Source organism: Eubalaena glacialis, chromosome 18 (assembly GCF_028564815.1).
Source record: "Eubalaena glacialis isolate mEubGla1 chromosome 18, mEubGla1.1.hap2.+ XY, whole genome shotgun sequence".
Classification (NCBI taxonomy): Eukaryota; Metazoa; Chordata; class Mammalia; order Artiodactyla; family Balaenidae; genus Eubalaena; species Eubalaena glacialis.
This window is the reverse complement of record NC_083733.1, coordinates 12,639,106-12,852,744: the sequence shown is the minus strand read 5'-3', so window position 1 is coordinate 12,852,744 and position 213,639 is coordinate 12,639,106. Positions and strand designations below refer to the sequence as shown.

At 43.7% G+C, this 213,639-nt stretch overlaps 3 protein-coding genes, 1 long non-coding RNA gene, 1 other non-coding gene and 1 pseudogene across 13 annotated transcripts; 4 read left to right on the top strand and 2 right to left on the bottom strand.

The window, feature by feature from the left end:
• Positions 1-970: 970 nt before the first annotated feature.
• Positions 971-97,543, top strand: ZNRF1 (zinc and ring finger 1). 3 transcript variants are annotated; one of them, XR_009697826.1, is made up of 6 exons: positions 971-2,051; positions 83,710-83,805; positions 93,709-93,814; positions 95,322-95,413; positions 96,430-96,589; positions 96,673-96,978. XR_009697826.1 is itself a non-coding variant. In XM_061172773.1 (5 exons), the coding sequence occupies exons 1-4, from the start codon at positions 1,628-1,630 to the stop codon at positions 95,377-95,379; spliced, it is 684 nt and encodes a 227-aa protein (XP_061028756.1). In that variant the 5' UTR covers positions 971-1,627; the 3' UTR covers positions 95,380-95,413; positions 97,014-97,543. The 3 variants fall into 3 exon arrangements, 2 of the variants coding, with proteins under 2 accessions (XP_061028756.1, XP_061028755.1); XM_061172773.1 differs by lacking the exons at positions 96,430-96,589; positions 96,673-96,978 and adding an exon at positions 97,014-97,543; XM_061172772.1 differs by lacking the exon at positions 96,430-96,589 and having other exon boundaries at positions 972-2,051; positions 96,673-96,975.
• A 3,546-nt stretch (positions 97,544-101,089) lies between these two features.
• LDHD (lactate dehydrogenase D) lies at positions 101,090-104,991 on the bottom strand. The gene is made up of 11 exons (XM_061172771.1): positions 104,897-104,991; positions 104,274-104,386; positions 103,886-104,027; positions 103,512-103,653; positions 103,218-103,377; positions 102,772-102,971; positions 102,549-102,677; positions 102,327-102,454; positions 101,774-101,864; positions 101,583-101,694; positions 101,090-101,495 (listed from the first exon to the last, which is right to left on the bottom strand). The coding sequence occupies exons 1-11, from the start codon at positions 104,966-104,968 to the stop codon at positions 101,330-101,332; spliced, it is 1,455 nt and encodes a 484-aa protein (XP_061028754.1). The 5' UTR covers positions 104,969-104,991; the 3' UTR covers positions 101,090-101,329.
• A 27,038-nt stretch (positions 104,992-132,029) lies between these two features.
• Positions 132,030-168,852, top strand: ZFP1 (ZFP1 zinc finger protein). Of its 5 annotated transcripts, none has more exons than XM_061173523.1 (4): positions 132,030-132,212; positions 138,058-138,116; positions 165,024-165,150; positions 166,782-168,852. In XM_061173523.1, the coding sequence occupies exons 2-4, from the start codon at positions 138,102-138,104 to the stop codon at positions 167,861-167,863; spliced, it is 1,224 nt and encodes a 407-aa protein (XP_061029506.1). In that variant the 5' UTR covers positions 132,030-132,212; positions 138,058-138,101; the 3' UTR covers positions 167,864-168,852. The 5 variants fall into 5 exon arrangements, with proteins under 5 accessions (XP_061029506.1, XP_061029507.1, XP_061029509.1 ...); XM_061173524.1 differs by lacking the exon at positions 132,030-132,212 and adding an exon at positions 135,062-135,115; XM_061173526.1 differs by lacking the exons at positions 132,030-132,212; positions 138,058-138,116 and adding an exon at positions 165,328-165,536 and having other exon boundaries at positions 164,943-165,150; positions 166,782-166,865.
• Positions 167,729-212,679, bottom strand: LOC133078469 (uncharacterized). Of its 3 annotated transcripts, none has more exons than XR_009697873.1 (4): positions 212,477-212,679; positions 171,638-171,871; positions 170,274-170,389; positions 167,729-168,533 (listed from the first exon to the last, which is right to left on the bottom strand). It is a non-coding gene; the product is annotated as an uncharacterized LOC133078469 (long non-coding RNA). The 3 variants fall into 3 exon arrangements; XR_009697875.1 differs by having other exon boundaries at positions 167,737-167,965; XR_009697874.1 differs by lacking the exon at positions 167,729-168,533 and adding an exon at positions 169,447-169,756.
• Positions 197,132-197,238, top strand: LOC133079229 (U6 spliceosomal RNA). The gene has a single exon (XR_009698109.1). It is a non-coding gene; the product is annotated as a U6 spliceosomal RNA (small nuclear RNA).
• On the top strand, positions 200,255-202,922 carry LOC133078842 (4-hydroxybenzoate polyprenyltransferase, mitochondrial-like; annotated as a pseudogene).
• Positions 212,680-213,639: the final 960 nt, after the last annotated feature.

Genomic DNA, 213,639 nt, shown 5'->3' with positions numbered 1-213,639 from the left:
TGATTTGGAAGTATCTGGAGGACATTTAGGGCAAGGAAGTCAGGCCAGGGACTGCGTGATGCTCATAGCCAGCACTCAGCACTTGAAAAATAGTTGTTGAACCAATGAATGGACGAACGAACGATGAATCAGTGAGTGTGAATATGTGAGAGAGACATATTGCAAAATGCAGACTTGGTCAGCAAATATTTATTGAGTACCTACTGTGTCGCAGGCCCTGTGGTGCATGCCAGGATAAATGGTAAACAAAACAGGGGTCCCGCCTTGGACTAGGGAGTTTCTAAAATCACTAGTTCTAGCTGCATTATTGCATTTTCATGTCTACATCTTTTCACTTTTTATCGTACACGTAATGATTTTCAGGATTACATTTTAGCTAAGGAATCTACCCATTTGCTTAAGCCCAAAACAGGAAGTTCTGATCTACTGTCAGCAAAATCTGGAGTCACAACTGCCCCAGTGAAAAGTACCCCCTAAAAACTAAAAATCCCCCAAATGCTAAGCTTCCTGATTTTAGGGGTTCTAGGATGGGGAACCTCCGATAGAACGGACAACACGTCCACCAGAGGGCGCTGTGGGGGCAAATTTGTGCCGGGAGGGGAGCTTGACCAGTGACCCTCAAAGCCAGGTAGGCGTCTAGAGTAATTTTTATTCTTCCCTGCGTTTCCTTCCCACCCCTCGAACCATGGTAGCCCCTCCCCCCATAGGTGGTTCCCCCTCTGAATCATCAGCTACTTTCAGGGGCTTAAAGAGTGCTTGCTTGGAAAGACGCCTTGCTTCTGTTCCTGACGCCCCATAGCTCAGGCCACTCAGTTTCCAGGCGGGTCGGGGCGGGCTGGGTGGGTGGGTGGGACCTCTCGGGCGTCAGCAGCCCGGCGCTGCAGGGGCTGCGAAGGGGTTAACCCGGCGGGGGGGGGGGGGGGGGCGGGGGGGGAGGGGGCGCGGGCGGCGCCTGCGCTCTGCTTCCCTCCATTGTCTCCACGGCGGCGAGGAGCGCCGGCGAGCGCAGCCCAGGACCGAGCAGGGCGGTGCGGCTGGCGGGGCAGGCGGCGGCGGCGGCTGCGGCTGGAGCGAGAGCGCTACGCCACGCGACCGCGGCTTCCCGAGCTCCGCCTGGCTGCCCAGCGCCGCAGCCCGCCCGAGGCCTGGAGGGGTCCGGGCCGCCGTCCATGGTCGCGGCGTCCTGAGGCGGGGGACGCGCCCGGCGCCCCCAGCCCTCCTCCGCCTCCTGCTGTCGGGCGGGCGGCCTCCTCGGGCGCCTCACTGCGCCCGCCCGCCCGCTCGCCCGCCGCCTCCCTCCCTCCTTCCTTGCAGCTCCCCCGGCTTTTGGGGGCCCGGGGGCGGCCTGTGGCGCGCTGAGCCCGCGCCGGACTGCGCCCCTTTGGACCTTGAGGGGAAACATGCGTTTGGCTTGGATCGTTTTAAATTCTTAGTTTGGGATCCCCGCCCGCCTGCCTCTTCCGCCCGCGGGTTTTCTTTTCTTTTTTTCTTTTTTTTCCTTTTTTCTCTCCCGGTCTCCTTTTTTGACTCCCTCCCCCTTTATGCTCGCCCAACCCTCCCCCCGCTGCTGAGAAGTGGGGGAGGGTCTCGGCCTCCAGGTTCCCGCCCCACCGGGGCCCGGGCGAGCATGGGGGGCAAGCAGAGCACGGCGGCCCGCTCCCGGGGCCCTTTTCCGGGGGTCTCCACCGATGACAGCGCCGTGCCCCCTCCGGGAGGGGCGCCCCACTTTGGGCACTACCGGGCGGGCGGCGGGGCCATGGGGCTGCGCAGCCGCTCGGTCAGTTCGGTGGCGGGCATGGGCATGGACCCCAGCACGGCCGGAGGGGTGCCCTTTGGCCTCTACACCCCCGCCTCCCGGGGGACCGGCGACTCCGAGAGGGCGCCCGGCGGCGGAGGGTCGGCGTCCGACTCCACCTATGCCCACGGCAATGGTTACCAGGAGACGGGCGGCGGTCACCATAGAGACGGGATGCTGTACCTGGGCTCCCGAGCCTCGCTGGCGGATGCTCTACCTCTGCACATCGCACCCAGGTGGTTCAGCTCGCACAGTGGTGAGTCCGCGGTTGGTGGAGGCCTCAGAGGGTGGAGTGCAAGCGAGGGCGCGCCGGGGCGCCCCACACCTTCGCGCGTGTGCGAAGATTTGGAGGTGGAGTGCGCAACCTGGATCTGTCTGCCTTCCCCTTGGTTAGCCGAAGCCAAGGGATGAATGGGATACCCACCCTCTAGAAAAGAGGCTTTCTGAGAGGCTGCGGAGCCGGGCGTATTAGGACTTCAGGTGTTGGTTCACTTATGGATGCCTATTGAAGTCTCATTCACTGGCATCCCCATTCTCAGGTCTTGTCTGGCTTATAGCAAGTCGGCCTCGATGCTTTCTTTCTGTAACTGCTGCATTGTGCTTGCCTCACCGGTAACAGAGAGAGAAGGATCCAATTTGACCAAGCGGTGTCTCCTAAACAAAGGGTGTGAAAAAATTGGGGCCAAGTGGTGTTTGAATTAGGGCTCTTGCTCTTGCTGGGAGAGACGGGTGCCCAGTTTTGCCACCCTGCTGGAAATCTGTTTGAATTGTTTAAAGTGGAGCGGCCGTCAGGCTGCTGTCATAGACAGGTGTGGCCTGCTGGATGGAGGGCCCAGCCGGGAGCCTCCCTGGGAGGCTTTGCAGGACCAGGGCTCTGGTTACCCATGCTGCATGCAGTAGTAGCCTTGGCTCAATGACTCTTGCATCCCTCCATCTTTTTTCTTCCCCTCCATGCTGAGTGCTTGGTCTTCTGGGTATTCTGCATCTTTTTGTAACCAAGAGGTGGCATTTTATTGCCTGGCTGTTGGCACATGTCAGGGGGAAAAGAGGATTCAGAGAACCTGGATGAATTCATTTTGTGAACTTCTGGTGGCAGGTCAGCGAAAAGCTGGAGGAGGATTTCCCAGGCTCTAACAGGCAGGGCAGAAAAGGCACTGCTTGGTGCTTCTGGAGGAAAACAGGTCTGTCTGCTTAGCTAACCTGAGAAGCCAGGTTAAGCTTCTAGAAAATTGGTCAGAAGGGGTGTGGGGCCGCTATTTGCTCAGTGGCAAGTTGGAGTGAAGAAGTTAACATATTCAGACTCCTTTGGGAGACTTCAGAAAATTTAGATATTGTGTAGAAGAAAGATTGCTTTATGGAGGATTTATTTGTTGGATCACTGTTCTAGCTGTTGTGAAATAGGGTAGACTTTTTGTATCTCTATTTCTGAAAAGTCTTTTTTTTTTCCATTCTTTAAAATAATTGTGAAATAATTTTTAGGGAGAATTAGTGACTAATTTAGGGTAACATTTGAAAGTGGCTTTTAATTGCTAGGACGGAATTTTAATCCCTGAACAGACCTCTAGATATCATTGGAGCTTCTCTGACCTGCATGCATCCAACTCTGCCCTGAATGAGATGCAAGGCATGACTACCGTTGGTACTTTTAGACATTTGATCAGCTTTAGACATTTTTTTTTTAAGCATCTTTATTAGTGTATAATTGCTTTACAATGGTGTGTCAGTTTCTGCTTTATAACAAAGTGAATCAGTTATACATATGTCCCCATATCTCTTCCCTCTTGCATCTCCCTCCCTTAGACATCTTGAACTTAATAATATTTCTTATAAAATTTGGTCCAGAAAGAGTCAGGTGTATTTTTGAGATGATTGTAGTTAAGTTTTTAAAAGAACTGTCATTAGTGTCTGATTTTAAACTGAAGGGTGCTATAAGGAGGTTCTCAAAAAGCGCAAGTAGAATTTTGTGTGTTGCAAAAATGTAATCTTACAGAGGTTTCTCTGGAGAAGGAGTTCCCTTGCTTAAATTTCTTGTCTGTTTCTTACTGCAAACGTCTTTTTCCTTATTCCGCCACCAAGTTCCATGCTGGAGCTATGAGCTTAAAATTGGATTCCAGAATTCAGACTCCTCAGCTATAAAACCTTAAGGTTTTTTTTAATCTACTTGTAGTGAGGTTAGGAAGAGCCACTGAACCAGGGACTACAGGAAAACTTGGAGCATATTAATCCCTTGAGGGATTAATATTAAAATGGGTGGGGCCGCTGTTAATATTTTGGGTAATATAGTTGTTATAGGACTATCCTGTCCTTTTGCAGGACATTGAACATACCTGGCCCTGCCTGCTCAATACTCCCACAAATTTCAAAGTGCTCTTGGTGGGGGCGGGGTATCGCCTGATTGAGAACCACCTCCTTAGGGATTTGTTGTTTTATTCAAATAAAGTAATTAGTTTTTCCTGTGCAGCTCATTTGAGAGGAACTTTGATATTTCCGCTCTTCTGCAATGGTAGTTCTATCTCACCTTCTGCAACAGGCCACAGGCTCTTCCTTCCAGGACATCCCCTTCCTGTCTTGTTTGTTGCTTTAAGAAGAGAAATTTTGGAGCCTTGGGGAAGGTCCCAGCAGTTTTCACTCTTGTGTCTTAAGAGTAGAAGAGTGAGGATTTCAGTGCACAGTTGACTGGATGCCTGGAAGTTGATGTGATGTCGTTGCTTGTGTTTTCAAGGCGCTCTTGGAACTCTTCAGGGGCACAGAAAACAGCTGTCAGTGAAATAAGTGGGGGAGCTCAATGAGCTAGAGGCTTCCTCAAAGGGAGCGAGCTGATGTTATGTCAGGAGGTAGAATACTGGGGTCTCAGCTCCTCCTTGGAGAAGCTGTGACCTTGGACGAGACACCTCACCTCTCTTGAGCGTTGTCTCTGTTATTTTTAAAATACAAATACAGCCAGCCTGTAAAATTTAAAATACAAATACAGCCAGCCTGTAAAAGTTGTTCCCCAAATCCTGCGAGGATACACACAGTCACGTTTGCCTTCTCTGGGCTGTGACCCTTGCACGCCCTATTTCCTTTGCCTGGAATGCTTTTCCTTCCATTCTGCACAGGGATAGCCTTTTATGATCCCTTAGGGCTCAACTTAAATTTCTCCTTAGAGACCACTCTTAAAAATTGGCTCTCTCCTGTCAGTCTCTCCAGTCACTCACCTGTTACCTTAATAGCACTTAACACATTGTATTTATCCATTTACTCTTTCTGTTTAAGTTGACTAAATTTTAAGCTCCATGAGAGGAAGACTGTGCCTCTTGATCACTGTTGTAACTCCTGCACTCCATGTGCCAGGCACAAATATTTGTTGAGTGAATGAATTAGAGTGCCATATGTTCATCAGCTCATTTAATCATCACTATAACTCTAGGAGGTAAAATGTTTTAATTCCCATTTTACAGATAAAGAAACTGAGGTGCAAAGGGAGGTTAACGAACCTACACAAGGCCAGATAGCTAATAGGTGGCAGAGTTGGGATTGGAATGCAGGTCTGCCAGTATCAGAATCCACCTGGTCTCTTAGCCATTACCCTCTACTGCCTCTCAACCTAAAACATGAGGAAGCTGGATAGCGTCGTGGAAATTGCACTGCTTGCGTGTCAGAGGGCTAGGCTCCTCTCCCGGTTGGGCTGCTAGTTAACTGCCTGTCTTGTGACCTTGTGCAAGTGAGTCATTTAGCCTCAGAGTCACCATTTCTCCACCTGTAAGTTGGAGATAATACCTGTTCTGCTTACCTTGCCGGGTCGCTGTTGTGGTCTCATGAGATGGTGTTTACAAAAGCCAAATAACATAGAAATGGGAAGTGGTGTTCTTACAGGGGCACTTCTAGAGTTCTCTGCCTTCTTTCATCTCCTCAGAAGTTGCTGGGCAGAGAGATTTAGGATCGTGTGAACTCTTTCCCCAAAATGGAAGCTAGTGCTCTCTACTGACATCTGACCTGTGTTGAGGGGACCGTCCATAATAAGAATGCCACTTGAGAAGAGCTGCTTTATAGAATCCGAGTAGAGTCCCTTCTTTTCCACATAAAATGTGTTTTGCTGTAAGGTGTTTAACTCCTAATGGTTGGGTGGTATTGTGGAGGTCTCGTCATCCATTTGTAGTCCTGTTTATCTCAGAATACAGATTTCTAGATGTGGGGGGAAAATATAGAGGCTCCACCGTGTTGGAAGAAATAGGTTGCCTGTTTCCTGGGCCCTAATATAAAACGGCTGGTCATTGAGGTTTCCCTCCAACTTCTTAGTCAGATGCGTGTATACACGTGCATGTGCAGAAAACTAAACTGTTCTCTGTTGTTATCAAGCCATCAACAGGGGCTGATAGATGGTGACTTTTTGGTAAGTCTTTGAACGTGCCAGCAGGATATCTCATGGGTTCTATTTTGCTGCCACTCTAGGCTTCTCAAGTGATTTAATTTTCTCTGTTCTTAAATAATTAGGGAGAGTTGCCAGTTCCATCGGAGTGGATCAGAAAGCCTCTTTGTGCCTCACTATAGGTGTGCTAGATGTAATGGTCCTTTCCATAGTTTCTGGAAAAGGAAGAGCATTCTGTGGCCTCCACATAGCATGCTGGGTCCCTGCCCTGCAGAAGTTTTATTCTTAATGAAGACTGGGTTTTCTTGGAAGACTTTTTAAAAAGCAGAGTTTTTTAGCTCTCTATTACCATGAGGGCTTATTTTCTATAAAAGAAAAAAAAAGTTCCCTTGAGGAGAAGATCATTTCTTGAAGGTCACAGTTAATTCTCCCTCACTGGGGTTTGAAAGGTGTTGCAAGAAACAGTAGTTTCACTCTTAAAGTGTGTGTTTTATGGGATGTGTACATTTTGCCATTAAACAAAGACACACCCCAAATAGGTCACAAGGAATACTCTCTGAGCCAAGCCACTCTTTACCAGAAATGCAACTCCAGTTCCTTTTGGGGAAAGGAACATGCTTTGTATTTTACAAATATGACATTCAACCCAGGCTTATTGGGCACTTACATTTTAGCAAACCCAATTTTAAAACTAAACTTCAATTTTGACAGTTTCAAAATTGGAAAAAAGTCATAAGGAAGTGGTGGTAACTTAAGCTCTTGGTCTTGCTCTTACTAACCCTTAAGTAGGGGGTGCTTTTAATGACTGGGTCACTGAGGTTGAGGTATCAAAATCTTGAAGTTAGTCCAAAACCTAAATCCTGTTCCCCATCTTTTAGAATGATGGATGTGTACAAATTTCCATTTGTTTCTTTTCCAAGCTTTGCCACGGCCTTGTCTCATTCAAATGGTTCCTAGTGATTACGGTGGGTGTAGGCTTGAGTATGAGAACGGACTTCTTACAGACCTGGCAGTTTTCACCTCTGAATCTTATTTTCTCATAAGAACACAGGTTTATCCTTGAAACCAACAGTTGGGTTCCTGATTTTGATAGGCTAAATGCTTGAGGGGTGAATAACCTGAAGACCAACCCTCAAGTGCGAAGCAAATAAAGAACCAGGTTTAATCTGAAAGCCGCAGCTGGGGTACTTTGTAGGCTGATGAAACTGTTTACCTTGAGATCTCCCTCGAGTTGTTGGAATTGAGAGTACAGCTTTCCTCTGTTGAGAGTAAAGAGGAAGGAGGAATTCGCTGTGCCGCCGCCGTAAAGTAAGAGGAGGCATGGTAAGAATTTATGGTGCACTCCCGGATCTGTAAGGAGAAGGAGGCAGATGCAGACAAGAGCTCTCCTGATTTCTGTGAATGGTTCAAAGGGTTTTCAAACTTGAGTCTGCCCAGTATTCTCTAGGGTCTCATTAACAATGCAGAGGACAGAACCCCACTCCCAGAGTTCAGTAGAATCTGAATTTGTAACAAATGATTCTAAAAATGTAGTCAGAATACCATCTATATCTGAAGTGCACCCCTACCATGGATTTAACTTTTCTCTCCATAAACAGAGAGAAAGAACTCTGACTTCTTTTCTCATGCATTCATTAGCATCACTTTCAATATCACTAAACTAGTCAGATATTTCCCAGGCAGAATCCATACAAATCTTCTTTTCTATTGCTCCCAGAGGGTAGATCCACCCAGCAAGAGCATTGTTCATTCTTTGGCTGTTTTCTTTTACATGGTACTAAGCATTTTTCTCCTACAGATAGGCCTGAGCCAATCTGCCTTGGTCCTGAGTTGCTCCGAACAGAAGGTAGTTGTGGCAGTGTCCCCTATCCTTCTGTGCTTGTCTTTCCCCTCATTTTTCACCTAAGGCACAGCTGCCGTTGGCTGCTTGTGCTACAGAAGAGCTTCCTGAGTTACATCCTCTTTCTTATATCCCCAGCCAGGCAGCTAGACAAGTACAAGATCTCAGGATGAATCCAGACTTTAAAGTGGACAAAATACCCTTTTTTTTTTTTTTTTTTTTAGCTGACTGGAAGTATGAGACGTTGTGTGTGTGTGTAGATCTGTTGAGCTAAGATATTCATTTATTCAACTGAGATTGAGTGCTTCCAGTATACCCGGACCTGTGCTAGGTGCTGGGAATGTATATTTATTATGAAGGTGATTGGCACTACTTTGTTCTTTCTAAGAATTTTTGCTTCCTCACTCCTTTAAGAGAAAGTCTGAATATTGCAGCTTGTGGAAGATTTTACCTTCTTCATCAGTTCCTCTGTTGAATAAACAAATTCAGGCGCTTGTCCATGAGGCTGCTACACGGATGATCTCCTCTCTACTCTTCACTCACGTTATTCCTTGTTAACTAAATCCTCTATCTGGGCTGGGGCAGGTGATCTTTTCTTTGTGGTTCCAGTCAAGTGCCTGGTAAGAAATTCCTCATATGTGCCAATATAAATGGTCCTCTTAGCTTCTCAATGAAAATATCAAAAGAAAAACTTTTTTTTTCATTATCTTTGACTTCAGTATCTTTGTCATCCCTAGAGCCACTTTTCTTTCTGGTCACTGAACGCTGTTTTCTAGAAGCCTGATCCACCACCTTTTAAACCCATCTCTGTAAAATTTATCCCAGGCCAAAATGTACATAAGGAAATGTAAGAGTTTTCCTCCTTGGTCTTGTGTTTGTCTCTGAGCTCCGCGACATTGACACTTTAGTGCTGTTTTAAGTAATTTTTAAAGCCTTGTTTATGATAGGCAGCAGTAGTGACTGAAATGTCATTTCCCCCCTGGAATAATTATTAAATCTGTGTTATAGTTGAGTATTTTTTTGCCCAAAGTACAGAATTTAGGGAAATGTTCCGTGCTGAAAGACTTTATGCAGACTTTGGCTGTAAGGTGATACCTTACTCTCTGAAGGATAATCTTTGGAGAAACCCCTCCTTACATTTCGGCATATGTGGTCCTTTTGGTCTTGGTGAATTAGACTTGGCATAGCATGGCTCCAGCTTGCTTGTTGGTAGTACCTTCAGCCCTCTACAAAGTGTAATTAAATAAGCCATGCTTCAAAAGGAGTTGTTCTGAAATTAGTCACCTCTGTACTGTACAGTATCTTTTAAGGTCAAAGTTGATTTATTATGTGTGGAAGAAACTTAAATCTAGAGTCATCCAGATGATCTGAGACAGAGGTAGGAGGAGAATGCAGGACTGAAACTCCAAGACTCCGGCCAGCTTGGTCATTTTGCCCCTATTTCTCCAGTCTTTGGAGATCTTTTCATTTGTTTCCCTCTCAAATATCACTCCCCCCCTGCTCCCCCGCACTGAGAAGGTGCTTTTCCTTAGAGAAAAACTAAGAAATATTAAGATTCTTTTATCTTGATGCCTGCTTAAGTACTCCAGGAATCCTACAGGGATTTGAGGGAGCCCTTGGGATTCCAGCCTAAACCAATGAAGTACTTGGTCTACCATAAATACAAGTGAGCTTTCTGTAATATTGGTCTATTCTGTTTAGATCATACACACTTTTAATGCCCCCAGAGGCACACCACCATCTAAGTCAGCTTTTCAAAGAAACTTTGTGGTAACACTGCCCACTACTGTAATAAGCATTACGAAATATAACACGTATTATTAGATTTCCTCAATCCTGGTTAGAAATGGCTAAAACATTCGTAACTATTGCAGCCAGCCCTGGCGAACTCTGGTAAGTCCAAGGCCTATGCCCAGGGCTGGCTTGCAAGTTAGCTGCCTTCCATCTTAATATCTGATGAGCCCAGTCTTGTTGGCTGGGTTTAATGCATCCATTTCCTACCTCCTCTCAGCCCAGAGGCCAAATGCAATGTAAAAGGATAGTGAATCTGAGCATCTCCAGCATTTTGAGGTATAGGAATCTCCTATGAAGTGACAGACCTTTGAGAAATAGTATTATGAGCTGTTCTGTTTTTGCTGTGACTTTGGAAAACCTTTGGATTCTTCTACTGAACATTTGTTTGAAAAAAAAAATCTTTTTAATGAAACTGTGAGTCAGAAAGCAGCCACTCCTTCTCATAATAGCATTTCTCACCAGGGGAATTTTTGGTAGCTTTTGGAGGAGGGTTTTGAGTAGGTTGTGGAAGATAAATCCCTCGGTTGAACATAACCAAAGGCTGCCATATCAGAACTCTGGTGCTTTCCGTGCTGACAGCAAGCCCTGAATTCAAAGTGCAGGACAGCAGAATAGAATGGGGAGGGCTGTGCTCAGTGAACTGTCGCAGTAGCATGACCAACGAGACTGGAGTTTCAGCATTCAAACTCAGTTTATTAAAACACTATTGTAGTGTAAAAGGATCATGAAATGGAGGCCCTGGGTCAGAGGACCCGAGGCCATTTACAAGAACAACATCATATTTCTGGATTAAGGGATGGCTGCAGGCCTAATGATGAGAATATAAGAGCCACGAGTGCGCCTCCTTTTTCCATATTGTGAAATGGTGGCATGGTGCTTGGCACTGACTGTGGGACTACCTCACATAGAGAGGATTCTACAGAGTCTGTGCTCTGAAGAATTTAGGTATAATAAAGCACTTAGAATGACACCCAAAGTGAACAGTTCACCCAGTGTCTTTATAGGATTGTGAAAAGGGCATGCTGGAGATTCTTAGAGTTTAGAACAAGCCAGGATTATAATACCAGCATCCAAAATGCCTGTCCTCTGGGTTTCCCTGGTGGCTCAGTGGTTAAGAATCTGCCTGCCAATGCAGGGGAACATGGGTTCGAGCCCTGGCCCGGGAAGATCCCACATGCTGCAGAGCAACTAACCCCATGAGCCACAGCTCCTGAGCCTGCGTGCCACGACTACTGAAGCCCGTGCGCCTGGAGCCTGTGCTCTGCAACAAGAGATGCTACTGCGGTGAGAAGGCCGCGCACTGCAACGAAGAGTAGCCCCCGCTCACCGCAACTAGAGAGAGCCCGCGCGCAGCAACGAAGACCCAACGCAGCCAAAAATAAAATTAAAAAAAAAAAAAGCCTGTCCTCAGCCTCTCTGCCCGCCGGAACCTGAGTTTTCACTGTTTCCAACTTCAGTGACTTAAGTACTTCTTAGGTCCTCCTGTCTGAGCCACGTCTTACGTAAGCTACAGACAGAGGAAAGTCTAAAATGTTATTACAACTGTTGAGATTTGCTTTCCTTTGGAAAGTCATAGTTGTCTCCATTCCGTGTTTTCCTGGCTTTGTACTTTTCTTCAAAGCCTCTTACCAGTTCCAAGTCTCCAGAGCTCAATAAAGGGGAACAGGAAGCCAGCGTTTGATGCCTAAGAGCCAGCAATAACTAAGAGAAAAGGGCAGAAGCATGGAACTGGGAGGGGGAGTTCTGGGCCTTGAAGGTATCCAGGTCTCTAGGATTATAGATACATCCTGCAGAGATGACTTTAACCAACTTCTTCAAACAAGAAAAAAGAAGTTTGTTCTGAGAGGACAAATTTCTCTTAGGTTATATAGTGGAGGCTCAACATTTTTAATTGCTGGCATAATTACAAAATATCTTTTGCATAAGGAGTTCAAAACAATTAAGAAAAAAGTGATTATCACTTTTATAAAAGAGCAGGAATAACTTTCCTCTCTTTTCCCTGAGGGTCCCCAGGGTACATCTTGTCATGGGATCCAAGCTGGATCCTGCCCCTTCCTTTTCCTGTCCATTCACATTTATTAGATGAACTCTATAAAGTTTCAGTCCTGTGACTGTAAGATGGAAGGGTCACAGGGGTTTGTGCTATTTCAATTTTGGTTTCACTTGCACATTTTAGGAAATCACATAGTGGTGTGACTCTGAAAAGGAGTTCTTGTCTCTTGGAATCTTTTCAAAAAATGAACTATTTCAGGCATGCAAAAGAGATAATGTACTTACCTACCAAGCAGGTTAATATTGGGTTAGCCAAAAAGTTCATTTGGGTTTTCCCATAACATCTTATAAATAAAACATTGCAGATGTAATTGTATGGACCTCGCTCAATTCCTATTTTTCTCCTTCCCTTCCCAAAAGTAACCACTGCCCTGACTCTCCTGTTGATCATCCTGTATGTGTTCATACTTTTCACTGCCTGTTTCTATCCAAAACAGTATTTAACTTATGTAAACTTTATAATGTCTCTATCCTTTCATATCTCTGTCTATAGATATAACTCAAAATGGATTTGAGATCTGTAAATCCATTGTACTATTTGCTGCTATAACACATTCATTTTTGCTGCTCTACTCTATTGTAAGAATATACCACAGATATCACCATTTATCAATCCATTCTCATCAGTGGATATTAAAGTTATTTTCAGTTACTTTGAGAATGTTTTGCTGTTTCCTTGTATACTTGAATGAGAGTTTTTCTAGCGTACATCCTTAGTCTTGAGATAGCTGGGTCACAGGCTCATATACATATACCTTCAACTCTTGATTAAATATTGCCCAGTAGGTTGCCAATGTGCTCGTACCAATTTATACTCCCCAAATAGCATATTTTCACTTGTTACATGTTCTTGCCAAAACTTGATATTGTCATACTTGAATTTTTGGCAAGTTCTGGTGAGTGTGAAATGATATATCGTTGTGATTTTTGTTATTTATATACTTGATGTAATATATATTTATATATAATTAATATACTAATGTATATTTAATCATCATTCTTGTTCATGTCTTTTATCCATGTTTATATTGGATGGTTCATCCTTTTCTTACTAGTTTGTATGAATTTGTGTTTTTATTTCATTTTGTTTCCAGATATACATCTGTATATCCCAGTTTGTGGGTTATCTCTTTATTCTCCTTGCGATTTCTTATGGTTAACTTACCTTTAATATAATTGAATATTCCAGTGTTTTCCCTAATGGCTTGTGCATTTGTGTCCTAAGAAGGATTTTTCTTTCCCTGAGGTCATAAAGATTATTGTCTTATATTTTCTTCTAAAAGTTTTAAAATTTTGCCTTTCATATTTGAGTCCTTAATCTATGGAGAATTAAATTGTTTGAATGGAGTAAGATAAAGATATATTTTCCTTCTTCCATATGAATAACCAGCTCTCCCAGCAGCAAGTGAGGAATGGTAAAGTCTTTTCCTACTGATTTGCAAAGCTGTCTCTATCAAGTTTCAAGATACCTCTATAAAAATATCAAGTTTCCTTCCAGGCATGGATTTGTTCCTGGGCTTTTTGTTCTGTTCCATTGGTCAAGTTGTCTATCCTTGTGCTAATACTTTCTTAATTACTATAGTTTTGTCTTGCCATGTAGAAGGGCAAATCCTTTCATATTGTTATTTATTCTCTTTCAGAGCTGTGTTGTCTAAATAAAGCTTTCTAGGGACAAATAAGGGAATCCAGATAGAATCAACAAAATGAAGTACAGAGTACCAGGAACTGCTCTGTTTATAGCTGTTATTCTTAATGACAGGACATCTGGCAAACCGACCCTAATGGACAGTTTCACATTTTTTCCCCTACTATATTGCACAAACAATAACATTTCCCTATGTCTTTGTATTGCAAACAGCAGAATAAACAGTTCTGTATGTTACAGACAACAACAATAAAACAACAGAAACTGCTTAGCTATTTTTGGCGCTTTTTGCTTCCAGATAAATTTAAAAATCAGCTTTGTCAACTTCTATGGGGGAAAAACTGTTAGGATATTTACTGGAGTTTTATGTTGAGTTTATCAATTGCCATCTTTATAAAATTGGGTCTACCTGTGAACCTGATGGGAATGGACTTACAGATGTAAGAATAAAATTTTTTTACATTTTTAAAAACTTTGAAATAATTTCAGACTTACAGAAAAGTTGCAAAAAATGCAAAATAAATACTGCATTTCCGTTAGCCAGACTCTTCAAATGTTACTAAAGAGGCATAAATAGTTGAATGTCCATTAAGTCCTTAACTCTGCAAAGCAGCTTAAAGTCTTAATAAATAAAACATGTCAAGTCTGAGGAATCTACATTGACCTGTTCTTAGGAATGGGAAAGCCACATGAACTTAAAAGTGACATGGTGTCTGAAGGGTGGCTAGGCCTAATATGGAGATCTACTTTCTTCAGAGTTGGTCTGTATCCTTATGTGATTTGAAGTAGATGAAGTCCCAAGCTCTGCTCCCATGCTGTGCTGTGATCTCATCTGATGGAAGAAGGGCTTCTTGCCCTTCAATTGAGAGTCTCAGACAGCTGGAGCCTGGGTAATTCAGGTCAAGTCTGCCTCAGTATCACCTGAGAATGTCTTCTGGAGGCTTGGCTTGGCTGAGCCAGAGGTGCCTGCATGGGAGGTGCCTGCAATGAGACACCCCTTCTTGGAAGGCAGCTATGCTCACCAGTATACCACTAATGCACACGAGAAACCCCTTCTTAGGAGAGGCAGTGTGGGGTAGTGGTTAAGGTTAAGTGAGGCTTATAATAATTATATCTATCATACAGTACTATTGTATCAATTAAATGAGCTTATAGGCATATCCACATCACTCAAAGCATTGCCCAGCAGATAGTAAGTGATCAGTAAAAGTAACCTCTTATTATTATTTAATGTCTCTGAGTAAAGCTTAGTAATTATCTAAAGATCTTGAATCTTTTTTGTTAGATTTACCCCTGGGTACCTTATAGTTTTTTGGTTTATGCTGTAAATAGTATTTTTAAATTTTTTTATAATTACTTCAGGTTTCTGGTATATTCAGCAGACTTGTTGAACTCTTATAGGTCTAATAGTTTTAATGGAAAGCATCTACAGAGAAAATCCAAGAGAATCACGTTGGTAAATAATGACGGTTTTGTTTCTTCTTTTCTAATTCTGTGTGTCACTCCTCCTTCTTACCTTAGGATTGCTGGCAATTTCCTCTGGTAAAAAGTTTATTTGAATCTATAACCATGGGCATCCTTGTTTTCCTCCTATTAAAGGAAGTGCCTCTTGCATTGGAAGCATTGTGTATGTTTTCGGTGGATAGCCTTTATTTCCTTCTATTCTTAATTTGTTAAATTAAATATCACAAATGGCTATTTTATCAAAATTTCCCTTGCATTTATTCACATTGTCTTTCTCCTTTAATTTGTTACTGAGGTGAATTGTATCAATAGATTTTGTAGTGTTAAACTATCCTTATATTCATTAAATAAACCCTACTTGGTTGTGATGTGTTCTATTTTTATACATTGTTAGATTTAATATGTTAATATTCTACTTGGGATTTCTGCATATGTTATAAAATTTCACTCATAATTTTTATACTATCTTTTTCTTGTTATTAAGATTAATGTAACCTTTTATAAGGCAGTTAGGAGTGTATGTTCACTTTTGTCTTGAAGAGTTTGTATAAAGGTGTATTAGAGTTCTGGCTGCAAACAGATGGCACACTCAGAGAGGTAATTGAATCAAATTTAATTGAACAGACAGTTTACAAAGGTGTGGGCAGGATTAAAGGAACTAACAGTGGATGGTGAAGCACCTGGAGACTGGCCAGAGTGGGAAGCTCTTATAACACCTAGATCTGAAGTGCATGGGGAGGGAGCCGTTACCAAACATGATGAGAACTGTAGCCCTGGGAGAGATGTCCCACAGAACTGTGGACTTACATAGGAGAAAGGAACCACTGCCATATCATGGCAAAGCGCAGAGGGCACCAGGTAATAAGTACCCCCAGTCTCTCTATCATCTTGTCCTCTGGTTTCTTGATTCCCATTGGCCAAATGCAACAGAAGTTTGGGAGGCAAGGAAACCGTGTCCAGACTTCTTAGTCTTCTGGAGAGAAGGCTAACAGAGAGGAAAGTGGATCTGGAGGAAACAGATAAAGGCAAAGGAAATATCTGTATTTTGAATGCTTGGTGGACCTCACATGTAGAATTCTCCTGTAAAACTATCTGGACCTAGGACTTTTTTTGTTGAGTAAGCTTTTATCTAATGATTCAAGTTCTTCAGTGTTACTGGCCTGTTCAGGTTTTCTATTCTTGTGTCATATATTTCAAGACAGCCTCTGTGTCTATCTCTATATTATGTCCCCCTTTTCATTCCTAATATTATTTGTATGTTTTCTTTTTATTCTTGATAAGTCTTGCCAGACCTATTTTTTATTATTTTATTTTCAAAGGAGCAGCTTTTGGTTTTGTCCATTGCCTCCCCTCTGCCTGCCACATTTCATTGCTTTATACTCTTAACTGTATTTTATCTTTCCTTCTACTTTCATTGAGCTTACTGTTTATGCTTTTCTAACTTCTTAAGTGTACCCTATGCTCATTTACTTTTTAATCTCCTTTTCTAACATAGTCATTTAAGGCTCTAGAATTTTCCTTTGAGCACTTCTTTAACTGGGTTCCATGATATTTTTAAATATTTATTTATTTATTGGCTGCGTTGGGTATTAGTCACGGCACACAGGATCTTTCATTGCGGCGTGCAGGCTCTTTGTTGTGGCGCATGGGCTCCTCTCTAGTTGTGGCACGTGGGCTTAGTTGCCCCGCGGCATATTGGATCTTAGTTCCCTGACCAGGGATCAAACCGGTGTCCCTTGCATTGCAAGATGGATTCTTAACCAGTGGACCACTAGGGAAGTCCCTGGGTCCCATGATTTTTGATCTGTAGTGTTTCCTTTATCATTCATTTCTAGGTATTTTCTACTTTTTAGTATTTCTTTGATTCATGAGTTATTTATAAGTATATTTTAAAATTTCCAAAAAATTTTAAGTTGGCCTGTAACATGATTGCATTATAGTCACAGAGCAGTCTCTATAATCCTGATTGTTTGGTTTTTATTGATGCTTGATTTGTGGCACACTGCATGGTCAGTTTCCATAAATATTTCATTCATGCTTGAGAAGATTGTGTTCTGATTGTTGGGTGAAATTTGATTCTGATATCCTTAGATCAAGCTTATCAGTTGTGTTGTTCAAATCTTCCTTATCTTACTAAATTTTGGCGTTCTTGATCTACCAGTTCCTGAGAGAACTATGTTAAACTCTCTCTGACTATGGCTTCGCCAACTTCACTTTATAATTTTGTCAAATTTTGCTGTGTGTAATTTGAACTTTTCTCAAGTATATAGTTGTTTATGTCCTTCTGGAGAATTGCTTTTGTAGAGAACATCTTTATCTCTAATAATACTTTTTTCTTTGGTCTATTTTCTTTGGTATTAATGCCAGCTTTCTTTTTGTAACTATTTGCTGGTATCTTTTCCTGTCCTTTTATTTTCAGTCCCTGTGTCCTAATGTCTTAGATGTGTCTCCTGTAAATGACAGATAGTTGGGGTTTTTTTCAACCTAATCTGAGACTTTTAATTTGCAAGTTTAATCCATTTTAAAAAAAATATTTATTTATTTAGGCTGTGCTGGGTCTTAGTTGCAGCATGTGGGATCTTTAGTTGTGGCATGCGGGCTCTTAGTTGTGATATGCAAACTCTTAGCTGCTGCATGCGGGATCTAGTCCCCAACCAGGGATCGAACCCGGGCCCCCTGCATTGGGAGAGTGGAGTCTTACCCACTGGACCACCAGAGAAGTCCCAAATCCATTTAAAAAGTATTCTGAATACCACTATATGTTAATTTAATATCTAATTAGTATAAAATATATTATTATTTAATATGTTGTTTTGTGTTATGTACCATGTGTTTTGTTTGCATTTTTCTCCTTTCCTGCCTTCTGTTAGATAACTTGGGTTTTCTTTATCACCATCTGGAAGCTTTCAGTTCTTTTAGAGGCTACTCTTAAATTTTTGGCTTGCATACTTGAAAAAAAAATCTAATGTTAAATCAGTATCTCTACTCTCTTCCCAAATAAAAAAGAACCCACAGTTTGTCTTACACACTGTTGAGATTCAGTATTCTTTTTTTTTTTTTTTTGGCTGCTTTGGGTCTTCATTGCTGTGCGCGGGCTTTCTCTAGTTGCGGTGAGCAGGGGCTATTCTTCCTTGCAGTGCGTGGGCTTCTCATTGCAGTGGCTTCTCTTGTTGTGGGCTCTAGGTGCATGGACTTCAGTAGTTGCAGCATGCGGGCTCAGTAGTTGCAGCATGCGGGCCCTAGAGCGTGCAGGCTTCAGTAGTTGTGGCGCATGGGCTCAGTAATTGCGGTGCGCAGGCTCTAGGGCATGCAGGCTCAGTAGTTGTGGCTCACGGGCTCTGGAGCACAGGCTTAGTAGTTGTGGCACACGTGCTTAGTTGCTCCGTGGCATGTGGGATCTTCCTGGACCAGGGTTCAAACCCGTGTCCCCTGCAGTGGCAGGTGGATTCTTAACCACTGCACCACCAGGGAAGTCCAAGATTCAGTATTCTAATTCCACTTCGTTTTTGTACTCTAGAATTAGTTGTTGCTGTTCTTATTTGATAAAGTCTGCTTGTTTGGAGTCACCCACCTGCTTAGCAAATTCTTTGCCTACTGTTCCTTCTTTCATCATACTTCATCCTTCTGAGTTAAATTTCCTTCTTCCAGAGGTAGATGTTAAGTTTTTTTTCAGTGAGAATTTATTAAGCATAAACACTTTTTTTTTGCTTGCAAATTTAAAAAGTGTTTTTATTTGCTGTAACTATTGAATGATAATTTAGCTGGGTATAAAAATCTGGGTTGGCAGTTATTTTTTTCTCAGCAGTTGGACAAAGTTATTCCATTTCATTATCTTTTGACGTCTGATATTGTAATTTAGAAGTCTGATTCTCAACTCTTACAGTTAATTTGTTTTTTTCTGTTAGCTGCTTTATAATCTTTTTGTCTTCTTTTTAAAAAAAAAATTTTATTTATTTATTTTTTATTTGGCTGCGCCAGGTCTTAGTTGCGGCACGTGGGATCTTCGTTGCCGAGTGCAGGATCTTTGTTGCGGCATGTGGGATCTTTAGTTGTGGCATGTGGGATCTTTAGTTGCGACATGCAGGCTCTTAGTTGCAGCATGAAGGATCTAGTTCCCTGACCAGGGATCGAACGCGGGCCCCCTGCATTGGGAGTGTGGAGTCTTAACTGCTGGACCATCAGGCAAGTCCCTATAATCTTTGCTTTGTTCATGGTATTCTGCAAATTTACTGTTGTGTTGTGTGTTCAGGGTTTGATTTATTTTTATTTTTCTTGCTTGCTATTTGTCCTTGAATCTGAGAGTTCATGTCTTTCAAAGAATCTGAGAAATTCTCAGCCATGTATCCCTTCAAATTTTGCCTTTGTTTTATTCTCTCCCATCTTTCCTTTTGGGAATCTTAGAAGTCATGTATTGGACCTTTTTCTTCTATCCTTCATGTTTCTTAAACAGTTCCATATTTTCTAACTCTTTATTTCTGTATACTGCACTCTTGGTAATTTCCTATCTCTACCTTTCAGTACAGTAATTCTTTATTCACCTGTTTTTTAACCTGTTCATTGAGTTTTATGTTTCATTGAACTACATTTTAAATTCCTTGTGGGTTGTTTACTTTTTACCTTCAATTGTGTAAAAAAAATTTTAAATGAGTAAGTCACCTTACCTTCATGGTTTGTTTTTCTCTTTGGGAAAGTAAGTGGGGTTGGCTACCTGCTTTCTGTTCTCTTTCTGCTCAGAAATTCCGTAAAGCCCTATCACTGGCATTATACTGTGGAGCAAAGAAGCACTATGAACAGGGAAGCAGGAAGCTGGAAGCCCATCATCATTTTGTTCTCTGCTCCCAGAGGAAGAGCAGCTCCTGAGTCATATAGGGAAATCTTTGAGCACTGTACCTCTTGGGGGCTCACAGCTGTGGCAAGGATCTGTTTCTATGGCAACAGAAGACTTAACTCTTCCTCTGTACTCAGGATATGCAGAGGGAAGTTCCAGGATAAACTTTTAGAGCTTTCCATTTTCCAGGGAGGCTGGATTTATTCTCTTTCTTCTGTCCTATATAGTAGCACTATGCAGTATAGTAGCCACTAGCCACCTGTGGCTATTTAAATTACAATTAATTAAAATGTAAAACTTCCTTTGAGTCACACTAGCCATATTTCAAGTGCTCAGTAGCCACAAATTGCTAGTAACTACTATAATTGGAAGGAACAGATATAGAACATTTCCATCATTGCAGAAAGTTCTATCGGACTGTGCTGTTCTGAAGTCTTCCATAGTATTCTCACAGTAGACAGAGAATTGGTAAATGTGTAGTTTCAGAAAATAGATCAAGTGAACCTGTTGATAACCAGAAACTAGAAGGCTTTCTTTAGAGTTATCACCATTCTGTACTATCTATATGTGGGAAGAATTCAGAGAGGGTGTTGCATTCTGAGAATGATTTACGGGATGAAATGGTAAACCCAAGCCTACTTGTCTTATCTGTAGTTTGATACCATGGGAAGAGGGTAAGTAGAAAGGTGAATGAACCTGATGTTGAATAAACTTTGGGGAACATGGAGAAGAATTACTGCATGGGTCTGTTGATTTTATGCAATTGTGATTAAACTGAGAATAGGGAGGATGGGTTTGTGAGTGACTGGAGATAACCAGCCCAAGGTCTTATTACTTGAAATTTGACTCAGGTTGGAAATTCTTTGTAGTGAAATCATCTTTCTCCACCCCCTTAAATTGCCATCTCATTCTCCTTTGAGTTGCAATAGAACAGTTAAAGATTCTCAAGAGAAGAAAAGAGGTACCTTTTTCCTCCAACCCCCCCTCCCCCAACATATACACACCCACACCTTCTTCAAATTTAGCAACATTTCACAGTGACTGGCCTCAAGATAGACCAAGAATAAGAACAATGTGGGTCATAGCAGCCTGGCCCCAACAGGTTGTGAAGAGAAGGAAGAGCCAGTGACCCCAACCTTGTTCTTTGCCTATGACAAAGAACTGCTAAAAAAACGTACTTCACTCTTTATTATGGAGCTCTACATGGACTCAGAATCCCTCTCAACACAGTACTTGGGTCCCCAAGTCAGACTAACTAGCTGAAGTTGGCATGCGAGACTAAACCTGTTTACTGTTCTTTGCTAGGGATTTGAGGTTTGGAGTTTGCTATTCTGAGAAGGGACATTGTTCTTGTTGATTGCAGAGTACCATTATGAACCAAATATGGTAGTTGAGGAAGTTTTTTTTTTTTTTCTAATTCTATCTGGAGTATTCATGGCTCATGGTATAGAGTAGGTACCTAAATAAAAGTTGTTCAATGAAGATACACATGAAAAAGGAAGTTAATTCTAGAGGTGGAGATAAAGGTAATTTTTATGAGAAAGTATCCATTACTTATTAGTTCATCCTGGTGGAATTTGTAGGGTTGGCAAAGCTAGCTTGGAGTTGACTTTCTGGAAGAAATTAATCCAAAAGAAAAAGATGGCTTGTAAGACGACTGGGAAGGATTTAGAAAGAATTCAGAGGCAGCTTTTGTAGAAGAAAAAAGAAGAAACTGTAAAAGAGAAAAATATCCTATAGCAGGTGAAAAGTTGGAAAGGACGAACTAATAGATGCTCTGCAGAAATTGAGAAGTTAACAGACCTTTGTGTTTTCCAGATTAGCAGTTTTTTATTTTTCAAGCAAATATGGAAGCATGGGTTCTTCCTGGGTTTTTTTTCCTGATCACAGAAATAATCAGAATATTCATTGTAAAGATTTCAAACATTGATGTATTGATAGAAAGCAAAAGTTCCCCATAATTCCTTTGGTATGTATTTCTCCAGATTTTTGCCCCCGCGGACTAGTAGATATGTTTAAAACAGTAGAAATCACATTCTGCTTATCTCGTTTCGCAACCTCTGTCTTTTATTTAATGTTTTCTTCATTGTTCCATGTCATTCCATGTGCATGTGTAGATTTTATTTTGTTTTTGTTTCTGTTGTTATCTCCAGAAACTTGTACCTGTGAGGGGGGACCTATTCAGAGCAAATCCCCCCCGCCCACCTCCCAGCCATTGTGCCTGTTCGGGTGAACTCATGATGTAATAGGTTGATGCCCGAGAAGTTTGCCCCAAAAATGCTTTCACCCTTTTACCTCTTTGGTAGAGAGACCATATCTCTCATTTGGTCACACTTCTCTGTAAGTTGTTATAAGAATGCCGCAGGGAAAGATCACATAGCCCCTCCTGTTAATTTAGTTTGTTCTCAGTAGAGCAATTAAATTATAGAATAGAAAGAGCCCAGAGCTCAGCCCCAAATGCAGAGAATATTTGGTAAATATATAACACCAGGCAATAGGATTCATAGGGCCCCTGTTCTTCTCTCCTTCAACCTTCAATCCTGAGACAATCTGAGTATGTCCAACTCGTTCCAGAGTTCACTGCTTCTTCCCATTTTTACTTCTGATGGGATGATTGCTTCTGTCAATAGCTAGACTTAGAGCATAAGAAAATTTTACCTTGGATCCACAATCTGAGCCGCCCTAAAAGAAAACAACAGGTGGGAGGCAGGGGTGGAGACATTTCAAGCCAGGCCTGTACAAGACAGCTAATCTTAGGGCTCTGCACTCAATGGGTGCTTTTGCTTCCTCGGGGTGCTTCAAACAAACTGTCAAACAGGCAGCATGCTGGTGGGACCTGTAACAATCCACTGGGACCCGGACAATGTCTGGGATTACATCCCGCAGAGGAGTCTCTGTCAGGTGACAGGCAGGCGAATGTCTGACTCTCCTCCCTCCTCCAGTGACCTATGGAGTAATAAAATGACCAGTAACGAAGCAAGCATCTCATTTGAACTGTAAAAGAAGTCTGGTCTGTTTCTAAATGGACATGTGAAATGTTCCTAAATAAGAAAAAGCACCCTTTCCTAAGGTGGTTTCTTCGTGTGTGTGTGTTTTTTTTTTTTTTTTTTAAGATGTTGCTATTCCATGTGACTATCAAGGCCACCCATGTGGGCAGGAAGTAAAGGAGCTGGCACAGAACCTAGAAATTGAGTTTCGGATGAAGTTGAACCCATTATCCAACAGCAAAGTTAATGTTTGTAGAGTTCCTGTGAGCTCACAGCCCTTTTGGATGGCACGTGTTATTTCTCCCATGTCCCCAGAAAGTGGAGAAACTGGAGCAGAGTGGGAAAAGTACTTGGAAGAATTCTGTAATGACTTGAGCCTGAGCCAGGCTTAATACTTGCGTCTTTGAACTCTTCCCTACTGAGACTGTTGCTTTTATAACAGTCTGTTTTTGTTGGTTATTGCAGCTTTTAAAAATAAGAAACAGGCATAGTCTTAAACAGTAGTATGTAATAGCAGTATTAGCAATAGAAGACATTTATTTATTGCTTACTAAGTGCCGGGCAGAGTTGTAAATACTTCTCATATATTAACTCTTTCAATCCTCAATCTGTAGAAGTGGTTACGGTTATCATCCCCATTTAGCAGATGAGAAAACTGAGCCCCAGCAGTTAGGGAACAAGCCTAATTAGGTAGAAAGTGATGTGACTCTAATAAATGGTATCTCATATGGTTATTAGATTGCAGTCAGTTTGGCCATCAGAAATTAAATTATGGGAATCTTTTTCCACCCTGTGTCCTTCCTACCAAGTACTACCAATGCCTATAGCATTCTTTGTGTTTTCGTAAAATGATAGAGAAATAAAACACATTTCTTTACCATGTCAACTGTGAGAGTTGCCACCCTTGACTGCATTTTTCTGCTTTTTGTCATATCATCAGTCCTCTCAACAGGTCCTATAGTGCATTGATCCTATTTCCTTCTCCATCCCTCACCCCCTCATGCCCTTACTTTTCTCCTTAAATAATGTAAGTTCCAAGTCAGTCATTATAATCACTGCCTCTTCTAGTACACTATCAGTCCCCTTCCCCTCTTTTGCTTTGTCACACTTGCTTAGCTAAACCACAACTCCGGTTGAATCCAAATCTCCACGTGCTCTGTGGGTGTTCTCCTTGGCTGGAGGGAACTCTGAACATGTTCTCTGGCCACGCTGGTTGTTGTTTTTTTTTTTTGGCCGTGCCACACAGCTTGTGGGATCCTAGTCCCCAACTCGTGATCGAACCTGGGCCCTCAGCAGTGAGAGCTAGGAGTCCCAACCACTGGACCGCTAGGGAAGCCCCTGGCCTCACTGTTGATTCACGATCACTAACCAAAAGGAGACCCTTAGTGCTGCCTGGGAATCCTGCTGTATTTCTACAGTTTATTCATTCTCCTGCCCTCCTAGAGGACTGTTCCAGACCTTCTCCTATCTTCTCAAAAGTCCCTTCTCAGCCTTTGCTGATGACCTTACTTCCTATTTAATCGAGAAAACATGATTGGCGCTCACCACCGTATCTATGCACCTAGTTGCATCTGTGCTATATCCCCCTTTCCTGTATCTAGTAGGTCTTAGCCGTCCACGCTCCCAGCAAAGCCCAAGGCCTCCACTTGCGCACTAGGTTTCGTTCCTCTTTGCTGAGTCAAGAGTGTTGCTCCAGGCTTCCTCCCCTCTCTCTTAAAAGTTGCTTCTCTAGTGGCACATTCCTGTCAGCATAAAACTGTTGGTGTTTCTTTCATCTTGAAAACAGCAACCATAGATTCTCTCTTTTTTTTTTAAAAAATTAATTAATTAATTAATTTATTTTTGGCTGTGTTGGGTCTTCGTTTCTGTGCGAGGGCTTTCTCTAGTTGTGGCAAGCGGGGGCCACTCTTCATCGCGGTGCGCGGGCCTCTCACTATCGCGGCCTCTCTTGTTGCGGAGCACAGGCTCCAGACGCACAGGCTCAGTAGTTGTGGCTCACGGGCCCAGTTGCTCCGCGGCATGTGGGATCTTCCCAGACCAGGGCTCAAACCCGTGTCCCCTGCATTGGCAGGCAGATTCTCAACCACTGCGCCACCAGGGAAGCCCCATAGATTCTCTTGATTCTACTTTTCCTGCAGATACCACCCCATTTCTCTACTTCCTTCTTTAGCAGACTCCTTAAGAATTCTCTTTTCTTGATTCTCTGATTTTTCTCCTTCCAGTCTCCTTGAACCCACTGTAATCAAGTATTTGCCCTCACTTTTCTATCAGAACTCCTCTTCTCAAGGTCACCGAGAACCTTTATGTTGCTAAATCAGTAGTCCCTTCTCAGTTCTCAGTTTGGGGAAGCCAGAATCATTTGACAAGTTGGTCTCCTTGAAACACTTTGTTCACTTGCTTCCGGGACACCACACTCACCTGATTTTCTTCCTGCCTCTCTCACTGATGTTATCTCCTTTGCTGATTCCTCGTTATCGCTCTACCTCTAATGTTGAAGGACATGGAGGCTTAGTCCTTGGACCACTTCTCATTCTTTTGTATAGCGCAACCCTGGAGAAGTCTTTGAGGCTAGTGTTATAAGTACTGTACATATGCTGATAACTCCAAAATTCATCTCTCCAGCTCGATTTCTCCCTTGACTTTTTTTTTAATTTAACTGCTATATTGAGATGTAATTCACATGCCATACCAATCACCCATTTAAAAGGTACAATTCAGTAGTTTTTAATGTATTAAGAGAGTTGTGCAGTTATCACCACAGTAAATTTTAGAACATTTTCATTACCCCAAAAAGAAACCCCATAACCATTAGCAGTAACTCTATTTCTCTCAGTCTCACCCCAGGCCTAGACAAGTACTAATCTACTTTCTACCTGTATATATTTGCCTATTCTGGACATTTTATAAAAATGGAACCATGTAATATGTGGTTTTTTTGTGTCTGATTTCTTTCATTTAGCATAATGTTTTCAAGGTTCATTCATATTGTAGCATATATCAGTACTTCATTCCTTTTTATGGCTGAATGATACTCCATTGTATGGGTATATCACATTTTGTCTATCCATTCATCTGTTGATTTACATTTGCATTGTTTCCACTTTTGGGGCATTAAAAACAATGTTGCTAAGGACATTCAAGTACAAGTTTTTGTGTGGACATATGTTTTCATTTCACCTGTGCATATACCTTGGAGTGAAATTGCTGGGTCATATGGTTACTATGTTTGATCTCTTTTGAGAAACTCCAGATTATTTTCCAAAGAAACTCCACCATATTATATTCCTACCCACAGTGCATGAGGATTCTGATTTCTCTGCATCCTCTCCAGCACTTGTTATTATCTGTTTCTTTGATAATAGCCATCCTTGTGGTTGTGAAGTGGTATCTCATTGTGGTTTTGATTTGCATTTCCCTAAGGATGTTGGGCATCTTTTCTCGTTTGTTGCCCCTTTGTATATCTTCTTTGGAGAAATGTCTATTCAAGTCCTTGGACAATTTTTTATTTGGATTGTTTGTCTTTTTGTTGTTGAATTGTAAGGTTTCTGTATATATTTTGGATCCTAGTCCCTTATCAGATACATGATTTGCCAAAATTTACCCATTATGTTGGCTTTTCATTTTCTTGATAGTGTCCTTTGAGGCACAAAAGTTTTAAATTTTGATGAAGCTTAATTTGTTTTTTTCATTTGTTTCTTGTACTTTTAAGAAACTGTTGTCTAATTTAAGGTCAGAGAGATTTACCTGGGTTTACTTCTAAGAGTTTTGTAGTCTTAGGTGTTTGATCACTATTGAGTTAATTTTTGTCTGTAGTGTGTGGTAGGGGTCCAACTTCATTTTTTTGCATGGGGATATCCAGTTGTTCCAGCATCATTTATTGAAAACACTGTTCTTTCTCAGTTGAATGGTCTTGGCACCCTTGTCAATCAACCATAGATATTTGGGTTTACTTCTATACTCTCAATTCTATTCCTTTGGTCTATATGTTTATCCTTATGCCAATACTGTTATGATTACTATAGCTTTGTAGTTAATTTTGAAGTCAGGAAGTATGAGTCCTTCAACTTTGTTCTTCTTTTTCAAGATTGTTTTGGCTATTTGAGGTTGCTTTCAATTTCCTTTGAATTTTAGGATCAGTTTATCCATTTCTGTGAAAAAAGGCAATTGGGATTTTGATAGGGATTGTATTGAATCTCTAGATCAATTTGGGGAGTACTGACATCTTAACAATATTAAAGTCTTCTAGTGTATGAACATGGGATGTCTTTCCATTTTTTTAGACCTTTCTTGATTTCTTTCAGCTGTTTTGTAGTTTTTGATGTACAAGCCTTGCCTTTGCTTTCATAGTTCATTTTTCCCCCTAGTTGTTTCAGCACCAAATGTTGAAAAGACTATGCTTTCCCCTATTGAATTATCATGGAACCTTTGTAAAAACTCTATTTACAGATAAAGAAGATGTGGTATATATACAATGGAATACTACTCAACCATAAAACAAGATGAAATCTTGCCATTTGCTACAATATAGATGGACCTTGAGAGTATTATGCTAAGTGAAATAAGTCAGACAGAGAAAGACAAATACTGTATGATTTCACTCTTCATATGTAGAATATGAAGAACAAACAAACAAAATGAACAAACCAAAGGAAAACCAGCGCATAGATACAGAGAACAGAGTAGTGGTTACCAGAGGAGAAGAGGCAGAGGGGGGAAGGGCAAAATTGGTAAAAGTGATCAACTGTATGGTGACAGAGGGCAACTAAATTTTTGGTGGTGAGCATGCTATAGTGTGTACAGAAGTAGAAATATAAAGTTGTACACATGAAACTTACATATGTTATAAACCAATGTTACCGAAATAAGAAAGAAAGGAATAAGGAAAAGGAACTATTCACCATATATCTGTGGGTCTACTTCTGGACTCTATTCTGTTCTGCTCTATATGTCTGTCCTTATGCCAATTCCGCACTCTTTTGATTATTGTGGTGTTATAGTAAGTCTTGAAATCAAATATTGATATTGTAAATCCTCTACCTTATTCTTTGAAATTATTGTTTAGAGTATTCTCAATCCTTTGAATTTCCATATACATTTCAGAATCAGCTTGTATGTTTCTAGGAAAAAAGCCTACAGGAATTTTGATTGGGATTGAGTGAAATTTATGAATGAATTTTAATATCGCAACCTCCAATCCATGAAAGTGATATTTCTCTACATTTATTTAAGTGATCTTTAATCTCTCTCAGCAATCTTTTACAGTTTTAGAATAAAGGTCTTGCACACATATTAAACATTTATCTCTAAGAATTTCACATTAAAATTATTTTTAAAAATTAATTGTGGTGAACATACACATAACAAAATTTACCATCTTAACCACTTTTAAGGGTTCAGTTCAGTAGTGGTAAGTATATTCATATTGTTGTGTGACCAATTTCCAGAACTTTTTCATCTTGAAAAACTGAAACTCTGTGCCCATTAAACAACAACTCCCCATTTCTCCCTCCCCCAGCCCTTGGAAACCACCATTGTACTTCTGTTTCTATGAGTTTGACTACTCTTGCTACCTCATATAAGTAAATCATATGGTGTTTGTCTTTCTGTAACTGGCTTATTTCACTTAGCTTGATATCCTCAGAGTTTATCCATTTATAGCAAGTGCCAGAGTTTCTTTCCGTTTTAAGGCTGATTAATATTCTGTTGCATACATATCACATTTTGTTTAACCATTCATTCATCGATGGACACTTGCATTGCTCCCATCTTTTGACTATTGTGAATAATGCTGCTGTGAACACGGATATACAAATATCTCTTTGAGACCTTGTTTTCAGTTCTTTTGTATGTATACCCAGAAGTGGTATTGCTGGACCATATGGTAATTTTATTTTTAATTTTTTGAGAAACTGCCATACTGTTTTCCACAGTGGCTGTACCAGTTTACATTCCCGCCGACAATGTACGAGGCTTCTCTTTTCTCCACATCCTTACCAGCATTTGTTATGTCTTGTCTTTTGGATAATAGACATCCTAACAGGTGTAGGGTGATAGCTCATTGTGGTTTTAATTTGTATTTCCCTAATGATTAGTGATGTTAAGCATCTTTTCAAGTACTTGTTGACTATCCGTATATCTTCTTTGGAGAAATTCTGTTCAAGTCTTCTGTCCATTTTTAAATTGGGCTATTTGTTTTTTGTTGAGTTGTAGAAGTTCTTTATATATTCTGAATATTAACCCCTTATTAGATATATGATTTGCAAATATTTTCTCCCATTCCGTAGGTTGCTATTTCACTCCGTTGGGTCCTTTGATGCACAGAGGTTTTAAATCTTGATGTGTCTAATTTATCTGTCTTTATTTTTGTTGCCTGTGCTTTTGGTGTCATATTTATTGAGGGTACTTTAAAAAACTTCATTTTCCGGGACTTCCCTGGTGGCGCAGTGGTTAAGAATCCGCCGGCCAGTGCAGGGGACACGGGTTCGAGCCCTGGTCCGGGAAGATCCCACATGCCGCGGAGCAACTAAGCCTGTGCGCCATAACTGCTGAGCCTGTGCTCTAGAGCCTGTGAGCCACAACTACTGAGCCCACGTGCCACAACTACTGAAGCCCACGCGCCTAGAGCCCGTGCTCCACAGCAAGAGAAGCCACCGCAACGAGAAGCCCGTGCACTGCAACAAAGAGCAGCCCCCTCCCGTCGCAGCTAGAGAAAGCCCACGCGCAGCAACAAAGACCCAACACAGCCATAAATAAATAAATAAGGAAAATATTTTTTTTAAAAACTTCATTTTCCTATAGTTTGTTGCCATATAATTATGATTGATTTTTGTATGTTGATTTTGTATCTTATGGCCTTGCTAAGTTAACTTGCTGGTTCTAGTAGCTTTTGTGTAGTCCATAGAACTTTCTACACACATAACTACATAATCTGCGAATCAAGACAGCTTTACTACTACTTTTCAAATCTGTATGCTTTATTACTTCATTGCACTGGCTAGGATCTCCAGTACAATGTTGAATAGAAGTAGTGAGACAGGCATCTTTGGCTTGTTCCCAGCCTTAGGAGGAAGCATTCAGTCTCCCATTATTAAGTATGATGCTAGCTGTTTCATAAAGTTTCCTTCTATTTCTGGTTTGCTGAGAGTTGTTATTTTCAGTGGCTGTTGAGTTTTGTCAAATGCTTGTTCTGCATCTGTTGTGATGATCATAAGATTTTTCTCCTTTATTCTGTTAATATGATGGATAACATTGATTTCTAAGAGTAAACGAATCCAATTGGTCGTGATATATTATTCTTTTTATATGTTACTCATTTCAATTCGTTAAAATTTTGCTAAGGATTTTTACTTTTATGCTTATAAGGAGTATTTGTAATTTTCTTTTCAAGTAATATTTTTGTCTTGTTTTGGTACCAGTAATATTGGCCTCATACAATGATTTGGGAAGTATTTCTTTTCTATTTCCTGGACGATGTTGTGTAGTATTTTTTTTTTTCTTAAATGTTTGATAGAATTCACTAGTAAAGCCTTCTGGGCCTGGAATTTTCTTTGTGGAAAAGTTTAACTAAAAATTTAATTTCTTTAACAGGTATAGGGCTATTCAGTTTATTTGTTTCTTATCAAATAAGCTTTAGTAGTTTGTCTTTTTCATGTAATTTGTCCATTTCATCTAAGTTGTTGAATTTATCAGCAAAAAGCTGTTTGTAATATTTCTTTATATTTTAGTGGCTGTAAGAATGTTTACCCGTCTTTCATTCCTGACATTGGAAATTTGTGTCTTCTCTTTTTTCTGATTAGTCTGCCTAGAGATTTATCAATTTTATTAATTGTTTCAGTAAACCAGCTTTTGGTTTCATTGATTCAATCTATTGTTTTTCTCTCTTCTATTTTGTTGATTTCTGCTTTTTATTTCTTCCTTCTTTCAGTTTAATTTGCTCTTCTTTTCCTAGCTTCTAAAGCTTGAAGCTTAAATCACTGATTTTAGACCTTTCTTCTTTTCTAAAATAAGCATTTAAAGCCATGAATTTCCCTATAAACACTATTTTATTTAGCTGTTTAAAAATAATATGTATTCTATAAATTTTGATATATTGTGCTTTTATTTTCATTCATGTCAATATATTTTCTAATTTTTTGTGATTTTTTTTTCCCCCTATAACTTACAGGTTTTTAGAAGTGTCATATTTAATTGCCAGATATTTAGGGATTTTCCAGGTATCTTTCTGGTATTGGTTTTTAGTTTAATTCTGTTGTGATCAGAGAACATACTTTGTATGACTTGAATCCTCTTAAATTTTTTTGAGATTTGTTTTGTGGCTCAGAATATGTTTTAGTTTGCTGAACATTCAACATGCATTTGAAAAGAATGTGTTTTCTGCTGTTCTTGAGTAGATTTTCTATCAATGTCAGTTAGGTCAGTTTGGTTGATGGTGTTTTTCAGGTCTTCTGGAACTATACTGATTTTCTGTCTACTTGTTTTATCAATGATAGAGGGCAGAGTGTTAAAATCTCCAGCAATAATTGTAGCCACTCCAGCTTTCTTTTGATTAGTGTTCACATGGTTATCTTTTTCTGTCCTTTTACTTTTAATCTATCTGTATCTTCTTGTTTAAAATGGGTTTCTTAGAGAAAACATACAATTTTGTGTTGCTTTTATCCAGACTATCTTTGCCTTTTAACTAGAACGTTTGCATTTAATGCAATTATCAGTATGATTGGGTTTAAGTTGACCATCTTGCTTGTTTTCTGTCTCTGTTCTTTGTTTCTTGTTATCCTCTTTGCTTGACTTCATTTGGACTAAGAGAATTTTTTATTATTCTATTTTATCTCCACTATGAGCTTGTTAGCTTTTTACCTCTTTGGCTTATTATTTTTTAGGGGTTGCTCTAGGTTTTACATTATACATTTTTAACTTACCATAGTGTATCTTCAGTTAGTCTTATACTACTTCATGGATAGGCTAAGAACCTTGCAAAAGTATTCTTCCATTTTTTTGCCTGCAGCAGAAGATTTCTAAGTCCTTCACTGCTGCCTCAAGTTCAACCGCTGTACCTGAGAGGAGGGTGAGTGAGTAGTCCCTAAATACTAAAATTGAGATTTCACAGTTCATAGAGCAGACATTATAAGATTTGAGCAAATCATATTAAGTTGAGACCTGAAAGCACGTATAGTCTTATTTTTCTGGTTCTGTGGTTCAGGTGACTAAAAGGGTGAGGAAATTTCAGTATAACAGAGACAGGTGAAGACTGGGTTATAATTAGTAGGAGGCTGCCGATATCAATTTGATGCCAGTTAGAGTAGAAGATTCAACTTACTACCTTATATAGGAATCAGGGATCATATTGGGAATCTTTGGTCTCCTAAACCCTAGCAGAACTAAGCTCTTCTACCTGTTAGCATCCTTCTGAATATGAAGACTATTTGTCCTGTTTCAACCAAAGCCTTCCTCTCTCTCAAGCCATAAACTCAAGGACTTGTTACTTCCCAGCACTGAAGTGTTCACTAGCCAGCTCTCAGTTGTGAGTTGGGATCGTTAAGACTTGCATAGCTGCTTTAGGCTCGGAGCTCATCTCTGCACTTCTCCTTTTAAGGATCTATCTCTAGACAAGAATGACCTGTTCTCTGGCAGCTAAATTATCTGCTCTGTCATTTAAAAATTTTTGGACAACCTGTCCACAAATATGGAAGCAACTTCACTAATTTTCTTTCTCAGATGTTGAAATTATAAACACTTGAAAGGACAGTAATACCTGTATGGTACTTGGATCAGTAAGATTTATTCAGTGTACCTGGATACTTATGTTTAATTCCCCTGAGCACTATGAACTGAGCCGTATGTGATTCAGTTTCTTTATCGTGTTTGCTTAGATGTTTAAGAAAATCCTTGGGCTATGCAATACTTTATAGGTTCAGTTGCATTGATTTGGGAGGGAAGAGAGAAGGTAAACATGAACTTGACATTTCTTGAGTGCTCATTCAGTGCCAAACTTCCCATCTTATAGATGGGAAACGACAAAGCCAGAATTTGAATCTGCCTGACTCAGCATCTGCTCGTGCAGCCTTTGTGATGGGTCGCATCTTAGATGTGATTGGGTTTAAATTCTCTTCCCTATTGTAAAATTGACAGGGGTGCTGGTATATAGAGGGAAGAGCAGACTGGATGATACTGTAGAAAGCTATGTCTTTAGGGTCTTTTGTTCCTTCTGTTTCAGTAAACTCTTAATATGAGTGGAATCGCATTGATAGGTTGGTGTGCAGTGGCAGTCCTTTGTCTGATTTGGCCTTTAGGAAAACATAAAACATTCATGTAACTTGATTTTTTAATATACAATTTGGGAAGCAACAAAATCTTTTCCAACAGATGTGAAAAAGTCTATGAAGCAGATTGGGTCTGGCTTATGAACACTTATTTTCTTTCTCCAGTAGCTAGATTTCAGGCTCCTCCCACCCCTGAGGTGTATAGAGACCAAGTCCATACATGTTGACTACAATCTGCACACCATTTACCTAGAAAAACATTTGAGAGCAGACTTGAAACCTATTTTTATACTCTATTGTTAGGTAACAAAACCTACCCCAAAACTTAATGGCTTTAGAACACAGCCATTTTATATTTGCTCATAATTCTGTGGCTCAGGCATTGAGGCAGGGCTCAGCTGGGTGGTTCGTCTCTGTGTGGCCACAGGTGGGGCATTTCATGAGATTGTAGTTGACGGTGACTGGGGTGGAACATCTAAGATGGCTTCACTCACACGACAGGGACCTTGGTGGGCGTGGCTAGGAGGCAAGGATCTTTCCCTCTCCAAGTGGCTTTCTCGCCACTTCTCTAGCTTGGGTTTCATTACGTGGGAGCTGGATTCCAAGAGCAAGCATTCCAAGCAGTGAAAGCAGAGCTGACGTTCTCTTAGGGTCCAGCCTCAGAAGTTACTTGCTGTCATTTCCTCCACATTCTGTGGGTCTAAACAGGAATCTGGGCTAGGAGAGGGGCCATTGCAGAGAAGCCTGTGGGATGGACAGTATTGTTGTGACTGTCTTTAGAAATATAATTTGTCATCAAATCCTTCCTCTGGAGAGCTTGAGCCCCACCCCAGGCCATTTCAGTCAGAATCTGAAGAAACGGTGAGGTGAGGTGCTCTTAGGGAAGTCCCGTGTGTGCTCTTCTAAGCACTCAGCCTGGCTTTTTCTGGCTCCTGCAACATGGCATACGATGTGCGAGACCGCTCCCTCTCCTTTGAACCATAATGATCAGAGAAGTTGAAAATAATTTAAGTGCTGTTTCATTTTTTTCTAGAACACAGTCCTACCTCTGTAAAAATTTCCCCCGTCTGTTCCCGCACACGCTGATGTTTAGTACTATTGTTTTTTATGATACTAAAAAGTATGGTGAATTCCCGGTACGAACTTGGTCTTCTGTGTCTGTGTCTTCTGTGATAGCAGAGCATTAGACTCCAGTAGTTACTGAGTTGAACCATTAAAAATGGCACCACTGCTGCTGAGTGTTATCTGTGGCAGTCAGAATTGTGATCCTATGGATCAGACAATTGCACATCCCTGTTAAGAATTCAGAAAGACATGTGATCTTGCATCTGAACAGATTTAAAATTAGATTCAGCCTGAAAAGTGGCCTAAACATTTTTAAAGGAGAAATTTTTTTTTAAAAATGTGGAGGCATATTTAGAATGCCTTGAATAAATACAATTTACTTCTCTGCAAATTACTTTATTTAGAAAAGCCTAAGGCAGAACCCCTTCTGATTTTGAACCATTTAAAATATAGGACATTTACTTTATCATTTTCAAAATAGGAACACACAAAGTTTACTCTTGAAACTGCTGGAATTAATTGTATATGAGAGTGTTATAGTTCATGAAGTGCTGAACCATGAGATTCAGCATGAGATTCTCCCTATACAGTTGGCCCTCTCTGTCCACAGGTTCCCAATCCATGGATTCAACCATGGAAAAAATTCCAGAAAGTTCCAAAAAGCAAAACTGGAGTTTGCCACTCACTGGTAACTATTGAATATTTACATAGCATTTACATTGTATTAGGTATTGTAAGTAATCTAGAGATGATTTAAAGCATATGGGAGGATGTGTGTAGGTTTTATGCATCTTATGTAAGGGACTTGAGCATCCATGGATTTTGGTTTCCGTTGGGGTGTTGATGGTGTCCTGGAACCAATCCCCTGTGGATGGATACTGGGGGTGGCTCTCCCTGTAAGAGGTGTGGATTCCCAGGCCCTCCTCTCCTGAAGAGGCTGTGTAATAGATCTCTGGTGGGACTTTGAAATCTATTTTTACTGAGTATTCTGGGAGCTTCTTAGAAATGCAAAGTCATGGGCCCCATCCCAGACCTTCTGAATCCATATCTGGGATGGGAGGATATCTGGGGTGTCTGGGTTTTAACAGGTTTTCCAGGTGATTCTTACACTTGCTAAAGTTGGAAAAGCACTGTTATAGGGAAATCCCTTTCTTAGTTCTCTGCCTGAAAACTCCATTTCTACTAGAAAGTATCCCAAAAGATTTTCACTTACAGAGTTGTACAACTATCACTAAAATCCAATTTTATAACACTTCCATCCCCCCAGAAGTTACATTATATCTGTTTGTAGTCAGTCCCTGCTCAGTCCCACTGATGGGCTGTCCTGGATTTGTGTTTTCTGGGAATTTCTTATAAATGAAATCATACAATATGAAGTCTTTTGCATTTGGCTTCCTTCTTTTAGGTTCCTCCATGTTGAGCGTGTTGTTCCTTTTTAATGCTAAATAGTTTTCCATTGTATGAACATACTGCATTTTGTCTGTCCATTCACCAGGTGGTAGACAATTAGACTGTTTTTAGTTTAAGGCAAATATGAATTATGCTGCTGTGAACATTCATGTGTAAGTTTTTATGTGGATATGTGTTTCCACATGGCAGGTCTTTGTTTAACCCTTTAAGAAACAGACATTTCCAAAGTGGTTGTACATTTCAGCAGTGGATGGGGGTTCCAATTTTCTCACATCCTCAAAACACCTGGTATTGTCAGTCTTATGAATTTATAGCTATTCTAGTAGGTGGGTAGTGGTATCTTATTGTGGTTTTTTATTTGCATTTCCCCAGTGACTAATGATGTTGAGCCTCTTCTCGTGTGCCTAATAGCAATTCATATATCTTCTTTGGTGAAATGTCTACTCATACCTTTGCCCATTTGTTTTTTACTGGGTTGGCTGTTGTCTTACTGAGTTTTAAAAGTTCCCTATGTATTCCGGATATGTGATTTGAGAATGTTTTCTCCCAATATATGGCTTGTCTTTTCATTTTCTTATATGGTGTTTTTTAAAGAGCAAATATTTTAAATTTTGATTGAGTCCAATTTATCAATGGTTGTCTTTTATTCATCATGCTTTTGTTGTCATATGTAAAAAGATCTTTGTCTAGTCCAAAGATCACAGAGATTTTTTCCTGTGTTTTCATCTAGAAGTTTTATAGTTTTAGTTCTTACATATGTTTCTGTTCCATTTTAAGTTAATATTGGGGTATGATATGAGGTAAGGGTCTCAGTTCCTTTTTTTTTTTTTTTTAAAGAACCACTTGTACATTCAGTTGTCTTAGCCCCATTTGTTGAAAAGACCATTCTTTCTCCCCACTGAATTCACTTGGCAAAATCAACTGGCCATAAATGTAAAGGATTATTTCTGGACTCAATTCTGTTCCATTGATTTATATGACTATCATTATCTTGGTTACTTACAGCTTTATAGTTAAGTTTTGAAATCTGGTAGTGTATGTTCTTCAAATTTGTTCTTTTTCAAAATCTTTTTAGCTATACTAGGTCCTTATATTTCCATCTAAATTTTTATGATCAGCTTGTCGATTTCTACAACATGATTATCTGTTTTTGAATCCTGATGTTTTTCATTCAGGAGTCTTTGTGACTTCTCAGAGAGAAACTGAAACTGACTCTGCTCTTTGAGAGGTTATAATAAACGGTTCCTGAGAGACACTTGATGTACTGGCCTCTCTCCAGGTTAGGCATATAGCGGGTTGAACAGCTAATGAGAACACAAGCCAAGGCCAACTCCTGAGTAGCGATGACTAGGGTGTTTCCCTTCACCTCCATGGCTCACCAGTAGTTGGCACTCCATAAATACATAATAGGAGTAAGAGACCATGTACAATCAAGAACGAGTTGAGGATAATGCCTTTATCTTCCCTGTTCTTTCTGAGCCTTCCTTATTTTAAAGCCACCTTTGTAGCCATGAGTTGTGAAGCAGCCTGGCCAAGTCTGGTTCCCTCTTCTTTGAGTTACCAGCAGCTTCATGGTTTTATCAGATTTTTTTCACCTGTTCTTGCTTAAGCCTGTAACACATTATCACTCAAACCAGACATTCTTTTATCTTTTCAGAAGCTTGCCAAAGGAAACTCTGGTACTTCCCTTCCTCAATTTTACTTAGAGGAACATTTTATCTCTGGCCTGCAAAGGATGACTGTTCATCTTTTAACATTTTAAATGTGTATTTCTTTTGAACAGGCCACCTTCCAGACTGTAGTTCTTATCTTCCTTCTCTTTCACTAGGCCTCTTTGGGCCGGATTTGCTTAAACCCAGCTAATGTTTATTGAGCATTTGACTATATGCAGGGCATCATTTTAGGCCCTACTAGATGTGCAGAAATGGACAAAACACGGTTCTTGCCCTCTTGGAGCTTACGCTCTGGTCAAAGAGACAGTGTGTGGTAAAAGTACACAAATAGCTATAGGAGGGAGCATATAAGAGATGAGGAGGATCTCGGGGTTGAATGGAGTACTGTTTTCCAAAGAATTTGCTGTGAATCAGAAGCTACCTTTGCTGCATATTTTAAAACCCAGATCTTGACTTTCAGAATTTAATCCTTGGAAGTCTTTTGCAGTGGTTTAGCTATCAGCCTTGCTGGGTAAAGGACAGGCGCCCTCGTCCTGTTGACTCACTTTGCTGCCATTGATTTTACAAGGATCAAATTGTTTAATGGACATTCTGCTTTCCCTTGGAAAAAAGGGCTGTATATATAACAAATGAAGCAATAGTGACATACTTATAAACGGAGTAACATAATATTTTAAGCACCTCATCTGTTATTTAATATTTTATTCTTCCAGGGGAGCTTAACATGGTTCTCTTTCATCCATGAGTCTCTTGAAAGTGGGATTTTTTTTTTTCTCTCTCCAACATTGCTTAATACTTCCATCTGAAGGAGGCAGTGGCAGAGGATTTGAGACGGTGATTCTGTTAGCTGCCTCCCCTGTCCCTTTCTATATTGTGGGAAACCCTTGTCTTTACCAGAACCTCCTGGCAGGTGTCCTGGTTGGATCAGTGGTCAGTGCTTGTCTGGTGACCTCATGGATTCAGTTAGGGACGTGTTCTTTGAGCGCCTGTTGTGAGAGTTTTGTTTGTTTCTTTGTTTTTAATCTAACCCACACCCATGCAAAATAGATTCCCCATGCCAGAACCAGAATAACTCTGGCCAGGGTTCAAGAAAAACCTGGTAACTGACTAAAATTAAACACATGAACTCTCCCTGCGTTTGCACCACAGTTTTTTATTAGGTATTCTTGACTTTTTTTCCCTTAGGAAAATGTTGGGAAGTGGAAGCTTAAGTCATTATCCTAGGCATAGAGAGGGGATGGATGAGTGGGGAAGGTTACTGCTAATAAGCATAAGTGGGGCCAGTGCAGGTTTTTACTGGATCTAAGATTGCTTTTTTAACCTAGCAATAAAGATTCCATGACATTATCAATCACTGGCTTTATCCAAGGGATCCCTGTCGTGGTCCTAACTTGACTTTGAATGTGAACCGTATTGCACCTGGTGCCTATAATCCTGCGTTGCTCTTTTGACTAGGCTGAATCTTCTCTTTAATGATCTCCCTGATTACTCCCAGGTGGAGAATGTGGGTATATTTATCCCTGACACCTTTCAGATTATAGTCGATCACACAGCCCTGAGAAAAGGGCACTACCTAAGTTGGTTTTTATTCTGACTTGAAAATAAATGTCTTGGAAATTAAATCGCTTTCTTTGCTGTTTTACCTTCCTGCTGGGGTAGTAGTAGTGTGGGAGTGAGGTTAAAGTCCCCTGAAAAAGCATGTGTGTACAGATAGTAGAGAACCGTGTTGTGGGACTTTTTAAAACATCATGAGCCCCTTAGAATTTAATGTTTGCATTTATCTGGACCTCAAGAGTTTTTTATTTTTATCCAAAAAAAATGAAGCCTTTCAAATGTACAGAACAGTACAGAAAATAATATGGCAAACATCTATGTGCCTATCACCAAGATGAAATGTTTAATATAAACACCCTTGCTGTGGGTTTCTCTGTGCTATACTTATATGCATCTCCATGATTTTGTGTGTGTATTAAAAATGAATAGATAGAAAGTATCTATTTCTTTGTAACTTGGCTTTTTTGGTTTTTAATTCAGAGTTGTGTTTTTGAGATGTATTTGTGCAGATCCAGCCCATTTATTTTAACTACTTTGTAATGTTCCCTTGATATGTGGATAAATATATCTCAACTTCTTCATCTGTCTGCGCAGTGAGGGACAGTTAATTACGTACCTGTTTGTTTTCTAATTGTTGTTGGTATATTAGGAGGGGTCCTGTTGACTTTTTTGTGTGTAGATCTCACGTCTGGCAATTTTACTGAGCTTGTATTAGTTCTAGCAGTTTGTAGATTCTCCTGCCTTTCCTAATGCAGATAATCATATCACACTTGCGTTTCTTCCTTTCTGGTCCTTATATCTTTTGTGTCTTTTTCTTATTGTGTTAGTTTGCTAGGACTGCCATAACAAGATACCACAAACTGAGCGGCTTAAACAACAGAAATTTATTTTCTCACAGTTCTAGAGGCTGGAAATTCAAAATCAAGGTGGCGGCAGGGTCGATTTCTTCTGAACCTCTCTCCTTGGCTTGTAGATGGCTGTCTTCCCTCTGTGTGTGTATCCTAATCTCCACCTCTTATAAGGACACTAGTCATGTAGGATTAGGGCCCATCCTAATGACCTAATTTAACCTTAATTACCTCCTTAACTGCCCTATCTCCAAATACAGTCACGTTCTGGGTTACTGGGGGTTAAGACTTCAACATAGGAATTAGGAGGGACACAATTCAGCCTGTAACACTACGCTGGCTCAGCTGTCTCATACACCACTGAATGGAAGCAGTTATGGTGGGCATCCTTGATTTGTTACTGACCGCAGAGGGATTTTAAAGAGAACATTCTTAAAGTTTCACCACCGAAAGTGATCGTTGCTGTGGCTTTGTAGATGCTTTTCACTGGGTTAGAGAAGGTCCTTTCTGAACCTTCTTTGTCCTCAGGAATGGATGTTGGAGTTCCAACCCCATGAGGGCCTGCTTTCATCCGTTAGAGCTCAGAAAACTTAAATGCCTGGCTTTCCTCATAGCAGGGTCCAGAGAGATGACCTGGGCCCCATCCAAAGGCTAATTTGGAAAGAGCAACTTGAGGCCATGGAGGCGGCATGTTGACAGGGTCAAATTCTAGCATGTAAATGGCATCGGGGATGGGGGGCGTGATGGGGGCGTTTTTCTCAACTATCCCCGAGATGGGAGGCTCCTCATTGGTCCATTTGTGGTATGGTGTTTGGCCTTGTCCTCAGAAGCTTAGCTTCCATGTTACTCTGCCACCGTTAACCTTTTTTCTGCCTAAACACCATGGTCATTTTCTGCTGGGTGCTGTGTTTTTGGCCAGTTTGTCCTCCCTTTCCCTCTATTTGGGTTTGCTCTATAGTTCTTTCCTAGGTTTTTGATTTGGACACTCTCACTAATGATTTTACGTTATTTTTATTTTCTAGTATATGCATTTTCCACAACTTTTTAATATAAATTTATTTATTTATTTATTTTTGGCTGTGTTGGGTCTTCGTTGCTGCGCGCGGGCTTTCTCTAGTTGTGGCGAGTGGGGGCTACTCTTCGTTGCTCTGTGCGGGCTTCTCATTGCGGTGACTTCTCTTGTTGCAGAGCATGGGCTCTAGCCACGCGGGCTTCAGTAGTTGTGAAGTAGTAGTTCTTCGAGGGCTGTAGACCGCAGGCTCAGTAGTTGTGGTGCACGGGCTTAGTTGCTCCATGGCATGTGGGATCTTCCCGGACCAGGGCTCAAACCTGTGTCCCCTGCATTGGCAGGCGGATTCTTAACCACTGCACTACCAGGGAAGTCCAGCATTTTCCACAACTTTATTGAGATACAATTCACATATAATTCATCCATTTAAAGTATACAGTTCTTTTTAGTGTATTCAGGGTGTGCAACCATCATCACCATCAATTTATCCCAGAAAGAAGCTCTGCACCCTCCACATCTTCTCTCCGCCCCCCTCCCTCAACCCAAGTCTCCCAGAATTAGGCAATCTATCAATACTTCCTGTATAGATTTGCCTGTTCTAGTATATGCATTTTAAATTTCCCATAGGTTCTGCTTTGCTGTCCCACAAGCTCTTTTAATCCACAGGTGAATTATTTTTTTATCCCCTTGTATTGTTTCTTTCTAAAAATCACTTTGACATTAACATAAGAAGCCTTTTGCTAATTTAGTATTCAGGATTCATGGCTGTAGAATATCTAGTGAAAATATTATTCTTAGATCTTGTGGTGAGGTTGGCAATTACATTTCCTTAGATGATCCAATACAAATGCATACTATTATCTGCTCTAAGTAGTATGGAAATGAGATCCCCTGAAATAAATGAACTAACTCTCCCTCGAATGATCTCTTGGGGACTTACTTCTTTCTATAAGTTACTTGGCTTGGAACCATATTAAATCATTCATTAAGTGCTTCCAGTTCTTTCATTCTTTTTTAACCCCCACATTCATTGCCATATTTAATTGCCTTGATACAGACATTGGTTTTATGTTTATAAATATATAAGATATATTTTTTCTTTTTCCCAGTTATTTTTTTTTTAATTATTTTTAAAATTTTTTATTTATTATTTATTTATTATTTATTTTTGGCTGTGTTGGGTCTTCGTTTCTGTGCGAGGGCTTTCTCCAGTTGCGGCGAGCGGGGGCCACTCTTCATCGCGGTGCGCGGGCCTCTCACTATCGCGGCCTCTCCCGTTGCAGAGCACAGGCTCCAGACGCGCAGGCTCAGCAGTTGTGGCTCACGGGCCCAGTTGCTCCGCGGCATGTGGGATCTTCCCAGACCAGGGCTTGAACCTGTGTCCCCTGCATTGGCAGGCAGATTCTCAACCACTGCGCCACCAGGGAAGCCCCAAGTTTGTTATTTTGAAAGATTTAAATCCTACAGAAAACTTAAAGAATAGGACAACGAATACCTATATTCCCCTCACCTAGATTTAGCCAATTAACATTTTGTCGTATTTGAACTCTTTTCCCTCGCACTCCCTTATCTCTTTCATGTATAATTTTTTCTGAACCATTTAAAAGTTAAGATGTAGTGACTTCCCTAGTGGCGCAGTGGTTAAGAATCCGCCTGCCAATGCAGCGGACACAGGTTCGATCCCTGGTCCGGGAAGATCCCACATGCTGTGGAGCAACTAAGCCCGTGGGCCACAACTACTGAGCCTGCGTGCCACAACTACTGAAGCCCACGTGCCTAGAGCCCGTGCTCCACAACAAGAGAAGCCACGCCGCAATGAGAAGCCCGCGCACCGCAAGGAAGAGTAGCCCCGCTCACCGCAACTAGAGAAAGTCCACATGCAGCAACAAAGACCCAACGCAGCCACAGGAAAAAAAAAAAGTTAGGGTGTAGACATTACTGTATACGTATTTGCAGGATCTCTCAGACTGTACTGTTTTTGGAGTCTTGCCCTTGGTGGATTGTTTCCCTCTGTGTTTTGTAATTTTTGACTGCAACCTCATCATCAGAGTAGGAGGTGCAGGCCTGCAGCTACAGAACTCAGGAGAGGCTTTTCTTTCTCTGTAGCACAAGCAGACCAACCTCTCCCCAACCCTCACTTTCTCTTTTCAGTTCTCTTGGTTTCTGGCACTTGGGGATTTCCAGTTCTTTCTTTTGTTCTCCAATAGTATTAGGTATTTGTAGCAGTAGGGTTTTCTGGTTTTCTAGGCTGTCATATTACCGTAACTGGAAGTTCCCCTGGTTTTGATTTTGGGAATTGAGACTTGGCACTTCAAATAATTTTTAAGTCTTAGGTTTACTCTCCTGTGAACTTTCAGCAAGTGACTCAAGTTGGTATCGTTCTCACGATTTAACAAGTCCCGGATTCTTAGCTCCCAAATCATTACTAATCCTGATTACAAAGATCTTACCAGTTATTTTTTCTTAATGATTGGGGGTTGGAGAAGGGATGGGGTGGTGAAAAGCAGCAGGGAGGATGGTGAAGTTGTTAAGTTGTAGAAGCCCCGATGGCCCTGTTTTGCTTAATCTTCCGGTTCTTAAGGGCATCAGCACATCAGCATTTAAATGTGTCAGAATGGTTTCCTTTTCTATATGATCAAGCTAGAGCAAAGTTATTACATTTTAAAAGATGAAAAGAATCGCGGTTCACTCCCCTGCTGAGGTTGTAGTTTGAAGTATTTATGACTTTTTAACATTTTTTTTTTTTTAGACAGGATCTTATTTTCAACAACAGATGGAAACAGCTGTGTCTAGAGCATGTCCCCTTCTGCTTCTCATGAAATTTACTAGCAAATAATGGTTTAGAAGCTCTGAAAACTGAGAGAATCCCCTTTTGACAAACCTAGGCTTGGATATGATGGGTGTGAAACACTCAGTTTTTTAAAAACTCTATAATTTTTAGTTTGCAAATTTGCACCTGCTCCAATGTAACTTAGAAAGCATCTCTCTCTCTCTTTTTTTTTTTTCCCCCTCTCCTCTCCTTTTGGTCCACTTGACCTACCTCTTTTTCCCCCACATAACCCATTTGGATTATCTCAATCCTAATATTTCATGTAATGCCAAGATTACTATCCCAAGGAAGGAAGGGATGATGTCTTTAGGCACAAATGGCTCAGAAATATCAATAAACATTTTTGGTAATTGATTAAGTTTACTTTAGTTTTAGAATTAGAAGATAAAGTTTTTGTGATTGAGAGACCTCTATAGACTTTTGATTTTTCTTCTCTACAGTAAGTGGTTAGACTAAATGAGTAGTTCTTAACTAGGGAAGTTTGGAATCGTCTGAGGAACTTTTGTTTAACTTTTTATTTTGAAATAATTATAGATTCACAGGAAGTTGTAAAAATAATACAGTGGTCCCTTGTACCTTCATGCAGTTCCCTTGCAGTGGTATATCTTATGTAACTGTGGCACAATATCAAAACGAGGACATTGGCATTGGTACCTTTGGGACGATCCACAGACCTCCTTCAGATTTCACCACTTAATATCCACCCGTGTGTGTGTGTGTGTGTGTGTGTGTGTGTGTGTGTGTAGTTTGTGTAGTTTTATCACATGTGTAAATTGGAGTACCAGCCACCACAGTCAAGCTATAGAATGTTCCATCACCACCGAGATCCCCAGTCCTTCCCTTTATTATCATACCCATCCCTTCCTCCCCACCCTTAACGCCTGGCAACCACTGATCTGTTCTCCATCTCTATAATTTTGTCATTTTGTTAATGCTCTATAAATGGAATCATACAGGTGTATAACCTTCAGGATTGGCTTTTTTCTTTTCTTAAAAAAATATTTATTTATTTGGCTGCACCGGGTCTTCGTTGTGGCACGCGGTGCTTTTAGTTGTGGCATGTGGGATCTAGCTCCCCGACCAGGGATCGAACCTGGGCCCCCTGCATTGGGAGCGCAGAGTCTTAACCACTGGACCACCAGGGAAGTCCCAGGACTGGCTTTTTTCGTTTAGCATAACTCCCTTTCCAAGTTGTTGTGTTTATCAAGAGTTCATTCCTTTTTTGTTTTGTTTTGTTTTTTTTTAAGTAGTATTCCATGGTTCGGATGGACCACAGTTTGTTTAACCAACCTGAGGAACTTCTAAAAAATACTTGTTTGCTGGCACAGCCATAACATTACCACCATCACTACCCACCCCAAATACATCTTTTTTACTATGCTTATTTTGTCATCATATTTCTTTTCATCTCGCCACTCTTCTATCCGTCCATCAATCTTATTTTTCGACGCATTTCAAAGTAAATGCAGACATCTGTGTACTTTCCTCTAAATATTTCAACATGCATACCATTAACTGGTGTTCAGTATTTGTTTATAGTTTCTCTTGATATAAAATTTGCATACAGTGAAATGCACACATTTGAAGTATACATTCACTGAGTTTTGACAGTGTATACGCAAGAATGATGCAAACCCCCATCAAGATAGAAAAATTACATTACCCTGCCAGCCTCAGCTTGTGGGTCAGGAGAGCTAGAGTGGGGCCCAAGCATGAGTCGTTTGTAAAGGTCCCTAATTTTGAGGAAGCTGATTCTGATGTATGCCTTTGTAAAGAACCCTTGCTGACCTGACAAGCCGCCTTCAGGCCAGCAAGCATGTTTAAGGTGAGGCCAGGTCTTCTGATCTCACAAGTGTGAGTGCCCCCCCTCCTGCAAGGCCACCTCCATCCTCAGGCAGACGGATCTGCCAGAGACAGTGAAATTAAGAGAGTTATACAGTGAACATCCACATAACCACCACCCAGACTCTACAATCAACATTTTCCTGTATTTGCTTTATCACAAACTCTTCGTCTGTGCAGTCCTCCATCGGCCCATCTTATCGTTTCGATGCATTTCACCAAATGCAGTTTTAATCTCTCCGTGATCTCCTCTGTGATTCTACTGCATTATGGCACCAACTTTTAAAATTAAAATAGAGCTGGTGACCCATGTGAAAATGAGGAGAATCTGAGCCTGCAGATGGGAAAAGCATTTTCGTTTGCTGCCATCAGGGATATGACACGTGTGTTTCCGAGGCTAGACATCCTGTGACTTGGCTCCACGAGGCGTCTGTGCTGGAAGTGAGGGAGGAACCTCCTGAGGAAACGGACTTTTATTTTCCTTAAAGTCCTGCCCCAGGTAGGCCAACTGCCTTCCTGAAGCTCTATTCATAGATCCCAGAGGAAATCTCGGGGATTTTTATCTCACTACCCACGTCACCTTATAAAATTCAATTAGTTCGGGTGGGTGGCTAGAACCTTAACGTTAAACACCAAATATCTAAATGTATGTGTAAGGTGGGAACAGAGGGTCAGAAAATAATTATATTCTCCAACTTGAGGACTCCAGCTGGAGAGATGAAAACTGCAGCCGTCAAGGGCTACTTGTGGGCCCAGAGGTCTTCCTTTCTTTGCATCTGTAATTCCCATCACAGGTGTGCCTCGTGCTGCAAAACACAGGGCAAGTATTGAATAAGCAGACTTGACTCACAGAAATAGAGTTTTCCTCATTCGCTCAGATGATGTCTTTTCATTTCGTGCATTGGGATGACATGTCACATTTTCAAGAAAATCTAGACTTTAGAAACAATCCTTTAGGGGTTTCCTGATTGCTCTGGGCTCCTGGGCTCCCTGTGCAGGCTGCCTCTGCTGTAGCATCATCCACTGGCTTGTTTGGCTCGTCCTGGTAGCTCACTCACATTTTTCTGTTACATTCCCTTCGGTGGCCAGCATCTTCCCAAGCCCAGCTCAAAACTTTGCTTTTCATTGAATTAACTTCCTTCAACCCATAGGTTTGCTTCCATTTAAAATCATTTCTTCCCTCCTTGTTGACAGTTCACTTCATACCCCCTCTCCTCCCAGCAGGACTACTTAGTTGCCTCTGGATTTGGGGTTCCTGTGGAAATGGTAAAGCCCTGTGGAAAATAATCGGCCTGCTGTGTGTTTCAACAGCATAGCATTTTCATGTACACTTTTTGTCTTCCAGAGTGTGAAGCGCCTTGTTAACTGTATTGATCCAGAAATGTGGTTCCTGGTTTGGAGAAGAAAAATAAAACCCAGCAACTGTTGTTGTGAGGGGCAGTGTACTTTCAGGGGTCTGGTTCTGGAAGTCCAGTCATGGCCTTCCAGGGAGAAGCTGGCGCCCCTTTGCCTTCCTGATACCCTGGGTGTTCTGCCGCCGCCTCGCTGGCCTCCGTGGGTCCAAGGATAAGCTAGGCACTAGCTCATGGTCTCTGGTCTAAGATCCTGGGCAGAGAGAAAGCGTGGGGAGGGCACAGCGGGTAGAGCTGGCACAGAGGAGATCGCTGTGGGCTTCTCAGGTCTTGTGCTGGATTTTCAGCCCCTATTCTGATCTCTGAATCAGGCACGTCTACTTAAGGGTCTAGAATCATTGCTTTTTACTTTAAGAAGTGATTTAATAATTTACCAGTCAGTAATAGCAGCGTTCTGTGCTTCCCTGACCATCTCCTCCATGTCCATCCTGTGATGGCATTACTGCATCGTGCCGTGGTTCCTCTCCTGATAGTAATTCCGCTGGGGGATTGGCCTCACCTATTCACGTGGAGCATTGCCTCTTCTGGAGCGTGAGACCAGCTCTGTGGCGACGGTGCCTTGACTTTCACTGCCCCCATCAGCTGGACTGTCTCAGCCCCTCCTTGTCTCTCACACCTGGCCTTTCATACTGGTCAAGTCCAAACAAGAGGGTCTGACTCTCTTCCTGGTCGGTTCTCCTGTGTAGCTCTCTTGTTTTAGAACAGTAATTAAAGGAGCAGGGTGTCTGGATGAACCTATTATTGTGATCTTATCAGCTTCCCAGAGCAAATGCAGAAAGAAGGCTTTCTAAGTGGCAGAGTGGGTGGGCCGATGTCCTTGTTCATTTGTAGAGCTGGCTTCCCTCTCCCAGCAGGCAGGGCCAGGTGTTGTCCCGTGCTACATTGATGGGAGAAGAGAGTTGAGAAGTGTGGGAACGTCATTTGGGTTTTGCCCCTTGCTTCCATTTTAGTGATTTCTAAAGGAACTATTTCTCTGGTTTGAATAAAGTGGTAGTGCTGGCTAACTAGAACTAAGTACCACCCCTCCCTTTGTACATATTCACTCCACTTTCCCAGTCCCCGACCTGGAATTTAGAATTTCTCCCTTCTTGTGCGGAACCAGGGTCCTGATTTAAGGTCCTGGGTGTCTCTTGTTGGGAAGAACTTGGTCCCCAGCACTTGCCATGCTACTGGGCCAGCTGCAGGTCCTGTTCTGTCCTCAGACAGTGAGGTCTTCTTGGAAAGGCTGCAGGCTTGATGATGGCACAGCTGCTCCCTCTGGGAGAGAGCCTTTTCCTCTGCCCACAAAGCCAGAGGCCTCGTGGACACACCAGCTCCGTCTGGAGCAAGAATCCCCTTCCTGCCGGTCTGTGGAGAGTCACTTCTGCTAGACAGGCATGGGAATGTTGCTCACGACCTCTTCAGGTGAGCTTGGAGACAAAGGATGTTGATTTTACAGAAGAAAAACAGCATAAACACATAGTCTGTAGGGGGTGATTATTGCCTTTCCTACTGAACTGAGCTTGCCCTGGGAAAGTCAGCCTCGCCTCTAACTGGACATACCCTCGAAGGACCAAGACCGTGTCATTCGCATCGCAAGCTTTGGGGAAACAAATAGTGTTTCTGCTCCGGTATTTCCTCAATAAAGACATTTGCTAGCCAGTGACCCAAAGCCATCCCGGAGCTGCTCAGAATGTAGATCCATTCCTTTGCTGAGCCGGCAGGTTATATTTATATGTAATGAGGACTATTTGCTACTTTAGAAAATTTTGAGGGCTGCAGCCATTTTAGCTATTAGTAGCTGCTGGTTATTTCTATAGGTCCCCCTCCCCATTTCACTTCAGAAGTCTTTTTTTTTTTTTTTTTTAATATTTGAAATAGAAGGATCCATAAAGATGAATTAGAATCTTCCTCTTCAGAGGTCAGGGCTTGTGGAAGTTGACTGTGAAAGCATTTGTCTCCTTCCATAGGTCCCAGTGGCTGTAATGTTAGTTCATGTGTCCATCTGGTGGCTCTGGTCAGAGACCCTGGAAATAAGGTGTTGGGCTGAGGGTTCCATCATTTTCGTTGACAATACTGCTCATAAGTTCTAGTGGTCGTGGCCAGAACAGGTTTGAAAGTCAGGTATATAGTTCTGTCTGATGTCAGTGTTTACCTTTCTTGGTTAAAGAATGAACGTGGCATTAGCACTCTTTAAAAAGAGTGGAGGGCTTCCCTGGTGGCGCAGTGGTTGAGAATTCGCCTGCCAATGTAGGGGACACGGGTTCGAGCCCTAGTCTGGGAAGATCCCACATGCCGCGGAGCAACTGGGCCCGTGAGCCACAACTACTGAGCCTGCGCGTTTGGAGCCTGTGCTCCGCAACAAGAGAAGCCGCGATAGTGAGAGGCCCGCGCACTGCGATGAAGAGTGGCCCCCGCTCACCGCGACTAGAGAAAGCCCTTGCACAGAAACGAAGACCCAACACAGCCAAAAATAAATAAATAAATTCATTAATTAAAAAAAAAAAAGAGTGGGAACTGTATCCTTGTACAGACTTAAAGGGACTGAAGTTCACAAGTAGTGCATGGGAGGAGAAATTGCCACATTGTCTCATGGAAGACACTTTTAATACCACTAAGTTCAACCGTCCCCTTTGGTAAGTCCCTTGAGAAGCGACTAGAAAACCCAGTGTTCTCCGGCTCTGGTCATTTTATTGCCAGAAAAAGAAGGCAAACAGGATTGCAGCGCACAGACGTCCTTCATTCGGTAGCTAGACAAAGTGAGAATGCGTCAGGGTGCCTCCTGGTTTACTGCTTTGAGAATCAGTTTATGTCCTCCCGTTCCTTCAGAGGTAAAACTTCCCGGCAGGCCTGCCTGTGGTTCTTGGAGTGACACCCCAGTGAGTGTGTGAAGTGTTCAGTCTTTGAAGGGCAGGTGAGAATCCCTTCATGAACCCATGGGCTAAGCTTGCTCGAGGACGGTCGTGAAGATGACACTTGGCTCCACCTGTTAGACCCCTGGCTTTCGTTTAAACTTTTCACTTTTCTCAGGAAAACCTTTCCTCCCCCAGCACATTTATTCAGTCCTGTGGCATCTTCCCGTTCAGTTACTTGGCTTGTTGGAACTCAAGACTTAGGGTTCTTGTTATGGTGGCATTTCTCCTTACAAAGTCCTGATCTGTGTTTTCTTTCCGATTTGGTCAGAATCTCCTGGGGTTTTCCTTTATCCAGAATCCGATGGCTCCAGGGCTTCTTTGAAAAACCTCCCCCTGTCAGCCTCCTCCATTTCCCTGCTCCTTTGACTCCTGTGTAACTCAAGTGCTTGTTTTGTGCTTATTCATGCCAAGCAGATTTCTGATCTAAAGGGAAATTTAGTGGGTGATTCCAGTACACATATAGATGGCGACAGAGTTTTGTTTTATTGTTTGCTCAGCAAGAATCACCAGGTTTGATCAATACCTGGAGATTTTTTTTTTTAATGATTTTTTTTGCTGGGGGCAGATTTTATTTTTTAGTTTTTTGGCTGCACCGCGCAGCTTGTGGGATCTTAGTTCCCCAACCAGAGATTGAACCCAGGTCCTCAGCAGTGAAAACACGGAGTCCTAACCACTGGACCACCAGGGAATTCCCTTTTTAATGATTTTAAATGATTTAATTTGGTCCTTGATTGAGAGGGGCTTGAGGAAGACAAGCCCCTTCAGCCCCAAGACTAAAGAGCCTTCCCTTAGCCGGGAGGTTGTCCGGTTCGGGGCAGCAGGATGGCCCAGTTTCTTCTGTTCTTTCCTCTGCTTTCTCTGGGTCTCTGTCAGTTTTGAACCTTCTTCTAGTTCAAGTTCCAAAGTCAAAAGCGTTAGGAAGTAGGATTGAAAATAACTTTACAGGAGAAAATGAAAACTTCATAAGGATTCATCACCACAGGCCTCAGGATGGTCATCCACAGCTGCTCTGCGAGGAAGTTGGTGGAGTTGGTGCTGTCTGTCTGCCTTGGGAAGCGCTGTTTTAGCCTTGAGCTGAGTATGGAGAGGGTGGAGGCCAGCACCACTGTAAACCCCTCAGCAAATGTGGGGTCTGAGAGAGAAGAACCTCTGTTCTGCCCCTCTTGTCCTATAAGTACTCTGATACTTGACCTGCCCCCTTCCCTTTTCTTTCTCTGCAGGAGTGTATAGGTCCGATGATAGCCTGGGGTTGTCCTGTTAGGTGGGCTGTTCTCATCAGCGGTGTGCAGCTTTTTCCTTGTTTGGCTTTCAGTAGCAGTGTAGCAAGGGGCACTCTGAGAATAACACCACAGTAACAGTTAAGTCCAAGGATTATTTCCCCATACTTGCTGGCCCAGCAGCACCACAGGCAGCAGAGGCTGAGGAAGAAAAGCTGCCAAAGGCCTCACAGAAGAGTGAGAGAAATGGTTAAAGTTGGGGGCAACCTGAAGGGGAATTGGAGCCCTCCTGGACAGTGGGGGTCCCAACCCTTCGCGTTGCACTTGGGCACAAAACAAGCAGCAACTCTCATCACGCCGCTTTGGACAGAAGTGTTTGGATTGAGTTTGATAACTGGTAAGACGTTAGATAGCAGTAACTAATAGGACTTATGCTTGCTTTGGGTGCAGCTTTGGCTGGTTGGAGCCAAGAGAATTGTCCTCTTTCCTTTTCTCCTTTAACTAAATCACGTCTCTTCACCCAGAAGATGCACCAGGCTTTCTGCACACCTTTGTTGAGGTTTTCGACCATACTGGTTTTCCCTTGTTCTGGTTCTGAGCTGCTGCATCCCAGGGGCTGCTGCCTGCCAGGCTTTTCACGTTTGAATGTAAATGATTAGATACTGGCCTTGATCTCCAGCTGCGTAGCATTTGGGAGCTGTGAAGGAAGCCCTCAAAATGTCCCAGACCTGCTGCTGCAGGACGAGCCCGCTCTCAACTGTCTTCAGGTTAAACACAGGGACTCATTACAGACACTTGGCGGTTACCTTCCCCATTGCAGACTTGGCATCAAATATCCGTGGGATTTGAAAAAGAACAGCGTAATAAATCAAGATGAATTATAATAAATCTCTGGTACTGTGAGGGTATCAGAAAAAACTAGTCTTTTTATTTATTTTGTTTGTGGTGAAATGGCTTCGATCACCTAGGAACCAGTTTTTCTGCCATCAAAAGACTCTGGTTCTTGAAGTTTGTTCTTAGGTCTTATTTGATCCTCCCAGTTCTCCATGTGAGTAGAGAAGTATTTGGAGCCCAAAGCTTGAGTTTTTTACTTTCCCTGTAATGACTGGAAGTTGCATAAATCAGTTTTTTTGTTTTGTTTTGGCCACGCCACGCAGCTTGAAGGATCTTAGTTTTCCCACCAGGGATCGAACCTGTGCCCCCTTGCAATGGAAGCGTGGAGTCCTAACCACTGGACCGCCAGGGAATTCCCATAAATCATTTTTTAAAATTTATTTGTTTATTTATTTTATTTTTGGCTGCGTTGGGTCTTCGTTGCTGCAAGTGGGTTTTTCTCTAGTTGCAGCGAGCAGGGGCTACTCTTCGTTGCGGTGCACGTGCTTCTCATTGCAGTGGCTTCTCTTGTTGCGGAGCACGGGCTCTAGGCGCATGGGCTTCAGTAGTTGTGGCACGTGGGCTTCAGTAGTTGTGGCATGCAGGCTCTAGAGCGCAGGCTCAGTAGCTGTGGCGCACGGGCTTAGTTGCTCCGCGGCATGTGGGATCTTCCCAGACCAGGGCTTGAACCTGTATCCCCTGCATTGGCAGGCGAATTCTTAACTACTGCGCCACCAGGGAAGTCCCCATAAATCAGTTTTAAAATGGACTAAAGATCTTAGGCTGATAGTTTTGACTGCTCTCCCCTCTCCTTCAGGCTGGCTTTGTTTCATCTGACCCTTGGAAGTCATATTGTTTACGTTCCTTCATCTCTCCCATCTTCCTCATTTCTCCCATCTCTCCTTTGCACTTACAAAGTCTAGTGACGTAGAGTTGGGACAGGGTTATATGACTAGATAGCCTGGGTAAGTTAGGCTGATCCAGCCTTGCCTGGGCCAGGAGCAGGGGGATAAATTCTGTCTATACATTTGAGCACCAGGACCATGAAATCCACACTAGCACACCAGCCTCAAAGGAGGTTTAGGAGTCCAGACACCGGGATATTAGTCTCGGCTGTACCCTTGATTTGGGGGAAGACTTCTGAGGTTATCTCTTAATTTCTCCTCTGTACTCTGAGGGGGCTGGAGTTTCTTAACTACACGAGGAGGAGGCTGAGAAAATGAGGCAAGAAGATCTCAGGAAGGCTGCCCAAGGGTGACCTCCTTTCAGGGGACACAATGAATTCAGACCTGCAGTGACACTCTGGTGTTCCCGGTGCAGGTTTTGGGATGCCTTAGTCAGAAGTGACCGAAGGAGGAGGACATGAAAAGTATGGGAACTTCGCAATTGATCCCTGTACCCAAGTATAACTTCCACTTCACCAGCTTTGTTAACAGAATTAATCATCTTGCCATCATCTTGGTTTAAAGTGTTAATTCAAAGAATCAGCTTTGTCATAGCTTCTGACCTGGCTGAGGCCTTTTAATGAAAATTGGCCTAAGTTCAGTATTACGGTGAGAGGCTGCCCTTCTGAAGAGCCTGGCTGCTGAGACAGTGGAAGACACTGGTTTGTATTGTATTTCCCTCAAGTTAATCTGTGAAACATAAAATTAGGTTATACTTTTGACTTGACAAAGTATCAGTGTTCTCGCTGTTACACCGCTTAGAAGGATCTAAGCAAATGTCTGTTCAGTGACTTCAAAAGAATCGAGACAGTTTAAAGAACCTGCTTTGACAGACCTGTTATATCTCATTTATAATAACATGCTTAGAACCTTATTTGTTTAAGAGCATCTCAGAAGAAGGTAATGCCTTGTAGTTGTTCCATTAGGAAGCAGTTGGGAGGTTAGGGTATCAGAGGCAGACACCCCATGTCTCCTCGGAATATGCGTTTCTTAGTCGTGTGGGAAACACTGCTCCCTCCATAGAACCTCTCTAGGCCTCTCTGAAGGCAGCTGGAGAAGTTCCCTCCTACAGCAGCTCAAGGTTAATGCTTTGACCTTTTACTAAAGTTGACAGTTGCTGAAGTGAGATGAATTATTTATCAGAAAGGGTTGATTAAAAGAGCTAGGTAAAAAGGAGTGCAAATATGGAATATGTCTTTACCTTTTCATAGCAGCTTTGGCCGCATGCACCTGAGTTCTTTGTGAGACCATCTCTCCTTCAGGTGACTGTAGGTGATGGAGGCTTCGTGAGGGGGGGTTGGGGGAAGGATGATGCATGTTGGCCCATGGAGAGGTTTAACAGTCAGCATGTGAATAGCAAATACCTCCTTGCCTTTTCTAATAGGAGCAGTTTTTCCAATTTTTTTTTTTAAGCAGGGGTATCAATTCTGAAAATATTTTAGAATATTTACCATGTGTGAGGCCTGGGGCTACCCAACTCCTTTAGTTCACCTGGAAATAATACTGCCTTTCTTCAGGGGCAGAAGAAACCAAGGGCCTTCCTGAACTGAAGGGGACCCACAGTCATCGCTAACTTTAAATCCGTAAGCCTTAGAACTAGAAGGAATCTTGATGCATAAGCCAGTCTCCTCGCTTTACAGGTGAAAAAGTGGAGACTCAGAAATGTCAAGATTTACCCCTTGATGAGAATGCACATATTTTAGCTTCCTGCTTAGTCCCTTTCCCACCACACAGGCTGCAAGCTGGGCACTTGGAGCCAGGAGATACACAAGGAGTGCCTTCAGGGAGGTCGGGAAGGAGCCTCCAGCCTGGTGGTGGTGAGGGGTATTCACATTCCTGGAGGCCAGGGGTACATTCCAGCCTAGATTGGGGTGGGTGTTGACAGCCAGGCTCCATTTGGTTTTACTTTTACCTTATCCCCCTTCATCTCCGACTCCCCTCCCACCCCACTCCGCTGGGTTCACCTTTTCCTTGGATAGGTGTTCATGTTATGTTACTTTAAAAAATATATATGGTGGCATTTCATGTGTATATTTTAAATTTCAGCCCAAAGGTCTTGATCTATACTTGTAAATGTTTGAATTAATAAATGAATGGAGACAGTGCACTGGTGGCTTTGAGAGTGGATGATGAAGTCTGCGAGGTCACTTTGTGAGCTCTGAAGTTCTGCAGCTGTCAGAGAAGTGGGGTTGTCCCCCTGCCACTCGGCTCATCTGGTTAGGGAGGGACCCTTTCCTATGAGAATGAGGGGAGGAAACTTTGGGCCCAAAGGGTCACCGCTTTTGTCCTCAGGATAAAGGTGGCGACAAGCTGCCTGTGACCTGCCTGTGTGTGTCTGCCTCCTGCCAGTTGGACTAGAGGAGGAGTGGAGGTCGTCTCCCAGCTCAGGATTCTTGCTAAAACATTATCCTTATAGTTCTTCCTCTATACTTATAGATACACAAAGCAGTATAGGAGTATTATTCCTGACAACTTCTCCCCTACCTTGAGTTTCGCATTGGCTAATCTTTGACTTAAGGGCCTGATTTTCAACCAAAACTCAGTTGCTCTGTCCTTAACTGAAAAGGAGGAACCGGTCAGAGCTTTGGTCGACTTGTTTTATTCCTTCCTTCCTCCCCATCCTACTTCTCCATCTGGTTCTCCATTTTGTTCTGAGATCAGTCTGCCTGGGCTGCGATTCGGCTCCAGTCACTCGAAACTGTCTGACCTTCATCTCCCTGTGCCTCGATTTCCTCACCTGTAAAGTAGGAATAATCATGGTGCCCCGCACAGAGGTTCAAGGGCTTTAAATGCAGTAATGCAAATAAAGCGCCCAGTACCCATGCCAGGCATGGCTCTGGAAATGCGGGCCACTGTTCTCATTTTCCTTTCCTCCTCCTCCTCCTCCTCCTCCTCCTCCCCCTCCCCCCCACCGACCTCCTGGGTGGATGGAAGCCCTGCATGAGCAGCAGGCTCAGAGCTGCTGAGCTCTGAGTGGTAAGAGCACTGAGACCTTTCCTGGCTGCTCTTGGCGATTCTTGCAGCACTTGGCACTGGCGTGTCTTGCATCGGTGAGAGCCAAAGTGGCTCTTTGGAAGGACTGACTGCCCCGCCCTGCCCTGGGCTCACCGTGCGTCCTCCCTCGCACCACATGTGCCTGTCCCGTGCCCCGCGGAGGGCCCTGGGAAAGGCACTGGGAAAACCAGCTGGTGTGCGGGGCTCGGAGCTGGTCACTCCGGAGTGCGGTGTTCAGTGAATTCAGACGATGCAGCTGCTCTTCCTGGAGGCACGGGGTGTTTCTCACCTTATCTTAGCGAGGGATGGGCCTTGCTGCTGTGGCCCTTGCTCAGTAGGTCTTGTGCCTTCAAATAAGGGAGAAGGGAATGCACTTTCATGGAGCGAGAAGCTATACCAATCCCCCTGCTTTGGTAATTATAGTATAACACGTGCTAAAGGCAGGCAACCAGGGCTGAAAACGGGGAAGAGGGAAGCAGAAATGATACGAAAGCCTGGGGAGGCTCTGCGCTGCTCCCGCCCGGGCTTGTTGCAGAGCTGGTTGTGCTAAGCAGCAACCTTGTGCCGACGCCCCCAGGTTTTTTCATCTGGAGTCATTCGTCCAGGCCCAGACCGCTGGTTTTGCCTTCTTAGTAAGTAGCAGTTTCAACCACTATGATTTTCACTGAGATCCAGGGATAATTGGGGTGGGGTTTAGGGAGTGGGAGGACGTAACAAAAAAATCTTTGGTTCTTGTAATTATGAAAGTAATCTGAGTTCATTATCACAAAATCAAATAATACAGTGTTGAAAGTAAAAGCTTGTGTCTCTTCTCCCGTCACAGTCTCCTGGTCTGTGGGTGACCAGGTAGCCGCTGTGAAACGTGGGTGTGTCTGCAGACGTGTGTCCGTGCTTATGCTTCTGCAAGCATGTGTGGGTTGCTTGTGGGTTTCTTTGTTTTTTAAGGGCGTCACACTCTACATATTGTTCTGCAACTTGCTTCTTTTTTTTTTTTTTAAATTCAATTTGTGGACAAATTAGTATACAGAAGTTTTGCCTTTTTATTTTGGCTGTCTAATAGCCCATCATATGGACATTCTACAAATTATTAACCAGACCTCCATTAACCTGGAAAATAAGGAGATAGTGTGAAAGTCTGAATAAGGATAGCGTGAAAGTCTGAAGTCTGATCTTCTCCTCCATCAGGTGACGCTACTTTCCCCGCTCTGCAACAGTTGGGAGGTGTCGTCTCTAGAGAAACTGAGCGGGGGTTTATGGACTTGGCCAGACACCAAGGAAGGGAAAGTGGGAGTGAGGTACCAAATCAGAGGCAGGAGGATAGGATGAGAATCCATACTGTACCGAGAGGCTCCACACTTCCTGTCCTGTTCAATTCCAGAACTCCTAGAGTAGAGGCAAGAGTTCGAAGGATCTGTGTTTGAAGAAACTGAACTTACTACAGAGGAAAAGATCTGTAGATACTAATGTTTGGTCACAAATGAAAAAGCTGCCTGGCACTTCTGTTACCAAAATCCCAAAATAAAATATCAGCTAACCAATTCAATAGTGTATTGGGAACATGTACAAACAAGTACTGTTTTTCCCCAAATTACTAGGATAGTTCAGCATCAGAAAACCTATCATGTCAATAGACAAAAGGAGGGAAAACATGATCTCAGTTGATACAGAAAAATAATTTGATAAATTCAGTAGCATTTTATGTTTTAAATACTCAATGAAATAATGATAAAAGGAACTTCCTTAATTTGACAGAAGTTATATAACAGAAATCTATAGCAAACATTTTATTTAATTGGAGAAACTTTGTTTCATTTACTGGAGGTCCTGATCAACAGATTAAGGAAAGAAAAAGAAATTAAATGTAGGAGTTGGAAGGGAAGAGATAACACTTTATTTTCACATGATATAATCAGATACAAGATGAATCTATCAAATTAAATTGTATTTCCCTATGCTACAATAATCACCTCAAAATTTAAGAAATAATAACAGAAGAAACCATAAAGTTTCTGATATTTAACGGAAACAAGAATACATAGAACCTCTATGGGAAAGTCAAATAAATGGAAAGATATTCTGTATTCCTGCATGAGATCTAATATTATCCAGATCATAATCTTCCTTTCACATTGATTTATAAACTCAGTGCTATCCCAGTAACTATGGAGTAACAAATTACTCCAAAACGTAATAGCTTAAAACAAGAATAATCGTTCTCTCTCACAACTTTTGGTAGCCAGCTCTCCCAGGCATTTTTGTCTTTTGGGCCTCCCATGAGGTTGCAGTCAGATGGTGGCTGTGGATGGGACCATTGCAAAGGCTTTTCACTCACATGTCAGTGCCTGGTCTGGGAAGACTCAAGCAGTTGGGGCTTGAACAGCTGGGGATCTGTGGGCATCTCTGTTTATGTGCAAGCTTTCTGCTTGATCTCCCCAGCATGGTGCCTTCAGGGTAGCTGGACTTCTTACACGTTGGCTCAGGGCTCCCTCATCCCTTGTCCTAAGAGAGAACCAGGGGGAAGCCTTTTTGGATGCAGCCTTGGAAGTCACGCAGCATCACCTCTGCTCATTATTGATTCAGGCAAGTTGCGAGGTCACTCTAGGTAGAAGGGAAGGGAACATAGACTCCATATATCAATAGAAGAATGTTAATATCATTGTAAAAAGAGCATGTGGGATGAAACATGTACTGGTGCAGCCATCTTTGGAAAACAGAGTCTGCCCAAATTGCAGTTCCATTCAGAATTATAACTGGATTTTTTGGGGAAGAACTTTTATTCTTAAATGCATTTAAAATAACAAAGCCAACTTTTAGAAAGAAAAAGGGGACTTTTGCACCAGATACTGTAAACTACCAAGCCATCGTACTAAAAGCAGTATGGTATCTATGCAAGAACAGGTAATAGACAAAAACAGAATAGGATAAAGATCTCAGAAATAGACCCATGTATATATAAGAACTTAATATACTATAAAAAGGTACCACAAATCAATGAGGAAAGGATGGATTGCTCAGTAGATAGTGTTGGGAAAATTGACTTACTAGATGGAAAAACATAAACCAGATCGCCACGTAATATCACGTACAGTGGTAGATTCTGGAAGAATTAAAGGCCTAAATGAAAGTGGTAACACCACAAAATTAATAGAGGTCCAGTATCCCTTATCCACAAATGTGAAATCCAGAAAGCTCTGAAAACCAAAAGCTCTTTGATAACCCACATGGCAGCAAAACTTGAGTTGAGGTGAGGCTCTTTATAATCATTTATTTATCCTGCTTAATGTGAATATCACATATTTCACTGCAGTGTTTTTTCAAACTGTTATTATGAAAACTTTCAAACATTCAGAAAAGTTAAAAGGATAGTCCAGTGGGCACCTGTATATCTACTACCTGCACTCAATGCTTATCAATTTGCTGTATTTGCTTTATCTATATATGTGTATATGTATATATTTTTTCTTTTTTTGCTGAACCATTTGAAACGTCGCAAACATTGTGATACTTTATCTGTATATACTGCTAAGAATAAGTATTTCCTAAGGAAAAGGACATTTTCCTACAGAATCGTAATAGTCACATTTTTAAAAGTTAACAGTAATTCCATAATATCATCTAATACCCATATTCAGACTTCCCCAATTATCCCCAAAATGTTTTTCCCCACTCAACACATGTTTATTGAGCATTTGAACATTATTTGTTTACTGTTCATTGACTAATGTTTAGTGAATATTATTAAACACCTACTATTGTAAGTCACTATGAAAAATACAAAAATAGATGTGTTCGCTGTCCTTGGGAACAATCTAGTGTGGGAGAAACAAACATACACAAAAAAATATGACGCAGGACAGGCTGCAATAAGTGCCATAATACGGGCAGAAACAAAACTATAAGGACATGAAGCAAGGAATCATCGATTCCTTCTGAAGGGGGCCTTCCTCCTGCTATAGCGTGTTGGGAAAACAGCTGAATCCTCTTCCTGGTCCTAACTCATTCTCTCTCTTTTCAGACCTTAGAGTGATTCTAATTTGAGGTATATTTGGCCTTAAAGAGACCCAAAATATACATTTTTATATGGTTTTATTGAACTAAGATCCAGCCAAGGTTCATACATTGTATTTGGTTGGTATGTTTCTTTCTTTCTCTTGATCCAGAACTCTGTGTGTGTGTGTGTGTGTGTGTGTGTGTGTGTGTGTGTGTGTGTGTGTGACATTGACTTCTTGTGACGACCAGAACCAGCCGACTTATAGAATGTCCCTCATTCTGGATTTGTCTGATTGTTTTCTCATGGTGTCATTTAACCTGTTTCTCTAGATACTATCCTTTGTATTTCTTTGTAAACTGGAGGCGAGGTCTGGATTAGTTTCAGTTTAAACATTTTTGACAAGAATATAGGTGTTGTTGCTATGTACTTCATATTGTATAACATAAGGAAACACGTAATGAATGTCAGGTTTTTCCACCATAGTTCTGTTAAGTTTGATAATTTGGTTAAGATGGTGACTGCCAGATCTTTCCCTTGTAAAAGTACTTTTTTTTTCTCTTTGCAGTTAGCAAGTTACTTACAGGGAGATTCACTGGTGACTTGCAAATATCCTGTTCTCCAACGACCAAATTATTTTAGTGTTCTGATGATAATATCTAATGGTTTTATTATCCATTGGTGATCCTTACCTTAATCAATTATTTCCTTGGTGGGTCACTTCAGAACTATTAATGTGTATAATATGTGCTGTCCTAGACGTTAATTAGGAGTATTACATGACATCACCTTTCTTAAGTCTGGAACCATCTGAATTCCAAAACTCCTCTAGCCCTGAGGTTTGCAGATAAGGGATTATAAAAAAGTAGGGAAAAGTGCAGAGTATCTTTGTGTCACAGGAGCAAGGAGGAACTTTGTAAAAGCACAAATAAGGCAAAAAAACACAGATGGTATTTAAAGCTTTGAGACTCAGAAGGGAGAGGATGTAGAAAGAGAATAATGGGGTGTCAGGACTGAACCTTGAAGCATAGACCATTATTATTGGTTGGGAGGAAGAGGAAGAAACAGAAAAGGAGACAGAGCAACCAGTGGGGTGAGAGGACAACCAAAGGAACACAGTTTAGAAGCCAAGTGAAGACAGTGAGTCACCGAGAAGGGAGAGATGACCTGGCCCTGCTCCTGTGAGAGCTCAGGTAGACGAGGACCGAAAGGTGACTGTTAGGTGTGGCAGCGTGGATGCCAGTGGTGCCCTCGACAAAGCAGTTTTGATGGAGTGGTAAAGGAAAAAAAATCTGATTGGAGTGGGTTTAGGGTGAGAGGGAAGAAAGGCGTTATTGAGTATAGACAACCTTTTGGAGGAGTTTTTGATACAAAGCCATGCAGAGAAACGGCGAGATAGCTGTCAGGTGAAGCAGAGTCAAGAGAAGTCATTTTTCCAAAATTAGAGAAATATTAGCATATTTGTTTGCCGCTGGGAAGGATAAAGAGGAAAAAAAAAATAAGAAAGTCACATAGCCAAAATAACCATCCACATTTTGCAAGCACACCTATAAACCAGAGGATGCACGTAAAGTAGATTTAAATGGTTGCTCCCAGGGGAGAGGGTCTGCAGGGAGGAGAATGGAGTGACCCCTGGGGATGAAAGGGCGCAAGAGAAAGGCCTCGCTCAGACCAGTGTGCCGTAAACTGTGCAGTGTGATCCAATCAGCCGGTGTGTCGGGAGATTGAGACAAAGGTCGGGGAGGAGCAGCCTGACGTCTGGCAGTGAAACCAGTCAGCCAGCCTCCGCTCACAGACACGTGAGGGTAGAATAAAGCCATCTGCAAGGTGTCAAAATGTAAGATAATTATCAATAATTACCTCTGGGGAGTTGAAGTGGGGAATTGTCCTTTTCCCCTTTTGTACTGGTGGTGGCTGTAAAGTATCTGTGCCTTAACTAAGCAGTTTTACTTTGTGAAATTCACCCAAGGATGAAACTGGACAAGTGCCCAAGATGCTCAGGTGCTGCCAAGACTCAGCGTGGTTTCTGTTACTGAAAAACTGAGGACACACTAAATGTCTAGCTGTAGGAAATTAGCTAAATAAATTCTGGCTCCATACAGTAGGGTCCTCCATAACTGTTTCTTAAAAGAGATGAGGGAGATTATATTATTTCCATGGAAGAACATGTATTTTAAAATGAAGAAGTAGATTTCAAAATAGTGTAGATGTAAAGAAAAAAAAGCCTTAAGATATAAATATTTTAATCCAGAAATATATTTTAAAAATAAGACCCTTTTCTGTCACATAAAACTGGCCTCAGAGTTTAGAGTTCAGTGCCAGCTTTCCCCGAGAGGGCAGCACGCTGGGAAAGCCTTCAGCTGGATGAGGGTGGCAGTTAGAATTGGCGAACATTTCGTAATATGCTTAAGTGATTGGGGAAAAAAATCCACAAGCATTACGCCATCCCCAGCAGTGGAAAGAAAGAAGGTGGCTTGCCAGGCCGGGGCAGGGGGTCTCAGTCTGTGTGGAGAGCAGGCAGTGGGGCAGCTGTACTCCTGTGACGAATTCCTTTCTCAGGAGGCCAAGTTGGGTTCTAATGCATACCCGCTGTTCCTTTTTTGTGGTTGATCTGGTTGATTGGTTTTGCCTATTAAAGCCAAACTCAAACATTTGTCAGTCCCAAAAGTTAAAGCCCCAGTGATCTGGTTCTGGAGTGTGACCTCTGGAGGAAGAGAGCCCCAGGAGTGTGTGAGGGTCTCCAATACCAGCCGAGGCCGTGAGTGGAGGCCCAGGATTGTTCTAGGGTCTGGAGTCTGTACAGCAAGGTCCGCATCTCCAGCCCTGTATCATGCCTCCCTCCAGGGCTTGAAATGTAATCTCCCTAATCCAAGCTTAGGAGTTGGCCCTGGTAGCTAAGGCTGTAAGAACACACTTCCCTTTTCACCTTGTATCTATTTCCTTACTTGTCTGACCCTTTTTCCTCTTCTGTGAAATGGACCTGAAGCTCCCTCACCAAGTTATTTTGAGTGCACTCAAGAAACATGGGGGTCCGCTCCCTCCTCCCTGGTTTCATTCAGCAAGTGGATGGAATCAAGCTGATGCCTGAGGAGGACCAATGGGGCTAGAGAAAGGGGGGAAATAAAAAAGAACAAAAAGAAAGAAGGCAAGAAGAGTTGCTTTACAGATAGATGTCTACAGTTGCAGAACTTCATTTGTGTTTTTATTTTTTGTTCTGGACCCCAGGGATATGTACTGTAAATATTATTCTTAGCTGCTCCCTTTTACTTCTAGTATCCACCATATTTGCACACGTGTTTAAGTGTAGTCCCTTAAATGTTATTTTCCCTTAAGGCTCGGACTTGGATCCTTATACGTTCTCCTGGACTGGGCTTATCTGTTCCCATGGATTTTTTTTGCCTTTTTTTTTTTTTTTAAACTGTTTCTAGCCTAATCCATATCTCCAGTCCAGATCTTCTCTCTGGGCCTCAGTTCCTTACAGCAGATACACCAGATAGCTCTATTTCCATTTCCCTCACATTCCCCAAACTTGATTTGTCCCAAACTGAACCATCATCTTTATCCCTGCGCTCCCTTTCTATCAGCCATCCTCCTTCAAGGATTTGTATGTCCATGAAAACCACTATCTACTCAATTTCTGAAGCCAGAAACTTGATCATCGTTGTTAACTGCTTTTGCACTCATTCCTCTCACTTCTAGGATAAAAAAATCCAAGAGAATGAATCCATTAGAGATCTTTCTCTTTCTTTTTTGGGCCACACCGCGCGGCATGTGGGATCTTAGTTCCCAACCAGGGATCAAACCCGTGCCCCCTGCCCTGGAAGTGCGGAGTCTTAACCACTGGACCACCAGGGAGGTCCCTGAGATGTTTTGTTTTGTTTTTAATTAATTATTATTATTTTTTTTTGGTTGCATTGGGTCTTTGTTGCTGTGCGCAGGCTTTCTCTAGTTGTGGCGAGCTGGGGCTACTCTTCATTGCGGTGCACAGGCTTCTCACTGCGGTGGCTTCTCTTGTTGTGGAGCACGGGCTCTAGGTGCACAGGCTTCAGTAGTTGTGGCACACGGGCTCAGTAGTTGTGGCTTGTGGATTCTAGAGCGCAGGGTCAGTAGTTGTGGCGCACGGGCTTAGTTGCTCCGCGGCATGTGGGATCTTCCCTGACCAGGGCTCGAACCTGTGTCCCCTGCATTGGCAGGCAGATTCTTAACCACTATGCCACCAGGGAAACCGCCCAAGATGTTTTTAATCCATATACTTTTCCGCCAGGACTGGGCACAACGTGTAAGGAGACACCAATAAACTAGGTAATCAAGATAAATAATTGTTCAGAATTGAGTCGACCAGAGGTCCCTTCTGGATTCTGAGTCCACCAGATGGCCCATTGGGCAGCCAGCCCAGAGGCCCCAGTAGCACAGGGGACCTTAATGTTTACCAGGGGTTGGCAGCGTAGCCTGGCCCAGGCCTGCTTCTCTCCATTCACACGACTTTTGGCCTGAATGACTGAGCAGCCCCCTAACTGTAGAAAATGGATTCGTCCTCCAGTGTCCACCCACTAGAGACAGTGGCCTATGCATAAAATTGAGCATTAACAGTTTAACACATAGGATTAGCTATGTTGTCACACATGCACTCACACAAAAGCACCAAGTTTTAGAGCAGAGAGCAGTTTTAGGTTTAGATTGTCCTATCAACCCCCCATCCTTTTGCAGCTAAAAAATGTAAACAGAGCTCTGGCACGAGTCATCCAACTGGAAGCCGATGCCTCTGGGACCAGCAGTCCCAGGCCCACACTGAGAGGAGGCGTTGCACTGGATGGAACTCCTGCCTTCACCTCTGAGATGCAGGGACCGTGTTGGCCCAGTGATGAAGCCCAGGCGCTGCCATTCTTCACGCCCTTCCCGTGCGCCAGCAGCGAGGAGTGAGGCTTCCTTTTACAGCCCCTCTGCTCTCTCCCTCCCCAGTCCTGGACCATTTGTCAACCAGTTATCTAGGTGGCTGAAAGATGGCATTTTAAAAATTGAGACCAGGGTTCTTCCCTGGTGGCGCAGTGGTTGAGAATCCGCCTGCCAGTGCAGGGGACACGGGTTCGAGCCCTGGTCCGAGAAGATCCCACATGCCGTGGAGCAACTAAGCCCGTGAGCCACAACTACTGAGCCCATGTGCCACAACTACTGAAGCCTGTGTGCCTAGAGCCCGTGCTCTGCAACAAGAGCAGCCACTGCAATGAGAAGCCCGGGCACCACAATGAAGAGTAGCCCCCGCTCGCCGCAACTAGAGAAAGCCCACACGCAGCAACAAAGACCCAACGCAGCCAAAAATAAATAAATTAATTAATTAATTTTAAAAAATTGGGACCAGGCTTCCCTTCACAAGTTGATCATTTGCTGGCTTTTGCAATCATGAGCTTTTTTTTTCCCTTTCCTTTCCTTTTTTTCTTATTTTTAGACCTCCCTCTGGTGCAGAGGGTTGAGTTAACGCTGTTGCTCAATTTGTGGCATATTGTCATTGGTCTGGGTAAGGCTGTTCTCTTGGTTTTAGTCACCTCTACATTGATTTCCTCGCATTTCTTCCTGTTCTCCATTCCCCTCCCCTCTGTAGCGGACCATGCAAATGTGCTTGATATATATTCTCTCATTGGTGTATTAGGAATTGTTGCTTTGTGTGCATATGTGGAGTTTTTATTTTTGTTTTTGGATTTGAATTTTTGTTGATCACGTACACACATCTTTAACTTAAATGGCTTGGTGCTCCAGATCCTTTTTGTATCTTTACTCGGCACTGTGTTCGTATCTCTCCTGTGTGTACGTTTAGTCCATTGCTGATGCCTGCTGCACACCACTTCACAGTGTACAGGCTCCATTCCCGTTCCTCACCCGGGCTGCCTGCAGCTCACTGCTACCCCGCTCCGTGCTGCGGTGGACTTCCTCTGCTGCCTTCTGATTGGCCTGTGGGAGGATTTCTCAGGGAAACATACCAGAAGTGGGCTTGCGGGATCATAGACCAGTGAACTCTCGACGATCATCTCTTCTGGGGATGCAAAAGAGGCGATTGTATCCCATTTCTCTCCGTTTTCTCCTAAGTGCTAGGAAGGTATGTTGCTTAGGCTGCTGCAGCTTTTAGCCTGGCTCTGGAGTCCTGCAGTGATACCGTCCAGAGAACAGAGACAAGGGTTGGGGCTTAGTCTCTTGTGGGTCAGTTTGAAGTTTGAGTTTCTTTACCCTGAACAGTTCAGACTCACTCTGCTCCTTTTGTGTCCACATACAAAATGATCTGCCACTCCTGAGGGTTGTTCTGGTGTCCTGTTGTCCATGGCTGTTTCTAGACCTCTTGTATGGAGGCAGCATGGTGTAGTGGAAGGAGGCCATACGACGGAGCTGGGCCGGCATAAGCACACGTTTGACTTTTCCGTGTGCTTGGCAGCTCAGTCCACGAGCTGGAGTCATGCCGTCAGGCCACAAAGTGGGCGTGGAGGGCCCGAGTGCAAGGGCATATAGCACAGAGCCTTTCGGGGGGGCCCATACCTCTTCCCCCTTCTTGGCTCCCCACTTACGAGACACGAAAGCCCCCAGCAAGAGTGTTGAGAGGAAGGAGCACTCACAGTGGTCCGTGAGTTGGTGTCTAAAGAGTGCTGAGCTGTACTAAAACCTTTCGCATGGTGAAATATTTATGGATAAACTTATTGTCTGTAATTGGCTTCAAAATGATCCAGGTGTTGGGGGTAGTGGGTGAGGTAAAGATCAGGTGACCATATAATTTGTTGTCCAATCCCAGGCATGTTTGAGACTGAAAGACGGGGCTTTTTTTTTTTTTTTTTAATTTTTGAATTTTATTTTATTTATTTTTTATACAGCACGTTCTTATTAGTCATCCATTTTATACATATTAGTGTCTACATGTCAATCCCAATCTCCCAATTCATCCCACCCCCACCCCCGCAGCTTTCCCCCCTTGGTGTCCATATGTTTGTTCTCCACATCTGTGTCTCAATTTCTGCCCTGCAAACCGGTTCATCTTGAAAGAGGGGGCTTTTAATTACACCAGGACAAGTTTAAACCATGATTGTCCCCGCAAACCAAGACAAGGACATCCCAGGGGAAAATGAGACAGAATTAACCCTGAGTTGATCACTGTTAAACCTGGGTGATGAGTACCTGGGGGCTCATTATATCCTATTTTTTGTTTGTCTGAAATTTTCCATAATAAAAAGGCTTTATAAAAGGAAGTATATCTATCAGACTGCTGAAGCATTCAGAAGCCCTCCTGTACAGGAAATGGCTATTGGGTTCCTAGGCAGCCCCTACCTGGGGTAGAAAGCCCAGGTCACCCCGTGCTGCTCTTCCACCGCCTCTGGGCACTGCCCTTTGGGGGCAGGATGGGGAGGCGGGGCCCTGCCTGCTCTTGTTGGTAGGAGGAATGAGAAACTTGAGGGTGTTCTAGCTCAACATGACTTGGTTTGGTGGCAGGAAGAAGGTCAGCCCTTTTTCCTGTCCCCAGAACTTTCAAGGCCTGCCCAGGTGGCAACCGAAGCACCACATCCGCTCCACACCCCAGTGCTGGTGGCAGGGGTGCCTGCAGTTTGTGCACATGCACATGTGATTATTTTCCACACTCTCATCAGGACCACGGGGTTGGGCAGGAAGCAGCATGACTGCAGTGGCTTTTTAACCGACATGATCCCACTTAACCCTCACTGTCGTATGGCAGTTGCTGGAGCCTTGAGTGGTAGAGGGTAACCTCTGCTGGGAATGGACTCACACAGTCTGACATACCCTTAATTTGTTATCTCTTTCCGGTTATACAGCTGGACCTTTTTCACACAGTTCCACAAAGTGCGGTATTTATTCATCCAACAGATGTTTTCGAGAGCCAGCCTATCATATGCCACACTCAGGGGACACAGCAGTGAAAGAAAAAGACTGCCTTCAGGGAGCTTATATTGTAGTGGCAGTGGCAGCAGGTGCAGCGGTGGTGAGTGCTAAGAAGAAAAAGTGAATTGAAGGGGGAGTGGGTTAAGAGTGGTGGCTGTTTTAGATGGTTGTCTAGGAAGGTGAGCGGGGACGGGCAGATGTCAGAGAGAGAGTCGTTATGGGGGACCAAAAAGCAAGTGCAACAACATAGGGGGAGGAGGAGGGTCACCTTTCTCAGATGCTGCGGATTATTGGAGAATTGACTTTCAGATACCACCACGTGGAAGTCATTGGTAACCTTGGTAAGAGCGATTTGTGGGATTGGAGTAGTTCAAGAAGGAATGGAAGGAGAGGCAGTGAAGAAGGCCGTCGCAGACAACTCTTTGAAGGTGCTTTTCATTGTAAATGGGACAGTTGCTAAAAGCGGGGGTGGGATTGAGAGAGTATTGTATAAAATGGGGACTAGCGCACGTATGCTGACTCAGTAGAGAGGGAAAATGCATCTCATGGAACTTGTCGTAAATGGCCCTCTGGTATGCTTTAGCAGATATTAAGTGACCCCGATCATGAGGGGGAGGAGGCCCTGGTTCAGTTTCCTTTTTCCCTTGGAGTTCCCTCTTCTCCAGGCTGAAAGTAAGTCACAAATGTTTGGACTGTCCTCAAATATCTGTTTTAACATGCTTTCATCTTCTATTTACAATCTTTCTCTTGTTTTCCAAATGGTTCTGAACTTTTGGGCTTTAAATCTGAATCTACAGATTCATTCCTGAGAAAAATACAGCTATCAGCAGAACCTGGCATGTTATTTCAGGAGGCTGACGGATCCTCTGACGTCTGTTCCAGGAGCATCCAGTCATGAGGCTGCGTGTCGGATACATTCCCTACACCGTCAGTCACTTAAGGCTCTGAAAATGGCGGAAAAAATGAGACCCCTGAGGCCTTGTCTTCTCTCTTCTTCTCTAGTAGATCATCAGTTCCTTGAGGGTAGAAATTATATTTAATGTCTTGCCTTGTTTCCTTACCACTTAATAACTGGAATAAAAATGAGTGAACAGACAGACTGACTCACTTAGTTGCTCATCCTACTTGAGTGTGGCACATACCTAGCTGTACTCTTTTCAGTGATGCACCAAGAGAGGATGCCATGCTTCGGTAATTTTCAGTAGAGCCAGGGAACCCCAATAACTTCCGCCTTTAAAAAGTTGATCCTTGGGGCTTCCCTGGAGGTGCAGTGGTTAAGGATCCGCCTGCCAATGCAGGGGACGTGGGTTCGAGCCCTGGTCCAGGAAGATCCCACATGCCACGGAGCAGCTAAGCCCGTGCACCACAACTACTGAGCCTGCACTCTCGAGTCTGCGAGCCACAACTATTGAGCCCACGTGCCACAACTACTGAAGCCTTCACGCCTAGAGCCCGTGCCCCGCAACAAGAGAAGCCACCGCAATGAGAAGCCCGCGCACTGCAACGAAGAGTAGCCCCCACTCGCTGCAACTAGAGAAAGCCCACATGCAGCAACGAAGACCCAGTGCGGCCAAAAAAAAAAAAAAAAAAAAGTTGATCCTTTAGGAAAAGAACAACATCTCCTATTATATTTTGCATTGGTTTCCTGTTACTGGTGTAACAAATTATCATAACACAGATTTATTCTCTTACGTTTTTGGAGGTGAAATTCTGAAATGGTCAAGGTGTTGCCAGGATTGCATTTCTTGCGGAGGTTCCAGAGGAGAACCCACTCCCTTGCCTTTTCCAGCTCCTAGAGGCTGCCGGCTTTCCTTGGCTCATGGCCCCTTCATCCGTCTTCAAAGCTGGCAGCTAGCATTTTCAAATCTCTCTCTGACATCTGCTTCCCTGGCTCTGTCTCCTTTCCCTTATAAAGAGCCTTGTGATTCCATTGGGCCCACCTCAGTGATCCAGGATAGTCTCCCATTTTAAAATCCGTAATTTATCACATCTGCAAAGCCCTTTTCACCACATAACATTTGCAGCTTCCAGGGATTAGGATGTGGGCACCTTTGGGGGACCATTATTCTGCTAACCAGACATTTCTATAGCTATTTACACATATGTTCTCATTTAGTGGCTAGGTTGGTAAAAGTATTCCTGTTTTGCAGGAGAAAATGGAAGATCAGAGAGGTTAGGCCAATCCCCCTTGGCCCCAGAATTCATGACTTGAATGCTGGACTTCTGACTCCTATCCACCTCGTTCCATTCTGTTTGGCTGCTTGTGTTTTAATTCTCCTGTCTTCCATAGATTTCAGTTAGTGATACTTGTCAGTATTTAGGTTCTTGATGCCAATATTTGGGGAAGTCGATGTGCTAACTTGACAAAATAAGGGAATGTCAAAACCTATGTAAACATAGTCATCAAGGCAAAATAGCAAAGTGAAGAAAGAATTTAATTCCCAGTTGGCATGGCCTTCCCATTCCCCATAAACATACACGTGTAAGGTCCAGTACAGAGACTGCTTAGTGGCTTACTATTTTGTCCACTGACATCTACTTGGTTTTCATGTTAACAGCATATTACTAATATTTTGCTTGCCAGCCAGCCAGACTATGTATCATTAGGAGATCCCAGACTTTTTTTAACCTTGTAACTATTGGGAGTAAAGATTTAGGAGGCAGTGCCACGTTCTTGCTACCACGTTGGAATCTCTTCCTCTGCCCTCCTTGCTCCCCCGCATCCCCCGCTCCAATTTTTGTCTCCCAGACTCCCAAGTAGTCTGAACCAGTCTAGTATAATAGCGCACTTTCCATGTCTTGATAGAAGTCATTCACTGTTTCAGGGAGCTTAGAATCGATGACCCTTCTTGCCCATGCTTTGTGTCTGGAGGGTCCACGGGAAATACTTTTTAAACTCACTGGTCAGTGCCTCATAGCTCTCTAGGGTCTCCCCGTCTCTTTCTCTGTGGTACGCAAAGCTGTGGATGACAGAAAAGCAAACACTGAAGCGTGAAGGTCTTCTCTTACCCTAACAGTTCTCTTTCATAGGATTGATCACTGCACTGCTCTTGAGCTCTCAGAACAACCCCATTCTGTTCTCTTGGCTTCTGCCTCTTTAGGTGCCATTTCAAAGCACAGTTGTGGCTGACAGGACCGTGTCCTCTGAGTTCCTTCCTCCATCTACTTCTGTGTTGGAGGTGCAGGTGAGCAGAGGATGCCCTGCTGAGAAGGGACCAGTCTAGGTCCAGGCAAGAAGCCAGCCAGTGTTCATTTTGCTAAATAACATAACCAAGCTCAGCCTGCAGTGTTGCTGCGTGCCAGGGCCCAAGCCAGAGCTGATAGTTTTTATGGAGTGAGTACAGCAGCATGTGTTCTGCATCCTGAGATTATATTGGGAGCTGCAGAGGAGCCTTCTAGCAGACCTCTGGTGACACGAAGGCCAGGGCTGTCGGCATGAACAGATGCAAGTTCTGCAGTGCTAGGAAAATGGCATTTTTCGGTGTGAGCAGTCACTTAGATGTGTGTCATGTCCGTTCACCTGGTGAGTCAGATACTGGCTGAACATGATCTAATAGTGTGTTCAAGTGTTTTCCTTCTTGTCAGTGAAAAATCCCTATCAGGCGTATGGGCATTGGGATGGACAATGCCTTCAGGAACCCAGAAATAAACTCTTGGTCCTGTACGGATTATGTGTGAAACTTTCCTTTTTTGTCCTTTTCCCTTTCCTAAATCTCCTTTTCTCCTCCACCTCCACCTCCAAACACACACAAACACACACACACCATAAAAAAAAAAAGTTACTTAAAGGTTGGAAAATTTAAGTATATCAACAAAGACCCCACGACTTATAGCACAGGGAACTCTACCCGGTATTCTGTGATAACCTATATGAGAAAAGAATCTTTTTTTTTTTAATTCTTAATATAGCCAATTTTTTTTTTTTTTGGCTGCGTTGGGTCTTCGTTGCTGTGCATGGCTTTCTCTAGTTGTGGCGAGCGGGGGCTGCTCTTTGTTGCAGTGTGTGGGCTTCTCGTTGCAGTGGCTTCTCTTGTTGTGGAGCACGGGCTCTAGGCACGCGGACTTCAGTAGTTGTGGTGCGCAGGCTCAGTAGCTGTGGCGCATGGGCTTAGTTGCTCTGTGGCATGTGGGATCATCCCGGGCCAGGGGTCGAACCCATGTCCTCTGCAGTGGCAGGCGGATTCTTAACCACTGCGCCACCAGGGAAGTCCCGAGAAAAGAATCTGAAAAAGAATGAATATATGTGTATGTATAACTGAATCATTTTGCTGTACACCTGAAACTAACACAACACTGTAAATCAACTATGTTTCAATAAAATTAAAATGTTAAAAAAAAAGCAAAAAAAAGGCCCCAGGACTTGGAAAAGTTATAGGCCAACAATAGGGCAATTCCCAGCATAGTCCTGTTTCTCTGGGAAAGTCTGCTGAGGGCACCTGTTGTGAGTGAGGCTAGACCTACATGACTGGTGTCTTGCGCAGACAGCATGCCCCTCTAGAATCAGAAGTGAGGCTCCTTTCTGTGGTTAATGTGGAGGCAGTCCACCTCCGCTGGGGGAGATAACTGCCTTCTTTGCCTAAAACCCAGGTGTTTACGTTCCCTTTGTCTTTTTTGAGGGAAGGTGGTCCTTGGCCCCACTCAGTGCTGTTGAGTTTGTGAAGAAAAGGCTGGGGAATTCTGCCTACTCCTAAGATGTGCTCTGGCATTGCCCAAACACCAGAAAGCCCCCCTCCAGCAGCGGCTGTGGGTGTTGGATCCAGGGGGCATGGGTGTGTGGTATGTTGGGGATTGGAATGAAGAAGGGATAGCCATTGAGAGGAAAGCATGGTATCCAGCTAAGTAACTAGACATTTCCTGGCCAGACTTGTCTATCCTATTGCCTAGCTTGTAGGTAATCCCTAATATTTAAGCATTTGAAGAAATCCTGGCTTGCCCTTTGGATACTAGACCATCTTCCCCTTTTAACATATAGTCTATCCTTTAATTAAGACATCTCTAAAATAAAAGCCAGGTGTTCATCTGGAGACCACATCCACACTTCTTGAGTCATGATTGGATGCCCCTAAACTTGCCCAAGCATTGTAGGCCATGTGACAAGGGATTATCATTTGACATTCATGTTTCCTGTTCAGTAGCTGGGAACTTGATCACTCTCACACTGAGACTTTCATCTTTTTTGTATTTGTACTTGCTCAGGCTCAGATCATCAGACTATCGTGTCTCTACTTGCCCCCCTCCCCATAATCCCTCTCCTAAACAGTCCTTCCAGGGCCTCTCTCTGGAAGAAATGGGTTAGAGGGTCAAAGGGAATAGGACCAATTAGTAGCTGTAGTTCCTGCTCCTGGCAAACGCTTTTCCCATTCTTCTCTTGGCTGGAATGCTGGTGTTGGGCTCCACCTGGCAGGAGTGCAGCCCAGACTTGCCATGGCGGCAGGTGGGTTTGGAGTCACCAGGCACACGTCCATGTGCACAGCCTGCAGCTCTTCCCTTTGTTCCCACTGTAGATACCTCATTGAACCTGTTCTCCTTTGTAGTAAATGAACAGGATAGATGTATTGAGTATGTGACTGGGATTCAGTCTGTATATTTTAAAAATACTTACATATGTGTTTTTCATATATTCATTGATTCTAAGGCATGTCCATGTCACAGTTTAACAACTAAACACAATTTAACTCTAAAATCAGGATGTGTCATATAATCACACGTTCAAATTATAATTGACAGCTTTTTTCTCTCTCTCGGAGCTTCATACTGGTGTCTGTTAAAATTGATGGCATCTTAGAGTCCACAAAATACATTGTGTAGTGTCAGCTCATTTTTCAGTTCTTTGCCTGAAGAATTTGTGAATTTCCTCAAATAGCCAGATTTACCAGCAAACCTCAGTATATTCAAGTTGCACTGGATGCAGCCAAGTAAAATGGCCACATCACATTTCACATGGCTTTGCTCTGCACAGAGCACTCACACATCCACCTTTGGTTGGGTTTTAGAACTATATTGGACAGTAGGCAGGACGCTATGCAAATATTGCTGAGGAGCTTGTACAAGGCCACCTGACTTAGTGATTGGGAGAGCCTGTTTCTTCTGACTCCTAATATAATTTTCTTTCTTCCAAACCAGTCAGCCTACAATTCAGAAACAGCAAAAATATGTTGGGAGTGGAATCTACCAAGCTTAGAGTAGAGAATAGAGATCACTACTGAGAGAATCTTTATAGTAGGCAACAATTGGGAATCTAAACACCCACAGAAGAAAATAGCTAAGCACAATATATTATCACTATAGAATGCATAGACATTGAAAATGACAAGTATGTGGATTGTTGCTGATACAAAGAGAATGTATATTTAAAAGAGGGAAATATGGATATCCAGTCAGAGAGGATTCTGGGAAGGTGTGACCAGAATGCATGTCTCATCTCTTTGATTCTGATGCCAACCATTGACCTCTTTCAGCAAGCAGGGGCAGGTGGGGCTCAGGGGAGTCAGAAAGGCTGAGTTTCTGAACAAATGCTAAGACAGAAGTTATGGAAGAGGAGGCAAGAGACCCGGAAGATGGAACCAAGACACTTGACATACCAGTAATAGGAGTGCTAAAAGGAGAAAAAGGTAAAGGAAGGGTATATCAGTCAGGACAGGCTAGGACTAGGTTAAAATGTAATAGCAAACAGTCCATAAGCTCAGTAGTTTAACTCAACAAGTTTATTTTCCCCCCATAATGCAGTAGCCAGTATAGGTCTGGGAGGAGGGGGCTCTGCTTATTGTTGTTATTCAGGAACAAAAGGTGATAGAGGCTTCGTCTCAACATGGTAAATCACGAACTAGTACTTAAAGTTGGCTTGGAAGTGCACAGATCACTTCTGCTCCTATTTCATTGGCCAAAGCAAATCACAATCCCACTTTTAACTTCAAAGGGAAGCAAGTATGGTCCTCCCCTATAGATGGAAGGAGGAAAGCTAGAAATATTTGGTGAACGGCACTTCTGACTTACCACTAGGGGAAATAACTAAAGTACATCTAAGTGTATCCTAGTAAAATTTCTTAACTCTTAGGATGCAAAGAAAAGTCTTCCAAGCTTTCAAGCCAAAGGAACATATTATTTACAAAGGAGAAAGAACCACACTGGCATCAGATTTTCTATATGCAACACCAAGAAGCTGAAAGATGGTAGAATTTTATCTACAGACCACTGAGGAAAAAAGGAAGTCAACTCAAGAATCCTATACCCAGACAAACTTTTATCTAACATAGTATTGGAAGTCCTAGCCATAGCAATTAGGCAAGAAAAGAAATAAAACACATCCAAAATCAGAAAGGAAAAAGTAAATTATCAAATGACACCTTTTCCAGTGTTTTATTACGAAAATTTCAAACATACAGAAAAGTGCAAATAAGTTTAACTTATGCATCTTACATTTTGATGCATTTTGTTCTAATGCAGACATTAATACACCTCCCTCTAAATGCTTCATTCAGCCTGTCTATCATTAACTATAGTTCAGTATTTGTTTACACTTTTTTTCTCGTTGAGGTAAAATTTACAAGCAATGAAATCTCAAATCTTAAGTGTACATTCACTGAATTTTGACAAATGCATGCATGTGTGTAACCCAAACCCTCCTCATGACACAGAACATTTTCATGCCGCCAAAAGGTTCTCTGAACCCTTTTTCAATCAATCTCTGCCCCAACTGCTACCCCCTAGAGACAGCTACTGGTCTGATTTGTTCCACCATAGATTAGCTTTCCCTGTTCTAGAACTTTTTACAATTCCAATTGTATGTGCTCTTTTATGCCCTTCACTCAGCATGTTTTTAATATTCATCCATGTTCCATGTATCAGTAGTTCATGATTTTTATTGATGAGTAGTGTTCTATTGCATTCCATGATTATACCACAGTTTATTTATCCATTCCATTGATGATCAATTGGGTTGTTCCTGGGTTTTCTTGTTAAAAATAAGGCTGTGGTGAACATTCTGATAAATATCTATTTGTAGACATATGTTTTCGTTTCTTTTAGGTAATATTTAGATGGGAATTCTTGGGTTAGGCTAGGTGTGTGTTTTGTCTTAGGAACTACCAGACCTTTTCCCAAAGTGATTGTGTCTTTTTACACTCCCTCCAACAATATGAGAGTTCCAGTTGGTCCACACCCTCACCAACATTGTTGTTGTCAATCTTTTAAATTTTAATGTTTGGCATTTTAATAAACAAATGTATTAAAGTTCTCCAGAGAAACAGAACCAATAGGAGATATAGATAAAGAGATTTATTGGTATTATAAGGAATTGACTCATGCAATTATGGTAGCAAGAAGTCCTGTGATCTGCTGTCTGCAAGCAGAAGACCCAGGAAAGCCCACCAGCTTTAGTTCCAGCCCGAGTCTGAAGGCCTGAGAACCAGGAGAAAACCGATGGCGTACAGCCCAATCCAAGGGCAGGAGAATACCAATGTCCCAAAACAAACAGGCAGAGAGCTCAAAATCTCCCTTCCTCTGCCTTTTTATTCTCTTCAGGTCTTCCACGGATTGGATAATGCCATTACTAGGGAGGGCAATCTGCTTTACTCAGTCTACTGATTCAAATGTTAATCTCATCCAGAAACACCCTGACAGACACACCCAGATATAATGTTTAACCAAATATCTGCACACCCCATGACCCAGTCAAGTTGACACATAAAGTTGACCAACACAACAGATAGGTTAAATACACACACAGACACACACACTAATGTATTAAATTGATTTTAAGTATCAGTGTGGCTCTCTCCTCATACCTGCTTATGAGAATTTTATTGGTTGCTGGGGCAACAGGTGAGCCCCAGACCCTAGAACGGAATCTAGAGGCTGAGTCCAGAAGAGAGGTGTTGAAAGAAGCAACAGTCAGAACTGGTGGGCCTTTCCCTAGTCCAGAATGTTCTCCAGGAGAGACTGAACCAGACATCAGCAACTGATAAATTGTGCATTGGTTTCGTTATTTCTTTGATAGAGGGAGAGAGAGTGAGAGAGTGTGTGTCTCTGTGTGTGTGTGTGTGTAGAATGTGATACAGCCTCTGCTCTTGGGGACACATTTCGGTACAGAATTGTAAAAGAAAGTCATCCAGTATTACCCCTTGACCTTTTATTTGTAATAAATCCCATTTAATAAAATTCATTTAGTCAAGTCTCAAAGCATTACAAGGATGTGAGAGGGAAAAATCTAGGCTGCAAGCTAGGAACTGGATGGTAGGGATGGAGTATGGGGGTGGGGCTCCCTGCGCCCCTAGGTGAGAGAAGTTACATCAGCCCCTCACCCAGACATAGGGCCTGCCTGGATAGAGTGGCTTCCTTTACCCTGGTTGCTTCTTTTGATTCTTCTCCCTTTAGGTGATCCCAGAGACAGGCAGAACTGGGGCAGGGCTAAAATAGCGCATCAGCATAGGAGGGAAGGTCTGAGAGGGAACTGGGGCAATGTGTAGAGCACATGTCCTGCCTGCCCGAGAATCAGGTCTTAAAGGAGAAGGTTGCCGTTTTGGAAAATGAGAAAAACTTTCATTTGTACTGCATGATAAATTCTGTAGAGGCTTGAGAGAATTGTTGTAACTTGAGCCGCTTGCCCCCCAACCTTTCCTCAGTTGCTCTCTCAGTCAAATGGAAGCACCTGGGTGAAGTCCGAGGGGCCCAATTAACCTGACCCAGGAAGACGCTTGATGCACATGACCATGTGTGCATTCCTGCGTCACTCTTGGTTCACTTGCCTGACACTACCTCCCTTTGGCCCGGTGGTAACAGGGTTAAGGCCCTGCACCAGGTGCAGGCTTGTCTTTTCTCAGGAGCTTCAGTTTCTGGTCCAGCCAGTCGAATGGCAAGGATTCCTCCACTTAAGCCAGACGCTTGTTGAAAGACAGGAAGCAACTGGGCTCTGGCTGATCACCTCTCTACATAACCTTGGGCTGATATGATGACGAGAGGAAGAAAAAAAATGAGGTCTCCATTAGGATCTCTCTGTCTCCTTGATTGGGGGTGGGGGGATCCTGCAGCAGCATTTGCTTGGTAGAGCCCACCCAGCACAGAATTGGGAGATTGTAGACAAATTCCCCTCGGTGCTCTGTCATTCATTCCTCCCTCATTTTGAGAGGCTGGCAGAAAAGGACTAGGAACCGGGTGAGTTCCCTGTCTCTGCCACAGCCTGGTGGGAGCAAAGGCTTAGGGGAACCGGTGTCAGACTTGGCTGGCAAGCCTGAGCTAGCCGACACCTCCCTTCACGCTGTCAGATGTTAAAGACACAATGCGGGCAGGGCTGCCTCTGAAAAGAGATAAGGCGGGAGAGAGGAAGGCAGCTGGGCACACGTGCTGTCTGCTCACCTGGCTTCCAGGGCATGATGGGTAGAGTCTAGTCTCAGCGCAGTTGGGGAGTGTCCTGAAAACTCCACCTGTAGCTTGCTTTCTCATGAAGCATCTCTTACCCGTGTTTTCTGAGTGCTGATGAGGTCTCATGAAAATTGACAGAAATGATGTTGATTGGATGACTTTGTGGACCATTGTTTGATCTTTGTTTGTGGGGCTGATTTTAATTCAGTTGGGACTTTTTTCCAAAATGGTATCAAAGTTTCCTAGAATTTTTTTAACCTTCAGATGGCTCGTAAAGATCATAGTATTTATTATTACATAGGGCTATTGATGCTGATTCGTGACTGGACAATTATGAGAAAAGATTGGGGTGGTAGAGTGGTAACATCCATTTTGATCATTGGATGACCTCTTGGGAAAGAAGGTGGGAACACTAGTTTCCCCACCCCCCCGCCCCGAGCCTCTCCATATTTTTCCGTCCCTCTTACCTTTTGCCCTTTCTTTTCCATTTAAAAGGTAATTTGCAAACTCAGCGTCTTAGAACCAATGCTATAGGTTCAGTGCCCGAGTGGAAAGCAGAGCTCTGTCCTTCCATATTAACAGAATTCCCAGGAAAAAATTATCAGTTTTGTTACAGTTTATGAGATTATCCAGGACCATGGGTGCTTCAGGAGAAATTGCTGGGATGATGTGGAAGGTTTGAGGTGAATATTTGGTGATACCTTGTGTCTTTGTAGCATTTCACATTCTTTTTTTTTTTTTTTGTAATTTATTTATAAAAATAAATTTTTATAAATTTATAAAAATTTGTGTTGGGTCTTCGTTGCTGTGCGCGGGCTTTCTCTAGTTGCGGCGAGCGGGGGCTACTCTTCGTTGCAGTGTGCAGGCTTCTCATTGCGGTGACTTCTCTTGTTGCGGAGCACAAGCTCTATGCTCGTGGGCTTCAGTAGTTGTGGCTCACGGGCTCAGTAGTTGTGGCTCGCGGGCTCTAGAGTGCAGGCTCAGTCGTTGTGGCGCACGGGCTTAGTTGCTCCGCGGCATGTGGGATCTTCCCGGACCAGGGATCGAACCCGTGTCCCCTGCATTGTCAGGCGGATCCTTAACCACTGCACCACCAGGGAAGCCCTCACATCCTTTTTGCCATGTGTCTCCTCCTCCTGTACCAGTCAGCCTGTCCCACAGCCCGGGGAACATGGTGCACACTGGGTGGTCAGACTTCCTGGTTGTGTGCCAGCTCTGGCGCTCTGGCTGCATTACCTTGGGCAAGTGACCTACCTTGGTGTCCTCTTCTGCAAAATAGAGTTAACGTTAGTACCTACCTCATATTCTGGCAAATGAGAAGACACGTAAAGCCCAGTGGCTGCCCATAGCAACATAAATGCAAGCTATTATTTATCATCATGTGCACAAGTGGGTGCCATAGAGGTTAGACAGGGACCTCAGCGTGTACAGTGGTGCCACGTCGGCTATACAGAAAGTGCCACACACAGTGCTCCAAAGTTCTGTGCTCTGAAGAGATGAGACCAGCGGTGATGGCCACTGGCCACCCCCAGCACACTTTTGCATGACCTGTGGCCAACGTGCCCTGCTGGTCCGTCACCCCCATCTCTCAGCCCACCCCCCAAATCCCTTCTCCAGCCTGTTCCTTCCTCCTTGTTAAGCACTGCTTGGCTTGATGATGATGATACCACTGTCCATTTATTTAGCTTCTTTTTAGTGTGCTTTCAGGTTTCTTATCTCATTTGATCCTCAAAAGGGAGGTAAATGTCTCTATTTTTCAGATGAGGAACTGAGGTCCAGGGAGAGTAGATAACTTGCCAAGGTCTTGAGGCTGGAAAAGCCAGGTTATCTTGGTCTTTCCCACTCATAACAGACCCTGAGTTATTTTTTTGAGCCTTACACACACACACACACACACACAAACACACACACACGCAGAGTTAGGTGATGCAAGTGGTAATGACCCTGCTTTCATTAGAATATAGGTCTCTCCCTACTATAGTGGTGCTTCCTGCAAGACATAATATTTCCCAGCCCACCTCTTTTTTAAAACCCTGTTCCGAGATGTGTTTCCCAACACCACCAAGCAATTAACTTAATTCTGATAGCATCTACCTGGAGATAGCATCAGATCCCACAGGTCAAGGGCTCAGTCCCACAAGACTGCCCCCACTTCAGATGCCAATCACAAGCCCGGGTTGTCACCTCTGCTTCTGCCCAACTGGCTATTGATTGGAGGTTCCCATGCCCCCCCCCACATTTGTTTAATATGCTAGAGTGGCTCCCAGAACTCAGAGAAACATTTTACTTACCAGATCAATGGTTTATTATAAAAGGATGTAACTCAGGAACAGCCCAAGGGGAGAGAAGCACAGGGCAAGGTGTGGGGAAAGGGCACAGGGCCAGCACTGTCTCCAGGCACACCACTCTCCTCAAATCTCCATGTGTGCACCAGCCCGGGAGCTCTCCAGACCCTGTCCTTTTGGAGTTTTATGGGGGCTTCATTACATAGGCATGATTGATTAGATCATTGGCCATTGGTGATTGATCCAACCTCCAGGTCGAGGGTGGGGCTGAAAGTTCCAGGCCTCTAATCACATGGTTGGTTCCCTTGGCAACCAGCCCCCATCCTTAGGTTAACTAGGGCTTTCCAAAGGTCACCTCATTAACATAAACTCTGGTGTGGTTGAAAGGGGCTGGTTATGAATAACAAGACACTCCTTTTCCTCCTTTCACCTTTGGCTCTGGAGCTATTTCAGGAAGTGATGACAGAAAACCAAATATAATTGGTCTTAGGAATTCCAAGGGTTTTAGGAGCTCTATGCCAGAAACGGGACAAAGACCAAATATATACTTCTGACTATAAATCACAATATCACACCTGTGGTCAGCTTTTTCTTCCCTAATGGCAAGGACTTTAGATTGGGAGCTAAGAAATCTGATTCTGGTCTCAGCTCCACCCCTAAGTTGTTTGACTGATGGCCTCACTGGGGTCTCTTTCTTTATCTGTACAGTGAGAGGATTGGTCTAAACCTGTGAGTCTCAACTTGTTTTTTCCTAGGACGTAAACATCGGGTGACATTCCTTCCTAGACCTTCTTGTGGGGTGGTCTTCTTCCCAGCGCCGTAGCCGTAACTCGACCCCTCTCCTGTACTCAAGGAGTCACATTGGGATGTGAGGGTTTGAATGATGCTATTGTAGCAACAACAATGACTCTGTCCTGAGTTATCAGAAAAGTGAGTAATGTACGAGGTGAAGGGCTTTTCTTTAGTAAGAAATCACTTTACCACCTCCCGGTGGCTGCATCAGGACATAGTGTTAGAGGACCTGTCAGGAGCACGTCCATCCTGGCCTGCCCGCAGCCCTGAGCCCTCAGCCCGCAGACAGGGTACTAACTTAGCACGTTTAAAGTGGAAGCATCCTGTAGTCAAAGTGTTGCAAAACCTTGGTCTTTTTAAAATATTTTTTAAATAAATTTTTTATTTTTATTTTTTTGGCCGCACCGCGCAGCATGTTGGGATCTCAGTTCCCCGACCAGGGATCGAACCCGTGCCCCTTGCATTGGAAGCGCGGAGTCTTAACCACTGGACCGCCAGGGAAGACCCAACCTTGGTCTTTTGAGTCAGAAAAAAGGGTGAACAAATCTCCCAATGGCTGGTCATTCTATGGAATGTTATTTAAGTATTGGTTTATTTGCAGGGCACAGGCATGAGGGTAGATTCAAGGGTACAGAGGGACTTGGGTTAGATGTGAAGAGCATCCTCATTCTATGAGACTCGAGTTCATTACTCACCTGTGCCAGGAAACTGGGGATGGACCCTCCCCCATCACGTTTCTTTTCTGTCTTCTGGTTTTGTCATTAATGGATTCATAAGCATCCAGAGATCAGAAAATACAGCCCTTTCTCAAAGCTTGGCCAGAGTCCTTGGGATGGTAGCACTTCCAAGAATTTTTAGCCAAGACACTTAGATGCTAAAGCTCTTTGAGGAAAGGGGTTGGAGGAATGGGAACAGTGCCACGGAGTCTGAGGTCCACATTGCCTGGAGTGAACCGGACTGTGGATTTTCTGTCTGGTCCTGTAGCTCAGAGCATTGTCACTGAAGAGAGGAGGGTTTGGAGAAGGCTTCAAGCAAAGTGCTTGTGCCCTACACAGACACGTGGGAGCCAGCTTGCTTCCTGTCTCAGCACCACCAGCTGCCAGAGTAGAGGGCTTTCCATACAGAATGAGCGACTCCCCTCGGGAAGGACACTGGTGAAGGTGTGAACTCCTCTTCTCCTGGAGCAGCTAACAGTCAACATGAACCCTCGCCTCATGAACAGTAAATATTGCTGATAGATATTACCAGCATCCAGTGAAACTGTGCGTGGGACATTTTGACTGCAAATTAACAGAAAAGTCTGATCTTCACAACAATATTCTGGTGTGCTGTATTTGACCTAGGAATTCCAGACTGAGAAAGTAGGGATTATGGTCACAAAAGGGAGCAGCTGTGATGTTTAAAATTTGATGTGGACAAATAAATAGATAACTTTTCAATCTTTCTGGTAGAATGGAAAAGAAGTAATCCATTTGAAAGTAATTTTTATTTTTATTTTTTTTTAATTTATTTTTGGCTGCGTTGGGTCTTCGTTGCTGCGCGCGGGCTTTCTCTAGTTGTGGCGAGCAGGGGCTACTCTTCGTTGTGGTGCGCAGGCTTCTCATTGCAGTGGCTTCTCTTGTTGCGGAGCACGGGCTCTAGGCGCACGGGCTCTAGGCGCACAGGCTTCAGTAGTTGTGGCACGCGGGCTCAGTAGTTGTGGCTTGCGGGCTCTAGAGCGCAGGCTCAGTAGCTGTGGCGCACGGGCTTAGTTGCTCCGCAGCATGTGGGATCTTCCCGGACCAGGACTCGAACCCGTGTCCCCTGCATTGGCAGGCGGATTCTTAACCACTGTGCCACCAGGGAAGTCCAGTAATTTTTATTTTATTTTTTATTTTTTGGCTGCAACGTGCGGCTTGTGGGATCTTAGTTCCCCGAGCAGGGGTCAAACCCAGGCCTTTGGCATTGAAAGCACACAGTCCTAACCACTGGACCGCCAGGCAATTCCCCATTTGAAAGCAATTTTAATAAAAGTAAAATGGGGGAAATTGACAATAGTGGATCTGTATTTATCTATAAAAATAGATCAAAAAATAATTTATTAAAAAATAGATCAAAGGACTAGGTTTACTTAATGGAGTTCAGCTCAGAAGATTCTCAACCAAAGTCTCCAATACTGATACAGTTCCGATGACACTCCCTGGGTGTATAAGCAAACTTCCTCGGGAATAAAACAGCAGGGTCTGTCGCCTATCATTGTGAAACAGCTGTTACTCTTGGTGGCATATGGCCAAGGCATGTGTGGCATTTGGGAGTGCTCTGGAGGGCCACTCTGTGGCTCGCACACTTTCGGAGGACAGCTGCCTGAGCCACGGGAGGAAAGGTGGCTCTGGATGAGGGATGGAGGTGCCCAGGACTCTAGGGATTCCTTCCACAGGTGATCCAGCCAAGTGGTTTGAGGGCTGGGAGGCGGAAGGGTGTTAAATTAAACTCTTATTATTCAAAGACAGATTATTTGGTTGCCTTGATTAGATCGATGCCTCCCTGTCCCCATTGCCCACTGGACCCCCTTGGGAAAGGGTATAAAAGAAAATAAAACTCAAATCAGCTGTCAGTGACTTCTGATAAACTTCAGCAAGGGGCATGACAAGGGTGAGCCCCAGTGAAAAAATGGGAATTGGAGGCTGTAATCAGAAAACAAAATGTTGCCTGCCTTTAATGAAGAAGTCAGCTGTAGGATGTATCTAGACTGTAATTCGCCATTTTGACCCTGACCCCACAATGGACAGAGTCACCTAAGAGTTTCCACATTTATGATGGATATGTTTGGTTTGGAAAAAAACATTTCATTCTATTTCCTCTTTTTCAGGTTTCAAGTGCCCCATTTGCTCCAAGTCTGTGGCTTCCGATGAGATGGAAATGCACTTTATAATGTGTCTGAGCAAACCTCGCCTCTCCTACAACGGTAAGAGCTTGGCTGGGGCGGGAGGTGTGGGGGGAGCTCTGAGCAAGGGTCTTTCCAGCCTCCCTGGCTCTGGGCAGCATGTTCACCCCGCCTTCCGGCAAGAGGAGTGGAGCAGGGAGGATGGCACAGGGGTGGGGTCTGGAAGTCCCTTGGGTGGCCAATTAGCCCTGCCCTTTCTTCCACCCACTTAGTTCCTTGCATCTCTGGTCGGGAGACAGGCCTTGGTCACACAGCTGACAGCAGAGGGCCCAACAGGAGCGCCAGCCCTCTGTGGGGAAGGGAGTCTGGGCTGTGCCTTGCACACAGTGCTTCAGCCTGACTCTCCACGGTAGAGCGGGTGTGATTTGTGGACACCTTTGGGGATTGAGAATGCTGACCTGCCACCTCATCGCTGCCCCGAGGCTGTGCTGCTTCCTGCCTTGGAGGTGGCCGCGGGGCTGAGCAGTGAGTACAACGGGGGACTCAGTGAAACCCCCCCGCCACGGCGTCTCTGTGGACAGAACGAGGGTCAGCACCTGCCTGGTTTACTTTGGGGAAGGCTTGGAGCCTAGCTGTTCTGGGTGCAGAGCCTGCCTTGGCCACTTCCTTACTGGCTGTGCGGTCTTGAACAAGTGCTCAGTTTGCAGAGCCTTGGTTTTCTGGTCCCTAAAATGGGGATTTCAGTACAGGGTTCATAGGATTTTTGTCAGAATAAAGTGAGATATTACACATAAAAGCTTTCAGTCCGGAGCCTGACACGTGGTCAGCGCTCAGGAAGTTACAGCCGCCCCGAGAGATGCAAGGCCGTCCCTGGGGTTCTTTTCATCCTTTTCTGAAGTGGACTGACTGCTCTTGAGTTCCTTGCACCCTGTGCTGCCAGTGACTCTTGGGCTTTCCATCCTTACGTGCTTAGTTTGGTCTTCAAACCATGTTCCTCAGAGAACTGTGTCTTCTACGAGAATGGGCACTGGATCTGAGAGGGGTGCGCCCGACCTGACCCCAACCCTGGCCTGCCTTGTAGGTTAGAGTCACGGCGATGCTTAGGAAGACAGCGCTGAGATTTCTCAGGGCCCCAGGACCGGGCAGGAGGTGGACCCGCATCACCTGACCCCCATCCTGTCCATGAAAGTTTCCCAGGTCGACTCTCTTTACAGACCTTCCTTGGGCTCCTGCCTCCTCAGACCCACCTGTGTAGGCCAGATAATTCCAGATTGTTCCTGCAAAATTAATCTGACGAATCTGATCCACTTGATTCTCCTGAAGACACGTCCTGCTATTCTCTTATCTCTTTTCTTGCACCGCCAACAGATTCTGGACGTGGGCCGGCTGGCCGGTTACCCTTTGTCTCAGATACACATGGTCTGGTGACCTTTGCCATCTCTGAGCCCAGGTGTCCTTCCCTTTCCTCTCCTCCCTGGTTGTCCAGGGAGCCCCCGTTCTCCCCAGGGGACAGCCTCTCCCGTACCTGGGGACTGACTGATGCTGAGTCTCTGAGTCTTGTCCCTTGAGCTCTGGGCTCCCCGTCAGGCTCGTCGAGGATGCTCAGCTCCACTTTGTTCCTTGTCTCTGCCTGGGACCAGGGAGCGAGAGGAGTCTTCCCCAGAGGCTGACAGCCCTCCCCCGCCGTGGCCTCAGAAACCGTGTTCACTTATTTCCCACGTGCGCAGCACCCCCGTGAAGGCTGCTTTTTGTCCCGTGGGGCGCTGGGCAGAGTTCTCTGTGGACACTGCCTTGCTGTCATGAGAACACAAAGCAGTCTCAGAGTGGGCTCACCCGACAGGCCTGGGCTCTTGGCGTCATGAGGGAGAACTTTGCAGGGCAGCTGTGGAGGGCAGAGCGCTCTTGGGGCCACTCTGTAAGGAGGACTCACATGCCCAGCTTGGACAGTGGGGGAGGTGAGGGCATGGGCTTCTCTCCTGGGGAACTGCCCGGGATACCTGCAGCGCCTCTTCCATGTGAGCACATACGTGCCAGTGCTGCCATAGGTGTCCTCCTTGCCTTTCCTCTTTGCCTCCAAAGAGAGGCAGCCCTGGAGAGCAGGCCTGACAGCCCAGCCCGAGCACAGGTCACCTGCAGAAGCCACGCTCAGAGTCAGAGTCTCCTTAGAGGAAGCAGAGGTTGGTCAACCAGTCTGAGGCATAACCGTGGCTGTTCTTGGTCTCTTCCCACTTTTTCCTTCCTCTTATTGAAAAGCCACCTCTTTGCGGGGGTGGGGCGTGTGTGTGTGTGAGAGAGTGTGAGTGTGCGTGTAAATTATAAGCTTTAAACTGGAAGATCTCTTTTGCAAAAGCCAGTCCTTTACCACCTGAGGCAAAGAAAGGCAGGTTGTTCCTGGTCCCATCAGTGGAATTTGTCTTAAGGCGAGGAAAGTGCTTCAGAAACAGTGGCCTGGCCCCTCCATCATGGCTGGATTCCTCACATTCAGTCTTTGTCTTTTCTAAAGACACCTAACCCTTCCAGATAAGAGAAAGGCATTTGTCACTTGGGGTTTGTATATGGAGTGTGAGTCTCCGGGCTGGTCTAGGGCCTGTTTTAGTTCAGATAAGGAAGGCATGGGCCTTTCGGGGCCTTAGGCCAAAATCCCAGGTCTAGGTATTTATTTTGGTTTTGCCAGTAACATATTTTACCAGTGATTTCTTATCATCCTGACCTCCCCAGCTTCACTTTATCTTTTCTACCAAAAAAGAAAAAAGTGAAGAGACTTAAAGCGTTTGTGAGGTGTAGAACTCCCAGAATCTTCCTGGAAAGGGGAGAATCTGAGACTTTCTTAGTGGATTAAGAAGTGCTATATTCTTGTGAAGATTCACTGGAATTCCTGGTGACTCCCATATACACACACACACACACACACACACACACACACACACACCCTTCCTGTAGCTGCTGGCACCAATTGGGGAAATTTTTAGGAAATTTATAGCGGTTATATAAGATGAAATTTAATTAACCACCAAAGGGGGGAAAAAAAGTAGAAACCTCCTAAATGAGGCAGATAGAAAGTAGTATTTTTCTTATTATGAGGGTTGGCCTGAGCCGTGGGTTGGAAGGCCTCCAGTAGCCGCCTGCCAGATTTAAAAAAAAAAAAAAAAGCCAGTTTTGGAAAGGCAAGACTAGTTTAACTGGTTGACCCAGTGCTCAAGAGAAATGTGAAGACCAGTAACTGGTGCTTCCCAGCAGGCACCTGGTTTGTGAGTCCTGGTGACCCATTCGGAGGGGTAGGGAAGGGAGCTGCACCGCAGAGCACAGAATCTTCTATCCTCCGTTCTCTTCAGTGGGCAGCTCTGAACCCAGGACCTCTCAAAGATGAGGACAGAGTTGGGGGGACCCCTTTCTGCAGGTAAATGTGGTCAGCTTGATTGGGCCTTGTAATTTCTCTTCCTTTCCAATATCTGTTTGTGGTTCTGAGACTGGGGGAACTTGCATCCTCAAGAACATGCACTCAGATTTTGACCATCATACTGGTCAGCCAGCAAAACGAGCCTCGAGATGAGGGGCCTGATTCTGCTATGAACAGAAGAGAGTCAAAGTACTGGAGTGGAGGGGGGTCGTGACAGATGACTGATTGTCCATTGAAAGCCGAGGAGACCCTGGTTCCAGGACCAGCCAGGGGTCCTTGGCTCTGGGAGAGTCTGGCGTGTGGCAGGTCCATTTGCCAGCAGTATTAAGAGAGCTTGATGGCTGTCAAAGCAGCTTCAAAAGTTCCTCTCCCCCTTGCTTTCTTCTGGGACGCAGAGCCATGCCCTGCTTCTTAGGTCCTGACCATCCATCCCTCCTCTCTACTGAAAGTCGTTGCCCCCAACTTCAGGGCTCTTGAAATGATAAATGTCACACAAGGTTTCTTTAAAGGAAAGGGAATCTGGCTCCCCCCAAAGCAGGAATGCCTCCTGCTAGTTTACCCCCAGCCAGCAGACCTGTGTAAATAGTGCTTGTTTGGCCTGTGTCTCTGCTCTCAGGGGTCCTGTGGTTGGGATGGAAGTGCCTTTTCTTGGGCCTTGGGGAGCCAGGTTCCGGCCGGGGAGTTTGCCCAGCCCGGTGGGGCACTGCCAGGAGCTATTGTTCGATGCCCAGCAGCGGCTGAGTCTGGCTGCGAGGTGTCTGTCCGGAGGGAAGGGAGGAGGAGAACTCCCGGCAGGCCGCTGGGTGAATGAGGAGTGGCTGGGAGGGAGACCGGAGGAGAGGGGACTGAATGGGGTCACAGGGCAGCCTCTGTAAACATGAAGCCCTGCGGGCCTGAGGGCTCCCCGCTCTGCCTTTCGTGATCGCAGCCCACCTCGTCAGAACAGTTGGATCCAGGACAGTTGGGTCGTGCCTCACAGTCTGTGGGATGGGGTGGAGACGCCACTGCTGGTAGGGGAGCTCTCTACTCAAAGTCTCCCCTTTGCCTGGAGATTTCCCAAGAAGGGAGCTGGCGACGCCTGGCGGTGGTGGCACTGCCCCTTCCTGTCCCCCAGGAAGCTGGGCCAGCAGCTCTGCGCGTGCCGAAGGGTCTACCAGCCTGGGCTCTTCCACACCTAGGCGGGAAATGAGGCCGGCGGTGGAGCCTTTGTTTCTGAGTCATTTGCTGGGGGTTCTCTCTCTGGCGCCCACCTTCCTTCCTCCCAGGACCGTGACTGCCATCAAGCAGCAAGTGGCAGTGGGCTCTGTGCGGCCCCGCTCAGCTGCACCGCACCAGCCTTCCCTCCATGCCGCCGGCAGCTCTGCGGGTCCCCTCGGGGGACGTCGAGCCTGTGCTCTCTGCAGGGCAGCAGTGCAGCTCCCTCAGCCTGGCCTGTTCATGCTGAGCGCCCAGGTTCCTGCACCACGTTCACAAAGAGAAAGATCTGAAGCTGTCTGTGAGACGGGTGGTGGTTTCCAGCCGCAAGGAAGAGACTCTACTGCCTGGTCTTCTAAGGAAAGGAGGCAGGGTGGCCAAGTGGAAGGAACTTGGCGTGGGAGTCATGGCCACTTACCAGCTGCCTGAGCTGAAGCACAGACCCCCCCAGGGTCTTTAGGATTCACTGAGATGTGTGTGCGACATTTGTGGCATACAGCTGGCCCCAAAGAAGTGAGGGCTCCTTTTTCTCCTCCTCCTCGATCACTTTTCTCAGATAAACAGCAGCTGTCAGGGAGGGGGCAGAAGTGTGCCATCACTTCCCACCACAGCGCTGTCACAGAGAGCATTGCCTGCCACTCTGGGCTGGCTAGAGGGCCAGGCATTGGCACCATGAGCACCACCCCTCAGGCCAGGCACACTTCTGCACTCTCCCCTGGGCAGGGCCGTTGGCTTTGCACACGGTGTCGGGAAGCTGGCGGCTGTGGGTGCTTGAGAGGCGGTAAGAAAAAGGAAGAAAGCACAGCTTGGTTCTGTGTTCTCATCAGCCAGCATCGGTTGAGCCCCCCTCCTCTGGGACCTTGGGTGCCCAGGGGCGTTTGGGTCCATCTGCAGAGTGGCCTTAACTTGTGCCAGGCTCGGGGCCCTCGGCTTCAGACTGCAAGGTCCCTCCGACAGCGGACAGCAGGCTCCCATCACAAGAGTGCGGAAGTCTCGTAGGATCTGGGTGATAGCCAGGCTTCAGCTTCAGCCATTTCCCCTCGCCTGCTAGGCGCCCAGGGACATCTGGGGGCTGCTGATTCCTAGAGCCCGGGGATTGGGACGGGAAGTTTTACCCAACCCACTCAGGCCTGTGGCTGGATTCGGGCTCCTCCTGCCTTCCGCTGTGGGGAGATGGTGCTCCCCGGGCACTGCGCTGGTTGTGAGCACTCCCTGCTGCCCCGCGCTCTCAGGGTCCCAGCCCTGGCTCCTCTTCATCCCAGCACCCCTCAGGCAGCCTTTTGCAGCCAGGGCTCTGGGTGCTGGTGAAATGTGCTCCCCACTGTGCCAGCCTGGCGGGCAGCTGTGCGGTTTAGTTCTTCCCATCCGTGCTGCAGACCCAGGCTGGCTGCTAAGCACTGTGCACGAAGGTGCTCTGTAATGGGTTGTGTGGTGGCGATCGACTGTTCGTAAGAAAAGTCTAGCGTCTAGCCTCCATGCGCTCAAGTCTGAGTCCTTGATGAGAAGATGAACCGCCCTTGTGCCTCCTTCTCCTTCCCCTTCCCCTAGTGATACCTAGCGAGAAAAGAGAGGAGAGTCCAGTCCAGTCCCGCTGAAGAAGCAAGCCCCAGGTCTCATCCCCTTGCCTGGCTCCCGCCCCCTATCCCAGCCTGGACCTGACAGGACAGACAGAGCACAGCTCATGCAGAAAACTGTTTGGGACTGAGGGAATTCTGACTTGCCCCTGGGCTCACAGCTGACTTACCCATCAGAAGGGGACGCTGATTCGGAATCAGTAATGTTGCTGTGCTCCCAAGGAAATCATCCATAAGTGAGGAGGGAAGCATGGAAAAGGGGCTGTATCCCAGATCCTCACTTTACAGATGAGATGCTGGGGACAGAGAGAGTGGGAATAAATGCCCAAGAAGGTCTGCAGTATGACTGCCTTCTCAGAGCTGGTCTGTTTTTCCTCCCGTCATTATTGGAGTTTTTTCCTCCCAGTATTTTATTATGAAAAATGTCAAACGTACAGCAAAGTTGAGAGTTTTGCAGTGAACACCAAAATACCCCCCACCTAGAGTCTACATTATACTGTACTTGCTCTATCACATGTCTCTCCACCCACCAATCCATATTATCCTTTTGATACATTTCAGAGTGAAATGAAAACACTCGTCTGTTTCTTTATTGGGGGTTGTTAATTATAAAAGTAATGCCTGTTCAAGCAATTCAAAAATATATAAAAATATTTTTCTTCTAATCCTCCTTTCCTCCACCACTACTTAAGTGTGTGTTTCCCTCCAGACTTTTTCCTGTGCTTCCACACACACAAATATTTAAATGTGTATGGTATCTAGTGCTTTTATAAAAATGGGATCATACCCTTTTACAGATGTGCCACTTGCCATGTTTGGAGTCTGAGGTTACACTCCAGTGGCAGACTGACTGTGTGCTGTCTGCTTTTCCCTCCACGTCGCCCTTTCAGGTGGGCTTTGGGGCTTTGGGTTAGGCAGATCTTAACAGAGAAGATAACCACAGGCTGTCCTGGTGGCCTGGAAGCTGAAAGTGACTTCTCTCCCAGCTCTTGTGCATAAGGACTTAAGTATTGAGTTGATTCTATCTTAGTTGTTTTCCTTGGGGTTCCTGATGGGGGGCTCTGAGTCACCGTAGCCTTCTAGGCCATGAAGTATCCTCATTTTATGGGCCCTAGATGTTTCCCCTTCCACTAAAGTAATCAGAGGGCACAAAGAAACCATAGTGGTGGAGGGCAGCCCCACAGAGGGTCCCCGTCCCTGCCCCATTCATGAGCCCTCTGACTTCGGCAAGGTGTCTGATCCTCTGGCTGCAGTGTCCCCGTTTGCAAAACAGGAATAACACCGTGTGCCCTGCCTGGCTTGTAAGATCCTGAGGCTCACTGAACGCACATGAAATCTCAGTGTGTATCATTGGCAGTGTTCACGATCAATTAAAACCTTTCATAAGTGGAGAATTACCCTGCTTCAGGCTTTGCTTTCTTTACATCCAGAACCTGTTCTCAGGGTATTTCTCCTGTGGTTTTGAGAACTTCTGGGTAACCTTTTGCTGACTTCACCTCCTTCACCTGCCTTTCAAATATTAGAATTCACCTGGGTTCAGTCGTCTGCCTTCTTTAGATTTGTCTAAGCTCTTTATCCCACATCTACCCCTGTTGCCCACATCTCTCCTCTAAACCCCAGATCTGGACTCGAATGGACTCCAGCAGGTTTCCATTAGTGCGTCCTGGGGGAGACGCCTGCTCAGCGCCTACCACCCAGCTATGAGCTCATCATTACTTCCCAAGCTGGCCCTCCTCCTGGCTCCCTCTCGCTCTGACAAGCGTCTGCTCCCCTCCCCTGCCCCCCGTTTGCCCAGCTGCCCCAATTCATGCCATCTACCTCCCCCCATTCATGCCATCCACCTCCCCCCATTGCTGGTGCCGGCCTTGAGTTCATCTCTCCTGCACCACAGCGTTAGCCTCCATAGCGGGCTCCCCATCTGTGGGCTCTTCCAGTCATTTCCAGTAGTTTCAGGAGACTAGATGTGATCAGTGCGTCTCCAAGGCCCTTCAGTGACCCAGATAAAGCCCAGGTAGCACAGCAGGATACAAGTCCATCCTCAGGAAGTTGGTCTCACCTACCCCACCGTGGCCCCAGGACTCTGCACCTACCACAGCAAACGTCCTGCCTTGCCAGGTGCACAGATGCTGTCCCCCTTTGCCTGGAATATCCCTCCCTGAACAGTTCCCACCCCGATTCAGCGTCTCCCGTACTTCTCACATCTGGATCTATGTGCGTCGTAAGACTTCCAGGAATTCCTGTGCTGTTCATTTCCGTCTTCTTGTTCCGCCGCCCCTGCTAGACTATGAGTTTCTTGATTCCTGAGACCGTGGCTTATTCACTGAGTCGCCAGTGCCCAGAATGTCATAGAAATGTCGTAGGGGATGCTGGCTCGGCCCCCTGTTCTGCTTGGGCTGTTCTGGTCACGGCTTCGCTTGGGGCCGTGGTGGGCAGCAGCTTCCTTCCATTCATTCTTTTCTGGTGGGGTGTGGGGTGTCTTTTTAAAATATTTAACTGAGTTAAAATTTGTATAACACACACGTAACCATTTTCACATGTACAGTGTAGTAGCATTTGGGACATTCACAATGTTGTGCAACCACCATCTCTGTCTAGTTCCAAACATTTCATCATCCCAGAAGGAACTCCTTGCATGCTTCCACTTACATGAAGGATCTAAAGCAGTCAACCCCATAGAACCAGAGAGTAGAAGTGTGGTTGACAGTGGAGAGGGAAACAGGCAGTTGCTATTCAACTGGCAGAAAGTTTCAGTTATGGGACTTCCCTGGTGGTCCAGTGGTTAAGACTCCTCGTTCCCATTGCAGGGGGACCGGGTTCGATCCCTGGTTCAGGAACTAGATCCTGCATGCCACAACTAAAACCTGGTGCAGCCAAATAAATAAATATTTGGGAGGAAAAAAAAGCTGATAATGTGACTTTTAAAAAAAAAAAATTTCAGTTATGCAATATGTATAAGTCTAGAGGTCTGCTCTGCAGCATGGTACCTATAACAATAGTATGCTTAGTACTCTTACATTTTTATTAAGAGGGTAGATCTCATGTTAAGAGATCTCATGTTACCACAAGAAAAACAAAGGAAAATCCCTTACTCATTAAGCAGTCACTCCCCAGTGCCCCCTGCCCCCAGCCCCTGACCTACTTTTTGTCTCTGGATTTGCCTCTTCTGGACATTTCACATAAACGGGATCACACAGCAGGTGGCCTTTCGCATCTGGCTCCTTCCCCTCAGCACCATGTTTTCGAGGTGCATCCACGTTGCAGCAGGCGTCAGCTCTTCACCCCTTTCCTGGCTAAGTGGATACGCCGTTGTGTGGGTCCACGCGGTTCATTTCTCCATTCATCCGCTGGCGGACATTTGGGTTGTTCCCACCTTTGGCTCTTGTGAATAATGCTGCCGTGGACACACACGTACGCGTATTTGCTGGGGTACCTCTTTCTTCCGTTCACCCTTGCCTCGTACCACTCTCCTCATCACCATTTTTTTCCAAACCAGAAATCCAGTGCACCTGGTCTGTGTGTATGTTTAGGGGGAAAGTCTGTTCAGGGAACCATTCTGTCTCGTGCTGCCTCTGCTGCATGTCTCCTCTCCAAGCCTTTTTCGTCCTTCATCGCCTGGGCCGCTTACTTGGTGATTAATCCCATTTTGTCTTCAGGTAGTTAGCGTGTGGTTTGCATGTCTTGTGTCCACAGTGAGGACCTTCACGTCAAGGTCCCTCTTGGGCTTTCGCTGACTCAGGTGACCCATGCAGTCCCAAGCAGCTCCTAGACCCCTGCCTGCTGGTGACTGACCCCCTGCTCTCCCCTGTCCCCCCTTTGCAGATGACGTGCTGACTAAAGATGCGGGTGAGTGTGTGATCTGCCTGGAGGAGCTGCTTCAGGGGGACACGATAGCCAGGCTGCCCTGCCTGTGCATTTATCACAAAAGGTACGAGAGGGCCGGCAGGGCCAGCTTAGCTGCACCCCAGACCCCAGAGGGCTCCTTCCCTGTGGGTGGGGGGAGAGAAGGGCAGACTGTCACTAGCCACCCCGTCCCCCAGTACTCTGAGTGGAGTCGAGGCAGAGGTCAGCAGGTGGGGAGTTCTGGACGTGCTGAGCGCAGAGCCTGGGTGGCGGGGCCGACGGGGAGGCCTGTGGAGCCCCTGCCCCCTGGAAGGTTGAGTCCCCGTCCATCTCTGTGAGCCCCTCTGCTCCAGTGTGCAGACCCTGGTCTGGTGGGGGTGGGTGGTCAGCACGGAGGGGTGTGCTGGCTGCCCCGGCCCCGCCCCTCCTCCCCAGAGGCCCAGCAGGCAGGAATAGCCACTGCCTATGGGCCCGGGTGCTGCGAGCCGCTATAATTAGCAGGGCTGAGATTCGCCTTCAGGCTCCAGCATGAGCCTCATTCTTGTTTCCAACTGGAAAGAAGACACCTCCTTACCCAGGACGGGAGGACGCTCTGTGCTGCCCGTGGCCTCCACCTGTTCTCGGTCCCTGGAGCCCCAGAGCTGCTTCCTGACACACAGGCTTTTCCAAAGCCTGACTCACAGGGCCACTGGCCACGGGGCATCACATGGATGTGGCTGGTGTCAGAAAGGCACAAGTGAGGCCTAAGGGGAGGGGGTCTTGGCCTGGGCGCAGCACCCAGGGCTCCAGTGTCCCAGGGAAGCATTGACCAGAGCCAGAAGAAGGGAATCTTTAGCTCTGGGAGAGACTTATGCAAATGATCTGTCTGGTTCCTGTTTTGAAAATACCCAGATGTTTTACAGAAAGCTGTCTTGGGCCAATTTCTGTTCCCTCTCTGTTCAGACAGTGCTTTCTGTAAACACTAGAGACCAGGATTTCCCTGCTAGCCTCTTGTCTGGCTCTCCTGAGCAATGTCACTAAGCCACAGGGCCAGTTCTCCCCTGGCCCACCTTCTCCAGGAAGGAGGGCTAGATGCTGGCTGCCCACCACAGCCAGCCAAGCCAGGTAGAGCTTTGGGGTCTCCTGAGAGGGAGACCAGGGAGGGAGCCTCAGGCTGCTCCTGTGACTCAGGAGAGGGCTTGCTCAGGGCAATGACCAGCCTGCCAGGGCTTTGTTCCCACTTCTTTGCCCTTTAAGCCTTGGAAATAGTTGACTGGCTGCCCTGTGCAGCCCCCCACTCTCACCCTCTGACCAGTAGCTGTTGCCGTCCTCCTGGGCTCCATGCCCCTGAGGCCTTGTTCCTCTCGAGGCCACACTCCCTGCATCCTGCAGCGCCTAGGTCCACCCCAAGCCCATACGCACTGCACCGGGACTCCGGCTGTGCCAGGACCCCCCTGGGTGTCCTCCTTTCTTCTGCTAGCGGACAGTGGGTATGTGGGGTCCCCGCAGGTGAGCGTCAGGCATCCCCTGCCCAGAGACCCGACCCTTGGAGCTAGCCCCCAGGGAGCGCCCTGGCCAGCCGGTGATGTGTCTCCCTTGCCGTCTCCCCTCAGTTGCATAGACTCGTGGTTTGAAGTGAACAGATCTTGTCCAGAACACCCCGCGGACTGACCCTGCTGGGCTCGCTTGCTGACTCCTCTCAAAGGTGAGCCCGTGGTTGGGGTCGCGTCGCTCTGGGGCCTGGAGGCGGGGAGGGGGGCTGAGCTGCCCTCACGGCACCCGCGCCCCGCCTCCCCCGGCCAAGAGGGGTCTGGGGAGAGGGGAGCATCTCAGCAGCAGGGGTTCCGTGGGGTGGGGAGGGTTCCTGGGAAGGGTGAGAGTCCAGACTCGCACGTTGCGAGGAAGAACCTGCTGGGTAGAGGAAGGTGAGTTGGGGGAAGGACCCTCGTGTTCCCCGTGTCTAGGGCGAATCTCCCCGAGGAAGGTTCAGAAAGGTCCCTTGGAAAGTGCTGGGCAGAAGAAGCAGCACAAGCCCCGGGACAGGATGCTGCTTTGCACCCCAGCTGTGCCTCGTGCTCGCTGGGTGTCCGGGGCAGGTCCTCGCCCCTCAGTGGTGTGGGTGTCTCTGCTGCTTCTTTGGGGACGGGATAATCTCGCGTCCCCGCGTGAACAGCACACTCATTGGACAAGACCGAGTGTGGGACGGCGCCTCGTGCCCTGCAGCGCTTGTCAGCAGCCATCTCTTGGCTGGTTCTTCCCGCCTGCACCCACCGCCTTCACCCCCTTCCAGATGAATCTGAGGCCTCCAGGCCAGACCTGGGGCCCCGCCACCCAAGTCTCTGTTGGCACAGCAGACGAGCACAACCAGCTTCCTCCCGAGATGTGCACATGTGCTCCCCTGTCACTGTCATCCGACCCCAGTTTCTCCCCCAGGCACCCCGCTTTACTGCTGACCATCCTCTCCTGCCCCATCCTACCTGTCACTCCCGAGTTCTGGGCTGGCACTTTTCTGTTTTCTGCCAAACAAACCAGACCCCCAGAGAAACCAAAACCCACCCCATGTCACGTGAATCCAAGGGTTTGGGGGCCTCTTTTGTGCTCTCTCTCTCTCTCCCCCTCTCCCTCTTTCTCTCGTTTTTTGTTTTCTTTTGTTCTTTGTTAGGTTTATTTTATTTATTCCAAGTAAACTCCCAGAACAGCTGATGATGTCAAACTATTCAGGGACATTTGCTCTTTTTACCTTCACCTCAAAAACTGAGGACGTGGGGTGAAGAAAAAGCGAGGGGAAGAGTGAGGCAGAGGGAATGGAGCCTGGTGCTGGCTGCAAGTCCAAATTCCTGGCATGATGTTTGGCTTCGGGGCCCCCAGACCGGAACCACAGGTGCCCCTGCCCGGCCTCAGCGGGATGCACGCGGCTGGCCTCGGGCCCGATGGAGCACGACTTACATCTTACGGTCCCCACAGGGACAGCCAGGCCCCCGTTCCTGAGAGGAGGCTTCGGACCCTGGGGCAGAGCTGAGCTGGGGACACCAGTGGGAACAGGGCACCCCTCCTGCACTGACTTCCAGAGAATGGTTCTCCCTTTCTCCCTGAGGACACCAGATTGAATGAGAGCGAGTTTGAGAGAAGAAAGAATCACCCAATATCCTTCCCCTCATCCTCATCTCAGGAGGGAAAGGGCATTTTCTTTTTCACCTTTGCAAGGCGTTGTGGGTCTGTCTCTAAAGTGTTTACAAAAAAAAAAAAAAAAAAAATTATAAAAAATGTCTAGTGTCGACTGGTGTTTTCCCTCGTGATGTTTACAGATTGCCGTCTGCTGCCCGGCCAGAACCCACTCAGTGACAAAACGAACAGAGCCGGGTTCTCGCCACTCGCAGAGCAGAGCTCACAGCCCTCCTGTGCCCGGCACCCGGCGGTCTCTCCATCAACCGCTCTGCCTTGGTTTTTTTTGTTGTTGTTGTTCGTTTGGTTTTTTTCCCCAATTTTCTGGCTTGGTTTTGCACTCTTCTCCCCTTGGGACCCTGATATCTTGACTTCATTGCCAAAAACCAACCCACTGAGGACCTTCTCCCCCCATCCTTTCCATTTCTCCTCCCCTCTTCCTTCCTGGTTCTGGTCAGTTCAGAGGATTTAACAATCACAAGTGTCCTGCAAAAATGCCTGAACGTTTTTCTTAGACCCTTGTGGATTTTTTTTTCCAGAAAACCTAGACAAACAAAAGACTTATTAAAGGGATATGTACAGCTGCCCCTGTTTTCAGGCATTCTGTTTGAGAACATTCTAGCCATTGATGTTCACATGTGGCATCAGCCCCTGCAAGATAGGTTTCTGTATTTATATTTTAAAATACAAAAAAAAAAACCTTATAAAATGTTTAAAAATACGTTCAAAGCTGGGGGAAAAGGCTTTCTTCATTAGTCAAGGTGTTTTGATATGGTATTAAAATAATGTCTAATAAAAGATGCGCTGTGTGACTTCATTTTAATCAAGTATTGTTACACAATCAAGAAGTGGGCGTTGAAGGTCTGTCCCCTGCTCCCTTGCCTACCTCCTTAGCCTTCCTTCAGGCTAGCATCAGGGCTACAGGTGTGTGATGTGGTTCTCAGCGGTCATGCCTGGGTGAGGGAACATGGCAGGTCAGGCCGGAGTCCCGCAGGTTTACGACCCATTCAAGCCTCGTGGAATCTATCTGCCATCACCTGTGGAGTGGTCGTGACAGAACTCTTCTGGAAAGATCTGCAGGGCAAAGATCTTGCAGCGGATGGAGGCTGCAAGGATGCGGGTTCTTCCAGGCATTGGCCCAGACCGCCGCCCCCCGCCCAATCCTCGGCTCCCCATTCCACACCCTGCCCTTCCTGTTGCTCCGGCCACATCTCAGTGCTGACTCATGGGCATCCTTCAGTGAGGCCCAGAAAGAGGCCCTGGTTTGGGGCTGAGCCAGCTCAGAGCCCTTGAACTAGAACCAGCCACTCAGGGCTCACAAGAGTTGGCACACCTTGGGCTGGGTGGGAAGCTCAGGGCAGCAGGTAGCAGTGCACACCCGGCCTCTGTCCCTGTGCCAGACCGGCTCCCATAGTGGCATTCCAGAGCCTCCTGCAGAGCCTGTGAAGGAAGCTGTGGAGGAAGACGCCTGCTCCGCCCCTTCTCGGGCCTCCTGTGTGCTGCTGCCTCTATGGGCTCTGACCCCACTAGGCCCAGGCTCTGCAGTTGTCATCTGTCAGACACTTGCTGAAGCACCTGCTCTGTACAAGGGCATTGCAGGCTGGTGGGCAAATGTGAGCCAAGGCACTGGCAGGCTCAGCATTTCAGAGAAATACTCAAGAGGAGTTTGTGGGTCTGAGCTTTTGGGGTGGTGACCCCGGGGACCTGCAGTCGCCATGGTGGCAAAAACCCGGGCTCTAAACTGTCTGTATGGGGCTCCTCTGCCTGGCAGAACCACGCTGGGGAAAGGACTTCATCTGAACTTCAGATGCCCCACACGTGAAGTGGGAACAAAGTCACGCAGCTCAGAGGCCACTGTGAGGGTCAGAGGATCAGCCCAGAAGCCCCTGGCACGTGCATAGCAGGCTCGCTCGTGGCTTTGTCACCGCAAAGAGCACTGTTCTATTCACAGCACCTCCTGCTTCTGCCTGGCAACTATGTCTGCCTGTTCTATATTTAATTCCTCCAGCAAAGCTGGCCCTGAGGATCTCCTTGCCTGACCCCTGGGCCTGCAGGCTGAGGAGGCCTCTGTGCCCACCTCGGTGGCTTAGGCCCGGCAGCCTTGGCAGCGCCCTGGGTGAGCTGAGGGGTCGAGCTGGGCGGGGCAGGGCTGGAGCCCACGCCCGGCTGCTATTCCAGGCTCCTGGGGCTGGTGCCTATCCCACCCTCAGCGACTTCACTCCCACCTGGCACACTGCAGCCCTCTGCTGGTTGCCGTGTCCTCCAAATTCAGACCCAGTTTGCCAGCTCCTGGGCGGGGGTAGGACCAGGGTTGTCCGGGCTTTCCAGATGGAACTGGTGTCTGTCATCCTCCATCCCAACAGCTCTCCTCAACTCTGCCTTTCCGGGAGGGGAGGGAATTGGCAGGAACTGGGAGGTGGGTTCCACCCACTCCCTCTGCTAAGGGCCCAGCACACTTGGGTGGGGGGGGGGCTTCCTGGAAAGGGGCACCTCACTAAAACCAGTCATCTAGGAGCCATTTAATGGTGTCAAGGTTTTTAGGTCCTTATTCCTAGGGAATAGATGCTGAATTATGTAGGTGAATGATGTCAAGAAATTTGTAACTCAATTCCAAATGGTTCCCCAAAAAATACACGCACGAAGCAAGTAAGACAAAAATATTCATTGTTGAATCTTCAGTGGCTAGTATTTCAGTGAACAGTGTACTTGTTCTTTCAACTCTCCTGCATGTTTGGAGTTTTTCCTAGTAAAGAATTGTGGGGAAGTGGCCATTTGGTGAACACCTACTAGTTGCCAGGCACTGAGGGGCACATCAGAGACAAGCCCTGCCCTGTAGGGGAGGGGCCTGCCCCTGCAGAATGCTGCCCCGGGGGGCTGCTGGGGGGGCTGCTGGTGGCGGGCAGCCTGCGTGGAGGGGAGGGCACTGGTGGCTGATGGTTAGATGGTTTGAGTCTGCTTTATTGGGTGCTTGCGGGGGAGGGCCCATGGGACTTGCCCCACACCACCCCCTGGCACATCCAAGGGACAGAAATGTCACAGAGGAGCGAACTCAGGGCTCAGCCCCGAGTTAGCAGAGAGGAGGGGTTCCAAGAACCGAGCTGGTCTCAGGAGCCAGAGGGGCTGCCTGAACAGCTGGGGGGAGAGGTGGGGAGGGGCGGAGGGGGTGGAGGCAGGGAAGGAGCTCAGAGGTGACTTGGGAGAATGGGAGTGAGGCGAGATGGAGTGTGCCGCTGGCTCCCCTGCGCCCCTCGCTCAGCCCCTTTCCTAAGGGCCAAGGCCTTGGGGTGAGGGAGATGGGCCTGCACTAGAGGCTCCTGGGACCTGCAGGGGAGTGGAGAGCTTAGAGACTGGTTTCCAGGACTCCAGGCACCTGCTAGGCCCCGGGAAGTGGGGGGCCCAGAGCTGAGAGCTGCAGGTCCCTGCAGAGGTGAGTGCAGGGCATCACTGCCCCAAGCAGATACTGGTGTCTAAGCTTTGAGGTGTCGGGCGCCCTCTCGTGGGCTTAGGGGGAACAACTGCCAGGTACCCCGGACAAGGTCCTCTGATCAGGAATCCTGACCAAGGCAGGGGCAGGCCCCAGGGTGGACAGAGCCTGAGGTTGAGGGCAAAAAAGCTGGTAGTATAATACATGACACTGTGGAAAGGTGTGGTACCAGGAAAATCACTTCCGTTTGCAATGGTTGGTAGCAGCCACTTGAAGGACATGTTCAGAATGTTCTAGAGCCCAGTTGGGGCTCAGTGGGGGAATCTGTGGTAAGTGATGATGGACATGGGCAAGTCCTTAGGCCCTGGGGCTCTGAGAGGCAGAGCAGCTGCCCCCCCTCAGGCTGCAGCAAGTCAGAGGGCAGGCCCGGGATGAGGGACGAGGGCGTCACCAGCCAAAGGACAGAGAACTTGGAGGAGGTGGGGCGGGCAGGCACAGGGGGCCATTCACAGGTGCCGCCTGCTCGTCTCCAGACAACTGCAAGTGGGGTTCAGGTTTATTTTGGGGGTCTATGAGTGTGGAGCCGAAGGTCCCTTCCCCCATCAGCAAAGGAGCATTCCTGTCACCAGGCAGATGGAGTTGGACTATGGGTGCTGGGGCCCCCAGCCTTTGTTCTCCTGCCCGGGCAATGGGGAGGCTAAGGTGGAGGGGAGTCGTCCTAGTCTTTGGGGTGACTGACCCACACCACCTTACAGGACGTGTAAGCGAGCAGAGAGGAAGCAGCTTCACCGGGAATGACCCTGAGCCATTTACTGGACCAAAGGCTTCTGAGGCCGGCAAGAGGGCCAGGGAGAAGACGGCCAACCAGGCATCTCCCTCCTCTCTCTGGCCTCGGCTTGGATAAAAGGGCTAGCGGGCTGGCAAAGACCCCTGCAGGGTCTAGGCAAAGGCAGAGCTGTTCCGTGGGGGGAAAACAGGTTCCGGAACGGGAGGTGCCACCCTCTGGGGGCTTGTGGGCCGGGTGCTCCGAGCCCGTCACAGCACCTTGCCTGGGTTCATGAGGCCTCGGGGGTCCAGCGTGGCCTTGAGCTGCCGCATGGTCTCAATGCCCACCGTGCCCACCTCCTCCTGCAGCAGCAGCCGCTTGCCCAGACCGATGCCATGTTCCCCCGTGCACGTGCCATGGAGTGCCAGTGCTCGCCTGGGAAGCAGCGGGAAGAGGTCCTCAGCGGGTGCCCCTCCCACTTCCCTCAGCTCTCCCCCACCCTGCTTCCCGCTTTGCCCTTACCTGACCAGCTGTTCTGCAAAGGCCTTGACCCTGAGGAGCTCCTCGTGGTCCTCCGGGTCTACCACCAGGATGCAGTGGAAATTGCCGTCACCCACGTGCCCAACGATGGTTCCTGGGGGCCCAGAGGACAGAGCTGCTGCCCCAGCCCCGCCCCCACCCTCCCACCGCGCCCCGCATGGGGCAGGCAGAACCTGTGAGTCCCGAGGCCTGCAGGTCCTCCTTGGTCTGCACCAGGATCTCCGGCAGCCGGGAGATGGGCACACACACGTCGGTGGAATAGCCCTGAGTCGGGGCAGGCCGGTGAGCTTCCCTCCCTCACCCAGCCTGCCCGGGAGGTAAGGGGTCAAGGCTACGAATGGGCTCAGGGGGCTCGGCCTCTCACATGAACGTGCCTGCTGTCTCTAAGCCTCAGTTTCCCCTGTGCAACAAGGCGACTGGCCCGGCTAGGCTCCCAGGGCTCTCATCCTGCTCCCCACCCCCGCTACCGTGCAGGCCCCCCAGCACCTGGAGCTCAGCCTCCCCTTCCTGTTGGCTACCACCTTCCGCTTCACCACCTCTTCCTCCAGGAAGCCTGCCTTCTGTGTTCACACTGCCCCTGCTCGGTCCCTGCACCCAGGGCCTAGCTCGGGGCAGGGGCTCCCTCCCGAGGATTTGGCAGTCCTGCCCGCCGGGGCCTCTGCCTGCTGCCCTGGATAATAGTAGTAGGCTGAGGAAAGGCTCCCGCGTCCACCCCAGCCCGCTCACCTTGCAGCCCGGCCGCAGCGCCAGGGCAGCGTACCAGGCGTTGTGCCGCGCTGCCCAGAGCCGGCTGCGCTCCTCCGCCTCCTTGGCCCAGGAAAAGTGAGAGCCTCCGTTGTGCCGGATGATCTCCTCTGTAGGGGGCGGGGGGTTGACACCAGACCCTACTCTGGGGCAGCCCGGGCCCCCCCCCCACCGCCCCGCCCCACCCACAGCACCCCAGCACACCTGTGCGCTGCACCTGCTCTGCCAGCGCCTGCTCGGAGCCGTGGAACTCGAGGAAGAGCGTGGGCGCCACGCAGCAGTTCAGCTTGCTATGCCTGTTGCAGGCGTCCATCATGACGTCATCCAGGAACTCTGGGACCAAGGAGAGGCCACGTGAGGTGACGCGTGGCCTTCGAAGGGAGCCTCCTCCGGGGAGCCCACCTGGACGGCCCAATCCCAGGCTCACCAATGCGGGCCACGGGCACTGCAGCCTGGAGGATGTGTACGGTGCTGTCCACGGCCGCCTGGACGCTGGGGAAGGCACAGGTGGCGGCCACCGTGGCCTCAGGGGCAGGGTGCAGGCGCAGGGTAGCGGCCGTGATGAGGCCCAGCGTCCCCTCGGAGCCCACAAACAGCCCGGTGAGGTTGTAGCCAGCTGCGCTCTTCCTGGGTCCCCGGGGACATGAGGTAGGTGAGTGCCCAGGCCACGTGACGATGGATTTCTGGCCAGAAGCCAGGTGGGGAGCTGAGCCTGAGGTCTGGGCTGACCCGCCTCCGTGCAGACTGCCACCCAGGCAGCCGTTCCCTGGCACAGCCCAAATCGGCCTCCGGACCACCGGCTTTGGCCCACAGGGCAGTTTCATGACCCGCCTCTCCAGGAGGCCCCCGTCGCCGCCGGTAGAGGGCGCTCACCGGAAGTGACGGCCGGGGCCCGCAGTGTGAAGCAGCCGCCCTCCCGGCAGCACCACCTCCAGGTTGAGCACGTTGCCGCGCATGGCGCCATAACGCACAGCGTTGGTGCCCGAGGCGCCGGTGGCCACCATGCCGCAGAGAGAGGCGTCTGCGCCTGGGTCTGGAGGGCAGAGGGCAGGCAGAAGGAAGCCTGGGGCGGGTGCCCGTGGGCAGAGGGGTCCCGCCAAGCCCCAGAAACACCCCTGCCACCAGGGAGCCCTCCAGGCCCGGGAAAGTCCTGGAGCCCCCGCCTACCCACGGGGAACCAGAGGCCGCTGTCGCGCAGGTGGGTGTTGAGGGCTTTGCGGGTGACGCCGGGCTCCACCACCACAGAGAAGTCTTCCGGATTCAGCTCCAGGATTCGGTCCATGTGGGTCAGGTTGACACAGACGCCGCCCTGGCGGAGGGCGTTCAAGCAGTCACTGACCTAGATCTTTCGCCAGGACACAGTGCCCAGGACCCCAGCTCGTGGCCGACCTCCCAGCAGCCAGACCAGAGCCCCAGGATGGCAGGTAAGGAGGGCTGGACCTGGCCAGCCAGGCTGGTGTGGTGGAAGAGGCAGCTGCCAGTGTGACAAGTGTGGTGGGACTAGAGCCTGGCCAGGGGAGGAGGCCACCCACCATACATACCTGCACGGCACAGACTCCACCCTCAAGCCCGGTGCCCGAGCCGAATGGGATGATGGGCACGCCTTGGCCATAGCACAGGGCTGCCAGCCGGCTGACCTGCTCCACATTCTGGGGCCATACCACGGCGTCCGGAGGTTGGCACCTGGAACCAGACCCTCAGCAATGTAGGGGTGTGTGGTACCCTCTGGTCCCGCTCAAGTCTGAAGGTATTGCAGGGCCTGAGGCTGCACAGTGGGCGAGGGGCAGGGAACACCCTTCTGGGGGCATAGAGGAGAGGTGGAGAATGCCAGAGCACCCAAAAACAGATGGCGGGGGTTGAGAGCAGAAGATAACCCAGGACCCTCACTCCCAGCCAGGGGTTCTGATGCAGGGGGGCGGCGGAGCCCACCTGTGCATTGACTCATCGTGCCCGTGCTGCTCTCGGACCGCAGCAGCAGTAGACACGTGGGGGCTCCCCACAACTGCCTTCAGAGCCTCCACAAAGCCCTCGCTGAGTTCACCCTGCAGGGAAGAAACACATAGGCAGGGTCACTCAAAGATATCTGGGACCACCTGGCCAGTGGGAGGGGTGGGAGTGGGGGTTCCATTGCCTGTGGACAGAGGCACCCACACCCCTACCCCGCCTCGGCCGGGGGCTCGTAGGGCTCTTGGAGCCCTTCTGGGGATTTCTTCCCATTTTACAGATGAGTTAAAGAGGCCAGCAAGTCCAGAAGAGGGCCTGGCCTAGAACCCAGCTCCTTGCCTCCCAGGCATTCTTTCAAAACGTGTGTGTATTCCGGGCCCTCAAAGGGGTGCCCTAGAGTCCACAAATCTTTCAGTTGACACCCCCCAGCCCCACTCATGGCAGCTGTGAGGGCTTCGGCCCAGCTCACTGAGCACCCACATTTGACCTGGGGTGAGCCCAGAGAGCCTCTGCTCAAGGTCTCCTGGTGCTGGGGCAGCACAGAGTCTGGCCGGAACTCGGCATCGGGGGCCCCCCACCCTCTAAGGGGCTCCTCCCCTCCCACCTACCTGCGTCCCCCTGGAGCAGTAGCCCCTCCAGGGGAACATCCCCCAAGTTGCAGCCCGGAGCAGGCTGGCCATAGCTGGGCAACAGCCGGTGACCACCGCAGCCTATTGGTTGTGCTGGGGGCAGGGCTGCTTAAGGTGGCACGGCCTTAAGGTGGCCCTGCCAGCCCTCGCTGAGTCAGTACTTCTTAAAGGAGAGGTGAGGCTTACTGAGCACAAAGGGAAACAGAACAGCCACCACTTCCTGGCTTAAGACTATGCAGTGGCTTCTTGTGGTCCGAATACCCAGAGGTCCAGCAAGGCTCAGGGGCTTGGCACACACCCTTGATCTTTCTTACCCTGCAAGTCCCAGCTCCGGTGTCACAGTTAGGGTAGGCCTTGATCGGGGCTATGAGGAGGAAAGCACAGGGAGGCTCTTGGGGGTTAGGATGGGGTAGGGCAGTAAGGCAAGCCAGGAAGACTTCCTGGAAGAGGAGTGCTAAGGATGAGCAGCAGTGTGCCAGATAAGCGAAGGAAAAGACTGTCGCATCCCTTTGTCTCCACTCTCCCACTGGGCATATCCCAGGATCAAGGGGAGTGATGTGGCTGCTGCTCTTGAAACTATTCCAAGCTCTGTTTTCCTCCCACAGCAAATTTGAAGAAGCGTGTTGCTAACATTACTGAGATAAAGCTATTTCTGGCTTTGTTTTTCTTCCCAGTCAAACCAGGAATACAAATTCCTACTTGGGTCCTTCTCCCCAACCACATTTGAATGAGCCCACATTTCCACTCTCAGTGGGTTGCTTAACTGGCTTATCTCAAAAAACGTCTCTTTTACAGTTGGTTAGTTCAAATCAAGATCCAGGGAAAGTCCACACAATGCATTTGGTTAATGTGTCTCATAAGACTCTTAATCTACAACAGTTTCCCTCTCCCCCATTTTTCCATGACATTTATTTGTTAAAGAAACTGGGTCACTTGTTCTGTAGAATTTTCCGCATTCTGTTTTTGGATGATTGTATCCTTGTGAGATTGTTTAATATATTTCTCCAGCCTCTGTACTTCTTGTAAACTGTTAGATCTAGATGTGGTACTGTCTAATACACCTGCTGAACTGATAGAAATGTTCTGTATCTGTGCTTTCCAATATGGTAGCCATTAGCCACATGTAGCTGTTGGTACCAGCGGTATCTATGGATGGAGGAGAGATGCCAGGTAGAGTTTTGTGGCAAACCCTAAAAAGAAGAGCCATGATAGAGATCCCTATGGTTCTGGAGCAGGGTCATGACATCTGCAACAGAGACCTACACACTATACAAAAAACTGCCCCGGCCTACTACTGGGTCCTGGTTAAGATGGTGAGTGTGACCACAAGATGTCATTGAGTGATCATGTGGCCAGAGCTGGCTGTCATGAGCTGTCTTCTATCAGACCCACCAAGTCATAAAGTCAGGAAGGTCCAAAACAAAAAGGGGGACAAGAAAATTGGGCACAAGCAGGGCCAGAGGGCAAAGTGAGCTGCATGAGTAGGTGGCCCAGACCCCCATGTCACCCACCATTGCTTGGCCAGTACCTTTCCCTCAGCTCACACCTACAGCCGTATGGGGGAACTCTTATGACCAGCTGATGGAGGAGGAAAAAGTTCAAGCTTGATTCGTGAATGGATTGGCTCAATATGAGGGTTTGAGCTGAAGATGGACTGTTGTACTACAGCCCTACTTGGGGGTAACCCTGAGATCCTCCCGATTGGCAGAGCTCCAGGTCGTGCACCTGGTCATTCCCTTTTGTAGAAAGAAAAGGTGTCCAATAGAAGAATATATATGGGCCCATGGGCAATGGTGAATGGCTTGGCTGGTTGGTCAGGGGCCTATGAGGAGATTGGAACATCAGGGTCAAGGGGGTTTGGAGAAGAGGCACATAGATGGATCTTGAGGACCAGGCACAAAGTGAGGTCTTTATAGCACATGTATCATATATTAACGCCCACCAGAGAGCATCTACCATGGAAGAGACTAAACCAAGTAAACAGCGTGATTCAGCCAGCAGTCATCGGCCAGCCAGTCAAAGACCACCCCAGCGCTGGCACAATGGCAGTAGGGGAGAGGCTAGTAACGGGTGTACCGGCCTGGACACCCACTCGCTAAGGCTGACCTGGCTACTGCCACTGCTGAGTGTCTACCCTACAGCGACACTGAATCTGCCACATGCCACCATTCCTCAGGGAGACCAGCCAGCCACTTGGTAACAAGCTGACCACGTCAGACCCTTTCCACTCTGGAAAGGGAGCAATTTATCTTGACTGAAATCAACGCAGTACATATTATGCGTATGGGTTAGCCTCTCCTGCCTGCATGACCTCAGCCAGCACCGGCATCTGAAGGCTCACACAGTGTTTGACCCACCGACATGGTATATCACATACCATCCCCTCAGGCCAAGTGGTCCACTTTTTAGCAAAGGGGGGTGCAGTAATGGGCAGATGACCATGGGATCCACTAATCCTAATGTCTACCTCCCCATCCTGAGGCGGCCGACCTGACAGAGCAATAGAAGGAATGGCCTTTGGAAGGAACAGCTAACATTCCAGCTCGGAGATGCATCAACTCAACCAGAGTGCCGAAAGAGGAAGATATTTTCATATGATTAACAGATAAAGGGTGAGTATCCAAATTATTTTTACCTTTTTATTTCAAAATAATTTAATTAATTTATTTATTTATTATTTTTGTTTAAAATATTTATTTATTTTATTTTATTTATTTGACTGCACCAGGTCTTAGTTGTGGCATGTGGGATCTTTAGTTGAGGCATGCGAACTCTTAGTTGCGGCGTGTGAGATCTAGTTCCCTGACCAGGGATCGAACCCAGGTCCCCTGCATTGGGAGCGTGGAGTCTTAGTCACTGGACCACCAGGGAAGTCCCTCGAAATAATTTTAGACTTAGAGAAAAGCTGCAAAAATAGTACAGAAAGTTTCTGTATACCCTTCACTTAGTTTTCACTAATGTTTACTTTATACATAACCACAGTACAATTATCAAAACTAAGAATTAGTAAAATACTAATTGATACAATTAGAGAATTGGTACATTACTAAACTGCAAATTTGATTTCACCCGTTCTTCCACTAATGTCCTCTGGTTTTCTGGGGTGTTAGTTGTCTTGTCTCCTTCATCTCCTACAATCTGTGACAGTTCCTCAGTCTCTCCTTGTCTTTCTGACCTTGACATTTTGAGGAGTATGGATCAGTTACTGTATTGAACGTTCCTCAGTGTAGGTTGTCTGATGTTCTCTCACGAGTAGATGGAGGCCATGCATTTTTGGCAAGTATACTACAGAAGTGATGTTCCCTTCTCAATGTATCATATCAGCAGTGTAAGGGGTCAATATGTCTTATTACTGATGGCAATAGCCTTGATCATTTAGTTTAGTTCATGTCTGTGGTGTTTCTGCACTGTGAAGTTACTATTTTTCTCTTTGTAGTTAATAAATATACCAGGGTAGAAAGTTTAAGGCTGCAAATATCCCGTTTCACCTCACTTTCACTCATTATTTTTAGCATCCGTTGGTGGATCTTGCCTGCCTTCGTTGTTATCATGGCGTTCTAACAGTGATTTTCTATGTCTCTTATTTCTTTGATATTATTTAGTTAGAATTATTCTCTAAGGAAGAGCCATCCCTTCTGCTTCATTTATTTATTTACTGAATCATTTGTACATTACCAATATAGACTCATGGATATTTTTTTATTCCATAGGTTATAACCTAATACAATCATTATTTATTTTGTTGTTCAGATTATCCCAGCTTTGGTCACTGGGGACCTCTGTCATATAGGCTTGTCTGCCCTTTAGACTGGCCCTTACCTTTTTATGAGCACTGTCTTACAGTCTAGTACCATAAGATGCTCCAGGCTCATCTTGTCTTTTCCCTGCCCAGATCAGTAATCAACTGCTTTTCCAAGGAGTTCTGTTCCTTTTAGTCAGGAATAGTTTTTAGAAACCAAGATTTGGATGCTAGATGTGCTCTTAAAACCCAACAGGAGTCAAGATGGTGGCGTGGGAAGACGTGGAGTTAGCGTCTCCCCACAACTAGGGCGCCTGCCGGCTGCTGGTGGGGACTCTAACCCTCAAGGAGACAGGAGGAACCCCAGAGTGAACCAGTAGGACGTAGGGGGACCGAGGGGGGAGGAGAACTGGAGGCCAGACCAGATCGGCACCCCTGAGGCCGGGGAGATCAGGAGAGGCAGGTGGGAGGGACTCTCCGGGAGGCACAGGAGAAGAGTGGAGGGCGATTGCCCTGCTCACTGGGGCCCGGGGAGCCTGCTGAGCTCCCAAGCCAGTCCCCTGCAATCCAAAGTCCCCTCCAGGCCGTGTGGGTCCTGGGGGCATAGGTGGGAGGCTGGGGAGATCAGGAAAGACAGGCGGGAGAGGAGTGGAGGGCGATTGCCCCACCCACTGGGGCATGGGGAGCCTGCTGAGCTCCCAAGCCGGTCCCCTGCAATCCAAAGCCCCCTCCAGGCCATGTGGGTCCTGGGGGCATAGGAGGGAGGCCAGGGAGATCAGGAGAGGCAGGCGAGAGGGGCCTTCCAGGAGGAGCAGAGGGCGTTTGCCCAGCCCACTTGGACCCGGGGAGCCTGCTGAGCACCCAGGCTGATCCCCTGCTCTCCAAAGCCCCATCCAGGTCGCATGGGTCCTTGGGGACATAGGAGGGAGGCCGGGAAGATCAGGAAAGACAGGCGGAAGAGGAGTGGAGGGCGATTGCCCCGCCCACTGGGGCACGGGGAGCCTGCTAAGCTCCCAGGCCGATTCCCTGCCCTCCAAGCTCCCTCCAGGTTGCGTGGGTCCTTGGGGGCATAGGAGGGAGGCCGGGGAGATCAGGAAAGGCAGGCGGGAGGGGCCCTGTGGGAGGAGCAGGAGAGGATCGAAGGGCGATTGCCCTGCCCACTCGAGCCCAGGAAGCCTGCTGGGCTCCCTGGTGAGGTGCCCTGCCCTCTGAGACCAGGGGTGGGGGGCACGCCTGGGCCCCTTCTGTTCCTGAAGCCTAAGCCCCACCGCCCACAGCCCCCAGGGTTTTCCAGCCCTGTAGGTCCTGAGCATTGGCCCCGCCCACCACCCAAACCTCACCCTTGCTTAGGCCCCACTCTCCACAGCCAAGACCTTTCCACCCTCCTTTTTTTTTTTTTTCTTTTCCCTCCTCCTCTTTTTTACTATTATGGTACTGACATACCTTGTGGCTGTTGATTCATCTATATTTTTATTTTTACATTCTTTCTAACATATCTGTTAGTTTCCTAGTCTAATTTTATTTTTTACTTTGTTACTGTTCTCTCTTTTTTTCTTGGGGGGGCCACCCCACGCGGCTTGTGGGATCTTGATTTGCCAACACGGAGTCGGGGGGAAGCTCCTGCGGTGGGAGCTCCGAGTCCAAACCACTGCACCAACAGAGAACCTCAGACCCCTGGGAATATTCATTGGAGTGAGGTCTCACAGAGTTCCTTATCTCAGCACCAAGACCCAGCTCTACCCAATAGCCTACAAACTCCAGTGTTGGAAGCCTCAGGCCAAACAACCCATAAAACAGGAACACAATCCCCCTCATAAAAAAAAAAAAAAAAATGAGACTGCAAAAAAATATGTCATAGATGAAGGAGCAAGGTAAAAACCGAGAAGACCAAATAAATGAAGAGGAAATAGGCAATCTACCTGAAAAAGAATTCAGAGTAATGATAGTAAAGATGATCCAGAATCTCGGAAATAGAATGGAAGCACAGATTGAGAAAATACAAGAAATGTTTAACAAAGATCTAGAAGAACTAAAGAACAAACAAACAGAGATGAACAACACAATAACTGAAATGAAAACTACACTGGAAGGAATCAATAACAGAATAATGAAGGCAGAAGAATGAATAAGTGAGCTGGAAGACAAAATGGTGGAAATAACTGCTGAGGAGCAGAATAAAGAAAAAAGAATGAAAAGAATGGAAGACAATCTCAGAGACCTCTGGGACAACACTAAATGCACCAGCATTCGAATTATAGGGGTCCCAGAAGAAGAAGAGAAAAAGAAAGGGTCTGAGAAAATATTTGAAGAGATATAGTGGAAAACTTCCCTAACATGGGAAAGGAAATAGTCACCCAAGTACAGGAAGCACAGAGAGTCCCATACAGGATAAACCCTAGGAGAAACACACCAAGACACATATATATCAAACTAACAAAAATTAAATACAAAGAAAAAATATTAAAAGCAGCAAGGGAAAAACAAAAAATAACATACAAAGGAATCCCCATAAGGTTATCAGCTGATTTTTCAGTAGAAGCTCTGCAGGCCAGAAGGGAGTGGCAGGATATACTTAAAGTGCTGAAAGAGAAAAACCTACAACCAAGATTACTCTACACAGCAAGGATCTCATTCAGATTCTATGGAGAAGTCAAAAGCTTTTCAGACAAACAGAAGCTAAGAGAATTCAGCACCACCAAACCAGCTTTACAACAAATGCTAAAGAAACTTCTCTAGGCGGGAAACACAAGAGAAGAAAAAGACCCACAAAAACAAACTCAAAACAATTAAGAAAATGGTAATAGGAACATACATATCGATAATAACCTTGAATGTAAATGGATTAAATGCCCCAACCAAAACACACAGACTGGCTGAATACATACAAAAACAAGACCCATATATATGCTGTCTACAAGAGACCCACTTCCGACCTAGGGACACATACAGACTGAAAGTGAAGGGATGGAAAAAGATATTCCATGCAAATGGAAATCAAAAGAAAGCTGGAGTAGCAATACTCATATCAGAGAAAAGAGACTTTAAAATAAAGACTGTTGCAAGAGATAAGGAGGGACACTACATAATGATCAAAGGATCAATCCAAGAAGAAGAGGTAACAATTATAAATGTTTATGCACCCAACAGAGGAGCGCCTCAATACATAAGGCAGATGCTAACAACCATGAAAGGAGAAATTGACAGCAACACAATAATAGTAGGGGACTTTAACACCCCACTTACACCAATGGACAGATCATCCAAACAGAAAATAAATAAGGAAACACAAGCTTTAAATGACACAATAGACCAGATAGATCTAATTGATATTTATGGAACATTCCACCCAAAAGTGGCAGAATACACTTTCTTCTCAAGTGCACATGGAACATTCTCCATGATAGATCACATCTTGGGTCACAAATCAAGCCTCAGAAAATTTAAGAAAATTGAAATTGTATCAAGCATCTTTTCTGACCACAACACTATGAAATTGGAAATCAATTACAGGAAAAAAAACTGTAAAAAACACACATACATGGAGGCTAAACAGTGCACTACTAAATAACCAAGAGATCACTGATGAAATCAAAGAAGAAAAAAAAGAATACATAGAAACAAATGACAGCGAAAACACAATGACCCAAAACCTATGGGACGCAGCAAAAGCAGTTCTAATAGGGAAGTTTATAGCAATTCAGTCTCACCTCAAGAAGCAAGAAAAATCTCAAACAATCTAACCCTACACTTAAAACAACTAGAGAAAGAAGAACAAAGAAACCCCAAAGTCAGTAAAAGGAAAGAAATCATAAAGATCAGAGCAGAAATAAATGAAATAGAAACAAAGAAATCAATAGCAAAGATCAATAAAACTAAAAGCTGGTTCTTTGAGAAGATAAACAAAATTGATAAACCCTTAGCCAGACTCATCAAGAAAAAAAGGGAGAGGACGCAAATCAATAAAATTAGAAATGAAAAAGTAGATATCACAACCGACACTGCAGAAATACAAAGGATTATAAGAGACTACTACGAACAACTATATGCCAATAAAATGGACAACCACAAAGAAAAGGACAAATTCTTGTAAAGGTACAATTTTCCAAGACTGAACCAGGAAGAATTAGAAAATATAAACAGACCTATCACAAGTAATGACATTGAAACCGTAATTAAAAATTTTCCAACAAACGAAAGTCCAGGACCAGATGGCTTCACAGGCGAATTCTATCAGACATTTAGAGAAGAGCTAACACCTATCATTCTCAAACTCTTCCAAAATATTGCCAAGGGAGAAACACTCCCATATTCATTCTACAAAGCCACCATCACCCTGATACCAAAACCAGAAAAAGATATCACAAAAAAAGAAAATTATAGACCAATATCACTGATGAACAGAGATGCAAAATCCTGAACAAAATACTAGCAACAGAATCCAACAGCACATTAAAAGGATCATACACCATGATCAAGTGGGATTTATCCCAGGGATGCAAGGATTCTTCAGTATACGCAAATCAATCAATGTGATACACCACATTAACAAGTTAAGGATAAAAACCATATGATCATCTCAATAGATGCAGAAAAAGCTTTTGACAAAATTCAACACCCATTTATGATAAAACCTCTCCAGATAATGGGCATAGAGGGAAACTACCTCAACATAATAAAAGCCATATATGACAAACCCACAGCAAGCATCATACTCAATGGTGAAAAACTGAAAGCATTTCCACTAGGATCAGGAACAATACAAGGATGTCCACTCTCACCACTCTTATTCAACATAGTTTTGGAAGTCCTAGCCACAGCAGTCAGAGAAGAAGAAGAAATAAAAGGAATACAAATTGGAAAAGAAGAAGTAAAACTGTCACTATTTGCCGATGACATAATACTATACATAGAAAATCCTAAAGTTGCCACCAGAAAACTAGAACTAATCAATGAATTTGGTAAGGTTGCAGTATACAAAATTAATGCACAGAAATCTCTGGCATTCCTATACACCAACAACGAAAATCAGAAAGAGAAATTAAGGAAACACTCCCATTTACCATTGCAACAAAAAATAAAATACCTAGGAGTAAACCTGCCTAAGGAGGTGAAAGACTTGTATTCAGAAAACTATAAAACACTGAGGAAAGAAGTCAAAGATGACATAAACAGATGAGAAATATACCATGTTCTTGGATTGGAAGAATCAATATTGTGAAAATGACTATACTACCGAAAGCAATCTACAGATTCAATGCAATCCCTATCAAACTACCAATGGCATTCTTCACAGAATTAGAACAAAAAATCTTACAATTCATATGGAAACACAAAAGACCCGAATAGCCAAAGCAATCTTGAGAAAGAAAAATGGAGTTGGAGGAATCAGGCTCCCTGACTTCAAACTATACCACAGAGCTACAGTAATCAAGACAGTATGGTACTGGCACAAAAACAGAAATATAGATCAATGGTGCAGGATAGAATGCCCAGAGATAAACCCATGCACATATGGGCACCTAATTTATGACAAAGGAGGCAAGAACATACAATGGAGAAAAGACAGCCTCTTCAATAAGTGGTGCTGGGAAAACTGGACAGCTACATGTTAAAGAATGAAATTAGAACACCACCTAACACCATACACAAAAATAAACTCCAAATGGATTAAAGACCTAAATGTAAGACCAGACACTATAAAACTTTTAGAGGAAAACATAGGAAAAACACTCTTTGACATAAACCACAGCAAGATATTTTTTGACCCACCTCCTAGAGTAACAGAAATAAAAACAAAAATAAAGAAATGGGACTTAATTAAACTTAAAAGCTTTTGCACAGCAAAGGAAACTATAAACAAGACAAAAAGACAACCCTCAGAATGGGAGAAAATATTTGCAAATGAAACAACAGACAAAGGATTAATCTCCAAAATATACAAACAGCTCATGGAGCTCAATATCAAAAAAACAAACAATCCAGTTAAAAAATGGGCAGAAGACCTAAATAGACATTTCACCATCGAAGACATACAGATGGCCAAGAGGCACATGAAAAGATGCTCAACATCACTAATTATTAAAGAAATACAAATCAAAACTACAATGAGGTATAACCTCACACTGGTCATAATGGCCATTATCACAAAAGCTAGAAACAATAAATGCTGGAAAGGGTGTGGTGAAAAGGGAACCCTCCTACACTGTTGGTGGGAATGTAAATTGATACAACCACTATGGAAAACAGTATGGCGGTTCCTTAAAAAACTAAAAATAAAACTACCATATGACCCAGCAATCTCACTACTGGGCATGTACCCTGAGAAAACCATAATTCAAAAAGAGACATGCACCACAATGTTCATTGCAGCACTATTTATATTAGCCAGGACATGGAACCAACCTAAATGTCCATCAACAGATGAATGGATAAATAAGATGTGGCACATATATGCATTGGAATATTACTCAGCCATAAAAAGAAACGAAATTGAGTTATTTGTAGTAAGGTGAATGGACCTAGAGTCTGTCATACCGAATGAAGTAAGTCAGAAAGAGAAAAACAAATACCGTATGCCAACACATATATATGGAATCTTAAAAAAAATAAAAAATGATACTGATGAACCTAGTTGCAGGGCAGGAATAAAGAGGTAGACATAGAGAATGGACTTGATGACATGGGGTGGGAGGGGGAAGCTGGGGTGAAGTGAGAGTAGCATCGACATATATACACTACCAAATGTAAAATAGTTGGCTGGTGGGAAGCAGCAGCATAGCACAGGGAGATCGGCTCAGTGCTTTGCGATGACCAAGAGGGGTGGGATAGGGAGGATGGGAGGGAGGCTCAAGAGAGAGGGGATATGGGGACATGTGTATGCATATGACTGATTCGCTTTGTTGTGCAACAGAAACTAACATGGTATTGTGAAGCAATTATACTCCAATAAAGATCTATTTAAAAAAGAAACAAACTCAACAATAAGAAAACAAACAACCTGATTTAAAAATGGGCAAAAGGTCTGAACAGGCATTTCTCCAAAGAAGATATACTGATAGCAAATAAGCATATGAAAAGATGCTCAATATCATATGTCATCACAGAATTGCAAATTAAAACAAAACAAGATGACACTACACATCTATTAGGATGACTAAAATTTTAAAAACTGACATCGAGGGCTTCCCTGGTGGCGCAGTGGTTGAGAATCTGCCTGCCAATGCAGGGGACACGGGTTTGAGCCCTGGTCTGGGAAGATCCCACATGCCGCGGAGCAACTAAGCCCGTCTGCCACAACTACTGAGCTTGCGCGTCTGGAGCCTGTGCTCCGCAACGAGAGGCCGCGATAGTGAGAGGTCCGCGCACCACGATGAAGAGTGGCCCCTGCTTGCCGCAACTAGAGAAAGCCCTCGCACAGAAACGAAGACCCAACACAGCCAAAAAATAAATAAATAAATAAATAAAGTGAAATTCTTTAAAAGAAAAAACTGACATCGAATACTGATGAAGACACAGAGCAACAGGAATTCTCATTCATTGCTGGTGAGAATACAAAATGGTACAGTCACGTTGGAAGACAGTTTGGCTGTTTCTTACAAAGCTAAACATAATACTACCATATGATCCAGCAATCACCTTTCTAGGTACTTACCCAATTGAGTTGAAAGCTTCTGTCCATACAAAAGCCTGTGCACAAATATTTATAGCAGCTTTCATAATCTCCAAAAACTAAAATGTCAACAACCAGACAACCAAAATGTCCATCCAAAGGTGAATGGGTAAACCAATGGCAGTCCATTCATAAAATGGAATATTTGTCAGCTAAAAATAGAAATAAGCTATCAAGTCACAGAAAGACATGGAGGAACCTTAAATATACATTGCTAAGTGAAAGAAGTCATTCTGAAAAAACTACACCCTGATTCCAACCATGTCACATTCTGAAAAGACAAAACTAGGGAGGCAGTAAAAAGACCAGTGGTTGCCAGGGATTCGAGATCAGGGGGGTGGTGATGAATAAATGACGTACAAGGGATTTTTAGGGTGGTAAAGCTATTCTGTATGATACTGTAATGGTGGATACATGACATTATGCATTTTTCATAACCTATAGAACTTTACAACACCAAAAGTGAACCTTAGTGCAGGCAAATTTCTTTCTTTCTTTCTTTCTTTAAATATTTATTTATTTTAGCTGTGCCAGGTCTTAGTTGCAGCAGGCAGGATCTTCGTTGTGGCATGCGGGATCTTTAGTTGCGGCATGCAGGCTTCTTAGTTGCAACATGAGAACTCTTAGTTGTGGCATGCATGTGGGATCTAGTTCCCCCACCAGGGATCAAACCTGGGCCCCCTGCATTGGGAACGCGGAGTCTTACCCACTGGACCACTAAGGAAGTCCCCAGGCAAATTTCTAAAAAAATCATTTAGGAGATTGGCGGATCCCAGGAAAGAATGCAGACTGTGACAAGACAGTCTAACTCTATCTTTCTAAATGTATGAAATGACCTCACTGAAGAGGGTGGGGGAAACAGGTGCTGACCTAAATGAATGGAGTTTATTAGACTAAAGGCAAAAGGAATGGCTCATAAGCACTGTACTCTAATCAGTCAAGTTGTTTCCCACAGGGGTACGAATTAACACTTCTGATACAGCTTTACGTGTAACTGGATTGATTGAATAAATTAGTAAATGGGGAAAAGAGACAAGTCTCCCATTCAGAATTCCAAATAAATTATGTAGCTACACCACCCTCAAGGGAGGAAGCATAACTTCCCACTCCCTAAATGTGGGCTTTTCCAAGTGACTTCCTTCCAAAGTACAGTATGGAAAGGGGGAAAGAAAAAGGGTCACATTATAGTGGAGAGACCTGGCAAATGCTACTTCAGCCAGCTGATCAAGGTCAACATCAACAGTCAAAAACCGCATTGATGGTATGTACCTGTACTGAGTTGAATAGCATCCTCCCAAAATTCATGTCCTTCTCAGGACCTCAGAATGGACTTTATTTGAAAATTGGGTCTTTGCAGATGTAATTAGTTAAGACAGGGTCCTACTAGCGTAGGGTTGGCCATTAGTCCAATGTGACTGGTGTCCGTATAAGAAGAGGCGAAGAGACACAGACACATGAGGAGAGAAACGTCACGTGACCATAGAGGCAGCAATTGAGGTGCTGCAGCTCAAGTGAGTCAAGGAAGCTGGGAAGAAGCAAGGAAGGATTCCCCACTATGGGTTTCAGATGCTGCGTGTCCTTGCCAACACCTTGATTTCAGACTTCTAGCCTCCAGAACTGAGAAAAAACAAATTTATGTTGTTTTAAGTCACTTGGTTTGTGATACTTCGTTACAACAGCCCTAGGAAACTAATATAATACCCTTGATATGGTATGATAAAAATGGTCCTTTTTACCTCTGATGTCTTCCTCCCCAAAACCCATAACCTCAGTCTAACCACGACAGAAACACCAGACATGTACCAATAGAGGAGCATCCTACAAAATGCTTGACTAGTACTCCTGAAAACTGTCAAAATCATCGAAAACAAGGAAAGTCTGAAAAAACCACAGCCAAGGAGAGCCCATCTTAGTCCATCAGGCTGCTGAATGGACTTCAGCAACCCATGAACAATATTTATTGGCTTAAATAATATTTATTTCTCACAGTTCCGGAAGCCGGGACGTCCAAGATCAAGGCTTCGGCAGATCTGGTGTCTGATAAGAACTGCTTCCTGGTTCCTAGACAGCTGTCTTCTCGCTGAGTCCTCACATGGTGGAAGGGGCAAGAGAGCTTTCTGGGGTCCGTTTTATAACACTAATCACATTCATGAGGGATCTGCCCTCCTGACCTGATCACCTCCCAAAGACCCTACCTCCAAATACCATCACATTGGGGATTAGGTTTCAACATATGAATTTTATGGGGACACAAACATTGAGTCTGTAGCAGAGCCTAAGGGGACATGAAGACTAAATGTAATGTAGCATCCTGGATGGAATCCGGGAATAGAAAAAGGACATTCAGTAAAATTAAGGAAATCTGAAAAAACTATGGACCTTAGTTAATAATATACTAATGTTGGTTCATTAATTATAACAAATGAACCATACTAATTAATATAAGGTGTTAATTAATAATAGATGGAGGGACTTCCCTGGAGGTGCAGTGGTTAAGACTTTGCCTTCCAGTGCAGGGGGTGTGGGTTTGATCCCTGGTCAGGGAGCTAAGATCCCACATGCCTCGCGGCCAAAAAACCACAACATAACAGAAGCAATATTGTAACAAATTCAATAAAGACTTTAAAAACACAAAAAAATCAAAATCCACATCAAAAAAATCTTAAAAAAAGAAAATAGGGACTTCCCTGGTGGTGAAGTGGTTAAGAATCTGCCTGCCAATTTGGGGGACACGGATTCGATCCCTAGTCCAGGAAAATCCCACATGCTGTGGAGCAACTAAGCCCATGTGCCACAACTGCTGAGCCCGTGAGCCACAACTACTGAGCCCGTGCACCTAGAGCCCATGCTCCACAACAAGAGAAGCCACCGCAATGAGAAGCCCACACAATGCAACGAGGAGTAGCTCCCACTTGCCACAACTAGAGAAAGCCCGCACAGCAACGAAGACCCAACGCAGCCAAAAAAAAAAAAAAAAAAAGTAGATGGAAACTGTGCACTCTTGTGGGGGCATATTTGGAACTCTGCTATCTGCTCAGTATTTGGTAAATATAAAACTTTTCTGAAAAAATTAGGTCTATTAATAAAAATATAAGTAAAAAGGGATTAATGAGGGGGGATTGGATCCTAGTAGATAACTAAACATACCGTAAGACACAATCATGAAAAGTGTGGTATTGTTGCATGAATAGACAGAAAGACTAATGGAACAGAATAGAAAGTTCAGAAATATAACCAAATATTTTATGTATGATGAAAGTGGCACCTTAAGTCCGTGTAGTAAAAATGGACTTATTAACACATGGTATCAGGGAGAAAAATAAAATTGGATCCGTATCCAAGGTAAATACCAAAGAGATAAAATATTTAAATGTAAATAAATGAAATCATAAAAGTATTAGAAGAAAATGGCATTTTTTGAATTAATGTGTTGATCCAGTAGATTGCTAATCACAGGTATAAAATTTCTGTTATATGAAATGAATAAATTCTAGAAATCTACTGTACAGCACTGTGCTTGTATATAACCCTACTGCACAGTGCACTCAAAAATCTGTTAAGTGGGTAGATCTCATTTTAAGTGTTCTTACACTTAAAACAATTTTTTTAATAAAAAATTTTTAAAGATCTAGTAGACAAGTAAAATGATGAAAGACCCTTTTTTTTTTTTCTTTGACTAAAGAACAAGTATTGCTGAGGCTTCATTGCCACGTTCCTTAGAACCAGAAATGTTTGGTTGACAGTTGTCTGATTTGTGTTAATACACTTTAATTTCAAAAAGTACTTTTGTTCCTCCATTTACTACCCCACTGTATCAGTTAGCTATTGCTGTAGTTTAACAAGCACCTAAAACTCTGTGGCATAAAACAATAAACATTTATTCTTTCTTTTTTTGATCTTTTTTTTAAAATTGAAGTATAGTTGATTTACAATGTTGCGTTAATTACTGCTGTACAGCAAAGTGATTCAGTTATACATATATATACATTCTATTTTTAAACTCTTTTTTGGCTGTGTTGGGTCTTCGTTGCTGGGTGTGGGCTTTCTCTAGTTGCGGTGAGTGGGGGCTACTCTTCGTTGTGGTGCGCGGGCTTCTCATTGTGGTGGCTTGTCTTGTTGCGGAGCATGGGCTCTAGGCACGCGGGCTCAGTAGTTGTGGCTCGTGGGCTCAGTAGTTGTGGCGCATGGGCTTACTTGCTCCGTGGCATGTGGTATCTTCCGGGACCAGGGCTCGAACCCGTGTCCCCTGCATTGGCAGGTGGATTCTTAACCACTGTACCACCAGGGAAGCCCTCTATTTTTAAAACATTCTTTTCCATTATGGTTTATCACAGGATATTGAATATAGTTCTCTGTGCTATGCAGTAGGACCTTGTTATTTATCCATTCTATATATAAAAGTTCACATCTGCTAACCCCAACCTCCCACTCCATCCTTCCCCCAACCCCCTTTTCCCTTGGCAACCACCAGTCTGTTCTCTATGTTCGTGATTCTGTTTCTGTTTCATAGATAGGTTCATTTTTGTCATATTTTAGATTCCACATATAAGTGACATCATATGGTATTTGTCTTTCTCTTTCTGACTTACTTCACTTAGTATAATAATCTCTAGGTAGGTCCATCCATGTTACTGCAAATGGAATTATTTCATTCTTTTTTATGGCTGAGTAGTATTCCATTCTAAATATGTACCACATCTTTTTTTCTTTAGATTTATTTATTTTTATTTTTATTTTTGGCTGTGTTGGGTCTTCGTTGCTGTGTGTGGCTTTCTCTAGTTGTGGCGAGCGGGGCTACTCTTTGTTGCGGTGCACAGGCTTCTCATTGCAATGGCTTCTCTTGTTGTGGAGCACGGGCTCTAGGCACACGGGCTTCAGTAGTTGTGGCAAGCGAGCTCTAGAGCACAGGCTCAGTAGTTGTGGTGCATGGGCTTAGTTGCTCTGCGGCGTGTGGGATCTTCCCGGACCAGGGCTCGAACCCGTGTCCCCTGCAATGGCAGGCGGATTCTTCACCACTGCGCCACCAGGGAAGTCCCCCACATCTTCTTTATCCATCCATCTGTCAATGGACATTTAGGTTGTTTCCATGTCTTGGCTATTGTGAATAGTGCTGCTATGAACATAGTGGTGCATGCATCTTTTTGAATTGTAGTTTTGTCTGGATATATGCCCAGGAGTGGGATTGCTGGATCATATGGCAACTCTATTTTTAGTTTTCTGAGGAACGTCCATACTGTTTTCCACAGTGGCTGCACCAATTTACATTCCCACCAACAGTGTAGGAGGGTTCCCTTTTCTCTACATGCTCTCCAGCATTTATTGTTTGTAGATTTTTTAATGATGGCCATGCTGACTGGTGTGAGGTGATACCTCACTGTAGTTTTAATTTGCATTTCTCTGATAATTAGTGATGTTGAGCATCTTTTCATGTGCTTTTTGGCCATCTGTATGTCTTCTTTGGAGAAATGTCTATTTAGATCTCCTGCCCATTCTTTGTTTGGGTTGTTTGTTTTTTTGATATGGAGCTGCATGAGCTGTTTGTATATTTTGGAAAGTAATCCCACGGATAAAGAAGATGTGGTACATGTATACAATGGAATATTACTCAGCCATAAAAAGGAATGAAATTGGGTCATTTGTAGAGACGTGGATGGACCTAGAGACTGTCATACAGAGTGAAGTAAGTCAGAAAGAGAAAAACAGATATCGTATATTAACGCATATATGTGGAATCTAGAAAAATGGTACAGATGAACTGGTTTCCAAGGCAGAAATAGAGACACAGATGTAGAGAACAAACATATGGACACCAAGGGGGGAAAGAAGGGGCAGGGGGTGGTGGTGGTGGGATGAACTGGGAGATTGGGATTGACATATATACACTCATATGTATAAAATAGATAACTAATAAGAACCTGCTGTATAAAAAAAAATAAAATTCAAAAAATAGTAATAATTTTTTTTTTTTTTAATAAATTTATTTATTTATTTTTAGCTGTGTTGGGTCCTCGTTTCTGTGCGAGGGCTTTCTCTAGTTGCGGCAAGTGGGGGCCACTCTTCATTGCTATGCGCGGGCCTCTCACTATTGCGGCCTCTCCTGTTGCGGAGCACAGGCTCCAGACGCGCAGGCTCAGTAGTTGTGGCTCACGGGCCCAGCCGCTACGCGGCATGTGGGATCCTCCCAGACCAGGGCCCGAACCCGTGTCCCCTGCACTGGCAGGCAGACTCTCAACCACTGCGCCACCAGGGAAGCCCAGTAATAATTTTAAAAAAGAAAAAAAGAAAGTAGTCCCTTGTCGTGTCTGTCTCTTCCTTTGCAAATATTTTCTACCATTCTGTAGGTTGCCTTTTTGTTTTGTTTAAGGTTTCCTTTGTTGTGCAAAAGCTTGTAAGTTTGATTAGGCCCCATTTGTTTATTTTTGTTTTTATTTCTATTGCCTTGGGAGACTGACCTAAGAAAACATTGATATGATTCATGTCATTTATTCTTTTTTTTTGTCTTGTTTTGTTTTTTCTTTGGCCGCATGCAGAATTCCCCCAACCAGGGATCAAACCTGGAAGCGTGGAGTCTTAACCCCCGGAAAACCAGTGAAGTCCAGTAAACATTTATTCTTGTTCATGAGTCTATAGGTCAGCTGGGTGATTCTTCTGATCTTGGCCTGTCTCACTTGTGCATTTTTGGTTAATTTGGGGGGTTGGGTAGGCAGCTCTGCTGATCTCAGTTGGAATTTCTCATATATCTGGGCGTCAGCTGGCTGTAGGCTGGTCTAGAAGAGACTCAGCAGGACAACTTGCTCTCTTCCACGTGGTCTCTCGTGTTCCAACAGCGTTCTAAGAGAAAGTAGGAACATGTGAGGGCCAATATATCATTATTTTCATAGCTTTGTAGCCAAGCAAGTCACAAAGCCAGCCTCAATTCAAGAGGCAGGGAAATAGACTGCACCTCCTGATAAGAAGACTGCAAAATCAAGTGGTAATTGAGGCCACTCCTTTTCCATAATGACCTCTAAATCCCACTGAGATATCAACTACTTCTGGTACAGAAATAAACTTCCTTCAAGCTATTTAGCAAAATGTGACCCACGGCTGGACACAAAGAAATGATTGCTTGTGTATGAAGAACACCTCAGTGTTCTTCAGGATTGCTTTCCTGGAAAAACAAAATACAAAACCAATTTCCCATGGCATAAAAAAAAAGCACTGTAGGGCCTTATGCAGTAAAGGGTTAACTTAGCAAGTCTGGGTTGTCTAAACCTTGTACCTTCCAAAGGAAGACTTGACTGTTGCCCAGCCCTTGGGAGGTAACTTCTAACCTATAAGCTGGTAGAATATCCTGTCTGATAAGAGTGTTTTTCTTTACCTGGAGACCTTGAACCAGCCAGATGCTTTATGCTGGGGCCCTTGGTCCACATGGTATCAGCTCGACCTGGGGAGGGGCTGGAGACTAAGCTCAGCCATGTGGGCAGTCAGACATGCCCATAGCACCAATCTGCAATAAAGACCCTGGACACCAAGGCTTGGCTGAGCTTCTGGTTAGCAATACTCCATGTGTGATGTCACGTACCATTGCTAGGAGAATCAAGCGCTGTCTGCATGACACCACTGAGGGAGGACAGATGGAATCTTGTGCCTGGTATCTCCAGGACCTTGGCCTTTGTGCATTTTTCCATTGCTGATTTTAATCTGTGTCCTTTCACTGCAGCAAACTGTAACCATGAGTGCATCAGCTTGCTGAGTTCTGAGTCCTTCTAAGGAAAAATTGAACCTCAGCATGGTCTGTGGGACCCCCTAAAACAGTCATATTATCATTTTGAAGCCATAGACAGATTATCTTTTTCAGAATTAAAACTTGTTGGCTTCTCCAGGCTTTTGTTTTTCCATTTGTAAACAGGTATTTGGACCAATAGACTCCTGATCTGTTCTATTTATGGATCTACTCATAAAATAGGGGAAGCTTTGATGCAGTTGCTTTATTTTGTAATAATACTTTGTCCAATAATACTCAAACCCACATCTTTCTGACTTGTATGAAATTATCTCTAAATTCTCTATAAAAAACAATGCACCCAGTAATAAACCTGATTCCGAATGACTATGATTTTTTTTCCCCAAGGTGGGATTAATAGGATATTCTTTAGGTGTCTCTCCACAAGGAGGAGATATAGCGAGGAACTAGCTGGAGTTCTTTGCAGTCCCAAGACCCGGCTAGCAGGAAAGAAGAACTGAAGGAGCAGCTACCTACCCTGGTGTTATGCGGGGGCACCGCCATTCCACTGAGGTGGGCAGCCCTGAAAAGTTGGATGATGCTGGAAGCTGCCCACTCCAGCAGGATGCAGGATGCGTAGGCAGCACTTGGTACACTCAGGTGGACAGGACTACAGAACTGCATGATACTGATAGTAGTTGGGTTTCAAGCGTCGTTACTTCTTGCCCCAGTCATTCATTCATTCCTCATCTATACCAAGCACAGTGCTGGAAAGACCTCAATAAATGAGACAGACAGTCCTTATATGCCCAGAGGATCCTTGATGAAGACTTCTAAGCCATTGACCATGTAAGATCGCTTCATTCACTGAGGTGAAAGATGGCCTTGTCAAACACTCAGTTAAGATAACTAAATTTTTCGAGGTTCAGGTTGGTTCCGTTCTCCAGAGTTAATTGATGTTAAAAATAAAGGAAAGATAGCATGAGATATTCACTTTGCTCCAAATAAGGAGAATTTTTGCAGGCTCCCTACTTTGTAATTTTGTTTTGTTTTTTAAATATTTATTTTTTATTTCACGCCAGGTCTTAGTTGCAGCACACGGGGTCTTCGTTGTGGCACATGGGATCTTTTTTTTTTTTTTGGTTGCAGCATGTGGGCCCTTTAGTTGTAGCATGCGGGCTCTTAGTTGCGGCACGTGGGATCTAGTTCCCTGACCAGTGATCGAACCCGGGCCCCCTGCGTTGGGAGCACAGAGTCTTAACCACTAGACCACCAGGGAAGTCTGTGTAATTTTGCCATGAAAAAAAAAAAATAGAGGCCACTTCTCAGAGCCCCAAATGAGGAGGGAAAAGCTGTGATTAGGTATCATTCCTTTCCATCATCTCAGGTATATAAAAGAGGGAGGCAGGTCGACTGGCTGGGAGAAATTGGTGACCAGATGGAGTGGTGTTGTCAGACACTGGAAATAATACAAGGACAGGAACATCCACTGGTAGGGGTCTGATTATGGAGTCTTGGAGTCATGATTATAGGGATTATGGAGCCTAATACGTGATTATGGAGTCTTGGCTCAAACCTCACCTGCTGAGTAAAGTCTTCTCTAGCCATTCTACTCAAAAATGCACCCCCCCGACACTCCTGATACGACCCTCTTAGCAGTGAACTCCATCTGACATGCTCTATGTTTTACTTATTGTTTATTGCCTGTCTCCCCAAGTAGAATGTAAGCTTATAAGGGGAGAGAGCTATGGGTCGCTCACAGCTGTGCCCAAGCACAGTGCCTGCCACCAGCAGGTGCTTGACAAACGTTGATGGCAGGAATGCTGAATAAAGGAGTAGAAAATAAAGATGCTTGGGGAAAAAACCTGAACCTCTCACTCAGAAAAAGAATTGTTTTAAAACCTGGCAAGGAGTAAGGAATTGCTGTTAGTATTTGGCCAAAAATTCTTCTTAAACCTTGACCTTCTCAGGTTCTGAGTCTAGATGAAGGAACAGAAAATTGATGATTAAAATTTAAGGTGATCAGGAAAATCCAGACTGTGTGGAAGTTCTTCAGAATAGACAATCCAGTGTTTTCAGCCTACAAATGGCAAAGAAAAAAAAAAGATATGGAGTGGGGGGAACCTATGTATTAAAAGACATTAATCATGGGATGTGGATTCATTTGGATCTTGAGTTTTAAAAATTTGAAGAAATGTTCGTGGAAACAATTTGGAAATACGAACACCAACTGGACATTTGAATACTATTAAGGAAACTTTTAAAATATTTTAGGTGTGATAATGGCGCACAGTGACTGTGCTTTACAGTCTGATCCACAGGCCCCTGGGGTCTCCAAGACCCTTGCGTGGGATCCAGGAGGTCAAGGCTCTTTTAATAATAACACTTCGGCATTGTTTTCCTATTTCGTTGAGTTGACATTTGCACTAATGGTGCAAAAGCAGTTGGTGGGGGAGCTTGCTGGTGCCACAGCAGGATTCCAGACAGTGGCACCAAGCTGCACTGGAAGTCACTACCTATTTTTTTTCTTTTGGCCGCGCTGTGGCCTGCAAGATCTTAGTTCCCCAACCACGGACTGAACCCATGTCCCCTGCAGTGGAAGCACGGAGTCCTAACCGCTGGACCGTCAGGGAATTCCCTGGCAGTCACTGCTTTCTGCGCTCTCACGCAATTGCAGGAAAGAAGTGCCAGTTTCACTTAAGAATGACCTTAATGGAGCAGTAAAAATGATTAATTGTATTGTCTCAACCTTTGAGCGCATGTCTTTTTAATATTCTGTCTGATGAAACGGGAAGTACGTACAAAGTACTTCTGCTGCACACAGAAGCAAGACGTCTCCAGGAAAACCACTTGTGCGGTTGAGTCGTGAGCTGAACTAGCTGCTTTTCTCATGAAACATTTTTACTTGAATGGCTGACAGTCAAACAAAGGCTGGGTGTTTGGCAGACATTTTCTCAAAAATGAATGAAGTGAGCTGTCATTCCAAGGAAAACAAGTGACTATATTTCTTGCCCAATGATAAAAGGAGCTTTCAAGTGAAAATTTGAATTTTGGCAAAAACCTGATTCTGCTTCCCAATACTTATTAAAGCTTTTCTGATGAGACCAGTAGTGATATTATTATGGTCATTTGATACTATGTAATAAAATGTATCAACATTTCAAAGATCTTTATGACTCAGTAAGCCAGTGTTCTTCAAAGACCAGGGCATGATGTTACAAAATCATGCCTGGATAAATGATCCATTCAAAGTACAAGAAAGACCAATGGATTTTAATATAACAGAGTATACAAGTTCTTTGATAAAATCATATGATCTAGGGTCTATGCCCCATGGGAATGTCATTTGAGCACATAAACAAATATAAAATTTTTTGTCAACATCTATGAGCTAACCACACTGTTATTTATGAGCTTTGGGATATTTGCTCCACTTTAAACAGTCACTATTATAACAGTTAAAATCTCTTTACATCCAATAACAGTGCCATACAAGCATGTGCTTACTGTTGGTGCCAGTGCTTGTTGGAACGGAAGTGGATATTACAACATGCTCGGAAGATCAAACAACCACTAGGACATGCTGGGTAGTTGATTGAGAAGAGAGTGTGAAACCTTAGTGGAAGGTCAAAAAAATTTAAAGCAACATTTAAATTAAAATATGCAATATGTTTTTTTAAAAAACATCCTCTATACTTTTCCTTTATTCCTAAGAGGAAATTAATAAAAAAATAATGTGGTTTTGAACTTTGCAAGGTCTTCAGAAACAGTCCATGCACACAGTACTTTACATTGTTATGCATAAGGCAGTAGGGAGTTTATTTTGTGTGTGTTTATTGGGGGAAGAGTGTATATTTCTTCTTTTTGTACATTTCAGTATTTAGTCTTTTTAAAATATGCATAATTTTTACAAAAATAGGATCACACTCTGCGTACTCTTGTGTGATCTACATTTTTTCATTTCTCAACTTATTAGACACCTCCCCCATGGAGTTAGTATACATTATCATTTTCAATGTCTCCCCAAATTCCATTTACATATCATAATTTAATTACATCTATTGAAAGATTTTTAGACTGTTTCCAGTGTTTTGCAGATATAAGCTGTAATGTGAGAACATTCATGTATATATATCATTGTACAAGATTAAAATCTATGATAATTTAAAATTTTTAACTTTTGATATAATGAGGACTTCAGAAAGATTTTATGTACTATAATCCCACCAGAATTGTATAAAAATTTTTTCCAAGTTGTTCCAATCCTGAGTCTCATTACTCTTTTAAACATTGACCAAACTTATAGGTCAAAATGATATTACATATGTTATCATATAGCTTTTCTTTGATTTTGAGTAGAGAGAAAACATTTTTGATAAATTTATTCTGTGTATTTCATCTTTAATTGGTTCTTCATATACTGAGCTTATTTTTCTTAATGGGGTTAAATTAACATATAAGAGGAGTTCATAAATTAAGACTACCCTTTTTCTTCATTCACGTACCATGTATATTTTCCCAGCTTATTTGTCTTTAACTTTGTTTATAGCATTTTTTTCAAAGTTAGTCTCTATAGTTGAATTTGTCAATTATTTCCTTGATGATTTATGCCTTTGGTGTCATACCTTCTCACCCAAAGTATATAAAAAACATTCCCTTATCATTTCTTTACAACTACTTTGATACTTTCACTTTAAAATTTAAATCGTGAATCCAGCTTATACTTAACTGTCCTAATATGCAGTCTTAGGAATCTAACATTTTTTCCTCCAAATTGTTAATTAGTTGCCCAAGAACAATCATGGAAAAGTCCAATCTTTCACAAGTGCTGTGAAAACAGACACTAAATTAATATATACTCTTGAGTCTTTTTTTTTTTTCCTGGAGCCAGTACTAAAAAGTTTTCATGTTTTAGCTTTGTAATACATTTTTATATCTAATAGTTATTAGTCTCTCTTTTTAAAAAATATCCTGAGTATTCTGTTTTTCTTTCTGATGAAGTATGGAATTATTCCATCAAACTAAAAATAATCAAAAGGGCACAAACAATAAATAACAAAAATACCTTGCTGAGACTTTGATTTTTAGTAATTTACAGAGTTATGCAACAATCACTTCAACCCAGCTTATTATTTTTTAAAATTATGGTAAAATATACACATGAAATTTACCATTTTTAACTATACAATTCAGTGGTGTTAAGCACATTCACAGTGGTGTTTATCCATCACCATCGTCTCTTTTCAGAACTTTTTCATCATCCCAAATAGAAACTCCCTACCCATTAAACAATAACTCCCATGCCTTCACCCACTCTTGTCCCCAGCAATCTCTACTTTCTCTCTATGAATTTGCCTATTCTAGATACTTTATGTAAGCAGAATCATACAATATTTGTCCTTTGGTATGTGGCTTATTTCATTTGTATTTTCAAGGTTCATCCATGTGGTAGCATGTATCAGATATTCATTCTTTTTTTGGCTGAATAATATTGCACTATATGTATATACCACATTTTATTTATCCATTCTTCTGTTGATGGGCACTAAGGTTGTTTCCGTCTTTTTGCTGTTGTGAATAGTGCTGCTATGAACATTGATGTACAAGTAATATATCTGAGCAGAACCCTATGATAGGGTCTTCCCAGGAAAGAACTGCCCCCACCAATGTCCTCTGCCTGCCTCTTGTTTGTAGAAAACTTTAGCCTTGTAGGCCTTCCCCAAGTTCCAAAGAGCAGATTTAATCAGAGAAGTGAGAAAATACAAAAACAAAGAAAAACAGTCAAGCAAGACAAAATAATAATTGTTCAGCCAGTAAACAAACTCAAGGACCTTTAGTTCCTTCTCAAGGGCTATAGATAACATTTTGAACCATATCCCTGAGCTATTTTGCCAAGCCTGAAAGCTCCGCCAGGTGGAAGAAGTTAACTACATGTTGACCACAAGCACATAGACCCCAAACTGGTTGAAACCAGAAGGTTGATGATGTTGACTCTTGATTACCTCACCACCAATCAATCGTAAAGATATCCATGAGCTGATTACTCCACACCCCACAATCCTCTCCCTCACCCTGTCTTTAAAAATCTTTCCCTAAAAGCCATTGGGGAATTCCAGTGTTTTAAGCATTATTCGCCTGTACTCCTTGCTTGGCCTTGCAATAAACCCTGCACTTTCCTTCACCACAGCCTGGTATCAATAGACTGGCTTCGCTGTTTGCATACAGACCCAAGTTTGGTTCAGTAACAGTAGCTTTTTGAGACTATATGTTGTTTTAATTGAAAACTAGTTGCTAACACTACACACCTGCTAGAATGGCCAAAATCCACAGCACTGACAACACCAAATGCTGACAGGGGTGTGGAGCAACAGGAACTCTCATTCATTGCTGGTGGGAATGCAAAATGGTACAGCCATTTTGGAAGACAGTCTGGCAGTTTCTACAAAACTAAATATATTCTCACCATACAATCTGACAATTGTGTTCCTTGATATTTATACAAATGAGAAACTTATTTTATTTCCACACAAAACACTGCACAGGGATGCTTATAGCAGCTTTATTCATAATTGTCAAAACTTGGAAGCAACCAAGATGTCCTTCAATTGCTGAATGGATAAATAAGTGGTGGTACATGCATACAATGGAATATTATTCAGTGCTAAAAAGAAATGAGCTATCAAGCCATGAAAAGAATGGAGGAACTTTAAATGCATATTACTAAGTGAAAGAAACCAATCTGAAAAGGCTACATACTGAATGATTCCAACTATGTTACATTCTGGAAAAGGCAAAACTGTAATAGGGAAGAAATTTCGTATTCTATTACAAGTTAATCACTAAAGGGATGTTGCCTATAAGCTTAAATTATACATAATAGCCCATCTCTGGGAACCCCTGCCTCCCAGGTAATGTGCATTAAGCTAAAATACCTTTCTTCAGCTCACAGGAAACATCTTGACCAGGCCCACCTGTGAATGACTACAGGAAGAAGAAATTAACATACCCCCTCCAGAGGCTGAGGGGAACCAGGAAATGTTTGACCCTACTCCCTCCCTTTTTAGTGTAAAAGAAGCCTGAGTTCTAACTCAGGCAAGATGGTTCTTTGGGACACACATTCATCTTCTTCTCGGTCTGCTGGTTTTCTGAGTTAAGTCGCTATTCCTTGCCCCAAGAACGTCTCTTGATTTATTGGCCTGCGGTTCAGCTTGGACTTGGTAACAATCCTAGGAGTACAGTAAAAAGGTCAGTGACTTTCAGGGACTCAGGGAGAATGAGGGAAGGATGAATAGATGGAGCACAGGGGATTTTGTGGGCAGTGAAACTATTCTGTATGATACTATGGTGGTGGATACATGTCATCATATATTTGTCAAAACCCATAGAATGTTCAACACCCAGAGTGAACCCTAGTGTAAACTATGGACTTTGGGTGATTTGTCAGTGTACATACGATCGTAGCAAATGTACCACTGTGGTACTGGAGGTTGATAGTGGAGGAGGCCATGCATGTGTGGGTGCAGGTGGTATAGTGGAACTCTGTGTTCCTCATAGAGGAACATCTGCATCTCCTCATATTTTACTGTAAACCTAAAACTTAAAAAAAAAAAGTAGTTGTAGCACATGGTATCTTTATGGCCGATTTTATTTTTTAAAAATATCAGAAAGGTGTGAACTTAATGTTACATCAGTTATCTTTGAAAAGTGAGATTATGGGTAATATTTGCTTTATTTTATACATATTTTCTAATTTAAATGCTGTTACCATAGATTACCTGTGTAATCTTTAAAAGCCAGGATTTGTATTTTGGGGTAGGTAGTGGTTGTAACTCATAAACCGCTCTGGTGGAAGTGAAGTCCAGGTCAAGGGATTATCTTGGTCAGCTCTCATCCAACCGGCTAAACAAGGTGAAGACTTTCCTGAGAGTCCCTACGGTGAGGCCCTGCAGGCTTATGGGAAATGTAGTCCCGAAGTTCGATGGACCACCCCTCGGAGGACCCTGGGACGGCAAGCAGCCCCTGCATCTGCGCATGTGCAATGCTGCGAGCGCGCCGGTGGCCGCCCTTCCCCCCACCTCCCGCCGCGAGTGGGTGACAGGGCTCCGGTCTCCACGCGTTTTAGCTGCCCCGCGCCGTGACCCGGCCTGGCACTGAGCCACGAGCGGGGGCTGTGCCCCTCCAGGTATGAGGGGGCCTGCCAGGCAGCTCCGCGGGGTCTGGGGGCCAAGGGGAAGATGAGGGATGGGCTCGTGCCCGCGTGGGGTGGGAGCCCAAACTTCGGTGACTCGCAGGCGGCGGCGACCCTCGGGGCGGTGTCCGGGGCGGCCCGGCCCTCTCCTCAGCGCTGGACCGGCGGGGCCCTCCTGGCCGGACGTGCGGGGGCGGGAACGGCCGAAGGGGAGGGCGGCGGTGAGGGCCAGCCTTCCTCCCTTTGTCAGGCAAAGCGCCTCCGACCCGCCGCGAAGGTCTCCGGCCGCGCGGGATCGGGTCCTGAAACCCGGCGGGCGGGCGGGCGGGCGCAGTGCGAGGCTGGGGGCGGGGCCGGGCGCACCTGGCAGCGCCCGGATGCCGCGTGCGGCTGCCCAGGGCCTCGCGGGGTGGAGGGAGGCTTGAAAGGTTTCGCAAGTTTCCTGATGCACAAATTGCTGAATGAGTAAGACCTGTGACCTCTTTGCAAGAGACTTTGCAGCTGAAGTGATCACCCAATCCTCACACCTACCCTGTGTCTTCGCTTAGTTCCTCAGTTTCAACAAGGAAAAGTGAAGGCTCTGGTGAAGTGATTTACCCAAGGTCACACAGCCGGCTGGTACTTTGTCATATGAATGGGAAATATTTTTTCATTTACCTTTTAATTTTGCTCATTGGTGGTTTTTGCCATGGAGGCGTTTTGAATTTCTTTATGGTTGAATTTACTGCTCTTCCTTTTTATGACACCCAAAAGCCTTCACCACTTTGAGATTATACAAGTTTTACTAATGATTCCCACTGGTACTTTAGAATAAGTTATATTTTAAAGAACTCTGTTGGTACTTTTATTATGATTCAGTTAATGGTTACATTTAATTAGGGGGAATGGAAACCTTTATGATGTTGGATCTTACTGTAGGCCTTCCCATTTGTTCCTCTTTCATTTTCCCCCCTTGCCAGCACTTTATAAGTTTTTTCATAAAATATTTGCATTTTTATTAACTTTATTCTTATGTAATTTATTGCTATTGAAGATGGAATTTTTTTGCCATTATTTCATCTTTTTTCTCTTGAGTTTGTTGATATTTCCCACTTATTTTGTGTATTTGGGATTGCTCCTTTTTCTCCTTAATTAACGTAGCTAATGTTTATCAGTTTTTATTGTGAAAGAATAACTTTTTAATGTCTGTAGCATCTGTAGTAACATCTCCTCGATTATTCTTGACATTGGTTTTTTTTTTTTTTTTTTGGCTGCGTTGGGTCTTCGTTGCTGCGTGCGGGCTTTCTCCAGTTGCCGCGAGCGGGGGCTACTCTTCGTTGCGGTGCACAGGCCTCTCATTGCAGCGGCCCCCCTTGTTGCGGAGACTGGCTCCAGGCGCGCGGGCCTCAGCAGCTGTGGCACACGGGCTCAGCAGTCGTGGCTCGCGGGCTCTAGAGCGCAGGCTCAGCAATTGTGGCTCACGGGCCCAGTTGCTCTGCGGCATGTGGGATCTTCCTGGACCAGGGCTCGAACCCGTGTCCCCTGCATTGGCAGGTGGATTCCTAACCACTGCGCCACCAGGGAAGTCCCTTGACATTGGTTTTAATGCTATAAATGTCCTCTAAATACTGCTTTAGCTGCATCCCTCAAATTCTGGTATGTTTTGTTTTCATTTCCATTCAATTCTGTGTTTTGTTTTTTTTAAACTTCCCTTGTGACTTCCTTTTTCACCCATTGGTTATTTAGAAATTTGTTATTTAATTTCCAAACATTAGGGGATTTTCTACATCTCTTTCTATTATTGATTTCTAGTTTAATTCTGTTTTGGTCAAAGAATATACTTTGTTATGTATTTCAGTTCTTTAAAACTTGAGATTTGTTTCATGGCTAAGGAAATGATCTACCTTGGGGATTTTTTAAAAATATTTATTTATTTATTTGGCTGTGCCGAGTCTTCGTTGCTGCATGCAGGATCTTTTTAGTTGTGGCATGTGGGCTCTTTCTTGTGCCATGCAGGGTCTAGTTCCCTGACCAGGAATTGAACCTGGGCTCCCTGCATTGGGAGTGTGGAGTCTTAACCACTGGACCACCAGGGAAGTCCCTGGGAATGTTTTTTATGTACTTTAATGACTATTGTGCTGTGTTGGTGGTAGAGTTTTCTGTCAATACTAAATGGGTCAGGGTGGTTGATAGTGTGGTTGAGTTCTTCTGTATCCTTACTGGTTTTTTATCTACCTCTGTTGTCACCTACTGAGAAAAGAATATTGAAGTCTCGAGCTATAATTGTGGTTTATCTATTTATTCTTTCAGTTTTATCAACTTTTGCTTCTTGTATTTTGAAGTTCTTTTGTGCATATACATTTAGGATTGTTATGTGTTCTGGTGATTTGATACATTTATCATGTGTCATTTGTCACAGTGACATGTAATATCACACTTTATCCCTCGTAATATTTCTTATTAAGTCTACTTAGCTTGATATTAATTAGTCCAACTTTCTTTTGATTAGTGTGTGCAAGGAGTATCATTTTTTATTTTTTATTTCTTCTTCTTATTTTGGCTGTGCCTTGTGGCATGCAGGATCTAGGTTCCCCAACCAGGGATCAAACCTGTGCCCCCTGCATTGGAAGCGTGGAGTCTTAACCCCTGGACTGCCAGGGAAGTCCCAAGGAATATCTTTTTTTATCCTTTTACTTTTGATCTAGCTATTATTGAAAATTCAGTTAACAATCAAGGAGGAAGAGAATTTTATTTGAGCCAACCTGAGGATTGTAACCCAGGAGACAGACTCTAAGAAGCTCTGAGAACTGTCCTGCCTGTTAGAAGTTGAAGGCATAGTCATATACATTTTTTGAGACAAAGGATCATACATCAAAATGACGTACTGACCTAAAGTTCACCAATATACAGTAGTCCAGGTAAGCACATACAAAGCGAGCAGCAAGTCATCATGACCCCCTTACAGAGTTGAGAAAGAATGTTAATCTTTTAAGAAGTTACATTGCTAGCATCAGAAGAAAAAAAAAAAGATCTTTATGGTTGAGTAGGCATTCCCATCTTTGAGGAGGTCTGGTTAATGTGTAATGTGGCTGGACGTTGCACACTAAACAGAGAGGGAGGAGGCCCAAAGGACAGAATTTTATGTTTAAATTTCTTGTTCTGCCTTAAAATTTTATTTCGTCACTATGTTTTTATATTTAAAACACATTGCTTTTATTTATTTTTGGCTGTGTTGGGTCTTCATTGCTGCGTGCGGGCTTTCTCTAGTTGCAGCAAGCAAGGGCTACTCTTCATTGCAGTGTGTGGGCTTCTCATTGCGGTGGCTTCTCTTGTTGCAGAGCACGGGCTCTAGGCATGCGGGCTTCAGTAGTTGTGGAATGCAGGCTCAGTAGTTGTGGTGCGCGGACTCTAGAGCACAGGCTCAGTAGTTGTGGCACACGGGCTTAGTTGCTCCGGGACATGTGGGATCTTCCCGGACCAGGGATCGAACCTGTGTCCCCTGCATTGGCAGGCAGATTCTTACTGTGCCACCAGGGAAGTCCCAAACACATTGCTTTTAGACAGCACGTAGTTTGGTCTTTTTTATCCAGTTTGGTAAACTTTGTCATTTAATTGGTGTGTTTGTGCAATGAATTATTGACATGGTTGGGTTAAAATCTACCATCTTGCTAGTTTTTTTCTACTTGGCCCATCTGGTCTTTGTTCCTATTTTCCTCTTTTTCTGACTGCTTTTGGATTTAGTGGTAGTTTTTCATGATTCCATATTTTTCTCCACTATTTGGTTATTGTTTATACCTCTTTAAATTTTTTTGTGGTTGCCTTAAGGTTTAAATAAACTTCTTGAGTGAGTCACAGTGAACCTTTAAATATAGTCTACTGCTTTGTGTGTAATGTAAGATCCTTAAAACAATATACTGCCATCAACAATTTCATCATCTCATCTATGTGCTATTATCGTCATATATTTTACTCTTACATATGCTATAAGTTCACAAAACTTTTCTACTCTTTTTGCTTTAGACAATCAAGTATCTTTTAGATTGATTAAAAGTAAGAAAAAAATGTCTTTTATATTTCTCTTCATTTTAACCGTTCCCAGAGATCTTTATTTCTTTGTGTAGATCCACATTTCTGTCTGTTATCATGTTCCTTCTACCTGAAGAACTTCTTTAAATATTTCTTGTAGTACAGGTCTACTGGTAATGAATTTTCTGTTTTTGTTTGTTTGAAAAGGTTTTTATTTTCACTTTTATTTTTTGAAAGATGTATTTGCTGGGTATAGAATACTGGATTGGTAGTTGTTGTTTTTTTTCTTTTTTAAAGCACTTTAAAGATGTCACTACATTGTCTTCCAGCTTGTATAGTTTCTGATGAGAAATTCTCTGTGATTCTTTAGTTCAGTTCCAGATCACTGCAATAAAGCAAGTCACATGAATATTTTGGTTTCTCAGTGCATATGAAATTCATGTTTACCTTATACTGCAGTCTATTAAGTGTGCAATATCATTGTCTAAAAAACAATGTGCATACCTTAATTTAAAAGTACTTTATTACTAAAAAATGCTGACCATCATCTGACAATGCAGAGTTACCACAAACCTTCAATTTGTTTTTTAAAAAAAAGGCAATCTGTGACGAGCAATAAAATGAGGTATGTCTGTATGTAACATTTCAGGTTTTTTTCTGGCTGCTGTCAAGAATTTCTCTCTAACTTTGGTTTCCATTGGTTTGAATATGGTATGTCCAGGTGTGTCCATTTTATTTTGTTTTTTGATATTTATCCTTTTTGGATAAATTATCTGAGTTTCTTGGATCTGTGGTTTGATATCATTCATTATTTTTGGAAAATCCTTGGTCATTATGTCTTCAATACTTCTTCTGTCCCATTTTCTCTTCTTTTGGGATCCCAATACATTTTTTTAAAGATTTATTATTTATTTATTTTATTTTATTTATTTTTGGCTACGTCAGGTCTTAGTTGCAGCACGCGGGATCTTTTGTTGTAGCACGCGTGCGCTTCGTTGCAGCACATGGGCTTCTCTCTAGTTGTGGCTTGTGGGTTTTTCTCTCTCTAGTTGTGGTGCATGGGCTGTGTAGTTTGCGGCATGCGGGCTCTCTAGTTGAGGCTCGAGAGCTCAGTAGTTGTGGTGCAAGGGCTTAATTGCCCCGCGGCATGTGGGATCTTAGCTCCCCAACCAGGGATCAAACCCACGTTCCCTGCATTGGGAGGCAGATTCTTTACTACTGGACCACCAGGAAAGTCCCTGGGATCCCAATACATTTTTGTTAGGCCATTTGATATTGTACTACAGCCCTTGGATTCTCTGTCCTTTTTTTTCCCCCTTTGCTTTCTCTTTGTGTCTCAGTTTGGGTAATTTCTTGTGACCTATCTTCAGATTTACTGAAAATTTCCTCAACTCTGTTGTAATACCTATTGAAGGTATTCTTTCAACTCTGTTACTGTGCTTTTCTTAGCATTTCCATTTTTTTCTTCAAGTTTCCATCTCTTGAAATTCTCTGTTCATTCATTTTGTAAATCTTTTCCTTTAAAGCTTTAATATATGAATCATAGTTTTAAATTCCCTGTCCGATAATTTAATCAGTTACAGTTTCTTTTGACTGTTTTGTCAGTTGATAGTGGGTTGTCTTAGTCTTACCTTTTCGGATATTTCATAGTGTTTGATTGAAAGTGAGTGCTGCCAGCATGATCCTTTTTGCCCCTTCTGAACAGGCAAAAGGACTAGCTCAGGAGGTGGTATTTTCTCAGGTGATGTGTAAGGATTTCCAAACAAGTCATTCTAGAAGTTCTGAGGCAGGTCAGATCTTTAATAACAATACCTTTCTTTTTCCTCTATTTCAGTTCTGCCTTCATAGTTCTCTGCCTTTACCCAAAAGCTGCAGAAAATGAACAAATCCCAGGTGAGTTGTTTGTTTATTCCCAATTTTATTTTTCTGTACATTTGAGGAAGTTTATAAGGACCTAGAAAATGAAATAGAAAGGTATGAATGAGTAAAACTCAGGAAAACATAGTAAGAATAATACATACCAGCAGCCAAAAAGTAAATCAAGTTAATTAAGTGTCTTGCATTGATTGTGAATACCATTTCCTTGGTTCTCTAGTATTAGGTCTGAATAAATTTTATGGACCTTCATATAGATGGTGTTTTGAACAGCATCCCCAGAAAAAAAAATTAAATAGGTTATTATTTTGTCTTTGGTTATCTCATATAGCATTCTTCAGGGTACTATAGTGTGTATTTTATTTTTCTGGTCAGATTAGCATGATGCTAGAGAACTCACTAAATATCCAGATGTGTATTTAAATTCTCCCCCTAACTTCCATGAGTTCCATTGTCATTACTTTCTTGAATGGCATTGCAGAATGTATTTGTACATATTTACACAAGTATAAGTACAGGTTATTATAAGATAGCATATTAATCATACTGTTCTGTTTATATGTGTTTTGTTTTACTTTTAATGAATAGACGTAATTTTTTAGAGCAGTTTTGGGCTTACGGAAAATTTAAGTGAAAAGTACAGAGTTCCCATATACTCCTTTTCTCCCTCTGCACAGTTTCCCCTGTTACTAACATCTTGCATTAATGTGGTATACCTGTTACAGTTGATGAGCCAATATTGATACTTTAAGTAAAGTCCATTGTTTACACTAGGATTTGCTTTTGGTGTTCTGCATTCTGTGCATTTTGACAAATACATAATGACGTGTATCCACCATTATTGTATCTTACAGAATAGTTTCACTGCCCACAAAATCCCCTGTGCTCCATCTATTCATCCCTCCCCCACTTTTCTTGAGCACCTGGAAACCACTGATTTTTTTTTTTTTTTAACTGTCCCCCTAGTTTTGCCTTTTCTAGAACATCATACAGTTGGAATCAGTCAGTATGTAGCCTTTTCAAATTGGTTTCTTTCACTTAGTAATATGCATTTAAAGTTCCTCCATGTCTTTTCATGGCTTGATAGCTCATTTCTTTTTATCACTGAATAATATTCCATTGTCTGGATGTACTGCCATTTATTTACCCATTCAGCAATTGAAGGACATCTTGGTTGCTTCCAAGTTTTGACAATTATGAATTAAGCTGCTATAAACATCTCTGTGCAGTGTTTTGTGTGGATATAAGTTAATCATTTGGGTAAATGCTAAGGAACACAATTGCCAGTGTATACAGCAAGAATATGTGTAGTTTTGTGAGAAACTGCCAGACTGTCTGCCAGAGTAGCTGTAACATTTGCATTCCCACCAGCAGTGAGTGAGAGTTCCTGTTGCTCCACATCCTCGTCAGCATTTGGTGTTGTCAATGTTGTGAACTTTGGCCACTTTTTTTTTTTAATTATTTTATATTCATTTATTATTTATTTATTTATTTAGGCTGCGCCGGGTCTTAGTTGTGACATGCGGGCTTCTTAGTTGCGGCATGCGTGTGGGATCTAGTTCCCCAACTGGGGATCAAACCTGGGCCCCCTGCATTGTGAGCGTGGAGTCTTACCCACTGGACCACCAGGGAAGTCCCGAACTTTGGCCACTTTAATAGGCATTTAACAGTGTTTTATTGTTGTTGTAATTTATAATTCTCTGATGATATGACATGATGTTGAGTATCTTTACATGTGTTTATTTGCCACCTGTATATCTTCTTTAGTGAGGTGTCTGTTAAGGTCTTTGGCCCTTTTTTAAAATTTATTTTATTGAAGTATAGTTGATTTACAATATTGTGTTAATTTCTGCTGTACAGCAAAGTAATTCAGTTATATATACATTGTTTATTTAAAATATTCTTTTCCATTATGGTTTATCATAGGATATTGAATACAGTTTCCTGTGCTATACAGTAGGACCTTGTTGTTTATATAATAGCTTACATCTGCTAACCCCAACCTCCCACTCCATCTCTCCCCAACCCGTGATTCGGTTTCTGTTTCACAGAAAGGTTCATTTGTGTCATATCTTAGATTCCACATATACGTGATATCATATGATACTTGTCTTTCTCTGTTTGAGTTATTTCACTTAGTATGATAATCTCTAGGTCCATCCATGTTGCTGCAAATGGCATTTTTTCGTTCTTTTTTATGGCTGAATAGTATTCCATTGTATATATGTACCATATCTTTATCCATTCCTCTGTCGAGGGACATTTAGGTTGCTTCCGTGTCTTAGCTATTGTGAATAGTGCTGCTATGAACATAGAGGTGCATGTATCTTTTTGAATTATAGTTTTGTCTGCTGATATATGCCCAGGAGTGGGATTGCTGGATCATATGGTATTTCTATTTTTAGTTTTCTTCTTTTTTTTTTTTAAGATTTATTTATTGATTGATTGATTGATTGCTATGTTGGGTCTTCATTTCTGTGCTAGGGTTTTCTCTAGTTGCAGCAAGCGGGGGCCACTCTTCATCGTGGTGCGTGGGCCTCTCACTATCGTGGCCTCTCATTGCGGAGCACAGGCTCCAGACGTGCAGGCTCAGTAGTTGTGGCTCACGGGCCTAGTTGCTCCGCGGCATGTGGGATCTTCCCAGACCAGGGCTCGAACCCGTGTCCCCTGCATTAGCAGGCAGATTCTCAACCACTGCACCACCAGGGAAGCCCCTATTTTTAGTTTTCTGAGGGACCTCCATACTGTTTTCCATACTGGCTGCACTTTGGCCCATTTTTAAATCAGGTTGTTTGTTTTCATATTGTTGAGTTTTGAGAGTTCTTTATATATTTCGGATATCAATCCTTTATCAGGTATGTGTGTTGCAAAGATGTCTTTGTCTTTTCATTCTCTTGATTATGTGTGTTTTTATCACCCAGTAACATATTTTTGAATTCTTTCCATATCAGAGCATAGAGTTTCCTCATTTTTTTCTGATTTTTTTTATTGTGTAATGTAATATGTATACAGATGAGCGTATAAAGCATTATAATACTCTTTATACATGTTATAACATGTATAAAAATATGTATACGTTAAAGAATAATAAATGGGCACTCACATTAAGAAATAGAACATTATCTGTTCTTTTTAAAAAATATTTATTTATTTATTTGGTTGCACTGGGTCTTAGTTGTGGACTCCTTAGTTGTAGCAGGTGGGCTCCTTAGTTGTGGCTCACCAGCTCCTTAGTTGCGGCATGCAAACTCTTAGTTGCGGCATGCATGTGGGATTTAGTCCCCTGACCAGGGATCGAACCCGGGCCCCCTGCATATTGGGAGCGTGAAGTCTTAACCACTGCGCCACCAGGGAAGTCCCTATCTGTTCTTTATGATACATTCTCTGATTGAATCCTGCTAGTAGGTAGCCACTATCTTGACACTTTTGTTATTTATTCCCTTGCTTTCCTCAAAGATTTTACCATGTATGTATATATCCCTAATCAATACAAAATTCAGTTTTGAAAAACTATAACTGCGATTTATATTGCATAATTTTTTGTCTGATTGGGAGAGTTTTTTTTTTCTTTTTCTAGATGTATACAGTCTAAAAGATGTCCTTTTATGTACCCATGTTTCCTTTATCAAGACTTAAGATTTTTATCATTGTTTTTTCAAGATATATTAGCCAGTGTTAGCTATAGAGAGGTGAAACCACTCGTGCATTGTTTGTGGTAGTAAAAAATGGTACAGACTTACTGGGGAGCAATGTGGCAAAACTTATCAAGCAAGCACAAATCTAATTGTGTGTAGAAATTCTGCTACTATTGGATAAAGGCTCCTAGGAGATGAGCTGAATAGAATCTCTGAGTCATAGTCTGGCTTCAGTTTTTCTGAGAGTTTACAAAAATCTCATTTGGAGAAGTCATTGGCAAAGTCATGAAAAACATAGGAAAACATAGGGCTCACATGGTTGGACCATCTGTCAGGGTCAGAGTGTGAATCAGGTATTGAATGTCTGACAAGAATATAATTAGAGTGAGTGGGCTGCTCAGTGTTCTCTGCTTCTTAGCTCACTAGTCAACGGCCAACTCTCAGCAGTAGATAAAAGCAGAGTACTTCTGTGAGATGAAATGAGTGTCCTCATGTGATCCAAGGCAGCCTGGTGTGGAGGGGAGAGATAGATGTCATCAGGACTTGTTCAAGACAAGCCAAACCAAAGTTAAACCAACCCCAACAGATAAGAAGCTGGGCCAGGATCACCAAGGTATTCTGCCCTCAGGTTAACAAGGTGATACAATATCACTAGGCATCTTATGACAGCCCTCAAAATACCTGCTTTTGAATCACACTATTCCAATCTGTATGACAAACAATTTAGTATTGATGGAGAATCACTAGCATCCTGCAATCTCCTTCAAACTCCTCCTAGGGATTTCCTTCACCTTTCCTATTGATCTTTTGTTTGCCTTTTCCCCTGTCTTTGTCTTTTTTGAATTACTATTTTATTGGAGTAGATTCTTCAGTAGCTTCTTGAGAAAGGATATGTGAGAAATATATTTTTTTAAACTTTGCTTTTCTGAAAATGTCTTCATTCTGATCTGATACTTGGTTGATAGATAATATGAATGTGGATTTGTCCATTCTTCACTTTAGTTCTGTCAGTTTTTGCTTGATGTAATTTGAAGCTGTATTGAGTTCATGTACATTTATTGAGTGCATGCACACTTACGATTTTTCTATCTTCCAGATGGATTTACCGTTCTGTCATTTTGGGATGTCCCTCTTTATCTCTGGTCATACGCCTTGTCTGATTTAAATATAGCCATACCTACCTTTTTTTTTATTTTAATTTTTATTTTATATTGGAGTATATTTGACTTACAATGTTGTGTTAGTTTCAGGTGTACAGCAAAGTGATTTAGTTAAACATACATATATCTATTCTTTTTCAGATTCTATTCCCATATAGGTTATTAGAGTACCCTGTGCTATACAGTAGATCCTTGTTGATTATCTTTTTTTTTTTTTTAATTTATTTATTTATTTATCTATTTTGGTTGCACCAGGTTTTAGTTGCGGCATGCAGGATCTTCGTTGCGGCACACAGGATCTTTAGTTGCGGCATGCAGACTTCTTAGTTGCAGCATGCATGTGGGATCTAGTTCCCTGACCAGGGATCGAACCCAGGTCCCCTGCATTGGGAGCACGGAGTCTTACCCACTGGACCACCAGGGAAGTCCCTGATTATCTACTTTATTTTATTTTGTTTACTTTTTAAAAATACATCCTTATTGGAGTATAAGTGCTTCACAATACTGTGTTAGTTTCTGTTGTACAACAAAGTTTATCTGCCATATGCATACATATATCCCCATATCCCCTCCCTCTTGAGCCTCCCTCCCACCCTCCCTATCCCACCCCTCTAGGTCGTCACATAGCACTGAGCTGATCTCCCTGTGCTATGCGGCTGCTTCCCAGTAGCTATCTGTTTCACATCTGGTAGTGTATATATGTTGATGCTGCTGTCATTTCGCCCTAGCTTCCCTCTCCCCTCCCCATGTCCTCAACTCCATTCTCTGTGTCTATATTTATTCCTGCCCTGCCACTAGGTTCATCAGTACCATTTTTTTATTTTAGATTCCATATATATGCGTTAGCATATGGTATTTGTTTTTCTCTTTCTGATTTACTTCACTCTGTATGACAGACTCTAGGTCTATCCACCTCACTACAAGTAACTCAGTTTCGTTTCTTTTTATGGCTGAGTAATATTCCATTGTATGTATGTGCCACATCTTCTTTATCCATTCATCTGTTGATGGACATTTAGGTTGCTTCCATGACCTGGCTAATGTAAATAGTGCTGCAGTAAACATTGTGGTACATGTCTCTTTTTGAATTATGGTTTTCTCAGGGTATATACCCTGTTGTGCGATAGCGGGGTCATATGGTAGTTCAATTTTTAGTTTTTTTAAGGAACTCCATACTCTTCTCCCTAGTAGTTGTATCAATTTACATTCTCACGAACAGTGCAGCAGGGTTCCCTTTTCACCACACCCTTTCCAGCATTTACTGTGTCTAGATTTTTTGATAATGGCCATTCTGACCGGTGTGAGGTGATACCTCATTGTAGTTTTAATTGCATTTCTCTAATAATTAGTGATGTTGACCATCTTTTCATGTGCCTCTTGGCCATCTCTATGTCTTCTTTGGTGAAATGTCTATTTAGGTCTTCTGCCCCTTTTTTAATTGGGTTGTTTGTTTTCTTGATATTGAGCTCCATGAGCGGTTTGTATATTTTAGAGATTAATCCTCTGTCTATTGTTTCACTTGCAGATATTTTCTCCCATTCTGAGGGTTGTCTTTCATCTTGTTTATGGTTTTCTTTGCTGTGCAAAAGGCTTTAAGTTTAATTAGGCCTCATTTGTTTATTTTTGTTTTTATTTGTATTACTCCAGGAGGTGGGTCAAAGAAGATCTTGCTGTGGTTTATGTCAAAAAGTGTTTTTCCTATGTTTTTCTCTAAGAGTTTTATAGTGTCTGGTCTTACATTTAGGTCTTTAATCCATTTTGAGTTTATTTTTGTGTATGGTGTTAGGTAGTGTTCTAATTTCATTCTTGTACATGTAGCTGTCCAGTTTTCCCAGCACCACTTATTGAAGAGGCTGTCTTTTCTCCATTGTATGTTTTTGCCTCCTTTGTCATAAATTAGGTGACTATATGTGAGTGGGTTTATCGCTGGGCATTCTATCCTGTACCATTGATCTATATTTCTGTTTTTGTGCCAGTACCATACTGTCTTGATTACTATAGCTTTGTAGTATAGTTTGAAGTTGGGGAGCCTGATTCCTCCAACTCCATTTTTCTTTCTCAAGATTGCTTTAGCTATTCGGGGTCTTTTGTGTTTCCATACGAATTGTAAGACTTTTTGTTCTAATTCTGTGAAGAATGCCAGTGGTAGTTTGATAGGGATTGCATTGAATCTGTAGATTGCTTTCGGTAGTATAGTCATTTTCACAATATTGATTCTTCCAATCCAAGAACATGGTATATTTCTCCATCTGTTTATGTCGTCTTTGGTTTCTTTCATCAGTGTTTTACAGTTTTCAAAGTACAAGTCTTTCACCTCCTTAGGTAGGTTTATTACTAGGTATTTTATTCTTTTTGTTGCAATGGTAAATGGGAGTTTTTCCTTAATTTGTTTTTCTGATTTTTCAATGTTAGTGTATAGGAATGCCAGAGAATTCTGTGCATTAATTTTGTATCCTTACCAAATTCATTGATTAGTTCTAGTAATTTTCTGGTAGCATCTTTAGGATTTTCTGTGTATAGTATCATGTCATCTGCAAACAGTGACAGTTTTACTTTTTCTTTTCCAATTTGTTTTCCCTTTATTTCTTCTTCTTCTCTGATTGCCGTGGCTGTGACTTACAAAACTATGTTGAATAAGAGTGGTGAGAGCGGACATCCTTGTCTTGTTCCTGATCTTAGTGGAAATGCTTTCAGTTTTTCACATTGAGTGTGATGTTTGCTGTGGGTTTGTCATATATGGCTCTTATTATGTTGAGGTAGGTTTGCTCTCTGCCCGTTTTCTGGAGAGTTTTTATTATAAATGGGTGTTGAATTTTGTGAAAAGCTTTTTCTGCATCTATTGAGATGATACTATGGTTTTTATTCCTTAATTTGTTAATATGGTGTATCATATTGATTGATTTCTGTATATTGTAGAATCCTTGTATCCCTGGGATAAAACCCATTTGATCATGGTGTATGATCCTTTTAATATGTTGTTGGATTCTGTTTGCTAGTATTTTCTTCAGGATTTTTGCATCTATGTTCATCAGTGATATTGGTCTATAATTTTCTTTTTTTTGTGATACCTTTTTCTGGTTTTGGTATCAGTGTAAAGGTGGCTTTGTAGAATGAATTTGGGAGTGTTCTTCCCTCTGCAATTCTTTGGAAGAGTATGAGAAGGATTGGTGTTAGCTCTTCTCTAAATGTTTGATAGAAATCGTCTGTGAAGCCATCTGGTCCTGGACTTTTGTTTGTTGGAAGATTTTTAATTATGGTTTCAATTTCATTACTTGTGGTAGGTTTGTTTATATTTTCTAATTCTTCCTGGTTCAGTCTTGGGAAATTGTACCTTTCCAAGAATTTGTCCATTTCTTTGTGGTTGTCCATTTTATTGGCATATAGCTGTTTGTAGTGTCTCTTACAATCCTTTGTATTTCTGTGGTGTCAGTTGTGATTTCTCCTTTTTCATTTCTAATTTTATTGATTTGCATCCTCTCCCTTTTTTTCTTGGTGGGTCTGGCTAAGGGTTTATCAATTTTGTTTATCTTCTCAAAGAACCAGCTTTTAGTTTTATTGATCTTTGCTATTGTTTTCTGTGTTTCTGTTTCATTAATTTCTGCTCTGATCTTTATGATTTCTTTCCTTCTACTGACTTGAGGTTTTCTTTGTTCTTCTTTCTCTAGTTGTTTTAAGTGTAGGGTCAGATTATTATTTTTTTTTTAAAGGTTTATTGATTGATTGATTGATTGCTATGTTGGGTCTTCGTTTCTGTGCTAGGGCTTTCTCTAGTTGCGGCAAGCGGGGGCCACTCTTCATCGCGGTGCGCGGGCCTCTCACTATCGTGGCCTCTCTTGTTGCAGAGCACAGGCTCCAGACGCGCAGGCTCAGTAGTTGTGGCTCACGGGCCCAGTTGCTCCGCAGCATGTGGGATCTTCCCAGACCAGGGCTCGAACCCGTGTCCCCTGCATTAGCAGGCAGACTCTCAACCACTGCGCCACCACGGAAGCCCAGGGTCAGATTATTTATTTGAGATTTTTCTTGTTTCTTGAGCTGAGATTGAATTGCTATAAACTTCCTTCTTACAACTGCTTTTGCTGTGTCCCATAGGTTTTGGGTCATCGTGTTTTCATTGTTATTTGTTTCTGTGTATTTTTAAATTTTTTCTTTGATTTCTTCAATGATCTCTTGGTTATATAGTAGCACACTATTTAGCCTCCATGTATTTGTGGTTTTTACAGTTTTTTTCTGGTAATTGATTTCCAATCTCATAGCATTGTGGTCAGAAAAGATGCTTGATACGATTTCAATTTTCTTAAATTTTCCAAGGCTTGATTTGTGACCCAAGATGTGATCTATCCTGGAGCTGTTCTGTGTGCACTTGAGGAAAAGTGTATTCTGCCACTTTTGGGTGGAATGTTCTATAAATATCAATTAAATCTATCTCATCTATTGTGTCATTTAAAGCTTGTGTTTCCTTATTTATTTTCTGTTTGGATGATCTGTCTATTGTTATAAGCGGGGTGTTAAAGTCCACTACTATTATTGTATTACTGTCGATTTTCCCTTTCATGGTTGTTAACATTTGCCTTATGTATTGAGATGCTCCTATGTTGGGTGCATAAACATTTATAATTGTTATATCTTCTTCTTGGATTGATCCCTTGATCATTATGTAGTGTCCTTCTTTGTCTCTTGTAATAGTCTTTGTTTTAAAGTCTCTTTTATCTGATACGACTATTGCTACTCCAGCTTTCTTTTGATTTCCATTTGCACTGGATATCTTTTTCCATCCCTTCACTTTCAGTCTGTATGTTTCCCTAGGCCTGAAGTGGGTCTCTTGTAGACAGCATATATATATGGGTCTTGTTTTTGTATGTATTCAGCCAGTCTGTGTCTTCTGGTTGGGGCATTTAATCCATTTACCTTCAAGGTTATTATCAATATGTATTTTCCTATTACCATTTTCTTAAGTGTTTTGGGTTTGTTTTTGTGGGTCTTTTTCTTCTCTTGTTTTTCCCGCCTAGAGAAGTTTCTTTAGCATTTGTTGTAAAGCTGGTTTGGTGGTGCTGAATTCCTTTAACTTTTGCTTGTCTGAAAAGCTTTTGATCTCTGTCTAATCTGAATGAGATTCTTGCTTGGTAGAGTAATCTTGGTTGTAGGTTTTTTCTTTCATCACTTTAAGTATATTCTACCACTCCCTTCTGGCCTGCAGAGTTTCTGCTGAAAAATCAGCTGATAGCCTTATGGGGATTCCTTTGTATGTTATTTTTTGTTTTTCCCTTGCTGCTTTTAATATTTTTTCTTTGAATTAAATTTTGTTAGTTTGATTAATGTGTCTTGGTGTGTTTCTCCTAGGGTTTGTCCTGTATGGGACTCTCTGTGCTTCCTGGACTTCGGTGACTATTTCCTTTCCCATATTAGGGAAGTTTTCAACTATAATCTCTTCAAATATTTTTTCAGACCCTTTCTTTTTCTCTTCTTCTTCTGGGACCCCTGTAATTCGAATGTTGGTGCATTTAGTGTTGTCCCTGAGGTGTCTGAGATTGTCTTCAGTTATTTTCATTCTTTTTTCTTTATTCTGCTCCTTGGCAGTTATTCCCACCATTTTATCTTCTGGCTCACTTACTTTTTCTTTTGCCTCTTTTATTCTATTATTGATTCCTTCTTTTTTTTTTTTTTAAAACTGTGATTAGCATTTAATAATTCAGAGAAAGCCTGAGGCCTTCCTGAAGAATCACCTGGAGATTGAACTTCGAACAGCCATAATGAAGAGATAGCTACATCACAACCAGTGGTGATAAATATATAAAATTTTCATAGAATTGAGAATAAATGAGAAATACAAGGTAAACAGTAGAGTGTATAATGACTATGTGATCTTGTTATGGATTCTTTCTAGTGTAGCTTTCATTTCAGTTATTGTGTTGTCCATCTCTGTTTGTTTGTTGTTTAGTTCTTCTAGATCTTTGTTAAACGTTTCTTCTATTTTCTTAGTCCGTGCCTCCATTCTATTTCTGAGATTCTGGATCATCTTTACTTTCATTACTCTGATTTCTTTTTCAGGTAGATTGCCTATTTCCTGTTCATTTATTTGATCTTGTAGGTTTTTACCTTGCTTCATCTGTGACATAATTTTTTGCTCTTTTTTTTTTTTTTTTTTTTTTTGATTGGTGGGTTTGTGTTCCTGTCTTACTGCTTGTTTGGCCTGAAGCTTCCAACACTATAGTTTGTAGGCTGTTGGGTAAAGCTGGGTCTTGGTGCCGATATGATGACCTCCGGGCGACTTCGATGAATATTCCTTGGGGTCTGATGTTCTCTGTCAGTCCAGTGGTTCAGACTCAGAGCTCCCACCGCAAGAGCTTCGGCCCAACCCCCAGCTAATGAACCAAGATCCCGCAAGCCGTGCATGGTGGAAAAAAAGGAAAAGAACAATAACAGAGTTAAAAAATAAAATTAGACTAGGAAACTAATAGATATGTTAGAAAGAATATAAAAATAAAAATATAGATGAAACAACAACCAGAAGGTAAAACAGAACTACAATAGTAAAAAAAGAGGAGAAGAAAAAAAAAAAGTGGAAAAGGCCTTGGCTGTGGAGGGCGGGGCCTAAGCAGGGGCGGGGTTTGTGTGGTAGGCGGGGCCTATGGTTAGGACCTACAGGGCTGGAAAAGGCCGTGGGCGGTGTTGGGGGTGGAGCTTAAGCTCAACGGAACAGAAGGGGCCAAGGCATGCCTCTCATCTCAGAGAGCGGGGGACCCCACCTGGGAGCCCAGCAGGCTTCCTGGGCCTGAGTGGGCGGGTCTACGCTTTCCACTCTTCTCCTGCTCCTCTGGTCCTGGAGGGCCTCTCCCACCTGCGTTCTCCCCCCAACCTCCTGTTCTCCCCCAGCTTCCTTTCTATGCCCCCAGGACCCACGGGGCCTGGAGGGGGCTTTGGAGGGTGGGGGACCCGGCATGGGAGCTCAGCAGGCTTCCCGGGCCAGAGCGGGTGGGGCCAATGCCTTCCACTCCTCTCCTGCTCCTCCGGTCCTGGAGGGCCCCTCCTTCCTGCCTCTCCTGTTCTCCCCCGGCCTGCCTCCTTGCCCCTAGGACCCATGCGGCCCAGAGGGGGCCTCTGAGGGCATAGGACCTGGCCCGAGATCCGGGCAGACTTCCCCGGCCGATTGGGCAGGGGAAATGCTGGGTGCACTCCCCCCTGCTCTGAGCCCCCAAGGGTCCTTCCAGGCATGGGAACCCCTCCCCCACTCTCAGCCACCCCTCAGGGGCGCTGTTCCTGTCTGGCCTCCACTTCTCCTCCCCCCTCAGTCCCCCCACATCCTACCGGTTTGCTTGGGCGTTCCTCCCATCTCCTTGGGCATCGAGGTCCCCCACCAGTGCCTGGCAGGCGCCCTAGTTGTGGGGAGATGCGAACTCTGCATCTTCCCACACCGCAGTCTTGACTCTGCCCCCCTGTTACAGAGTAGTGTGTATATGTTAATCCCAACCTCCTAATTTATCCCTTTCCCCACCTTTCCGCTTTGGTAACCATAAATTTGTTTTCTAAGTCTGTGAGTCTTTCTGTTTTGTAAATAAGTTCATTTGTATCATTTTTTTAGATTTCACATGTGTGATATCATATATTTGTCTTTCTCTGACTTACTTCACTTAGTATGATAATCTCTGGATCCATCTATGTTGCCTCAAATGGCATTATTTCATTCTTTTTTATGGCTGAGTAATATTCCTGTGTGTGTGTGTGTGTGTGTGTGTGTGTGTGTGTGTGTACCACGTCTTCTTTATCAGTTCCTCTGTTGATGGATACTTAGGTTGCTTCCATGTCTTGGCTATTGTAAATAGTGCTGCAGTGAACATTGGGGTGCATGTGTCTTTTCGAAGTATGGTTTCCTTTGGATATATGCCAAGGAGTGGGATTGCTGGGTCATGTGGTAGCTCTATTTTTAGTTTTTTAAGGAACCTTTGTGCTGTTCTCCATAGTGGCAGTACCAATTTAAAATTCCCATCAGCAGTGTAGGAGGGTTTCCTTTTCTCCACATACTGTCCAGCATTTGTTGTTTGTAGACTTATTGATGATGGCTGTTCTGACTGTTCTGAGGTGATACCTCGTTGTAGATTTGATTTGCATTTCTTTAATAATTAGCAATGTTGAGCATTTTTTCATGTGCTTTTTGGCATTTTATATGTCTTCTTCGGAAAAATGTCTATTTAGATCTTCTGCCCATTCTTTGATTGGGTTGTTTTTTTGCTCTTGAGCTGCATGAGCTGTTTGTATATTTTGGAGATTAATCCCTTGTTGGTTGCTTTGTTTGCAAATATTTTCTCCCATTCTGTGGGTTGCCTTTTTATTTTGTTTATGGTTTCCTTTGCTGTGCAAAAGCTTTTAACTTTAATTAGGTCCCATTTGTTTATTGTTGTTTTATTTTCATTCCTCTAGGAGGTGGATCAAAAAAGATACTGCTGCCATTTATATCAGAGTGTTCTGCCTGTTTTCCTCCAAGAGTTTTATGGTATCTGGCCTTACATTTAGCTCTTCAATCCATTTTGAGTTTGTTTTCGTGTATGGCGTTAGAGAATGTTCTAATGTCATTCTTTTATGTGTAGCTGTCCAGTTTTCTCAGCACCATTTATTGAAGAGACTGTCTTTTCTCCTTTGTATGTTTTTGCCTCCTTTGTCGTAGATTAATTGACCATAGGTGCATGGGTTTATCTCTGGGTTTTGTATCCTCGTGCATTGATCTATATTTCTGTTTTTGTGCCAGTACCATTCTGGTTTGATTACTGTAGCTTTGTAGTATAGTCTGAAGTCAGGGAGCCTGATTCCTCCAGCTCTGTTTTTCTTTCTCTGGATTGTTTTGGCTATTCTGGGTCTTTTTATGTTTCCATACAAATTAAAAAAATTTTTTTCCTACTTTTGTGAAAAAATGCCATTGGTAATTGGATAAGGATTGCATTGAATCTGTAGATTGCTTTAGGTAGTATGGTCATTTTGACAGTATTGATTCTTCCACTCCAAGACCATGGTATATCTCTCCATCTGTGTCATCTTTGATTTCTTTCATCAGTATCTTATAGTTTTCTCAATATGGGTCTTTTGCCTCCTTAGGTAGGTTTATTCCTAGGTATTTTATTCTTTTTGATGAGATGGTAAATGGAATTGTTTCCTTAATTTCTCTTCGTGATCTTTTGTTTTTAGTGTATAGGAATGCAATAGATTTCTGTGTATCAATTTTGTATCCTGCAACTTTACCAGATTCATTGATGAGCTCTAGTAGTTTTCTGGTAGCATCTTTAGGATTTTCTAAGTATGGTATCATGTCATCTGCAAACAGTGACAGTTTTACTTCTTGTTTTTCAATGTGGATTCCTTTTATTTCTTTTTATTCTCCTATTGCTGGGACTAGGACTTCCAAAACTATGTTGAATAATAGTGGCGAGAGTGGACATCCTTGTCTTGTTCCTGATCTTAGAGGAAATGCTTTCAGTTTTTCACCATTGAGAATGATGTTAGCTGTGGGTTTGTCATATATGGCCTTTATTATGTTGAGGTAGGTTCCCTCTATGCCCACTTTCTGCAGAGTTTTTATCATAAATGGGTGTTGAATTTTGTCAAAAGCTTTTTCTGCATCTATTTTGTTTGTTTGTTTTTTGTTTGGTTGGTTTTTTTAATGTGGACAATTTTTAAAGTCTTCATTGAATTTGTTATAATATTGCTTCTGTTTTTTATGGGGTTTTTTGTTTTGTGGCCACGAAGCATGTAGGATCTTAGCTCCCCAACCAGGGATTGAACCTGCACCCCCTGCATTGGAAAGCAAAGTCTTAACCTCTGGACCACCAGGGAAGTCCCTTTTTCTGCATCTATTGAGATCATGTGGTTTTTATTCTTCAAGTTGTTAATGTGGCATATTCTTCAGGTTGTTAATTCGGTGATTTGCAGATATTGAAAAATCCTTGCATCCCTGGCATAAATCCACTTGATCATGATCCTTTTAATGTATTGTTGGATTTGGTTTGCTACTGTTTTGTTGAATTTTTGCATCTATGTTCATGAGTGATATTGGCCTGTAGTTTTCTTTTTTTTGTGGTATCTTTGTCTGGTTTTGGTATCAGGGTGATGGTGGTCTTGTAGAATGAGCTTGGGAGTGTTCCTTCCTCTGCAATTTTTTGGAAGAGTTTCAGAAGGATAGTTGTTAACTCTTAATGTTTGATAGAATTTGCCTGTGCAGCCATCTGGTTCTGAACTTTTGTTTATTGGAATTTTTTTAATCACAGTTTCAATTTCAGTACTTGTGATTGGTCTGTTCATGTTTTGTATTTCTTCCTGGTTCAGTCTTGAAGGTTGTACCTCTCTAAGAGTTTGTCCATTTCTTCTAGGTTGTCCATTTTATTGGCGTATAGTTGCTTGCAATAGTCTCTTATGATCCTTTGTATTTTTGTGGTGTCTATTGTAACTTTTTCATTTCTCATTTTATTGATTTGAGCACTCTCCCTTTTTTTTCTTGATGAATCTGGCTAAAGGTTTATCAATTTTGTTTACCTTTTCAGAGAAACAGCTTTTAGTTTCATTGATCTTTAATTTTCTTTGTCTCTATTGCATTTATTTTGCTCTGATCTTTATGATATCTTTCCTTCTGCTAATTTTGTGTTTTGTTTGTTGTTTTTTCTCTAGTTGCTTTAGGTGTAAGGTTAGGTTGTTTTTGTGAGATTTCTCTTGTTTCTTGAGGTAAGAATGTTTTGCTGTAAACTTCCTTCTTAGAACTGCTTTTGCTGTGTCCCATAGGTTTTGGATTGTCATGCTTCTGTCTTCATTTGTCTCTAGGTTTTTCTTGATTTCCTCTTTGATTTCTTCAGTGATCCATTTGTTGTTTAGTAGCATATTGTTTAGCCTCCACGTGTTTGTGTTTTTTACAGTTTTTTTCTTGTAGTTGATTTCTAATCTCATAATGTTGTGTTCAGAAAAGATATTTGATATGATTTCAATTTTCTTAAATTTACTGAGGCTCGCTTTGCCTCCCAGCATGTGATCTATCCTGGAGAATGTTCCATGTACATTTGAGAAGAAAGTGTATTCTGCTACTTTTGGATGGAATGCTCTATAAATATCAATAAGTCCATGTGGTCTAATGTGTCATTTAAGGTCTGTGTTTCCTTATGGATTTTGTCTGGATGATCTGTCCATTGATGTAAGTGGGGTGTTCAAGTCCTTCACTATTACTGTGTTACTGTCGATTTCTCCTTTTATGGCTGTTAGTAATTTGCTTTATATATTGAGGTGCTTCTAGGTTGGATGCATATGTGTTTGCAATTGTTATATCTTCTTCTTGGATTGATCTCTTGATCATTATATATGTCCTTCTTTGTCTCTTGTAACAGTCTTTATTTTAAAGTCTAGTTTGTCTGATATAAGTATTGCTACTCCAGCTTTCTTTTGATTTCCATTTGCATGGAATACCTTTTTCCATCCCCTCACTTATAGTCTGTATGTGTCCCTAGATCTGAAGTGGGTGTCTTGTAGACAGCATATATACATGTCTTGTTTTTGTAGCTATTCAGCCAGTCTGTGTCTTTTGGTTGGAGCGTTTAATTCATTTAAATTTAAGATAATTACCGATATGTATGTCCTTATTGCCTTTTTGTTGTTTTGGGGTTTTCTTAGGTCTTTTTTCTTCCCTTCCTCTTTTGTGCTCTTCTCTTGTGAGTTGGTGACTATTTTTAGTGTTGTGTTTGGATTCTTTTTGTGTGTGTGTGTATATCTATTGTAGATTTTTGGTTTGTGGGTACAAGAGATTTTGATATATCAGTCTATATGTATACAAAATTGTTTTTAAGTTGCTGGTCTTTTAATTTCAAATATATTCCCAATACGCTGCATTTGTACTCCTCTTCTCACTGTTGCTGGTTTTGATAGCATATTTTTGTGTGGATGATTTCCTACCTTTATGTTTGCCTTTACTGGTGAGCTTTGCCATTTGTAATTTTCTGGTTTCTAGGTATGGGTTTTTCTTTCCCGCCTAGAGAAGTTCCTTTAGCATTTGTTGTAAAGATTTTTTGGTGGTGCTGAATTCTCTAGCTTTTACCTGCTGTAAAGCTTTCAATTTCTCCATTGAATCTGAATGAGATCCTTACTGGGTATAGTATTCCTGGTTGTAGGTTTTTCCTTTTCATCACTTTAAATGTATCATGCCACTCCCTTCTGGGCTGCAGAGTTTCAGCTGAAAAATCAGCTGATGACTTTATGGGGATTCCCTTGTATGTAATTTGTTACTTTTCCCTTGTTGCTTTTAATATTTTCTCTTTGCCTTCAATTTTTGCCAGTTCGATTAGTATGTGTCTTGGCATGTTCCTCCTTGGGTTTATCCTGCCTGGGACTCTGCACTTCCTAGACTTGGGTGACTGTTTCCTCTCCCATGTAAGGGAAGTTTTCAGCTATTATCTTTTCAAATACTTTCTAGGCCCTTTCTCTCCTCTCCTTCTGGAACCCCTATAATGTGAATGTTGGTGCATTTAATGTTGTCCCTAGATGTGTCTTAAACTGTTCTCAATTTTTTTTCATTTTCTTCTTTATTGTGTTCCATGACAGTGATTTCCACCATTCCATCTTCAAGGTCACTTATCTGTTCTTCTGCTTCATTTATTCTGCTATTGATTCCTTCTAGTGTGTTTTTCATTTCTCTTATTGTATTGTTCATCTCTGTTTTTTAAATTTTCTAGCTCTTTGTTAAGCATTTCTTGTATCTTTTCAGTCTGTGTCTCAGTTCTCTTTCCCATATCTTGGATCATCTTTGCTATCATTACCCTGAATTCTTTTTCAGGTAGATTGCCTGTCTCCACTTCACTTAGTTGTTCTTTTTTATCTTGTTCCTTCTTCTGGAATATACTTCTCTGCCATCTTATTTCCTTTAACTTTCTATTTTTGCGTTGCACAGCCTGCAGGATTGTAGCTCCTCTTGTTTCTGGTGTCTGCCCCCTGGTGGATGAGGCTGGTCTAAGAGGCTTGTGCAGGCTTCCTGTTGGGAGGGTCTGGTGCCTTCCCACTGGTGGGTGGAGCTGGGTCTTATCTGTCTGGTGGGCAGGGCCATGTCAAGGGACATATCTATAGGCGGCTGTGGGTTTAGAAGACTTTAAGCAGCCTGACTGCTGATGGATGGGCTGTGTTCCCACCCTGTTGGTTGTTTGTCCTGTGGTGTCCCAGCACTGGAGCCTTTGGGCTATCTGGTGGGGCCAGGTCTTGGTGTCAAAATGGTGGCCTCCAAGACAGCTCACGCCAATGAGTACTCCCCAGTTTCTCCACCACCAGTGTCCTTGTCCCTGCAGTGAGCCACAGCTGCCCCCCACCTCCCCAGGAGACCCTCCAAGACCAGCAGGTAGGTCTCTGAGGCTCTTATGAAGTCACTACTTTTTCCCCAGGTCCTGGTGTGCACACGAGACCTTGTGTGTGCCCTCCAAGAGTGCTATTTCTGCTTCCCCCAGTCCTGTGGATTTCCAGCAGTCAAGCCCCACTGGCTTTCAAAGCCAGATGCTCTCAGGGCTCCTCCTCCCAATCCAGACCCCCAGACTGGGGAGCCTGTCATGGGGCTCAGAACTCTCACTCCTGTGGGAGAATTTTTATGAATATATTTTCCAGTTTGTGGGTCGCCCACCTGGCAGCTATGGGATTTGATTGTATCAGGAATGCGCCCCCCCTACTGTCTCGTTGCAGCTTCTTCTTTGTCTTTGGAAGTAGAATATCTTTTTTGGTAGGTTCCAGTCCTTTTTTGTCAGTGGTTGTTCAGCAGTTAGTTGTGATTTTGGTGTTTTCGTGAAAGGAGGTGAGGTCAGGTCCTTCTACTCCGCCATCTTGTCCAGGCATCCCTGCCTCTAGAGTCACAGGCTGTATATCTACCTTTTTATGATTAGCATTTTCGTGGTATATCTTTTCCTTTTTTTTGCTTCAACCTATTTGTGTTCTTATATTTATAGTGTGTTTCCTATCTCTAAATAACATATAGTTGGGTCATAGTTTTTATCCAGCCTGACCGTCTGTCTTTTAATTGACTTATTTTGTCTGTGATTAAGTTCATTATATGCACAGTTGGATTTAAGTCTGTCATCTTGCTATTTGTTTTTCATCTGTCCTGTATGTGTCTTTTTTCCTTTGTATCTTTCTTTTTTTAAGAAAATGGTTTCTCTAGGTATTACAGTTTATATACTGTAGTAATCACCTCAAATTAGGATTATACCACCTCACTACAATCCAAGAGCAGAAATCAGTATACTGCAGTGAATTCTTAAAGCTTTTGTTTATCTGTATATGCCTTTATTTTGCCTTCATTTTGAAAAGTATTTTCCCTGGGCATAGAATTCTAGGGTTAATTTTTGTTTCAGTACTTTAAACATGGAATTCCATTTCTGTCTCACATCTATGGTTTCCATTAAGAAATAATTCTTCATTTTTATTGTTCTTCCCTAAAGGAAGTGCGTCTTTTTTTTTCTTCTTTCTTTTGGCCACGCTGTGCAGCATGCAGGATCTTAGTTCCCTGGCCAGGGATCGAACCTGCACCCCCCTGCAGTGGAAGCACAGAGTTTTAACCACTGGACCACCAGGGAAGTCCCCCCTCTGGCTTCTTTTAAGATATTCTCTCTTTCTCTGACACTCAGCAGTTTGAATGTGATGTATTTAGGTATAATTTTCTTTGTATTTATTCTGCTTGGGCTTTACTGGGTTTCTGAGATTTGTGGTCATTGCCTTTTATCAAATTTGGAATATTCTCAGCTATTATTTCTTCAAATATTGTTTCTGTCCCATTCTTTTTTCCTCTTTTTCTGGGACTACACATTATCCTTTTTTGTTTTTCCTTTTAGCATTTTAAGGAATGGTGCATTAGACTTTTTTGGCCATGCTTCACATCTTGTTAATGCTTTTTCTTTTCCCCCATTTTTTTCTCTTCTGCTTCAGTTTGAATATCTTCTATTTACCTGTCTTCAAATTCACAATTCTTATCTTCTGCTGGGTCTAGTTTACTCTTAAGTCTATACAATGAGTTTTTAATTTCAGTTAAAAACTACATTTTGGAGTTCTACAATGTCCATTTGCTTTCTTTTTGTAGATTCCAGTTTTTTGTTGAAATATTTCCATATTTTCACTGCATTATCTTTTTTCCTATATTTTTAACATATTACTGTACAGTTAATCTGAACTCTTTGTATGCTAACTCTAATACGTGAATTATCGCTATGTCTGTTCTTGACCATTTCTTGGTTTTTTGTCTTTTAATTGCTTTTTGATTTTCTTGCATGTCTAGTAATTTTTGTGTGTTGGACATGTTGTATGGTGCATAATTCCCTCTAACGAATGTAAAGTTTTGTTTTGTTTTTTTGTGTGGTTTTTTTTTTTTTTTAAGAATGTAAAGTTTTATTCTGCCAATAACTTAACTATCTGGAGGAACAAAACTGCTATACTCTGCTAGTTCTCCTGGAGGCTTGCCTTCCACCTGCACATGTTAGGAGCCAGCCAAAGATCTGAGATGAATTTTTATGCGGAATTTTAGAGCCCCTTCTCTATGGCTTCCTTATCTCCATTACTCTGCCCCCAAATCCCAGTTGTTTTGCAGACCCAAATCCAGTTTTTATTTATTCCATGTAGCAATACTGTCACTTTCTGCTTGATTTCTATTTCTTTGTGCCACAGTCTAGAAAATATCTTTAGGGACATTTTGCTGGATATAAAACTCAAGATTGATAATTTTTTCCTTTCAGCACTTTTATCATCGGTGTGAATGTGGAGTTCCCTTCATGTTCACCCGTCTTTTCAATAATTGTAGCCCTGCAGTGGTTGCTTTCCAGTACCTGCAAACTGTTTCATTTATTTGCCCAGCTTTTGTTGTTTTCTTCTTTCAGAATTTTGAAGTCATTGCTTTTTGGTGTTGTATTCAACAAGTACAAAGTCCTGTCTATTTATCAGAATGTGACCTGTTCAGTTCTCTCCTGAAACTTATAGGCTTTTCTCCTTTTTCCCAGGGTTCTAAATTTTTCTGATTTCTCTTCCTGTTTGCCTAGTAGTTCATAAAATATTTTTATTTTTTCTTTCTTTTTATTATTTTTTATTTTTTCATACCATTTTCTTTGGGTTGAGCTCCAAGGAAGTTTGTCACTTACCTGTGTTTGGTTTGATTCTGTGAAGTACGAAAATGCACAGAAATACAGATAAAAGCATATTAGGTTGAGCTGTATGAAATTGCCATTTTTGTATGTCCAAATAGTTGAATGTCATCACTTTCAATACAGTTCAGTCTAATAACTATCAACCAGTTACACCATCCAGTAGTCAATATTTATCATCTTGGCTTATTTGCCTCCACACGTAATATATGTTTTTTTCTTTTTGTTACACAATTCATACATGAATTCTGTCTCTTACTCTCTCTCACTATATCATGGTTCTGCCCTCCTAGCATGCTGTCACTGATGGTATTAGGTCACCTCACTCAATGCTAAAATCTTTTTGACTATTAAAGCCAGTCTCCTCACTTTAGAGGTAGCCAGTTCTCTTTTCTGATATTTTTATATTCATTAAGTAGAACTTGAGGATCATGATATATACGTATTTTTAGAATTTTGTTTCAACTAATTAGTGATGTTCCTGGGCCAGCTGTTACAATGCCTTTTATTTTCAAGCTTTGTGTTATTTAAGTTTGTCTCTTGTAAAAAGTATGTTGTTTTTGTTGTTGTTGTTTTTAAACTTCTCTGAAGGTCTTAATCTTTTATGAAATGTTTTCAAATCTCAGTGTCCATAGATCAAGTTTTATTGGAACACAGCCATGTCCATTTGTTTACATATTGCCTGTGCCTGCGTTCGTGGTAAAACAGCCAACTTGATTAGTTGTAGTTGAGGCTACATACGGTGTACAAAACCTAAAATATTTACTAATTGGCCCTTTATAGAAAAAATTTGCCAACTCACATTCTAGTATTATCAGCGCTTTGAGGGTATTCTGTTACTTTCTGCCTTCCAGTGTTTGTATTGAAACAACAGAAAACAATGTTTTTTTTTTTTTTCTGAGATTGTTAGTTTTTTTATGATGTGCCTAAATGTGGTTTTCTTTATATTTATACCTGGGGTTAGAGGTATTCTATAGTCTGATGTGAGCTGTTCCAGAAAATTCTCAGCCATTATCTCGTCAAATATGTTTCTGTTGCATCTTGCTTCTCTTACTGGGGCTCCAGTTGCAAGTATATTAGACCTTTACTTTGTGCCACGTATCTCTTAGGCATTTTGATGTGTTTTCCAGCCTTTGTTCTTTTTCTGTTTCTGGCTGGATATTTCTCACTGACCTATCTTCAGGTTTACTAATCATCTTTTCAGTTGAATCTAACCTGCTGTTAAATCCAATTATATGTATTTTCTAAGATTTTTTTTTTCTACTCAGTTTTACGGCTGTGCTGTTCCTTTCTTTTGTGAAAGGTTATTTAGCCCATGACTTATGCCTCTGTGATGGATGAGTCACATTGTGTCTCTACTTATATTGTACTGACAATGTAGTGATGATTTTACTTATACTTACTCCATGAATAGAGTGACCATATCCTGGATGCTGAAGAGCTAAATTACCACTAATAAGACCAGTACCAAAATGCAAATAAATTGTCAAGAACAAGTTCAGCCAGAATTGATCTGGGAATCATGTAGATTACAAACAATAAAAAGCATTTTTAATGAACAGACAAGCATACTAGGGCATGCATGACATCTCAGGAAAATAAGCCACATTTTAGGATTTACCAGATATTACCAAATTTTTTTGTATAATCTGAGTACAGTTCAGATGCGATATTATTTTAGCTAGCTACTTAGGATGTTGCTGTAGGAATTATGTGGCATGGCTCTTCAGGAAGCAGGAAAATAGTGGGAGAAAAATTTGAATACTGAGCACCATTCAGTTAGCATTTTTTTTTGGTTTTTATACATTTATTTATTTATTTATTTATTTTTGGCTGTGTTGGGTCTTTGTTGCTGCATGCAGGCTTTCTCTGGTTGCGGTGAGCGGGGGCTGCTCTTTGTTGTGGTATGTGGGCTTCTCATTGCGGTGGCTTCTCTTGTTGCAGAGTACAGGCTCTAGGTGCGTGGGCTTCAGTAGTTGTGACACGCGGGCTCAGTATTTGTGGTTCACGGGCTCTAGTGTGCAGGCTCAGTAGTTATGGTACACAGGCTTAGTTGCTCCACAGCATGTGGGATCTTCCCGGACCAGGGCTCAAACCCGTGTCCCCTGCACTGGCAGGTGGATTCTTAACCACTGCACCAACAGGGAAGTCCCCAACTAGAATTGTTTTTATTTTATTTTATTTGAGTCCCTAACTTGTACTCATGTATTTTGTGCTAACAGAAATATAGAGATACAATTTCTGGTCTAAAAAATCATAACATCTAATGGGGAGAGTAAAAGAAATAGGGCACATTTTTTTTAAAAAGGAAAGAAAAGGGCATCCCTGGTGGCGCAGTGGTTGAGAATCTGCCTGCCAATGCACGGGACACGGGCTCGAACCCTGGTCTGGGAAGATCCCACATGCCGCGGAGCAACTAGGCCCGTGAGCCACAATTACTGAGCCTGCGCATTTGGAGCCTGTGCTCCGCAACGGGAGAGGCCGCGATAGTGAGAGGCCTGCACACCACGATGAAGAGTGGCCCCCACTTGCCGCAACTAGAGAAAGCCCTCGCACAGAAACGAAGACCCAACACAGCCATAAATAAATAAATAAATAAATAAAATTTAAAAAAAGAAAAAGGAAAGAGAAAAGAAAGCAGAGTGAAATATATGCCACAAGAGAAATACAAAGTACTCCAGGTTTAAAAGAGAGTAGGGACTCAAATTATGGAAGATCACATCTGAGTGATCTGTGATGTGACCTAAGTGGGAGGATCTGTGCATAGAGAGGGGAGTCAGGGGAGAGAGGGATGGAAGAGGAATTTGAATGGTGTTGAATGCTGGGCAGTCATAGTTTATTTCAAGAGATAATGGATGATGTTTCTAATCAAGGTAATTGTATGAGTAGAGCTATGCTTTAGAAAAATCACGTTAGCTTTATAATGTGGAGTAGATGAGAATGAGAGGAGACAGGAAATAAGAGTTAGGAAGCTTTTGTAATAGCTGGGGTGGCAGTGGAAAGAGGAAGCAAAGGTAATAAGACTTGAGGGGTTCTATAGCTTGCCTATAAGGGTGAAGCGTGGTCTTGGGTCTTGTGTCCTTAGTACTTAATTTAGTCCCTGGGAAATTTCCTAGTGTTCCTATTTTTAAAGCTATAATTTCAGAAGTGATCTGAAAGTGGGAATAAATATTTACTACTGGGAAAATCTTGACTCCATGATTGTTGACCTCAATATCATTGATCTCAGGCATAGATGACCCACCACTGGCATTCTCTGCTCCCATGCCATGTGGCTAAAGATTCCTATAAGATGTCATAAAATAATACTATTGGGTTACCTGAAAATTTGTGCAATATAACTAGGTCATTTGTAGTGCTCAGACCTTTATCTCATTTTTTTCTTACTTTCTGTGACTTTTCCTGAGGCTACGAGTTATGAGTGGGAGAAGGTGGGAAGTCACTGGGGCATGTATTTTAAAGGTGGTGACAAGCGTAATGTAGATTTTGGAGGTATTTGGAAAAAGGAGGGGTTAAGGAACTGGAGGTCATAACTGAAGAGGACAGTTACATGGATTCAGTAGACAGGGAATGTGAATAGGTTAAAGAGGATTCTTGTACTCAGAAGTAAATTCGTAGGTGAAGATTTTAGACGTTTAACAGTTTGAAGAGTTGAGGTCTGCTCTGGGTGTCAAATACACTTAAGTACACCTCTACTCGTGGCCATAGGATTTGTGCTCTGAACACCAAATTGATTCCACATCAAAACTGCATCTGTCATTGACAAAAGTAATTCTTTGAGGACAGTCATGTTTGACATCCCTTTTAATCCTATACTATCAGAATTTTGTTTTATCTCTAATTTTTGGAGTTTTTTTGTTTGTATAGAGTATGGAAAACAGCATTGTGAGAAAAAATACAGAATATTTTCATATTTGATGGTAGAGTCATTTCTAAATCATTGTAACTTGAGCCAAAATGATGTGCCACAGGTTTATTAACCCTTGTTGGTCTGGCAGCGATGCAAAAGTTCTTATTATACTTATCCTGTGGCCAAGTGAATGTAGATGATTTTTGAAAGTTATCAAATGGTCTTCAATTTTTTTCCTTATAACTCTTCTTGGTTTTTATTACAGTCTTGGTTTTCTAGCTCATGACTCTTCATATTATATGCTTCAGCATGTCTTTTGTTCCATGCGGATTGTTTACTATAGTGAAAAGTGTCATATATACATTCAGACCAAGAAATAAAAATTATCCAGCATTCTTGAAACCCTTGTGAAATCCTCCCTCTGTAGCTGGAATTAGTTCCTTTTCATTGCTTTATAGTACTAAATTGTTTTAATATACCATGAGAAATTAATCTACTATTGATGAATGTTTGTTTTTCCAGTTTAGGGCTCTTATGTAAAATGCTGCTGTGAATATTCTTTTATTAAAAGTAATAGACTTAACTTTTAATTATTTTTTATTGAGGTATAATTGACATAACATTTTTAGTTTCAGTTGTACATTATTTGATATTTGTGTGTATTGTGAAGTGATCACCACAATAAGTCTAGTTAACATCCATCATCACCATACAGTTGTAATTCTTTTTTATAAGGACTTTCAAGATCTGTTAGCAACTTTCAAATCTGCAATACAGTATTATTAACTACAGTCCTCATACTGTACATTACATGACTTAGTTTGTAACTGAAAGTTTGTACCTTATGGCCCCTTTCATGCATTTCTCCTACCTCCACTCTCCAGCCTCTGGCAACCACCAATCTGTTCTCTGTATCTATGTGCTTGTTTTTCTTTTTTTTAGATTCTACATAGAATTGAGATCATATGGTTTTTGTCTTTCTCTGCCTGACTTATTTCACATAGCATAATGCCCTCAAGGTCCATCCATGTTGTCACAAATGGCAAGACTCCCTTCTTTTTTATGGCTGAATATTCCGCCCGTGGATACTTAGGTTGTTTCCATATGTGGCTTTTGTAAATAATGCTGAAATGAACATGGGGATAGTCATCCTTCAGTATCCTAGGGGAGTTGGTTCCAGGGCCCCCCTTGGATACCAAAATATGCAGATACTCAAGTCCCTTATATAAAAGGCATAGTATTTGCATATAACCCATATACATCCTCCCTTATACTTTAAATTATCTCTAGATTACTTAAAGTACCTAGTACAATATAAGTGATGTGTAAATAGCTGTAAATGTCTTTTTTTTATAATAGCCTTTCTTACAGGTGTGGTGATATTATTTCACTCTGGTTTTGATTTGTATTTCCCTGATAATTAGTGATTTTGAACACCTCCTGTACCTGTTGGCCATTTGTATGTCTTCTTGGGAAAAATGTCTATTTATCATCCTCTGCCCATTTTTTAATCGGATTGGGTTTTATTTTTTTCTTTGCTATATATTAACCCCTTAGCAGATATATGATTTGCAAATATTTTCTCCCATTTGGTAGGTTGCCTTTTCATTGTGTTGATTGTTTCCTTTGCTGTGCAAAAGCTTTTTAGTTTGATGTAGTCTCACTTGTTTGTTTTTGCTTTTCTACCCTTTTTATGGCTGGGATATGGTAGAGAGATCTTTATTTATGCCTGATATTTTATCTTATAATTGGAATTTCATCTTCTGCCTTTAAATATTCAAAGCTTTAATTAACTCTTTAATATTATCTAGTTTGAGACCACAAAAATAATACCTATATGAGCATCATCACTAACTGGTAACATTAAATACTGCATATTAATGTTTATGTAACTGTCTTCATATGTACATCTTCAGAGGAGAAACAATGTTTTAGTAATCTTAAATACCTGCTTAATATGACAGCACCAGAGATATAGGGGAATCTGAATAAATGCTTTAACTATTTATAAAAATATTTTTTGGAGACATGACAAAACAGTTGGTGTCACATGTAAGTTTTTTAAATGAATGATTCTTTTACAACATGGTAAGAGTAGGTTTTCATATGTCCTTCCTACATCACCAAATGCTGATCATTTCAGAATGAATAGCAATATGCCATTTCAGGGATCAGTTTCATTCACGGATGTGACTGTGGACTTCACCCAGGAGGAATGGGAGCAACTGGACCCCTCTCAGAGGATCCTCTACATGGACGTGATGCTGGAGAATTACAGCAACTTACTATCAGTGGGTAAGGACAGCTTTCAGGTGTAGTTCGTAGTTCAATGTTGCCTAGTAGTGTTTAGGTCCTTTCTCAGTTACCAAAAATTATAAGCTTCTGAATTACTAAATGGTTTTGGTGTCAAGCTTCATGTATTAAAGCCGAGAGAGAGTGCAGACTCTGAAGTTCTACCTTCTTTATTTTCAGGCTTTCTGAAGTCCAAGCAGTTAGGAGCTGTGTTCCATTATCAAGTTCTCTGATATTATCAAACCAGATTTTCATGTTGGATCAGTGAGAAGAGTTATGGATACCACAGTTAGAATTTCCAGTTCACAACTTTCTAGGGAAGATGTGGAAGGTCGGAAGGAGAATCAGATAGAAGCCAGTGGAAGTAATATCCTAGAGATTATGAATGGGTTGGTATCTTTGAAATATTTTTTAGGAATCTGTTTTTCAAATCCCTAAACCTTTAGAGGTAGCTGAGAACAGATGACTTGTGCACCTCATATCCTGAGTCATACCTCCAAATATCAGTCTCTCGCTGCTTAACGTTTTTCCTGTTTAATTTCTATAGCTGTTCACCTCTCACACTCAAGCCTTGATTCTTGCCTAACATGTTTTAAACCTTTGTTCTGTGATTAGTTCCTCTTTCATTAGTATTCTCACTTAGCCAGAATGGTGACTTCTATATTTTAGGTCATGGGAATTGGTTTAGTAGCCTCAAGGAAAATACAGATTTTTCAGTACAAGAGTGACACAAATGGCAGCAGGATCACAAGAGTCAGGAATACCAGTAATACAGAGATCAGAGTAAAGGTTCTTAAAGCATAGCTTGAAGCCGGGTAAATTTGATCCTTAAGATTCCTTCAAATAAAAGCAGGGACGAGATTGGTTTGAGGAAGAAATTAAACATGTGAAAAGGAGAAATACAGGATACAGTGATGGAAACACTTACTCTCTCCAACAACTTTGATAGAAAAAGTAGTGCAACCAGCAGTAGCAGTGAGCAATTCTGTCAAAAAGATCTTAGATCCATTTTATATTTCCTACAGAATCTATGAATTTCTGGATTTTGCCTTCCACTTGGAAAAGTTCTACTTGGGAGATTTGGAGCTCTGCATAGGGTTCTCTCTGCAAACCTGTGAGAAAGGTTGCCTTTAGGACGTTATTGATGCAGATGAAAAAAGGAGAGAAAAGGGGAAGGAGCCTCGAGCATGTAGGTGAGGTGGTCATCCGACCACAGTAATTCAGAGTCTCAGTGTTGGCTGCTCAACTTAGATCTGCCTGGGTTTTTTCCCTTAACATCTCATTCTCTTGGTCTGTACCAACTGGTGTCCTTGAGGACACCAAATTGCCTTTGTCTCTGGAATTGCCAGCCTTCTCACATCATTTGTTTTTATTTATTTCCCTTCACCCACTTTTAAGGCCGTTTTATAATCTGGCAGTGCTATTTGTGTCCATTTTGCCACAGGCTTTGTCTTTTTCCTTCAGAGTTTAAGAGCTAGGAAAACTTGGAACTGGGGACTTTTTTATACTGGAAGACTGTGTCCCAAACTAAAGAGGCAGCCCTACAATGGAACATTTGTGGAGTCTTCACATTCCGTAACATTGTGGTGAAAGGGTTGACTGACTGACAGAGTATTTCATGTGCTCTTTCCTAGAGGTATGGAAGGCTGATGACCAGATGGAGAGGGACCACAGAAACCCAGATGAGCAGGCAAGGCCATTTATAATCTTTAAGAACCAAACCCCAATTGAAGAAAGAGATAATCTCTTTGGAAAAACATTTAATCTTAGCACAGACTTTGTTTCTTTAAGACAAGTACCCTATAAATATGACTTATATGAAAAAACTTTGAGATATAATTCAGACTTACTTACTAGCGATAGAAGCTATATAAGAAAGAAAGACGACGACTGTAACGGATTTGGAAAAGCACTCCTCTATCTGAAGCAAGAGAAAACCCATACTGGAGTGGAATACTCTGAATATAATAGAAGTGGAAAAGCCTTCAGCCATAAAGAAGGCATTTTTAAACACCAGAAAATCAGAAATTTGGTGCAACCTTTTATCTGTAATTATTGTGACAAGGCGTTCTCATTTAAATCACTCCTTATTAGTCATAAGAGAATACATACTGGAGAAAAACCTTATGAATGTAATGTGTGTAAGAAAACCTTCTCCCATAAGGCAAACCTCATTAAACATCAGAGAATCCATACTGGGGAGAAACCCTTTGAATGTCTTGAATGTGGAAAAGCTTTCACCCACCAGTCAAACCTCATTGTACACCAGCGAGCACATATGGAGAAGAAGCCCTACGAATGCAGTGAATGTGGCAAGACCTTTGCCCAGAAATTTGAACTTACCACACACCAGAGAATTCATACTGGAGAACGACCCTATGAGTGTAATGAATGCGCCAAAACCTTCTTCAAGAAATCAAACCTCATTATACACCAGAAAATTCACACAGGGGAGAAACGCTATGAGTGCAGTGAATGTGGAAAATCCTTTATCCAGAACTCACAACTCATTATACATATGAGAACTCATACTGGAGAAAAACCCTATGAATGTACTGAATGCGGCAAAACATTCAGCCAGAGGTCAACTCTTAGATTACATTTGCGAATCCACACAGGAGAGAAACCATATGAGTGTTCTGAATGTGGGAAGGCCTTCAGCAGGAAGTCCCGACTCAGTGTCCATCAGAGGGTTCATACCGGGGATAAACCCTGAGACTGCAGCCAGGTTGTACTGTGGAGAACCCTTCCAATGGGGAGAAGCCTCGCGAAGATGCTGAAGGAACATGGGAACTCATACTGAGATACAATCTGTCAACTCAAAAATGTATAAAAATGAGGTCCCCTAAGAACAATATTGTACTGATTGATAGGTATATGATACCCAACTAAAGAATACATATCAGAATATATCCAATTGTACATAGACGTACTTAGCTGTATTACAGTGAGTTTTTAAAAATCTTGAATAATTCATTCAATAATGAAATATTCTGGCAGCAAGCAGCATAAAGGAGCTAGAGACAGTACCCTAGGAATTCAGTGGTTATGTGTGAGAATATGCCACAAAAAAAAACAACTATATTTTAGATCTGCACATGTAAATTTAACAGACACTAAGAGTTTGAAATTCTTGTCTTGATAATCAAATTAGGACACGTCAAACATGATTTTCCATACTGAACATGTGTTTTTCAGTACCTTTACAATCCAGTATGCATTCCAAATGAAACACATAACACATTTTCATATCATGTAGCGTATGTTTTCTCCCCCTCCTTGCTGGCATATATAAGTTGGTATGACCATTGTTATTGAGCTGCCTCTTCAGTCAACAGAAGACAATGTTGTTGAAGTTTTAACCTTCTGGGTTTGCTGAAGATGTCCTAGAAGTATTATTGACATAAATATGCAAGTGTGAGATAATTAAGAGAGAGAGATTGGAGAGAGTGAAAGGCAGCAGATGTGGGTTTTATCACTCACTGTGCACCACGGAATAAATGGGCTGTGTAAAGAATAACCACACCCATCATGCTCTTGTTATTTTCCACTGGGATATTTACATACAAATGCAAATGCATGTCTTTTACCAAAATATTGTATAACCCAGAAACTACATGTATTTTTGGGTGTTTCCCTATTTCTCTTAATGTTTTATAAATTGTCTTGCAAAAAATAGGATGCATATGTAGTTCAAGTGTTAAATTTCAGAGACTTTAGAGGAAAAATAATTTAAGAAACTGTCAATAAATGTCTTATATTGCTTTTTAAATTTTCCATGTGCTTAGTCCACTTTAGAAATAAATTTTTGCAGAATTCTGTTTAAAAGGAGGCATTTCTTCCATGAGTTTCATTATCATCAACCAAAAGCATTTCCCTTCGGAACCTGACTTAGTGTAAGTTACAACTTTGCTTTAAAGGCTCACAAACACTTCATAAATTAGACTTTAGTGATCTCCCCATATATTGATTATTAACCTTAAAAAATTTCTTATTTTTGCATAACTCAAAGATTCCATTTTAGGCTTGATTTCAAATTCACCAGTTCCTTTCCTTATCCATTACAAATCATGCATTAGAATTGTAAATGGCCACTGTAACTGGCCTTTTTTTCTTTTGTTTTTGAAGGTTATTGATGTGCTATGACTGTATATGAATGTGAATGATTTTTCTGAACAAATTTATCAGAATATCCATAGTCCAGTAAGTCTTTGTCTTTCTAAATTGTCATCTTATCTATACTAATGGCAAGGAAGCAAGGGAAGAGGTTAACTTCCTACACTGCTGTTAGAAATACAAATTGTGACAACCTCCTTGGAAATAATTGTGACTCTGTCTTTCAACGTTAAGAACACACAAGCAGTTGACTCTTGAACAGCACCAGTTTAATATGCGCAGGTCCGCTTATACACGGATTTTTTTCAGTAAGTGCTACAGTCCTACACAATCCACGGTTGGTTGAATCTGTAGATGCAGAGCCTTGGATATGGAGGACTGACTTTATACTTGGGTTTTCGACTACACTGAAGATCCGTGCCTTTAACCCCTGTGTTATTCAAGGGCCAACTCTACTCTTCAACCCAGCAGACTCACTTCTGGGAATCCATCCCTAAGAAAAAAATAAAGTGCCAGTACCTAAGACTATGTGTTTATCAATGTATATTGTATTTTTTGGTAAGGGCAAAAAAAGGAAACAATGTGAATGACCATCAGTAAGGGAATGATTGAATAAACTGTGGTAAAGATATACCACAGCTGGACAGTAGTCCATGGGAAAGAGCGCTCTAGTCCATGGGAAAGAGCGTTTAGGGGCAAATGCCACCAAGACAGGGGAGGGGGGAGAGAAAAAGTGTGTGTGCGTGCCTGTGTGTGTGTACACCAAATTTTGTAAAATAAAAATCTAAAAATGTTGTGTTTATGTGAATTTGTATACGATTTTATGGGCCTGGAGAGTAGAATTCTCCAAAGTCAAAAATATAATTAACATTAATTTCAATGGAAAATTTTTCATGCATTCCTTAGTCTCTCTAACATTTGTTTATTCTGGAATACCAACATAACCCATTTAAGTGGACACAGTTAACTAACATGAGTTAACATAGCATGACATAAGGCAGTTCCCTTACTCTGTACAGTGGCCGGCTGCTGTGTTCCACTCCAGCTTTCATGGCTGTGTTGTAGTCTTGAGCCTGTGTTCTCAACTAAAACACATATTTGACATTCCTTGTTGACATGATGGAACCTTTAATACAAAAAAAAAAAAGACTAGTAAAGACAGAAAAACCAATGAAAAAAATGCAGGGAATGCCAAGGTTATTATTACTCTAAATTAGCAAATTACAAATACTTTGAGAAAATTCAACATAAACACCTTTACAATTAAACAAATGACCATAGGGGTGACTGTTCTTTCATGAGCTGTTTGCTCCCAAGGCCTTAGAAATCCAGATCAGAACTCATAATTTTTTTAAAAAAGTGCCTTGTAATCCTCATATACAGAAGTGGTCTTAGAGGAAACTCCTGAAGACGAGTTCTTATAGCCTGGACATATGACTTTATTTCATCAACCTTACAGCAAGCTAGAAGGCAAGTTGTCATTTCACTGGTGAGGTGCAGGCCAAAAGGCGGGACAGTTTGCACAACAAATTCTACCTGTCTGACTCCAAAACCCATGCCCACTGTACTTGACCCTGTGACGTCTTCACTCCACTGATTTTTTTTTTTAATTTATTTATTTTTGGCTGTGTTGGGTCTTCGTTGCTGCACACGGGCTTTCTCTAGTTGCTGCAAGTGGGGGCTACTCTTTGTTGCGGTGCACAGGCTTCTCATTGCAGTGGCTTCTCTTGTTGCGGAGCATGGGTTCTAGGTTCGCGGGCTTCAGTAGTTGTGGCTCATGGGCTCTAGAGCGCAGGCTCAGTAGTTGTGGCGCACGGGCTTAGTTGCTCCGCGGCATGTGGGATCTTCCCAGACCAGGGCTCGAACCCATGTCCCCTGCATTGGCAGGCGGATTCTTAACCACTGCGCCACCAGGGAAGTCCTCACTCCACTGATTTTAATTAGACATTTTCTTTCCATTTCCATAGATATCTTTTTCATAACTAGAGTGCTTAAGTATTTTAACTTTTCCACATTGTTTTATGCTCTATAAATGTAAAGTTGGGAACATCTTCTTGGTATAAAGCCAGTGTGGCTAAATGGAATTGGTGTCACTCTACTGTTGGTAAGTCTCAGGACTAGTCAAATGGGGCATAAGGTGACAGCACCATAGGCAGGAGGCACAAAGCTCGCAAAGACGTGGAAATGTGAGACACTGGGTCCTCCTCAGGAGGCGGGGGCTTTGTGGGGTGCTGGAGGTTTAGTTCCAGCCACCCCTGCTGTCTCCCCTGTCACATTCACTACTCTCGCCCACAGTCCATCTTCATCTCTTCAGCTGAGTGACCTACATAGAGCCCTGTGCCATCCCCAGGCCATGTGTGGCTCAACCCCTTACCTGATTGTCACATCAAATCCTGCTGGCCAAAGTACAGTGGACTCTTGGGACCTGGTCTCCACTCGACAGTCTTCCGACTTCATCCGGTCTGTTCTCTGGTGTTTTGGAGAAGGAAACTCCCGTAGCTCATCCTGCTGAGCAGTCAGGGAACCATGGCTGGGATCCCTTTGCTCTGTTTTCCAGACCTCAGCTGGATGTTAGTGACCGTCTTCTCCTCAGGTCTTCGCTCTCCTCCTGCCTCAGACACACACGTTGAATCATTTCATGTGTGACACATATTTTAGTAATGTAGAACCCACCTTTCTCGGTTTTATAAGGACTGTCAGAATGTTAAACAAAATGCAACTAACAAGCCAAAACACATAAAAATGTTAGGGACTCATGTGAAAGAACCCAGAGATGGGTACTGAAGAACTTAAGGGAGCATAAAACCCCATGAGACATCTGGACCATGGCTGCTGACACTAATCATGGCAGCAGATGAGGGGACATTCATTCATTCCAAAAAGACATTGTAAGCACCAACAAGGGAGCAGGCACTGTGGGCTTCTGGGGATATGCTGGTGAACAAGATTATACTATGATAGAGGGCTCCTGCCCTTGGGGCATTCACTTATTAGCAGTGCATCCCAGGAGCAGACAGACAACCCAGGCAGGGGATAGATTCCCTGAAGCTGGAAATGCAGGTATGGGCTGGGCCTGTCCCTGTGAGAAAAATGAGAAGCCATAGTAGGGTCTTAAATAAGGAGTACCATCATCTGCTTTTTAAAAAGTAAATGAGGGTTTCCCTGGTGGCGCAGTGGTTGAGAATCTGCCTGCCAATGCAGGGGACACGGGTTCGAGCCCTGGTCTGGGAAGATCCCACATGCCGCGGAGCAAGTAGGCCCGTGCGCCACAACTACTGAGCCTGCGCGTCTGGAGCGTGTGCTCCCAACAAGAGAGACCACGATAGTGAGAGGCCTGCGCACCGCGATGAAGAGTGGCCCCTGCTCGCCCCAACTAGAGAAAGCCCTCGCACAGAAACGAAGACCCAGCACAGCCATAAATTAAATAAATAAATAAGTAAGTAAGTAAGTAAGGGGAGGGGAGGGGAGGGGAGGGGAGGGGAGGGGAGGGGAGGGGAGGGGAGAGGTGAAGTGAAGTGAAGTGAAGTGAAGTGAAGTGAAGTGAAGTAAAAAGTAAAGTAGCTTGATACTAACTGGGAGGAGAATTTGGGTAGGGCTGCCCAGAAGCAGAAACCCCCTCTCAGGAAGAGAAGCCTAAGAGATGGCGTTCTGCCAGTTCATAGCTCCCATCTGACTGCTTTCAACAAAACTCCTTCAGAGAGTAAGCAGTGTTTCCTCCCGTTACTGATTGTTGGCAATTAGTGAGAAACCATCTTGCAAGGATCCAGGTTCACTTCCTTCTGCCTTCCTAGATCTGTTCCTAGTGTCTTCTGGTGTTTGCCCTATTCCTCCTGCCTCCAGCCCATCCGGACCCCTGAGGACTACCTATGCCCACCTCAGAACTGTGGAATTCCATGCCCTGAAAAACACTTACAGTAGTTCATGTAGGTTGTTTGGGGGTGGAGCTGACATTAGCACTTCTCCTTTGTCTGGTTGATGCTGAATGTGGGAAGAGGAAGTTATTCTGTGTCCCTGCAGGTCGCTGAGGCCATTACTTAAAGTGAGAAAACTTGGGGCAGCAGGTGGGGCTTGATACCTCTTAGGGAGATGAAGAGACACCAGGGCTGAGCAGAGGCTGCCCCCTGAGATACGGGGGGTCCTGTCATGTGGGAAGTATGCATTTGAAGATAGCAGGAGGCCTGTGGGACTGTGGCCTCAGATTATTTTGCTCAGAGCAACAGACGGTGTAATGTTGAAAACAAGCCAGGCTTTGTGATGAGGACCAGCCTACGGGCGGGCCTGGCTCTGATCGGCTGATTTGGCTCCTCTGGGTACAAGAGCAGCCTGAAGAGTAGGCACAGGATGGCTGAGCCTGGGTAAGGAAGAGGCAGCTGAGGGTTGCCCTGCTGAGACAAAAACTGTCATCGATGGAGCAGGCCACCTAGAGGAGTGGGTGGAAAAACGTGACCTCAAGGGGGTCAAGCTGGTGAGGATGTCAATATGGCTCCCCTGTGGCCTCAGGAGGTCAAACAACAACAATAGCAACAGCACCTGCCACCAGACCAGTAGTAGTAGTGATAATAATAGTGAGACAAGCTGGGACCTGGGACCCTTTGCTGCAGTGCTTACACCTGGACAAACGTCTCCTGGAGCAACAAAATACAAAGAAATTATAAGGGACTAAAAACTGTGTGCATGCACAGTTGGGGCAAATTATGGACAACAAGATACAAAAAGACAGAACCAAACCAAACCCAACTGCCACTTCTGAAGAGCTGGGAGCAAAAACGGGGTGTCGGGAGCAAAAGTAGAGTACTGCACATGCCCCCTGCACTCAGCACCACCAAAGCGGGGGCAGGCCACCTAAGCCTCCCCTCCGGCGTGACCCCTGGACACACACTGCTGCCCTCACCCCATATAAGGAACCAGCTTGCCCCCCCTTTATGGAGTGAGAAAGGGAACCTGTTACTTGTTCTCGCTCCCTCCTGCTGCAGCAGGGGCCCCAGTAAAGCCTTGCCTGAATTTCTTGTCTTGCCCCTATTGATTGGGGAAGGCCAAGAACCCTGTTCTGTATCAGACTTAGTGGCACCCATCGTGGGGCACTTGTCCCCCGTTGTTCCAGGGAGAGGATCTGGGCACCTCCAGGACCACCGAATGCAGCTTCCCTGTGGGTGACAAGTGGCCACCTGAACCTCTTATTTCAGCATTACCACATTTGGTAAGTCTGCCTTCCTGGCCCCTGGGGGCCTCAGTACCCTCATTCAGGCAACGCTTTCCCCTCCCCTTTGTCCCTTTCCCTCTCCTGAAATCTCTCTACTTCTCCTTTCTCCATCCTCTCCTACTTCTGTCCTGTCCTTGCGAGAGAGTGGACGTTGGGCAGCTACAGCATCACTCCTCCCAGCTTGTGAGACCTGCTCCCTCTGGCCGGCAGTGGCTCACCTTGACGGGTGACAAGCAGAGGGGGGAGAGGCTCGCCTCACACCATGCAGACGCTGGTCCAGCAGGCTCTTCTTGATGGGAGACTTATGAGTGATTGAGGTTCAAACCTCATACTGTGTACTGGCTGGGAGTCCTGTCGTCCCAGTATTCCCACCTTTATTTTCTTGCTGTCTCTTTCTCTTTTTCAGTCTTTTCCCTTTACTTCTCCATTGATCCTTATACCTGCACTCTCGTCCCCTTTATCCTGAAAACTTCTTGTTTGTGTCTTTAAGTTTTTGTCATTGGTATCTTTGTCTTATGTAGTTTTGTCTGTCCAGCTGCTCCTGCAAGTCTCTGCTGAAATTGTGGGCACGATGGAGCATTTAAGCCTTGAAATACAAATATAGCCCACATTACCTGAGACTCCAGTCTTGGGTTACTTGGTGGGATTTTAAAGAGCAAAAAAGAAAAGAGAGGCGCTTGCATTTCTCTCCTCTGCCTTTGCAATGTAGCTATTCTGCCTGGGCTCTCAGGAACTACCTGATCCATCTGTAGTCCCACAGACTGAGGAGAAAAAAGAGAGGCCTTTTTAAATTCAAGCGGGAAAACCATGAGGTCTCTGGTTCTGTCTGTCTTTATGTAAAAACTAACTTGTAAATGAGTTGTATTTAATTGGCTTAACAGAAAGTAAGCACCTAAATACATTCTCAGAAATAATTTTTTAAAAACCAGAATACTTTTCAGGTTCATGTGATCTGGGAAATATTCAATATTGAATTAATATCTGGTATTAAAGCTAGCTTAAGTTTGTGGGTTTAATTAATACAGACCTGTCTTTAGAGTCATCAACATTACATATAATACTTTTATTGTACCTAGGGTTACTGGAAGTCAATAAGTGCACATTGTTATGAAATTTGCCAACGGAAAATAACATGATATGATTAAACTTTTAAGTAAATGTAACTGAAATAAGAGCTTTTTGGTAAACTCTATAGGAATAATTATGTTTTGGAAATGTCCATCTAAAATAGTCCCTCCAAATTTTGGTAACTTGAAACTAAATTAAGTTACATGATAGGAATTCATTGAATATCCAAGCCATTTCAAATAAGAAAAGGGAAAAACTTAAACTCTACCATAACACTGCCTGGCCTTTATATAAGTTGGGGGGATGGAGAAAAATGGTCTGAAATGGGTCTCTAAATTATAATACCATCTTGCAATTGGATTTCTGCTGTCACAAGATGGGAAAATGGACTGAGGTTCCCTGTGTTCAAGCCTTCATGATCCTTTACCAAAACCCTGCTCTATGCAGCTCCTATAATCAAAAGCCTGTGGAATCAGAAAGCACTCCTGACATTTCAGATGATCCCCTTTTAACCTTCCCCAGCTCTCAGCGGGGAACCAAGTCTCCCCTGCTTTTCCAGAGCCACCTGCCTCTCCGGAGCCACCTACTTCCCAAGATCCCTCTGACCGGTCCCCAACTCCACCTCCCTATGTCCCTTTATACCCTCCGTTACCCCAGAAAGAAGAGACTAGTCCCTCTGGGGTAACTTGTAGTGGAACTTCCTATCACCCAGGATCAGGAAAATATGCCCTCTTAGGGAAGTGGCAAACGGTGAAGGGACAATCAGAGTACATGCGCCCTTCTCTATAAACAGTTTAGCCCAATGCAAACACAGACTGGGCCGATTTTCTGAAGACCCTAGTAAGTTTGCTGGAGGGTTTCAGGCCCTAACTCTGACCTTTGATTTAACTTGGAAGGATGTCCAGATAGTCATATCCAGCTTGCCAGGGACCAAACCAAACATTTTGGTATGGGTGGGGAGACAGTCCCAAATCAGGAGCCCTGCTGGAATTATAATTCCCAGGAGGGAACAGAAACCAGGAAGCAAATGATCCAATGTGTATTAGAAGGGATGAGAAAGTATATCAAAAAGCCAGTTAACTATGAAAAGGTTAAAGGAGTGACCCAAGAAGGAAAAGAAAATCCAGCTCTCTTTCAGGGACGGCTGGCTTGTGGAGGCTTTTAGAAAATTTACTAATATTGATCCATCCACTCCCGAGGGCCGGTCCCTACTTGGACAACATTTTATCAGCCAGTCTGCCCCTGGCAAAAGCTCCAAAAGTTGCAATTAGGCACACAAACCCTGATGCCCAACTCCTAGAGGTGGCCTTCGGGGTATTTAATAATTGAGACCAAGCTGAGGAGGAAGAGAGAACTCAATGTGAAAACAGGCAGACCAGGGCTTATGCTAAACCAATGGCCATAGCTGTCAGCCACGCCTTATGACCTCAGGGCAACCCAAGGGGGCCAAGGAAGTTTAACCATCCACCTGGAGACAAAACCAGCAAGGGGAAATGCTTCAAATGTAAGTCAACTGACCACTGGGCCCAAAAGTGCCAAAAAGAGCCCCTGGTCCATGCCCAGTCTGCAAACGAACAGGTCATTGGAAATGGGACTGTCCCCAGTTCTGAAGCGGAAGGGGGGCTCCCGCTCCCGAGATGGCCATTGCTAGACGACTGAGGAGGCCCAGGGACTCTGGCGGCTCCCCTTCATGAGATGTCTATCTCTATCGAGTAGCCCCAGGTGGTCCTTGACATGGCAGGTAAGAAAATCAATTTTATAATTGATACAGGAGCCACTTACTCTGTCTTGATCTCTCATGCTGGGCCGCTTTCCTCCAAAAGTTGTACAGTGACTGGTGTCGATGGAAAGCCTCACACCTGTTATTTTACTGGGCCTCTCACTTGCCAATTTGAACAGCATTTAATTTCATATGTCTTTTAAGTTGTGCCTGAGTGTCCGACCCCACTAGTGGAAAGAGACTTTTTAGGCTCCCTTGGAGCCATATTACGATTAGGAGGCGCCAAGCAGCCCCTTTTCTTGACTCTAAGACAAATCAGCTGGAAGAACAAAACCCTATTTCCAGCCATATTCTACACACAGTAAACCCTGCAGTTTGGGACAAAGGAATCCCTAAGAAGGCTATAAACGTCCAACCTGTAAAAATTAGCCTTAAGCCAGAAGTCACTTATCCTAACAAGAGACAGTATCCCATAAAGTTGAAGCAAAAAAGGGTTTGCAACCCCTCATAGATAAATTCCTAAAGCATGGCCTCTTAGTGCCCTGGTCTCTGTGCATTACCCCTATTTTGCCAGTTGTTAAGCCAAATGGGGAATATCAAATGGTACAAGACCTTAGAGCAGTAAATGATGTAGGGATCCCTATACATCCCCTTACGGCTAATCCTTATATTAGTCCAGATTCCTGCAGATGCCAAATGGTTTACTGTCCTTGACCTCAAGGATGGATTCTTGTGCATAACAGTTCATCCCTCATCTCAGTATCTGTGCCTTTGAGTGGACTAACCCCCACTCAGGCCAAATGCAACAATATACCTGGACAGTATTGCCTCAGGGGTTTCGGGACAGCCCACTTGTTTGCCCAGGCCCTAGGAAAAGGACTAAGGGAAATACACCTAAAAGAAGGGGCTATCCTACAGTATGTAGATGACATATTAATATGTAGCTCCACCATGGAGGCCTCAGATCAGAATACCATTGAAGTCCTTAATTTCCTTGGGGCCCGGGGCTACAGGATCTCCCAGAAAAAAAGCACAAATCTCAAAGCAACAAGTTAAACATCTGGGATATATTATAAACCCTGGAAGTAGACAGTTATCTCCAGATAGAAAATAAGCTATATTAGGCCTCAGTGCCCCAAAGACAAAAAAAAAAAAAAGGACAACAAAAACTTCGTACTTTCTTCGGCATGGCAGGATTTTGCAGAATTTGAATTCCAGGATTCTGACTAATGGCTAAGCCTCTGTATGAAGCCACGAAAGGCCCAGATACAGAAGCATTACTTTGGACTGGGGAACAAGAAAAGGCTTTTAATAATGTCAAACAGGCCCTCACCAGAGCTCCTGTTCTAGGTCTCCCCAATTTAAAAAAGCCATTTATCTTGTACAGAGCTGAAAATCAGGGGACAGCTCTGGGGGTCCTTGTACAAAAGCTAGGAGAAGGTCCTCAGCCTATAGGCTATTTTTCCAAACAACTAGATTCCATGGCCCGAGGCTGGCCTGGCTGCCTCCAGGTGGTAACTGCTACTGCTTTATCAGTGGAAGAAGCTGACAAGCTTACCTTTGGACAGCCACTGGAAGTCCAGACCCCTCATCAAGGACAAGGGATTCTGGAGATTAAAGGCCACTATTGGTTAACTGGAGGCTGCCTTACTAAGTACTGGGCTTTACTCCTTGACTCCCCGGAGGTAACCTCAAAACGTGCCACATCCTTAACCCGGCTACACTGATGCCCACTGAAAGCCCAAAGCTAACACATTCCTGCCTCGAAAACTGTGACCAGGTTTATGCCTGTAGGCCTGATTTAACAGACCAGGCCATAGAAAACCCTGAGGGAGAATGGTTTACTAATGGCAGTAGTTTTGTTAAAGACGGAGTCAGGAGGGCAGATTATGCTATTGTGAGCGATCATACTGTTATAGAAGCAAAACCTTTGCTACCTAAGAAGCCCAGAGGGCTGAGCTAATAGCCCTAACTTGAGCCTTAAAGTTAGGGAGAGAAAAAAGTATAAATATATACACAGGCTCAAAATATGCCTGCCTTGTTTTACATGCCCGTGGTATCTGGAAAGAAAGAGGACTTCTAAATGCAAAAAATCCCCCTGTAAAATACAGGGCTGAGATTTTATATCTCACAGAAACGGTTCAAAAACCAGAACAAGTCTAGATTCCCTGGCCAAGGTGGTACTTGACAAACAATTGACCCTCGATTATCTATTGGCAGAACAAGGATTGGTATGTGCAATTGCCAGTACTTCTTGTTGCACGTACATCAACACCTCTTCCCAGGTAGAAACCAACACTGAGAAAATTCGACAAGCCACCTGGCTTCAGTGGACAATTAACCACCAATCCTTGCTATTCAACATGGGCGGGGAAATTGCAAACTGGTTCTCTAGTTTGTTCTCTTCGATCCCACAGGGTATAAAAAACTTTCTGGCAGGAGGTTTTCATTTTCTCATAACCCTTTTCTTTTCAGTCATGCTGATTTATGCTGTATTTCGCCTAGCGCTCCGTTGTCTTCCCTACTGTTGTAAACCTGTGACTAAGACTTTTCAGTCCAAAAAGGAGGCCTGGGACCAATAGGTCCAGACCTTCCATTCTAAAAATAGAGAATCATGTTAAACTTTAACCCTGAGATTAACAAAAATATACACCCAAGCAGAATGGCTTCTTGGCAGCTGTGACATCACCTCCCCTGTCTGGTCAACAGTTAAGGAAGCCCTCCCAAAGTTACCCTGGTTCCTTCCCTTTCTAGGCCCTTTAATGGCTATTGTTGTTCTTCTCCTTTTTAGCCCTTGTTTAACCTTTTGGTTAAGTTTGTGTCTTCTAGGCTCCAACAGTTTGAAGTAAGGCTTGTGATGGTTCAAGAAATTCAACCCATTCCAGCAGAGAGTGGCCCAGGTCCCTACAGGTCCTTGGAAGAGTCAGCAAGGGACTCCTACACCTCTAGGGTAGGCTAGGGTCTGCGGCCCCTGTCCAGCAGGAAGAAGCTTCAGAAGAAGAGATCTTCGGCCCCTTACCCCTTAAGAGTAAGGGTGTAGAGTCTCTCGGGGGGAATGAGACAGGCTGGGACCTGGGACTTTTTGCTGCAGTGCTTACACCTGGACAAACATCTCCTTGAGCAACAAAATATGAAGAAACTATAAGGGACTAAAAATAACTGCATGCATGTGCAGTTGGGGGCAAATTATGGACAAAAGATAAAAAAAAAAAAACAACCCGACTGCCACTTCTGAAGAGGTGGGAGCAAACACAGGGTGTTGGGAGCAAAAGCAGAGTACTGCGTATGCCCCCTGCACTCAGCACCACCAAAGGGGGGGCAAAACACCTAAGCCTCCCCTCCGGCCTGACCTCTGGACACACCCCTACCTTCACCCCACATAGAACCAGCTCGCCCCCAATCGGGGAGTGAGCAAGGGAACCTGTTACTAGTTTTCGCTGCCCCCTGCTGCAGCAGAAGCCTCAATAAAGCCTTGCCTGAATTTCTTGTCTGGCCTCTAGTCAATTTCTATTGATTAGGGAAGGCTAAGAACCCTGGTTGGTATCAGTAATAACAACAGCACTGCTGTTAGTGATGATGGTACAAAGGTATTTCCTTGCTTATTCTGCTCTTGAAAGCATACTATTTGCTTCATATGCGTTAGCTCGTTCAATAGCCAAATAACCCATGAGACAAGTTGTTTATCCTTGTTTATAAAGGAAACTGAGGTTCAGAGAGGCTAAGGAATTTGCTCAAGGTACATGACGTGATACAACACTAAGACTGTGAAAAGTTCAGGTATATTGTAATCTAGAGCGACCACTGAAAAAATTATGGAAAGAAGTATATCTAACAAGCTAATAGATAAATTAAAATGGAACTCTTAAGAACATTTTTAACCCAAAAAGAAGGCAAGAAAGAAGAAAGGAGCAAAAAGGGGGGAGGGACAAACAAAACAAGTAGTATGATGGCAGACCTAAAGTTCAGTCATATTAATGAAAGGCAGAAATTGTCTAATGGATAAAAAAGAAAAGCAAGGCCAAACTATATGTTCTGTAAGAATCATGCTTTTAATGTAAAGACGGATATGTAAGTGGATGGAAAAAATATGTCATAACTGGTAAACATAAGAAGCTTGGAGGGTACTACTACTATCAGATAAAACAGACTTCAGGGCAGAGTATTACTAAAGAGTAATCATAATGGGGTTAATTTGGGGAGACAAACATGTATATGCCTAGTAACAGAGCTTCCAAATAGACAAAGCAAAAATGGACACATTTAAAGAAAGACAAGACAAACCCACAAGCATAGTTGAAGATTTTAACATCTTCTCTTAGCAATTGATAGAACTAGACAAAAATTCAATCAAGATATATAAAATATGAACACCACTATTAACCACCTTGATCTGACATTGATAGAATATTTCACCAGGACTTCCCTGGCAGTCCAGTGGTTAAGATTCCACACTCCCAGTGTATGGGACACAGGTTTGATCCCTGGTTAGGGAACTAAGATCCCACATGCCACACAGCGCAGCCAAAAAAAAAAAAAAATTTTTTTTTTTTCACTAATAGCTGGGGAACATACATTCTTTTCAAATGCACATAGCACATTCAACAGAATAGATATATGCTGGGCCATACAAGTCTTGTTTAGAAGGACTGAAATCATACAGAGTGTTCCCTGACCACAACAGAATCAAATTAGAAATCGGTAACAAGATAACTGTAGTATAAGCACCTGACTGTTGAATTTTTTTAAATTGTAATGCAGGTGCCTGGCTTAAGCTTTTGACCACTGAGGCATCCATCTAAAAGACAGGTATCCCAAATAACAGAAGACCCTGCCTGTGACCACTGAGTTGGTGGGTCATGCCTGGACTATGTGTCCTGACCCAGACAAGTGAAATAGCACCAATGGCACCATGAAAGGGGTAATACAGTGGAGGCGTCGGGTCTCTGTGTCACCACTTGACTCACTGCTATGGCTCTTCCTCCCCTGACCCAATGGGATATATCATGGGTCCAATCCCTGGTGCAATGTTGCTAAAAAATTAATAGACCAATATGAACGTCCTAAACATCTGGTGCCAGCTTCTCCTAAGAACCCTGCAGAGGTGCACCAGCTCCCTGATAAACTCAGAACCTCCAATGAAGCGTCCTGTGCTGCCGCACACCAGCATGCCAGGCTCTTATGTTCCACTCCGGAGGCCGAGGAGGTGTTCCCAAAGACCCTGTGAGTACTGTGCTAGTGGAAGCAGACCCCAGTCCCCGCGAGGTCAGCTGGGCACCCTGGAGAGGAGAGCAGCCGCTTACAAAGAGGGCTCACAGGGACGTCATCCACAAACATCCAGTAACAACGCATAAGATTAAGGTAACAAGAGAGAATCACAAAGTAGAAACATCAGAAACTATACCTTAACTGAAATTCAAACCTTCCTGAAAGATTTTGGGAGACAGGATCAAGATGGCAGAGGAGTAGGACAGGAAGCTCACCTTCTCCCACAGAAACATTAAAAATACATCTACAACTGGAACAGTTCACACAGAACATCTACTGAACACCAACAGAAGACCTCCACATAACCAGACAAAAGGAAAAGGAAAAAGAAAAAGGAGTTGGGATGGGGCCAGCGCCCAAGGGAGGAAGCTGTGAAGGAGGAAAGGTTCCCACCTCCTGGGAAGCCTCCTCACCACAGGGAGATCAGCCTGGATGGAGGGGGAGCTTTGGAGCCTAGAAGGAGAGTGCAGCAACTGGTTTGCAGAAGGCACAACGGAGAATAACCTGCACAGAAGGTCAGCACCACTGCCCTGTGCTCCCCACTCTGAGACCCCCGTCTGTTGGTGCAAGTTGAGGCTGGGTGCTGATGTTCAGGCTTCAGAGGTCAAACCCAGGGAGAGGACCGGGGTTGGCTGCCCAGGGACAGCCTGAAGAGGCTGGACTGTGGCAACTGAGGGTGTACTCAGAAGAAGCCTGGGCCCACCAGAGAGGCAAGGTACCATAACTGGGGGGCACATGATGAGAGGGGCAGGATCACCATAAGTGCTTCTTTCTTGTGAGCCCTCCCACACAACAGGACACTGCCTACAGGAGCTTCAGGGGTGAGTGCAAGTTGATGCCACCATCGTGGGCTGCAGAGGTGGGCACAGGCCACTGCTACAAGACCCATGAGCAGGTACCAAGCACTGCCCCTGCTGTCCCCGGAGTGTGCAGAGAGCAGCTGCACATACAAGACCCGTGAGCAGGCACCAAGGCCTGCCCCCACCATCCTGGGAGTGCGCAAGGGCCGCTGCACCTGAACACCCCATATCAAGAAGATAACAGCCAGCACACACTGAGGAAAGAGACAGCAAGCATCCGAACTAAAAGCAGCCCCTCGATTTCAGAAAAGATGGCAGAGTAGAAGGACTTGAGCTCACCTCCCCTCACAAAAACACTCAAATCACAACTAACTGCTGAACAACCATCTACAAAAAAGACTGGAACCTACCAAAAAAGATATTTTACATTCAAAGACAAAGAGGAAGCCACAACGAGACAGTAGGAGGGGCACTTTAGCAACGTAATCAAATCCCACACCCGCAGGGAGGGTGACCCACAAACTGGAAAATACTTATATCGCAGAGGTTCTCCCACAAGAGTGAGAGTTCTGAGCCCCACAGCAGGCTCCCCAGCCTAAGGTCTGGCATCAGGAGGAGTAACCCCCAGAGCATTTGGCTTCGAAGGCCAGCAGGGCTTGAGTGTAGGCGCTCCACAGGACTAGGGGAAACAGAGACTCCACTCTTGGAGGGAGCACACAAGCTTACACATACACTGGAATCCAGCACAAATCAGTAATTCCATAGAAGCCTGGGCTGGACCTACCTACGAGTCTTGGAGGGTCTCCTGGGGAGGGGGAGGTTGGCTGTGGCTCACAGTGGGGGCAAGGACACTGGTGGCAGAGAGGCCCCAGAGAAAACTGACTGGTGTGAGCTCTTCCAGAGGTCACCATTTTGGCATCAAGACTTGGCCCTACCCAACAGCCTACAGGCTCCGGTGCTGGAACACCTCTGGCCAAACAACTAGCAGGATAGGAACACAGCCCCACTCATCAGCAGACAGGCTGCCTAAAGCTGTTCTGAGCTCACATCCACCTCTAAACACACCTCTTGACATGGCCCTGCACACAAGATGGACAAGACCCAGTCCACCCACCAGTGAGCAGGCACCAGTACCTCCCACCAGGAAGCCTGCACAAGCCTCAGGACCAACCTCACCCACCAGGGGGTGGACTCAAGAAATAAGAGGAGCTACAATCCTGCAGCCAGAGGAAAGGAGACCACAAACACAGAAAGTTAGACAAAATTAGACTGCAGACAAATATATTCCAGACAAAGGAACAAGATAAAAACCCACAAGAACAACTAAATGAAGTGGACATAGGCAACTTACCTGAAAAAGAATTTAGAGTAATGATAGTAAAGATGATCCAAGATCTGGGAAAAAGAATGGAGGCACAAGAAATGTTTAACAAAGAGCTAGAAGATTTAAGGAACACACAAACAGAAATGAACAGTACAATAACTGGAATGAAAAATACACTAGAAGGAATCAATAGCAGAATAATTGAGGCAGAAGAATGAATAAGTGAGCTGGAAGACAGAATGGTGGAAATCACTGCCATGGAACAGAATAAAGAAAAAAGAATGAAAAGAAATGAAGACAGCCTAAGAGACCTCTGGGACAACATTAAACACAACAACATTCGCATTATAGGGGTCCCAGAAGGAGGAGAGAGAGAGAAAGGACCCAAGAAAATATTTGAAGAGATTATAGTCGAAAACTTCCCTAACATGGGAAAGGAAATAGCCACCCAAGTACAGGAAGCACAGAGGGGCCCATACAGGATAAACCCAAGGAGAAACACTCCAAGACACATAGTAATCAAACTGGCAAAAATTAAAGACAAAGAAAAATTATTGAAAGCAGCAAGGGAAAAACGACAAATAATATACAAGGGAACTCCCATAAGGTTAAGAGCTGATTTCTCAGCAGAAACTCTACAAGCCAGAAGGGAGTGGCATGATATGCTTAAAGTGATGAAAGGGAAGAAACTACAACCAAGATTACTCTACCTGGCAAGGATCTCATTCAGATTTGATGGAGAAATCAAAAGCTTTACAGACAAGCAAAAGCTAAGAGAATTCAGCACCACCAAACCAGCTTTACAACAAATGCTAAAGGAACTTCTCTAAGTGGGAAACACAAGAGAAGAAAAGGACCTACAAAAACAAACACAAAACAATTAAGAAAATGGTCATAGGAACATACATATCGATAATTACCTTCAACGTGAATGGATTAAATGCTCCAACCAAAAGACACAGGCTTGCTGAATGGATATAAAAACAAGACCCATCTATATGCTGTCTACAAGAGATCCACTTCAGACCTAGGGAAACATACAGACTGAAAGTGAGGGGATGGAAAAAGATGTTCCAAGCAAATGGAAATCAAAAGAAAGCTGGAGTAGCAACACTCATATCAGATAAAATAGACTTTAAAATAAAGAATGTTACAAGAGACAAGGAAGGACACTACATAATGATCAAGGGATCAATCCAAGAGGAAGATATAACAATTATAAATATATATGCACCCAACATAGGAGCACCTCAATACATAAGGCAACTGCTAACAGCTATAAAAGAGGAAATAAACAGTAACACAATAATAGTGGGGGACTTTAACACCTCACTTACACCAATGGACAGATCATCCAAAATGAAAATAAATAAGGAAACAGAAGCTTTAAATGACACAATAGACCAGATAGATTTAATTGATATTTACAGGACATTCCATCCAGAACCAGCAGATTACACTTTCTTCTCAGGTGCGCATGGAACATTCTCCAGGATAGATCACATTTTGGGTCACAAATCAAGCCACAGTAAATTTAAGAAAACTGAAATCATATCAAGTATCTTTTCTGACCACAACGCTATGAGATTAGAAATGAATTACAGGGAAAAAAACGTAAAAAACACAAACACATGGAGGCTAAACAATATGTTACTAAATAACCAAGAGATCACTGAAGAAATCAAAGAGGAAATCAAAAAATACCTAGAGACAAATGACAATGAAAACACGACGATCCCAAACCTATGGGATGCAGCAAAAGCAGTTCTAAGAGGGAAGTTTATAACTATACAAGCCTACCTCAAGAAACAAGAAAAATCTCAAATAAACAATCTAACCTTACACCTAAAGGAACTAGAGAAAGAAGAACAAACAAAACTCAAAGTTAGCAGAAGGAAAGAAATCATAAAGATCAGAGCAGAAATAAATGAAATAGAAACAAAGAAAACAATAGCAAGGGTCAATAAAACTAAAAGCTGGTTCTTTGAGAAGATAAACAAAATTGATAAACCATTAGCCAGACTCATCAAGAAAAAGAGGGAGAGGACTCAAATCAATAAAATTAGAGATGAAAAAGGAGAAGTTACAACAGACACCGCAGAAATACAAAGCATCCTAAGAGACTACTACAAGCAACTCTATGCCAATAAAATGGACAACCTGGAAGAAATGGACAAACTCTTAGAAAGGTATAACCTTCCAAGATTGAACCAGGAAGAAATAGAAAATATGAACAGACCAATCACAAGTCATGAAATTGAAACTGTGATTAAAAATCTTCCAACAAACAAAAGTCCAGGACCAGATGGCTTCACAGGTGAATTCTATCAAACATTTAGAGGAGAGCTAATACCCATCCTTCTCAAACTCTTCCAAAAAATTTCAGAGGAAGGAACACTCTCAAACTCATTCTATGAGGCCACCATCACCCTGATACCAAAACCAGACAAAGATATGACAAAAAAAGAAAATTACATACCAATATCACTTATGAATATAGATGCAAAAATCCTCAACAAAATACTAGCAAACAGAATCCAACAACACATTAAAAGGATCATACACCATGATCAAGTGGGATTCATCCCAGGGATGCAGGGATTCTTCAATATATGTAAATCAATCAATGTGATAAACCATATTAACAATTTGAAGAATAAAACCATGTGATCATCTCAATAGATGCAGAAAAAGCTTTTGACAAAATTCAACACCCATTTATGATAAAAACTCTCTAGAAAGTGGGCATAGAGGGAACCTACCTCAACATAATAAAGGCCATATATGACAAACCCACATCAAACATCATTCTCAATGGTGAAAAACTGAAAGCATTTCCACTAAGATCAGGAACAAGACAAGGATGTCCACTCTCACCACTATTATTCAACATAGTTTTGGAAGTCCTAGCCACAGCAATCAGAGATGAAAAAGAAATAAAAGGAATACAAATTGGAAAAGAAGACGTAAAACTGTCACTGTTTGCAGATGACATGATACTATACATAGAAAATCCTAAAGATGCTACCAGAAAACTACTAGAGCGCATCAATGAATCTGATAAAGTTGCAGGATACAAAATGAATACACAGAACTTTGTTGCATTCCAATACACCACTAACAAAAGATCAGAAAAATTAAGGAAACAATTCCATTTACCATCTCATCAAATAGAATAAAATACCTAGGAATAAACCTATCTAAGGAGGCAAAAGACCTGTACTCTGAAAACTATAAGATGCTAATGAAAGAAATCAAAGATGACAGAAACAGATGGAGACATATAACTTGTTCTTGGATTAGAAGAATCAATATTGTCAAATTGACTATATTACACAAAGCAATTTACAGATTCAATGCAGTCCCTACCAAATTACCAATGGCATTTTTTACAGAATTAGAACAGAAAATTTTACAATTTGTATGGAAACACAAAAGACCCTGAATAGCCAAAGCAATCTTGAGAAAGAAAAATTGAGCTGGAGGAATGAGGCTCCCTGACTTGAGACATTACTGCAAAGCTACAGTAATCAAACCAGTATGGTACTGGCACAAAAACAGAAATATAAATCAATGGAACAGGCTAGGAACTCCAGAGATAAACCCATGCACCTATGGTCAACTAATCTATGACAAAGGAGGCAAGAATATACAATAGACAAAATACAGGCTCTTCAATAAGTGGCGCTGGGAAAGCTGGACAGCTACATGTAAAAGAATGAAATTAGGACACTCCCTAACACCATACACAAAAACAAACTCAAAATTGATTAAAGACCTAAATGTAAGGCCAGATACTATGAAACGCTTATAGGAAAACATAGGCAGAACACTCTCTGACATAAATCACAGCAATACTTTTTTTGATCCACCTCCTAGAGGAATGAAAATAAAAACAACAATAAACAAATGGGACCTAATTAAACTTAAAACTTTTGCACAGGGATTTCCCTGGTGGTCCAGTGGCTAAGACTGTGCACTCCCAATGCAGGGGGCCCGGGTTCAATCCCTGGTCAGGGAACTAGATCCTACATGCCCCAACTAAGAATTTGCATGCTGCAACTAAAGATGCCGCATGCCACAACTAAAGATCCTGCATGCCACAACTAAAAAGATCCCGCGTGCCGCAACTAAAAAGATCCTGCATGCCGCAACTAAAATATCCCACAGGCAGCAACAAAGATCCTGTGTGCTGCAACTAAGACCCAGAGCAGCCAAATTAATTTTAAAAAATTATATATTTTAAATAAACAACAACTTTTGCACAACAAAGGAAACCATAAACAAAACGAAAAGACAACCCACAGAATGGGAGAAAATATTTGCAAATGAAGCAACCAACAAAGGATTAATCTCCAAAATATATAAACAGCTCATGCAGCTCAACATCAAAAAAACAAACAACCCAATCAAAAAATGGGTGAAAGATCTAAATAGATATTTCTCCAAAGAAGACATACAGATGGTCAAAAAGCAGATGAAAAGGTGTTCAACATCGCTAACTATCAGAGAAATGCAAATCAAAACTACAATGACATATCACCTCACACCAGTCAGGATGGCCATCATCAAAAAATCTACAAACAAGAAATGCTAGAGAGGGTGTGGAAACGGAACCATCCTAAACTGTTGGTGGGAATGTAAATTGGTACAACCATATGGATAACAGTATGGAGGTTCCTTAAAAAACTAAATATGATCCAGCAATCCCACTCCTGGGCATTGACAGATGAATGGATAAAGAAGATGTGGTATACATATATACAACGGAACATTACCCAGCCATTAAAAAGAATGAAGTAATGCCATTTGCAGCAACATGGATGGAACTAGAAATTATCATACAGGGACTTCCCTGGTGGTCCAGTGGGTAAGACTCTGTGCTCCCAATGCAGGAGGCCCAGGTTCGATCCCTGGTCAAGGAACTAGGTTCCACATGCATGCTGCAACTAAGAAGTCTGCATGCCACAACTAAGAAGACCACATGCCACAACAAAGATCCTGTGTGCCACAACAAAGACCCGGGGCAGCCAAAATAAATACATACATATATACATACATAAATAAATTTTTAAAAAATTATCATACTAAGTAACCCAAATAGAGAAAGATAAATATCATATGAGAGACCTTCAAGATGGCGGAAGAGTAAGATGTGGAGATCACCTTCCTCCCCACAAATACATCAGAAATACATCTACATGTGGAACAACTCCACAGAACACCTACTGAATGCTGGCAGAAGACCTCAGACCTCCCAAAAGGCAAGAAACTTCCCACGTACCTGGGTAGGGCAAAAGAAAAAAGAAAAAACAGAGACGAAAGAATAGGGATGGGACCTGCACCTCGGGGAGGGAGCTGTGAAGGAGGAAAAGTTTCCACACACTAGGAAGCCCCTTCACTGGCAGAGACAGGGGGTGGCGGGGGGGAAGCTTCAGAGCCACGGAGGAGAGCGCAGCCACAGGGGTGCGGAGGGCAAAGCGGAGAGATGCCCGCACAGAGGATCGGTGCCGAGCAGCACTCACCAGCCCGAGAGGCTTGTCTGCTCACCCGCCGGGGCGGGCGGGGGCTGGGAGCTGAGGCTCAGGCTTCAGAGGTCGGATCGCAGGGAGAGGACTGGGGTTGGCGGCGTGAACACAGCCTGAAGGGGGCTAGTGCGCCACAGCTGGCTGGGAGGGAGTCCGGGAAAAGGTCTGGAGCTGCCGAAGAGGCAAGAGACTTTTTCTTGCCGCTTTGTTTCCTGGTGCACAAGGAGAGGAGATAAACAGCGCTGCTTAAAGGAGCTCCAGAGACGGGCGCGAGCCGAGGCTATCAGCACGGACCCCAGAGACGGGCATGGGATGCTAAGGCTGCTGCTGCCGCCACCAAGAAGCCTGTGTGCAAGCATAGGTCACCATCCACACCTCCCCTCCCGGGAGCCTGTGCAGCCCACCACTGCCAGGGTCCCGTGATCCAGGGACAACTTCCCCGGGAGAACGCACGGCGCGCCTCAGGCTGGTGCAATGTCATGCTGGGCTCTGCTGCCACAGGTTCGCCCTGCATCGTACCCCTCCCTCCCCCTGGCCTGAGTGAGCCAGAGCCCCCTAATCAGCTGCCCCTTTAACCCCGTCTTGTCTGAGCGAATAACAGACGTCCTCAGGTGACCTACAAGCAGAGGCAGGGCTGAATCCAAAGCTGAACCCAAGGAGCTGTGAAAACAAAGAACAGAAAGGGAAATCTCTCCCAGCAGCCTCAGGAGCAGCGGATTAAATCTCCACAATCAACCTGACGTACCCTGCATCTGTGGAATACTTGAACAGACAACGAATCATCCCAAAATTGAGATGATGGATTTTGGGAGCAATGATATTTTTTTTTTTTTCTTTTTCTCTTTTTGTGAGTGTGTATGTGTATGCTTCTTTGTGTGATTCTGTCTGTATAGCTTCGCTTTTTACCAACTGTCCTAGGGTTCTGTCTGTCCGTTCTTTTTTTTTTTTTTTTTTTAGTATACTTTTTAACACTTGTTATCATTAGTGGATATGTTTTTGGTTTGGTTGCTCTCTTCTTTCTTTCTTTTTATTTTTTCTTAAAATTTTTTATTATCTTTTAATTTTAATTTTTAATAATTATTTTTTATTTTTTACTTTAATAACTTTATTTTATTCTTCCTTTCTTTCTTTCTCCCTTTCTCTCTTTTCTCCCTTTTTTTCTGAGCTGTGTGGCTGACAGGGTCTTGGTGCCCTGCCTGGGTGTCAGGCCTGTGCCTCTGAGGTGGGAGAGCTGAATTCAGGACAATGGTCCACCAGAGACCTCCCAGCTCCACATAATATCAAACAGCGAAAGCTCTCCCAGAGATCTCCATCACAACGTTAGACCCAGCTCCACTCAACGACCAGCAAGCTACAGTGCTGGACACCCTATGCCAGAAAACTAGCAAGACAGGAACACAACCCCACCGATTAGCAGACAGGCTGCCTAAAATCACAATAAGGTCACAGACACCCCAAAACACACCACCGGACGTGGACCTGCCCACCAGAAAGACAAGATCCAGCCTCATCCACCAGAACACAGGCACTAGTCCCCTCCACCAGGAAGCCTACACAACTCACTGAACCAACCTTAGCCACTGGGGGCAGACACCAAAAACAACAGGAACTACGAACCTGCAGCCTGTGAAAAGGAGACCCCAAACACAGTAAGTTAAGCAAATTGAGAAGACAGAGAAACACATAGAAGATGAAGGAGCAAGGTAAAAACCCACCAGACCAAACAAATGAAGAGGAAATAGGCAGTCTACCTGAAAAAGAATTCAGAATAATGATAGTAAAGATGATCCAAAATCTTGGAAATAGAATAGAGAAAATACAAGAAACGTTTAACAAGTACCTAGAAGAACTAAAGACAAAACAAACAATGATGAACAACACAATAAATGAAATTAAAAATTCTCTAGAAGGAATCAATATCAGAATAACAGGCAGAAGAACAGTTAAGTGACCTGGAGGATAAAATAGAGGAAATAACTACTGCAGAGCAGAATAAAGAAAAAAGAATGAAAAGAATTGAGGACAGTCTCAGAGACCTCTGGGACAACATTAAATGCACCAACATTCGAATTATAGGGGTCCCAGAAGAAGAAGAGAAAAAGAAAGGGACTGAGAAAATATTTGAAGAGATTATAGTTGAAAACTTCCCTAATATGGGAAAGGAAATAGTTAATCAAGTCCAGGAAGCACAGAGAGTCCCATACAGGATAAATCCAAGGAGAAACACGCCAAGACACATATTAATCAAACTATCAAAAATTAAATACAAAGAAAAAATATTAAAAGCAGCAAGGGAAAAACAAAAAATAACATATAAGGGAATCCCCATAAGGTTAACAGCTGATCTTTCAGCAGAAGCTCTGCAAGCCAGAAGGGAGTGGCAGGACATATTTAAAGTGATGAAAGGGAAAAACCTACAACCATGATTACTCTACCCAGCAAGGATCTCATTCAGATTCGACGGAGAAGTCAAAAGCTTTTCAGACAAACAAAAGCTAAGAGAATTAAGCACCACCAAACCAGCTTTACAACAAATGCTAAAGGAACTTCTCTAGGCAGGAAACACAAGAGAAGGAAAAGACCTACAATAACAAACCCAAGACAATTAAGAAAATGGTAATAGGAACATACATATCGATAATTACCTTAAATGTAAATGGATTAAATGCTCCAACCAAAAGACACAGACTGGCTGAATGGATACAAAAACAAGACCCATATATATGCTGTCTACAAGAGACCCACTTCAGACCTAGGGACACATACAGACTGAAAGTGAGGGGATGGAAAAAGATATTCCATGCAAATGGAAATCAAAAGAAAGCTGGAGTAGCAATTCTCATATCAGACAAAATAGACTTTAAAATAAAGACTATTACAGAGATAAAGAAGGACACTACATAATGATCAAGGGATCAATCCAAGAAGAAGATATAACAATTGTAAATATTTATGCACTCAACATAGGAGCACCTCAATACATAAGGCAAATGCTAACAGCCATAAAAGGGAAAATCGACAGTAACACAATCATAGCTGGGGACTTTAACACCCCACTTTCACGAATGGACAGATTAATCCAAAATGAAAATAAATAAGGAAACACAAGCTTTAAATGATACATTAAACAAGATGGACTTAATTGATATTTACAGAACATTCCATCCAAAAACAACAGAATACAATTTCTTCTCAAGTGCTCATGGAACATTCTCCAGGATAGATCATATCTTGGGTCACAAATCAAGCCTTGATAAATTTAAGAAAATTAAAATCATGTCAAGTATCTTTTCCGACCACAACACTATGAGACTAGATATCAATTACAGGAAAAAATCTGTAAAAAATACAAACACATGGAGGCTAAACAATACATTACTTAATAACCAAGAGATCACTGAGGAAATCAAAAAATACCTAGAAACAAATGACAATGAAAACATGATGACCCAAAACCTATCAGATGCAGCAAAAGCAGTTCTAAGAGGGAAGTTTATAGCAATACAGTTCTACCTTAAGGAACAAGAAACATCTCAAATAAACAACCTAACCTTACACTTAAAGCAATTAGAAGAACAAAAAAACCCCAAAGTTAGCAGAAGGAAAGAAATCATAAAGATCAGATAAGAAATAAAAGAAAAAGAAAGGAAGGAAACAATAGCAAAGATCAATAAAACTAAAAGCTGGTTCTTTGAGAAGATAAACAAAATTGATAAACCATTAGCCAGACTCATGAAGAAAAAAAGGGAGAAGACTCAAATCAATAGAATTAAAAATGAAAAAGGAGGAGTAACAACTGACACTGCAGAAATACAAAGGATCCTGAGAGATTACTACAAGCAACTATATGCCAATAAAATGGACAACCTGGAAGAAATGGACAAATTCTTAGAAAAGCACAACCTTCCGAGACTGAACCAGGAAGAAACAGAAAATATAAATAGACCAATCACAAGCACTGAAATTGAGACTGTGATTAAAAATCTTCCAACAAACAAAAGCCCAGCACCAGATGGCTTCACAGGCGAATTCTATTAAACATTTAGAGAAGAGCTAACACCTATCCTTCTCAAACTCTTCCAAAATATAGCAGAGGGAGGGACACTCCCAAACTCATTCTACGAGGCCACCATCACCCTGATACCAAAACCAGACAAAGATGTCACAAAGAAAGAAAACTACAGGCCAATATCACTGATGAACATAGATGCAAAAATCCTCAACAAAATACTAGCAAACAGAATCCAACAGCACATTAAAAGGATCATACACCATGATCAAGTGGGGTTTATCCCAGGAATGCAAGGATTCATCAATATACGCAAATCAATCAATGTGATACACCACATTAACAAATTGAAGAATAAAAACCATACGATCACCTCAATAGATGCAGAAAAAGCTTTCTACAAAATTCAACACCCATTTATGATAAAAACCCTCCAGAAAGTAGGCGTAGAGGGAACTTAGCTCAACATAATAAAGGCCATATATGACAAACCCACAGCAAACATCGTTCTCAATGGTGAAAAACTGAAACCATTTCCACTAAGATCAGGAACAAGACAAGGTTGCCCACTCTCACCACTATTATTCAACATAGTTTTGGAAGTTTTAGCCACAGCAATCAGAGAAGAAAAAGAAATAAAAGGAATCCAAATTGGAAAAGAAGAAGTAAAGCTGTCACTGTTTGCAGATGACATGATACTATATATAGAGAATCCTAAAGATGCTACCAGAAAACTACTAGAGCTAATCAGTGAATTTGGTAAAGTAGCAGGATACAAAATTAATGCACAGAAATCTCTTGCATTCCTATACACTAATGATGAAAAATCTGAAAGAGAAATTAAGGAAACACCCACATTTACCATTGCAACAAACAGAATAAAATACCTAAGAACAAACCTACCTAAGGAGACAAAAGACCTGTATGCAGAAAACTATAAGACACTGATGAAAGAAATTAAAGATGATACAAACAGATGGAGAGATATACCATGTCCTTGGATTGGAAGAATCAACATTGTGAAAATGACTCTACTACCCGAAGCAATCTACAGATTCAATACAATCCCTATCAAACTACCAATGGCATTTTTCACAGAACTAGAACAAAAAATTTCACAATTTGTATGGAAACACAAAAGATCCTGAATAGCCAAAGCAATCTTCAGAAAGAAAAACGGAGCTGGAGGAATCAGGCTCCCAGACGTCAGACTATACTACAAAGCTACAGTAATCAAGACAGTATGGTACTGGCACAAAAACAGAAATATAGATCAATGGATAGAAAGTCCAGAGATAAACCCACGCACATATGGTCACCTTATTTTTGATAAAAGAAGCAAGGATATACAATGGAGAAAAGACAGCCTCTTCAATAAGTGGTGCTGGGAAAACTGGACAGCTACATGTAAAAGAACGAAATTAGAACACTCCCTAACACCATACTCAAAAATAAACTCAAAATGGATTAAAGACCTAAATGTAAGGCCAGACACTATCAAACTCTTAGAGGAAAACATAGGCAGAACACTCTGTGACATAAATCACAACAAGATCCTTTTTGACCCACCTCCTAGAGAAATGGAAATAAAAACAAAAATAAACAAATGGGACCTAATGAAACTTCAAAGCTTTTGCACAGCAAAGGAAACCAATAACAAGACGAAAACCTCAGAATGGGAGAAAATATTTGCAAATGAAACAACTGACAAAGGATTCATCTCCGAAATATACAAGCAACTCATGCAGCTCAATATCAAAAAAACAAAAAACCCAATCCAAAAATGGGCAGGAGACCTAAACAGACATTTCTCCAAAGAAGATATACAGACTGCCAACAAACATGTGAAAGGATGCTCAACATCACTAATCATTAGAGAAATGCAAACCAAAACTATAATGAGGTACCACCTCACACCGGTCAGAATGGCCATCATCAAAAAATCTACAAACAATAAATGCTGGAGAGGGTGTGAAGAAAAGGGAACCCTCTTGCACTGTTGGTGGGAATGTAAATTGATACAGCCACTATGGAGAACAGTATGGAGGTTCCTTAAAAAACTAAAAACAGAACTACCATACGACCCAGCAATCCCAACACTGGGCATATACCCTGAGAAAACCATAATTCAAAAAGAATCATGTACCACAATGTTCATTGAAGCTCTATTTACAATAGCCAGGACATGGAAGCAACCTAAGTGTCCATCCACAGATGAATGGATAAAGAAGATGTGGCACATATATACAATGGAATATTACTCTGCCATAAAAAGAAATGAAATTGAGTTATCTGTAGTGAGGTGGATGGACCTAGAGTCTGTCATACAGAGTGAAGTAAGTCAGAAAGAGAAAAACAAATACCGTATGCTAACACATATATATGGAATCTAAAAAAAAAAAAAGGGTTATCAAGAACTTAGGGGCAGGACAGGAATAAAGACGCAGACATAGAGAATGGACTTGAAGACTGGGGAGGGGTAAGGGTAAGCTGGGACTAAGTGAGAGAGTGGCATGGACTTATATATACTACCAAATGTAAAACAGATAGCTAGTGGGAAGCAGTCGCATAGCACAGGGAGATCAGCTCAGAGCTTTGTGACCACCTAGAGGGGTGGGATAGAGAGGGTGGGAGGGAGACACAAGAGGGAGGAGATATGGGGATATATGTATATCTGTATAGCTGATTCACTTTGTTATAAAGCAGAAACTAACACACCATTTTAAAGCAATTATACTCCAATAAAGATGTTAAAAATATATATATATATGATATCACTTATATGTGGAATCTAAAAAAAAAAAGAAAAAAATACAAATGAACTTATTTCCAAAACAGAGACTCACAGACATGGAAAACAATCTTATGGTTACCAAAGGGGAAAGGGAGGTGGGGTGGAGGGATAAATTAGGAGGTTGGGATTAACATATACACACTGCTCTATATAAAGCAGAGTGCTCGCTTCAGCAGCACATATACTAAAACTGGAACGATACAGAGAAGATTAGCATGGCCCCTGCACAAGGAAGACCCACAAATTCGTGAAGTGTTCCATATTTTTGTTCAGAAAACGTAATGAAGATGAAGATTCACCAAACAAGCTCTATACATTGGTTACCTATGCTCCTGTCACCACTTTGAAAAATTTACAGGTAATGTGGATGAGCACTAACTGCTGATTGTCAAATAAAGTTATAGAACTGCAAAAAAATAATTAAAATAAAATAAAATAACTAACAAGGACCTACTGTATAGCACAGGGAGCTATACTCAATATTTTGTAATAACCTATAAGGGAAGAGAATCTGAAAAAGTATATATATATATAATCACTGTGCTGTACAACTGAAACTAACATGATATTGTATCACTAAATCAACTACACTTCAATTTTTTAAAAAACAACAAGAACAACAAAAAAGTCTTAGGAGCTCTGTGTCAGAAATAGGGATGAGGATCAAATATTTATTTCTTATTATAAATCACAGTTTCACAGTTGTCAACCAAGAAATAGTGCAGGAGGCTGCAAATAAGAAACAAGTTTACTGGGCGTTGTAAGAATTGCAATTCAGGAGACACAGATTCAAGTAAAACCAAAAGAGTGTTTCCAGGAAGAGTCACGGCTTATAGAGGCAAAAAGCCACAAGGTTAAAAGTTGTCTGGCAAGAATTGTGATCAACTCTGACACAAGTTGGAAAACATTTGTCCTTAAGGAATCACAAATTATTTTAGGGTCGGGTCCAATAAGTAGATAGGCTATCATGAGTTATTTTAGGGTAAGGGTCTGATAAGTATCTTGAGTTTCTGGCAGATGTTCTGAATGACTCCATTAGGACAGTAAGTGGTCAAAAGGTCAGATTCCATCCAGGCTGAGATGTGCATAAGTCACACTTCCTTAATGGCCTCCAGGCTCTCTTAGCAATGGCAACTCCATTTTGCTTTTCCTTTCACACAGTCCACCTCTTGGTCTTCAAACATGAATCCTTTATAACAAAACAATCTTAAAAGTCAAAAGATACTGGCATATTACTAGAATCCCATTTAGTTATTAATAAGTATCCAGTCCACCAGCATTTCATATGAAAATGTCTACCACAGTGAGGTTGAAACCGAGGGCAGTCAAGAGTTAGATCCCTTAAACTCTAACTTGCTTAGTAACATCCCATAACCTGCCCTCACCAATCAAGCTTGTCTTAATTGTTCTGGCAAATTGTATACCCTCCAAGCTTCACATAGCTTAGACACATAGCTTATGGTAAGACTCCTTTAACCACCCCCAACAGATAACACCTGTGACACAAGGGTCACTATAGTAACGGTTACTTAGTTTGTTTTTCAGGAACATGGAGTTAGTCTTGCCAAGTTCAAACTGACTGGCACCATGGACCCTCCTGCTGGGCCTGCACAAGTGTCCAATGGATGACTTTTTGATGTCAGGGCCAAAATCTCTACCCTTGGATCATGCTAACACCACCATTTTCTGAACATGCACCCCTGAAGAAGCATGTAACTCAGAGATATGCCTGTACAGAGCAGCCAGTACTTCACCTTTTTCTTGCCTCCAATCAGCTGGAAAGTCAGCTGATAGCCTTCTGGGAGTTCCCTTGTACATAACTTGTTGCTTTTCCCTTGCTGCTTTTAAGATTCTCTGTCTTTAATTTTTACCATTTTAATTACATCAAGTGTGTCTTGATGTGATTCTCTTTGGGTTGATTCTGTTTGGGACTCTCTGTGCTTCTTGGACCTGAATGTCTGTTTCCTTTCCCAGGTTAGGGAAGTTTTCAGTTACTCTATCTTCAAACACATTCTCAGTCCCTCTCTCTCTCTCTCTCTTCTTTCTGGGATCTCTATCATGTGAATTTTAGTATGCTTGATGTTGTCCCAAATTCTCTTAAACTGTCCTCACTTCTTTTTATTTTTCCTTTTTTCTGTTCAGCTTCAGTGATTTCCATTACTGTCTTCCAGCTCACTGATCTGTTCCTCTGTCATCTAATCTACTTTTGATTCCTTCTAGTGTATTTTTTATTTCAGTTATTGTATTCTTTAGCTCTGTTTGGTTCTTCTTTTATAAAGGCTCTTTGTTTAACTCTGTTAAACTTTTCACTGTTTTCATCTATTCATCTCTCTAGTTCTTTGATCATCTTTATGATCCTTACCTTGAACTTTTTTTTTTTTGGCTGCATTGGGTCTTCATTGCTGCACGCGGGCTTTCTCTAGTTGCATGGAGCGGGGGCTACTCTTTGTTGCGGTGCGCAGGCTTTTCATTGCGGTGGCTTCTCTTGTTCTGGAGCACGGGCTCTAGGCACATGGGCTTCAGTAGTTGTGGCACGTGGGCTCAGTGGTTGTCGCTCGCGGGCTCTAGAGCGCAGGCTCAGTAGTTGTGGTGCACGGGCTTAGCTGCTCCGCGGCATGTGGGATCTTCCCGGACCAGGGCTCGAACCCGTGTCCCCTGCATTGGCAGGCAGATTCTTAACCACTGCGCCACCAGGGAAGCCCTACCTTGAACTCTTTATTGGGTAGATTGCCTAGCTCCACTTTACTTAGTTCTTCTTCTGGGGTTTTATCCTGTTCCTTTGTTTGGAACATGTTCCTCTTGTCACATCATTTTGCCTAATTTTGCTGTTTTTATTTCTGTGTATCTGGTACATTGGTAATATTTCCTGACCTTGGAGATGTGGCCTTTTGTAGGAGATGTCCTAAGCCTCCCAGCAGCACACTCCCCTCTGGGCACCAGAGTTATGTGCTCTAGGGGTGCCCCTATGTCCATGAGGGCTGCGTGGGTCCTTCTGTTGTGGTGGGTTGACTATGTGGGTGGCCTGGTAGGCGCGGCTGGCCCCTGGTCCAGTTGGTTGCCAGGCCCTCCTTGTGCGGAGGCTGCCAGCCATGGTTCCCGGGGCTGGGGCACAGGCAGCTGGCAGTGGAAGCCTGGGGGAGGGGGTCCCAGGGCTACTGCTGGCCCACTGGTGGGCAGAATGGGGTTCTAGGGTGAGTAGCTGTTGGGCTGGGGCTCCCAGGTCTATTGTCAGCCTGCTGGCGGTTAGGGTCAGTTCCTGACATGGCTGGCTGCAGGTTCCGGGATGTCCCAAAGCTGGACTTGGCCCACTGGTGAGTGGGGCTGGAAACTGGAGTGGCTGGCTGAGGGGTGCAAGGTGTCTCAGAGCTGGTTTGGCTTGCTGGTGGGCACACCTGGGGCCCAAGGAGCCCTGGGGCTGGTGTGTTAGCTGGGTCCTGACAAGGCCAGCGGCAGAGCTGCAGTGATCCTGGGGCTGGTGCCCACCCACCGGTGGGTGAAACCAAGTCCTGGGGCCAGTGCCAGCCCACCAGCATGCAGAGTCAGGTCCTGGGATCTCTGGCTGCAGGGTTCAGGGGTCCCAGAGCTGGTGTCAGCCCACTGGTGGGTGGGGCTGAGGCCCAGGGGGTCCTGGGGCTAGCACTGGATCGCTGGTGGGTGGATCCAGGTCCCAGGGTCTCTGGTTGCAGGCCCCTGGCTGTCCCCGAGTTTGAACCCAGTTTTCATTGTATGTGTGAGGAGATTTCCCCCACACCAAACAACTCAATTCTGAGGCCATCTACCTGGAGATGTAAGCAGCTTTTGGCAGGAAAGAGCTCTTGGCAGTAAACAGCTCTCCGCAGGAGGCCCCTTTTGTCTTGTCACTTTAGCGAAGCTATAGTCTAACTAACCTTAAGCCAGGCACCCCCATGCTCTACTCATCTCCGGCCCAAGCACACCTTTCCTAACTTTTTTTTTTAAAATAAATTTATTTATTTTATTTATTTATTTTTGGCTGCGTTGCATCTTCATTGCTACACGTGGGCTTTATCTAGTTGTGGTGAACGGGGGCTACTCTTCATTGCGGTGCACGGGCTTCTCATTGAGGTGGCTTCTATTGTTGCAGAGCATGGACTCTAGGCTCACGGGCTCAGTAGCTGTGGCTCGCGGGCTCAGTAGTTGTGGCACACGGGCTTAGTTGCTCCGCGGCATGTGGGATCTTCCCGGACCAGGGCTAGAACCCGTGTCCTCTGCATTGGCAGGAGGATTCTTAACCACTGTGCCACCATCTTTCTTAACTTTTTTTTTTTTTAAAGATTTATTGATTGATTGATTGATTGATTGCTATGTTGGGTCTTCGTTTCTATGCTAGGGCTTTCTCTAGTTGCAGCAAGCGGGGGCCACTCTTCATCGCTGTGCGCGGGCCTCTCATTATCGTGGCCTCTCTTGTTGCGGAGCACAGGCTCCAGACGCGCAGGCTCAGTAGTTGTGGCTCACGGGCCTAGTTGCTCCACGGCATGTGGGATCCTCCCAGACCAGGGCCCGAACCCGCATCCCCCGCACTAGCAGGCAGACTCTCAACCACTGCGCCACCAGGGAAGCCCCTTTCCTAACTTTTGATCACACAATACCATGCCTAACCTGTTGGTTCTTTCCATAGATCAAAGAAGTAGAAAGGAAGAATAAGTAATTAACAGATGACCAGATCTCCTCCCTAGCTGCCCCTTCAGTAATCTCTCAAACAAACTGTGTGAACATGATAGCATCTAAAGAAAGGTCGACAAGCCTGCATGCAGTGGGAGATGGTGACAAGTCTGATCCCCTATTTCAATGAGTAACTGAGACCACTTCCCCTTTTCCCTTTAAAAACTTCCATGGCCGATGCTGGGCGCGGGAGGCGTGGGGCCCGCGGGCCAGGACGCAGGCGTGGCTATGGGGCTCACACGGCCGCTCCCTGGCCCTGGCACACGCGGCCCGCGAGCTCCACACGGGAGACTGGCGGCCCTCGGCGGGGCTGGGATCGTGGGCCTGTCGGCGGCGGGGATCGTGAATTCGGCGCCCCACCGTCTGCAGCCCTACCTGTGCCTCGTGCGGTTGGACAAGCCCATCGGAGCCTGGCTGCGGGATCTGCCATGTACTTGGAGCACTGGTTTGGCAGCTCAACCAGGTTGTCTTCCGGATTGGTACACGTTATCCCTCTCTGGCACTGGAGCTGTTCTGCTGCATGGAGCAGGCTGTACTATGAATGACATGTGGGACCAGGACGATGATAAAAAGGTTACAAGAACAGCAAGTCACCCAATAGCTGCTGGAGACATTTCAACTTTGCAATCCTTTGTTTTTCTCCAGGGGACAGCTGAACTTGGCACTAGGTGTTCTTCTGTGTCTGAATTACTGCAGTACAGCTCTTGGAGCAGCATCCCTACTTCTTGTCATCACCTACCTGCTAATGAAGAGAATTACATACTGGCCTCAATTAGCCTTGGGGTTGACTTTTAACTGGGGAGCATTACTTGGATGGTCTGCTGTCAAGGGCTCCTGTGATCCATCTGTTTGCCTCCCTCTTTATTTTTCTGGAATTATGTGGACTCATATACGATACTATCTATGCTCGCCAGGACGAGAGAGATGATGCTCTGATCGTGCTGAAGTCCACGGCAGTGCTGTTCCGTGAAGATACCAAGCAGTGGCTCGGTGGCTTCAGTGTGGCAATGCTGGGGGCGCTGAGCCTGGTCGGAGTGAACGACGGTCAGACTGTGCCCTACTACACTACTCTGGCTGCTGCAGCAGGAGCCCATCTGGCTCACCAGATTTACACTCTGGACATCCACAGACCTGAGGATTGTTGGGATAAATTCACCTCCAACAGAACAATAGGACTAAAAATTTTTTTAGGGATTGTCCTTGGGAATTTGTGGAAAGAAAAGGAGACAGATGAAAAAAAGAAAAATATAGATAATAGAATGGAAAATTAGCAAATTAAGTTTATCTAGGGATTTTTAAAACAAACTTTTACAAAACACTCTCAGGTCTTATTACCACATAACTGGATCTGAATAACAGTCTTACAATATGTTAATGAATTACAAAACAGTAGATGAAGTTTTAGAGCATTTTTGCCTGGATTTTAGTTCAAGTATGTACTAGTCGAATTCTTCCCCTGTCACAGAAACCAGGAACTCTTCAGGATTTGCCATCACCTGGAGTATTTTTAAGTTAATGCATGCTTCTCGTTATAATTCTTATCTGCAGTTACAGGAATTATGTGAGTTTTGGCACTTTAGAAAAAAACCTAATGTGTGTCTCATCTAAATGAATGTCTCTGTATGAAAATGGACTCTCTTTTTAGGGGAAAATAAAAGTTGCTACAGAAAGTTTGGGCTTATTGTTCTTTGTGTTGACCTTTACTTACTGCCAAAAGCTGTAATTCAGGAAACCATTCTATTTTTTATATTTTAAGAGAATTTAAATCAGTAAATATTTTTACCTATTATACCTGTTTAAAAAAACAAAACAAAACAAAACAACAAACTTCTATGGCCAAGCATAATCTTCAGAGTTAGACTTGGGACACGAGTCTGCCTTCTCCCCAGAATGCTAGCTTTCTGATTAGGAACATTAGGAAAAGGAACATTTTCCATTTCTCCCAACACGTGCCTCTTGAGTATTGATTTTCAAGCAGTGAGCAGCGGACCCGAGTTTGGTAGCAGAGGTAGCCTCAGATTCTGCAGTTTAAGGGTTCAGTCCTACCAGACAGCACCCCGACTCATTTCACACTCCAGTCACAGGTCCACGTTGTTACCTGTACTTCTGACCAACCAGCTATAAATCAGAGGTTCCCACGACCCCCTCCCTGGGTTCAATTAATTTGCTAGAGTGGCTCACAGAACTCCGGAAACTCATTTTTACTCACTGGATTTATTATATAAGAATATAAGTCAGGTGGAACAGAACAGTAGTCAGTTGAGAGCCCAGAAATAAACCCACACACCTACAGTCAATTAATCTGCAACAAAGGAGGCAAGAATACATAATGGAGAAAAGACAGTCTCTTCAGCAAATGGTGTTGGGACAGCTGGACAGCCTCATGTAAATCAATGAAGTTAGAACATTCCCTCACATCATACACAAAAATAAACTCGAAATGGCTTAAAGACTTACATGTAAGACTGGATGCTATAAAACTTCTAGAAAAGAACATAGGCAAAACATTTTCTGACATAAATCGTAGCAACGTTTTCTTAGGTCAGTCTCTCAAGGCAATAGAAATAAAAGCAAAAATAAACAAATGGGACCTAGTTAAACTTACAAGCTTTTATACAGCAAAGGAAACTGTAAACAAAATGAAAAGACAACCCAGAGAATGGGAGAAAATATTTACAAATGATGAGATCGACAAGGGCTTAATTTCCAAAATATACAAACAGCTCATACAGCTCAATATCAAAAACAAACAACCCAATCAAAAGTTGGACAGAAGACCTAAATAGACATTTCTCCAAAGGAGACTTACATATAGCCAACAGGCACATGAAAAGATGCTCAACATCACTAATTATTAGAGAAATGCAAATCAAAACTACAATGAGGTACCACCTCACGTAGGTCAGAATGGCCATCATCAAAAAGTCTACAAATAACAAATGCTGGAGAGGGTGTAGAGAAAAGGGAACCCTCCTACACTGTTGGTGGGAATGTAAATTGGTGCAGCCACTATGGAGAACAGTATGGAGGTTCCTCAAAAAACTAAAACTATAGTTGCCATATGATCCGGCAATCTCACTCCTGGGCATATATCCAGAGAAAACCATACTTCAAAAAGATACATGCACTCCAATGTTCATTGCAGCACTATTTACAATAGCCAAGACATGGAAACAACCTAAATGTCCATTGACAGATGAACGGATCAAGAAGATGTGGTACATATATACAATGGAATATTACTCAGCCATAAAAAGGAATGAAATAAATGCCATTTGCAGCAATGTAGATGGACCTAGAGATTACTTTCTGAAGTCAGTCAGAAAGAGAAAGACAAATACCAAATGATATCACTTACACGTGAAATCTAAAATATGACACAAATGAACTTATCTACAAAACAGAAGCAGAATCACAGACACAGAGAACAGACTTGTGGTTGCCAAGGGTGGGGGGGTAGGGATGGACTGGGAGTTTGGGATTAGCAGATGCAAACCATTATATAGAGAATACATAAACAAGGTCCTACTGCATAGCACAGGGAACTATATTCAATATTCTGTGATAAACCATAAAGAAAAAGAATATGAACAAGAATGTGTGTGTATATATATATATATATACATATGTATAACAGAATCACTTGGCTATACAGTAGAAATAAACACATCATTGTAAATCAACTATACTTTAATAAAATAAGTTTTTTAAAAAAAGAATATAACTCAGGGGACTTCTCCGGTAGCAGAGTGGCTAAGAATCCGCCTGCCGGGCTTCCCCGGTGGTGCAGTAGTTAAGAATCCGTCTGCCAATGCAGGAGACACAGGTTCGAGCCCTGGTCCAGGTAGATCCCACATGCCACAGAGCAACTAAGGCTGTGCACCACAACTACTGAGCCTGCGCGCCACAACTACTGAAGCCCATGTGCCTAGAGCCCATGCTCCACAACAAGAGAAGCCACCGCAATGAGAAGCCCGCGCACCGCAATGAAGAGTAGCCCCTGCTCGCCGCAACTAGAGAAAAGCCCACATGCAGCAACGAAGACCCAATGCAGCCAAAAATAAATAAATAAATAAATAAATGAGTGAATGAATGAATATAACTCAGGAACAGCCAGATGGAAGAGGTGCACAGGGCAAGGTACGGGGAAGGGCACAGAGTATACACGCTCTCTCTAGGTGTATCACTCCCCCTGAATCTCCACGTGTTCACCAGCCCAGAAGCTCTCCAAACCCCGTCCTTTTGGGGTTTTATGGGTGCTTCATTACATAGGCATGATTGATTTAAGCTCCCTGGAGGTCAGATCCCTCTAATCACATGATTGGCTTCTCCAGCAACCAGCTCCCAACCTTAGGTGAGTTCCAAAAGTCACCTCATTAACATAAAAAAGACACCTTTATGACTCTCATCACTTCAGAAATTCTAAGAGTCTTAGGAGCTCTGTGCTAGAAATCGGGATGAAGAGCAAATATTTGTTTCTTATTATAAGTCACAATATCACAAATGGGTTTATTATTTCCATGGCCATAGTGACCCAAATGACCCCTTCATTTCCAACCCTGAAGAGGCCCAATTTGACCCTGAGTCCAGAGAATTCTTTTTACGGGCACTCCCCCTTGTTACAGGGTGGCAGGACTACATTTTATTGGGGCTGCTGAAACCATCCAAAAGGCACTGGAGGGCACTGACACGGCTGCTAGACCTGGAGGAGATTCCCACCCAGAAGCCCAGATACTTCAGACTTGTGAAAATTAATTCGGGGAAACCTCACTAAAATGGAGCCAAGAGGCCAGAAGAGGGAGCTCTCCCCCACATACCACTCCGCCATCAACACAGACCTTGACAGGAAGACCCTTACTTGGCATCTCCCACAGGAAGTGACAGCACCATCTCCAGGAGGAGGAAGATTTTCTCCTTGCCTGGCAGCAACTCAGCCAATGAGAGACTGTCACCACTCAACCATGAAAAGCCCCTATACTTCAAACTCCCAGTTTCCCCCAATGGACTTTGGTTTATAATAGCCCCTCCCAACTTCCCCTTCTCTAGGAAAGAGGTTCCTCTCCTTTGTTTTACTGGACTTCCATGTGGTTTGCCATAGTTGCATGTCCCAAATTGCAATTCTTTGCTGTTCTCGAATAAACCAATTTTGCTAGGGTGTTTTACTGTTTTAGGTTACAGACTCATGGCCCTCTACTCCAGTTGCCCTGGAAGGGTCTCCCTTGAACAAATTTCCCTCAACAAAAAAGATTCCCCACTCCCTCTTCAACAAATCCCCGACTCAGACAATAAGTTGCCTCTTATGGGAATACTTATGGGACTACTTAGGGAAGCCTTATGGGAATACTTAGGCAAGCCTCTACTGGGAGTTCCAAAAACTCAGGGGTCCTGGCCACTTGACCTCTGGGTAGCCAGTCTCTAAACTCCAGGCCCTGAAACCTGCATTCTCCAGCTACAGCCTCCCTCTGCTGTCCACCTTCCTGCCACGCAGCCACCTTCTGACCCCGAGCCTGTCCCTGATACTCCCTCTGCCCCCTTCCCTAACCTCCAGGCCTGGCAGCCACCTAAGCCCCTACCCTAGAAAACTGGCAGCTCCCTGAGGCTCGTCCCACCTCCTGAGGACAATCACCCTTATATCACTCTGGTGGTCCATTTGGGACAATAAAAATTTAGTCCTTTTTGGCCCTATTAGGCTCTGGGGCCCAAGTCACTGTCATTAGAGGCAATTCCTCTAAATTTCCTAAAAGGAAGTCCTTTACTTATAAATCAATCAAAGGTGTAAAAACCCATTCGGATGTAACTATTGGGACCATTCATCTCAAACAGCTAGCTACCTCTGGTGGTGCCCCCCTGGTTCTTTCTTTTCCTATTGCAGGCATGGATCCATTGACACAACACCATGCCCCATGGACTAAGCCCAAGCTCTTGGCTTTTCTGGTAGGACTCACCAATTGGACACCGGTGACTCTTTCTCCGGGTCAAGATGGTAAACATTCCCCAATACTGATTTAAACAGGGCACTGAAGGCCCATGTCCTATCATTAAAGATATGCTTGAGGGACTTCCCTGGCGGTCCAAGGGAAGACTCCGAGCTCCCAATGCAGTGGGTCTGGGTTCGATCCCTGGTCAGGGAACTAGATCCCACATGCAGCAACTAAGAATTTGCATGCTGCAACTAAAGATCCCGCACGCTGCAATGAAGATCCTGCATGCCTCAACTAAGACCCAACACAGCCAAATAAACAAATATTTTAAAATAAATACATAGGACATCCCTGGTGGTGCAGTGATTAAGAATCCGCCTGCCAATGAGGCCACAGGGGTTCGATCCCTGGTCCAGGAAGATCCCACGTGCCGCGGAGCAACTAAGCCCATGTGCCACAACTGAGCCTGTGTGCCACAACTACTGAAGCCCGCGTGCCTAGAGCCCGTGCTCCGCAACAAGAGAAGCCACCACAGTGAGAAGCCCGCGCACCGCAACGAAGAGTAGCCCCCCCTCCTCGCAACTAGAGAAAGCCCGCACGCAGCAACGAAGACCCAACGCAGCCAAAAATAAAAATAAATAAATTTTAAATAAATAAATACATACATACATACATAAAGATATGCTTCAGCTGAGAGTCATTAGGCCCACAGTCTCCTGTGCAATAGCCCCAATGTGGCTGGTACTTAAGCCAGCCACTAATGATGGCACCTCACCATTGACAATGGAAACCTCAATGCTCAGGTTCCCACCGATTAAGGCTTCAACTACTAATATCATAGAACTCATTGAGGACATACAACAGGTCCAGGGAGCATCCTCAGTAGTCGTCAACCTACTCACCAGTTCTATTCTGTTCCCATCATGGAGGATGGGGACATGTTCCCCGGGAGACCCACCACTCCCTCGGGCAGATTGATTTCCTCGGCCGCTGCCCCCTCCTGCCACCACACTCATCGCTGCTGACACATGGGACCCCTCTGCTCGACCCCCGCCTGGGGTTCCTCCTCAAACAGGCCTTTCCTGACTACATTTGTCTTGTGCCCTTTGCATCACTAGACATTATTGACTCTGACCCGGGCACCCACTTTGCTGGCCTCACCAAGCACGAGAACAGCGTATTTTCTTTCTTTTTTGGCCATGCTGAGCCATGCCGAGCAGCTTTGTGGATCTTAGTTCCCCGACCAGGGATTGAATCCGGGCCAGCAGTGAAGCACCGAGCCCTAACCACTGGACTGCCAGGGAATTCCCAGAATGGCCTCCTTAAAGAGCCTCTCCTTACTTTGCTGTCAAGCAAGTGGTCCCTGAAATGGATCAAGCTAGGACCCGATCTTGCTTGATTCTCACCCCCTGGGCCTTCTTATCCCACATAACAATTACTATCCACCCCCCACCCCAAAGTTCCTCTTTCAGTCATCTCTGGCAATCCTCAAGCTTTCACCCTCCAAGACAGTGTCCTTTTTATTCTGTCCTCTGACTCCACTCCCCGCTTCCGCTATGGTTTTCCCATCATTTCATCATTTGCTTCACGCTGGTGACCTGATCGAGGGCAGATAGTCCAATGTGACCCCTCATCAGTGCGTGTCCCCCAGGCCAGAAGCCCAGCAAGTTAGTGCGAAATCATTTCTTCTAAAGCCCTGACAATGGAGGGGCCACCTCCATGCCGGTCGCTCTCCCTGTTTACAGAGGCTGCAAGGCTGGCAAATGAAATGAGATCTCCTACTAATTCACAGGAAGTAGAACTCATTACCTGAGGACCAATCCCTGGCACAGTTTGGGTGTCTGAAAGAGGGAAAGAAACTCTCTGCTCGGTAGACTTGAGCCAAACTTGGAGACGAGAATATGGTGAGAAAGCTACAAGTCGTGGCCGTACCCCCATGCTAGACGCCGTAACCCACAACCCACAGCTTTCTCCCCAAGCATCACCACTCAGCCGTTCATCAATATACAAATAGCTCAGCCACAGGAACCTCCACCCCGCCCACCCAAGCTCATCAAGCATCAGTGCTCTACGTGGCTGTGACTATTCTTATGACTTTGCACTAGCCGGGGTGATGGGGTTACTGGTAGACCCCTCGGGCCAACCATCATGCAGATCCAATGCTGGAACATACCACTCCCACTTGCAATTGCACCATCGGGTGGAGAAGCAGGGAGTGTTGGAGAGCCCTACTGAGAAAGGCTCAAGCCAGTATGCCACCCAGCCTGGGGCAAGGGATGGAATCCCTTTACAGGCAACTGGTCCTCTGGAAGCAGTGTCTGAATGACACTCGCCTCCGGATTCCTACACATGGAACATTGCTACCAGCTGGCCCCGCTATTGCCTGTACAGAAAACCCCTCTGCTTATGGTGACTGTGAGCTCATGGTTTCTCCTTTGCCCTCACGATCGGTCCCAGGAAATAGCATCCCTAAGATCCTCTCTAGCCTGGAATATAAATGTGCGCAGGATCTTCATGTGCTGTGGATGAGCTCCTTGGGAGATGAAAGGGCAGCTGCCTATGCCGTGGCCGAATGTGCCCCTGAAGACCCCGGGGAGCCCTTCACAGTTTGGTTCACTAGGAACAGCAGCAGATAGGCAGCTCAGTCCTCAGGGAAACCTCTGAGTCACATCAGGGTAGCCTACGAGCAGCCCATGACCAGTGCCCCAACCGACAGCCACATGGGAGGGTCGCCCACTGCCGGGGTGACCGCCTCTCCACAGCACCTCACCTCTGAGATGGACTCATCGCTGGAGAGGACACCATCTCAGACGACAGGGCCCCAGCCCAAGTTCGCCGCTGGAGATGCCTATACCTCTTGCACCAGAGGAGATGACACCCCAGGGACACACCACCACGTCAGAGACCTCACCACTTCACTTGCCCAGATGTTGAAATATTACCCAAATCTTCAAACGGATTCCCAGAGTCCCCGAGATCACTGACCTATTTTCATGGCTGGACGCTTTAAGTTTGGGACAATAGCTACAAACAACATGGCAGACTGTATGTTATATAGGATTTGTACATTTAGGATTTAGAGGTGTACTTCGTTGGTTACAATGTGCCCTCCCCCTGACTTCTAACTTATCTGCTACCCAGGCTGTTAGTGTCCTTACCACTGACTCCGATGCCTCAGCATCACAGGGTGGATTGTAGTGTAAGTGCCGGACAGTGAGGTGTTTTGTTTTGTTTTCATCTTTCGGCCACGCTATGAGGCATGTGGGATCTTAGTTCCCCGACCAGGGATCGAACTCAAGCCCCCTGTGTTGGCAGCACGGAGTCTTAACCACGGGACTGCCAGGGAAGTCCCTGTTTGGTTGGGTTTTTTTAATTTTAAAGCAAGTGCCTGATAAACTCTTGATTGCCGAGACATCCACTTCAAAGACAACTATGTCACATAAACACGTTGCCAGTCGCACGACCAGGTAAAGAGCCAGCCCACCCCCACGTGATGCTGCCGCAGCTGGGCTGAAGACCCACTTTGGGAACACTCGTTCGTGATTAAGAGCACTGCTTTGTGGCGTAAGGAGAGGAACGGCTCCTGCCTCATAAAGCCCACAGTCTAGTCTAGTAACCAGGTGAATCCAGTGGAGCATAATTAGTTTCTAGCAGAGGGGAATACAAGGCTTGTGAGACCTCGGAGGAGGAAGCATCTACCGCTGGTTGAGGCAAAGGAGGCCTGAGACAAACTTGAGGACCCGCAGAATGCCAAGTTGTTTACTGAGGCCACTTAGCCTGCTGGTCGCCCGTCCTTGATTCCTTTCGATCACACAGATTGAGCAGGACCCCCGGTAGCGGTCCATCTATTCTGCCCCAGTGCTTCCAGGCCCTCCTAACCAACTCCATCACCCTGCGGGCCAGGACCCAGCTGCCCGTCCCGCCCTGCCACCATCACGGGAACTGCATCCTCCTGGCAGTTTCTCGTAGCAGCGTCTCCTACCACCCAGGCTGGCCTAAAGAGGGCACCGGGGGTGAACTTCTCAGCCAGGCTGGTGCCCCTCCCTCCAGCACATTCCTGCCTACTCTGGTGCGCCTTCCGGGCCTTCCCTTGGAAGCCAGCCACTGGGCGTCCTGCTTTACACAGCACGGCCACCCTACCACGCCCGCTTCTCTCAGCCTTAAATCCCTTCTTCCACCGTCTGACCTGGTCATTCTGGCATCTGGCTCTCATTTGGTGGGGTCCAGGGCTAGTTTCTGGCTTCTAGGAGCCGACCAGGCAGCAAGTGGGCACCATCCCTGGGGGACCCGGCTAGGGTGTTAAATCCTGTGTCCTGGGAGACGGCTCCCAAATCAATCATCTCTCCCTTATCTGATTTTATGTTCTGACCCCACTTGATCCAGGGCTCACCTGGCCTTGCTGGCGAGGTCCTGCAGCTCCCTTGGGACACAGTTTCTTTCCTCTCTTATCAGACCCAGCACACCTCCAGGAGTGGAGGTGGGGCCTATGCTGAGGAGCCTGTGGTCCTGCAGGGCCCTGACCCTGGCCTGGCAGACCCGCCTAGGTTGAACGTTTAACCTTCGGAGCCTGGCTGCTCTAGACTACACCCTGGACCCTGTGCTCAGCTTTCTCACCAGGGAACCGCGGAGGTTGGGCAGCTCTTTCTGTGCTCCAAGGAGGCTCTCTGGCCTTCACGCCTAGCTTTTAATTGGCTATGAATCACTCTCAGCTTTCCCTTTTCTTTTTCTGAAGCCTGAATTGTGCTTAGCAACAGCTATGCCGTTTCACCAGCCTTACAGTTTCTCCCTCCACCCCCCGTATTTCACCAACTCCTGACATATGGAAAACCCACTAGTGAATTCTCCCCCACCAGACTACCATCCCAGTTCGTCAGGGGTGGAAGTTTTAACGATTTCATTGTTACCTTGTGCCGCGGGCGGTGCTGCCCCTACCAAGGGGGAAGGGGTCCTCACGGCCACAGCCGGCAGAGCGCGGTCCAACTCCAGAATCCCGTCCTAGCGCCTGCTTTCTGGAGTCCACCCACTCCTGGTACCAAGAGTCACAATTCGAGCTTCCGGGGAGCAGACTCTGAGATGAAAGTCAGCACCAGGAAGTGTATCAGGGAGTGCTTCCAGGATCAACACCTGGCAAGGGAAGGGATGGACCTTTAAAAGCCCGCTGACCAATCAGGGATGTGGGCCGCCCAGAAAGGCAGCCTGACCTTGGTCAGGACGATTCTCTGCAGCTGAGGAAATTGCCAGAGAGGACTGACAGCTGAGGGCTGTCTGTGGGCAACACTCCCTGCAGCTGGGGTGTCGGTCAGCGCTGGAGGGGGTCTGGGCAGTCTCATCACCGTGTCCGCTAGCTGTGGGTACAGATGTCGGCTGCTAAGTGACTGGTGAATGATGTGATACTCTCCAGATGTGAATGATGACCATCCCCTTCTGATCGGTCCAGACATTTCATTTAAGTAGGAAGCTAGGTCATCTGTGGACAGAGAAGGTTGGCCGTATGCACTAACTGTGTCTAAGGAAGAACAGGAATACTGTATGGGCTAAGTGAAGGAAGTCAGAAAGAGAAAGACAAATACCGTATGCTATCACTTATATGTGGAATCTAAAATATGACACGAATGAACCTATCTATGAAACAGAAACAGAATCACAGACATAGAGAACATACGGGTGGTTGCCAAGGGGGAGGTGGGTAGGAGAGGGATAGAGTGAGAGTTTAGGGTTAGCAGGTGCAAACTATTATATATAGGATGGATAAACAACAAGGTCCTACTGTATAGCACAGGGAACTATATTCAATATCCTGTGATAAACCATAATGGAAAAGAATATGAAAAAGAATATATATATATATGTATAACTGAATCACTCTGCTGTACAGCAGAAATTAACACAACATTGTAAATCAACTATACTTCAATTAAAAAATTAAAAATAAACAAATAGTTAAAAAAAAAAAAGAATACTGTATGGGGCAGCCTCTGCAGGGCCCATTAAGCATACCCTGCCCTACAGAGGGTCTGTTTGCAAACTGAGACAGACTCCCAATTAATCATGGAATTTTTTAACTATA

What these genes read in the sequence shown, in the direction of transcription:
- ZNRF1 (XM_061172773.1), top strand. Translation starts at nt 1,628, where the DNA reads ATGGGGGGCAAGCAGAGCACGGCGGCCCGCTCCCGGGGCCCTTTTCCG. An exon ending in GTGGTTCAGCTCGCACAGTG is followed by an intron (nt 2,052 to 83,709) that starts GTGAGTCCGCGG and finishes CCTCTTTTTCAG; the next exon opens with GTTTCAAGTGCCCCATTTGC. An exon ending in ACCTCGCCTCTCCTACAACG is followed by an intron (nt 83,806 to 93,708) that starts GTAAGAGCTTGG and finishes CCCCCTTTGCAG; the next exon opens with ATGACGTGCTGACTAAAGAT.
- LDHD (XM_061172771.1), bottom strand. Translation starts at nt 104,968, where the DNA reads ATGGCCAGCCTGCTCCGGGCTGCAACTTGGGGGATGTTCCCCTGGAGG. An exon ending in GCAGGCCTCGGGACTCACAG is followed by an intron (nt 101,695 to 101,773) that starts GTTCTGCCTGCC and finishes CTGGGCCCCCAG; the next exon opens with GAACCATCGTTGGGCACGTG. An exon ending in TTTGCAGAACAGCTGGTCAG is followed by an intron (nt 101,496 to 101,582) that starts GTAAGGGCAAAG and finishes GCTGCTTCCCAG; the next exon opens with GCGAGCACTGGCACTCCATG.
- ZFP1 (XM_061173522.1), top strand. Translation starts at nt 165,000, where the DNA reads ATGAATAGCAATATGCCATTTCAGGGATCAGTTTCATTCACGGATGTG. An exon ending in CAGCAACTTACTATCAGTGG is followed by an intron (nt 165,151 to 166,781) that starts GTAAGGACAGCT and finishes GCTCTTTCCTAG; the next exon opens with AGGTATGGAAGGCTGATGAC.